This window comes from Hippopotamus amphibius, chromosome 14, assembly GCF_030028045.1.
Source record: "Hippopotamus amphibius kiboko isolate mHipAmp2 chromosome 14, mHipAmp2.hap2, whole genome shotgun sequence".
Taxonomy (NCBI): domain Eukaryota; kingdom Metazoa; phylum Chordata; class Mammalia; order Artiodactyla; family Hippopotamidae; genus Hippopotamus; species Hippopotamus amphibius.
In genome coordinates, this window is record NC_080199.1 from 47638075 (window position 1) to 47926432 (window position 288358).

The 288358-nt window shown below is 36.3% G+C and overlaps 2 protein-coding genes across 7 annotated transcripts; one reads left to right on the top strand and one right to left on the bottom strand.

Annotated features, from left to right (window-relative positions):
- Positions 1 to 40148: 40148 nt before the first annotated feature.
- On the top strand, positions 40149 to 40778 carry LOC130835744 (small ubiquitin-related modifier 1). Its single transcript, XM_057707562.1, has one exon. The coding sequence runs from the start codon at positions 40246 to 40248 to the stop codon at positions 40549 to 40551; it is 306 nt and encodes a 101-aa protein (XP_057563545.1). The 5' UTR covers positions 40149 to 40245; the 3' UTR covers positions 40552 to 40778.
- Positions 40779 to 56013: 15235 nt separating this feature from the next.
- TDRD3 (tudor domain containing 3) lies at positions 56014 to 229264 on the bottom strand. Of its 6 annotated transcripts, none has more exons than XM_057707175.1 (15): positions 228415 to 229262; positions 171006 to 171090; positions 166373 to 166438; positions 143512 to 143672; positions 141036 to 141177; positions 133571 to 133642; positions 130919 to 131068; positions 126623 to 126763; positions 121169 to 121325; positions 119887 to 120012; positions 105826 to 106673; positions 99130 to 99255; positions 88575 to 88660; positions 63101 to 63226; positions 56014 to 56269 (listed from the first exon to the last, which is right to left on the bottom strand). In XM_057707175.1, exons 1-15 carry the CDS (start codon positions 228453 to 228455, stop codon positions 56239 to 56241), a joined length of 2358 nt encoding a protein of 785 aa, XP_057563158.1. In that variant the 5' UTR covers positions 228456 to 229262; the 3' UTR covers positions 56014 to 56238. The 6 variants fall into 6 exon arrangements, 5 of the variants coding, with proteins under 5 accessions (XP_057563158.1, XP_057563161.1, XP_057563160.1 ...); XM_057707178.1 differs by having other exon boundaries at positions 166373 to 166434; positions 228415 to 228449; XM_057707177.1 differs by lacking the exon at positions 228415 to 229262 and adding an exon at positions 227926 to 228036 and having other exon boundaries at positions 166373 to 166434.
- Positions 229265 to 288358: the final 59094 nt, after the last annotated feature.

A 288358-nucleotide genomic window follows, 5' to 3' on the forward strand; every position in this document is an offset into this window, starting at 1 on the left:
TATGACTCTCAGGGTAGTAGTAATAACACTGGAATCTGAAAGGAGAGTCTGCAAACTGATTCCTAAAGGGTAAAATTAAATATTTTAGGCTTTGCAGGCTATGTGGTCCTTGTTGCAACTCTGTCTATTCAGCTCTGCTGTTCTGGCACCTTAACAGCCACAGGCAATGCTTAATCAAAGGGCATGTCTGTGTTCCAATAAAACTTTATTTACAAAAACAGGTGGTAGTTTGCCAACCCCTACTCTAGAACAATGCATCTCAAACTTTAATGGGCATAAGAATCACCTGGGGATTTAGCTGAACAGCAGATTCAATTCAGCAGGTCTATACTGGAGCCTGAGGGTCCGAATTTCTCACAAGCTCTCAGGAGATGCCATTGTTACTGGTCTGAGGACAACATTTTGAACAGCAAGGCAGCCACATAACCTATAGATTCCCTTGAGACAGACTCAGTAGGAGACAATAATACACTGTGATTACCCATAATACATTTGTATATAATAATAGTATCTTGCTTAATTTTTTTTACCTTATGCCCTGTTTTATTGGAACTAATTAAGGAAATTAAGTGGGAGATAGATGACTTTAAGTATATATATAGCCTCAGAGAGCAGGGATTACCCTTCATTGTGGTGCACAGGTTTCTCACTGTGGTGGCTTCTCTGTTGCAGAGCATGGGTTCTAGTGTGCACGGGCTTCAGTAGCTGTGGTGTGCAGGCTCAGTAGTTGTGCCACACAAGCTTAGTTGCTCCACGGCATATGGGATCTTCCCCAACCAGGGATCGAACCCATGTCCCCTGCTTTGGCAGACAGATTCTTAACCACTGCACCACCAAGGAAGTCCCAACTTTAAATATTTAAAAACAGTTTACTTAAGCAAAATGATTAGTTGACTTTCATGTAGACAAAAATTCATTTATTTATTCATTCAATAAGCATTTACTGGTTACTTCTAGACACTAGATTGCCAATTGCTTGGAATACAAGAAAAAATAAAACACAGTCCCTGCTTTCAAAGAGCTCATCATCAAAAGGGAGAGGCAAACACATAAAACAGTTTTTTCTTGGAAGCAGTCAGATCTTTTTACAAAGTTTTCAGATTGTAGAGAGAGATGTTGTTGCCTAATGCCAAAAATCCAGCCACTTATCAAACTTTGTCATGGAGGCATCCAAATTCTAACAAGTCACAACAGCCACCTCTGCAAATATTCCTTCAAACCTTGCTATTTTAAGGGCATGTTGTGAATGTAACCCGGATTCTCTCAGGATTCATCACTTGAGGTACTCATGAGTTCACACTAGCTGAAATAAATCTTCTTGACATTCCAAACTCAGTATGGGTAGGCCAAACTCCTGAAGCCCTCAAATTTGTACCACTCGCATCTTCTTAACTGATTTGATGGCAACTCCATCCTTCCTGTTGTTCAAGTCAGCCATCCTTCATGCCTCCCTCTCTCTAGCACAACAAATTTTCTTAGCTTTTCTTGCAAAATACATCCAGAATCTAACCACTTCTTAGGTTTCCACCACTTACCACTTCCTCTAGTCCAAGCTTCCATCTACATGACTGCAATATTATCTTAGCTGGCCTCCCAGATTGGACATGATTCTCAACACAGCAGCCCAAGAGATCCTTTTAAACTTATCAATAAAGGCAATCCTATCATTCTCTACTCAGAACTCCACAGTATCTCTCCACTGACTCAGAGCAAGACCCTACAAAGGACTACAAGGCTCTTGTGATCTGCACCCAGATCATTTTTCTGATCTTGTGTCCTTCTACTCTCCCCCTTGCTTATTCCCCTCCAGCCGCCCTGGTCTCCTTGGAGTTGCTAGAATATGCCAACCACATTCCCATTGTAGGGCCATTGTTCTAATGATACCAGGTTTCCCTCAGATACCTGCTTGACTAATTCCCTCCCTCCTTCAATTCTTTGTTTAGATATGCCCTTCTTAATGATTCCTAGTCTGACCACCTACTTTCCCTACAAATAGTCTCATAATCTCACTATTCTGCTCTTTAAAATATTCTATTGCACATATCACTGCCTAACTTACTAGATAATATTACATTTATTATTTATTGTATTAATCAGTTTGGGTGACCATAGCAAAATATGCTGTAGACTAGGTGACTTGAACAACAAACAGGAATTTATTTCTCACAGTTTTGGAGGCTGGAAATTCCAAGTGAGGGCCCTCTTCCTAGCTTGCAGACAGTTGCCTTCTCACTGTGTCCTCACTGGTGGAAAGAGAAGAAGCAAGCTCTCTGATGTCTCTACTTAAAGGGCACTAATACTTTCATGAGGGCCCCACTCTCATGACTTCATGAAATGTAATTACCTCCCCAAAGCCCCGCCGTCAGATACCGTCACACTGATGGTTAGGGCTTCAACATATAAAGTTTATGGAGACAGAATTCAGTTCATAGCATTTATCAGCTCCACCCCCCAAATGCTGTATAAATTCCACAAGAATAGAAATCTTTGTTTTGTTCACTGCAACATCTCCAACCCCAAGAAGAGTGCCCAGCACGGACTTGTCAATGATTGAATGAGTTCTATCCCACTGTACCAATATAGGACCTTTTGTACCCCATGAAAGTCTTTCCTAGTAATTTGGGGGAGTCTTCAGGAGTGTCTCCCATGAGTTAATGAATAGCCATTTCAGGTATTTGCCCTGCTAATGGTTGCTGTTCTTAATGATTCTTGAGGGCACCTCCTACCCACCCCTGTCACCAGCCCCACAACCACTATAACCACCCCCTGCCTATGCCAAGGATGGATGAAACACCTGAATCTTCAAAGCAGCAAAGTTGTGGCACATCCCCTGCAGCCTTTGCTGAAGTGGACATTGTGTTTTGGAAGCAGTGGAAAGGATGCTCACCTTTCTCATTTGTGGCCATGCACTGTCACTGGGACACCACAATAGGCCTGCACACAGAATCCTGTGGGCTACTGGCCTGACAGACACCTCCAAAAGTTCAGAAATGTCTGAATTCCACAAACAGACACAACTTCAAGTTCACCCATTCTTCACTTCCAAGATAGTGCTTCTAAATTGTGCTGATGGCTGGGTAGACAATATAAATTTGTTACTTCATCAAGATGTTATTGAGTACTACTCTTATAGGCTCAAACCATTACTATGGTATCCAAAATGTGCAGATTAAGTGAAAAAGCATGTACCCAACAAGCCACACCTAACCTAAAGTGCATAAGGCACTTGTCTTGTAGTTCCTTGAAAGAAAGGCACTAAAGGAATAAAGAAAACCTTTCTTGTTATACATTATTCAAAGGCAATTTGGATACACATCTTGTTATACATTATTCAAATGCGATTTTTCACAACAAATAAATACTCAAAAATGCCCCACTGCCAAAGGATATATCAATATTGGATGAAGTTCATTCACAATATTTTATTTAGAAACAATTTAAGCATCTGAGTCTTTCTATTACTTTTATAAATGTATATTGGGTGGCTTTTTTTCTTCATTGAATTACATTTAAATTCCCTTTTCCTTAAACCAATCTAAATGCAGTGTTTCTGTTTTCATCAGAGGCCAGATAAGTGCATCAGACAGAGAACCAAGAGTCCTGGCTGTGATAACAGTGGGCTATGTGAGGGTGGGCACTCTGTGTCTCAATTTCCTTGTTGATAAAATGAAATGTGTGGATCAGATCATCTCTAATACCTTTTCCAGCAATATATCTTCATGATTCCATGTTTTAAGAAGAACCAACCTAATTGTAAGGGCTGGAAATGATTACCAGTGTGCATTCACACATCATTAAGTAATAAATTGCAATTTCAATTCATCTTTCAGAGTTCAAAAATAATTACTTACATTGTAATTATATTGTTTAAAGTTTCTACATATATTATAGGAGAATCGCTTCCTGAAATATGCCATACTAACATAATTATTTCAATTTCACAGTTTCATTTATTTGGTCAACATTTTTTGAGTGCCTAGTATATGTCAGGTATTACGTTAAGTCCTGAGAACACATAGTCTCTGCTTTTAAAGATTAGATGAATAAGATAAAATAATGGCAATAAAAATGCTGCAAATCTAGGATGAATTCTATATAGGGTCCAGAGTGGACATAAGGGAAAGAAGTCACTTCTCTCTGGAGGGAGAGGCTGAGGAAGGTTCCCCAGAGGAAATGTGGCTTGAGCTGAGACTTGAAATCAGTGAGAAGGGGAGTGAGGGCTGTGAAGGTGTTCTGGGAAAGGAAAGTACACCTGCAGAGATAGCAAAGCTTAAGGTGGCACCTTTGGGAGGACAAGTCCTTCAGTAAGTCTGGGACTTCAGCAAAACAAAAGTCAGGCGAGAGAAGATAAAAGAGGACTTTTAATCTCATGCTAAGGAGTTGAGTTTTAACTAGCAGAGATAGGGAGTCATTTAAGGATTTTAAGCAGGGAAATAACTATTAGATGTGCATTATTGGAAGCTTCCTTTAACATTGTTTTGGAAGATGAATCAGAACATGGTCAAGGAAGGCAGGGAGATGATATATTAGTTTGCTATGGCTGCCATAACAAAGTACCACAGACTAGGTGGTTTAAATAGCAGAAATTTCTTTTCTCACAGTTCTGGAAGTTAGAAGTCTGAGAACAAGGTGTCAGCAGGGCTGTTTCTTTTGGGGCCCCTCTCCAAGGCTTGTAGATGGTGGTCTTCTCTTTGTCTTCACATGATCTTCCCCTTGTCTTTCTCTGTCCTAATCTCTTCTTCTTTTTTTTTTTTTTTTAAGCTCTTTATTGGAATATAATTGCTTTACACTGTTGTGCCAGTTTTTGCTGTACAACAAAGTGAATCAGCTGTATTTATACATATATCTTCCTATCCCCTCCCTCCCACAACTCCTTCCCACCTTCCCTATCCCAGCCCTCTAAGTCATCATCTTTCATTGAGTTGATCTCCCTGTGTTATGAAGCAGCTTCCCGCTAGCTATCCTGATCTCTTCTTTTAGGGACTCAGTGATTTGTGGGATTACAGCACACAAATATGATCTCATTTTACTTTAATTACCTCTTTAAAGGCTCAATCCCCAAATACAGTCACATTCTGAGGCACTGGGGGTTAGAACTGCAGCATAGGAATTTCAGGGGGATGTCACTCAGCCCATAACAGATGAGTTATGCAGAGTGTGCTGCAGTGGTCCAGCTAAGAGACAGTTAGGGGCATGAACAAGGCAAGGGCAGTGGGGCGCAGGGGTGCTGATGGGCACAGGACACACTAAGAAGGAACTGGTCACCACCTAGATCTGGGAGGGAAAAGCAAAAAAGAAAAGAAGGAAGACTCCTGGATTTCTGGAGGATGGCAATGCTCCCTGAGAGAAGGAGGGCCAGGCATGAGGAGGGGATTTTGAATTTTTATACGTTTTGATATGATATGTGTTCATCAATTTTTGTACTTACTAACACATTATATGTATATACCTTAAAGAGTCACCTATCACAGTCTTAAGTCGAGAAGAACTCCTTTTTGACTTAGGAGGTGCAGCCAACCCACCTCCTAAGCCTTCTCTCCTCCTCAGAAGCAATCACTTTCAACTCTTTAACCCTTTCTTCTGGTATTTACCACAATGTTTCTAAATAATGTTAACATTATGCTGATGAGGCTTGATACTATTCTTCCTCCTGAGTTAAGAACTGATTGGGAGGCAGGCACAGAAGTCAGATAGCTGAAGATCAAAGTATCAGCTTGATTACTGGCCAAAGCAGATGGGGTCTCTAAAAGTTCACCCTGGACTTAATTTCCCTGCCCAGGCATGGCAGAGGTGGACAAGCTGCAGGCAGTGCGTGCCCTGAGAGCCTTGCTTCTCACTAGGGCAGAGGTGCAGGACTCCTGCAAACTGGATGCTTTTGAAAAGAGCTCAGAAAAGCCTGACCAAGTCTAGCTCCAACTCTCCAATTCACCAGTAAGATAAGGTCCAGGTAAAAGAAACAGAAACAGAAAAATATTCCACCATCCAAAAAAACAATCAAAAGTGTTAAAAGTAAAATCAAAAAAGAATAAAGTTGATGATACTAAGCAATTGTTCATTTTTATGTATAATGATGATATTGCAGTTATGGTTTTTTAAAATATTTCTTTTCGCAATGCAAAGTGAAATATGCATGGGTAAAATGAAATGATGTCTAGAATTGCTTCAAATTAATATCAGAGAGAGTAAGTGAAGGTTTAGATGAAACAAGATTGACTGTGAGTTGATGATAGGTGATGGGTTCCTGGGCCTTCATTATTTTATTTTTCTTACATTTATATCCATTTATTAAAAATTTCCAAAACAAAAATTTAAAAGGAAAGAAAAGTAAGTTACAAAACCAAGAGACAGTGAGTTTCAAGATGGAAATAGTCCAAAATGACAAGGCTACTGAGAAGTTAAATGAGATAAGCAAGGCAGAGTTCTTTGATGATTAGAAAGAAATTTTTTCACTTCTTGAGCAGGTATTATGTACCTGGCACCACTCTGGGGACAGAACACACAGTGGTGAACAAAATAGAGAAGACCCCTGCCCTCTTAGAAATTGCCTTCTAATGACAGTGACCGTTCTTAGAACAGTTTCATGCAGTGGTGAAGTGTAGCTGCCTAACAGCAGTAAGGCACAGAGTCAGAGGGAAGTGAGGAGGTAAATAAAAGACAAAGCAAACTTTTCAAGGGAAAAAGGAAAACAATGCAGTAGTTGGAAGACGCTTTTTTTTTTTTTTTAATGTGAACGAGAATATGGGCAGGCTATGAGGATGGAGCTTGTAGAGGGAGAGATATTGTAAAAACAGAAAAAATAATTAATAATTTCTTGAAACAACTGGGAGAGAACTGCATCGACCGCAGTGGAGGGATCTTCCTTGAATAAAAAAAAAAGGCCATATTTTCCCTAAGTTTAGAGTAAAGGAGGAGAAGGCAGATGCTCTGGAATGAAACTGGGCTGAGAAAAGTTAGCCTAGTCCAGGCCATATGTATTATGTAGGAAGTGGGCACAGATGTTCTTACTCCTAGGCCACCAGGAATGCTCATCTTTTCCTTCCAATTCACACCTGCCACTTAGATAACACCTATTTATAGCCCATCCACTTCCTCAGAAATTCCATCCCAGACTCCATAGTTTAAATAAGGTTCTCTGTATATCAGGTAGAAATACATACAGATGCAAGTAGCAAAAAACAGTGAGTTACTAATAACAAGGAAGCCTCTCAATGATGCTATTAAGGCTCTAGGCTTTCTCATTCCTTCTCCTCCACTATTTTAATTAATGTTTGTTTCATCCCAATGGACGCAAAATGGCTGCTATAGCCCCAGACATCACATCTCAAGTAGGAAGAAAGAGGAAAGAACAGTGTCAGATGCATCTGTCCATCTTAACAGAGAAAGCAAAAGTTTTTTTTTCTGTTTGTTTTTTTCCAGAACCCTCTTTCAGATTTCTGCTCATACATACCAGCCAAAACTATGTCACTTGGCCATTCCTAGCTGAAAGGGATTTGGGAAAGTGTTTGGCAATCTGTAGACATGCACAAAAAAAAGACAGCAACAAACCTAGGCTGGGAATGGCTATAAGTAGTGAACTAACAGGGTCTGTTATACCCTATTATACATTCTTACTAGACTATATGCTCCCTGCAAACAGCGCTCATGACCATGCCTCTAATCAACATATGCTGCCACTAGAGCAATACCTAGGGGACAAGAACATCTGAAATTTTCGCTGGCCAGGCATTCATCCTTTGGTTACAGAACCTTGATTTTCCTTTGGGAAATGGCCCCTCCCCCAGTGTATGCAGTTGTGATAGGACTGTCAGTCAAGGGGTCCTATCCTTCCAGCCAAGGTGTGAGAAGTGACTCAAGTTAGTCACTTTCCCATCTTTCCTGGAAAGTTGAATCTTCACAGGGTGAAAAGGTTGGAAGCATGGTTGCCAGGAAAGCCTTTCTCTAGTTCCTGATGTTGACCCTTGGAGCTTCCCTGGGTCTTGTCTTGGAGGCCTGCTTGGTTCAGCTTCTATTCTGTGAGCCACCTTCTATCTTGACCATAAATTCTTTTTTCATTATTTTGTCCCTTTACTGAGTGCATCAAGGAGGCCTAGCTGATAAAATCAGGCACTTAATTATTTGTTGAATGACTATTGTTTTAACTAAAGTTAATCTATAAACCAGAGGATCCTGAAACCAAAATAAAATAAACTGAATAAGATTCCAACTTTCATTTGGGGCCAAACTTCTTGATTTGCAATGTTTTACTTTTGTGACTACAAGATGTTCCTCTTTGTCAATCTCTTCATTTTAAGTGTCAGTGACTATGCTTTTTAATATCTGATTTACTTTTCCATGGTGTTTCTATCCTAATTCCCACTGTCTGCCAGCCCATGCCCTCTTCGTCCTGTCTCCTCATTCCTCTTGAAAGGTGTCTCTTATCTCTAGACAAACAGCCATCAAAGGAATCTCTTCTTCACACACATCTGTGAGTTGTCAGAATGACAGTCTCAGAGGGATGTTACATCACCACCTCCAACTCTGAATGGTACCTTTTCTTTTCCTTCAGTTTTGCACCTGGATGTACAGTTTTGACGTCATCTTTGAAAACCTTTTGCTCACAGTCAATTTGTTTCTTCTAAGGAAGGAATGTTGGGCATATTCTGTCCCAACTCCTTCCCTTTGAAGAAGAGGAGGGATGCCCAGGGCGTGCTGTGACCATCCCAAGGTCACACACTCAGCTCTTAATAGAGCCGAGTGAACACTGAGTCTGGGGACATCCTGATGATTATTCTTTCCACCAGACTGCACTGTTTTCTTGGTCTTTATATTTGTTTATACTCTTCTAGAACTCCACACTATGTAAGATATTAAAATATTTCCCCCTAAAATCTCTACCTCCACTTCCTAAATATTTTGTACCCTCAGCTAAAAGTGATTGCAAGTAGAGTTCTCCAGGACACAGCCTCTTTCATTGGTGAGTGTCCTTGGGACAAACATCTGTGGAAGTGAGGGGAGAAAACAGAAGCGGACACAGAGAAAACTCAAGTGGTGATGCATGCCCCTGAGAGCTCAGCCAAGCCCATGAAGCTAGAGTGGTCCTTCAGAGTTCCCCAGGCGACCCAGGATAGTGGCCCCAGTCACTGGAGATGGCCACCCAGGAAGGATGTGACCTTGGTCTCAGATGGGCTGAGCACTTAAGCTATTGACTGACAGCACTGTGGCAGCCAGGATAGAAGTTCTCCTTTGAAGGGAGGTTGTATCCACCAACACTGTTACCCTCCCAACAACTAACCCTTTCTGTCCTAGAAACCTGTCATGATTCCTGCCCCTGAGGAGCTTGCAATCTGGTGGGAGAGACCTTAATAAATCATGATGATAACTGAAGCATAAAATTAAACACATCAAGGGAAACAGACTCACAAGGAGGTGGTGATTATGTACATGCAGAAGAGAGGTGACTGACTCAGATAGACAAGACCCAGGAGACACAAGGACAGAGGAAGAGCCAGCATCCTTTGCCTTTCTTGGCAAGAGGAATCTGCTCATGTTTGCATCAGAAAGTCTCTGTTTCCTTCCTTCCTTTTAGTGTCTCTCTCTCCCCAATATGTTTCCTTTGAGTATAATCTTCTTAATTTCATTTCTAACTCATTTCATGCATTTTCCTTATTTCTTCTAATGTCTAGGGAGTCATTTTTCTCTACCTAAAAAGCTAGTCCCTCAGCCTGTTTTAAGGTAAGCTTTAAAAACTAATTGTGTGACATTTTTGCACATTTACTGTGATTGCACACCTGGCAAACAGCATATTCAAGGAGTCTATATAGTTAGTGGGTTCAGGTTTCAAATATGTACATAATTAAATTTCTGATGTTAATAAAAGACATATTCTAGGTGTGAAATAGAAATAAAACCCTGAACAGGGAGGGAAATGGGGAATAGAGTCCATTAACAAGCATTTACTCATAAGGAGATTTTTAACAGGTGATGCTGCCAGATCTGAAAGGTTATGTCGCAAATTTGACAAAGGGAATATAATGAGGAAATGAAAAACTGGGTCTTACAATTCCCTGGGGGGGAAAAAAAAGAGAAGGAAGGAAGGACGGAAGGAAGGAAATGAATGAACAACAACTTGCCACATTCGGACTTGAGAATTGGAAGAAGGGAACACACACTGAAGTGCATTTGAAAATAATTGACAGGTTGTAAGCCTCCTCAGAGAGCCTGGCGGCTGTCCACATGCTGATGGAGCTGGCCTCAGACCCACAGCGGAAGATCGTTGAGAAGTCTGTCGTGCCAAGCGGCCGCCTCATTTCCCAGGGGAACTTCCCACACACGGTGAGAACGAGTGAGGGCAAACCTCAAACCCACAGCACACTGCACTGGAACGCTTTCAAACCAGACACTTGGACTGCACGCTGGCTGCAGCCTTTTGGCAAGTGACAAATGGAAAGCGCCCCGAAGCCTTTGCTGTTGGTGCCAAGAACAGCCTGTGCAGTCAGGGACCGACCTGAGTCCTGCGCCTAGAAGGTTGGCGGGGTGAGGGTGGGGGTGAGTAGGATGCAGTCATTGCAATGAGCCAAAGTCCTCCCTCACCTTTGACAGTGGAGTCAAGCCCAATCTACATTTGATGGCCTGTAAGAATGGGTAATACCATTCACAACAATTTGGGAAGGATAGGAGGGTATTTTGTGCAGGTTGCTCAGGCCCACCTGGACGGCTAATAGATGCCCTGGGCCACAGAATCATGTTGTTAGATGCCAAGGCAGCTTCCCAGTAGCTTGACCTTTACATTTAGAATCCTTTGGTCCTGAGATGAATTACAGCCTAAAACAGCGGAAAGGTGTGGCAGGCCTCTTCAAATCCATGAATTATGTGAGCTCCTGAGAGGAGGAAGCAGACGATTATGTGCAGGTTAAGGCTTTGGCATCTGTCCCTGCTTCCTCTGAGCTGGGAGTCCTCCTGCAGTCCCGGAGCCGACTTCATGATACTGAAAACCAAAGCCAAACCTCAACCACAAGCACCAGGTGCTGTTAAAACAACAAAGAACAAGTATGTGTGTGTCCGCGTCCATGTCCAGGTTACCGGGGCTGTGAAAACAAAGCTAAGGAAACCAAACACCCAGCTAGTACCAGAGAATGACATGTTTGCATTTAAATACTTCAACTTAAAAAGTGATTTAAAAAAAAATTTTTTTTAAATAAATTATTCCTGAACATGGCTTTGGTGCAGGTTGCATTTGGTATATATAAATTAACTTTTACATTTAACCATCATTTGGGGACATCTTTTATGTAACAGGCATCATGCCAGGTGGTAGGGAAGAATAAAAGGTAAATAAATTTAACCTCAAAAGAGCTTATATAGTAGAGACTTGCGGGAAATAGTGTTCAGAGTGGTCGTAACTAAACTTTGAATCAAAACACAATTATGTCCTTCAAAGAGGCAATTTCACAGAGGCTTCTGCTCCTGGGGTAACTGTTTCTGTGAATGAACTTATGAGGACAGGGTATAGCAGAGCCTTCCAGCTGGGTCCTCTTGCTGCTGCAACTAATACATTTTCCCAAAGCAGCAGTGCATCACACAGAGAGCAGGTAACCTGGAGAACTTGTGAGTAGCGGGGTCAAATGGGCCTTTTTATTTTGCCACTGTAAATGGAACCTGTTTTTTTAAAAAAGAAAACCATCTATTCTAATGTTTGCAAGAATTCTTAGACAACAGCTAATATTGACTACTTAACATGTGCCAAACACAGAGTTCAATGTTTCACATAATTTTTTTTTTCATTTAGCAGTCAATGAGATAGGTGCAATTATTATCCCCAGATGAAGAAACATGCTCAGAGAGGCTAAATCGCCTGCCTAAGGGCACACAGTCAGTAAAAGATGGAACATGGGTACGGACCCAGGCACTTGGACTTTTTGCAATTCTGCCTTCCCCTGTTGTTGGGACTACCTTACCACTTTTCATTGGTGTCTAATAAATGGGAGGATTCTTTAAAGAATTGCTAGGACTACTTGGTTGAAAAAAGTCTCCATTTGGACACATTTATGGCATAGCAATTGCCAAGGCAGCCACAAATCTGTAATATACACCTGCCCCCACCTTCCAGGAAGGGGCAATGTGTTCCCTTCTGGAGCCGTGCACTGTTCTATTCTTCTATTATCCTCTACTGTATTGATTTATTTTGTGGTCTTCTTTCTCCTCTAGTAAATGATTACACCCAGCAGGAAGGATTTTGAATTATTTATCTTTGGATTCCTAGCACCTATCACAGTGCCAGACATATTGTATATATTCAATGAATGTTTAAATCACTGAATAAATGAATTAACCCAGAGACTTAGATATTAAAAAAAATAGATCAGAACTAAAAGAAATCAGATGAGTGGGGTAGAAATGGAATTTATTGAGACTTACTATATGCAAAGTACTCTGATTTGCTTATTTTAATTCAATTAATGTTCAGAACAAACTTGTGAGGTAAAATTATAATATCTCCCATTTTATAAGCAAGGTAATTAAAGCTTGGAGAGTTTTAGCAGGTTGCTCTGGGTCACACAACTAGTAAAGAGTAGCAGTGGAATTTAGATGAGGTCTTCTGGTTTCAAAGCCCATGTTTTTTTTCTGTCCTTCATCCTTTAAAGATAATCTGTATCTTTCCAATTGCTACCACCAAGTTCAAAGAAATCTATTCTTCCTCAGTTTCACCATACCTTGTCTTCTTTCTTAAACTTGGTAAGATAGTCTCACAATGTTAATTCTTTTATAATCTAGCAGTGCTCAAAAGTTAGTTAAGTTTTAACTAGTGACTGAATGAATGAATAAAATAATGGATGGATGGAGGAATGGATAGATGGATGGATGGATAGATTCATTAATACCTCTCTTATTCTTACTAATACAACAATATTAGTGGAGAAAGTAGGGTTTAAACTTTCAGCTGTAGAGTAGGATTTGGGTCCCTATTTGCACAAGTGTAATATCTGCAAGTTTTCCTTTGGTATTTTTTAATTTCTTTAATTGATTTTACAGTAAGCATGGAAATTAAAATTTATTTTGCCTCTATATTCCTTAAAACATAGAGTTTATAAGAAATTTAATTGCATGTAGCCACTTTAAAACAGTACATTTAAAATGTCATAATTTTAAATGAAATTTCATCTAAGTCATAATAAAATCAAATTTTTCATATATTGTTACAAAGTGCTAGTTAAATGAATTCTCAAAAGACAATAAGTTGTTGTTTAGTACTTACAAAACCTGGCAACTTCTGCCTTGCTACTCATTAAAATGTACTTTAGAATATACAATATACTTTGAGAATTTTAATTTTGTCTCATAAAGCAGTATTAAGATTTTCTCCTGAAATTTGTTCCGTAAACTTTATTAGGTCTTCTTTTGACCCTCACTAGGGAGAAAGAAGATAAGGACCACTCAGTGGATGAAGACACAGAGCAGGGAATTGAAATTCACAATAAAAAACAAGTAGATCAATCAGACAGCAAAAGACTGGGAGTAAGTGGCAACATGTGCTTCCTTGGAGCATAAAGCATGACAGACAATGGCTTTGAGGGGGAACAGTGAACCCTGTGGTCCCTGAGTATGGGATAGTTGTCACATATGGGGCATCATTGATACTGGACACGTGAGAGGGCTCAGTTTACAGCCAACAATGCCAGGCACCGATTGTATGATCTCTCTTATATGTGGAATCTAAAAAAAAGGAAAACCAAGCTCATAGATAGAACAGATTTGTGGTTGCCAGAGGTGGGGAGTGAGTGGGGAGGGGTTAGATGGACAAAGTTGGTCAAAAGGTACAAACTTCTGGTTATAAAGTGAAAAAGTCATGGAGATGTAAGGTCCAGCATGGTGATTATAGTTAATAATACTGTATTGTATATTTGAAAGTGGTAAGAGAAATTTTTAAAGTTCTCATCACAAGAAAAAAAAGAAGGTAATGGATGTTAACTAGAATTATTGTTGTAATCATTTTGCAATATGTACAAATATCAAATCATTGTGTTCTACACTGGAAACTAACATAATGCTATGTCAGTTATAACTCAATTTAAAAAAATTCTGGGCACTGGATGATTAGACTGGGCTCTTGCAAGATATGTATCTATCTCTGCTAAGCCTCACAACCACCCTCTCATGTGGGTATGATTATTATGCCCTCCGAACTGAGACTCACCTGAGAAAAATGTCTCATCAGGGAGTGGTGGACATGAGATTCAAACTGCCATCTCCAAAGCTGTACTCTACAAATATTGTGTATTCTACGAAGTTCCTCTATAACCAGTTCTGCTGCACTATGGAGTGTCTTCTGCCAAGAGCCACTCTACTGCTGAGTTTTCTTCTAGGTTGTCCAGATAGTTCACTGGAATAAGAATGGAGGTAAAACAAAAGATCCTGGGACGAAGAGCTGTTCAAGTGCTCTTTCTTTAATACTTGAGTACAGTGATTATGTTATCAGAATTATGAATCTTGAAAAAAAGATATACTTGAATAATATGCATACCTCATATGACAACAGAGTGTGTGAAAAAAATACTCCTAATGTTTTGCAAAATTGTAGGAAAAATATTGACATTAATTTGAAAAAGGATATATCCTCCCCCCAAACACACACACACCAATGTTTTCTCACAAATTACACTAAAATTTTTCCACATTCAAGAATACCTGTGATGAAACTATGTCCACAATAGTTTACCTGAAACATTAAGGGCCAGATATGTTTTGAATTCAGAATTTTTTGGATGTTAGTAAAGTAATAGAGTGTTATATTACATTACACCATCAAATGGTATATGAAACTTTGACCTGAAACAATAGACTGCCAGATATTTCCCAAAAAATGATGGGTCTATTCAGGATCAACGGTGAATGGCAATTCAGGGTCTGTAATCATGGTGAGCCACCTACAAGTTCCAGCAAGGACAGAAGAATGCTTTCATAGAGAAAAAGAACCTGGGAGGGCTATATTAAACAAAAAGTCCACAGCTTTTCATTGGCTGAGTCCTTGCCAGGAAAGAAAAACTCTTCTTCCTGTTGGGCTCTGCTACTGTTGCAGTGTGAGAGCTCCCCCTTCTGGTTTCTCAAGTGTATTTAATTGAGGTTTCTGTTTATTAATTTTTTACAGAAGCAGCACCCATACCCCCTATCAAATATTAATATTTCTGCCATGAAATATGAATATTGACTAAGTGGGATAAATAAGTTCTATGTGAAACTTCATGTCATTTCTGGTGAGGTTTTGCTGCTAAAAATGCTTGTCACAAATTTATCAATAAACTTTTCAGAGATTTTTTAATTTCAAAATTAAACATAAGGGGTTTTAGACTGGTATTTTCTTGAAAAAAAACTATTGCATATACATCTTAAACACTAGATTTTGTCAAAAAATGTCCACATCTCAAACTGTATCTTAGAGCAAAGCAAACATTCATTCCATTATCCATTTTTTAAATTTTTAATTCAACACATGTGACAACCTACAGAAAATAAGCCAGTTAGATCTGATACAATACTTGTGCCTTAGGATTGGTAAAATTATGAAGCTGTAGAAGTGTTTCTTCCATAACTCTTTCTCTGTACTGTCAATGAAAATACAATGCAGGAGGCTGCAAATAAGAAAAGAATTTATTGAGGTCTTAAGATTTGCAATTCAGGAGAGACAGATTCAGGTAAAACCGAAAGAGAGTTCCAGGGAAGAGAAAGAGTCAGGAGCTTATAAAGACCACAAGGGGGCTTCCTAGGTGGCGCAGTGGTTAAGAATCCGCCTGACAATGCAGAGGTCACGGGTTCGATCCCAGCTCCAGGAAGATCCCACATGCCAGGGAGCAAGCAACTAAGCCCGTGTGCCATAAATAAATAAATAAAATAGGAAAATATGTCAAAAAAAAAAAAAAAAGACCACAAGGTTTGTCAACTGAAAAAATGCACAACCTAAAATTGGAAAATTACATTTTATTTGATGGGCTTAAGATTTAAGCCCAGGATACAGCCTCTCAGATACCGCTGAGGAACTGTCCCAAAGAGGTAAGGGAGGAGCCAGGATACACAGGAGTTTTTGCTGGATAAAAGAAAAATGTAGTCGAACATCAAAAGATTATTGCTAGTCACAAAAAAAACAGATATCTCAACTTAATGATTTCAGTGCCTTTCTATGTATGGGAAGATGCAAGAGTCCAGGCTTATTGAAATCATTCCTTTGAAGTGTATCTTAACTATCTAGGACCAGTATCCTATTTTTCTCCATCCTGAATTCCCCCTCTGTGTGCACTGTTGGGAGAAGCTGCAGTGGCTGCTGGCTTTATGGCCATATATCCTTTGTTTACTGAAATGGCAGGTACAATTCTTTGTCTACAGTGCCTCCTCTTGGTCAAAAATTCAACCAATGTTTGGGAGGCATTTCATGACCAATTTTGTCCCATGGTGCTAAGAAGGCTCATTCCTAGATCAGGCAAAGATTTTGTTGATAGGCCATTCAAGTACTAATTTTTGGATTAAGCCCTGTTGATAATCTAAAAGTCTCTAGATCAACTGTCTTGCTAGTCTACTATGATTCGGGAAATGTTTTCCCTTATTGCTTCTTCCCATATCCAGAGTTGCACTATTAAAATTATTCTATATAGAGTTATATATGTGATTGATTGCCTGAAGACATTTAGCCATCATTACTTTTGTTGGAGGCCTGGTTGCACATTGGGGAATGTAAGAGACAACAATCTTATAAAATAGACAGGGTATAAGTAATACAGCTGTAACATTAATAAAGTCATAGTACTGCAGAGACAGGCACAAGGAATAAATAATTTGACAACAAGAGAGAACAAATTAAAACAATGGTTAGTATAACTAGTTGTGATCTGGCTGCAATAAGCCATCAAGACCACAAGGGAGTCAGCTGGAGAAACAAAATGCTGGAGGGATCAGGCAGAGAGAAAAAGAAAAATGTTTCATCTCTGTTTACAAAGATATACTTAGCAACCTGTTGTAGGTCATAGTTAACATAAGAAAAACGTTTTCCTGGAAAACAAATATTAAATGCCAGTATTTTTCAGTAAAAAAGTCATCAAATTATAAATCAAATTGATCAGTTCATTCAGTCCCATGTAATTAATTCCCATTGAACTGGATAAAACCATCAGGTTTTCCATTAAACTTTTATATTTTTTTACCCAGTTCAGTGGTATGATCTAAGAACCATCAGAAACTCATATTTGTCAAAAAGTCCTTGTTACGAACTTTCTTGAAGATCTTCATTTTAGAAAAACATCACAGTAAAAAAATGATTGTCTATAAATGACAAGAGACTTAAAATGACATGACTACAATGCAATTTAATTGCTTTGGTTATTTCTGTGACATACAAGATTTTAAGATAATTATTAGAATTATGACTAATAATATTATACCAGGACATATCAGACTTCTAGGAATTCCACATAAATTTTGAAATACCTATATTAATGACATTTATCCAAACAATACAACCTAAGAAGATTTTATCACCACTTTGTTTTTTTTAATTTAATTTAATTTTATTTTATTTTTTAAGCTCTTTATTGGAATATAATCGCTTTACACACTTGTGCCAGTTTTTGAGGTACACCAAAGTGAATCAGCAGTATTTATACATATATACCCATATCCCCTCCCTCCCTTAACTCCCTCCCACCCTCCCTATCCTGGCCCTCTAAGTCATCACCTATCATCAAGTTGATCTCCCTTTGTTATACATCAACTTCCCACTAGCTATCTATTTTACATTTGGTAGTGTTTTTATGTCAATGCTACTCTCTCACTTTGTCCCAGCTTCCCCTTCGCACACCCCCACAACCCCATGTCCTCAAGTCCATTCTCTACATCAGCATCTTTATTCTTCCCCTGTCACTGGGTTGATCCATACAATTTTTTTTTAGATTCCATATATATGAGTTAGCATATGGTATTTGTATTTCTCTTTCTGACTTACTTCACTCTGTATGACAGACTCTAGGTCTATCCACCCCATTTCATATAGCTCCATTTCATTCCTTTTTATAGCTGAGTAATATTCCATTGTATGTATGTGCCCCATCTTCTTTATCCATTCATCTGTTAATGGGCATTTAGGTTGCTTCCATGTCCTGGCTATTGTAAATGGTGCTGCAGTGAATATTATGGTACAAGTTTCTTTTTGGATTATGGTTTTCTCTGGGTATGTGCCCAGTAGTGGGATTGCTGGGTCATATGGTAGTTCCATTTTTTGTTTTTTAAGGAAACTCCAAACTGTTTTCCATAGTGGCTGCATCAATTTACATTCCCACCAAAAGTGCAGAAGGGTTCCCCTTTCTCCACACCCTCTCCAACATTGATTGTTTCTAAATTTTTTGATGATGGCCATTCTGACTGGTGTGAGGTGATACCTCATTGTGGCTTTGACTTGCATTTCTCTAATGATTAGTGATGTTGAGCATCTTTTCATGTGTTTGTTAGACATCTGCATGTCTTCTTGGAGAAATGGCTATTTAGGTCTTCCACCCATTTGTGGATTGTGTTATTGGCTTTTTGGGTATTAAGCTGCATGAGCTGCATGTATATTTTGGAGATTAATCCTTTGTCAGTTGCTTCGTTGGCAAGCATTTTCTCCCATTCTGAGTGTTGTCTTCTTGTCTTGTTTATGATTTATTTCGCTGTGCAAAAACCTTTAAGTTTCATTAGGTCCCATTTGTTTATTTTTGATTTTATTTCCATTATTCTAGGAGGTGGGTCCAAAAGGATCTTGCTTTGATGTATGTCATAGAGTGTTCTGCCCATGCTTTTCTCTAAGAGTTTTATAGTATCTGGCCTTCCATTTAGGTCTTTAATCCATTCTGAGTTTATTTTTGTGTATGGAGTTAGGAAGTGTTCTAATTTCATTCTTTTACATGAAACTGTCCAATTTCTCTACCACCACTTATTGAAAAGGCTGTCTTTTTTTGCATTGTATATTCTTGCCTCCTTTGTCAAAGATAAGGTGCCCATATGTGTGTGGGTTTATCACTGGGCTCTCTATTCTCTTCCATTGATCTTCCTTTCTATTTTTATGCCAATACCACACTGTCTTGATCACTGTATCCTTGTAGTATAGTTTGAAGTCAGGAAGCCTAACTCCACCAACTCTGTCTTTCCTTCTCAAATTGCTTTGGCTATTTTGAGTCTTTTGAATTTCCATACAAATCATAAGATTTCTTGTTCTACTTCTATGAAAAATGCCAGTGGTAATTTGATAGGGATTGCATTGAATCTTTAAATTCCTTTGGGTAGATAGTCATTTTCACAATATTAATTTTTCTGATCCAAGAACATGATATTTCTCTCCATCTGTTTTTATCATCTTTGATTTCTTTCATCAGTGTCTTAAAGATTTCTGCACACATGTCTTTTGCCTCCTTAGGCAGGTTTATTCCTAGGTATTTTATTCTTTTTGTTGCAATGGTAAATGGGAGAGTTTCCTTAATTTCTCTTTCTGCTTTTTCATTGTTAGTGTATAAGAATGCAAGAGATTTCTGCTCATTGATTTTGTATCCTGCTACTTTACTAAATTCGTTGATTAGTGCTAGCACTTTTCTGGTAGAATCTTAGGGTTTTCTATATATAATATCATATCATCTGCAAAGAGTGACAATTTTACTTCTTTTCCAATTTGAATTCCTTTTATTTCATCTTCTTCTCTGATTGCTGTGGCTAAAACTTCCAAAATTATGTTGCATAATAGTGGTGAGAGTGGGCACCCTTGTCTTGTTCCTGTTCTTAGAGGGAATGCTTTCAGTTTTTCACCATTTAGAATGATGGTGGCTGTTGGATTGTCATATATGGCTTTTATTGTGTTCAGGTAATTTCCTCCTATGCCCATTTTCTGGAGAGCTTTTATCATAAATGGATGTTGAATTTTGTCAAAAGCTTTTTCTGCATCTCTTGAGGTGATCATATGGTTTTTATCCTTCAAGTTGTTGATATGATGTATCACGTTGATTGATTTGCATATGTTGAAGAATCTTTGCATCCCAGGGAGAAACCCCACTTGATCATGGTGTATGATTTTTTTTAACGTGCTGTTGGATTCTGTTAGCTAGTATTTTGTTGAGGATTTTTGCATCTATATTAATCAGTGATATTGGCCTGTAATTTTCTTTTTTTGTGACATCTTTGCCTGGTTTTGGTATCAGGGTGATGGTGGCCTTGTAGAATGAGTTTGGGAGTGTTCCTCCTTCTGCTATATTTTGGAAGAATTTGAGAAGGATAGGTATTAGCTCTTTAAATGTTTGATAGAATTCACCTGTGAATACATCTGGACCTGGGCTTTTGTTTGTTGGGAGATTTTTAATCACAGTCGCAATTTCCGTACTTGTGATTGGTCTGTTCATATTTTCTATTTCTTCCTGGTACAATCTTCTTGGAAGATTGTACTTTTCAAAGAATTTATCCATTTCTTCCAGATTATCTAATTTATTGGCATATAGTTGCTTGTAGTAGTCTCTCATAACCTTTTGTATTTCTACAGTGTTACTTCTTTTTCATTTCTAGTTCTGTTGATTTGCATCTTCTCCCGTTTTTTTTTCCTGATAAGTCTGGCTAATGGTTTATCAATTTTCTTTATCTTCTCAAAGAACCAGCTTTTAGTTTCACTGATCTTTGCTATTGTTTACTTCATTTCTTTTTCATTTATTTCTGCTCTGATCTTTAAGATTTCTTTCCTTCTGCTCACTTTGGGGTTTTTTTTGTTCTTTCTCTAATGTTTAAGTGTTATGTTAGATTGTTTATTTGATATTTTTCTTGTTTCTTGAGATAGGACTGTATTGCTATAAACTTCCCTCTTAGAACTGCTTTTGCTGTGTCCCATGTGTTTTGGGTCATCGTGTTTTCATTGTCACTTGTTTCTAGGTATTCTTTGATTTCATCAGTGATTTGTTGGTTGTTTAATAATGTACTATTTAGCCTTCATGTGTTTGTATTTTTTACAGTTTTTTTTTTTTCTTGTAATTGGTATCTAGTCTCATGGCATTGTGGTTGGAGAAGATGTTGGATGCAGTTTCAATTTTCTTGAATTTACTGAGGCTTGATTTGTAACCCAAGATGTGATCTATCCTGGAGAATGTTCCATGTGTGCTTGAGAAGAAAGTGTATTCTGTAGTTTTTGGATGGAATGTCCTATAAATATCAATTAAGTCAAGATGGTCTAATGTGTCATTTAAAGCTTGTGTGTCCTTATTTATTTTCTGTTTGGATGATCTGTCCATTGGTGCAAGTAGGGTGTTAAAGTCTCCTATTATTATTGTGTTACTGTCAATTTCCCCTTTTATGGCTGTTAGCATTTGCCTTATGTATTGAGGTGCTCCTATATTGGGTGCATAGATATTTACCATTGTTTTATGCTCTTCTTGGATGGATCCCTTGATCATTATGTAGTGTCTTTCCATCTCTCTTGTAATAGTCTTTACTAAGTCTAATTTGTCTGATATGAGTATTGCTACTCCAGCTTTCTTTTGACTTCCATTTGCATGGAATATCTTTTTCCATCCATTTACTTTCAGTCTGTATGTGTCCCTTGGTCTGAAGTGGGTTTCTTGTAGACAGCCTATATAAGGGTCTTGTTTTTGAATCCATTCAGCCAGTCTGTGTCTTTTGGTTGGATCATTTAATCCATTTATATTTAAGGTGATTATTGACACGTATATTCCTATTACCATTTTCTTAATTGTTTTGGGTTTGTTTTTGTAAGTTTTTCCTTCTCTTGTGTTTCCTACTTAGAAAAGTTCCTTTAGCAATTGTTGTAAGGCTGGTTTGGTGGTGCTGAATTCTCTTAACTTTTGCTTGTCTGTAAACCTTTAGATTTCTCCATCAAATCTGAATGAGATTCTTGCTGGGTAGAGTATTCTTGGCAGTAGGTTTTTCTCTTTCAGAACTTTCAGTATATCTTGCCACGCCCTTCTGGCCTGCAGAGTTTCTGTAGAAAGATCAGCTGTTATCCTTATGGGTTTTCCCTTATATGTTATTTGTTGCTTTTCTCTTGCTGCTTTTAATATTTTTTCTTTGTGTTTAATTGTTGTTAGTTTGATTAATATGTGCCTTGGTGTATTTCTCCTTGGGTTTATTCCATATGGGACTCTCTGTGCTTCTTGGACTTGATTAATTATTTCCTTTCCCATGTTGGGGAAGTTTTCCACTATAACCTCTTCAAGTATTTTCTCAGACCCCTTCTTTTTTCCTTCTTCTTCTGGGTTGCCTATGATTTGAATGTTGGTGTGCTTAATGTTGTCACCAAGGTCTCTGAGACTGTCTTCCATTCTTTTTATTCTTTTTTCTTTTCCTGCTCTGTGGCAGTTATTTCCCCCATTCTATCTTCCAACTCACTTATTTCTTTCTTCTGCCTCAGTTATTTTGCTGTTTATACCATCTAGAATAATTTTGTTTTCAGTTATTTTGTTGTTCATTACTGTTTGTTTGCTCTTTAGTTCTTGTAAGTCCTTATTAAATGTTTCTTGTATTTTCTCTATTTTGTTTTCAAGATTTTGTATCATCTTTACTATCATTACTCTGAATTCTTTTTCAGGCAATTTTCCTATTTCTTCTTCATTTATTTGGTCTTGTGGGGTTTAATCTTGCTCCTTTGCCTGAAAGGTGTTTCTTTGTTTTCTCATTTTGTCTAATTTATAGGATTTGCTGTCTCCTTTCCCTATGCTGCCTAGCAGTAATTCCTCTTGTTTCTGCTCTCTGCCACCTGTGGTGGGGTTTGTCCTGTGTCTGAAGTAGGCTTCCTGGTGGGAGGGCCTGGTGCCTGTTTTCTGGTGTTTGGCTCTGAGTCTTTTCTCTCTGTTGAGCCGGGCCATGTAAGGTCATGTGTTTTAGGGTATCTGTGAGCTTAATATGGCTTTAGGTAGTCTGTGTGCTGTTGGGTGGGTTTGTGTTCCTGTCTTGTTTGTAGTTTGGTGTGAGGTATCCAGCATTGGCATTTGCAGAGTGTCAGATGAAGCCAGGTCTTAGACTCTGATACAGGGTTCTGTGAGAATTATCTGCAGTTAATCTTCTCCATGGCTGAAGACTCTCTTGTGGTCTAGCATCCTGTATATGGTGCTCCCTCCCCAGGACCTCCTACTTGACTTCTGGTCGAGTAGTCCCGACTTCAGAGGTCACCTTTCCTGGCTATAAAGGGGATTAAAAAAGACTGTCCAAGCCCCAGACTAATGGCAAAGTGTTAAGTCAAAAAAGTACTAAATCAAGGAAACACATACATGCACAAGACACACAAATACCTGACCCAATAGAATGTAAAGCACTAGAAATACCTGATGGAAGAACCCCAGAATACAATGAGACAATCAAAGAGGAAACCAACAAAAATTCAAAACCAAAATTAAAAAAAAAACCAACAAAAACAAAACAAAACAAAACATACACACACACAAACACAAAACCAGGGGAATTTTGAAAATGAGGATCAAATATAATTAAGAGTAAGAGAACAACCAGACAGACTGAAGAACCCCAAAACAAAATCAAACAGTTATAATTAAAACTAAGATAAAGACAAAACCTAATAAGAAAAGCCAAAGCAGTGTGTCATCTGGAGAATAAAGCAAGGAAACAGAGCAGACCAGTAATATTGATTAAAAGTATATTAAGATAAAATAAACTAAAAAAGGATAGAAGGCAGAGCAACAGAAGAATGTAGTATGACTGGAAAAATGAAAAGAAAAAGGAAAGATAGAAACGTATAAAAGATAAAGAAGAAAAGAAGATAGGAGAGATAAATTCAACACTACAAAAGACTTAGCTAGAAATAGAAATATATTAAAAGGCTAAAAATAAAAAATAGAATAAAAACCATTGTAAAATGTGTAGATCCCCTAAGATTAAGATTGTAATTTAAAAAAAAAAAAAAAAATACTAGAACTGACCACTGAATGGACCAGATCAATAGAATTAATAATAATATTTCTGTTTCTCTGAGGTCTCAGCTGGAAGGGTCCTTCTACCTGCCTTGAGCTTTTTGTATTACTCTGCAGCCAGCAGAGCTTCCTTTATTGTTCATCTGTAAGCACCGGTGTGTGGGGAGAGAGAGGGTACAATAGTGGCTCCTTCCCCTGGGAGTGAGTGAGCAGAAGGGCCCTGCCTGAGTCGTGGAAGCCCAGGCAGTGGTGGTGGTGCCTATTGCAGAAGGAAGCCAGTGGGCTCAGGTGTAAACAGAATGTCTCCAGAGCTAGACCACTCTGTAGACTTCTGGCTCTTGGCTGAAGGCACACCAGGCCAGCCCCACCAGGGAGCTTTTTCTATCCCTTGTCAACTGCAAAAGCCAGGCCCAGTGGTGGTCTCCCTTTGTTCATTGCAGTCTCCTAGAGAGAGGCTATACCCATGGCTCCTCCCCTCTGCTTGTGAGTCAGTAGTAGAGAGCTGCCACCATGGCTGCCCAACTTTCTGCAGTAGGCATTCTCCACTGTGGATTTCTTTCCTCCTGTCCCCTCAGTCCGTCTTCCCACTGCCAACATTTCTCTCCCTGAACCAGTTCTCTGGTTGCCACGTTCCAGCTCCCAGGCCCCCTGTTCAGCTGTGAACCCACATCTCAGTCCAGACACGCAGAACCGTGGTGCAGACCTTCTGTGTATTTCTCATGCTTTCCCGTCTGCCACAGATCAGCCACTTCATCCTCTTTGTACAGTCCCAAATGCATCCCTTCTGATCCAATGAAATTCCCCATTGGAGAGAGGATTTCCCCGTTAGATAAGGGACGTTTCCCCAAATTTGGCAATCTCTCCTCTGTTTCAGCTTCCCCAACCCCAGGGTGTGGGACCTGTCCCTTTCCTCTCTTCTCCTTCTCTTTCTCCCTTTTTTTACCCCCTCTGTCCTACCCAGTTATGTCAAGATCTTTGCAGTCCTTTCTGGTGTCCAGCTGGTTTTCTGTGGGAATTATTACATCTTTTAATTTATTCCTGGTGCATCTGTGGAGAGGGAAGGATTCCACATCATTTTACTTTGCCACCATCTTTCTCCTTCATCACCACTTCTTTGACAATATTTCCCACGTAATTTAACATACCAAATAAACCTAAATTGTTCAATATCTCTCTTTGGGTTGTTTCTGGGAACCTTTGAAGCATCTCAAAGGTAGCTGGAGATCAAAAGGATCTTAATTAGAATTTGATATTTGGGAAGTTTGTGAAAAAATATATTAAAAGTTTTTATTTACTTATTTATTTGTTTGTTTATTTTGCTGTACCACACTGCTTTTGGGATCTTAGTTCCCTGACCAGGGATCAAACCCAGGCCCTTGGCAGTGAAAGCACAGAGTCCTAACCACTGGACTGCCAGGGAATTCCCCTCAAAGTTTTTTGAAAACACTTGGTCAAATAGGATCTTAGGTCACTGTGAAACAATACTAATTCACTCAACCAAAGTGACAATAAAAGTTTCTTTAAGGCAAATACAGATCATTTGGAAGGCAAAGAAACTCACAGTCTGTTGTCAAAAGTAGATCAACATTGCAAGGAGACTTTATTCTCTTAACAGAGGGAGAAAACTAAACTCCAGTGCTGCACCAGTCAACTCTCAATTACTAAATTCATTTACCTAATTAATTAAATTAAATTCTGGCCTAAACATGAACAAAAATCCTTTTTCTTGGCTCTCTTTCTATAAAAGTTCCACAACTTTCTGTATCCATATTAGTTTGGCCCTTATTTATCTATCCAGAAATAACCAGCTAGAGGATAAAATTACTCTTTCCCTTTAACAAAATGTATTTCCATTCCTCATACTTTGTTTTGCTGAAAACACACATCCTACTTTCCTTGCATACTAAAATATTTCCCTTATTATTTTTTGGTAGCTTTAATTACATTTTACAATTTTAACCCTTGAAAACTTTGATCTCCAGCAAAAACTGACAAGCAGCAAGCAATTGTGAACTGTTTGTCATACCAGTGTTTCCTGGTTGGAAAACTTAGGAACTCTAAAAACATACAGCTTTTCATAGCATAATTTCTTTTCTCAACGTGGTACAAAACATGCAACTAATAAACCTAAACATCTTCAATTTCCCTCTCATAAGGAGACAAAAGTAGGTAAATTTAGAACTGTTTAGAAATTAATGTTCCAGTATTTCATCTTATTTGAAACAACCTGGATACTCAATGAATTGCCATCATTTAACTTACCAAAACTCTAAAATTTCAAGTTACCAAAAATCTGGAGAAACTATTTTAGATGGACATACCCGAAACATAATTATTGCTAAAGAGTTCACCTGAAAACTCTTATCTCATTTACCATTATTTTATAAGTTATGAAAATATCATACCAAGTTAATTTCTTCTTTCTGAAAAAAACTCTGTAATGGAAATAATATGAATTTATTGACCTTGGTAAACCTAGGTACAATAAAAGTAAGATATGTCTGTATTGATTAACCCCATGAGTTTAAGCTAGCTTTAATACCAAACATTAATTTAATATTGAATATTTCCTAGGTAATCTGAAATTCATTCTGGCCAGTTTTCTTTATATTTAGAAATATTTAATTTGTAAACACTTACTTTTAAGTCAATTAAATAGAACTCTTTTATAAACTTAATTTTGATAATATTTTTCAGAGGTAGAGACATCTCATATGTATAATGTACACACAGACATGTAAACAGGTATATTATGAATCAGGTCTTACAATATAAACTTCTTAGTTTATAAATATTTATTGCTCAGATGACCAAGTTTTTACTATTTGTGAAAAAGACTTTTAACATATGTACTTTTTCTTGATAAATTCTTAAGGAAGCTGTGAATTAGATTTTGGGTTAGGGAGTCTTTCCAGTGGTTTGAGTTTTAAAAGCCCACTTTTTTCTTTTTTTAAAAAACTTTGATTTCAGGTTTTACATGATTGAGCTAATTAGGCTCAGTCTCAGGTTATTGCAGGCTGTATCTACATTTCTGATTTGCAAGACAAAATCAGTTGCTTTTAATTCCCCAAAGAACTGGTCTACCACATAACTGCTATTAAAAGATTGATTTGCCCAACTGCATTTTCATTAATTTGCATTTTTGTATCAGTGAGAAGATTTCCAAATAAACTGAAAATCAAGATTTCTATCTTCTAGAACTTTAAGGCTCAGTTTATCATGCATTCAGAATTTTGCACAAGGCATTCAACAAAGGACCTCTTTCTGAGGGTACATGTTAAACCCAGAGCAAAAAAATTTTCTATTATTGTTTTCATTAGCCCTTAATATTAGTTCTCAGTTTTTATTTCATATTGTGTGGGCTCAAGTAATCCTGTTGTTTTCTTTTAGTATGTCTGAGGGACAGATTTATATGCCCTGCCTTATAATACCAAGCAGGTGAAGCACGCCAGTGAGACATAATGTCTATCACACAATATAATTAAGCACATGTGATGTAACCATTTTATATAAAGCCTATTTAAATATACCAATCTTTATAAATTTTCTCAATCCTGTCAACTTTAATACTTTTAACTTTAGTTTCCATTAGGACCCCATCAACAAGCCTTGGTCTTACCATGAATCCTAGAAGCCTTCTTTTTAATTCTCTGGCCGTTTCATCTATTTTTGTATAAAGGTTTTGGGATCCCTAGTGAAAGGTTGAGCCAAGGGACTCAGGTGCTTTTGTCAATCTTTTAACTTGATTAATTGGCCTTTTGCCCCAAGCAATTGTTGATCAGATATCTCAGTGTAAATTTCTTCCAGCCTTTTAAATATATATTTTTAATGCAGGTAAATAGAGTGAACTTGTTTGGGGCCTTTTGATGTTGGGGACTAATAGGAAGTCCCTTTGGCCCATCCAACCTTAGGACATGTTGTATCAAAACCTTTTGTTTTAATCTCATTAATGTTCATTTTATTTATCCTATTTCTTAATAATCATCTAAAGGCTTTTATTCTTTTGAGACAAGTTCTTTTAAAATTTCCCTTATTGGGAAGAAATCTCTAGACTTTCTCTTCAGTTTTTTTCTTATTTCCCTGTTAATCACCCAATTAACATTAATTATCCTAATGTTTTATTAGCATCTGTAAGGCCCATTGAGGGGAAGTGGAGATGACAAACAAGTCTTCTCAAAATGGTTTTTTGTTTGTTTCTTTTAAATTAAGGGAGTTCTTAGGTTAAACAGTATATATACAAATTTTTTTTCATCAATTGGTACCAGCAAAGCAGCTATTTACAATAAGGGCTCTTTCAAAATTTACCAATTTAGAAGTTTTTTCAGTTTGAAGGATCTATCACCTGGTCATCGATGAGATATATCTAAATAGCAGCTCAAACCACAAGAGGCATCCCCACAAGAGAGTGCAAAGGATGTAGCCTTTACAGGATCTAGAAAGTTTACTCCCCAAAACCATTTAAGAAAGTAAAAGGTCTTTGTCGTAAAGGTGATGCAACAAAAATTAAGGTGACAAAGACCACTGTAAGTTGGCATAGCCAAATAAAACACTGCTTAGAATCCCAGTCTATTTAACTGGCTGCCAAATGTACACCGTTTGTGTACCTTCTTGATGGCAGAGATTGAGCTATCAAAACAGATAAAAAGAAAAAACAGCAACAAAAATCAATGCCTAAGATCAGGTAGAATATTTACATCTCAAAGACACAGGGAGAGAAATGTAAGGGGTTTTGTTTTCTTTAAGGTCAAAATTCTATAAAGATGTTTTATGAAGCCAGCTTTCTCTAACTTAACTGTGTTTGCAATAAAAGCCACATCTTGGCCACTTTCAGGGGAAGATATTCTTCTAAGTGTAGGCTTTGTACATAGAAAAGCCTTAGTTGGAGGCTGGCAATCTGTGATTCCTTTTCTTTTGTTCTGAAAACTTTGTTTCCCATTCCAAGGTCAGTGTGTCAAGATAAAATTGCTAGTGATCACATGTTGGACGATTGTGCTGTTTGTGAGCTTAATAACCCCTCTGGGAGTTTCAGCCCTCTTACATGTCTCAGTTTCTCCCTTGGGTAGAAGAAGACCACCATGGGTGTCAGATCACTGAGCGATCAGATCACACTCATGTGTGTCCCCAGCAGAGCAAGTTTTAATTAGAACAAGTGGGTTTTTCTATAGGGACAGCTGCACTTTAAAAAGTTGCTGCCACCACTTTCAAAAATTTCTCAGTTGCCTGAGAAAGCCTTCGTCAGCTGGAAAGAAGATGTTCCTTATTCAGAGCTGGAAGCTCTCATGAGATATCTTCACTTTTATTCCAACAAACTCTATTAAAGTAGCCAATTCAAGGAAAAATGCAAGGCCAGTCTCCCATCTAGCTACCCAACCCAACCCTACTCAGTGTCTAAATTAGGCAAAAATCTTCCCAGTGTCTTTCAGCTGAGGATAACCCAGGTATCTCTTCTCAAAACTAAGTTTCAAGGATAACCTCCTCCCCCAGAGAGGAATTTAATATGACTGAATAAAACCTAGGATCATCAGCCAATAATAGGACATCCAAGAACCAGAAGAGACTCACTCAAATTTGTCTGGACTCCCTCAGGAGGCAGACAGACCCAAGAGGCCTCTGCTTGTACCAGCTTCCGGATCTCCATAGAGTTCAGGCAAAGGAGAGAAATCTGCTTGGATCCCTCCTTTGGTTGTCAAAACTGTCATCTGAAAAAAAAACCCAACTTAAGAGTGGAGAATTATGTTTTATTCAGGGCATTAGTGAGGGCTATAGACTAGAAACAACCTCTCAGATAGCCCTGAGAAATTTTTCAAAAGAGGTAAGGGAGAGCCAGGATATACAGGGGTTTTTACTAAAAAACAAAAGAAAACAAACCAAAAAAAAACATGCAGTTGAACATCAAAAGATTATTGCTAATCACCAATAAATGGACATCTCTTAATGATTTTAGTGCCTTTCTATATAAGGAAAATGCAAGAGTTCAGGCTCACTGAAATCATTCCTTTGATATGATATGGACCTTATTGTTTAGGGCCAGTATCCTGTTTTCTCCACCCTGAATCCCCTCAGAGTACACTGTTGGGGGTGGCTGCAATTGCTGATGGCTTTATGGCTGCAATATGCTTTACTTACTGAAATGACAGGCGACATTCTTTGTCCATAGGTTGTTAAAAGTTGCCTGGTAAGAATTGTGACAGACTCTGATATGAATTAGGAAATATTTGTCTTTAAGGAATCACAAGTTATTTTAGGGTAAGGGTCCAATAACTAGATAGGCCATCACCAGTTGTTTTTGATAAGGTTCTAGTAAGTATCTTGAATTTCTGGCAGATGTTCTGGATGCCTTCATTAGGACAATAAGTGGTCAAAAGGTTAGAGTCCTTCCAGGCTGAGACGGGCATAAGTCACACTTCCTTAACGGCCTCCTAGATCATTTTAGAGAGCTCGCTTAGCAACAACAACTCTACTTTGATTTTCCTTCCACGATATTTCTTCCCCATCTGAGGCATGTTTTCCCTTCATGCTGACCAGGTATTCCCTCGGTGGTGACTAAGCTCTCCCCCAGCTCGCCAGCCTCGCCCCTCGTTCAGTTTCCCCAGAGGCCTGAGGAGGAGCCAATGCTTGTTGTCCGGTCTGAGCCTCTGCAACATCTTAGTTACTCTAAAAGCATGAATTTAGGGCTTATAAGAAGCAAGATGGATAATTTTCTCCATTTTAGAGATGAAAAAAATAAGGTTAGAAAAATAAAATAGCTTGTCCTAGTTAGCAAATAGCTAGCCTAGATCTGAACCCATGTTGCCCCCCCCCTTCTCATATAGCCTCTAAAGTGTGAATTCATCTGGAGATCCTCTTTGTACTGAAAGGCAAGCCATTGAAAGTGCTACTGTTCCAGAACACTGACTTTAGAGCTTTGGAGGTGGGCGGGCTCAGCACGCCTCAAATCTGTGTGGATGCCCCCCACCTGCCAGCATCCAGCTCCATCCTGCTTCCCAGGGAAGCACTGAGCCCAGATGCAAGCGGAGTCCTGGGGTGAGGACCAGTCAGGGGAGGGAGGTGCACAGGAGGAAAGGGGAGTTTAAAACACGGTGGGGCCTTTTCTAGCTTTTAATACCCACTGAGAGAAGACATTAAAACATGTCAGTGAAACAAGGCAAAGGCAAGTTCTGAAGGATGGGAGAATAGGTAGAAAAATCACAAAGAAAAGACTTGTCCTTCCCAAGAGATGGTTGCCCCAGCAGCATTCTTCAAGAAGCTTTTCCTTCATGGCCCAAATGCTGGAGTTGCCACAAAGCAGTTCCCGCAGTGATAAGGAAGCCGCCCACTGAGCCAGGGAAACTGGAGGCTGAGATATGCTGTCAGAGCTAACTCAGGGAGGCAGCTGTCAGGAAACATAGTGTGTGCCAGGCCACTGCTGGCCCTGCATTCACTAACTGTGTTCTGGTGCCTGGATTATCATAAGCAGCTCAGAGGACATGACTCTGTGGTTCAAGGGGAACCCTCACAGACTGACCCCATGGCCCTGAGGGCAGTGGAACTGATAGGGATAGAGTAGGATAATCAACTATTCAGCTTAGAAACCCCATTGGGGGGTTGTAGATAGAGAGGGAACTTTAGGGGGCTTTGGGAAACCACAGTAAGATTAATGATCACTTCAGAAAGTAATGGGAAAATCCTAAAACAATGCGGCCTTGCTTGACTCATAAAGCAGAACAAGTCATCAAAGGCTTGCTTAACAACAAAATCAAGTTAACTTGATTAGTAACAAAATCACACAACAGAAGCACAAGACATGCCTCCAAATAAGAAAACAATGGTGGTGTGAGATCTACATCCTGCCCAGTGAGCTCAGTAAGTTAATGACCCCCAAAACATGCTCTTTGACCCCTAGGACATGCTCTTTGCACAATGCCCTAAAAACAATAAAACAATAGTGTACAGTAAGGTCTACAACCTGCCCACTGGTGTTGTCAAGTTAATGACCCCCAGCATAGGGCTCTGTGCACACACAAAAAATGATCATTTATGGAAAAGTGACATTTCAAAGTGAAAGACCCTCACTGTGCTGAGACAGTGGAAAATAATTTTTCCAATGTGCCATGACAGTCCTGGCCTGACCACGTAGGGACAAAAAACCCAACCTGGAGGAGGAGCTGATGATGAAAGCATGATATCTACTCAAGAAAGACAAAGAAAGTCTCCTCCCCCTCCCCTCTCTTCCTTTGATTATAAAAATGTAACCAACTAAGTACTCAGGGCAGTGCAATGCTTGCCTGCTTGCTTGGAAGCCTCCCAAGTGTCCTATTCTAATAAATCACTTCTTATCTACAACTTTGACTCTAGCTAAATTCTTTCTGCACTGAGACATAAAGGACCAGCCTCCCCGGAGCCCCCCGAAATGACACCTATCAGTTTCAGTACAGCGCCTTTCTGGTGCTGTGGGTTTGAACTCAGGTCAGGCTCTGGGGAACCTGTGTAAAGAACTGTTTGCATCAGCTGGGGAAATAGCATTAAAAACAAAATCTTCTCTCAAACCAGAAAACCTCTCCACAAAGGTAGAGGAGACAGAAAACAGGTGTATTAGTGAGTAAAGATTAAATCAGAATGGGATACACACCACAGGCAGCTTGTTGAGAGATTACAGTGACAAAACAAAACAAAACAAAATTCTGACAAGCAGATAGAACCCGTTACATAGATGTTCTTAGACAAACAATAACTAGTCCTCAAGTAAGGGGACTTAACAGCACCATTTGTCACGCATAGTTCATCCTTGACTTATGTAGTAAATGGGGTGACTGTCTGTGTTAGCTTATCAGCTGGATCTGTAACCAGGAAGAGCTAAATCAGACTCCATGTTAGATCTGTTTCTTTGACTTTAACCTTTCTGCTGCTTTTGTTATTATAATCATACATGACGGCCTGCCTCAGGGAACACTGCCGCTCTACCTGAATGTTAAACTAAAGTGCCTCTGCTCAGCTCACAAGCAGACAATCTGCCCGTCCCACCTGTGTGAATGGCTGAACTTATATCCCCTCACTGAGGCTGGTCATTCCTGGAGATCTTTTCCAAGACTGATGGCCCTTTAACTTTATTTCCTCACAGCCTCTCCCTCTCTATTCTGCCCTTTTAACTTTACTTCCTCACAGCCTCTCCCTCTCTGATTCTATAAAACAAACTGCAACCAGACTCCAAGAAGATGGTTTTTGGGAGACATGTGTTTGCCATCTTCTCTATCTGCGGCTTTCCGAATAAAGTCATATTCCTGGCCTCAACACCTCACCTCTGATTCATTGGCTTGTCACGCAGCAAGTAGAGTGAGCTTGGACTCAGCAACAGATCTAGTAGAGAAACAAACTTCCTGTATTTTTATGACTGGAGGTAGTTTTGCAACTTGCAGCAAGGCTCCTTCCCTCCCACAGAAACTGGGAGATTGGGGTGCTATTTTTCTTGATGTTTACATTTCAAAGAGATGGCTCCCAGGTCTATGAGAAAAGCATTCATGGGTCTTCAAGCTGACAAAAGCCCATTTAGTTTTCAAACGGCTTTATATACATTTCAAAGAGAGAAGAAACCATTTCCTTACAAGTTGTCTAAAGTAAAATGTCTGAGAAAAAGGAAGAAGAGGAATCTCCTCTTGTTTTCAACAGGGAGAGGTAAGCCTCTTTTTTTTTTAAGCCTCTTATTTTTAATTTTTATTTGTCCTTAGATACCCTCCCCCAGTGTTTTCCAATTCTGCAGGTCTTCTGATTCTGATGCCTTGATATGCACTTTTAAAGCTCTGCAGGAGATTCTGCTAGTCGGTTTGGAACAGTGTTTCTGAGAGTGACAGCTGCCCGGAGTGTCACAATCCCCTGAGACTGATTAAAATCATATTCCCAGGACCTGTGCAGAGACTGACAGTGTCAGAATCCCGGGCGTGGAGCTGGCAATTCATTTAAACAAGCTCTCTGGAGGTTCTGATGCTTTCTGAAGGTAAAACATCACTGCCTTAGGCAACAGCATCGACTTCCACAGGCGGATCCCTGGACACCTGGGAGACATGACAATTTCCTGTAGGCCACACAGACTTGAGTAATTTGAAGGAATCATTTTCTAGATCTTCAAATTTTTATTTTTTACCTTCAAAGAACTGATCTGAGAGTATTGCCCAAGGCTATTGTCAAACCCAAGTTCACATGCCCGTCGCACAGTGAGGCCAAGCAAACCAAAACGTCAGAGTTTGGAGCAGAGTCTATTGCAAGTGTTGCAGGAGAAGGGGGCGTAAGTGAATGGTCACACCCCAGGTCTCAGAGAGTGACAGTCTTTGTCTTCAGGCAGGAAATAATTCAAAAGGGAGCTATAGTAAAGTGAAAGCAGAATACGGACTGTCCCAGAAGATGAGAGTGGCCCTGGGGGGCGGGGTGGTTAGTTTTTACGGGCTGGGTAATTGTATAGGCTAACAAGTGGGAGGATTATTCTGAAGGGGTGGGGATTGCCAAGAACTGAGCCGCCCACTTTTTTGGCCTTTTATAATTATTAGCCTCAGAACTGTCATGGTACTGGTGGGTGTGTCGCAGCACATGCTAATGTATTACAATGAGTGTATAATGAGGTTCAAGATCTACTGGGAGTCAGATCTTCTGCCGTCTTAGGCCTAGCTGGTTCTAACCAGTTTACGTTGTATCTTTAACGCCTGTGTCATTCTTTTAACGGTTGTGTCCTGCCCCCTCCCCTCCTGTCACACAAGGGCCAAGCAAGAAGAACAGGTGCCTCATGCTTAAAAGACCTGAACTCCCCAGTGGCTTTCAGGGAAGCCTTTTAAAGGTAAAATTAGGAATAAGGGCTGCAGGGCGTGTGACTTTCTTCTGATTGATTGGTGATGGGGTAACAGGGTGGTGCTCTGGGAATCTTGTGCGCAGCCTCAAGTTACCATCTTCCACCTGGGTGGGGGCCTTAGCTCCTGTAGAAGAACCCAAAGGTATCGTTACATATATTCCTTGAAGACGAACCAGGACTCTGCTTCATCACTGCACTGTTGTTTCCTGAGTGCTTTTCCTTTAATTCTGCATTCCCTCCCTTCCCTAAATGATAACTGTTTGAATCTCCCTTCAGAACTCAGGGAAGGTCCAGGAGGCTGAAGCCTTCTTCAAGAAAGGGGTACACAGAGGTGCTTTGGTACCTGCGAGGGCCCCACAGGGTCCTGCTCAGTTTGAATTCCCCCCTTTCTTTGATACACTTCAATCTTGAGGGGGCACGTGTGCGGGGACAAGAAAGGGAATAACATTTTGGTTAGAGAGGTTAATCATAAACTGGACAGAGGCACACGGTGTCAGGGGGTCTCAGGTTCATGCTCTTCTCTGCCACTTCTTCCTCTTCCTGCCAGGTGTTCACGGTCATCTTTCACCTCTTTAAACAAAGCAAAGGCATAAAAATGGGGGCTATGTGTTTATGGCTGTGCAACACGCCCCACCCTGCGGGTGAGGAAGACAATAGTTATCTGAATCTACCAGAACATGTCAATTATTCTGTGAGCAAGCTGGAGTGCTGGAAGCAAAAAGGAAGATCATGGCTATGGGTACTTAGCCTAGAGTCTAAGAAATCTTTTGTCCTTTTTGAATAAAGGCTTCAGGTCTTGGAGTCGCTCACTCATCCACCTGGAACTTTCAGGCTGTCCTGGGTCCTCCAGATCCTGTGGAGACTCAGAGGAAGGGGTGGATTCACAGGGATGGCTGGAATGTGGGTCTTCAGGTTCCTGTAACGTATCCATGGAGACAGGTTTAATCCTGGACAGGTGTACCTAACTGGTGACCCCCCGGCGGCCTTCTGGAGTTTAACTGCCGTAGGAGTGCTCAGCAGGACTTGGTAAGGATCCTTCCATTTCAGGAGTAGCTGGTCGCCAAGGGACTCATTTTTCCAGGTCTTTAAAAGTACCCAGTCTCCAGGGTTTACAACAGGGTGACTGGGACTGTCATCTGGAGAGAGCTGTACTCTGTTGCCATGCTCTTGCCATGCTCTTGTATAGCCCTCTGGACCTGGCCTAGGTTTATAATGTATGTAAGATGAGCCTGGGTTTCTGGGTCAGTTAGCATGTCCAGAGTAAGGAATGGTCTTCTGTAAGTCATTTCAAAAGGATTGCTTAGTGGTTGCTTTAGTGGCTGCTTTGACCCTTAAGAGGGCTATTGGCAACAGGTGATACCATGACCCTGACATTTCATGACAGAGTTTGCCCAGAGTTTTCTTTAGAGTGTGATTAGCCTGTTCTACTTTTCCTGAGGACTGAGGTCTCCAGGATGAATGGAGGTGGCATTTAATTCCTAAAGCCTGCGAGAGCTGTTGTATGGCATTTGTTACAAACCAAGGTCCACTCTGAAGGTGATGGGGCATCCCGAATCTAGGAATAATTTCCTTTAGGAGTGCCTTAGCCACTTCAGTCACCTTCTCTGTTCTAGTAGGGAGGGCCTCTATCCATCCAGTAAAAGTATCCATAAAGACTAGTAAGTATTTGAAGCCCTGGAAATAGGGCATCTGCGTGAAATCTATTTGCCAGTCCTCTCCTGGGTAAGTCCCACGTCGCTGGACTTGGCTAAAGATACGGGGAAGCTTGAGGTTGCCTCCTGGTTGATGAGTGGTGCAAAGAGCACAGGCTTAAGTAATTCTTTTGTCTCCAGGAGCCTTTTTCCCTGTAAAAAGTCAGAAAACAATTGTAGACATTGCATCTCTCTCCAGATGGAGAGAATCATGTAGTCCTTTAATAATTTTCCATTGATCAGCGAGCCATGTGAGCAATTTCTGATCTATGTGCCACCAGCCATCTGTTCCCTGGCCTGTCTTTTCTCACACTGGTTTCTCTCTTCCTCCTTAGCTTGATCTCAATTATTAAATACTCCAACATCTAGGAGTTGGGACATGGGGGTTTGTGGGCCAAATTGTAATTTTTGGAGTTTCCGCCTAATATCAGGGGTGGATGAAGTGCTGTCCCAGCGGGGACTGACCTTCAGAAGTGGAGGGATCTATGTTGATATATTTTCTAAAAGCCTCCACAAGCCACTTGTGAAAGAGGGCTGGGTTTTCTTTTTCTTCTTGGGTCACTCCTTTAACTTTTTCACAGTTAACAGACTTTTTGATACACTTTCTCATCCCTTCTAATACACATTGGATCATGTGCTTCCTGGCTTCTGTTCCTGCTTGGGAATTATAATTGCAGGGGGGTTCCTGATTTGGGACTGCGTCTCCACACATAGCATAACGTTCAGGTTGGTCTCTGGCAAGCTGGTCATTATGCACCTGGGCTAGTCTCTGCTTTCCCTTGGGACTGCAGCAGGTGGATAAAACTACTTGAACATCCTTCCAAGTTAAGTTACAGAACAGCATTAGGGCATGAAACCCTTCACCAAACTTGCTAGGGTCTTCAGAAAATCAGCTCAGTTTCTGTTTTTTATTGGGCTAAGTCAGTTAAAGAGAAGGGCACGTGTACTTCTTGTTCCTTCGTCTTTTGCCACTTACCTTAGAGGGCATAATTTCGTTGATCCTGGCTGATAGGAAGCTCCACGGCGAGTTACCCCAAAGGGACTAGCCTCTCTTTACTGGGGTAGTGGAGGGTATGGAGGGACATAGGGAGGTGGAGTTTGGGATCTATCAGAGGGACCAGAAGTGGGTGGCTCTGGGGAAGTAGGAACACTCTCAGGAGTAGGAGGAGTTAGGGTCCCCCCTGAGAGACAGGAGAGCTGAGACGGGGATCGTCTAAAATGTCAGGAGAGCCTTCTTGTTCCCCAACTTTTGAATTACAAGAGCCATAATGCAACTTTGGTAAAGGACCATGAAAGGCTGAATATAGAGAACCTCACTCAACTTTCCCATCCTACGGCAAAAAAGATCCAATTGCAGAATGGTATTGTAATTTAGAGACCCATCTTCACGCCATTTTTCTCCATTCCCCAACTTATACAAAGGTCAGGCACTGCTACAGTAGAATTTAAGTTTTTCCTTCCTTAGCCCTTCTATTTTAAAAACTTTCCAGTTCTTAAGGATACACTCCAGGTGTGCCTCTTCTGGCTTGGAGGGGGCTCCTCCATGTTGAGTAACCTGCAACCGAGAATAAGAGAGCACTCCTGGAATGGTACCTGGCATCCCAGAAACATTTACCAGGAGGCTTTAACCTGAAGGGGTTTAGGGTGTCCCCCAAATTCCCTATGACCCTGATGGGGTTTCAAGCATCCTCTACTTTCCCATCAATTTTTGACCGGATGTCTCTGGCCTTCCTTTGTACCTTGCACAAGGTCCTCCCCCAACATGGCCAGGGGAGGACATTTGAATCAGTGCAGGCTGGTTGTCAGGGCTTTCCTTAAGAGGGATCCTTTGTCTATAGGGCTCACATCCTATGATGTCTTCCTATTCTGGGGTATATTCCTTGCGACTTAGCATTTACAAAGTTGGTAATTCGGGCTTCTGGGTAGCGGCCAGCCTGATAGGCTGTCCTTAGCAGTGTGTAGGCTGCCAAGGCCTGGAGTGAAGGGGGTCTAATAGATGCAGAGAGAAATTGGAGTGGGCGCTATGGAAGATGGCATGGGGTTCAAGGCTCGAGGGCCTGCTGTTGGAGAAATTCTCATAGTAAATCTCTGGGCATTGAGTGAGGTGAGAGACTAGACAGCAGAAGAACCCAGAATCCTTTGTGCTATCTGTCTGGCAGCTAACATAGAATCATCTGACAATTTTGTCTGACACAGGCAGCACTGGGTTTGGCAGTGGTGGAGATGCAGTTTAGAAATGATATCCAGGAAATCCTTCTCTAAAAGGGTGTGGAGATATGAAGTGAGAAAGAGACCTTGTTGTGTGAGTAAGGTGGGAAAGAAAGGCGTTGTGGAGGGTTCCATATGGGACATTGAGAGAGGGAGAGTGAGAGAGAGAAAGAGACCCCTTGGACTCCTGCACAGTTGGAAATCATGTTTCCATCATGTACCAAATGACAGCATCAGCTGTCACCTAGGCGTTATTTAAATCTGCATGGCCTGAGGAATTCCCCTGCTACCCCCCATGTTGTTGATGTGAGTGGATACAGGTCACGCCTTGTGGGTCTTGAAAAGAAAACAAAGCAGAGAGTGAGAGAAAGAATGCAAGAGCAAAAATCAGGGGCCTCAAGCCTCAGCTGGGCTTGGTTTACCTTGACTTCCCAAATTTCTGGGTTTCCTCGCCAAATACGATTTTGGGTGGCCTCGGCCTGCAGTGACTTGAAGCAGGGTTTCAGTTCCCAGCCAGCGACTGAGCCTGGGTTGCAGCAGTGAGAGCACCAAACCCTAGCCACTAGACCAAGGGTCAGTGACAGGGCCCTATGTGACAAGGGCCACTACGGCTTTGCAGAAAAAGAATTCCCAGAAATACAGAAAGTAGTGAAACAAGTAAAGCATTTATTAGGAGAAAAAAAACAGTACAGTATGTGTGGATAGACACATGGATGGGTTCAGAAAGAGAGTCCCACCCTCCTGGCAGTTTGAATCAGTTTTATGGGGCATTTCTTCTGGGTTTCCATTTTGATATGCCTGGTTCAAAGTCCATACTTGGTGTATCTCAGGATCTTCCCATGTGTGCATGCATCTCTTAGCCAACATGGATTCTACTGAAGAGGCCTATGGGTAGACAACATCTCTTAGCATTACTCCCCTTTTGACCTCCTAGGAGACTTTTTGTGCAAGTATAGTCAGGGAGGAGAAGGTGGAGGAAAAAGGAGGAGAGAATGAGGAGAAGCAGGAGAATATTTCTTAACTACCACAAATCTTAAAATGATGCTTTCTTCCTGGTTGAGTGGGGAAGGGTGAGGTACAGTGGAGATAATTCCAGAAAAAATAACTCCTGAGGGAGAGTCCTAGAGCAGATGAGCAAAGAGAGCTTGCCCATGAAGTTCTGAAGCTATCTTCTTTCACCATGACAACAAACACACAGCCAGGCTCCATATATCTTAGAATTCAGGAGTGAGGTGAGTATCTAAAAGAGAGGTATTGCCATGTTTGTTTGAGTTGGGGAAGAAAATAAAGTTAAATGCTTTCTGATTCCCAAAACCCCATGCTTTTATTTGGCTGACTGCTCTGACCTGAGGACTTTGGCTAACCGATGGACAACATTGTCCAAAAACTGATTGAGTTAAATGTGTAGTTCAAAGGCTTTGGAGAAAATATTTAAAGATATTAAAAGTTCATATACAAGATAGTAGGAATTATATCCTTTGCAATTTCTGATAAAATTTTTATGTCAACTTAAAAATATTGTTAAAATCCAGCTGCGGTGTTGTGCTGTGGGGAAGGGAGAAGGATTTGTAAACCCCGGAGCGAGGTTCTGCCTACCGGAGGCCGCTGCTGTGCGGAGACCCCGGGGGAAGCCACCGTCACCATGTCTGACCAGGAGGCAAAACCTTCAACTGAGGACTTGGGGGATAAGAAGGAAGGAGAATATATTAAACTCAAAGTCATCGGACAGGATAGCAGTGAGATTCACTTCAAAGTGAAAATGACGACACATCTCAAGAAACTCAAAGAATCATACTGTCAAAGACAGGGAGTTCCCATGAATTCACTCAGATTTCTCTTCGAAGGTCAGAGAATTGCTGATAATCACACTCCAAAAGAACTGGGAATGGAGGAAGAAGATGTGATTGAAGTTTATCAGGAACAAACAGGGGGTCATTCAACGGTTTAGATATTCTTTTTATTTTTTTTTTCTTTTCCCTTAATCCTTTTTTATTTTTAAAAATAGTTCTTTTGTAATGTGGTGTTCAAACAATTGAAAACTGGCACCCCATCTCTTTAAAACATCTGGTAATTTGAATTCTAGTGCCCATTATTCATTATTGTTTGTTTTCATTGTGCTGATTTTTGGTGATCAAACCTCAGCCCCCTTCATATCGCCCTCTCCTTTTTAAAAATTACACGTGTGCACAGAGAGGCCGCCTTTTCCAGGACTGTGCATTTGCAGGCTTGTGATAAATAAGATTGACTGATGCGAGTGTTCATAATGACTTTCCAATTGGCCCTGCAGTTCTAGCATGTGATTGCTTCACTCCTGGACTGTGACTTTCAGTGGGAGATGGAAGTTTTTCAGAGAACTGAACTGTGGAAAAATGACCTTTGCTTAACTTGAAGCTACTTTTAAACTATGAGGGTCTGGACCAAAAGAAGAGGAATATCAGGCTGGAGTCAAAATGACAGAGGTGGTGAGAATAATGACTAACTCCAAAGATGGCTTCACTGAAGAGAAAGCATTTCAAGATGAAAGAAAAATCTTGTCAGAAGATCCCAGAAAAGTTCTAATTTTCATTAGCAGTTAAAGTTATTCATGCAGAAGTGTATACAACAGAACACTGCTCTTTTTGACTTTATTTGTACTTTTTGGCCTGGGATATGGGTTTTAAATGGACATTGTCTGTACCAGCTTCATTAAAATAAACAAAATATTTGTAAAAAAATAAAAATAAAAATATTGTTAAAAGACAAAATTCAACCAAGTAAATCTGAAGATATAATTGGCTTTATTAGGCAATTCATAAATCAGGCAGCATCCCTTGTAGCAAATGGAAGAGCCTTCTGAGGGATCGCATAAAATGGAAGGTTTTTATAGAAAGAAGGGTGGGACAAGGGAGTGATTAGCAAAAGAAAAGAAAGGATTATTTTTACTCCAGGACATCTTCTTTTGGGGGGTAAAGAATGGTAAGGGTTTTTCCATGGCAGGTTGCCTCTTCTTCCATTGGGGGATGAAGAGGGCCCACAAGACAGATTGCCTCAGCGATGCTAACCAGTAAATTTTAGACTGGTGATTAAGGTTGTACTTCTGGCGAAGGTTGACGCTGCAGTTAGGTTAGGTATTAAATCTAGGTTTGGTATCACAGGCTTTAGCACAAGTGACACCACTTGAGGCCTGTAGTTTTTCTCTTTAACAGTAAGTTAGAAGGTATATAGTTTTTCGGTTTTGTTCTATTTTCATGTTTAGGGAGTATGTGGATAAACATGTTATGAAGCATAGCCTGAAGGATTGGAATGCTTGAGACCTTAAACAAACTTGGTCCCATACAGCCCACAAATGAACAAAGACCAAAAGAAGGGAACATAATAACCATCTCCATAGCAACACCAGCAGCAGCATCTCTATATTTGTGGTAAATATAACAAGTTCTTGAAGGGTCTTAACACTTAGAAAATTAGCAATAATGTCAAACAAGCAGTATTCTTGGCAGCACCTGAGGTCGAGATAAGTCACTTAGGATCCCACTTCTGATGTCATGTAATGTCAAACAATAATCTGCGTCAAGGCTGCAAAGAACAAAGAGCTTTATTTGGGGTCTTAGGAATTACAATTCAGGAGACACTGATTTGGATAAAACTGAGAGTGTTCCAAGGAAGAGAAAGAGTCAGAGGCTTATAAAGGAAAATCCACAAGGATGTTAAAGTTGCCTTGTAAGAATTACGACTGGCAAAAAAGAAGTTTTGCCCTTAAAGCATAGGCTGTCACAAGTTATTTAGGGTAAGGATCCAATAAGTATCTTCAGTTTCTGGAAATTTGGGCAGATGTTCTGGATGCCTGTGTTAAGATGATAAGGGGTCAAAATTTCAAATTCTATCTGAGTTGAGATGTGCATAAGTCCCACTTCCTCAACAGTCTCCCAGCTCTATTTTAGAGAGCTCTCTTACCAATACCAACACCAATTTGATTTTCCTGTCACATTTCCCCCTTTTGATTGAGATCTTTCTTTGGAAAGCATTGATGATCAACCAAGGACAAGATAAAGACTGCCAGAAAGATACCTGTTGTTGAACAAACTTGGTTTATTAGGTCATTGCAATGAAAGAGACCACATGCTGTGGAGAATTCTGTGATGTCTTAGTAAGAAGATGCTAGAAAGGACTTATTATAGATATTCAAAAATGTACCTTGGATTTTGGTTTTACTCAAATTCGGTGTGGACAAGAGATTAGAAGACAAGTGTCATTGAAAAGATTGTCTATTATGCACAGTTCCTCAGAATAGGGGGACATGTCACAGGAGAGAACAACCAAGGTTGATGGCAGGGAGAGAGAGAGTGAGGGAAACCAGAAAGAGCCCTTCTGTATTATGTTTTCCCAGGAAGGAATGGGCTGACCAGGTTTACGATAGTTTAAATAATTTCAGTGGACTCCGGGATGTAGGGGATGCCCCTATTTGTCTGATGTCTGACCCTGGGAAGATTAGGGCAGGGAATTAGTGTCTCACAAGGGTAAGTAGACTTTGGATTGGTTCATTTTCATACAAAAGCTATGTCTCAGAGGTGAGAACATCAAATACAGAGACCAGAAAATGTGGTTAACACAGTAGGATTTGGCCTTGTACTAGGGGAATTTGGAATGATACAGGAAAACTGGGCTTTGCTCAGCGTCAGATATTGTCAAGAAGCAAGGCAATTCTCTGATTGGATACCTTCATACTTGTTATCTCTGTGGTGGAATGAAAGAAGTAGAGCTGAAACTCTACTTGTAAAGGAGCAGCAGTCTTTCGAATTAGCCAGAAAAGGGAGATGTTCAGTCACTTTCATGGTTTGGACAAATTCTTGTTTTGGTTTTGGCTTTCTAAATTGTTTCTGGCTTTTTGTTTTTTTGTTTTGTTTTCTTTTCTTTTGGGGGGTTTTGGGGGGTGAGTGTTTGGTTTTGGGGAGTTTTGGAGGGGTGTTTGTTTTGGGGAATTGGGGGGGGTGTTTGGTACTCATACATGACTATAGAGTGCTTTTGTTTTTTCCTGCTTCATTATGTTCACAGTGACTTTGTCAGCTGTTGATGTTCTGTGAAATTATTTATGGGCAGCAAGAGAGTTGAGTGGAGTTCCAGGCCAACATCTGGCTGTCAGCGGCTACTTCTCTCTGTCTCACAATAATCTCATAAGGTAAGTCCTATTATTTTCCAAAGGGGGAAACAAAGACTTAGGTTAAGCTACTTGATTAAGTTCACAAGGTCAAGAAGCAGTAGAGACTTTGATCCTAGCTACTTCATGATTCTGCTTCCTCCCTGCTGTAAATAATATGCACATATGTTATTTCTTTCTGAAAGTATGAGAGATAGGGGGAAAAGCAGTGCCAAGAGAAGGGACCTGGATAAACAATCCAAAAGATGTCCACTTTCCTAAAAATGTGAATTAGTAAGTAATTCCATTGGTGTACTGTTTTAGTTTTACTCTGATAATATAAGTAGCTTCCTTTTATTGGTGTCTAAAATCTAAGTAAAGAATCAGATTCAGGGGTCAAAGTAGAAACATTTGAACCCAGGAAATACTAACTGAGCAACTAGACATAACCATGACACTTAAGTAGGAACTATTCACCATGAGGAGTTCAAGAATTAAGTTCCAAGAAGTGGTATCAATGGCACTGGAAGGAACAATTCCTGTTGGAAAAAGCAGGTTTCATAAAAGCATTATTTACAGCATATGGTACAATTTTCTTGTATTAAGTTGATTGAATTAATTCATGGAGGAAATTATTTTAGCAGATGACTAAACTGTAATCTGGCCTGCCCAGAATCTGTTTCTACCCATGTTGTTCATGAACAAGAAATGGTAAGTGGCCTGAATTACCTGGGCCTTGTTATTTAGCAGGACAAAGAAATGACTTCCCAAAGCTTTTTTAAGGGATATGAAGAAGAATGTAGATGGAAGCAGTTGTATATAAAGGGTATCGTTTTGCAAATATCATGAAAACATGGAAAAATTACCGTGTTCCATCTCAAAATAAAGTGTTTCCTATAAAATGATTATAAAAATCTTCAACCTTGTGATTATCACATGTATCTGAGTTTATGAGTTTTGGCATGTTATGCATCGAAAGCAACAGGTTAAGATAAAATGTTCAAGTTATTTATTCAGTGCACATAAACCTGAGCACCAAGAACTGAAGAGTTACGCTACTGTGTAAATGCTACCATGTAAGGGTATATATTTTAGCATGCACATGTTATACAGATTCCATGTGCAATAGGTGGGGGGAAACATTTCATTTTGAAAAAATGCCATGTAAAGTTTAGAATTCAATGTGTTGTAAAAATGCCAGAGCTAATCAATTATGAGCTGTATTTTCCCTAAAGATCTAAAGGATTTATGAAATTAAGACAAGTACCTATTTTTTAATAAATTTATTTATGTATTTATTTTATTGGCTATGTTGGGTTTTCATTGCCACACAGGGGCTTTTTCTAGTTTCCGAGAGCAGAGGCTACTCTTCACTGCGGTGCATGGGTTTAGTTGCTCCACAGCATGTGGTATCTTCCTGGGGCAGGGATCAAACCCATGTCCCCTGCATTTGCAGGCAGATTCTTAACCACCATGCCACCTAGGAAGTCCCAAAACAAATGCCTGTTAAGTAGCAAATTAGGCCTCAGGTACTAGAGTTACTTCTGTCAGTACTTGAAAACTGTATAATAAATAAAAGGAAGCAGACAAAAGGGCTCAGATGAGCAAATGTTTCCTGTTAAAAACCCTAGTCCATTTAAAGAAATGCCTGAGGCTTCTGAAAGATAAAAGTTTGAACGTAGAAAATTTAGGCACACACACACATATATATATATAAAGGTCCCAAGAAGAGTTAGTTTAAAAGTCCAAGTAGTACTAACACAACAAAAATAACAATAATTATAATGACCTATCTGACCTCTGGGAATTAAGAGCTTTACAAATGACAGCAGCACGTTTAAAGATTCCATATCTCTACAATGACCATAAAGAAATGATATTTTTGAGATTAACTATATCTGTCAGAATATTGTCACCACAACCCAGTGAAGAGTAAAACTTTATACTGTGATTTTTGACTGTAGTAGTAGTGTCCAGCTTATTTCAATGAGTTAGGTGAAGAGCAAGAAAACGCCCACATTGAGCTTACAATTTTTTTTTCAAGCAGCTTTATTGAGGTATGATTGACGTATAGAAATTCTTCTTCCCCCTCTCTTCCCTTCCCCTTTCCCCTCCCGATCAGAGGGGCATCTAGCCTCTTCTGCTCAGCAAAATTATTTTGAGATTCATTGCTGTTGTTGCATGAACTATTGATCAGCCTATTCCTTTTTATTGCTGAGTGGTGTTTTATTTATGGATATACTACAACTTGTTTATGCATTCACATGTTAAAGGACATTTGGGTTGTTTTCACTTTGGGGCTATTGCAAGTAAGGATGCAATGAACATTTATGTACAAGTCTAAGTATGCTTTCATTTGTCTTGGGTAAATAACTAGGAGTGGAATGACTGGGTCATACGATGTATATATATATATATGTTTAACTTTTTAAGAATCTGCTAAACTGTTTTCCAGGCAGTTTGCATCATTTGCATCCTCACCAGCAGAGTATGGGTGTTCACATCTTTGCCAACCCTTGGTCTGGGGGGTCTTTTCGATTATGATCATCTTAATAGGTGTGTAGTGGTTACCTCATTATGGTTTTAATTTGCATTTCCTTAATGACTAATGATTTTGAGCTTCTTTTCATGTTTTATTTGTCATCGTATTTCAATCAGATTAATTTCTTATTGTGTTTTGAGAACTATGTATGTATTATGTATACAAGTCCTTTATCAGATATGTAATTTGCAAATATTATTTCCAAATCTGTGGCTTGTTTTTTCACTTTCTTAATAGTGTCTTTGAGAGGCAAGTTCCTAATTTGATTAAGTGCTATTTATCAATTTGTTCTTTTATGTATGAATCACATTTTTGATGTTACACATAAGAACTCTAAACTCAAGGTCATGAGCATTTCCTATTTTCTGCCAGACCTTTTATACTTTTAGGTATTAGATTTAGGTCAATCATCCATTTCTCTGGGTATTCTGCCCTGCAAAATCTGCCAACCCTGTCTTCCCTAAGCTCTGCCCTCCATCTCTCAACTCACAGAGACTGACAGGCACCGCCTGGGCTCCCCTCTCCCTTCACCATGGCCTCAAAACTTCCTCTAGGCAGTTAGCTGAAGCAATTGTAAGGCTCACCTAGTTGCTTCCCATCTCTCAAGAATCATTGTACCTTGTTGCCCGTATCCAGTGTCTTGAGTTCCAATGTCTCATGTGTTTAGCCCAGTTCTTTATGTGCTTCAGGCAGTAAGGTAAAACCATCCTCTGTTGCTCTATCATGACACAAGCAAAAATCCTGTGAACTCAAAATTTAACAAAATTGCCTTTCTTTAGTGACTAAAGGGCAAGAGTATGCCACCTGAATATGGAATATGTCACCACGTTCCTCTAACTTTGTTCTTTTCCTGTAAACCTCAAAGCATTTAACAGCCTGTGAAAAATGATATTTCTGTATCTCTCAAGCCAGACAACATAAAAATAGGCATCAAAAAAAAAGGTTCTGCTTGCCCTTTTATGATGCTATTTTTCCTTACTATTGCTATTCTAAATTTATTATTTTTTAAAAAACTATCTAGACCCTGCAAGATGGGCAGCAAGTCTCTCAAAGCATTTTATAAAAATTTTATTGAGATTGAGCCCACCGATCTCTGAATTGAGTCATTATATGACTTCAGTTAAGATCATCTCAATGTGAAACTAAATATGATGCCATCATAATTCTCTCGCTACAATATCTGTGACCCCGGATTATATAACGTAGACCTGATAATACCAGCAAGCAGTGTCTTGATATTTTTAACTTACATGGTCAGTCTAACCATGGTCATAAAATTGACTTTGTATATCTGGAAAGAAGGCAGATGGAAAAATTAGCAAGGGAAAAAGACCTCACCATGTGCCAGAAAGAATCCATGCTTCTGCCCAGAGACCACCCTCAGATCACTCAGAAAAAACTTTCATAACGTGAGAAGTTCTAATACCAGGATTTCTGTGTTGTGGGTAGGGGTGGGAATTCTCCTTTATGCAGATGATCTCCCCTCCTGGAGAATGGGGGCTGAAAGAGCCTCTCTTCATTTTCAAGTATTTCCTAAGAGCTCTTTCCTTTATTTGGTATCCTTATTTTTAACTTTCCATTTTCCTTTTGACTGCTGTTTCACCCTTGTGTGGGCAGAATTTCTAACATAAACAAACAAATAGCACCTGTTTAAGGCCCATATTCTCTAAGTAGAAACCCAGTTTTTCTTGGTATTTCTGTAGCCCGAAAGGATCCCAAATCTTTCAGAGCAGTCACTGTGCCTCTAGTATGTTTCATACCTGTGTTCTCAGAGGAGAGAAATTGAATGAGAGGAAAATAAATGTTCCCCAAATGTGTCTTTCTCATTCTTGTCATTTCTCAGATTAGGCAACACAAAACAAATTAGCTTTGCTTTGAGAATACAAGAGGCCCTTTCAGAGGTCTCTCTTAGTGAAGCAGTTGATTGTAAACCTGTTTTCTTTTTTCATTCCAGCTTTATTGAGATATAATTGACAAGCATTGTGTATATTCAGGAGTACAGCATAATGATTTGACTTATATGCATCATGAAATGATTACCACAGTAAGTTTAGTGAACATCAGTCATCTCATATAGATACAAAATTAAAGAAAGAGAAATATTTTTATTTTCTGACAAGAACTCTTAGGATTTACTCTTTTAACTGCTTTCATATATAACATACAGCAGTGTTAATTATATTTATCATATTGTACTTACATCCCTAGTACATATTTATCTTATAAGTGGGAGTTTGTACCTTTTGATCACCTTCATCCAATTCCCCCAATCTGCCCTCGCTCTGGTAACCACAAATCTGATCTCTTTTCTTATGAGTCTGTTTGTTTTCGAAGTATTGACCTACAACACCATATTAGTTCCCAGTAGATGACATAGTAATTTGATATTTCTGTACATTTCAAAATAATGACCATAAGTCTAGTTACCATCTGTCACCATACAAAGATATTACATAATTATTGACTATATTCCCAATCTGTACATTTCATACCTACGACATTTATTTTGTAAGTGAAAGTCTGTACCTCTTAATCGTCTTCACTTATTTCTTTCCTCCCCCCACTTCCATCCCCTCTGGCAGCAACCTGTTTGTTCTCTGTATCTATGAGTCTGTTTCTGTATTGCTATGTTTACCCATTTGTCATGTTTTTTAGAGTCCACATATAAATGATATCATATGGTATTTGTCTTTCTCTGTCTGACATTTCACTAAGCATAATACCCTCTAGGTCCATCCATGTTGTTGCAAATGGCAAGACTTCATTCTTTTTTATGGCTGAGTAATACTCCATTGTATCTATAGACCACAACTTTTTTTTATCCATTCATCTATTAATGGACATGAGCTGCTTCCATACCTTGGCTATTATAAATAATGCTGCAATGATCACAGGAGTACATATATCTTTTCAAATTAGTGTTTTTGTATTCTTTGGATAAATAGCCCTGAGAGTAGGATTGCTGGATCATATGGTAGTTCTATTTTTAACTTTTGGAGGAATCTCCATATTGTTTTCCATAGTAACTGCACCAACTTACATTCTCCCGAGGGTTCCCTTTCCTCCACCTCCTTGTCAATACTTGTTATTGGTCTTTTTGAAAACAGTCATGCTGACAAGTGTGAGGTGATTTTGACTTGCATTTCCCTGTTGCTTCATGATGTTGAGCATCTCTTCATGTGCCTGTTGGCCATTTGTATACCTTCTTTGGAAAAATGTCTAGTCAAGTCCTCTACATTTTTTAATTGGGTTGTTTGGTTTTTTGATGTTGAGTTATATGATTTTTTGTCTATTTTTGGATATTAACCCCTTATCTCTCTCTATATATATATATATCATTTGCAAATATCTTCTCCCATTCAGTAGGTGGCCTTTTCATTTTGTTGATAGCTTTCTTCACTGGGCAGAAGCTCTTAAGTTTGATGTAGTCTCATTTGTTTATTTTTGCTTTTTTTCCCCTTGTCTGAAGGAGACATATCCAAAAAAATATTGCTATATATATATGTCAAAGAACGTACTGCTTGGGGCTTCCTAGGTAGCACAGTGGTTAAGAATCTGCCTGCCAATGCAGGGGGACACGGGTTTGAGCCCTGCCCCAGGAAGATATCACATGCTGCAGAGCAACTAAGCCCATGTGCCACAGCTATTGAGCCTGCACTTTAGAGCCCGTGAGCCATAACTATTGAGCCCATGTGCTGCAACTACTGAAGCCCACGCACCTAGAGTCCATGCTCTGCAACAAGAGAGACCACAGCCATGAGAAGCCCGCACACCGCAACAAAGAGTAGCCCCCGCTCGCCACAGCTAGAGAAAGCCTGTGTGCAGCAACGAAGACCCAACATGGCCAATAAATAAATAAATAAATAAATAAATTTATTTATTTAAAAAAATCTTTAAAAAAAAGAATGTGCTGCTTGTTTTCTTATAGAAGTTTTATGGTTTTCAGTCTCACATTTAAGTCAATACATTTTGAGTTTATTTTTTTATATGGTGTGAGAAAGTAGTCCAGTTTGATTCTTCTGCAAATAGCTGTCTACTTGCACCATTTATTGAGGAGGCTGTCTTTTACCCAATGTATATTCTTGCCTCTTTTGTCATAGATAAATGTGGGTTAATTTCTGGGCTTTCTATTCTGTTCCATTGACGTGCCAGTATCATGCTGTTTTGGAGTAGTTTTGCAGTATAGTTTGAAATCAGGGAGTGTGATACCTCTAGCTTTGTTCTTGCTTTTTTTTTTTTTATAAATTTATTTTTTTTATTTTATTGGTTATGTTGGGTCTTTTTTTTTTGCTATGAGTGGGCTTTCTTTAGTTGTGGTGAGCAGGGGCTACTCTTCGTTGTGGTGCGCGGGCTCCTCATTGCTGTGGCTTCTCTTGTTGTGGAGCACGGGCTCTAGGTGCATGGGCTTCAGTAGTTGCAGCACATGGGCTCAGTAGTTGTGGCTCATGGGCTCTAAAGCGCAGGCTCAATAGTTGTGGCGCACAGGCTTAGTTGCTCCACAGCATGTGGGATCTTCCTGGAGCGGGGATCGAAACTGTGTCCCCTGCACTGGCAGGTGGATTCTTAACCACTGTGCCACCTAGGAAGCCCCTGTTCTTGTCTCTTAATATTGTTTTGACTGTCAGGGTCTTTTATGTGCTCATACAAATTTTAGAATTATTTTTTCTAGTTTTGTGAGAAATGTCATTGGTATTTTGATAGGGATTGCATTGAATATGTAAATTGCCTTGGATAGTATGGTCATTTTAATATTAATTCCTCCATTCCATGAGCAGGTTCTATCTTTCCATCACTTATAATGTGAATGTTAGTACACTTGTTGTCCTAGAAGTCTCTTAAACCTCCCTCATTTAAAACAATTATTTTTTCTATTCAGCTTGGCTGATCGCCACTACGCTGTCTTCCAGAACCATTTCCCTGTACCATCTAATCTACTGTTGATTTCTTGTAGTGAATTTTTTATTTCACTTATTGTATCTTCAGCTCTGTTTTGGTTCTTCTTTGTATTTTTCACTGTGTATATCCATTCTTATCCCTTGTTCTTTGAGATCATTACCTTGAACTCTTTATCAGTGACCCTATTTTCTTTTAAGTACACTAAATACCCTAGATACGAATGAGTTCCGTTCCAAGAGCATGTTCGTAAGTCCAATTTGTTCCTAAGTCCAACAAAGTTAGCCTAGGTACCCAACTAACACAATCGGCTATATACCACTGTTTTTACGCTTGCTTCTGATCATCCTGGGCTTGAAATAAGATACTGTACATAGTACTGTAAAGTACACAAAAGCACAACCACTTGTAGAGGATGCATGCATGTGACAATGTATGCCAGACACGTGAGCTGACTTACGTGATTAGACATGCAAATGCACATTCACATCTTTGAAAGTTCACAATTGAAGGTCTCACATAGGAGACTTACTGTAACGTGCCAGGCCCTCCCCCTGCACTGGTTGTCAAACCTGGCCAAAGGGGAACCTAGAGGACTGAGCTCTTTTGTGTGAGCCAGGCCTATATCCTGAGCCCTGCACTTCTCCCAGTGCTGGAGCCTGTGGGTGCTGTGTGACCTCCTGCCTGTTCATCCTCTCTCCTGGAGCTAGCCCTGTGCTGCCACCCACCTGTTGTCTGCCAGGCATTCACTGGCACTGCACAGCAGAGGGTGATGATATTTGAATCCCAGAGAGGAAGACCTGTCCCAGCTGTACATGGAATTTATTCCTCAGGCGTAAAAACAGTGGTATATAGCCGATTGTGTTAGTTGGGTACCTAGGCTAACTTTGTTGGACTTAGGAACAAATTGGACTTACGAACATGCTCTTGGAACGGAACTCATTCGTATCTAGGGTATTTAGTGTACTTACACCTACTCCTCTAGGTTGTACTGTCTCCTTCACATTGTATGTCAACTATCCACCAAATTCAAGATTTTCCTTCTGTAATTAAAATAATTTTAACCCTAGCCCTGTTCTCTTTCCTATTTCTATAAAAATCATTTCTGATGTCTGTGGCCTTGTCTTTTCCTTTATGCAAACATATTATGCTGTCTTACTGAATGTATTTTTCTACAGCATTTCACCTCAAGAATTTTTTTTTGATATTTTGAAAAAACATATAAATAAATGACTTCTACATATTAAACTTCCTGTTTCGTTATCTAGGCTATAAAGCTTGGATAATGGTAAGCTTCCTGCCCCCTAACGCAAAACTTGGTTTCTTGCAGTATTTCTCATCTTAGTAAATGCTAATACCATCCTTTCAGTTGCTTTGGAAGGATGGAATAGGAGATGCAGAAGAGTGATAAACATTCTCACATACTTTTTACTTTTGAAAAACAGTGTAAAATATCCACCTACCTGAAATGGGACCACACACAGGGCCTACTAAAGGTTCTCTAAGTCTTGCACTGACACCCTAGCTTGCTCACACATGGGGCCAAGATCTTGTTTTCCTGTGTGTTCCAGTCAAGGGCCAGTGCTGGCAAGTGTGACAGTCACTTTGGCCCAGTCAGTGGAAGCACCACTCTTAACCACCGTCAGTCATATTTTCCTTGTTTGTTCCTTCCATGTTTATTCTTTGAAGGTAGTGGGGTTAGCCATGATGCATTAGAGTTGCAAAGAAAGGCAAATCCCTCCCATGAGACTTAACTGTATAAAAATAGGAGAGAATCACATGAGGCTGGGGACTGGGTGGGGAGTGGGGGTGCTGCCATCATGGCCTAAGCCTGGAATGTCCAGTAGACTACAAACTATTTAATGTGACAGAGACAGTGTCTTCAGTGTTAGTCTTGTGAAGTTGGAAGTGGAAAGAAAGAAAAAGATAGAAAAAGAAAAAGAAAGAAAGAAAGAGAGAGAGAGAGAAAAAGAAAAAAAAGAAAGAAGAAAAAAAGAAAGAAAGAAAGAAAGAAAGAAAAAAAGAAAAAGAAAAAGAAAGGAAGGAAGGAAGGGAGAAAGAAAGAAAAGAAAAACGAAAGAGAGAGAAGGAAAGAAAGAGGGACGAAGGGAGGAAAAGTGGGGGGAGGGAATCCTTTGGCCAAAATAATTGACAAAATTTGGCACTTTGCTTTGAAGGAATGTGTCTTAGGAATTCTCTTGGACCCTGTTAACTTAGTTTTCTTCATTTATTAGGATATAGTTGTTTCTACAGTATCTTAGTAAGTGGAAGGGGTATAGGATGGGAAAAAATGATTACCAGTGCTAACCGTCCTTTAGGTTAGGTCTACTTTGGAGAAGTGGCAAAAGTTGGGAGACAATCTCAGGTGCTTCCCTGTATCTTAAGGACTTTCTTCAGAAAACAAATGTCTATGGCCAAGAGGTGAAAAATATTTTAAAATTGAAAACATTTTGAAAAGCAAAACAGAAGGTAAAATATTAAAACCAAAAATTGATAATTTTTAGTTGTTTAGCAAAAATAAAAGTCAAAATACGCTGAAGAAATGAAGTTTATAATAAAGAAATAAAAGGAATGTGAAAAGGATAACATGTAGATACTAAAACAAACTGATAAGAGGAGCTACATCTGGAGCTTGGTGCGACTTGAGATCATGCTGGTCTTGTTTACAGCACAGTGCCTAGAACACAGTTAGTACTCAGTATATATTTACTGAATACTTTTTGAGCTCTAATTAAAATGATTTTCTTTTTTTGAAAAGAGAAAAAAGTAAGAAGAACTTGAGCTAAGAATCTAAATTTGGAAAGTCACAGAAAAAGTAAGGTGTGAAACAAGAGGAAGTGAGGAAGGAGTGAAGGGGAGAGAAGAGGCCACAAGGGGGAAAGAAACATCTGCCACAGAACTAGGAGAAACAAAACAGATGTCATACTGCATGGCAATGACAAACTGTGACACAAACCTAAGTGGCTAATCACTGTGACAGAATAAACCATAACACAAACCAAACCAAAACAAAAGAATAAGTAGGGGAAAGAGGGAAGAAAGTCCTGGAGTTGTGAAGATCACAAAGATAATAAATTCTTACCACCACGCTGACACCCAGGAAAAACCTTGGCAAACGGCAACAATTACTTTATTATTAAACACTCCATTTGCGCACCCAGGCCTGCAGTTGCCCTTAGTAACAGAAAGTCACGGTGGAGCTCAGCTTTTGATATACTTAGCTAAGTACATCTTGCCATGTCAGAAATGGCACTCCTACCTTCAGTGCCCCAGCAGTCAGCAGGGCAGATAGGCTGGCCTCACTTCAGATCAATTCATGTATGTTACATATTACCGCACGGAACTATTCTCAGGGATTGTTATCATGGCAACCACTAGCCCACACCAGTGCCATCCTCTCAGAGTCTATTCTAGGCTTAACACTGTACTAGGTACTACTGTCCCCATCTATCAACAAGAAAGTGCAGAGAACCAGAACTTTAAGCTATTCTCAGACCTCAGTTTACATTCTTCTGCCTCTTCTCTTATTATCAGTTCTCAAAGTCATCAAAACTACCATGGGCCTTCCTCTGGTTTTCAACCCAGGATATGCATTAGAATTACTTGGAGAACTTTAAAAAAAAAAAGAAAAACACAAAAACCCAATGCCCAGGCCACCTCACTCCTTGCTGATTATGATGCACAACAATGGTAAAAAATAAGAAACAAAAGACGTTAGCCATGTTTTTCTCAACTGTATTTTTACTTATTAAGATACTGTAGAAACAATCGACTGTGGTCTAATAAATAAACAAGAGTTAATAAGCCCTGAGAAAATGCCTAAGGCCTTCTCCTTCAAAGCAAATATTAAATTTTGTCAATTATTTTGACCAGAGAAATCTATTTTCCCCTTCCTCCATCCCTCTTTCTTTCTCATTTCTTTTTAACTATTCACTTCTGACTTCATAGGACTGAGACTATGAGACTATTATTTTTGTCCAATTAAATTAAGAGTTTGCAGTTCACTGGTGTATTGGTTGTTTCTAATGGACACTCTGGTTGCTTCTCCAACACCTCTCTCTCTCCCCTTTTGGCAAGTATCCTGACTTTCAGATATATATCCTCTGCCTCAAATGGAGCATACTTCCAGGAACGCAGATGGCCCCCACTTGTAAGGGTGGGACACTTGGATCAGGCCTAAACTAACTCACAGACCCTTGCTGAAGTTTCTGTTTTTTAGGTTGAAAAGTCGCACAATACACGTAAACGCGGCCTGTGTGAAAGCTTCTTTTCTCTTCTGAGGGCACTTCTGGAAGGGACCCCCAACCCCATCCTTGGATTTAATAGTTCAGCAAGTTGTAGCCATCCTGGGATCACATGGGGCAGCCTGCTGTAGAATGAAGCTTATGCCAGAGAAAGCAGAAATGAGATGCAAAGAATCAAGATCTTTCATGTAAACCAACTGAAACCTACTGTGCTTCTGGTAGTGAAGTAAACCAGTACTTTAGTGTTTAAGCCAGTCTGAGCTGTTTTCTGTTATCTGCAACCAGATGCATCTTAAAATACCCATTGCACATTTTATCAAGGAAGGGAATGCCTGTTTTTCGATCAAATTACATTAATAGAGTGCTAAAACAACATATCCACGTTTTGAATATTTTTTGCAGTCATATTTAGCAGTGTTACCATACTAAGAACTGCTATTTGGCTTCAGGTTGTTTTGTAAGAAACGTGGCAAGCTGTGTAAGTCAGTTTATTCTGTAATTACAAGGAGGCTTCAGTATGCTTTCATTGCCATTCTAAAGAAGGAAATTAGTATGGGGTTAATACCAGATGAACAAGAAAAATAATTCAGCAAAGAAAACATACAGCAAAACAATGTATTTAATAGTGCACTGGTTTTATTGATGGCAGAAGAAAAAATTTTTTCACTTGTAAAAGGTATTTGCTTTATTTAACTTTGTATTTTTTTCCCATTCTTTATGTGGGTTGAATTTTTTCCCCCTAGAATCTGCCCTTTAGTTCTCCAAATAATACTATCCATCGTGGCTGCATCTTTCTCTCAAGGGAAAGCAGGAGGTCTATCAACAGGTTTTCACCAGGATGTTTCAGTCAACGGCTCCTTTCTTCATAAAGACTCTATTTAAGAAGAGAGGAAGAAAGTGAAATTGGACCCTCAGAGTGACTTTTCCATACTCAAGATACACTGCTGAAATGTACCTGTAAATGTGAAGTGTTTGTATAAATATCAATAAATCACAAGTAGAGCAAACTGGACACTGTTAATTTACAAACATAATTTCTATAAATCAGCACGTAAACATAAAGCAAAATCTTTTAAAATAATTTTTTCTTTTAGAAATTCTTAAAGTACATCCCTGTCACTGTTAGTCCCTCTGTTGCTAGCATGTTGACTTTAGGAATTCAGATTAACTGAGTAGACTTTAACAGAGGATGACCTAAAAAAGATGCAGTCTGCCAATGAACCACGTCTACCCCCATCCTACCCACCACCATTTTCCCTTTGAACACCTCTGAGTTGGTTTAGTCTCACAGGCAATTTACTAGACTCTGTCACCTCTGCCTGCCTGCTCTTCACCTTTATCAAATACCACTCTAGTAGAAATACTCTAGGTGACAACAGAAAAGGCTGAGAGAGGTGGTGAGAGAAGCCTTGTTTTCTCCAGTCTAGTTTCAGTTTCATGGATATAAGAATTGTTGGGCAGCGATGGATAACGTTCCCATGGCTGCATTCAAACAGTGCAGAAGTCTTCTGAAGTAAATAGTCTCCTGATTAGAAAATAAAGAGCTCTGGGTACTATTATCCTCACACAACGCCTATCCTGCTGGCATCATGGGGTCCCCTAACATTTATCTTTATAGTGATCACTTCCCTGACCTTGATTTGAAAAATTTTGCAAAAAGATACTGGTCCAGATTGTCCAACAATAACAAAAAAAGCCATTTAAAAATACATCTTTTACCAGCTCAAAATGGTGTTAAATAAACAAAGTCATGATATTTATATAGCGAACTATGCTTAGCTATTGGTTTCTGGTTAATACATAAAACTGTGAAGACTATTCTTTTGTCAAACAAGTGAGAAACTAGAAGTGAAATTAAAAGTTCATCATTTATTAAACCACTTTACATACTGAGCCTTAACCTCCATGGCACTAGGGAGCTTCCTGCTGATGTGTCTGACAAAGTCTCTCTACATAGGTCTGCCATTTCTCTCTTTTCACAGCAGGACATGAAGCTCTAACCACTCTTCGACTAGACCAGCACAATAGCTTCTTAGATTCGTTCCCTCCTGATGCTGTAATCCATCCTACACCCAACAGCAATATTTCTGCCTTCCTTTTTTTTTTTTTTTAAATTGGGGTATAGTTGTTTTACAATGTTGTATTAGTTTCAAGTGTACAGCAAAGTGAATCAGCCATATATGTACATATATCTCCTCTTTTTTGGATTTCCTTCCCATTTAGGTCACCACAGAGCACCAAGTAGAGTTCCTTGTGCTATACAGCAGGTTCTCATTAGTTATCTGTTTTATACATAGCAGAGTATATATGTCATAACAGCAATATTTCTTAAGCCTAATTTTGATCACATCTTTCTTATTCAGAAATTCATGACAGCACCAAACACATCAAATTCAAACTTTTTTTCTTTTTTTTAAGAATTTTTATTGAGATATAATTGACATATAATAAACTACATATATTTGAAGTGTACAATTTGATATTTTTTTCTTATTAGTTATGTATATATGGCAATCCCAATCTCCTAATTCATCCCAAAGTCAAACTTTTAACGTGTCTAAAGCCATACTCTTCTGCCACCACCAATAACAGGTATCTAATTCCTAGAATTCCAATCATGTCAGAAACCGCTCCAAATGCACACAGTTTTGGCCAGTTTCATTGATTAAAGAACTGTGCATACCTTCTCTATCCATATCTACTCTTATTTTTAAGTGGTCTGTAACAGTGAGTTCAGGAACTAGAGTTTTGGGCTCTCTCTCCCCTCAGGGCTTGAATCTGATCTAGGCCTATTTCCCACATTGCCCCCCGAAGACCTCCTCCTCTCACTGAGTCCTAACTCCCAAGTATCTCCTGCTTTTGCTGAACGCTGTCGTCCTTAGCTCCAGGCTCAAGCAGAATCCAATTCCCTTTCCACCTTTGGGGAAGTACATGAGGAGGTGGCGGTGGTGGTGGTGGTCCAGGAGGCTTGTAAAAAACCTTCTTGGGACAATCAAAGAATGTGTAAATTACACATCAACAACTTTATCAAAACAGATTGATTTAAAAAACACTTATTGAGCAGCTACTATGTGTCATTCATCACCTAGCAAGGTTTCCAAAATTAAAAAAAAAGATTATGACTGACTATGAAATTATGTTTTTTAAAAGTGAGAAAAGAAAGTGTCTTAAATGTTTCTCACTATCTTGAATAATTTTAAATAACAAAATCTTAGAAAAATTTTAGCATATATTAGGCTGGATACAATGTATATCTTCTTTTTAAATGTTTAAGTTAAATGGAAATCAAGAATGAGAAAATAAAAAGAAAATATTTCTCTCAAGAAGAAAATAATATATTCAGTTGTGTGACAAAAGCAAAAAGTATAATTCTTATTGCTGAACCTCCCATTCAAAGACAATATATTTAATTCTACTTCATAATCTTTCAAAACATATGTCTGAACTAAGTGCAAAAATGAATAAGTAATTTTTTTCAACCAAGATCACATATGTCTTGCTAATTTATTTTTAGGGTAAATTTTGCAGTCAGGTTTTTTAGTGATACCATCATGGGACTGTCCCCTGCCAAAATTAATTTTCTTACTGTGAGGACTTCCCGTGTCAACAGTACAATCCAAAGCAAACATCTGGGAAAGATGGAAGTTTTAACTCAGGGAACATAGAGAACCACTAAGATTGTAATGTTTTAGTGGATTAGGAACAGTTTGCGTTGTTCAGTTTGATATGAATAAGCTACAATTACCCCAGGGCTATGCTTTATAATTTATTTTTAAGCAGTGTATTCTTAATCAAAGGAAATTTTTGATGGAATCCTAATGTATAAAACATATGAAAGACACTAAAGAAAAGCCCAGAGGATTGAGAGTTCTACCCACTGGCTGCATCCTTACTCACTCTCCCCATCTTCTCTCTACTTCTAGCCCTGCCTTCAACACCCCCAAGGCACACCTGAAGAGCCCTAGAGTCCTGCGCCCAACCGTCCTAGAGCAACCAGGGGGTTGAGAAACTTTGGCCTCATTTTAAAACCTGTTTTAAACGATTTAGAAGACCCTGGAAAGCTAACAGGGAATTCTCAGTTTTCATTTACCTTAAACAAGATTTAATTATAAGCATACTGAGCTTATATTAAAAGTGGATGTTTGACCGTGCACAATGTAAAGTTGCCGAAGTCTTAACATATACTTTGATTCTGCTTTGGTCAGTTCTTGCATGCTATAGAAAAATGCCCAAAGTCGAGAAGTAGCTCTTCTGTGATACTGTGGACAATAGGTCACATCTGTTTATTTGACAGCCTTGTATCAAGTGCAAAGAAAAACCAACGATAAGAGGAAAAAGGTGCTATACTGGCTTACTCGGGTAAATCAGAAGTCAAATAGCACCAGGCTTCTGTTCCAGGCACACTATTACATAAGGAGCAGAGGCCTAGAAAATGTAAGAAAACACTTCTTCACTTAGGATGACAGAACTAATTTTTAACCAATGAAAGAGCTTTGCAGAAGCTGCAGGAGATATGAGACTCCGGAATAGTGCTGTCCAGAAATATAATGTGAGATATATGTAATTTTTAATTTTCTAGTAGCCACATTAAAATGTAAAAATAGGTGAAATTAATTTTAATAACTTAATTTAACCCAATCTATTAAAAATATTACCATTTTGATACATAATCAATAAAAACTGAGTTGTTTTCCAAACTAAGTCTTTGAATAACTGAAATAGAGAATTGGGAACAATTTCTTAAAAATTCTCAATAGTCTTGCTACTGAGAAGAAAAGACTAAGAAAAAAGATATAAAGTCTAAATTATTCTTTATGTGATATATAACAAAAGCTGTAATGGGAAAACTAATTATTAAAAGAAAAATATTCAAAAACCCTGGCTTAAGGCAAAAAGAGAAATGTTACCAAAGATGGCAAAAGTATTTCTTTCTAAAAACATATTAAGAAATAAGGTCTTACAAACAGATGGAGGGACATACCATGTTCTTGGATTGGAAGAATCAACATTGTGAAAATGACTATCCTACCCAAAGCAATTTATAGATTCAATGCAATCCCAATCAAATTACCAATGGCATTTTTCACAGAACTAGAACAAGAGATTTTATGATTTGTATGGAAACACAAAAGACCCCGAATGCGAAAGCAATCTTGAGAAGGAGACGGAGTTGGAATCAGGCTTCCTGACTTCAGGCTATACGACAAGGCTACAGTGATCAAGACAGTATGGTACTGGCACAAAAACAGAAAAATAGATCAATGGAACAGGATAGAAAGCCCAGAGATAAACTATGGTCAACTAATCTATGATAAAGGAGGCAAGGATACACAATGGAGAAAAGGCAGCCTCTTCAATAAGTGGTGCTGGGAAAACTGGACAGCTACACGTAAAAGAATGAAATTAGAACACTTCCTAACACCATACACAAAAATAAACTCAAAATGGATAAAAGACCTAAATGGAAGGCCAGAAACTATAAAACTCCTGGAGGAAAACATAGGAAGAACACTCTTCGACATAAATAACAGCAAGATCTTTTTTAATCCACCCTCTAGAATAATGGAAATAAAAACAAAAATAAATAAGCGGGACCTAATGAAACTTCAAAGCTTCTGCACAGCAAAGGAAACTATAAGCAAGACGAAAAGACAACCCTCAGAATGGGAAAAAATATTTGCAAATGAATCAACAGACAAAGGATTAATCTCCAAAATACATAAACAGTTCATGCAGCTCAATATCAAAAAAATAAACAACCAAATAAAAAAATGGGCAGAAGACCTAAATAGGCATTTCTCCAAAGAAGACATACGGATGGCCAAGAAGCACATGAAAAGCTGCTCAACATCACTAATTATTAGAGAAATGCAAATCAATGGTACAATGAGGTATCACCTCACACCGGTTAGAATGGGCATCATCAGAAAATCGACAAACAGTAAATGCTGGAGAGGGTGTGGAGGAAAAGGAATGCTCTTGCATTGCTGGTGGGAATGTAAATTGATACAGCCACTATGGAAAACAGTATGGAGGTTCCTTGCAAAACTAAAAATAGAGTTCCTATATGACCCAGCAATCCCACTACTGGGCATATACCCAGAGAACACCATAATTCAAAAAGACACATGCACTCCAATCTTCACTGCAGCACTATTTACAATAGCCAGGACATGGAAGCAACCTAAATGTCCATCAACAGATGAATGGATAAAGAAGATATGGTACATACATACGATGGAATATTACTCAGCTGTAAAAAGCAATGAAACTGGGACATTTTTAGAGACATGGATGGACCTAGAGACTGTCATACAGGGTGAAGTGAGTCAGAAAGAGAAGAACAAATATTGTATATTAACACATATATGTGGACTATAGAAAAATGGTACAAATCAACCAGATTGCAAGGCAGAAATAGAGACACAGATGTAGAGAACAAACATATGGATACCAAAGGGGAAAGCGGGGAGGGTTGGGGGAGGAATGAATTGGGAGATTGGGATACCAAATTGTACGCTCTAAATATATGCAATTGTAAAAAATAAACAAATAAAAAGTTAAAAAAATAAAAAAATAAAAAGTTAAAAAAAAAATGAAATAAGGTCTTTGTTCACCAAAATGAGATGCCTTAGATTGGTCCTAAATAATTTGCTGACTTCTTTCTTATATTTCTCTTCCTTCCTATTAAAGATGATTTTCAGAGAGCAACTCTCTTTCTGAAACTCTAATATGAAAGTTTCTGCATGGATACCATAAGGCCCACAAATTACATCTCACTAAGTAGTCATGTCGTCTTCATCCAGTTCCTGAAGATATGCAGGAAACATTTCCTCTTTCTTAAAAAGGATTGAAATTAAACGACAAAAAATAAACTCAGTTATCCAGGTTGATAATTATCTAGTCCTTTGTTTTCTTTCATCTTCTTCCTGTTTCAAACCTATGGTCATTTCACTGACTTTCATTATCTCCAACAGAAAAGAGTAGGCATGGAGGAAAAAAGGGGATTAGCGACAGCACTTGTGGGGAAAGGTTTGGAGAAAAAGTAGTTTGCAACTATGGTATTATATTAAATACCTTATAATTGAAAGTAGTTTTAAAACATCAGTTTTTTTCTCTTACAGGCAAACCTCCAAGATATGGAGGGTTCAGTTCCAGACTACCACAGTATAGCGAATATCACAATAAAGTCACACTAAGTTTTTGGTTTTCCAGTGCATATAAAAGTCATATTTACACTATACTGCTGTCTATTGAGTTTGCAATAGAGTTATGTCTGAAAAACAATGTACACGCCTTAATTTAAAATACTTTATTGCTAAAAAAATGCTAACCATCATCTGAGCCTTCAGTGAGTCATAATCATTTTGCAATAGTAACACCAAAGATCACTGACCATAGATCACCATAACAAATATAATAATAAAGAAGTCTGAAATATTGTGAGGATTACCAAAACGTGACACAGAGACAGAAAGTGAGCAAATGCTGTTAGAAAAATGGCACCGACAGAACTGCTTAACGCTGGGTTGCCAGAAACTTCCAATTTGTAAAAAATGCAGTATCTGTGAGGTGCAATAAAGTGAAGCACAATAAAATGAGGTGTGTCTGTATGTTATTATGAAATATTAATAATTGGACTTACATATTTAACATGAATAGCATCTTTCTTTACATGGAAAGCTCCTCACAATGTCAACTTTACCTTCTCATATTAGTTCCGAGCCCGGGGAGGCTGGTAGAACTGCTGGGTTGGCCGAGTGGACCGTCTTGGCTGGCCATCACCTCCTCTACGGAACTCAAGAGTTTGGTCGTAGGTGCCTTCTTCCTCCTATTTGCAAAAAGTAGTGATTTAACATGTTCAAAACAGTTCCAAGTTTCCTACATTAAATACATTTTATGGTCCCCATTTTGATACACCCTCTTAAGCTGTCTGGGATTCATATCTGTCAACTTTTATAACACAGCAGCAGGGGAAAGAAAAAAAAAGGCAAGGACATTGTTAAAACTCTTTTGGTGCTTGTTAATCAAAGAATGAAATTTATAGTGGTAACATTAGAATCAAATTTAATTCTAGAAAAGGAAACTATTTCCGCATAATAGTATGGTTATCTCCTCAAGAGTTGACACAATGTGGTGAAAACACAGGAAAGCAAGCATTATAATACAATTTTAATTGAATATGTGGGCTTCTAAATATTTCCAGGTGTTTATCATGGAGAGGGGTTTTGGTAAAATACGGAAAAGGGATTGAGGAGCCAGAGAATGTTCACCAGCTGTTTGTCCTGATCTGATGAAATCTCCAACATCGTTAAGAACCTTACAACTAGAGACAGGAAAAAATAATGGATTGGAATGAGGAGAGAAATAGAATTTACATATAAAGAAAGCTTCATGCAAGACATAGTAATCACCGCAGTAAGACACAAACCGTTTTCTTCTCATATTCTTTCTTACTAAGGGGGTAGAACTAGCAGCTCAAGGAATAGCATGGATAAATTAGGATAAGCAGAACAAATAGCAGAAATACTATAGTTAATTACAATATTTGGAAAGAACCTAGAAGCAATAGAAATGTAGCCAAAAGCCACACTGGTTTCTTACTGAGTGCTGCCACCCTGTTACTTTAGTGTTTTAAATTAATGCAACTATGAAGTATGTTTGTTCTCTTTAGAGAGAGAAAAAAATTGGCTCTCATTTTTGTTTATGAAAGAAACAGTATCTCTTTCAAAAGTAGAGTTTAAATTCCAGCTGAATTATCAGAGCACAATAATTTGCATGATTTAGGAAATTTATCCTATTTCTTCCTCCTCCTCATTTTATCACTGAATCTTCTACCCCAAAAGATTGTTTTCCTTTGACGCTAATAGCAAATGAAGTTATATGAAAGACTGAGTTCTATTCTTTAATTTTTACAGATCAAACTTGCAGTTTTACTTGATGCAAGCTGAAAGATGCTAAGATAATTTGATCAGATCCTATTATTCTGAAATGACATTTAATATCTGGCACAAACATATCACTTATTAATAGGCATTCTCCACAGTATTCTTAAGAACGATTATTTCCATTTTATATAAAGGACACTGAAGTCCAGGAAAGCCTTGTGACTCTGCCCTAATACTCCAAAGTAAATCTGAGTTTTGATTCAGATACTGCTACTTACATCTTTAAGTCACAGTCTGTATGTAAAAGGAATAAATCAATAGCCAAAAATTAATGATCACCCTTAAGGGGCCATCATCACCTAAACAAAGAGAATAGAGAAATCTGACAATATATCTAGCATAACTCAATAACAACATTTTAGAAACAAACTTCCAGATTAGTTCTCCTTTCTCTATGCCCCTTTCATTAATAATCAACCTCAAAATGGTCAGAAGCATCAGATATTATGTCTGTAATTTAGTAAAGCAATTAAAATGCAGGAAGAAAAATTAATGTGTTCAGGAAAGGAGAGAATTATTTTTTATTAATATGGTCACTGCTCTGAATGATTATTGTCAAACATTATAGCTAAATTTGAAAAAAAAACCTATTTTTATGACACATGACATTTGAAGCTCTGCATATTAACTGAGAAGGATGAAAATACATTTGCTGCTGTAGAAGGTGAAGTAATTATTCCAGGAATTAGAATGGAATATTATTATTCTTCATACCCAGCTGCAGAACTGGTTACAGGACACCTAAAAATCTGTATACTTTATCAATAAAATATTTGTTGGAAGCAACAAATGTTGGAGAGGGTGTGGAGAAAAGGGAACTCTCCTGCACTGTTGGTGGGATTGTAAGTTGGTACAGCCACTATGGAAAACAATTTGGAGGTTCCTTAAAAAACTACAAATAGAACTACCATATGATCCAGTAATCCCACTACTGGGCATATACCCAAAGAAAACCATAATCCCAAAAGAAACATGTACCATAATGTTTATTGCAGCACTATTTACAATAGCGAGGACATGGAAGCCACCTAAATGCCCATCAACAAATGAATGGATACAGAAGATGTGGCATACATACACAATGGAATATTACTCAGCTATAAAAAGGGATGAGATGGAGCTATATGTTATGAGGTGGATAGACCTAGAGTCTGTCATACAGAGTGAAGTAAGTCAGAAAGAGAAAGACAAATATTGTATGCTAACTCACATATACGGAATCTAAAAATGGTACTGATGAACTCAGTGACAAGAATAAGGACGCAGATGCAGAGAATGGACTGGAGAACTCGAGGTTTGGGAGGGGGCAGGGGGTGAAGGGGAAACTGAGACGAAGCGAGAGAGTAGCACAGACATATATATACTACCAACTGTAAAACAGATAGCCAGTGGGAAGCTGTTATATAACAAAGGGAGTTCAACTCGAGGATGGAAGATGCCTTAGAGGACTGGGAGGGGGAGGATGGGGGGGACTCGAGGGAGGGTGTTGGGGGAGTCGAGGGAGGGAGGGAATACGGGGATATGTGCATAAAAACAGATGATTGAACTTGGTGTACCCCCCAAAAATAATAATAAATAAATTTAAAAATAATAATAATAATAATTAAAAAAAGAAAATACATTTGCTGCTGTAGAAGGTGAAGTAATTATTCCAGGAATTAGAATGGAATATTATTATTCTCCATACCCAGCTGCAGAACTGGTTATAGGACACCTAAAAATCTATATACTTCATCAATAAAATACAGTGTTAAAGGTAGGATACTACATTTGCTGAGTGAGCTGGATTTATATAATAAATGACATTGCTATCTGAAAAAGTGTTTCTACTGTTTAAAAGAATCTCAGACTATACTAGCCAGAATCAATTAAATGGTTTTATGGAGATGACCAACCATGAGATTTCTTTCACATTATTTGATGTCTTCACAATCCTTTTATACAAAATGGAAGCAAAGAATAAAAATAATTCTGATAGCTTGGTTTTCAGTTGTCAAAGGCACAATCTTGCTTTTTTAACTTTTAAATATTCTTCTCACAGAGTAGTCAGGGGCAAACCTGGTTACCCACAAAAATCACTTCATATAGTCTGGAGCTAGTAATTTTTAGCACTGGGTGGGCACCTCTTTCCATATGACACACAGCTCAATTTAATAGATCAGTTTATTTGGAGCCATCTTTGAATGAAATTTACACCTTTATCTTCTTTCTTTAGTTTCACTGCTCTGTAACAGCTTTAAAACTAAAATTTTAATTTCACAGATCATGAACATTAAAAGAAAAAAAAATCTGACACTATCTTGAGCTGGCACAGTTCTGGAAGGCCATCTGGTCTGGCCCCCTAGATCTGACGGATGAGGAATCTCTAAACCCAGAGAGGGGATGTTTGCAAGTCACAAAGCTCACTAGAGGAAGAGTCCAGACTAGGGCCACTTTGTTTCTGACTCACACAAGGCTCTTTAAAAGACTGGTGATAACTTTCATAAAAATGGAACTGACCAATGCCATCTTCACCGAAGCTTTTGAGATTTAGAACCATTTTACTGGGACTCAGATTTTTTCTTACCTGAGCCATGCTATCAGATTTACCTGATTTTAAAATACTAAATAACTAATATCCAAAATGTGCCCTCTTTTTACGCCAATATTTAGTAGTTTATTACTCCTTTTAATGAAAAGATACATAATGCAATAATCACTGTGACACCAAGCCTGAATGAAATGATATTTTGAAAGGGAAAAAAGAGTCACAGCACCAATGCAAAAAGGCGATACACACCTTCACCTATAAAACACATTTGACGGGTCACACCTGCATCTTTCCTCCGTATCATTTTTAGTCTCTCATTAGCACAAACTACATCTTGACTGAGAATACAGACAAATACATCATTTCCTCATTTATAAATGAGCTGTTAGAAAATCTCACTGTAAATCAGTTACTTGGACTCTGGAACATACTTCAGTAGCAGGTGTGAGACACAGTTAAATACAGGTCAGTCAGTTTCTCTGTTCCACAAATAAAGGTGATGTGCGGCTAAGCATATAAACCAGTACTCTAAAGAAGGTGGTGGATCCTTAATTAACATTCTCAACTGGGAGTGATTTCCCTACCCCACCAAGGTGGTGGGGGGAGGTAGCCAATTTCTGGAGACATTTGTGGTTGCTATATCTGAGGGGTGTTAACTGGCAGCTGGTGGGTCTGGAGACATTTTTAGTTATTACAAGCTGAAGGAGTAGGTGGGGGGAGTTGTTGCTACATCCAATAGTTAGAGGCCAAGGATGCTCTAAATATCCTACAATGCACAGGACAGCCCATGCAACAAAGAATCAGCCAGTCCTAACCTTAACAGTTGAGAAACCCTGGGCTAGGTAAATGAAGGAGGAGGATACGTCTTACTCCTAAGTGCCAGGGCAGCCTGGAAAATAATTCTGAAATTCAGGAATTTTGGTTTGCCATCCTTTCCCTTTTTCTTTCTGGATATTTCTTCTGCCTCTGTCTCTAATGCCTGAACGCTGCCTTAATGGAACTTCTGTGGGGAAGGCTCTGTTCGCTGAAGATACTATGTTTTCCTCTGCTTCAGCAGCATGTTTGCATTTACTTAACTGCCTTATCTTAGATTACCATTTCCTCAGCATTTCTGCACAGCCATGACTTTGTAAGGAGAAAACAATTATTGATTACTGGTAGGAGTAGGGAACAGGGATGACAATTCTCTTCACAAAAAAAAAACTTGGAAAAACTTATTAATATTGTCACCTCCAATAGCTATTTTGTGTGTAATTTAATAAAAAATTTTCTAGTCAGTTCCTTTCAACAGTTTGCGTAGTAGTCACAAAAACGCAAGCCAGCATACGAAATGCATACCATGTACCGTCAACAATAATCCTTGAGCTTTGAATATTTTGAACACTGAAATATTAATGAGTACATATCTCCTTGAGTGATTCACATATGAACTACTTACTCTATGAATTTCCAGACCACCTTTGTCTGTCTGGTTAGCTTGTATAGATAGTCAGTTTATAGAAACAGAAAATAATTTTAATATAAAACCTAAGCAAACAATAATTTTAAAGACAAATCTGCTTTCCCAAACCATCATGTAATAAAGCCAAAATTAATAGAGAAAGTAAAAAGATCACTGGTTGCCAAGGGTTGGGGGGTGGGGAGGTGCGGGGGCAGGGACCGAGGGATGAATATGCAGAGCGCAGGAAGATTTTTAGGGCAGTGAAACTAATCCGTATGACACTATTATGGTAGGTGTAGTCACACTACATTTGTCCAAACCCATACAATGTACACCATGAGTGAACCCTAATGTAAACTATGGACTCTGGAAAATGATGATGAATTAATATAGGTCTATCAATTGCACCAAATGTACTACTCTAGTGGGGGATGTTGATCAATGGGAGAGACTATGCATGTGTGGGGGTGAAGAGTATATGGGAAATCCCATACCTCTCTCAGTTTGGCTGTGAATCTAAAACTCTTCTAAAAAATAAAGTCTAAAAAAAAAAATAGGCTGTAAAGTAGGCCACATCAGTGGCATACTTTGTGCCTCATATATTGCTGATGTGGTAGATCCTGATGAAATACTTGTCGACCTGCCTTATTAAAATGGCACGTCTTGATCCATTCAGATTCTTCCTGTGGTTATCCGTAACTAGAATATGAGAGTTAAATTTCTTTCATCCTTGTGATACCACAAGCATTAATTAATGTGTGAAAAACACTTTGAAGATTATTGAGCTTTCTGAATTGGCTCTAGGTTGTGTTTAATTTTGATTATACCTTGGATATTCATAATATTTCCTCTTTGTTTCCGCTGGAAAGCTTTGACATTTGATTTTACTTTTTAGTCCAAGTAATGAAATAAAGTACCCCATTCAAAAACAAAAACTAAAAATCATGTAATGGATTCCAAAAATAGAACTTAAAATATTTTAGTAATCTATTTTAGATCAATTATACTAATATTCTATTACATTAGAGTGAAAATTGAAGAGGAATAAAATAATTGAAGATTATGGATAACAGTTGTGCCTATAGAAGTCATGTATTATGATTAACACTGACCCTTAGCTTACCAATTATTCTTGTTTAAAAAATATATTCCAATTCAATATTTACAACTCCACCACAGACTACAAAACAGATAGCTTCTGTAAAGAACAGTTAGTCCAAATAACTAAGAAGCTATTATTTGCTCAAGTAATTAGTACCATAACCTGAGTTAGAATGTAGGTCTTCTGATTCCTAGTCCTGTCTGTCCTTCACACTACGCTTCCAAGAAATGAGGGCAAGAAACACAGATACAGTGAATGTCATAACTGGAAGAGGATTTGGGGATAATTTAATTGAGCAGATTTAAGTTTTAAAAATCATCATTATCATCATCATCATCTATTTTGGGGTAAATGTGGCACTCTTCTTTCAAACGAAATTTTATATAGAATTCCAATATACAATAGATGAGCTCAGGTTACAGTAGGTGTTTTTACACGTGTATATGAGCAGTATTCCTTTGGCTTTCTCTCCTTTAGTCCTTCCAAATTCTGTAACCCCTAAAGCACAAAAACTAAAACCCAACCTTGGTTCAACCTCTGCTGTACACTAGGAACCAGCTGGGTTGATGGCTTGATTAACACAAGAAAATGAGCCAGTGAAAGAATAGGAACAGGAACACAGGCTGCTGACTCAGTTCAGAACTTTTTGCCTCTGCATATTATCACAGAGAAAATCTAAACCCTGCTTTTGACTTGTATGAATTGAATTTCTCATTTGACAATACAAACATCCTATACCTAAATGAGGAAAAAAGTAAAATCTCAGGCTTCATTATATATAAGCAAAATAAGCAAATTTTACGATAATAAACTAATTATCTGTTTTTGAAACTGAGTGAAATGATACCATTTTAGTATAAAGTATAATGCAGAATTGTATCTCTCTTTCCCTCTAAGATCATCTCTTTAATATACCATGTCCACTAATAAGTTATTTTAGGTACTTCCCTGATGGCACAGTGGTTAAGAATCCACCTGCCAACACAGGGGACACGGGTTCGATTCCTGCTCTGGGAAGATCTCACACGCCGCAGAGCAACTACAACTACTGAGCCTGTGCTCTACAGCCCGTGAGCCACAACTACTGAGCCTGAGTGCCACAACTACTGAAGCCCATGCACCTAGAGCCCATGCTCCACAACAAGAGAAGCCACTGCAATGAGAAGCCCACGGACTGCAATGAAGAATAGCTCCCACTTGCCACAACTAGAGAAAGCCCATGCACTGCAACAAAATTGATTAACTTACTTTAATCAAATATTCTGTGGCAAAAAAAACAAAACAAAATAAAAAACACCGGTTCAAGACAAGAAACAAAATTGAATTCAAAATCTAATTACTAAGCAACTGGTCCAAAATGCATGGCTGACATAATGTTTTCATTCCTGTATCATGCAGAATTTCAGGAGAACTCTGAGACATTTCACAGTGTTCTGATATTCTCTTTTTAGAAAAGAGAATATTCTCTACAGTTACTTAAGAATTATGTAATAATTATTGGTGATTCTATTAGATATTAGGAAATTGTCTGAATACCTAGCTCAAGGGTTTAATTCTATACTTTGCCAACTAAAGCACTACCTAAATAAGACAACTAAACTTTAACATGGAAGAAAACTGGATGTTTAAATGATAAAGCAAATACAGTACTATTCACCATTGTCTTTCTTCTAACATCATTAAGATCTTCTACCCTTTAATACAAAGTAAACAAGCTATTTTTGGCAGCTTAGACACTCAAGAAAATGCAACTCAACATTAGAAGGCTGCATCCATATTCCAACTAGGAGAATATAGCACAGAAAAGAGACTAGGAAACATGTCACCCTTATCAAACTTCAAATAATAAAAGTTCTGATACTCTTCCATTCAAAAACACACCCAACTTTCTTTAAAATTTGGACTAGAAAAAAGGGGAATGATTATTCTACTATGTGCCTGACATTTTATCTCATTTAATCCTTGTAACAATGCTTTGAATTACTTAATCTCATCCTTCTACAGATGAACAAACTAAGGCTCAGAGTAACTTACCCAAAGTTATGTAAATGACCATGCTTTAATAAGACTCCTGGGTTCCTTTCATGGCATCACATAGTGTACATTTTACATTTCTTCCTTCAGATAGTTTTGCTTATTTTTTTCTAATAGCTAACTAAAAATTAATTTTAAATAAATAGATGGCTTCTGCCCTGAGGCTAGTATAAACATTATTTAATGGTCAGCATCTTTGTTGAAATGCCATAGTGAAGTCCAAAAAATGAATATATAATCTGTAAAAATGTGTACCTCTTGCCAACTCATTTATTCTTTTAAAGCTAAAGGTTAAATAGATTCCAAAAGCTTGTTCAGAAGTCAGGATAGGAAGCATATTTCTGCTCCAAAAGATGCCAAACTACTCAGATTTCCTTGAGAAATACTTTATTATAGCATTGGTATGTAAGACCTCAGTCTGTTAGGTCAGATCTGAGCCTGAGCTTAGACTCCACCACTTCTGCACGTGTTACTCAACTTCTCTACGTCTCAGTTTTCTCACGCAGACAACAGTAATCAATTCATAGGTTTACAAGGAGAATTACATGAAATAATCCCCTAAAGAGTTTAGCAAATAACCCATCTATATTTTCTATTATTCTGAATTAAGTAATTCTTTGACAATAACATATACATGCCCACTTCAATTAAATTATTAAGACTCAGTGATTTTGCTAAAAATCAGGAAGTTTGTTGTAAGAGTATTCCTGGAATTGCTTTGGTCAGATAAGGAAAGTGCAAAAGCCACTGAAGAAAATGAAAGAGCCAATGCAAGGAGAAAGACTCTTGTCATCTGCTTGCTCTTTATTTCTTCAGAAATTTTAAAAACATCTAAACATAAAAACTAATAATTTCGCATTATAAATTATTCCATTGTTACCACTGTTTTTGTTTCTTTTAGGAAGAGGTCTTCTTTTTTAATTATAGAGAAAAAGGGCAAATAGAACAAAGAGGAGGAAATTAGCAAAGACATGTTACTAAAAATGACCAGTTAAAAGTTAAAGACACTGTTTGCATAAAATATGAATATTTTAAGAAAAAGCTAAAAATAAACTAACATGATTAACCTCTTTGAACATCTTGCCTTAATACCAACACCATACATACCCTTAAAATTTCATCAAATGCCATAAAAAGAAACCAGTTAGAAACACTATTTAAAAAGTAGAGGTATAGCAAGGATGATTAATATTGGAAAATGCCTATCTATGCCTCTTCATATGTTTTCAGGTCAATGCCTATAAATTATCCTTGCAAAAGCAACTGCTTTCCCAAAATTGCTAATTGAGAAAATATGTTTTAGGATATTTTATGGTTAAAACTTATGAGTACTAATCACAAGTGGTTAATCATTTCACTCCCTCATAATTTATATCATTTTTACATCTTAAATTGGTAGCTAATACAACATACTTTATGAATAGATTAACCAATTCTTTCTCTGAAAGTAATAATTACTACACCATAATGTCAGACTGCTTTTTATTTTAAAATCGTCAGCCCAGTACATTTTATGTAACTGAACACTTGAGACAAATAGTTATGGTATGCTTCAGTGACCTGTAATACAGACTTAAGAAACAGAATTAGAAAAAAAATGTCCATGTCAAATTGATAAAATACAGGCCAGATCTTTGCCATTAAAAAGTACTGAGTGTTGGAGTAGGGAAAGGAGATGACTTCACACACTATATAAGAAAAAACTGCAATACCTAAGAGTACAGAACTAAAATCATTTGCTAATGTTTTCACCCCCTTAGTGAAAGTTAAGGATTATAAGATTGACAGGAAAGTAACTAAAATTTTTATCTTATAGAAGTTATCTATAAGATTATTTATAGTGATCTATACAACTACAATATAACAAACATCATTTTCACATTTAAATCCCATACATACCCAGCAGCCCATATTAACGATGTCTGCATAATGAACTAAAATTATTTCTCTTTAGTGAAACATAAAGATAACGTGTTTAAAAGTCCTTATCAATTATCAGGCTAGCTAATAAAAGCCATAGTTTTAGAAACGTGAGGTGCCCCAGGAGTCAATGATCTGATCTTCGAGGTAAAAAATTCACTCCCCCACATCACACAGAGATGGTGTGATGCTTCTGTCTCCTTCAAATAACTGGTGAAGGATGCTCAGGCGTCCAACCCCACTCCTTTGTATCCTTCTCTAGAAAGTGCAAACCACCTGGGCTTTCTAGTTAAGCCTATTTGCTTTGCCACACGAAAGATTTTAAATTATTTTAAAACAAGTACTATACCTTTCCTTAGTCTTCTATTTTCTAAAATCAAAAGACCCAGTTCCTGGAATCATTTGTCAAATACCATTATTTCCAGAATCTCTCATCATCTTGATCACCTTTTCCTTTATACATTTTAATATTTACTATTCTATGTAATCTAGTATTCAGAATAATATTGCAAGTATGGTCTGCTTGGAACATACTACTACTATTTCCCATGATGAGCAAACTCTTTATAATCATTAGTGCAATTTGACCTTGCTTTAATGTTTCTAGCAGCTACTCAATCACTGCGTGCTCATATTGTACTTATCAAGCAAAATGCCTACAACCTACTTCCAGGTCTATTTCATTGTATATTTGAAGAGAATTATTTTCCGAATCTAAATATGAAGTTTAAAATTTAACTGCAGTTGAAGTCCATGCACTATTGAAAGATACTACTTTGGCATAGTTTTATTATTGGTGTTCTGAATAACCATATAATATTAAGTCAGTTTTACCAATTATCTTGGTAATTCGTAGCTCTTTTTTCTTTTTTCTCTTTTTTTTTTTTTGCATAGTGGAAATTGGGGGACTACTACCTAAAACATACATGGGTGGCTAAAATGTAGTTTAATCCTGAAACTAGATTCCAGTGAAATTTAGAAGATAAAAAGGGATTCACAGTGTAAGATTAAGTTCTTAGGAATAGAACTATAGGTTAAAGGAATAGGTTGGCTCTTTTTCTACTCTTTGTAAGATATTTTCTAGTCCCTTGAGAAATACTAGCTGATACCTCTTGCATATACATCTTTGCTTCTCAATTTAAAATTCTCTAAATTTGTGAGAATTAAGACTGAATGAACTAAACAGTTGAAAGATACTTTACCAAAACTGTATGCCACATATTGAGTATAAACTGACTGCTATGATGAAACTTTTATATACATTATACAAAAACCCTCACGTAGGTTGGTATCATTTATCTCCATTTACAGGTAAAGTGTAAAAATCATGTGCTATTTTGTCAGCAAGTCTGAAAATTGAGCATTGGCTCTGCAACTTAATAGCTCAATGATTTTAGGCAAGTAGCTTAATGGCTCTGAACTTGGATTTGTAGTTTTTCATGCGTGTTAAATGGGAATACTAATCATTATTTCACAGGATTTCTGTTGTTTTTAAATCAGTTAACACAGGTCAAGACTTATACATGGTGCCTGGTGTATATGTTCCAATTATAAGCATGCTTTGTATAGAAGGAACTCTGATCTTCACATTCTTAATCATTTATTCTAATTTATTTCAAAATGTTGGTGAAGATACATCATGTTGCTGTTACCTAAATATAAATTCCTCTTAGTATGCTTGAATTTATGAGTTTTCCTTCTTCAAAATGTTCAGTATATGAGAAGTTAGTTGTTTTTTTTTTTTAAAGAAATCATTCTCTTTCCAAGCTTAGCTTCTCTTCTCAATCATTTTTGATGGTTAGATTGCTGAAGAAGGAAAAGGTATCACAAAGATTTTCTCCAAAAATAGTAAGGGAGACAAACTTACTTCCATCAACTGAGGTGAAGAAAAATTAGACAGTATATATCACCTGATTTAATTAAGGCTACTAAACATGTTATATTTTCCTGTAATAATACTATTTCTAAGTTTATTGAAATTCAGGAAACATGTTCTTAGTCACATGTAATTCCACACCTGAAATATCTGAGATGTTCAACAGAGGCTGGAGGAACTGATAATATACTCTGTGGAGAGTAATCTGCTCATCGTCATACCCAAAGGAAAAACATAATAAATGTTTGTTCCTACTGAATATGGAAATATTCTTGTAGTTCAAGAATGAAGCTATTTCTCCTTTTCCATGCAGCCATGGCTAGAACAATAATTGTAAGAACAAATCAGGAAGGTATAAAGTCTCTGCATTACAGAGTCGAAAGATTTTCTTGGGTGTTTCAAATAACCAAGAAATAATCGGTGCATGGGTGGTTCAGTGGTAGAATTCTCAAATACACAAGAAATAGATCAAAATCAAGTGCTTTCCATCTTATTTACATTTTAAATACATCATGAAGTTAATAAAACGAAATGGATGTGGTATCATTTAGTGCTACAGTTCTTACTGTAAAACACAAATTATTCACAATGCTTAATATGTACCTTCTGGAAAGTATTAAGGTAAAACAATCAACTTTTTAAAAATTCTAAATTCATCCATAAGATTACCTAAAGCGTACTCTTTTATGCAACTTGAAACTCCTTCCCCTTCCTCTCACCTTCTCTCCCACACACAATGTAAGCTGCTTATTACAATAAAAAATAAGGCAAATAGATCATCTGGATGAGAAGGAAGGGATAGTAGGCTATCAGTCATGATGTCTATATTGTATAAGAATTGGTAAAACTGAGGATTACTAATTAAGGCTTAATGAAAAATCAATAAGACTAGTAAAGTTTACGGTACTCCTTCAGAGTGTAAAATGTATGATACAATAGTCAAATTTCACTTTCATTATCTATGGATAAGAGCAGGACAATCTCTTAAAAGCGGCACTGAGGAGGAAAAGCCTGTCCAGGGTTAAACAGTAATTTATGCAAAACCCCAGTTTTGACGAGAATCCTGTCAATGTCAAGCAGCAGGTACACTGACAACAGGACAGGCTGAAAAGCGATGTGTCAGAACCGGGACGGAAGTCACCAATTTATGAAGGCTGTTATAAACCAGAGGATTTCAAAAATGTGAAAGGATGGAAATTTTTATAACTTTGCAGGCAATACTATTAGCGTAACAGACAGCAGTTCTTTTACTTTAAGAGAAAAACCAGTTTCCTTTAAAAGACCTGTGGATTTTTATATTAGGGCTACATTGTAAGACTCCTAATACAAAAGTTCATTACACTAATAACATTCAAACAGAAAAGAAAATTTTAACAGGAAACATAAAAGGAAAAAAAAATGAAAGAAAAAGATGGTACAAGGAAGCAGTCTGGGTTTCCTTCCAAGAGGGATAGTTTGGGATGGATACCCAACTCCTGATCTGGAAGTTCTGATTCGTAACTGCTGCTGCAGTCGAGGGTCAACAAACATCACTTTGAGGAAGTGAACAATAAGGGAGGATGCTATTTCTAAATTAGAACACTTCCTAACACCATACACAAAAATAAACTCCAAATGGATTAAAGATCTACATGTAAGGCCAGACACTATAAAACTCCTAGAGGAAAACATAGGCAGAATACTCTATGACATACATCAAAGCAAGATCCTTTTTGACCCACCTCTTAGAATAATGGAAATAAAATCAAGAATAAACAAATGGGACCTAATGAAACTTAAAAGCTTTTGCACAGCAAAAGAAACCATAAACAAGACAAGAAGGCAACCCTCAGAATGGGAGAAAATACTTGCCAATGAAGCAACAGACAAAGGATTAATCTCCAAAATATACAAGCAGCTCATGCAGCTTAATACCCAAAAAGCAAATAACCCAATCCACAAATGGGCAGAAGACCTAAATAGACATTTCTCCAAAGAAGACATACAGATGGCCAACAAACACATGAAAAGATGCTCAACATCACTCATCATCAGAGAAATGCAAGTCAAAGCCACAATGAGGTATCACCTCACACTAGTCAGAATGGCCATCATCACAAAATCTAGAAACCATAAATGTTGGAGAGGGTGTGGAGAAAAGGGAGCTCTCCTGCACTGCTGGTGGGAGTGTAAGCTGGTACAGCCACTATGGAAAACAGTTTGGAGGTTCCTTAAAAAAATGAAAAATAGAACTACCATATGATCCAGTAATCCCACTCCTGGGCATATACCCAGAGAAAACCATAATCCAAAAAGAAACATGTACCATAATGTTTATTGCAGCACTATTTACAATAGCCAGGACACGGAAGCAACCGAAATGCCCATCAACAAATGAATGGATAAAGAAGATGTGGCATATATATACAATGAAATATTACTCAGCTATAAAAAGGAATGAAATGGAGCTATATGTAATGAAGTGGATAGACCTAGAGTCTGTCACACAGAGGGAAGTAAGCCAGAAAGAGAAAAACAAATATTGTATGCTAACTCATTATATATGGAATCAAAAAAAAAAATGGTACTGATGAACCCAATGACAAGACAAGAAAAAAGATGCAGATGCAGAGAATGGACTGGAGGACACGGGGTTGGGGGACGGGGGGTGAAGGGGAAGCTGGGACGAAGTGAGAGAGTAGCACAGACATATATATACTACCAACTGTAAAACAGACAGCCAGTGGGAAGTTGCTGTATAACAAAGGGAGATCAACTCGATGATGGGTGACGCTTTAGAGGGCCGGGACAGGGAGGGTGGGGGGAAGTCACGGGACGGAGGCGATATGGGGATATATGTATAAATACAGCTGATTCACTTTGGTGTACCTCAAAAACTGGTTCAAGAGTGTAAAGCAAAGGAAGGGAGGGAATACGGGAATATGTGTATAAAAACAGATGATTGAACTTGGTGTACCCCCAAAAAATAAAAAAAAAATAAAAAAAAAGAGTGTAAAGCAATTATATTTCAATAAAGAGCTTAAATAAATAAATAAATAAATAAATAAATAAATAAATAAATAAATAAATCCTTAAAGGAAAACTAAGAAATGGAGCCAGAAGTAATTAAGAACGTATGTGCCAGGCATTTCGATCCTTCGATGACTGAACAAAATGTTTACTGAGCAGACACTATGTTCTTTACAACAACCAAGAGATTATGTATCTTGCCCAGGTTATGCTAGACTCTAAAATCTATGCTCTTTCCACACATCCCAGTGGATGCAGAGGCTGAAAGAGAGAATTACCTATCATGTTAAACTCTTAAAAGGTTTATATAAATAGATCAAAACCAAGTGCTTTCCATCTCATTTACATTTTAAATACATCATGAAATTAATAAAACAAAATGGATGTGATATCATTTAGGTGCTATAGTTCTTACTGTAAATTACAAATTATCCACAATGCTATCTACTTTGAGCACCGTCTACTATGAATGACTGAATGAGAGAATAAACTACCCTGAAATGGCTACACTATCAATAAGCAGCTACTATCCTTTAGATGAATTAGTGTTAAGTAAAGAGCTTAGAATAATGTTGGGTACACCCTTAAGTTTCAATAAAGTTAGCTATCATTATTCCACAAGTGTAAAGTTCTATTCTTTATAATGCCACTTTCAACAGTTTCTCTCTTATTGGTTTGAGTCAAGCAATTTGACTGCATTATCCTAGTGAGTTACAGAAGCTGAGAATACATAAAGCTAAACGAGCCTTTGTGTGGCACTTTACATTTACAAAGTGATTTTACAATTACTGGTGTTAATAACCAATGTAACACAAAAGTGAGGCTGAGAATCTGGTCAATTAGCAACATATTCATTTTTCTTCTATAGAAGAAAGGAACCCAGAGGCAATCTTCTTTACTGAGGCACATCCTACTGGGCTTACCAAACACAGTACATTTGTCCATCAATACCCACAAGTGATTGGTTCCAGGACTGCCCCTCTATATCAAAATCTGAGGGTACTCAAGTCCCTCATATAAAATGGTATAGTATTTGCATATAACTGACACAAACCCCCCTGTAGACCTTAAATCATCTCTAGATTACTTATAATATCTATTACAATGTAAATGTTATGTAAATAGCTGCCTGCATGCAGCAAAGTTAAGTTCTGCTTTTTTGTAACTTTCTGTAATTTTTTTTTCAAATATTTTTGATCCACGGTCAGTGGAACCTGCAGATACAGACGGCTCACTGTAATTGTCTTTACAAAATTCATCCAAGTTAATGTCCCCCCACCCTTGGTATCCACAGACATGGAGACTCCCCTGAATATATTACTAATGAGAAGGAAAGTATAATAAAGCAGTAAAATTCACCATTACAAATATTCTCATACCAGATTCTTCACATTAACTATTATACGTTCCTAGACATTTATCCTCAGAGGTTTAGATGAATACAAGCAATTCAGTTTTGTATATGTAATTGGCAAGTTCCTAAATTTACCTAAGAACTTATAATACATTTTAAATAAGGGATGTTCATCAATTTCAAAATTTGATAAACCTCACAGTATTAAAACAGAAACCTGAGCTGCCTGTATATTTTGGAGGTTAATCCTTTGTCCGTTGTTGCATAGGCAATTATTTTTTCCCATTCTGAGGGTTGCCTTTTAGTCTTGTTTATGGTTTCTTTGGCTGTGCAAAAGCTTTTAAGTTTCATGAGGTCCCATTTGCTTATTCTTGATTTTATTTCCATGATTCTAGGAGGTGGGTCCAAAAGGATCTTACTTTGATGGATGTCACAGAGTGTTCTGCCTATGTTTTCCTCTCAGAGTTTTAGAGTGTCTGGCCTTACATGTAGGTCTTTAATCCATTTGGAGTTTATTTTTGTGTATGGTGTTAGGAAGTGTTCTAATTTCATTCTTTTATATGTTGCTGTCCAATTTTCCCAGCACCACTTATTGAAGAAGCTGTCTTTTTTCCATTGTATACTCGTGCCTCCTTTGTCAAAGATAAGCTGCCCATATGTGTTTGGGCTTACTTCTGAGTTCTCTATTCTATTCCATTGATCTTCCTTTCTATTTTTGTGCCAGTACCATACTGTCTTGATCACTATGGCCTTGCAGTATAGTTTGAAGTCAGGAAGCCTGATTCCACCAACTCCATTTTTCCTTCTCAAGATTGCTTTGGCTATTCGGGGTCTTTTGCGTTTCCATACAAATCGTAAGATTTCTTGCTCTAGTTCTGTGAAAAATGCCATTGGGAATTTGATCGGGATTGCATTGAATCTGTAAATTGCTTTGGGTAGTACAGTCATTTTCACGATGTTGATTCTTCCAATCCAGGAACATGGTATGTCCCTCCATCTGTTTGTGTCGTCTTTGATTTCTTTCATCAATGTCTTAAAGTTTTCTGCAAACAGATCTTTTGCCTCCTTAGGCAGGTTTATTCCTAGGTATTTTATTCTTTTGGTTGCAATGGTGAATGGGAGAGTTTCCTTAATTTCCCTTTCTGCTCTTCCGTTGTTCGTGTATAGGAATGCAAGAGATTTCTGTGCATTCATTTTGTATCCTGCTACTTGACTAAACTCATCAATTAGTGCTAGCAGTGTTCTGGTAGAGTCTTTAGGGTTTTCTATATATAATAGCATGTCATCTGCAAAGAGTGACAATTTTACTTCTTCTTTTCCAATTTGGATTCCTTTGATTTCTTTTTCTTCTCTGATTGCTGTGGCTAAAACTTCCAAAACTATGTTGAATAATAGTGGTGAGAGTGGACACCCTTGTCTTGTTCCTGTTCTTAGAGGGAATTCTTCCAGGTTTTCCCCATTGAGAACAATGTTGGCTTGTGGTTTTTCATATATGGTTTTTATTATGTTGAGGTAATTTCCTTCTATGCCCATTTTCTGGAGAGCTTTTATCATAAATGGATGTTGAACTTTGTCAAAAGCTTTTTCTGCATCTATTGAAATGATCATATGGTTTTTATCCTTCAAGTTGTTGATATGATGCATCACGTTGATTGATTTGTGTATATTGAAGAATCCTTGCATCCCAGGGATAAACCCCACTTGATCATGGTGTATGATTTTTTTAATGTGCTGTTGGAGTCTGTTAGCTAGTATTTTGTTGAGGATTTTTGCATCTATATTCATCAGTGATATTGGTTTGTAGTTTTCTTTTTTTGTGACATCTTTGCCTGGTTTTGGTATCAGGGTGATGGTAGCCTCATAGAATGAGTTTGGGAGTGTTCCTCCTTCTGCAATATTTTGGAAGAGTTTGAGAAGGATAGGTGTTAGCTCTTCTCGAAATGTTTGCCACAAATGGGCGGAAGACCTAAATAGAGATTTCTCCAAAGAAGACATAAAGATGGCCAACAAACACATGAAAAGATGCTCAACATCACTCATCATCAGAGAAATGCAAATCAAAGCCACAATGAGGTATCACCTCACACCAATCAGAATGGCCATCATCACAAAATCTGGAAACAACAAATGTTGGAGAGGGTGTGGAGAAAAGGGAACTCTCCTGCACTGTTGGTGGGACTGTAAGTTGGTACAGCCACTATGGAAAACAGTTTGGAGGTTCCTTAAAAAACTACAAATAGAACTTCCATATGATCCAGTAATCCCACTCCTGGGCATATACCCAAAGAAAATCATAATCCCAAAAGAAACTTGTACCCTAATGTTTACTGCAGCACTATTTACAATAGCCAGGACATGGAAGCCACCTAAATGCCCATCAACAAATGAATGGATAAAGAAGATGTGGCATACATACACAATGGAATATTACTCTGCTATAAAAAGGGATGAGATGGAGCTATATGTAAGAGGTGGATAGAACTACAATCTGTCATACAGAGTGATGTAAGTCAGAAAGAGAAGGACAAATATTGTATGCTAACTCACATATACGGAATCTAAAAATGGTACTGATGAACTCAGTGACAAGAACAAGGACGCAGATACAGAGAATGGACTGGAGAACTCGAGGTATGGGAGGGGGTGGGGGGTGAAGGGGAAACTGAGATGAAGCGAGAGAGTAGCACAGACATATATATACTACCAACTGTAAAATCAATAGTCAGTGGGAAGTTGTTGTATAACAAAGGGAGTCCAACTCAAGGATGGAAAATGCCTTAGAGGACTGGGGCGGGGGGGGGGGGGAGACTCGAGGCGGGGGGGGAGTCAAGGAAGGGAGGGAATACGGGGATATGTGTATAAAAACAGATGATTGAACTGGGTGTACCCCCCCCCCAAAAAAATACGGAAGAAATCACAAAAAAAAAAAAAACAAAACCAGAAACCTGTTTAATGACTGCTACCACATTCTGTGGCATAAACTCTGAGCCAGACTACTTTCCTAAGCTCTCTCAGGAAAGTTGAAAGTAAGTTGTTGAGGCCCCTTTTTCAGAAACCTTTATCAATATTTTGGTATGGTAGCAATGAGAAAGGGCTCTCCACTTCAACAGCAGAACAGAAATATTCCATGGTCGCTTATAAATTAACTCTATGATTGTGAACAGCATATATTCTTAACTGATTTCATATTTGGATTTTGTTTTATAATTCCATAGCTAGACAGCTCTTTATAACTGTCATGCAAAATTATGATGAGCATTTAAAAATGTTTTTCCTTATTTAAAACTGTGTCCATGTTAGGAAAATCTCCCTCTGTAAATAGGTCAGTTAATAGATAGAAAAGTCGATAGGTTAAGTTTTAAGAGATTAAACAGCAGTTTTAAAATTTTCTACCTTTTTTTCTTCTCTCCTTACTGAGATAAGCCATTCTAAATGAATATTTCAGTAACTATCACGATTTTTTTTAATAATGATATCTCTCATATGCTTGCACACAGTGCACACCCAAACACACAGAGAGTCAATGTGTCTTTGAATGCTCAAATACCTAATTAACATTTTTATCTATTTAATGTATCCCTACCTGACATGAACATGGGCCCAAGAAGGCCTGAAACTTTGTTAACATTCTTAGGATTATACTAATATTACTAGCAAGAGGTTAAAACCATCTTCACAGGGCATTTTCCAATATTTCCAATACTGAAGCCCTGGGGCAATAATATAGTCATTATGGCTGTGCAGACTTTCAAATATCAGGTTCCTAATGAGAACCTCTACTGAAAATTGGCTGAGTGGTTAACTTGTTAGTTTCTGCTTAATAAACATGTAAAGTTCTTCTCATTTGTATATCCACTTAACAAACTTTTCTTGCAGCTACTAAAAGACTAGAAATTGAGAATGAACTGTCACAGAATGCTTTGCACTTAAGTTTTACTAAGGGTTGAAAACTGCTGCTATGAAAATAAATACATTCTTGGTCAGCTTCTTCTCCCATTTTCCTGGGTGGTTTCTAAATCTTTACCTCTCTCTTCAAAATTCCTCTCCTATTCTTGACCTCATTACTTTGAACAGATGATCTGCTTTTACCTGAGAGAAGAGTTCATTAGTGAAGAATCAGTCACCTTCCTTCCCAGAAACCCAGCTTACTTTCATCCACACCTATATTTACTTCTTTCCTCTCTTTAGTACTCCTCAACACACCCAGTCACCCAAAGTGATCGTACCCCACTTTCTCACCAAGGCCTGGATTTTTTTAAATCTTTACACCTATTTTTACAACCTCTCCTTTTCTCTTTTCTTCACTCTGCCTTTGATGTAAACATTCTTGGATTTTTACCCTCAGCTCCTTTACTCCTTATTCTCATCTTCTATCCTCTTTATCTTAACAACCAAGATCCTAAGTAGCTTATACCTCATTTTCTTATTTCCCACTTACTCTCAAGAAACCACAAATTGCCTTGCACATCCACTACTCCACTCAAAGTGCATTTCACAGTTATCAGTACCTGTTGATTCCCAAATCCAACAGCCACTTCTCAATTCTCATCTTCCTTGACCTTTCCAGCCTTTTACATTGTGGATTAAGCACCGCTCCCCACCTGCCCAACCCCTTGTCCTCCCAAGCTACAGCTACTTCTCAGTGTCCCTTCCCACCCTCAGCTGTGAAATTCCCCAGAAGTTGACCCTGTCTTTGTCTTTTATCTTTTTACACACTTTTTTCTTTTTACACACAATCTCACCCATAGTCTTTACTTTTGCCTAAATGCTGATGACTCCAAAGTGCCCATCTCTTACTTTAATTATTGCAATAACTGGTCTTCTTGCTCTCTGCTTTCACTGAAACCTATTTTCTATACCACAGGAAATAATCTCCTAAAGCAAAATCACATCATGACACTCCCCTACCTAAAATCCTTCATTGGTCCCTATTCTCAGATATAATATTCCAAATCCTTACTCTTAGCCCACCTGACTCTTCATCCTTCAACTTCATCTGTCTTTGCAGCCAGCCTCATCTACTAACACTTGCTACACCCAACCTATACTGCTGCCAAAATAACTCACCCTACCATGCCCTCCTACACTCTTCACTGTTCTCTCACACTTGCCTCCGTTTTTTCCCTAAGCTAAATCCTTCAAAACTTTCAAGACTCACATTAAACTTCATTCATTCAGATTTAACAAGTACTTACTGTAAGCCGTATGTTTCAGGAATTGTTCTGAATGCTGAAGTATTAACTGAGACAAAGTCTTGATCTCACATTGATTTCACTTAGGGGTTGGAGGGAGAGGCAGGATATGCAGAAAATAAAGCAGGGCAAAGGAGATTGAGAGTTTGTGTGATGGTGCATTGCTGTTTTATAACTGGATGGTCAGGGAAGGCTTTACCTCTTCTATGAGTCAGTTCCTGAGTTAAGTACTCCTCATCTCTGTTCTGTTCATGGTAAACAGATGGTGCTTTACTTGCTAGGCTCCTCTGCTACTCTGACTCTTTTAGTGCAGAGACTGCTCATCTATACATTGCCACTGTCCAGCACATAATCATTCTAAGAAAATGTGTTGTGCTGGGCACTGTTCTGGGTGGAGAAGTAGAGTCACGCAATAAGTGCTCAAGAAGTTTTTTGAAATACATTAATATATATTTGAAATTATGAGTTAATAAGAAAACCTCAAATATAAAAATTTCACTTTACAGTCAATATTTTAATAATGTATCAAAAACTAAAACGGCGACAAAGAATCAAAGTATCATAATTACATACTAACATATTCCCAAAATTACAAATGTTAAGTAAGTGCAGGCATAATTCTGAGATATTGCAGTGGTTCCAGACCACTGCAATGAAGTGAATATCACAATAAAGGGAGTCACACTAATTTTTGGTTCCCCAGTGCGTATCAAAATTTATATTTACACTATAGTCTTTAAATGTGCAATAGCATTATGTCTAAGAAAAAAAGTACATACCTTAATTAAAAATTACTTTATTGCTAAAAATGCTAACCATCATCTGAGCCTTCAGCAAGTTGAAATATTTTTGCAATAGTAACATCAAAGATAACTGATCATAGGAATTCCCCTGGTCCAGTGGTAACGAATCCACCTTCCAATGTAGGGAACTCAGGTTCGATACCTGGTCAGGGCATGCTGTAGGGCAACTAGGCCCATGTGCCACAACTACTGAGCTTGTGTGCCTCAACTAGAGAGCCTGAATTCTGCAAAACCACAGAGCCCATATACTCTGGAACCCAACACAGCCAGAAAAAAAAAAGAAAAAAAAATTACCAAAATGTGACATAGAGACACAAAGTGAGCAAATGCTGTTGGAAAAATGGTGCCAGCAGACTTGCTTGACAGTTATCACAAACCTTCGATCTGTAAAAAATGCAGTATCTGCAAAGTGTAATAAAGTGAAGTGCAATAAAACAAGGTATGCCTGTACAGATTAAATGAACATTTCATAGGAGAAATGCATTTTGCTGTGCATTTGAAAATACTTGGAAGAGACAATCCTGAAGGTGCGTAAGTGTTCTAGGGACAGTGTTATTAAGAGAGAATTTTGTGGGGGGTGGGGGAGTGGGTGGGATGAATTGGGAGATTGGGATTGACTTATATACAGTAACGTGTATAAAATAAATAGATAACTAAAAAGAACCTGCTGTATAGCACAGGGAACTCCACTTCGCTGTACAGTAGAAACTAACACAACACTGTAAAACAACTATACCTCAATAAAAAATAAATTAAAAAATAAAATACTTCCTATAGCGATTGGGATATACATTTACTTTTTTGTAATATGTAACATGCGATAAACATTCTCTTCAAAAAAAAAAAAAAGAGAATTTTGCAAGAATTGGGAAGTAGGTTGTATGAATAGACTGAATGAAGGTGGTAATTTGTATAGGTAAGTCTATTGGTTTAGTTGTAGAAGTATTTCATTTATTAATTATAGACAGGAACAAGTTCAAAGATCATGGAATTTTATCATGGAAAGCCATAATCATGTTGTTGTTAACCTCACTGAAGGCAAAGGGCAAAATTAGAAAGTAAGAAATTATGTTTTCATTTATCTTATTTTTTTTAAACTCCCACATTTTCAGATCCTTTCTGCAAAATTTTAGGGATTTTTTTAAGACTAAAATTCCCTAATCATGATCAACTTTCTTCTTGCTAATTTTATTTTGCTTGCTGTTACTTTTTCAAACAAAAAAACGTAATACAAAATTATGGAAAGTTTATAAAATTGAAAATTAAGACTCTCACATATAGAGAGTCTGTACATAGTTCCACGATATTAAAACAACCACTACTTTGAGTATATTCTCAAATCTATAAATTGCTTTCATTCACTCACCATAAATATTTCCCATGATAACACAGCCTTTGTAATGATCTTTTATCACAATTGTAAAATACTTCACGCAGCTGATGGATGATGATTTATTTTACCATTCATTCTTATTGTTAGGTGTTTAGGTAGTTTCTAGTTTTTCCTGTTATCATATTGCTGCAATGCTCACATCTTAGAAATTTACTTATTCCTTTGCTTCCCCTAGCAGAGATTAACAACTATGGGATTACTAGTTTATAGGGCGTGAACACTTTTAAGGCTTGGAAAAAATCAGAAAGATTACATGAATTTACACTGCAATCAGCAATGTATGAGTGCTCATGTCACTGCATCTTTGCCAGCATGAGCATTATCATTTAATTTTTTCTATTAATTTACACATTTAATACTGTACTTGTTTCAATTTGTGTTTGATTACTACCAGAGTTCAATATTTCTAATTTTTAGTTATGAAAGATGACACTGCTACTTCAGCAAGAAACCATACTGAGCATAAGTCAATGGTTCAAAGCTGTAAAAATAAAATAAAATAAATAAGAATTTTAAGAAAGTTAATCTAATCATGACATGAGTAACTGTTATTATGCTCCATGGTAATTAGGCATTAATGGCAAGCAGTTCACGTAAGGGGCTATTATTACTATTATTGACACATAGCCAAATCGCGCATTCTTAGATTACGGGGGCAGGCTGGATAAAGTAGAGCTATAAACTGTCCTTATGCCCTCTTAAAGATCCCTTGATCTGAAACCAGATATGATGCAGAAGGCAAATTCTCTTTCCTCCTTAGCTCCATGCAGCCTCTATCAACTGAGCAGTAAAGATAACAGATGTTATAAATTTAGCTTGGCTGAGGGTAGGCTAGAGTTTACTGAGAATCAAAGATGAGGCCAAGTTAGATATAACTCAAAGAACTGACCAAAGAAATGGCCACTAAATCCCTTGTCTCTTCTATGATTATTCTTCAAGTTAGGAGCTAGGTTTTCAGTGAAATTTATGAAGAACTTTTTAACTCTGAACTATTTCCGTCTCCTTTCCCGCAGAGAAAAAGAAAGGACGAGAGACACAATCATATTCCCATTTACGCAATCAACCTTCTCCATCAACCTAATGGAGAAATGATCTGGGTAACACGATTTAAGGGACTTCCTTCTGCCAACATTGTCCAAATTTCCATGCACTGGAGATTCTCTGACATTTCTAAGCACATAATTCTGAGAAGATTAAAGGAGAAAGGTGAGACTGGGAAGGGTAAAAAGGGGTAACATAATCCATACTCTTTAGTGAAGATTAATTTAACCAGTCTGGTTCAAAATTCGTAGATTGCTTAAGTCTGAAGCATGCAGAGGACAGGAATAAGAGTTCCAATATGGAGAGGACATAGGAAGAAGCAAAAGGAGTTGTCATTTTGGGCTGCTTTAAAAATGCATAGCCAAGGATACTAGACTACAGAAGAACTGGGAAGAAGGAAGCCAGGTTATGATAATAAAATTTTAAGTTTCTATAGACCTTGGGAGTTTACAAAGCACATTTCCATTGATTATACTATTTAATCCTCACAACAACCCTGTACTGAAACTGAGACCCAGAGACATTAAATAACTTACCCAAAGTCACATAGGTAGTAAGTGGCAGAGCCGGGACTCGACCCAGGTCTTCTGACTCCTCCTGTGCATTTCCAGCTCCCCTGGAGCTGAAGCAGGGGCAAAAAGGGAGGTGGAAGTAATTTGCCCAAGACTGGCCTTGCCCTCTTCCCTTCTTTTAAAGGCCAAGCAGAGCAGACATTAACTCTCTCAGTGACCGCTTTTCATCAAATTCTTTCAGGATAAAGCACACAGAACCTGAAAATGTTTCTCAGCCTTGGGCCCACAAATGGCGACTAGCAGTAGACAATGTCAGAAGACTTATTTTTGGCTATAGTTCGCCATTTATGTGAAATTTATTGAAACTTCAAAGCACAGCAATCCTCATTTCAGAAAGCAAAACTTGTTTTTGTAATTGAAATTATTTAAAGCAATTTGTTAAAAAAAATTTTGTTTAGCAGTTTCAGTCAAACCTTTTAAATTACACCATTATGAAAAATGCTTAAGAACCAAGATACCAAATGTACATTTAACCTACTCTGTGGTTACTTTTTTCCCTATCTTAAATATCTTCCCTCAGTCATTACTATAATTAAAGCAATTATAATCATTAGAATGAACAGAATATTCAGTCTTTTCATAGCCAATTTTAAGTATTTTCAACAAATCAATAGGAAAATATGCATATCATCTTCTTGAAATGTAAATCTTATATTCACTTCTAAATTATATCTAAAATGCTTCCATTGTAGCCTTTTATAAGTAATTTTCTAAAACAAAATTTAGAATCCTCAGTCTCAAGTTTCTTGTGTCGTTTCTTAATTTTTCTTAGGGAATTATACATTTTAATTTTTCATCTGGACATTTAAGTTTTAAATATATTCAATGAGAATTTTTTCTTTGCTTTGTTTATTTCCTAAGAATACAAAGATACAATTTAAAAGGGCTGGGCATGTGACCAACGTTTTACCATTTTTACATCATTTTGTAATCAGTTCCACTACATCAGTCTCTAACTGAGAACTACTATCAGTAAGGTCAAGTGCTTAGTATGCATTAACACTAATCAGGGCATATAAAAGATCATCCAGGGATATCTTTATTTGTGCCCAGTGCTTTTAGAGGCTTTCTGAACTAATACTCTCAAGTTCTTGATCTGTCTCCCTTTTCTCTTTGCTTTAAGACTTCAATTCCAATTTTTAAAAATCTAATTAAGTACAACTTTCGTTTGAGTACTGATGGTCAAATTCAGGAATTCTTAATAAGATTTATATTACCTGACCACTTTAGAAGGAAAAAAATACACTTTTCTCCACATTATTTTAAGTCATTTATTTACTTAAACCTTTTTAAGATAAACTGCTCATTATATTCTCCTTATTCATTAAATAGCATCAAAAATGGCTACTAACATTAAAAAAAATGAGTCCATAAATTTTAGAATTTGAACCATATAGAAACAGAATTAAACTGACTTCTAATATCTTACTTTGTATAATAAGCTCTTGGTTAAGCATGACCAGGAGGGATGACCCTGATTTCCCAATCACATGATCTGGGGAAGAAAATGAGCACACTTCAGGGAAAATAAAAATTCCAATAAAAAGGTGTCAAAGTTAATACTAGTTTTAAAAAGCCAACTATGGCCTTCCCCACTTACTTCCTTCACACCATCTCATTCATTTAACAGGCATAACAAAATTATACTCAAGAACCATGCCAATACTGATTCCCAGACTGGAACCATCCTAGTCAGATAGAGGCCTTATTAGTATCTATTAAGTGACTTCTGGAAGGAAGGAAATTTATCTTCTACTTGGTTTATATCCTTTTAATTCCTTGGGTATATAGGCCAATCTATTTTCTAAAGTAGCTTTGCTAGAAAAAGCACTCAGAATACTTGTGGGAAAACTATCATATTAAACTGGTATACTGAGGTTTCATGTCTGAAGAACTCATCAGTAATAAAGGTGACCACCAAGACTGCATTAATAATTCAACAAATAATTACTGACCTCTTTCCACTGTTTTAGCCACCAAGTCAGTTCATACGGTCACTTAAAATCAAATCCCCTCAAGCTCTAAAACAGATGGTACTTACAGTATATATCTACTACTTATTTATAGAATTCCTTTGCACTTTCACTAGCTATTATCCAACCATACATTACACCCTTGTTTATAATTGTAAGTGCCTGGAAAGGACGTGTTTCTTAAAATAAGAATTTTTTCCCCTCCAGATCTCTTAAGTGAGCTCTGGAGTTAGATCCAAGATTATCAATTCATCTTAATAAACGTAACCAGGAAAATGAGAGATCTTTCGATTTCTTGAACAGAAGATCAAGAGCAGTTACGTTTACTAGTTTGTTTCCTTTGAGGCTTTTAACAAGCTTTTAATTAACTGAAATAATACTATTCAAAGGCTTCAGAACACACTAGCCTATTAGTAAAGGAGCAACACAAATGTTGAAACAAAACAGAATTTTTGGTCTTTTCGGAGTCCTCTTCTTCATTTAGGAATGCCCACATACTCACTGGAATTAACTTGCTTTGATACCTTCTAATGATTCAGTAGCCAATGTCAGTTTAACAAAAAACGGGATTTCAGATTTTGCTTTAGACTAGATTATTGAAGAATAACAAATATAATACCCAAACAAATGATGAAAATGTCTTACTGCTGGAACATATAAATATCACATGGGTCATTAGGCAAGAATTACAGAAAAGAAACAGCAATACTATAAAAGCTACAATGGGAGTCTTTATAAATGACAGTTTCAAAAAGTTAATTTAATATATAAAAGTTTCTAGAATTAAAGTTAAAATTAAATTAAAAGACCAGTGAGTTGTGCATAATTATATGTAAAAGAAGGATCTCAATTTTATTTTTATGTAATAAAACACTACTACTAATGGCATAAGTACTTAGAAGAGACATAAAATTTCAGAAATATATATTGTCCTCTATTCATAGAAAGGTAAAAAATCTTGGAACATGTTTGAGGAGAAACTGCCTTTTATATATTTACTCTCTATTTGTAACATAAAAATACAATATTACATTATTAAGAAGATGTTTGGAACATCCAAAACAATGGATGTTTCTTAAAATAAATCTTCACCTTATTTTAAAAATGGGAAATTTGAGAACTAGAAAAGAGATGATAAAAGAGCTACGATGTTTTTCAAAGTACCTCCTGTAGACTTTCTATAACGGATTTTATACAGAAGAAAAAAAAAAAAGGTTCCATGAGAAAAGAAGTTTGTGAAGCAATAAACACTATATATGTCTCTCTCAGAGATTTAAAATACATATTAACCTCCTACTGGCTCAAAGAAGTCCTGTAATCAGAAAGTGTACTTAATTTTTTAACCCAGCATTTTCCAAATTTATTTAACCAGGAACCAGAACTAACCCTGAGCTAGATGGACTAGGCATGAAGACGTATGTACGAGAAAATAATTTTTTAATTCTTATGATAATCTGAGCTGCTTAACTAGAACATCATCATTATGTTTACTCTTAAACTATAAGGGATTCTTTTGTTTGTTTTTTGAGGCAAATAAAATGTACTCACTGTTGCAGTACTTCCTATCCCTTCTGAATGGAGCTCTCAGCCAATGACAGGCAACTACTAAAGGAGTTATTTCAAGCCAAGGTGTAAAACTCTTGCCATTAGTTCTCAAGTTTAATGGAACTGGAAGCTATAACACCAGAGTGTTTCTCACAAGGAGAGAGATCAACTCCACTCTTTTCCTAGAGGTGTGATAGTGAAGCCTACTGCACATGATTCTAGAATAAACAGCAAAGGTCCAGTAAAGTTCAGGAAATTAGGATCAGTAGGAAGAGTGACTAAACACATCAAAAGATACCACCCACTCAAGGTAAAACAAAATAAAGTTTAAAAAACAAAGTCAAAAGGATACAATGATGTTTAAGAAACAGAATGAAAACATACAGAGATGACTAATAAATAAGATATATGCAAGAGCACTGAAAAACACAAATGACCACATAAGGTTAAAAAAGAAAATGGACAACTGACGACTCATTATGGTATGCAATCAAATATGTATCATAAGTCCCCTTTCAGCCCGTCACCATCAAGGTTCACAACCACTGACTTCAGAATTGGAAAGATGCATTGTATTACCTCCATCTGAAAGGTAATAAACTCTGCGGTGCAGTGAGCAACATATTTTTCTGCCTTTTTAGGTACAGATGGAAGAGGCTCAGAAATTCACTACAAACTAAAACAGAACTACATGCGCTGGGTTTTTGTTTTTGTTTTTTAATTCAAGAAGGATGCCTCTTTAGATTTTTTAAAATATACTGACATGAGTGCCTAGTTAAGGCACATGCCCAGTACAAGATTTTAACATTTTGGGGAACAAGAAATGAAACAAAACAAAAATATTCCTCAGATTAATTTATTTTACTACTTTATTTCCTGTGCAATGAGTATATTAGCAAGTCTCCTGCATATATATGTGAAGGAATGGTAAAATTCAGTGCAGTTTGAAATTACAGTTTTAAAAGTCCCAATAAGTAAATGAAAAAATAAAATTTACACTTGAAATAAAACAAACTTTGGATCGATTGAATCAAAAATGTCAAAGGAAAAAATAAGTTCATCTGACAATCCTAGCCCCCTTCAGCTATAGATCACACCCATGATGCCTCCTTAAGACTACTTTGAAGAAAAAAATCAAAATTACACAATATTTAGCATAAATCTAAAGCATCTTGAATTTACTCCTCAATTGACCAGCACCATGATTCCGGAGTTCATACTTTAAACTGCTATTAATAAAGGGGAGACTTAGAAGATAAAAGATTAACATAATCGCTACTGGTATTATTCATTTATGCAAAAAAGAATGCTATAGATTTTTCAAACAGTTATGCTAAATTGATTCTTAATATTCAAAGAATATAAGGCTTAAATTGTTTTAAGAATTGTAGTTAAAGTTAGAAACAAATCAAAAAGACAGCACATCTTAGGTAATACCCTACCATGTTATTTCACTTTGGGAAATATTTTACCTTCAGTAAAAAGTAACATGAAATAATAACATGATGTAGTTTCATTGGTCAATAAAGGAAAACTCAGATTACCCAGAAACTTTTTAAAGATTTTTTATATACAGTTCCTTTGAATAGATTACAATATATTAAATTATCAGATAGCAAAATTCAAGCAGTACTTTTGTACAGGTTCTTAAAATAGCATACTATTTTCTTAGTATTAATTTAAATGGTGAAATAAAATGTCTCGAACAATGTAGCCTGTTCAAAATTGATCTCAAGATTTTCATAATAATCTCGTAGGTTTCATAACAATCTTAAATTCACAAACTGATTTTGGGATTCAGGGGGCGGAGGTCAATAGTTTTTAAGTTGATATATATCAATGCATATGGCATGCATTTATGAATGAATCATCTCTCCCTCTATGTCAGAAGCTTTCATATCTCTAGTAAAGTCCTTTTGTATAGTCCATAACCTCCTGTAGGAATTGTGAAAAGCTGGGTGATAGATTAAGAAATAAATAAAGCATATCAAATACAACCAAACTTTATTAAAACAGAGCTTAAAGATACTGCATGGAAGCCTCCAAATTCCATCACCTATAATCTGAAAATTATGTTCTTAAATGGCGCTAAACTAGCTGTACAATTTCCTTTTGATTTACTCTCTGTTTATACTGCAAAAGAAAATGAGCAATCTCTGAAAGGGAACTGTCCCAAAATATGTATAGCAGAAGAAAACGTATTTCAGCATTTCACTGACCTTACTCAAATTATGCTTTTAGTGCAGAAGTTTAAGTATGGCAAATTATACCCACTAATTTATTTAAGAATTTATTATCAGAAATGAAAAACCTTCTGGACTACAGTCAAATAGGTGCTTGCACTTTTTACTGGATACTAATTGGCAGAACCTCACTGTTTACAATAATTCTAATTTCCCTTTGAAGTTAATGGTTTCTATAACAATTGTTCTCTTTTTAATATCTATTATGATCTTTTGATATCTAATACAAACTAGATACAGCCTAACTTTATCACTATATCATTAAAATTACTAACATGACCTTGTTCTAATACATTTAGGATCCATTTTAACTCATTAGTTTACATATCACAACTCTCAATCTCCTTCCTCATTAAATAGGTTAGGGGTTTTGGGGTGTGTGTGATATGTTTCTCTTTAATATTTTTATTAGTGGCAGAATACTTTATGGCTTTTTAGGAACATTCTTTGAATTTGAAAAGGTAATTTTCAAATGTGTTTCCCAGCATGTCATTATAAAATAAATTTCGTACAAAGTTATTCAAAAGTAAAACTTGAGACTGATAGTTCTTTTTTTTTAAAGTATGCTAAAACTGTAAAAATATATATTATAATTATTTTAAAAAGAAACCCAAACCCACCTAAAAAGAAATTTACTTTTTAAATATATAAAATAGATAAAATTCATTAAATGACACTTTCTTCTTCTGTAATAATTTTAGATTCAAATAAGGTGAAATAAAATAAAGACCTAAACATTATTTAAATTAAAACATTAGTAAACAATTTTTTCCCACTTATATCTTGTTTTAAAGCTTCAAGAGGTAAGAATGAAGACTCCCGAGAGATATTTAAGTTTGTTTCACATAACTGGAAATATAACTTTCTTCTAACTTTGTGTAGTGGGCAGGACTTTAGTGTGTTGTGAGTACTAACACATACACCCAGAACAATGCCCAGCACCTAACAGAAATACAATGAATATCTGCTGAATAAATATGCTACAGAAAAACATTTAAGCTAGGTTAAAAGACAATAACAATCCATCTGTCACTTTCCAGAATTATTGCCAAGATGATGTGTACGCTAAGGTCTTAGAACTAACCATTATCTACACAATCATAATTTTTCTAATTGGAACGCTAGCTGAACAAAGATTGTTTCCTGATACCAAAATACTGTGGACCTTTAAAAAGAAAGTTTAGAAATCAGCATGTTCTAAAACATTTCTTTGGATATAAAAGTCTCAGAGGCATAAAAGTCATAAATATTCTGGGAAAATCAGGACTTGACACTGTCTTTCCAGGTTTAGAAAAGTAACTGAGAAGCAACAACACTCTAAAACACAAAAGAGTTGTCTGAGCAGCAGCGCCAGGTTATTTTACAGTAATTCCAAATTGCCTGTGGCATCTTTGTACTGATTTCCTGATACTAGTTTTAGAGTTAAAAGGAATAAATTTGGAAAGGGCCTGCAGGAAACACAAAGAGGTTTCCTTTGTGCCTAATGTTTTCGCATACAGTGGTCAGAAATATAAAATAATATTATGGTTTTCTCCCTATATAGTTTTACAAATAATAAGAGATTCCATAAGGCTTCATTTACTTCAGTAAAATAAGGAAAATCGTGCAATATACAAAGAACATTTAAAAAAAAAACTAGAGGATTTATCCAGTTAAGAATGAGCTGTGAGTCTCTGGTTATGTGTGATAATTAGAAGTTTACCATAATAAAGACACTAAAATTAAGACAGAATATTTTACCATAGTTAAAAGAACCAGGTTAAATCTAGCTAGGAGAAAAAAAATCACAGATGACATAAAAAGTTCAGTATATCATTTTGGAGGAAATAAAGTATTTAATCATAATCAGAACATATATTTTCATCATCTAAAATATCATCACTGAGTATGTTCTGGAAGTGAAAAGGTATATCCAGATAGAAGGGGAAAATAGAAATTTGTCTACAGACAGATTTAAGGCAAATAGTTCTTAAATTTCATGAGAAAAATATTAATACTTAGATTTAAACTAGTAACTTGATTTTTATTTTAATTTTCCATGTAAGAGACTATTAACTTAGTCATTGAGTCTCTTAATAGTTCATGCTTTTTATTTAATAATTTATCCTTACACCTTTAAGAGACAATATAGACAACTGATTTCTATAAAGGTTTTTGGTTTATATGCAGGCTTCTTGGTTATTTTTCCTGCAAACAAAAAAAATTTCAATGAATGATCATTTCACAATTAAAAATAGTAATGTACATATGTAGGGTAAGAGTTTAAAAAAAAATTAAAAATTACACAATCCACAGTGTGAGTGAATAATTGTGCTAAGGCTTCTAACAGCCTTGCTATACCTTTGCAGCCCTTTAATTTTTCTAGTACAATTTATCAGAGTTACCTTCTTATTGGTACAGTGAATGTTTTGCTTTGATTAACTTAAAACTTGTTACAATTTCCAAGTTACAAAAAGAAAAAGTGCTCAAAGACCCCAACATCAGTAATCTCAGAGGCTAAGAGAACTCTAAACTAACTGCATGTTAAATGTACTGACAGCCACCTAGATTGTTCTTCTTCACAGAGGCTTTTTATGAGCACGTATGCATTTTTTAAAAAATGGAGATGGGTGAAGATATGTTAAGCTGGTGGCTTCTATTTATCAAGAAAGAGATGCTTCTACAACTAAGTCACAGATAAGGAAGAAAGGATGATCTTATCCTCAATAACACTGTTCATGATCCAAAAAATCTGTTAATTTATGCAAAATCATAAAACATCAACAATCACTTGATTATTTGTAAACAGGAGAAAAGAAATACTGGAATCTCCAAAAGATTTAGTAATACTATCCTGCTTCTTCCTGCAAAATATTTCATGCATCTTATGAACGATTTTTAAGTTGACTGCAGAAAAAGTAAATAGGTAAAAAAAATAGCACAATAAAGCCTAGAAGAGTATTCACAACTAGGTAGGGAGAATACGAAAGTATTGCTGTGGTTTAGAATCACTATGCCGGCTGTCACATGTGATAAATTTATTGTCCAGCTACGTTTACAAAGACCTAAAATCAATAATAAAGCAATGAGGACTATTAAGGGGAAAAAAGGAAAAGTCACTGACTGTAGAAAGAAATGATCACTTCAGTACCAAACACCTCTGAATGGAAGAGCTACAGTGAGGAATGAGAAATGTGCTCATCAGTTATGTCCACTCTAGAACAAAAAGAGGAAGTAGAGAAGAAACAAAGTAAGGAAACTTAAATTTTTCTTTAGGGAGAAAAGAATAAAATTAATCTCATTAAATCTCCTAAAAAAACCCACTAAATGTAAAAATTTTATTTTGACTCTTAAGACTGTAATGGCTAAAAACACTGGGATCACATGATGAGTAGCAAACTAGGGCTCAACTTCTAGAAATACAGACTCAGTAAATACTTTTACCATCAAAACTACATTAAGATGTGAGTACAAATGAAAAAGAGAATAAATGAAAAGAGAATAAAAATAGCTATCACATGGGAATCAAAAGGGCAAAAGATATAGTTACACCAAGTTTCTCCAAGAAAAGACATAAATTAGACATTGATGGTATTTCAGTCTTTTAGGGAAAAAGCAGCTAAACTTTAGAGAATGAGAGTGAAAGAACAGATCTCTTAAACATATGAATATTATACTGAAAAATATGAAACAATAAGCTACCTAGAAAATGACCATTTTTCTAGAATAAAAAGATAAAGAATAAAGATCTATGGCCCCAAATATGATTGCTGCTACTAGATTTTTTGTTGTTTTATTTATCTTCTTCTTTTGGGGGGGTCGGGGTGGAGGGGCAGTGGCACTGAGGTCATGACAGAAAAATCTAGAAAGACCAAAGCTAAACCAGATTAAAAGCAGCTCATGAGAAAACAATGTATGCTTCAATGATGAAGGCTACTGAAGGCTACTGTCTAGATGATATAGTTTTCTAGTATATTTTTGTATTTTAGGTAAATAGCAACAAATTAGGCTTCTAGGGATAAGTTTACTAACAGCTACCCACAAAATACAGAAGGGAAAGAAATTTTAAAAAAACTTCATGAATCCAATTCTAATATGCCTTGTCCTCCTGTTTTTGCCTAAATGTAGTTGAGAATCTATCTAGGTAAAGTCACATAAGTCCTGTATAAAATGGACTCCATGAGGCCAGTACAGTCTAAATTACACCAACAAAATCATCAGAGCTTTGATATAACATTTGGCAAAATTAATCAAATAATTATTAAACAAAGATATTTAAATTTAATCTGCACATATACATATATAAGTATTTGTGCAGTAAATGCAGTATGAGTTCATGTCTAATGTAGTGTTTTTCTTAATTTTACATGTTACTAAAATAATAAAGAATATACATGTATCCAACAGAGATTTAAATCTGACAACTGCTGGACATAATTTAGTCAAATTTTAAGTAACAAACTGGAAAAAAACAAAATATGCATAAAAACTCAAGAAACACATACACATTTTTGGCAGATATATAAATTAGGGCACATATTTCCAAAGCATAATATAACAAAGCATTATACAAAAGAAGCAACTGCAATGCATTCATTTTTATTGTAGTTCAGTGTAATTATTAAATTAAAATCTTACTTTAGGCGTAGCCAGTTTTAAGCAAATTCAAAACATTTTTCCATTTTTCCACCAAATTTAGTATTACTATGACTAATCTTTTAGAGCTATGTATTTCCTTCAAAACAGCTTATGCCTCTGTACAGAATTTGGATCACGTACCCATGCCTCTGTCTGAATGGGCCTGATGTTGCTTAGTAGCACCTCTTCATAGTTTCCATAATCAATGAATTTAACAACTGCTGTCATACCTGAAGAATGAAGAGCTTCAACTTCTGCTCGATAAAACTGAGGAGACAAAAAGGAGTTTTAAATATGACAATCAACACTGTCTACAAAGGGTGATACATGATGGAAATGTAAATACTCAAAATGTTACAATAATAGTGGTTTTTGAAAGCTAATTTTTTAAGTCAATTTTTATTGAGATATAATTGATATATATCACTGTATTACTTTTAAGTAGACAACATAATTATCTGATATATGTATATACTGTGAAATGATTACCACAATAAGTCTAGTTAGCATCCATCACCACAGTTACATTTTTTTCTTATGATAGAACTTTGAAATATACAATATTTTAAAGAAAACAATTTTTAGGAGAATAACATTTTTAAGAAAGAAAACTTACCTTTCAATAATCATGAACTGGCTAAGAAAAAGAGAGAAATTCTCTCATCCATGTGAATTCTGACATACACTGAGCAGTAGTAAGATTTCAGAACTAAGACTCACATGCTAATGGGTGTAAAAAGATGTGGCATATATATACAATGGAATATTACTCAGCTATAAAAAGGGATGAGATGGAGCTATATGTAATGAGGTGGATAGAACTACACTCTGTCATACACAGTGAAGTAAGTCAGAAAGAGAAGGACAAATATTGTATGCTAACTCACATATACGGAATCTAAAAATGGTACTGATGAACTCAGTGACAAGAACAAGGAAGCAGATACAGAGAATGGACTGGAGAACTCGAGGTATGGGAGGGGGCGGGGGGTGAAGGGGAAACTGAGAAGAAGCGAGAGAGTAGCACAGACATATATATACTACCAACTGTAAAACAGTCAGTGGGAAGTTGTTGTATAACAAAGGGAGCCCAACTCGAGGATGGAAGATGCCTTAGAGGACTGGGGCAGGGAGGGTGGGGGGGACTCGAGGGGGGGGCGTCAAGGAAGGGAGGGAATACGGGGATATGTGTATAAAAACAGTTGATTGAACCTGGTGTACCCCCCCAAAAAAAAAAAAAAAAGAAAAAAAAAAAAGAAAATACACTTTTTTGGACTCGAGGGAGGGTGGGGGGGGAGTCAAGGGAGGGAGGGAATACGGGGATATGTGTATAAAAACAGATGATTGAACTTGGTGTACCCCCCAAAAAATAATAAATAAATAAATAAAATTAAAAAAAAAAAAAGAACTAGTGTTATGTTTTGTTGTTAGTCATTGAAGCCCTTTGACTAACATTAGTAAGACAATTCTTATGTACTAATCAGAATATATAAGTATGGAGCAATTTATTTTAAAAACAGAAATATATAACAACAACAAAAAAAAAACTCTCAAAGAAAAAGGCTCATTGTTGCAGTCATACAGGCTGTGGTGGTGAAGCAGGGTTCTCAGGTAAGAAGTAAGCATATTACTTATACCCAGGATTTATATGATTTGAGACACTGTAAGACCAGACACTTTCATTTCATCAGTTTACCCAGTATTATTTGGCTCTGGGAACTAATGTACATTAACAAACTCACCAGGAACTGAATTTACATAACAATTATAATTTAAAAATTTATCTGTTAAGATAACTGAGAGTGGGTCAATTGATTTGCTCAACCCATTCAGGACTCAAATTATAGGTCTGAATGTTACTTAGTGAATACGAAATAGAAACAAAAAACTCTTAAAACTCTTACTTACTCTTAAGGAATGTTTTCTTCAAACTAGGACAGTTGGATGCTCTACTATAACACTAACAGAAACTCTTAATATAACAGAACCCTATAGGACCTTCCCAGGACAAACACCCTTCCCCCCACCATGTCCTCCACCACCTGCCTCTTGTTTGTAGAAAAACTTTAGCCAAAGAATAAATTTAATTAGAGAAGAGAGAAAATGCAGAAACAAAGGAAAATAGTCAAGCAAGACAAAATAATAATACTGATAGTTCAGCAAAGTCAAGGACCTTTAGTTTCTCCTCAAAGGCTATAGATAAATATTCTGAGCCATATCCTTTGAGCTGTTTTGCAGATACTGAGACCCCCACCAGGTAGACGAAGTTAACCACATAATGATCAGACTGTAGCATAACATAAGCTGTTCCATCTTACACAATTCCAAGAACTGGTCTCAAGAAAATGGGAACACACTGACACTGGAGTTGAAGATTACTTATACTGATCGGACCACTGCATGATCAGTTTCAAGATGACTGTTGGAGCTGACTGTACCGTTCTGCATGTACCCCGTCCCCCACCAACCTCTCCCCCGACCTGTACATGCCTGAAAGTCCCCTTTAAAAGCTCTTGACCCCTGATTAGCAATGGGGAGTTAGTTTTTAGGGACATGAGTCCATCTTCTTCCCAGGACTGCTGGCTTCGACAATAAAGCCATCTTTCCTTTTATCTAACACCAGTCTCTTGAGAATTGGCTTTCAAGCCACAAAGAGCCATGCCTGAGTTCACTAACATTAATAGGCTCACCAGAATCAAAAAATGCTAAAGACAACAAAAATTCTTATTCTCTACAACCTTCTAAAATAGCAGTTACCCTGGGTGTACCAGGAAACAATCTACTTTTACTGTTTTTTGTTTTTAATAAGTGATGCTTTTTTTTTTTTTAAGTCTTTATTGAATTTGTTACAATATTGCTTCTGTTTTATGTTTTTTGGTTTTCTGGCCCCAAGGCATGTGAGATCTTAGCTCCCCGACCAGAGATCGAACCCACAACCCCTGCATTTGAAGGTGAAGTCTTAACCACTGGATCTCCAGGTAAGTCCCTGCTTTTACTGATTAACAAGTATATGTCATACTACAGAAGTTATTAACTTAATCCATGGTATTTCCTTTCCAGATCTGGATGCTAGCAAGTTTAGAGATATCATACTAGAATTTTCCTTATCTTAGAGTTTTTGTTTTACATTCACATCTCTCCCTTCCTCCTTTATTTCTTAGCCTTACATTTCTGTGTTCTATAAATTGCTGTACTTCTGGACCCATGCTTCAACTGTAAGCTTCTTAGATAATTACATCAGTTCAGGTAAGTTTATCAATGACAAACAGTCATAACACATCCTAGGTAAACAAAAAACCTGACATCCTTTTAGGAACTTACAGTTTAATAAAGATAACCTATGTAAAAAATGACTTCTATATAATGCTGCAGTAAGGGTGTAGTGATATGGAACTTAATAAGGCTGAGGAGTTCAGGAAAAGCTTTCTGGGGCAGATGACAATAGATACAGTCTTCAAGCATGAAGAGTATTTAGCCAAGTTAAGAAATGAGGAAAGTATTTCAGGGAAAGTTACAGAGACTTTATAAAACATGAAGAAGGGTACAGGAAATAAACAGTTTTAAATTAACTATGCCATGATATGAGAAGGGTCAACCAACAGGACAAAAAGGTAAGGACCAGCTGATAGAGGCTCTATATGCATGCTAGAGACTGCAAGTGAAAGATTTTAACTAAGAAGAATGACATGCTCTAAGACCAAGATCACAGTGTTGGTGGTTTCAGTGACAAATTTAAGAGGAATGAGATTTAAGGCAAGGAGACCAATTTGGAGGGTGTTACAACATCCTAGTTGAGAGGGCTGAAAGAGCTGAACTAGTTACGACAGATGTATAGGGAGAAGCAGCACTGTCCCAAACGCTCAAATCCTTCTACGGAAGTAAAGCTTGAGAGAAGGCAAGATGTCATGAGGAATGTTTTAAATGATACTAACTGATTATTTCCAAAACATCATTACAACGCAGCTAAGATTATGGTTTCTTAATGACAGTTATAGACAATGCTTTTCTTAAAAATTTACCCTAGTCTCTGGCTAGAAAATTGGAAAGTTGCCTATTCTTGATAAGACACTTAAAAGCTATCTCTTAAATTAGGTGGTTTCAGAAGATAACTAATGTCATCTCTTTCAGAGAGTGAATATTGTTTATTTTATTTGCTTAGTGGTGTAGCTATACAGAGCCTACAGTCCTTCACTCTAAACCGAAAGTATACATCCATGTAAAATCAAAGTAGTCACCTTAAGATCATCAAATTATTGTAAGAATACTCTAAAATTTCAAAACATTTTGGGAATTATTAGGCACTACCTTTCAGAAGCTATATGACATTATTTTGAATATATTCAGTAGATGCAATAGATGTATTATTGGTTTTCTGAGAAAATTATAATTGAAAGTAAAGCTTTAATAACAATCTCATCAGGTATTTGAAGGCATTTGGGTAATAGCACAGACAAAACTATCTGATATATCCCAAGCACCTAACACTTAACAGTCATGGTCTGTTGAATATTCAATATTTGTTGAAGAACTTGTCTAATATCTGAATATCTTAAGTCTGTTATTATTCTCTGTTGCTTTGTTTCTGGCCATTCATATTCTCTCTCTCTGTATTTTTAACCATGCCTCATAATGTTTTATAGAATGCCAGACATTGTAGATGCAATATTATGAAGAGGTTCTATACAGAAAATGTTACTTTTCTCCAAAAGAGGATTATATTTTGGGGGGCAAGCAGATAGAGCACAAGTAGATATCCTTGATCATGTAAAGGGTTGATTTTAGGCTTTGTACTGGTTTGTTTGTATTTTGCACTTACTACTAGGGCACAAACCTTATGGGATTTCAATGGAAAGCCTGAATCTTTTACCAAGCCTTTCAAACATTATTGGACTTGAACTCCAATCATTTATTTTCTCTGCTTGTCAAGGTCACTATCAACTCCACATTGTCTAATGCAAAAAAAAAAAAAAAATTTTCCATCCTCATTTTAACCCTTCTCAGAAGCATCTGGCAGAAGTGAACACTCCCTCTAAGGTAGACAATGTTAGTTCTATAAACTAACACTGATTTCCAACTACTTCTTGCCTCTATCATAATGGAGAAACAGCTAAGCATAAGTAATCCCCCACTAGCCAAATTAAATCTTGTAGTTTGGAAAGTGAGTGGTCTCAGCTGCAAGAGTAAAAGTCTAGATCGTGAAGAACACCTGTACTTGCTTTCCAAGTCTCCCTAACAGCCAGGGAGAAGCCATGTGAAACAGTTCCAAACAATGAAATTATCTGCTGGTGTTTCTGGGAAGGCCTTCGCTTTTCTTGGCAAAAAAGAAAAGACAGCTAATGCTGTCTCCTCCTCTGCTTTGAGCCTTTAATAAAAACTGGACAGTAGAGATGCTGCTTCTAGACAAATGTTATCCCACATTCACACCAAAACCTTAAAAGACTATGGCCACCTAGCTGTGCCTGGACCCCTCCTTGCTGCTATTACCTGATAACACCTAAAACCCTGTTTATTCCTCATCATTCACTGAACACAGTGGGGCCTGTTTCCTGATCCCAAGCCCTACTGATTTTTCAAAAGATCCAACCATACTTCCGAACCTGAATTTCAGTTCCTTGAAATCTTCAGTTAACTTTGCCTCCACCACTCCCTTTAGCCACTCACAGGCACACCCTTATCAACTGAAACTACTCTACATATGAAATATTTATTTCAAATATATTTTTGACTTGATCCTCACATCCACCTAGGTCCCTCACACTATAACTCACCTCTGCTATTACCTTGCTTTTTTCCTATGTAAGTGCCCCCTTGAGAATGAACTAGTTAACAAAGTCAACAAATAATAATGAAATCCCTATACTATGAGAGGAACAGGGCAATAGAAGAAAATTAGAGATACATGGTCCTGCCTTCAAGGAACTTAAAATTATGGTAGGTGAAAGAGCTACCAATGCAGGAACCAAAACCAGAAATAGTTACAAACTGTGCTAAGTTTTAGAAAGTGAACAAGGCACTGATTGAGAAAGATAAAAATGTAGAAGGGAGGAAGGGGCAGATAAAGAAGGCTTCTTCTAGGAAGTAACTGAGCCAAGTCCTCAAGGATCAGAACAGGAGTTAGTGGAAAAGCATGTTCGGCAGAAGGGGAAACACATAAAAAGGCCCTACTCTCTGAGGGTCCCTCTGTCCTCTTGCCCTTCCTGTTCTCACTGTGTTGGTCTTCTCCCTCTCAGCCAGGCTGTTTTATCTGATACACTGTATTGCTTCTCAACCTCATCTTCTGTCTTTCCCTTTCCTTTTTTTTTTTCCACGATTTCCCTCTTTCCCTTTTAGCCAACATATAATACAGAACTGAAGATTATATAAATGATTGGTTTAATAATTCTTAAACTATTTATTAGCTAAATAACCTTCCTACTCTTAATTTTTTTACAGTAGGCTGATTGTGTATATTATCTTTAAATTAAATTTGCAGAATTTAACTGTGTGCCATTCAACTGATTTTCTTCCTTGTGAATCAGTATAATTTTACTAGAGATAAAAGAAAATATTAATAGTTCAGTTGATAATAACTGAAGTAACTTATCAACTTCACTTAATCACTTTTACAATACTTTTCTGATATGCAAGTGAAAATCAAACCTACCATAACCAAATCTTATGGGACTCATAAGCATCCATAAAAAATACTAAATATTTTGTTTCTTCCTCTGTTCAAAGACTGTATAAACAAGTACAATCATAGAACACAACTCAGTCCCAAAGCAATGGCTTTCTATGGTCTCACTAGAGGGTTACATTCAGTATTATTAGTATTTAATAACTTTACAGCATGCATACCTTGTTGTCTTCCCAATAAAGTGCTAAACATTCATCTCCAGGTTTCCACAGTTTTGCATACTCCATAGGAATAGATGATTCTAGTACTTTTTCTGGTTTAATTGGCCCAGATCTTCTTTTGGGCCCACTACTGTAAAATATTTTATCTTCATAGGGTGTAGCTGTGATGGGTCCTGCTGGCTTAATAGGTCCTACGCGCCTTCCCTTCAGTGGCGTTTCTGTCTCTCCATTTGGAACACCAATGAAACTATTTGTTCGGACAGGATTCTGGTAATCAGTATTTACATTAAAATGTTTTTCAATTTTTATACCACTAAAAGCTTCATTATTTATTGTTCGTGGTCTCCTGTCATAAAAATGATCGGGATTTACTGTTTGGTTTTCTCTTTTCCCACGTTTTTGATTATTATAGTCTATGGATTCTTGAAGAAGTGGATTTTCTTTTGCCTCTGCATAGGACGGACCCTTTCCTGATCTGCTTTGCATAGAGTTATCCCTTTTTTTAAATGTAGCATCATTGTGTTGGGAACTTAAAGGGTATGAAGTATCTTTAGTTCTATCATATCTAGAATATGGTCTGTCACACTTGATTCTCTCTTCAGCCCATACTTCAGATCCTGAAGAAGTACTTGGTCTTTCAGAACCTCTGTTTCTAGGTAATCCACTGCCTTCTAAAATTGACCTTGAATTGTGGGTGTCTCTTTGAAAACGAGGAGGTTTTTCATTTCTTGGCTGTCGGGTATCATTTCGAGGAAGATATCTTGGCTGATTATCTTTTACTCCGTTTTGCTCAGTATTTGACAATCTATGTTGTCCTTGATGAAGCTGCTGTGGCTGTGATTTAGGTTCTGAAAGGTAAATTATATGCATATTAAAATGAAGACTGCATTAACACTTATTATCAAACTACTACTTTAATATCTTCCACTATCTTCCCACCTCATTATCTTAATCCCTCTGTTTTGTTAGACTTCTGTATTTCTAATGTACAGTTTGCCTGGTTGGTCACATTAGTGAAGTAAAGCAATGATATGAACCATGAAAAAATGGTGGATGATTCAAAAACAAGTTGTCTTTGTCACTGAATGTCTACATTGTTATAGTATACCCATCTATATATTCTATTCTAGTAATTCATTTCCCAAGACAGTAATGAAGTAGAACTGCAAACTGATAACACAGAAGCTGCTATGAAACTGTGCAAGTACAACCCTTTTTCAACTCCTTTCTGAATCCCAGTCCCATTCAAAATGTATAGCTATCATTGTTAGTCAAGTTCTAGACTTCGCAAAAAAAAAATATTTCTCAAATCTTTCTGAATCGGGAATTGCTAAGTTTTTGAATCACAATTAGGTATCTTCTATAGACCTATCAAAGTAATTAAGAACAGGTACTACTTGGAAAAACAGAAACAAGTGTCAAAAATATGATTAAGCAAAATAGTGCAGATACTGTCCAACTAGAAATCAAAATCAGTAAATGGCAAATAAATATTCATAGATAATTTGATGGTTGCATTTCACATAATGATTTTTATTCTACTTCAATTTGTACTGTATCACTTACTCTTTTTCCTCCATTGTTTCATATAGCACGTCTATAACACTATTACCAATCATATTGACTGGTCTTTCGTGTACACATCTTGTTTCTTTTGTCATACACTATAATCACTACGCAGATCAGGATTATTCTTATATTTTCCCAAGGTCACAATACTTCTTAACAGGGGCAGTAATGATATTCTGGGTGAGAATGTTTCCTGTATTTGCAAGAAAATTAATACTTTGACCTCCAGGTATTAATTGTCAAAGCATTCTCCCTCAGCATTCCTAGTCACTGTGACTATCCAAACTGTCTGCATATACTTCCAAACACCTACCGGAGGAAAAAAAGTCAGCAGATAAAATGTTTAGATCAACAGAAATAAAGAGAAGACCTTTAAAAGTTCCTGAGTGACAAAACAAGTCAAGACTCAAGACCAAGGCTCAAAATGAAAAGAAACTTCTCAGTAGAACCACTGGAAGCTAGAAGGCAATCTGATAGGCTTTAAAAGTCTTTGAAAATAAAGAAAAATTATTTTCTAAGTACAATTCTATATTCAGCCAAACTACCCATTAATTGTGACACAGAATAAAGATTTTTCAAATATGGAAGATCTCAAATACTAGCTAAGACCATCTACAGAGACGTTTTTACAAAATCGCTTTTTCCCAACATCGGCTTTACAAATATAACACAAATATCTTATTTTAAACCACTGTAGTCAATATTAATTTTTTCTTTAAAGAGAAGAAAAATGGACACAGAAGAGCATTTTCAGCAGAAAGCATGTGTTGGCATTTGTTCTGGTCATTATTAGAGAATAAAGGCAACAGCTGCCTCTTGCTGACTACCTGCTACGTATTAGGTACCCCACACTAGCACTTTATACACACTATCAATAGTCCCCACAGTAGTCTTAACATACAAGTGTTACAGGGTTTATTTAACAGAGAGAGGTAAAGTCCTTTATATAGTGAACTGAAGAAAATTTTCAGCTTCCAAAATAAGTCAAATATGAGGGTATTTTATTTGCTGACAAGATTTGAACAGATATTTGGGAAGTAAGCTTTTTAGATCCCCTCTGTTTAGGGATCAATTTTTCAAAATTATTCCAGTTAGGGATACCAAAATCTATGATGGTCAGGAAGTACAAATAACTTAGGTCACCAAGAGAGTAACTGAGTATCCTGGACTACAAATGGCGTCTGAATAACCATGTATACAGAATGAAGGCTTCAATTAGACTTGGTAGGTGTGGGAGAATTTGATTTCAATTTTTCTAAAAGAAGAAAAATGGTAAAGATTTCCTAATCTATTTAATTGGTGATGTACATTAGATTACAGAATAAAACAAGTAATTTTACTAGTAATGAATATACTTCATTTCCATTATTATGCTGAGACAACATAGTGAGAGAAGAATATATAAAGGAAACTGATTTTTAAATAAGAACTCCACTTAAAAAATACACTCAATGAGGCAGAAGATAAAATTGTGCTTTTAAAAGAACATAGTTTTCATATACATCCATTTCATTCCAAAATAAAATAACAGTAAGCCAAGGAAGGTCCTTAAAGGTTTTATCATTCTTGGATTTCCTTAAACCTAATACCTTTTATCTTAGGTAGTTAAGTAATGAAGTCAGATATAAAGTAAATAAATATTTTGAAACTGAACTAATTGATTAAATAAATAACAATATGCTCGAACACTAAATTGTGGAAAGGTGATTTTAAATAAATTAAGAAATAGCCAAAAAGTCAAATAGAAAGCTCTTCAATTCTGCAGTTGGAATCTAGTTGCTCTCTGCCACCCTTTCTGAGGAGGCATGATGATTCCAAACCATCAAAATATTAATTGACACTACAGGCCAGGTCTACAGTCACTCTAATAGGATTATACTAATGGGAATATACTGAGACACTCTTCTGCACAGGAAGGAGAATAAAATGTATCACTATTTTTTTTCCTTTTTTTAATGACCTAAAGGGGAAAGATGAAACAAAAGCATAAATGGAAATTGATAACATTTAGTAGTGAATAGGAAAAAAAAAGGAAAAATTAGCAAAAAATGACAGAAAAATTCATCATGAAATAGATAAAACTGTGAAAACATCTAAAAAATTAGTGATAAAAGTTCATATGATAAAATTAAACAATACTACATGAGTTTCATTTGACTTGTAATAAAATGTTCCTATTACACCAGATCATGAGTTTCAAAATGCAAGTTTACAAGATAATTGATTACAATGTTTTACAGCCACATGATCTGAAATGCAATGATCATTAAGAATGAATTTATTAACTGTCACAAATAATTTGGGTTTGTACATAAGAATGTGCTGAATTAATCAGGTACCTTAAAATCATAATACTTCTTAGCAAAGTACTCATTCTCCCGTTGCAGTTGTACCTGCTTTTTATAGTAGAAAAACAGGTACATTTTGCTTCCCAAGATGATTCGTCATTTTATTCTGAGACACCTACCTGAAGAAACGGCTTAAGATTTTACTATGCACCTGACTCTATTGTAAAGGTCTTTTGACTACATTACTTCATATAATTCTCCCAACCACCCTGAAGTGCAATATTATTATCCCCATTTTACAAGTGAATTAACAAAAAGCAAGGCTTAACAGCTAGAAAATGTTGAAGCCAGAGCTTAACTCAAATGTAGCTGAAGCAAAAGCCCCCAATTTTCTCACTATGCCAAGCTGCTTGCCCAGAGAAACAAAACAGAATGTAACCAACAACATGTTAGCTAAAATTTTATCACCTACATCTGTTCATTTCTGGTGGGATGCATAAATCACAAAAGCTCTTTCAAAATCTCAGATGAACTAAAAATAGAAATTTGGATACTAGAACTGCCAGAATCCTGACCTGAAACTAATAATCTCTTTCCACCAATGCAAAATCAAAATAATGGCCATTTACGGACTAGATACTGTTTTTCAAAAGTCATAGTACCACAGTACAAGTTACCTACTACGCATACATTAATTCAAGTAAAATAGTTAAAATTATTGCTGAATTATCCTTCAACAAATAAAGCAAAATAAAAAGAAATCATTAAAGGTATTTGTTACAAAAAGATAATATTAACTGATAGTACATGAATTCACATTAAAACAGAAACCTAACATTCTCTAATATTTCTATGTCTGTATATAAACCAGATTACTTTTTTTCACATCAAAATTTTCAATTAATTTTTCTCAATTATACAAATCAGGGCTTTTGTATAAAATATCTTTAGATATTGTGTATATTCTGTACTGATCACAAAACTCTTTGGCTATAAAAATTTGTCTATCAGCTCAAAATTTATACTTTGTAGAAAACTGCTTCCTCTATAAATTTATCCTGTATGAATTCTGACTTAGATTACAAAGGTTAAGACAAGGAATTCTGTCTCTTTCTTAGCAGGTACATATAAACACAAGTGGTTATTAAGTGATTATGTTCTCTATATAGTAAAAAATAAAATGTAGGAGGATAAATGGCTCATCACCCCAAGCCTAAAGTATAACTTTTTCATGCTATATTAAATATGTTCTTTCTTACTACTCTTCAAAATAATCATTTCAGTGTCCACAGAACATTTATCCTTCAGCTTACCTTCTAACCCCACTACTTCACTGACGCTATTTTTGTCATGGTCTCCAATAGTGGTATGTTGGAGGCAGTCTGAATATTGCACAAAAACTGATTATTAAATTTTCAGAAAATCTGCAATCTCAATGCAAATTGAAATTAGCTTGAAATTAGCTAATTGTTGATAGCTTGAAATTAGCCATAGTGGAATATCTACACCACAGAAATCAGGAAAAGCTAAAACTCAGAGCATCCCTCCCCAGCCTCCCACCTCTTCTCCCAGAGCCAGTGGTTAAACATTCACCAGCACACTTTTAATGCTATGTAAACCTAAAGGACACTTCCCATCCTTATCTCTGTTTCTACTCCTCCTACTTTTTGGCAGCTGTTTTCTCAGTTTCCTTTGCTGGTTCTTCTACCTCTATTTGATTTCTAAATCCAACTGCCTGCTTAGTATCTCTCCTTGATTTTTAAAAAACTTAACATATCTTTAAAAAGTGCATTTCAAATTTATGGTAAGCCAATTCTCACCAATTTTCTATACATTACCTTTAAAATTTTTCACTAAAGTTATCCCCAAATCCATATGTAAATTTCTATATACAATATACAACTTATTATTAAATTCAAATAACTACTAACTTTACATGAATAATCCTGACATTATCTACGCAGCACTGTGGCATATTTTCACTTCCCACCTATCTAACACCTTAAACTACCTGGTTCACTGCCTTGATAAAAGGATAATATCAGGTGGTCTGCTGTCAGAATGCCTGCAAATCTAGGGACCACAACAAAGACCAGAGCATTTCAAAGGAACTCTAGCTAAGGACCAGGAGTTTTGTTGTAGCTATTGGTTCCGGTTTTAATTTCCAATCTACTGTTGACTGTCACTTTTGTAAAATGCAGTAACGAATGCTGAGGCATTGACAGAATTGCTAAAAGAGTTTCTAAAAACTTACTCTCAATTTCAGTACTTATCTGTACATATTTGAGATCAGGCACTATACGAGTATAGACTACAGTATCACTAGTATAGACTGTTCACTGTTAAGGTAACAAGCCTACATGACAGAATTAGAAACAACTAATTCAAGTTAACCTTAAAGCACTATCTAGAAATGTGGGATAAATTTGCACTTAAAAAAATGAAATGGTAGAAAGGAATCAGTCCTATAAGAAATAGACAAGGACTGGGAATGTTAGGGATAGAGAGAAAGTTACAGGTAGTAGGTAGGTAACTACATATTTTCTCTCTTTTGCTAACAGCTTATGACTATTCACATAGCAACCATTCATCTCTGGCTTCCGAGTAAGCATTCTACCATCAATTTCAATAAATCAGGTGCACAGGGAAATGAGGAAGAATGTTGTTTGATGCAATTAGATGTAAACATACACAATAGCCAATACATGGGCTATCCTTTCTTGAGGGAATCCTTCACAAGAACATCTATCCTAACACATACACATTCTCTCTTGTTGGCCTACTTTTCTGGCTTTCCAATTAAACTATTAACATTCTGTCACATTTCTTTCCTGTAACCCTATTCTTCAGTCTTCAAAATTCAAGCTATAAATTTGTAAGCCCAACTATTTAAACTGATTTGAAACTTGATTAAATGAAAATAAACAAAACCAAAGACACCTACCAACTATCAAAAGCCTGAAACTTCATGTGCGCTACTCATCAACTATTAATATTATATCTGCTAACACCTAAATATATTATTTACATCTGAATATTATGTGGAATTTGAAATTATGCAGTACTGTTAACCAAGATAAATACTACTTCTCACAAAATCCACAGAAAATAAAGAAACAGAACTCCACGGAAACAGTGTATGTAATATAGTTTGAATTTTATTCTGCCAACAAGAAGAGTCAATGGAGCATTTTAAGTAAGGAGGTAATGGGATCAAATCTGTGTCTTGAAAGATCACTGTCTGCAATATGGAGGATGAGATGATAAAGTTCTGCAAAGAGTCAGTGGAGGGTTGATGAGGGCCTAAAGTAAGGTAGTAGGGGAGCAGATAAGGAGACCATGAGCGAAGGATGCTACTGCTACTACTGCTAATCACAATGATAATGATGATAGTGGTGGTGGTGGTGGTGGCACAACTACCATTGGCCTACATGCCAAACTGTGTGCTTAGCACTTTCATGCACAATCTAATTTGATCTCAATAACTCTAAACTTAGGTGGTGCTACTGCTTCCCCATTTCCCAATAAAGCAATTAAAGTTTGAGAGAGTATATAACTTGCCCAAAGACATACAAGAGGTGTGACTTAAGTTAGTGGTAGAATCAGTTGTATTCATCTGCCACAGGATCCATTCAGTTCTCCGCTTCTTTTGGTAACAGAACTCTGCTTTGAGTGATGGGAACTACTCTCTCCCCCTTAACATACAATCCAGAATCAATTAAGATGTCCTAGCTCTCCTGACTAAGAAGAAGGCAGATGCAGACATTAGAAGATGGAAGGTCTTTTTCTTTCTGATCTTCCAGGTATAAGGATCATTTAATTGTTTCTGAGAAGTAGTTTTTCCTACCTTTTCATATTATGAATGGAGATCTGACACCAACAACTATAATGCTCTTTTATCCAAGTCTCTTTGTACTCCTGTTCCAGCCGCTTCACACACACAAATGCCAACATCCCCAGTTGAGCTTGGGGAATCAATAAATATATGATGAAAGGTATTTATCTTCTCCCAGAAAAATGTGCTTGCAAAATTAAGATGAGTCTTTTTACCTGCATATGTCATTATGCCCTCTTATACATGTTGGCCTTATGCTATATTTGGTGCTACCTGGGCCAGTCTTTGCTACCATGTGAAGATAGCCTGTCCACACACAATTTAGAGACAGAGAAAAACTTCGCAGTTCTGTGAGCCAATAAATTACTTTTTTGCTTATTTGGATTTCTGTGGCTTACAGCTTAAAGCAAACTACTTTAGAAACTAGTGCCAGGAAAAAGAGTGATACAAGTGACAGAACCTAAAATCTAGAACTAGTTTAGTAAAGGAAGGGTACAGGGTAGTGAAAGCTGCTTCACCCCCTAACAGGAAGTTGGCACTCCTCATTGTATGGTTAAACTGTAGCCTATTGTTTTGGAACTGAGACCACCTAACTAATGAGGCCAATGCTTTAGAGAACTTGGTATGAAAATGTCAGGGTGATGAAAGGTGTTGGTTGCTTCTTACTGCCTTCAGTAAGTTCGACAAGAAAGCAACAAGCTGGAAAGCTTGAAAGTAGAAAGGACACAGATGCAACTAGCTATGAGGTGCTCTACTCAATTATATCAGCAAGCCAAAAGAACTGGGACTCAGATAATCGTGCTTCTTGAGAGATTACAGAATTCGATGAACCAAGAAATAGAAGAGGAAAAGTGGGAGATGAGATGGGTCCTGGAAAGCGGAAGCTTGATCACCATGAATTCTATTCATATTTTTCTGTTTACCCCTTTATGCAACTGCGTCATATTCTCTATTCTACTCTCTAAAATTTTGACACAAAATATGGAGAACATAAATAAACGTGTCACACATACTTAAGTTACAAAATAAGCTACAGAAACAAGGAAACAGAGGAGTAACAATGCCCCTTGTTCCTGATTCAGAAAAATTAAGGTTTTCCTCATCTTATTTAGATGTGGAAAGTTAAAACAGTAAAGTTACTGTCTTAAGGCAACCCTTCCCTCTATCTCTGGCCAACCCAGATATCTTTCATGATAATAGAAAGAATAAAACCTACTCTTTCTGTCCGAAGTTGAAACCTGATGTTTCTAGTGGGCATTGTTTTAAATAGTAGTTATGTATTACTGAAGTAATATATTGATAAAGTATGGAAAGCTGAAAGTTGGCCTGATAATCTGGCCACAAACTATAGTCTATAAAATCAAAAATTTTTTTAAAAGCCTATAAATAAGAGCCTTTTCGAACACAACCCTATCACAAACTGATCAATTGAATACTGACATGAACCAACTTGACATCAAATCATTACCTATCACATAGAACACATTAGTGATTACTCTCCTAAAACAATGTAATCCAATCTCATTTTTTTTCAGAATATTGATAATAATGTCAACTAGAATTATATTTGACTTGAATTAAAAGACACAACAAAAAAGTTAATGATACAAGAAAATCTCGAGGAAAAGTACATGTGATGATCAATTACAGGCACTACTTTTTTTTTATTGCATTTCACTTTATTGTACTTTGCCAATACTGCATTTCTTACAAATTGAAGATCTGTGGCAACTCTGAATTGTTAGATGATGGTTAGCATTTTTGAGCAATAAAGTAATTTTTAATTAAGGTATATACATTGTTTTTTTAGGTATACTGCAACTGCACACTTAATAGACTATTGTATAGCGTAAACATAACTTTTACACGTACTGGGAAATCCAAATAATTTGTGTGACTCACTTTATTGTAATGTTTGCTTTATTGTAGTGGTATGGAACCAAACTCTCATTATTTCTAAGGTACGCCTGTACCTCTGATGGAAATTTTTAAAAATCATAATATAGAAACAATAGTGCCCTTTGTTCTTTTAGAGAAAATTATATAATACAATGCAAAAGGAAATGTGTTACTTACCTGCATTAAATCTGTGAGAAACACATTCTTAGAGGATGTATTTTTTTTTCAACAAGCCTAACACATTACACAGAATTTGATATGATATAACAAATCCATCTAGGCCTAGGTTTATTCAGCCAAACATGACTTCTAGGAGTACCCTAATAAACAAAATTCTCAGACAGCTTAAATGATACAAAACACAGAAGCAAGAGAGGTTTGATAATTCAACTGAATTAGAAACAAACATTTAAAAAACCCCAAATATACACATCACTGAATCATGATTACTTCTTTATAATCAGTTTAGGTCTGTAACAGACCCAAATAATGACACTGATGACATGAACATGAATAAAATTAAAAGGCCATAATTATTTTCATTAGCTGTCCATAAGGCATTTAACCATTAAAATTTATAGACTCTATTCTGAAAAACTTTCCAGATTTTCTTTATAAAAATGGCCAATATTTTCTCCCATCAATGAAGAGTTAATTTTAGAACACAACATTTATGGAACAATGACCAGATTCTGAGGGAAAGTGTCGATTCAATTTTACAAAAGTAAGAGGTTATTCTGCACTTTATTTTCAATTAAAAAGAAACATGAAATCATAAAATAAGCAGAAAAACAATTCAGTAGCTTGCCTCAACTGTTTATTTTACTATGAACCTCAACTCACCTAGAAATATCCCAATATTATGAGGGTTAACAAGAGAAGGGGTAACAGAATGATCTCTACAAGATACCTGAGGATGACCACATACCAAGCATTTCTGTTAATCCTGTCACATTTATTGTAACAGACTGCATGAAGACAGAGTCAAGAAAATATAGGCACACCTCATTTTCTTGAGCTTTGCAGACGTTGCATTTTTTTTTTTTTTAACAAATTGAAGGCTTGTGGCAATACTGCATCAAGTGAGCTTACTGGCACCAGTTTTCTAACAGCATTTGCTCATTTCCATTCTGGGTTACATTTTGGTAATTCTCACAATATTCAAACTTTATTATTATTATTATATTTGTTATGGTGATCTGTGGTCAGTGATCTTTGATGTTACTACTATGACTTGCTGAAGGCTCAGATGATGGTTAGCACTTTTTTTTTAAATAAAGCATTTTTAATTAAGGTATGTACACTGTTTTTCCAGACATAATGCAATATAGGATAAACATAACTTTTATATGCACTGAGAAACCAAAAAATTCATGTGGGTTGCTTTACTGCGATATTCACTTTATTGCAGCAGTCTGGAACCAAACCTGCAGTATCTTCCAGGAACGCCTGCATAAGAAACACCTACAAGCATGATAATCTTCAGTCCATATATGAATCAATTTATTGTCTGTGCTCATGTGTGTTATCACCAATCTCCTCTGATGTGATGTCAACATCATCAAAGAAAGCATTTAGGGTGAGAAGAGCTACTACTGAAAGGATAAGTTTCTCTGGTCAAACATTTAAAACAATGAAAGATCAAACCAAACCGTATTTTCAAGTTTGCCTGTTTAAAGGATTTCTTAGCCATTCAAAACAACTAGTGAGTCTTATTTTGGCCATAAAACTTTGAAATAAAGAATGTAACAATATCATAGATTACAAAAATGCCAGATCATATTTGATAACTGTATTCAAAATAACTTTGCTAAGTCTTTATATTTTGTTCTTTATATATTTGTTGCTTACACTAAGTAAACGATAAAAAGTATATCATTTACACTAAATGATAAAAAAACTAAATGATAAAAAGATTTACACTAAGTAAATGATAATATTCTTTTCAATAAGTGTTCCTATGACCTTTTAAGTTTGTGGTTTCTTCTGTCTCACAAGCTAACAGTAACCTTCTTTGGGGTAAGGGCTACAAATTCCATCCATTTCCCTGAATTTTTTGAACGAGGTATTCTATTAAATTTTGTATCCCTCCCACTTATCATAGACCAGGTACAATTAAATACTACATAAAATAATGCATTTATAGAATAAATAAGTTCTTACAACACATACAGTTGTAGCCTCACTTCAGTCTCAATCCCATTTGCCACATTGCCAATGGACAAATTTTTTTCCTGAAAGCACCAAGTTGTTACTCTCATGCCAAAAACCCTTTCATGGCTTTGCACTGTCATTTGGATAAAATAAAAACTCCGCAGCACGAAATCCTCTTGATCTGGTTCCAGCCTACCACTTTTACATCTGACCTTCTATCTCCGCCTCTATTATAACCTCCCAGGCATAGGAACTGGTGTTCTGATGCCTCTAAGCCTGGACATGCAGTTTCCTACATTTGGACTGCCCTTCCCCCAACACTCCCCCCGCGACCTGTCTAAATGCCACCTGCTCTAAGAAGCCTCTGCCCATCTCCCATCTCGGTTAGCTGGCCTCCCCAACACAGTACTTCTAGGAAAGAATAAAAATGTGCTTCTCTGAGAACAGTGATTATCAAGCAAGACAGAAAACTCTAATGTAAGATGGAGGGGGTAATTTCTTGAGTTAGGATGATCAAAGGAACATGTGAATTTGGATAAAATTTAAGAGCCTGTACAAATATTAGAAATATCTAATTTCTTAATTTGGGATTTATGAAGGTCAGAGGTCATATTCCTTGTGAAAATCAGGGGTGTACTACTACCATAATGGAATACTACTATAATGTCTATATCTTTCTCACATTCTAGCTGACTCTGTACCACATTAATAACAATAATGTGAATACAAAACAGTCTACTAAAACAATAGCCAATATTAACATGTTCATAAATTTCTGTCCCCTCAGAAGTAAATCTCTGTAACAATAATGTTCGGTTTTGAGACATTACTCATGTCGTGTATCTTAATTAACTTACCTTTTTCCAAGTGGAATGCTAATATTACTAAATTTTGTTGGTGTAGGATGTGTTCTGTGAGAACTGAAGGATGATAGACTGAAGGATGATAGGTCACAGAATTACTATTCTTGGTCTCAACTTCATTATGACTTAGGAGAGACTCTCGGAGTCAAAAGCAAATGTAGGGAGACAGGAGGATAAAAGGAAATCAAAGGAGCTCTGACTGGGATAGTATAAAGGGAGGCTGGGACAAAAACATCTAGAAGTCAGAGCAATTTCAAGAAGCAGAGAGTCTCCTGCTAACCTTGGAGAAGCAAATATATGAACGGTCTAGAGAGGGGGTCATGTGGCAAGGATTGAGGGCCTCTAGGAGCTAAAAGCTCTACCCAGGAAGCATCAAACAAGAAAGCAAGAATGTCAGTCCTTGTATAGCCACAAGGAAGTGAATTTTGCTAACAATCAGTGAACTTGTAAGGTGACCTCAAGCCTCAGGCAAGATCACAGCCACAGCTGAAATCTTAATTTCAGTATGTGAGACCTTGATTGGAGATAACAAGTAAGCTGTTCTCGGACTCCTGAATCACAGAAACTATGAGATAATATGTTTGCATTGTTTTAAGCCACTGACATTTTAGTAATTTGTGAAATAGCAATAGAAAATAAGTGTATCATGCTTTGAAAGCAAGAAAATATTGCTCTTACGTGTCTACTTAATCTCATCTACATTTTATATCTAGCACTTGTTTTTCTAACAATGCATTATCTTTTCCTTGTAATCTAACAAAAGATTCCATTTTCATGAAATCTGTACACTTCAAATTTATTATAAAAGCATTTTTTCTCAGAGCTTAAATTTAATTCAAAACATATCTGAAAGAGAAAACTAAATCTAAAAGAATATTTCCCTAACTTTTTGGAATCATATGTTAAGATCTTACAATTCTAGAAAATATTTATAAATTCCACACTTAAATTAAAAAATAAACATTTAGCATGGTTATATCTCTTTCAGTTTCACATTAATCACTAAAATATTATCAAACTGAGAAATACATCACAATGTGGCAGCATACTCACTCATTGTGCTCATTTAACCCTAACCTCAACCACATATTTCATACAGTGTGTTAATATGTAGAGAAAAAAAGAGACCAATTTCACAATCATAAAAACTATATAAAATTACATAATAATAATTTCTCCAACACAAGAATCTATTTTCATAGCTAAATCTGTCATCTAGTAAACTGGGGGAAAGAGTTTGGTAATACTGCCCATCATACAGTTAGAGGGCAAAATAAGCTTTAATATTTTCAGGATGCAACAATTAAAATTTTCTTCTGTGCTTTGGTCAAACAGGAAATAATTTATAAACACCCAGAATAGACATTCATATTGTCAGTATATTAAACCTTTCTTGTACAATTCCAAATAAAATTTGGTCTTTTAAAAAGAAATCTACTTTAAGTTAGCCTACCTTCCACACTCAAAGTCCCCATTTTAGACTCCAAAAAGTCAAATAATGTGCTTGGTGCTGACGGCCTTGCATTTCCCAGTTCCTCTTCATCTTCAGATCTTATTCGCCCCCTGCCTTTTCCTTTACCTTAAGAAGTAAAAGCAAGACATATACATTATACATGCAAAAACAAAAGGAGAATATACACTAAAATATAATCAGCAGACATCTTAAATAGAACTTTATATATTTCTTTTCATATTTTTCTGTATATTCTACATCTTTTATAACAAAAATGTTTTTAAATAACTATATTACTAGCACCTTTAATCCTCTAAATAATCTATCTGGAAATCTGAATTTGTTCATTTAAGGAAAATAAATCATTTTTATAAGATTTTTCTTTAACCACTTTTTTTGTACTGAAGTATAGTTGATTTACTATGTTGTGCCAATCTCTGCTATATGGCAACCACTTACTTTTTAAAAAGAATATAGGGGCTTCCTGGGTGGCGCAGTGGTTAAGAATCTGCCTGCCAATGCAGGGGACATGGGTTCGATCTCTGCTCCAGGAAGATCCCACATGCCACGGAGCAACTAAGCCCATGTGCCACAACTAAGCCCGTGAGCCACAACTATTGAGCCCATGTGCTGCAACTACTGAAGCCCTAGAGCCCACGCTCCGCAACAAGAGAAGCCATGGCAATGAGGAGCCCATGCACCACAACAAACAACAGCCCCTGCTCGATGCAACCAGAGAAAGCCCGTGTGCAGCAACGAAGACCCAACACAGCCAATAAATAAATAAATGATAACTAAATAAATTAAAAAAAAAAGATATGGTTTATTCAACATTTCTAAAAAAAATAATAATAATAAAAAAATAAAAAGAATATAGGATTAGGATTTGAAAAATCACATAATACATTTGACCATATAATAATTTAAAAATAACACTAAATAAAAGTCATGTTCCTGTTAATTATAAGTTTGTAGGCTATTTAGTCATTTATACAAGGGGCCTGGTTCTAGAAATAGTTAATAGAGCTAGTTACTTTATATTTTCTGTATTACTCATGACCTTGTTGAATAAAGTATTAGACCTACTTTACGTAAAGATGAAGACAATGAGACTAAGAAGAACCTACGTAAGTCTCTGTGGTTCCAAAACTGGTACTTCTCCCGCTTACCAGAATGGTAAATGGAGTTATAGCCTTCACATCAACATAACCCATCTGTAGATAACATCTATTTCTCTGAAAAACAAATAATACTGTCTGGCACATTGCTTAATGAATGATACCTCTCAGAGGTGGACCCGTAACAGGTTTCTGTTTATTGCTGTTAAGAAGTACATTCAGTGCTGCTTCTAAGTTGTTGCCATTATCCATGAGAGCTTGCCTTGATGCTTCTTTACTAAAACCCATTTCTGTTATGTGCCTCAGAGCCTTCTCATCAACCTGTAAGGAACAAAGAGAAAAGTTATGCTGATGGTCAATAAACAAGCAAGGTGTATTTAACTATATACTGTTTTTTAACTAAAAACTACATCTGATGTTTATGGAAAAAATGTGATATTAATGCATTATTCACTTGCTATTTTTTCCTACCAACAGTCAAGGAAGGATCTGTGATATGCAGGGTTGTGCCTTGAGTGCTTTCTCTATCATTACAAATGCAAAATGAACAAACAAAAAAGAAATTTTATGATATGGCAGAATAAGGCTTCTTCTTTCATTAGGTAGTTTTCACTGCCTGTGAAAATTTTCATGCCTGATTCTCCTCTGTCCTAAGGAAATGCAACTTATATAGCACCTCTCCAAAAGTGCAAAGTATAAAAAGAAGCTAACAAAATGGTACCATCTCAGTACCTTGGTTTTTTTTTTTTTCCTACTCTCTATTGTTTCAGTATTCTGCTCTACATTTATTAGCAACACTAGATGAAGCTTTGACAGCCTGTATCCCAAGTAAAAAAATCTACTTTACAAATGTCAGAACCCCAAATCTTAAAAAATCTAGGCCTGAGTAGAATTAAAGGACTGATTAAGTAACATAAACATATTTCATGAAGAAATTTATTAAATCATAACCAGCTGAGGAATACATAACTAATTTTTATACATTTAAGAGTTAAGATGGATGGGCTTTAAGATTGCATTATACATGGTATGCACGTTGCAGACAGCTACTCTGATACCCATGTAGACACCGATAAAAGCAGAGCACTTTTTTAAAAACCGTTTTTATTTTTTCTTTTTTTTTTATTTTATTTTTTTTATTTTTTTTATTTTTTGGGGGGTACACCAAGTTCAATCATCTGTTTTTATACACATATTCCCCGTATTCCCTCCCTTCCTTGACTCCCCCTCCTCGAGTCCCCCCCACCCTCCCCACCCCAGTCCTCTAAGGCATTTTCCATCCTCGAGTTGGACTCCCTTTGTTATACAACAACTTCCCACTGACTATCTATTTTACAGTTGGTAGTATATATATGTCTGTGCTACTCTCTCGCTTTGTCTCACTTTCCCCTTCACCCCCCGCCCCCTCCCATACCTCGAGTTCTCCAGTCCATTCTCTGTATCTGCATCCTTGTTCTCGTCACTGAGTTCATCAGTACCATTTTTAGATTCCGTATATGTGAGTTAGCATACAATACAAAAACCCTGTTTTTAAAACCCTGACTTTTTTTCCAAACCCTGATTTTGTGACTTCCAAACACAAAGTCCTTTCTATAGTAACAACTATCAACAGAATAGAGCTGACACATACGATAAAATTTACATTCCTTCTACAGCTATGCTAAAGTAAATGTAAAAAGGACTGGACATTAAAACTATAATTCACCTTTCTTATTAAAAACTTATCTAAATGTAAAAAAAAAAAAAATCCTTCCAAAGCCTTTCCCTCTCCCAATTATCTCTCAAGTAAATATCTAATTAAGAATATTGTCTTATATATAGAATTTAACCAAAAACATTCTTAAGAATCAATTAATATCCAACCTTGGTATAACTTATTCTACCTTTTTTTTTTAATTAATTAATTTATTTATTGGTTGTCTTGGATCTTTATTGCTCCACACGGGCTTTCCCCAGTTGCAGCGAGCAGAGGCTACTCTTCATTATGGTACACGAGCTTCTCATTGGGGTGGCTTCTCTTGTTGCAGAGCACAGGCTCTAGGCGCACGGGTTTCAGTAGTTGTGGCACACAGGCTCAACAGCCGTGGCTCATGGGCTCTAGAGTGCAGGCTCAGTAGTTGTGGCGCACAGCCTTAGTTGGCATGTGGGATCTTCCTGGACCAGGGCTCGAACCCATATCCCCTGCATTGGCAGGCAGATTCTTAACCACTGTGCTACCAACGAAGTCCCTTATTCTACCTTTCTTGTTAACTGGACTTGGAGTTAACCAAACTCTCATTCAAGGTGCTGGCAGGGCCATGCTCTCTCTAACAGCTTTAGGAAAGAACCTTCCTTGCCTCTTCTAGTTTCTGTTATTTGCTGCATCCTTGGCATTCCTTAGCTTATAGATGCATCACTCCAGTCACACAGCCATCTTCTCACTGTGTGTCTTCAGGTTAACTTCCCTCTGGATGTGTCTGTCTCTGTGTCTAAATTTCCCCTCTTTATAAGGAGATTAAATTAGAGTCATACTGGATTAGGGCCCAGTCTAATGACCTTTCTTAAACTTGATTATCTCTGTAAAGATGCTATTTCCAAAAAGAGTCAGTCATACTTTAAGGTACTGGTAGTCAAGACTTCAACCTATCCTGTTGAGGGGGCTGGCGGTGGGGGGGGGGAACAGGGGTGATGGATGGGACACAGTTCAACTTATAATACCAACTATTATCAAAAATTATTTTAAGGACCTATCAAATGACATCCCAATTAAGTCTTCTTTTAATTGTTGAAAATAAAGAACTGAAAACCATGCAACATGCAAAAGAATTGGGTACCAGATCATTAGAATTTCAAATTGTCCTTTTGATAGTCTCTTTCATTCTTATTTTTTAATTAATTTATTTATGCATTTAATTTATTTACTTATTGGCTGTGTTGGGTTTTTGTTGCTGCATGCGGGCTTTCTCTAGTTGTGGAGAGTGGAAGCTACTCTTCATTGTGGTGCACGGGCTTCTTACTGCGGTAGCTTCTCTTATTGCGGAACACAGGCTCTAGACGCATGGGCTTCAGTAGTTGTGACACATGGACTCAACAGTTGTGGCTCACAGGCTCAGTAGTTGTGGTGCATGGGCTTAGTTGCTCCACAGCATGTGGGATCTTCCAGGACCATGGATCAAACCCGTGTCCCCTGCATTGGCAGGTGGATTCTTAACCACTGCGCCACTAGGGAAGTCCTCCTTCATTCTTAAATGACAGTTTTTCTGAATATAAAATTATAGGTGAACAGTTTTTTTTTCTTCCAGTACTTTCAATATATCACCCCACTGCTTCCTTGTCTCCATAGTTTCTCATGAAAAATTGGACATTTATTTATTGAAGATCCCTTGTATTTGATGAGTTGCTCCTCTCTCACTGCTTTCAAGATTTCCTCTCTCTGTTTCTAGCTTTCAACAACTTGATTTTGCGTCTTGGTGTATCTTGGAGTTTATCCTACTGGAAGTTCATTGAGCTTCTTAAGATTTGTAGATTTCAACAAATTTGGGAATTTGGGGGCATTAGTTCTTCAAATATTTTTCCGTCCCTTTTGCTCTTCTATTGGGACTCCCATAATGTGTATGTTGATACATTTGATGGTATCTGATAGGTCCTTTAGGCTGTTTTTCTTCATTGTTTTTCTTTCTGCATCTTAGACTGGCTAATTTCAATTGCCCTATATTAAAGTTCACTGATTCTTTCTTCTGCCTGCTCTAGTCTGATGTTGAACCTGACTCATGAAATTTTTTTCTTATTTCTGTTACTGTACTTCTCAGTTCCAGAAATTCTATTTTATTTTCATAATTTATTGATAAATTCCCTTCTTTTTCATACATTTTTGTCCTGATTTCTTTTATTTAGCTCTTTGTCAATGGTTCCTTTCAGACCTCTGAGCATTTCTAAGACAGTTAATTTAAAGTATTTGTTTAGTAAGTCATTGGACTTACTGGGCTTCTTCAGGGATAGTTTCTTTCAATTTCTTTTTTTCCTATGAATGGGTCATACTTTCCTGTTTCTTGGTATGCTTTGTAATTTTCCATTGAGAACTGAAAATTCTGAATACTGTATTGATGGTAATTTTGGAAATCAGATTCTCCCTCCTCTGCAGGGACTGCTATTGTTACTTGATGAAGACTGCAGTTACAGGTTTGTTTATTAACTTTTCCAAATTATTTTTGTAAGGATTACACTCCTTGTGATATATGATAACGGAAGTGTTTGTTCCATTATCTCCATGGTCAGCCAGTGACCAGCCTCTTTCTTCATCAATCACCACTCTGTATGCTACAAGAGTTTGACTTGACTCCAGAGTTGTAAAATAGTTGTTTCAGACAATGTTTCTCAGTTTAATAGTTGTTTTGGTGGAGAGGCCAATTCTTGGAGCTTTCCTTCTGCCATCTTTGTGATATCACTCCCTTCATATGTTTTTAATCCTCACAACAGTCCCAACATGCTGATCTTTGGTGTTCTACGGCAAGACAGCCCCAGACAAGGGTTCTCAATTCACTCAAGTTTAAGAGCTTCTTGAGCTACAGACTGTGTCTTTTTCAACTTGCTGTATCCACTCAAACCTGAAAACTGACTTTTTTTTTTTTTTTTAAAGGATGAGATGGTCACGTATTCAAGGAAAAGATAGTTTGGCTCTGTTATAAACCCATTCTCCTTGGCCAGTGATTGATTTAGAAGTGGCCATGTAACCTAGTTCTAGTCAATGAGCCACAGATGGAATTTACTGGAGATTTCCAAAATTACTTTCTTATCTGATAAAACAGACCCAAAGCCAGAGAAATGTCCCCTATCCTTCCTGACTTTGAACTTTTTGCATGAAGAGTTAACACAAAGAGAATCCTATAACCCAGAGAAGAAAGCCTAGAAATTAGAGAGATGCCTGCCAGAGTTCCAACACTGTTATACTGCTGAATTTACCAACCTTTGCAACCATCTATCTCCAAATTTCTTGTTATATGACATGATGAATCCCCATTATTTAAGCTAGTTTTAGCACTCTGCAGACAAAATCACCCAAAGTCATTCAACCTCTAAAGGCAGAGGAAAATGAATTCCTCAGTTCCCTTATAACTGAGGACACTGTGGCATACCAGAAATATCTCTGACTCATCCCATTTATCTCAGAAATCCAGGAATATTTCACAACTGAGTCTACAATATACATTTACTGTTTCAATATATTCTCCCCAAAGAACAAAACAAAGCAAAATCACTTCAGACAAAATTTGAGAAAAGATGTGGGGAAGAGTAGGGAAGGGCTGATGACTATGTATTTTTGTTGCATCATCTTTTAGAAAATAAACAGAAAACACTCAATGGAAATTAATTTGATGACTTTTTATCAATCCATTCTAAAAGACATCATTCAGACATTAGAAAGTTAAGTAAAATATAAATTTTACTTAAGTGAATTATTTTTCAAACAATCCAAATTTTCCATGAGTTAACTGGAATTCTTAATGAAAGCCTTCTTTGTGCTGTGACACCTACTTGTAATATACTCAAAAAGCCAATGGTGGTTCTGAGAAGGAATTTTAAAAAACCAAGGCTATTAAAGAAAACAGACATAAACTTTGTGGTTGATTCTTCAGCCTTACCAGTTCTCTATAGACACCTTCATGTTTTCCCTCTGATTTGTTTGACTTTTCTTTCTGTAAAATTTCCCTATTTCGGTTTCCAGCAGCACTCATGTTGAGATTACTTCTAGCACCACCACCACCTCCTCCAAATGTCCTGGTCTTCAGATAAGAGAAAGATAAAAGAAATGTAAATAAATAGTATTTTAAAAAGCTCTAAAGACTAAGCGATGACTAAAAACATTTAGCAAAACTCAAGTAGTTAAGTTTCTTAATTATGTTTTATAGGAAAAAAATAAAATGTTAACTAATTCTTTCTAAATATCTACTAGTCATAATCTCTTCTTTATACAAGTCCAGGTGAGGCAATTAAAAATACAACATGATTATAATCTTTAAATCTCCAAGGAAAATCATCACAATAAACTTAAGTAGACAACAATATAAAAGAAAATAACACAAGTATTATGGAGAATAGATGTCAAAAATTATTCAGAAATACTTGACTGATATCATGAGACCTGGGTTACAAATCCAGCTACATGGCAAGGCTTTCTTTAGCAAGGCACCAAATCTATCTAAGAATAAGTTACATTATGTCCATGATCTAGTAATAGGATTCTATAATCTAAGAGAGTAGACAAATAATACAAATTTTAACATCAGATTAAAACTCTCATTCCTAATTTATTATTTACATTAATTACATAATATGCTATACCTTACCAACTATGTATAAAAGCTCTTACTGGTCACACCTTAGCTAGTTCAACTTTTTTCATTCGACTAGTAAGGCTGAAATGCTACAGGGCTCATTTCTTATCCTTTTCTCTTCCCTTCAGCTCTCATGCCCTTGGTGACTGCATTTGACCTCATGATTTTAAATATCATCCATATGTCTACCACTCTCAAATGCATACATTCAGCTAAAGCTCACCCTTCACCTACACTCTTCTCTTTGTCACTGCCTATTAAACATTACCACGTGGATGCCTGAGAGGCACCTCAACATTAATATGTTCAAAACGGAACACACTGTTCTGCCCCAGTCTTCTCCAGTTCAACTCTAACCTGCCAATTTTTAGGGAAAAACCCTTGAAGTCATTCATGACGCCTCTTCTTCTCTCAAGCTCCATGTTTAGTCTCTCAGAAACTCTGATGGCTGTATTTTCAAAATACCAGAATCTGAATTCTTTGCATCATCTACACAGCTGCCATTGCTACCAAACTTTTTCTCCTCACAGATTACTTCAATAATTTCCTAACTTGTCTGATTCCCATCTTCTTTTTCTGAACACAACAACCAGAATTAGACTTTTCAAATGTAGGTCAGTTGATATACTGATGTGCTGACAACTCTTCAAAGGCTCCTCATTTCTTTCTGAATGTCTTTAAGATGGCTTACAGGGCCCTACATAAGCTGACCTCTATGATCACTCTTGACTCTATATTCTAGAACTTGTCCCTTTGCTTTCTCTGCTTCTACTGGCCACTGTGCTACTCCTTCAACGTACACCCCTGCTTTAGAGCCTTTGCAGAGGCTTTTCCTTCTCCCTGGAACACTATTCTCAGATAGCTACATCACTAATTCTCTTATGGTCTTAGAGTCTTGGCTCAAATTTCATCATTTTGAAGCCTAATCAAATTACTATATTTAAGATTGAAATCTGCAATTTACTTATTTGGTATATTTATATTATTTACGGTCCTTACTAGAATATAAACTATATAAGAATTTCAAAGAAATCTCAATTTCTGACCATCCTATTTTAAACTGCAACTCCCCCCCGCCCACTTCCCTTACCAACTGGCCCTCCCAACTGCCCATCCTACTCTACTTTTTCTTTTTTCCCATGGCACTTATCAACTTCTAACCCACCATATAATTTACATACTTATTATTATGTCACCCTTGCTAAAAGATAAGCTTGATAAGGGCAGAAAACTTTTGTGTATTTGTTCATTGTTTTAACCTAAGCATTTAAAATACTTCCTTGTATATAGCAGGTTCTCAAAAAATTATTTGTTGAATAAAGGACTAAGGGAAAAAAGGAATGAAAAACATTACTTGGTCATCTGCAGTAGATTCCACCAAATCCACATAAAGTGTTTAAATAGATGAACATAAAACATCTTTTCAGAACAACTACACTATTATGTGATTTTGCTGTTTAGACGCTCATTAAATATGTGTATGTGTATACTTATATACATAGACATAGATACGATTTTCTACTGTAATACACATAGGTTAGTCTAGAATTGTTACTGGGTAACCTTGGGCAAGTCTCTTTATAGTTTTGAGCCTCCATCAGCTCTCTTATATATAAACTGAGAAGTTTAAATTCTGCTTCAAAAACCTATGATTCTTTACAAATATTTATGGGAAAATACAATGTGATCAACTATGACTTTAAAATATGAAGCACAGCACCATATGTTAACTATATTCTAGTAAAGAGACAACAAACACAATTTTGGAAAGAAAGTTTATCTGAGAAAAATGTAAATCAAAAGAACAACTTTCCTACAATCATTAAGAAATTGATATACTCCCAATATCCTCTTCTGAAACTCCATCACAGATTTTTGGGAAAGAAGAAATATATTTTATGTAAACTATGTAAAATGAATTAATTTCAGAAATATTAAAATGATTTTTTAAATGTGCCTTAGAATAGAGAAAACACTGAGGAATAGCAATAGTCACATTTACTGAAGGCTTTTAGCAAAGGAATATTGAAACTGAGGCAGTGAGACTAAAATTAGGGACTCGCAGCCCCTCAGCATTATTCCAGCTCTGTTTCTTAGTTAGGATATGGCTGTGATCTTACACTTACTATGCCTGACTTATACCTTAGTTCACCATTAACTTAGCTTATCTTGTTGGCTGAAGAAAGCTGCTGATTTATAATCGATATTGAAGATTAGTTGCTCTATAAGGCCTCACCCTTGTTCCTTATTTTCCAGGAATAGCTAACCAAAGATTTATAACTTAGATAAATGTTCCAACCACAAATGAGACTTGATAGCTACTCAGAATCGTGTGATCAAGAAAATCAGCTCTGAAAATAGAAGACAGCCCCCTCCCCATGAGCACATAGCCAGTCCTCTTTCCCCTATATAATCTCCAAGCAAAAAATGGTGAGTTGGGAGTTGGTTTTTTGGAACATGCGTCCACCTTCTCCCCAGGATTGCCAGCTTCCTCAATAAAGCTATCTTTCCTTTTACCCAACGCTCTCAGTATTGGATTCTTGAGTGACAGGCAGCCAAACTGGAGTCCAGTAACAATATCATGATCTGTGCCATGCAGTATTCTAAACGTCTTGAAGATTAGCAATTTTAATTCTCACAGTAACCATATGAAGTAGATATCACTGCTATCCTCTCTTTATAGATGAAGAAAATACGGCACAAAACTTAAGTAACCTCTCCAAGGTTGTCTGCAGAATATGTTTCCTGGCTGCCTGATTCCAGAATTTGTGCTCTTGTCCCATACATAAACCGATGCTATAAAGACACTGCAGGAAGAACTACCAAAATTTAAGAAGTCTCCTACTTAAAATTTGAATTTAAATAGGAAAACAGTTGTTAGCTAAGATTTATTACTGGTTTTGAATAAAGAAACCTATTTCAATATCAATGGTTAAGAAAAGTCTGTGTAAGCAATCAACTAATTCATGAACTAACATTTCTTATTAAAATCTAAAAGTCAATAAATAAATAGAGAAAATACCTATTTCAAATAAGCAAAAAATTTAAAATAATGAAAAGAAAACCTTTTGGCTAGCAACAGTAAATGATAAACAGGAGTATGTATAAATGTACATATAATCCAAAGATAAAAATTATTTTTTACTATACATTAGATTTAAGAATGAAAACTGACAAAAATGTTAATCCTGAGCCACTGATTTACCCTCTAGTTTTTACCTGAACTCCCCAAAAGTTTCTATCATAGGTGAAAATTATCCTCAAAAAGGATCATCTATTCCAACTAATAACAGGAAACCCTATTTTTTAAAAAGTGTTGTGTTCAGGTATGCTTTTAAGAAAAAAAGAAAGAGGGAGAAAAAGAGGGTAATTTGCTGGCAAAAGTAACTTAATGGAATTGTTGAGGTGATTTGGAAAAGGAACATTTATGAGTAAAATGTGTAAGCTTAAGACTCCAAAATGCTGATGGAATATGGAAAAAGAAATGTCAAAAGTTTGTTCAATTAGTTGCTTTATGTGAAAAGACAATAATGATTGTGAGTAATCTAAATAAAACATAATGGCAAGAAATAAAGAGAAACTCATAATGATTTAGTTTCTTACTTCTTTGCTCTTTGCAACTTCTGCGATAGCAGCAGTCCTTTGCTTTTCAAATTCATCATTATCATTTGGAGGCTTGACAGGCATTGTAACCTGTAATGTCTTTCTTCGATCAAGTTCTCTGCTGTCCACTTGGACATGAGATACACACTTCTGGTGATAATAAATGAAAATAAATTGTTTCAGTAGTTCCAAAAGAGACCCAAGTTTTTCATAAGTAATATGTCTTCAAAAGAAATATTTGTATCACAACAGCTGAGAGCCCATAAAAATATGATTCTTTCCCATAGACTTAAAAATAAAGGTGGGATAATAAATAAATAAATAAATAAAATTTAAATAAATAAATAAATAAAGATGGAAAACTAATTGAAGTAATTTTTAAATTAACTGGTAAATAAAAGCTACATTAAACGTAGCCATCTAAAACAGAGCACATATTAAAAACATACATCAAGTGAAAAGATATAAGTTTCATTTTAGGATAATGATTTAAAATAATTTTAAATTTCAAACAGCCTGGACTATTATAGAAGAAATATATTCAGTTTTTATTTATTATAAAATATATTTTATATTGTATATTTATTGTATTTATATATTAATATAAATTATTTATATTATATTTACAAAATATAAAAGCTTAACATCTAGTTTTTTTTAAGCATGTGATTTCCACATTGTGCCACAATATCTATGAGGGTTAAGTGGTATAATTCTTTTAACACATAGAAAGATGTCTCTCAACTTATAAACCAAAAGCTAAAAACATACTTTCTCCCCCAATCAGGCTGCAAAGTTTTCGGGTTTTAGTATCTAAAGGCAAATTAAGAAAGCCATCACTGTCTAAAAATAAGCCCTGAATTCTCTTCTCCCTTCTAATCCTAGCAGCAAAAATCCTATAAAATGAACCTTTTTCAACTCAATAATTTTGAGAGGAATATGCTCTCTAATAAATGTGCTATGCAAACACCAATCTTCAGTAATATAAAAGCTGATTCTAACACACAGCCAGCATATTCTGTCTTTAACCACGCACAAGGCTAAGATGCTAAATAAGAGATTTTCACAATGGACTTCATAAACAAATATTATTGAAGCTATAACTTTTAATATAATTCCTAATACAAAAAAAAGATATAAACACAATTCAAATTCTTGAAAATAATTAAATCGTAAGTCTGTGAGCGTGGGATGAATTGGGAGATTGGGATTGCCATATACACATTACTAATAAGAAAAAAAATATCAAATTGTACACTTTAAATATATGCAGTTTATTGTATGTCAATTATATCTCAATAAAAGTTCCTAAAAAAAAAAGTCTGTGAGAAATTTATGAAAGAAATATTATCACCAAAATGTTTAAGGGGAAAGAAAATTCTTACAAACACAGTATTTACCATTTTCAAATATAAATTATTAGAATGTTTACACTCTGTTTTCATTTTTGGGGTTTTTCACTGATAAAAATGAGAATATCATCAGCATAAATCATGCCTCCTTTTATCTTGACTGTCCCATGTTCCAAAACACAATTAAAAATGACATCTTTTAAATACTTTCGAAATAGCCATGATGCAAGAATGACTTATTTAATTTTGAGTGGACCCTCCAAAAAGGGTTTTGAAGAGGATGCCAGTGATCCTGCCCATTTATTTTCTGATCAACTAGGTATCTGTTTTTCATACCAAAATTTTTTTAACTGTGATTGAGATGTAGGTCTCTGTTTCCTAGCTGTTGTGTCCCCAGCTCATCTTCACTTTGAGCCAGCACTCTTGAAGGAAAATAAAGCACAAGTGCAAGGCAGATTACCAAGAGCTAAATTTTAGTGGCATCATGTGGCAAAGAGCAAGCAGCCACAGGGATTATTCTCAGATTCTTCAGGTATAAAGCAGGGACAAGCTGGAAGAGACTGTTTTGAATGCAATTTGATGCTTAGCATAACCAGGAAGACACAAGATATTGGCCAGTTGAGGAGCTACCTCAAGGTAAAATTTTACAGCAAGAGGGTTGAAAATTAGGAAACAGACAGAAAACCTTTAGCTCATGTGAGAAAAGGATCGGGGTTGCTGTAGTTGAAAAGGAAAATATCAACTGGAAATAAAATTAGGTCCCTGTCTGAGATGGTTATTTGGATCAAGGCAGAAGAAGAGAATCTCAGAAAGGACAGCTGGGACAGCAGGCTCTCCTAAAATGCAATGATGTCCTTCCCTGCCTCATGTTCTCGCTTTTTTGTCTCCTGTCAATCTTTCTGTTGACACTTTTATTCTCTCTTTTGTTTCTAATGAACAAAGGGATAAATTATAGCATATTTTTGTTTTCTCACTTTTGCATTTCTCTTTCCAAAAAAAAAAAAAACCAAAAATGCCCCCACCACTATCTTACCTTAATTAGTTTTAAGTTGCATTCAGGTGTGTCTCTTGTTTCAATCTTTGGGTTAACAGTTTTTGAGAAAAGATTCTACACCAAAACTTTAATTATAATAAAGAAAAAAAAACCCCACAATTATCAATTTCCTGCAGTTAATATATTTCCATATAACTTTTATGACCTCTGAGTGAACAGCTCAGCACAAAACTAAACAAAGCTTGAATACAAATGAAAAACACTTTTTGCTGATTAAAATTCATCTGCCAAAATGAAAGTCATTACCTGTCCAAAAGGCACAAAAGGAGGTGGTCCACCTTCAGTTCCAATATTGCTTCTATTGTGTTTTGATAAGCTCTGTGAGAAAAGTGAATCATCAAACAGAAATTATACATTAAAAAATATATTTAACAATACTTATAATGCACCAGCAATCTACTGATTTTGGTAGATTCTTATAGGAATTTTATTAAAAAGCCTTCTATTATTAATTTCAAGCTATCTAAAATATCTTATTTCTAATTTCAACAATTATGCAAAGGCTCTCCTCTTATCTCCCCTTTCCAAAACCCACATTCACATATGATTTTCAGAAGTATTTGCCAAGCTGCTCCCATAAGAAGAAACACAGTAAAAAAAAAAAAAGAAAAAAGAGAGATAGTGGTATGTAATAAGAAATATATATTTGGTCTTTGTCCCACATTGCTGGAATAGAGACCCTGAAACACCCGAAATTTCCTGAATCACAGGGGTAAGGAGAACATTTTATTCTTCATAATAAGCTCCTTTGAGCATCCTGAGTTTATATTAATGAGGTGACTATTAATGGGCCCCTAGCAAGCTCCAGGATGGGGGCTGGTTGCCAGAAAAAATAACCATGCAATTAGAGGGTTAGATACTGAGTCAATCACCAACGGCCAATGATTTTTTCTTTTTTGGCTGCGTTGGGTCTTCATTGCTGCATGCGGGTTTTCTCTAGCTGTGGCTAGTGGGGCCCACTCTTCGTTGAAGTGCATGACCTTTCATTGCAGTGGCTTCTTTTGTTGCGGAACACAGGCTCTAGGCACGCAGCCTTCAGTAGTTGCAGCACATGGCTCAGCAGTTATGGCATGCAGGCTCTAGAGCACAGGCTCAGTAGTTGTGGCGCACAAGCTTAGCGGCTCCATGGCGTGTGGGATCTTCCTAGACCAAGGGTCGAACCCATGTCCCCTGCTTTAGCAGGCAGATTCTTAACCACTATGCCACCAGGGCAGTCCCATAGCCAGTAATTTAATCACCCATGCCTATGTAATGAACCTCCATAAAAACCCCAAAAACAATGGAGTTAAAAAAAAAAAGAGAGCAACAGTGGGGTTCAGCGAGTTTCCAGGCTGGTGAACACATCCGTGTGCCAGAAGGGTGGTACATACCAAACTCCACAGGGACAGAAGCGCCTGTGCTCAGGACCCTTTGCAATCTTGCCCTACTTACCTCGTCATCTGGCTATTCATTTTTATCTGTTATAACATTTTTTATAATAAACCAGTAATAGCAAGTAAAGTGTTTCCCTAAGTTCTGTGAGCCATTATAGCAAATTATTATCAAATCTGAGCAGGGGATCCTGAGAACTCCTAATTTGTAGCCAAGGTGGACAGAAGAGTGGGTAACATCGGGACCTTCTACTTGCAACTGGCAGCTGAAGTGAGGGGCAGTCTTCTGAGACTGAGTTCTTAACCCATGCAGTCTGTACTAACTCCAGGTATTTAGTGTCAGAACTGAATTAAATTTTAGGACAGCCACTTGGTATCCACAGAGAACCGGAGAACGGCTTGACGGGGTAAAAACCCCACACTTGGTGTCAGAAATGCTGTGACTAGTAGCAGTTCATAGGAATACTGATAAAAGTGATTTCTAACTACTTAAAGAGATCAGATTGTTATAGTTTATAATATGGAGGTTACTTTCAATTACCTTAATAAAATTTCCTTAATAAAAGTCTTGTTTTGCAAATCAATTTATACTTTGAAGAAGTATTCAACCAACTGATTGCTCTTTAATAATAATAATTTTAAAAAAGCTCCCAAATGCTGCTAATTTTAGTTTTCTTTTCTCCCTATCATATTTAGGATTAGACAGATAATATATTATGGAAATAAAAAAATAACTTCCTAGCCAAAGCAATTTCTCACATTATAAAGTCCTTCAAAGATGCCATAAGGAATCTTTTCATTCATCTCTTTCTCCCATTTGTCTTTGAGGTGTTAACATATATCTATTAAGCACTGGTTGTCACAATATATTTTCTCAACTCTCAAGTTTTTTGCGCATTTTTAATGATTATCATTACAGAAAATGTTATATTTAAAATGGTGAAAATAAGTTAAAAAAAATTACCACATGTACTTCAAGCATACTCTAGAGTCCCTGCATTATATAAAGAATAGTATGTATTTTATGTAAGTTATATAAAAAACACTAAGACTAAAGACAACAATAGTCAGTTTAATCAAAGAACAATTTAACTGTATATGGATAACACATTTCTTGATAAGCTGTATTTAAGATGTTAACCTATTTAAAAACAAAAGAAAATAGCAAATGCATAAACTTATCTAGAGGCCTGTTCCCCAGTTTTAATTTAGATATAAGAAAAAGACCATTCAAAGAGCAATAAATCATTTCAGTTTATGCTATGACTTTCTTAAAAGCTCACATAAGCTGCCACTAATGCCATTTCCCAATACACATTATATAATTAAAGGCATATTACAGGATTTCTACTTCCCATTCTGATTAATGTACAAGAGTCAAGACAATCGCCCTCTACTTCTAGGAATCTGGACAATATGTAAGAAACAACTGTTTTAAGACATACTGCAATCAAAAATTGGCACAACAGTGTAAAGCAACTATATTCCAATTATAATATATTCTTTTAAAAAAAAAAAGAAAAGAAAAAGACATGGTGCAAGAAGTAGTGCAGGACTATAATCCCAAAGAGGAGGAAAAAAAAAAAAAAACCACACAACAATAGTTGAGCTCTGCCTTTCTGCTTGGAGGCATGATGCAGAGAGCACAGAGAGCTGAGTTGAGAAAATCAGTCTCATAGCTCAAGGCAGACTGAAATAACTGGAAGCTCTGGGACAGAGTTTTGAAAAAGAAAGCCCTCTACAGAAAAGAAGGGCCAGAAACCTGCACAGGAATTCCCTTAAGTCACTGCTGAGAACTCGGCTAAACGAAAACAACTGCAAGTTATAAGCTTCCATTTATACTAAAATAAAAAAGAATGAAATACTTAGGGATAAACTTAAGCAAAGAAGCAGGAGATCTATACAATGCAAACTACAAACGATTGCTAAAAGAAATTAGAGAAGATACCAATAAATGAAAAGATATCACATGGTCATGAGTTAGAAGATTTAATATTGTTAAGATATCAATACTACTCAAACAGGTCTAAAGATTCAAAACAATTCCTATCAAAATCCTAAGAATGCTTCTTGCAGAAATGGAAAAATCCATCCTAAAATTCTTATGGGATCTCAAGGGATCCTGAATAGTCAAAATAATCCTGAAAAAAGCTCATACTTCTCGATTACAAAACTTACTACAAAGTTATGGTAAGCAAAACAGTGTGGTACTGGCATTAAGACAGAATAATAGAATAAAGAACCCAGAAATAAACCCTTGCATGTATGGTCAAATGATTTTTGACAAGGGTGATAAGGTCATTCATTAGGGGATGGAGAGTCTTTTCAACAAATGGTTCTGGGAAAACTGGATATCCACATGCAAAAAGAATGAAGTTTGACCCTTAACTTACACCATAAACAAAAATTAATTCAAAATGGATCAAAGATGTAAATTTAAGAGCCAAAGAGCTAAACCCATAAGACTTCCACAAGAAAACATAGAGGAAAAGCTTCATGACATTGGATTTGGCAATTTTTTGTATATGACACTAAAAGCATAGGCAACAAAAGAAAAAAACAGGTAAAACTGAACTTCAATAAAATTTAAAATGTTTTTGCATCAAAGGACTCTACCAACAGAATGAAAAGACAACCCATGGAATGTGAAAAATATCTGTAAACCATATATCAGATAAGGAATTGATATCCAGAATAAATCAAAAACTCACACAACAACAAAAAATTTAAAAAAAGACAAAGAACTTATATACACATTTCTCAAAAAAGATATACAAATGGCCAATAAACATATGAAAAGGCGTTAAACATCACTAAGCATTAGGGAAATGCAAATCAAAACCACAATGAGATTCCACTTCATACTTATTAGGATGGTTATTATCCAAAAAACATGAAATAACAAGCGTTGGCAGGGATGTGGAGAAACTGGATCATATAAGCGTTGCAGATGGGAACGTAAAATGGTGCAGCTGCTATGGAAAACAATATAGCGGTTACTCAAATATTAGAATCACTAGGCAATTCACCAATCCTACTTCTGAGTATAAACTCAAAAGAACTGAAAGCAAGAACTCGAGCAGATATTTGTACACCCATGTTCATAATAGCTTTATTCATAATAGCCAAAAGGTGGAAACAACCCTAATGTCCATTAGTGGATGAATGAACAAAATGTGGTATTTACATACAATGGAATATTTACATACAATGGAATATTATTCAATCTTAAAAAGTTAGGAAATTCTGATACTTGCTACAATATAGATGAACCTTGAAGACATGATGCTAAGTTAAATAAGCCAGATACAAAAGGACAAATATTGTATGATTATACTTTCATGAGGTCACTGGAGTACACGGTTGCCAGAGATTTGTGGGGGGAGGGGCAGTGGGAAGTTATTGTTTAATTAGTACAGTTTCAGTTTGAGAAGATAAAAAATTCTAGAGATAGCTGGTTGTGCAACAATAAGAATGTAGTTAATGTCACTGAATTTTACACTTAAAAATGATTAAAATATTAAACTTTATGTTATGTATACTTCACCAAAATTTTTAAAAAAAGAAAAAATTAAAAAAAAATGATCTGTCATAGGAGGTGAGGGGAAGCATGTTATAGAACTACATTACTTTACAAATTATATCTGGTACAGGACCCTCCAAAACCTGTCTTTACCATACTTTGAGGTTTGAGTTTTTCTTTTTTGTCAATCTGTCTATAACCAACTTGCTACAACTACAACACCTACACACGCTTTAAATACTATCCAGTATTCTCTTCCCCCACTATTTATTTTGCAAGAATGCTTAGGACCCCATTACTTCCAAAATTAACTCTATGGTTTATGATTTCTATGTGTACCATCTGCCAGATGCTCAAGTAATCTGAACTCTTCATGATTTCTATACCATTATGGTTACCAAAATCAAAAAACTATAAAACCAAAGGGAACTATTACCATATTAAGATGTTTTTAAACTCTTTTTCATGTAAATTTTTACTGCCCCCTAACAAGAAATACTAGCATGGCTTCCAGGAAACAAAGTGCAAAAATATAAAACAAAACGTTACAAGGATAACTGTCAAACCACTACTGACCCATACATGTGTTTGTGTGTGTGTGCATATGTGTGTGTGTGCGTGTGTGTGTGTGTTGGAGGTGAGGAAGTTCCTAAGAATGCTTGACTGATTTTACAATTAGTGAGGTAGTTCTGGCTGGGTTGGAAAAATTATATATAATATGTTGGTCAGACTTGAGAACACCTTAAACACACTTTAAAAAATCTATAATGATAATAAAAATATAATATATCAACTTGTGAAAGGAAAAGATCACATGAAATGGGTGGGATTTCTCCAGGAAATTCAAAGTTCATAAACTTGGCTATTTATATAAAATTATCAAATCACTTCTGATTTACTTGCTTGTGTAACATTTTCTTTTTTTTTTTTTTTTTTTTTTTTTTTGGGGGGTACACCAGGTTCAATCATCTGTTTTTATACACATATCCCCGTATTCCCTCCCTTCCTTGACTCCCCCCATCTCGAGTCCCCCCCACCCTCCCCGCCCCAGTCCTCTAAGGCATCTTCCATCCTCGAGTTGGGCTCCCTTTGTTATACGCTTGTGTAACATTTTCAATCAAACAATGTAGATATGGACTATTATCTTATATTGCACAGCATAGCAGCCCAAAATGTAGCACATTAGTATCATAAGGAATGAGTACTATGGAATAAAAAATGTGCCTAAATTTCCTTATCTATTTACATCCCAAACAGAGGCACTTTCGAACTTGGAAAATAAAAAGAGTAATTTATCTTAAAATATCAAAAGCTTGAAATATTGCTAGGCCCCTTGGTTCACTTTAGACAACAGACAAGATCTGAGAGTGCCACAAGAACATGAATTCTAACTCAAAGAGTAATCAGCTCTATGTGCTTGTAATTCATTTATTTCACAATTATCTGTTATGATGTTTCTTACGTGTAAGAGGGCCACCACTGTGGAGATACAGGAAGGCTCAGATCCATCACCTATTAGCTGTCTAATCAAAAAATAAGTTTAACAGTTCTTAAAGCCTATTTTCTGATCCATACAGACATAGCACAGCCTGCTAGGTGGATTACATGATATACAGATGCAAGAGCCCAGCACAAGATCTACACACTGTTCAACAAATATTTGTAAAATTAAAGATAATACAAACAAAAATTCTGATCTCAAAAAGCTTATAATCAAAGGAGATAAGAAATAAATATAATTTTACTGCTAGATAAAAAGTAACATACTTCTTAATATAATGAATAAACTATTCTATGAATTCAATAAAGAAGCAATTATTTCACTTTGTGAAAAAAACAAGCATTTGACTTGAGTCTAAAAGAATGGGGATGATATGGCCATGCAGGGATTAGAGGAGAGAACTAAGACAAACGTCTTAAAAGCAGGAAAATCTTTTTTCTTTTTCAAAAGTAAAACTGAGAAAAGCTTAGAAAATCAAAGAAAGAGTAAGTAGTTCCATTTTAGCTAAAGCAAAACCTATGTGAAAAAATTAAGAAAACTAGGGCTAGATTATAAATGACCTTGAATCCCAGATTAAGGTATGTGAAATAAAAGCAGGGTGTAGCATGGTCTGAATTATGCCGAAGATAATCTGGCAGAAGTACAATAAGTTAGAAGATGGAGCAAGGATATGTGGTGAAATCAGTTAAAAGCCTAATGCAAGTAGTCCAGGTCAGAGACTTAAACTACAGTGACAGCAATGGAAACTGAGAGCAAGGGGCTGATAAGAGATCTGATTGCAGTGGATCAACAGAACTAGTGGCTAGAAGCAAAGTAGGACAATTACTAGATAACCTAGATGACTAGGAGGATGAAGATATTGTTGATCAACTATTGTGACTAGGAAGACAAATGCAACTAGAACCCTTTCCTTATACTAAAATCCTAATTTACTTTCACTTGTATCTCTGTGTGTGTGTGTGTGTGTGTAGATAAGACAAATACATATACATTATTCATACATATGCACAAACACTTGTTTTCTGCAGAAAGAATTATATACAGACACATTACACATATAACTGGTATCTTGGCAGTTTTGAAAACTTGTCAGTAAAGAATGACTTTTAAAATATGTAATAAAACGTAACAAATACTGAAATACGACATCTGTTTTAGAAGAACAATATGCTTAAACAAAGGTAGATAGTTTCTGTAAAGATCACTGTGTTCCATTCAATTCAACTGTGGCATAAAGAACTAATTTTACTATCTATTATAAGAAGATCGCTTGAAAGAGAGAATAAAAAGTTCAAAGATTTCTTAGTTTACACTTACTCTCTGTAACTCCCATTTCTCAATAAGGTGTTCTACTTCACCGCCAAGAACTGTGGTGTTAGAGTCATTCAAGAGCAGGAATCCATTTTTTATGTCTACAATGCCTGAAAGCTTAACTTTAGTTCCAGGTGGTGTGTTTAGGCTAAAGCAAAGGGAAAAAAGAATTAAAACACATTTAAGCTCCTTCTCCAAACTGGAATTCAGTTTCATACTATGACCTAGTAAGATTCTTCAAAATGCAGTAATGTGAAAACTGTTTTTCAGGTGACTGGCTGTATAGTGTGAGTAGGTCATCAGGGAGGAAGTCAGAAGACCAGGTACAAGACTGTCATTTTCTACCTTAATTTTTTTCTACATGTAAAAAATACGGATAATAAAAATCACAGCTCACAAACTTATGGTAAAGATAAAAAGAATAAAAGATATAAAAGTACTTTCTCAACTATGCCATGTTGTACAAATGTAAGATTTGCCCTTTTTTTCCCTCTGAGCTTTGTGTAAAGATACACTGTGTTATAAAATTAAATTTCAGTACAGAAGAGATATCAAACCAGTAATAATCCTAGACATCTAACGTCTATATGAGCTACTGTAATCCACAGAAAACAATGCTCTTTTTTGTTAACCATCCAGTTAAAGATCAAATGAGAGTTATTTACTCTAAAGCATACTGACTTCAAAAAGATTTTTCCATAATAGGTTAACATTATCAGATTTGAGGCAAACATTATTACACCATGACCCCTTTTACAAAAACCAGAGAAAAGATATTTATGCTCCTACCAATCTTTTAATAAAGGAAACAATGGAAGAAATCCATTTCATCACTTAGATTTATTTTAAAGTAAAAGCACATATACCAAGCCCCACTGCATCTCTTCACACATTACAGCAAGGGGTAAAGAACTCCATATAGAAATAAAGACAGTCCTAAAACACTTAGGATAAATTAGAAAATCATGCTAAAAAGCTTCACATTGTCACATTTTTAAAAGCTCACAAAATTCACCATGTGCTGATAAGTGCAATAGCAAATCAATGAAAGCATTTGTATCTCTTGGTCTATTCTGAAGAAAAATGGTTGATAAAATAGTTATTAACAAGAAGAAATAGAATATGCCTATTTTTAGGGTTTCAAAGATTCCATATGGAGTAAGACATTATCTGGTAAAAGTTATCCTGAGGACCCCAAGCTTAATTATTCTTAATCATTCTATATAACTTACAAAACAAGTCGTCATAGACAGCCTTGCCTAACTTAACTCTTAAGCAGAGAGCTGTGTGGTGGTAAATGTCGGAAACTTAGCACAACTTCAAGATTAGCAACAAATGAATACAGCTGTTGAACAAGAAATCATTGAACATGGCATACAAGGCCTCAACCTACCACATTTCCTCCTACATAACACCATGCCAATCACCTAAGCTCCTCCAAGTGGAACTTTTCATTCATCCATTGTCAGGGTACCATGTCTTTGCATGTGCTATTCCCCCTCTCATTTCTCTCAAAATACCTATTCACATTTTAAGTCCCATTCCTGACTCCCCCAGGTAGAGGCAATTTTCTGAACTCCTATTCACTTCAGTTGATGTATTTATTATAATCTGTATGCTGTGTGCTTACCTCATTGCCATGTAACCTACCTGGGGACAAAATCCGAATTCTTTTTAAATACTTCTGTCCCTCCAGAACCAGATAAAAAGGCTAGAACAAATGCTTGGGCAGGAGAGAAATTTTTTATGTTAAATGAAAAAGCTCAAAGGACCTTGAGCAGCAAACATAAGCATATTGAGTAAGCAAAGAAAATGGGGGGGCAAGGGGGGGAGGGGGTGTTTGCAAATGTCTAATGAAAATTCCCATCTCAGAAAACAAAGCTTAAACAGATCTAAGGGGGACACTGAGAATAAAGGAGACACTTTCCCTTGCTTCTCACTGTTTTTCTCCATTCCAACAGGCATGACTCTAAAAGTCTCTTATAAAAATAGCCAAAAGAAGGATTTGGAAAATTTTTCCTTATGGAGCTCTTCCTCCTCTTAGAAAGTGCGGTAGCATACAAACCTCTATAGCTTCAATCACTTCCCTCAAGAAAACTCATCTGCCTATAACTTTTCTAGACCACTAAACTGTGTGATGGACACAACTGTTGAGGAAGAAGTTGTAACATATTTAAAGAAATTTTTGTTCTGAAAAATTTTTAATGACCTAAAATTTAGTGATAAAATTGAAAACCTTACTCTCCACGTAAGAACACCTTAAATTTCCATTTTTATTATTAACATTAAAAACAAGGAGCAACTCCATTTTGAACTATTTTTCTTTACAGATAAAGTACAAACACAAACTCTTTAATTTACTCTGAAAAACTGTAACATGCACTTACAAGTTCATTCCTTCTTTTCAAAGGTCTTAAAAACAAAATCCATTGTGAACAGTACCTTTAAACATAACAAATATACACAATAAAGCGTCAATTACCTTATTTTTGACATGTAACTAAATTCTACTGCTGTACAACTTATATGACCATCAGTCATCTGCAAACGCAGCATTCTTGGTGCAGCCTGAGATTCTTCATTATCCTTTGGTGCAGCAACGTTGCGAATTTTCTGAATTTGCAAAACACATGGACCTTCAAGCTGTCAAAAGACAAAGGAATAAATATCACTTTTACCCACAGCTTTGTTTTCACTTACAATGTTTCTCTTTTCCTTAATTGTTATATTTTATTACTTATAATGATAACTTCAATTAAATAAGCTCAAAATTTAAACTGTTACATACAACAGGGTGGGTTTTTTTTTTCTCTTGTATTTAAAGATAAAATTTCAAAAAGTTCTCCTGAAGGAGTTTTTTAATATAATTCTGAATTCATTTTCAGAAAATAACAGAAAAAAACTTAAGGAAAAAAATTACTTTCCTGAATTAAAGGTATATTAAAAGATGTATTTAGCCTTATGTGCTCTAAATTGTTCACATATATCCCCCATGTACATTAACAGACATCCTGGTATTAAAGAACTTGGTAATTTTTTAAGGGACATCAATCAACTTTACAGCTGCAGTTGAAAGGAATGTTTTCTATTCAAAAACATCAAGTTGAAAGTACACCCTCTTTCAGTATTAAAAAAAAAATACAATACTCCAAAATTTAAACTACATAAAAAACTATATAAAATCTAAGATGTGAACTATTTTCACATTTCCTTTTTAAATGAGTTTAAATCTAATGCTATATTATATGCATTGGCAGTAAGGAGAATAAATGTTCTCTTTAGCCATATTTTAATCAAAGACAAAAAGAAAACTAAATGGGCTAGCTAGATATTAAAAGTTTTTACACAATAAAACGCTTATGGCATAATTGAGGAATTAAAGCAAAATCTGTTTAACAGCTCTGAAAAATAAATTTAACATAAAGTGATGTGTTCTGCACTATAAAATATTATACCTTTAAGTAGTATCATACTTACAAAGAAAAAAAAGCTTTTTTGTTATAAATAGCCTTTTAAGTAAAATCTTTCTGTATACATTAATTTATATTTTCAGCAAAGAGAAATGTGAAATAACATTTACACTTAATTTCTTGAGTAAGCATGTTCCCAAATTGACAAATTTCTAGTTCATATTTACCAGCATTTTGCCTGCAAAGGAAAAACTGTTATAAATTTAGGCCTAGAGAATATAATTACAGAAAAGAGATAAAAAATTATATCTAATTTTCAGTCATGAAAAAAAATTCCAAGTTGAAGTAAGTCAAGAACCTTTAACAAGTGTAGATAAGCTACTAGTTCAGGATACACTTTTTCTTCTACTTTTGCTAATGCCATTAAAATAAAGACATTTAAATTAAACCAGAGGCATGTTATGCTTCTCACAATGTTCATCATTCTCTTTATTCTACTACGTCCAATATTTTTAGGCTAGACAATGGCAAATATGTAGCCTTTGTTTTACTAACCACATATAACTATTTAAATTTACATGTAAATTAATTAAAATTGAGTGAAATTAAAAATTCAACTCTTCAGTCACACTGGTCACATTTGAGTGTTCTATATCTGCACAACACAGATACAGACTGTCCTGCATCACTTCAAAAAGTTCTATTAGACAATAAGTGATGATCTAGACCTATGTGTTACAAAATGATACTAGGGAGTGCACATCCATTGAAGTGTGGGAGGAAAACAACTGTTTCTATTTAATTCTTAGTAAGAAGGAAATTAAATGTTTCTAATACTTCATAATCAGAGCAACAAGGGCACACTCACTCAGTCCATATGACATACAGGTCACAAGGCATCTTTATAGAATTTGGGCAAATCTACATCTTAAGGATGTTGACACAGCACCTTCACTGGTTTGTTTGCTCTTAATGTATTGTGACAAACTGACATTTATTTGTGTGCAGTTAAATGGATACACAGATTATATTACCTAGTTTTACCCTTAATGATCACAAAATAGGCGAGTGGCTTTAAAAGATTCTGCCAGAAAAAAACACAAATTGAAGATAATGCCAACAATGCAATCACAGAGGAGGAACAGGACCATTTTTCTTCCTATGGCCTTTATACCCAGTGTCTTTAGAAGAGAAGGGGGAAATAAACACAAAGACACTGGGTATAAAGGCCATAGGAAGAAAAAAATGGAGACAGAAATTGGAGTTACACATCTACAAGCTGAGGACCACCAAAGATTGCCCGCAGCTACTGGAAGCTATGAGAAGGGTATGAATCAGACCCTCCTTCAGAGCCTCCAAAAGAAACCAACCCTGCTGACACCTTGATTTTAGACTTCTGGCCCACAGAACTGTGAAAGAATAAATTTCTGTTGTTTTACGCACCAAGTCTGTGGGAATTTTGTTACAAAAGCCTCAGGAACTAACCCATTTGTGGAATGACTTATTGGACTGGGAAGAATATACTGAATGTTTTGGGCTCATCCTCACCCTTCTTTTCTTGGGACCCAGGTAGGGACACTAAGGAAGAGGTACCTACTCAGCCTCTTCACTGGACTGGCATTGCCATAATTGAGTGTACAAATCTGCCAGGTTTCTGGTTCAATTAATGCATCCATTTGACTCTCCCACCAAGCCACATCTTCCGAATTAATTTTTATCAATAGTAAAGTTGATATTTTGGCCCACATCTGCCACTTCTTTCCTTCTCAATCGATTCAAAACCAAAGTAAAAAAGGAGGTACTATTTATTAGACTCTCTTTAGAAACTCCTAAATTACACAATCTTTTTATAATCAATTCTCAATTTGAATCAACAGACCTTAAGACTAGTTCTACACTTCAGAAAGATTCTATAAGTAAAACAGCAGATATGATTTTTTTCATTATTATGTGTACAAATTTCAGTTTCTTATACTCTGTAGTCAAAAAATTGGGAAATACTGGATCTAAATTAAAACACAAATAGTAGAATAAAATGCTAAGATCCTAAATCCTAACTTTAACCCTAAATCTAAAATCATCTAAAAGCCTCCACAAAACTGAAAGGGAATTAACTTCAAAATCCTTGTCCAACTAGTGTCAAGAGCAACCTCAAAGTAAAAAAAATATCAAATTTAAATGAAAATAATAAAAAATAGGAATTTCTGCCCAAGATTTCTTTAATAACGTATGATTTTTGCCTTTACACAAGCAATAAGGCACAAGTAAAAGAAATTACTGTAAAAAATTTAAATAGGTAAGAAGAAAGACCTCTAATTCTAATAAACAATATCAAGTACATACTGGAAACATTCTCTGAGGCCAAAAAAAAAGTCTTCCAGGGGCTTCCTAAATGGCGCAGTGGTTAAGAATCTGCCTGCCAATGCAGGGGACACAGGTTTGATCCCGGCTCCAGGAAGATCCCACATGCCTCGGAGCAACTAAGCCCGTGTGCCACAACTATGGAACCCATGTGCTGCAACTACTGAAGCCCATGCGCCTAGAGCCCGTGCTCCGCAACAAGAGAAGCCACGGCAATGAGGAGTCCACGCACCACAACAAAGAGTAGCCCCCACTCACGGCAACTAAAGAAAGCCTGCGTACAGCAACAAAGACCCAACACTGCCAATAAAATTAATTAATTAATTAACTGATTTTATTTTTAATTAATTTTAATTAGTTTTTTAAAATTAATTAATTTTTAAAAAAAGTTTTCCAGGCTTCATTCCTTCCTTTCCTTAGGTAGATGGACATCTCTGTCATCTGAACTCCTAACTAGTCATATCAACTGACATAGAATATCAGATTTAAATGACTGTATTAGTTTAGTAATTTATTAATCATATTAAATAACATTCTTGTTTACAATCAGACTCTCCAAAGTTTGGATGACATGCAACCACTTATCTACAGTCTGATCACACCTAAAAAAATGGTTAAAATTGAGAATTTTTGAGGAATCAAGAAACTATCTAAATTTAGACATTCTATGATACTATAAAATATCTGCCAGCCATTTCTTTTTATAATCTTATCAATTTCCTTGAGAAATAAAATTTTGCACTCTATACCTAACAACATAAGCATCACATTTTCCAACAGCCCTAGAAACAGGGCCATATACTCAGAAGGAATCTATGAGTTTTATCATAAGTTCTGATAAAACTTCCATCATTATTGCAAAGTGGGTTAAAATTTAAAAAAAGTTTCATCCTCCACAGTACTTTTCAAGTACTTCAAATCACAATTTACTTCTTTCTTTACTGTCACTACTTCCAAAAGCATTTCCAGTGGCTTCAGTAGAGACTTTCTAGTGCTCATTTTTTTCATCCACACATATTTATATCAAGAGAGGTTTCTGCTGGACTATTCACATCTCTACCAAGTAACTGGGTAATGATTCAAGTAAGCTGCCTTGGAATATGAAATAATGGTTCTAACTAAGGCTGCGATAAAAGCCTGAAAGATAAATTTTTATGATGCCCTCTTTCTTACCTACTTCTTTGCTCTGTCAAAATAATTCAATATCACTTTAACAAAATTTCATGTTAATAAACATGGGGGGTGGGACAGGAAGAGATCAGAAAAAAAAGTATCATTTGTCACACCCTGTACCATCCTAAGGATGGTATCAGACTCAAGAAAACTGGAACAAAAGAGAACTGTTTATTATAACGTTAGAAATTTCAGAACTTTCCCCATGTCACCCATGCAGGCATCTATGGTAAGCCTCAATTTGGAGGACATTCTCCTCCAGAGATCTGTACAGTAACAACATTGCAACTGACAGCCTCAGCTTTGGGCTAGTGGAAAAGTAGCAAAGTTAACCTTAACCAGAATCTCAACCCACTGTAAGTTAGTAGCACTACACTAGCTCCATAATCCCTCCTATCAGCTTTCCTTATTCAGGTGCCCAGGATTTTCATGCAGAAAGGTAAAGAAACATAAAATTACAACAAAATATCATGATACAAGGAAATAAGCCATAAAATCTGAGAATCATAAAAATATTAATTAAAAAAAAATTAAGACTCTAAGGGGTTGAGAATTTGGAATTATCAAACACAGACTATAAAACATTAAGTCTAACCTAGAGAATTTATATAGAACTGTGAACCTAGCAACTAGGGAATAAATATTCTTCTTAAGCAAGCATGTGATGTTTATAAACACATATCAAGCCATAATGTAAGCCTCTATAAAATTTCAAATACAGCTATTTTTCAGTCCAAATTCTCTGATCACAATATAACTGAATTAGAAATCTGTAACAAAAAGAAAAAAAAAGATAATGTTCTATAATTAAAACAGATGAAGAAATCTTAATATAAACTGAAAAATATTCAGGACTGAATGATAATGAAAATACCATGTATAAAACCTTTGGGATATAGTTAAAGCAGTTCCAGAAGAAAAATTAATAGCCTTGAGATGCTTATATTAGAAAAGAAAGGAAAATAAACGAATTGAACTAACAAGTTGGGAAAAGAACAACAGAATGAGTTCAAATAAGGTATAAGAAATAAGAAAATAAAAGATAAATTAATGAGATAGCAAACTAAAAATGCAATAAAGAGGGTTAACAAAGTCTAGCATTAGTTCTTTGCAAAGACTAATGAAACTGATACTGAGCAAGACTGACCAGGAAGCAAAGAGTAAAGACACAAATAAAGAGTTTAAGGACTAATAATAATAAAAACACAAATATACTTTCAGTTACAATGAAAAAACTGTAAGAGACCTATGCATACCAATCTAAATGTCCATCAACTAGAGAATAGAAAGAAAAAAGTAGTAAGTCCATACAATGGAATACCACTCAGCAATAAACAGTTACAAACTACCGACACATACTACATCATGGATTCACCTCAAAAACATTACAATTAAGTGAAAGAAGCCAGATACAACAAAGTATATATTGTATGATACCATTCATGTGAGGTGTCAACAAAAGGCATATTTATAGAGAAAACAGAAAAGAATACACAGATATATTATTTAGAATAATAAGTACAAGGTAGCAAACTTAAGGGTAACATAAAATTATCAGTTACCTTTCTATGTACCTATAACAAACAGAGGGAAAAAAAACTAATTTTTTTTAAAAAACACCATTTACAACAAAAATAGGAAGTTCTGAGTATAAAGCTTACAAAAGGTACACAACCTACATACTTTCAATAATTTATAAGACTATAAACAAAACTAAACAAATGAAGCGGTATGCTGGAGCCAGCTCAGACCAGTTTACAAGTGCCTGTTATGAGCATTTCTTCCCAATTTCAGCTTTGGTGATTTCATAGTATAGCTTATAACCAGCCAATGCAGGAATTTTCTTACTACAAATAGTGGCACATACTACATATTAGGGCTTTATTTCTTCCTCTTCGGAGGGGCAGCTTACCAGCATTTCACTAGTAATTAGTTATCATAAAGATGTCAATTGACTTTAAGCTGATATGCAGATTCAATGTAATTTCAATCAAAACTCTGACCCATTTTAAGAAACTTGATCATTTGATTCTAAAATGTATATTGGGGAAGGGGGTCATCAGGGATAGAATAGCCTAAGGAAGAATAACATATTTTACAACCAAAAGATTAGAAAAATTTGATAATATCAAGTGCCTCAAAACACATGGATCAATGGGATCTCACATACACTACTGAAGGTATTACAAACTGGTACAACCGCTTTGAAAAATAATTTGCCATTATCTGGTAAAGTTGAACACTGGCTTACTCTAGCATACAATAATTCAATTCCTGGTTATACTCCCTAAAGAAACTCTTACACACATGCATTAAGAAAAATATACAAGTTTGTTCCTAGAAGTAGTATTAATAATACATCTAATATTCAAAGAAAAAAAAGAAAGAAAAGTAAAAGAAACACACCTAAATATCCACCAACAGCAGAATGAATAAGTAAGGTATGGTATATTTAGATAGCTTAATATTATATAAATGAGAAAATGAATATTAGGTATATACAACATGGACATATATTAGAGCTATCACATGGAATGATAAAAGCAAGTTACAGCAGACAATCTGTTATCATTCTGTAAAGCCTAAAAACAGAACAACATATTATACAGAAATAATTACATATGTAACTAAAATATTTCTTTTAAAAGTTAAGGAAAGCTAAACTCAAAATTCACAACAATCATTTATTGGTGTTGGCGAGAGGAAGTTCTAGGACAGGTAAGTAGGCAGAATGGTATCACAACTTTCTAGTTCTTACATCAGGCTGAGGCTTCACAGGTGCTCACCTCATTTATTAAGCTTCAAAAGATATGTTTGTACGCGGGTGAGCCAAAAACTATCCACACTCTGGCTGTAGAATTTATTTTAATTAACTTTTAGAAAAGACAAGCACATCATTTTTTGACATAATCTCCTTGCTTTTCAATACACTTTGTCCATCTGTCAACAAACTTTCATATTCCCTCATTAAAAAATGTTTTAGGCTGAGCTGCCAGCCACAAATGCACTGCTGTCTTCACTTCTTCATCAGAAGTGAATCTTCATCCTTGTAGGGCTGCTTTCAGGGAATCAAACAGGTGAAAGTCTGATGGAGCAAGATCAAGACTATAGGGAGTGGACTTCCTAGGTGGCGCAGTGGGTAAGAATCCACCTGCCAATGCAGGGGACACGGGTTCGATCCCTGCTCCGGGAGGATACCACATGCCGTGGAGCAACTAGGCCCGTGCGCCACAACTATTGAGCCTGTGCTCTAGAGCCCATGAGCCACAACTACTGAGCCCATGTGCTGCAGCTGCTGAGGCCCATGTGCCTATAGCCCGTGCTCTGCATTGAGAGGCCACCGCAGTGAGAAGCCCGTGCACCACAATGAAGAGTAGCCCCCGCTCGAGGCAACTAGGGAAAGCCCGTGTGCAGCAACGAAGACTGAACACAGTCAATAAAATAAATAAATAAATAAATTTATTAAAAAAAAAAAAAAAGACTATAGGGAGGATGCTTCAACATCTCAAAACAAAGTTTTTGCAGAGTGTCGACAATGTGGGCAGAAGTGTGTGGACGTGCATTGTCATGCAAGATTACAACACCCTTGGATAGCAGTCCTCTGCATTTAATCCAAAGTTTAGGCTTCAGCTCTTCAATAAGCATCTCACTGTAACAAGCACTGTTGATTGTTGAACCTTTTTCTTGATATGTTCCAATACTGACCCTCAAGAATCCCAGAAAACTGTAAGCATCAATTTTCCAGCTGATGGTTGACTTTTGAATTTTTTCTTGGTCGGTGATTGAGGATGTTTCCATCCCATACTCTGCTGTTTACTCTCAGGCTGCTAGTGATGAATCCAAGTCTCATCACCAGTAACGATTTTCTTTAAGAAACTTTGACCTTCCTCAGAGCATTGGTCCAAATTTTGTTCACAGATATCCAAACGCTTCTGTTCATGCTCTTCCGTGAGTTGTTTCAGTACCCAAGTCGCACAAACTTTTTGAAACCTAAGTCTGTCATGGATTGCTTCGTTTTGAGGTGTTAAAGCATCCTCCCTATAGTCCTCCCTAAAGTCCATCAGACTTTCACCTGTTTGGTTCCCTGAAAGCAGCCCTACAAGGATGAAGATTCACTTCTGATGAAGAAGTGAAGACAGCGGTACATTCGTGGCTCAAAGTTCAGCCTAAAACCTTTTTTAATGAGGGAATATGAAAGCTTCTTGACAGATGGACAAAGTGTATTGAAAAGCAAGGAGATTATGTCGAAAAAATGATGTACTTGTCTTTTCTAAAAGTTAATTAAAATAAATTCTACAGCCAGAGTGCGGATAATTTTTGACTCACCCTCGTATATATCAAACGTTACATTAAAACTGTTCAAATAATTTACATAATATTTTGAAATTAAGACATTGGGTAGTTCACATAAGTGTCCGGAGAATTAGAGAACTAGGTCTGTAGCCTTCACAGCAAGAAAAACAGTGAAAAGCAAACCATAGAACTGGTTTGATGGCAGTGGTGTGTTGAAGAAACAGACAGGAAGGGTAGAGAAGCAGCCCTAGTTTGTGGCAATTGCCAATTCCCATGTCTGATTTCAACTACTGGCCTCTAAACAGGGAAAAGATGCTAACAATCAGCATTCATGAGTTGGAGCAAGCTAGATCCAGCACACTCAGGCATCTAGCTCTACACCTTGTCCTATCGATCTCACTAGCCCTGGACACTGACCCCAGCACTGTTGCAGCTATTACACTAGAAAAACTCAATCTTGCTGTAACTTCTACTACCACCAGAGAGGATTCACCACAGTTCCTGCTTTTTTGTGTGACTAACCCATGTCCTGTGCAGCTATACCTGACTAGTAGAGCTGAGGTACATGTGCACAGCATAGGTGCACAGGAGGCTGGGGGAAAAGTATCTGGCATTTTCTTCTCCACCACCAAGACTGAAAATGGGAAATTCCCCAAACAAAGGAAGAGAATTCAGGTTCTAGGAATTACAAATGTTAACTATATTTATCTTCCATGTATTATTATCAGCCAAGAAGATTTTATCAAGTTCTGTTTTCTACAGTTTGTATTTTTTTGATAGTTTTATTTTCTAAATATAAATAATATATGCGTGTGTACACACATATATATGTGTTATGTATATAACCTTTATATACACACCAGATACATCCTCCCACCATTAGATGTTAAATGTGCCCCTAGATGGGCATCTGCCTATTATTCCCTTACTAAGAAATACAAGTCTAAAAACTTAAGTCTACAAAAAAAGCAACCTCTCCACCTCATCCCACTAAGCTCACCAAGCTGAGATGGCTGCCCCTTCCTTATATGTACTCTGACATAGCATTTGCTCCACCATACTGACATCGTTGGTATCCTGATCTCTTATTAGGCCATGTGCTTCAAGAAGGCAGGGGCTGTCTTGTTGATCCTTGCAGCGCCTGCACTTAGCACAAACATACATTCAAAAATCGCTTGATAAAGAAGTTTCCTTGTGTTTTTACTACAATTTATTTAGCACTTACTAGATACACCAGAAAATGTGGCAGGATATTTACATGTTATTTAATTTACCTCCAGAACTAAAAAGTATATTAGGATAATTTGTGTGTCTTAAATGAGAAAAATGAGAGCATAGGGTAAGGTATTTTCACATAGGTTACTAAGCCAGTAACAGGTAGAATTAGAGTTCAAACTCAGATATGCCTCATACCGAAGTCTGTCTTCTTTCTATTACACATTCTAAAACTATGATAAAATTCGTTACATACTAAAAACATGAGGGTATAAAGGGCAATGGGAATATTACTTCTTAAAAATTAATTCTGGGGACTTCCCTGGTGGCACAGTAATTAAGAATCCTCCTGCCAATGCAGGGGACATGGGTTTGATCCCTGGTCCGGGAAGATTCCACATGCCGTTGAGCAACTAAGCCTGTGCATCACAACTACTGAGCCCACGTGCCACAACGACTAAAGCCTGCACGTCTAGAGCCCCTGCTCCCAACAAGAGAAGCCACAGCAATGAGAAGCCCGTGCACCACAACAAAGAGTAGCCCCTGCTCACCACAACTAGAGAAAGCCTGCCGCAGCAACAAAGACCTAACACAGCCAAATATTTAGTTTAATTAAATAAAAAATTAGGAAAAAAATTTTTTAATTAATTCTGTTCCAAAGAGGTCAAGAAAATTAGAAGAGAAGTGGCATTGAGTTGGAATTTGAAGACTAAATAGCCGTTTGCCTGACAGCTGAGGGAAGAACATTCAATTCACATGGAAATTATTAAGGTCCTGTAGCAACAAAAGACTATGATTTTAGAGAAGCTGCAGTTCCCTCATCTCTAAAGTAAAATAGAGGTTGGTAATAATTTCCATTTTTCACTGCTGTTCTGAAGATTACACAGATTATTTAACGTGGGACCTGGCACAAAGTAGGTTCTCAATAAAGAGAAAGAGGAGAAGAAGTGTTTACTGAAAACCAGGGTTCTCCTAGGTAAGTCAGGGGCTTGTACCAATAAAGGTCAAAAAGAAAGCAGGTTAAAAGCAAAAGGAACACTGAAAGAAATAGCTTTGGGAAGGTAGTTCCTAATCCTGATCTCAGATTTTTCAAATGATATTCATATACATCAAGAGAGTTTAAATGGATAGATAAATAAATAAATAATAAATGAAAAACTTTCTGAAACATAAATATGGTGGTATACCTACTAGAAGACCCAAAAGTATCTACCCCTTAGAAAATCTAAAAACAGGGTATCATAAATGCCTAGTATTGACAAAAAGACAACATAATCTTGAATAGGTTTTCCCAAACTTAAGATCACCTGAAAAAGCATCAATTTATACATCAAAGTATTAGCACAACACATAATTTTCTCTTAATCAATCAGGGTAATTACAGCCAATCAATGACAAGAAAAACATTGTGGGACTCCAGTCAAAAGTAACACTTATTCCAATGTGTCATGTGCCTATTTCCATCCTTCACCTTTATATAGCTTTTTGTTCTCTGGGAGAATTTAAAAAAAAAAAAATGAACAGTTTGTTTTTCAATTATCAGAAGTATCTGTCTAATATATATTCTATACATTGTTGTGTGCAGTTGTTTTTAAACTCCACAGAAGTCCTACTAATAATTACCAATAAGCACTTGTAAATTAAGCACAGTAAAATCAGTTTCAGTAATCCATTTTTTCTAAAATTAAAAGTGCATGTTTAATTTTAATAACTCACTAAACACTGGTAAATCGTATTATTTAGCACAGAACAGATTAACATATATGAAACATGACATAATTTATTAAACTAAAACTTAAAACATGTTTCAATTATTCTTCTTTTTAAAAACATCCAAGTTCTATACTGTCTAAGGGTAAGAGGGCATTCAGTTTGAATTTTAAGGCAGTGAAGCCATCTTGTGGTTGATGTCGGTATTGCTGAGGCTTTGAGACAGTCACTTCTGTATGGAAAAATTAGGTCTTTAATCAGTTTCACATTTACAACCTGTCAGTCCTAGAACTTACATGAATAAAAATAAACACAGATCTGAAAAGTCTTTCCTGTTAGGGCTTCACAGTAATGCATAAAAGTCCTCACATAGCTGGACTGGTAATAAAGCATTTTTACATTAACCTATATTTTTTAATTAATATTTACACCTTGGTTCAGAGGCTGAAGCTATGAAAATTACAGCAAAATATTATGGAGAAGAATATGAAAAATATTAAACAGTTTTATAGAAAGTATAGTTTTACTTCCTTATTGTCGTGATTTTTTTCCATGATTTTTAGCATACAAGCTAAATATTCCAGGACCTCGTAATATCTAGAAATACAAAGCCAGCCCTGAAAAACTCAGAAGTTGCAGTATATGGCTTCCCTGGCACATAATGCTCCATGCTAAAAAGCTTTATGGCCTAAAAATCAAACATAAACTGCCAATGGGGAAATCTACCTTAAGCTTAGAAACCTGGAGAAAAGTATCATCTTTCCACTCTCACCACTTTTTAAATGCGTCTGAAGTCTCTGTATTAAGGTTAAAGTTGCAAGCAACTTTATGGAGAAAATATGGAAACTGCAAAATAATATTAAGAAGAGAATGGGAGGAAAGAGAAAAGAATGTGAACAAAACTATTACATTAATTAACAACCAAGTTACTTGCATTTTTTTTGCCATCCTACTTCTGCCCAAAATAATCGGTGATAACTAATGGAATTATTAAGACTTCAGTTTCAAACTCCAGATGACAATGCCCTTCTGAAGGTCCCAGTTTGTCTTAGAACAAAACACATGTAAATCCAATGTTCCAGGATTAACTGTCTTCTCCTAACTACAAACTTGAGGACAGCTCTCTCCACGCTTCCTTCCCAAATGCTGAAAATGCTGTTACCTAAGTCTTATTAATTATGATTAAAAAAATTATGATAATAACAACACACACCATATAAGCATTTACTTTTGGCCTCCTCAGGAGAGGAAGTCTGAAGACTCCTCTCTACATTCCTTTAATCTGTCTCTAAAGAGGATTACTGCTCTGGTCTTGGGGAATCTCTACTGCATAGTATGGAGCCTCCAGCCGAATGAATAAGCTTCCAAGGGGGCTGGAAGACACAGGACTATGGCCCTTTTAAAGGGCCCACACAAGGCTAATGCAAGTAGCTCCTAAAAGCCTCTTCTCTTCTCTCAAATGCTCTCCAATACTTTTTCCTTTGGCTTTCTCTCTCTTAGGAGTGATAATATCACAAGCAGGCATGCAACTTAGCGGAAACAGTCAGAGCTGGACTTTGGCCTACTTTGATTCTGTTATACTAAGAACAACCTAGCTCAAGTAATAAAGTTCTGCATTAGGATTTGGGGCCAAAACGCAGTCAATAATGAAGTATCCATTCGCTTCACTTCATTTATTGGATTACCCTAGAGATCTCTCAGTAACAAGATACCCAACTGAGGTAATAAATATTCATGCATTCTTAGATCTTCAGGACAAAAATACCACCCTAAATGTCTCATAATGCTCAATACCTGTCATACATATTGCATTCCATTTAGTATGTCACACAGATTATTTCATTTAATTCTTCAATGTCACAGGGAGACAATATTTGAATGATAAGAAAATTAAAATCTGGCAAGATTAAATAACTTGCCAGAAGTCATAAAAACATAATAAGCAGAAGAATCAGGATTTAAATCCAGCCCAATAATTCTAAAATCTGTATCTGTCCAATATGTTACCAGCTCCTATTGTTTTATTTTCCCCCTCCACATCATATCTCCACATCAAAACCATGCCTCTGCTTCCTGGGACAGCTAGTCTATCTCACATTTTAAAATTTCTATCTAAGTTAGTTTTTGCAAAATTAGTTTCTAGTATAATCTGCTTGGAAGATCACTAGGTAATTCAGTTCTTTCATTCATTACTTTTCACTATTTAAAGAAAATTAGAAAATAATATTATTTTATACCAAAATCTGACATGTTCACGGAACAGGCAGATTACTTCTTCAAATAACTCTGCTTATCTTATGCACAGATTAAAATAAAATCTATTTAAATTTTTTATTTAAAATTTATTTTAAACAAGAACTATAACATACATAATTTTAACATCTAGAGCCATGTCTTAATGAGTCCACCACCATTCACATGCTGAAGTGCTGGGTAATACAGCATTCTAGTAAAGGCGCAAATAAAGTAACTTTTACTGTATTAGTCTTATTTTACAGACAAAGAAGCACAAGTAATTCAATTCATGTCAAAAATATATTCCTTAAACATTTACTTTTGCCTAAAAGTTGTTATATTTTTATATAATGTATGAAGTTTTAACCAAAGGCAAATAAAATAAGTAATTCCTGGGGGTTGGCTTCTAAAGTTTCTATCAAAATTATTTTTCAAAACATCTTCACTAATACTGTGAAGAGAATTATATTTGGTGTCTGAAGCAGGTAATGAAAGAAAAAATATAATCAAAGGGGAAGACTGCAAAGAGGGTATCCCACTCAATTTGTTTCATGTGAAAAGAGCTTATTTTGTATCTTCTCATTTTCTGTATAAACTAAAGCCACATCAGCATTAAGAATATTTCAAAGGATAAAATTAGGCACAGAAAACTCTAAATTCAAATATTCTAAGTTATATTTTATTGTTGTTAGCTACATTCAAAGGAAATTCTAAAGAGACCACTTCTAAAACTTTTTGAAGCAAAAATGCTCTGCGAAGTTGGAGGAAGCAGAGAAAACTCTTATCAGTATCTTTCCTCTGAGCTTATAGCAGAGATAGGTTCTGAGAATCCCTAAAGACACATAAAGAAAAAATGGAAAATCAATAATTCAGAATGCTGGTTTTCTTAAATAAACTAGTATAAGGATGTGCAGGCACTGCTCTAATGTTAATGGCTTTTCCTGTAAAGAATTTTTGCATTCATCAAACCTGTCCAAGACTGTTGCCTAATTTGGAGGTCTATAAGTTTTCTAAGTATGCTTCCCAGACCAGCAGAATCAACATCCCACAGAAACTTGTTCACAGTACAAATTCTCAGGCTTTATCCCAGTTCAGTGGAAACAGAAGAGTGGGAGAGGAGGAGGTGACAAGCCAGCAATCTGTGTTCTAGCCAGGCCTCAGGATGATTCTGATGTACATTTAGGTCTGAAAACTACTACCACAACCAGAAAAAGGAATGTAAGGAAATAGAGAGGACATCAAGAAGAATAATAAAGATGAATGGAATGCCTGAGACAAAATAAACAGAGGAACCAAGATAGTTGGCTTTAGCGAAAAGAAACCTGTCGCAGTGACATTTACAAGGCTTCAAGTATATGAAGAATTATTCACCAGGGAAGGTAACCAGATGTTCTCCATTTCCCTTGAGGGAAGATAAAGAAGATATTATGGACTTCAAGTTACAGCACAAGAGATTTAGCATAAAATACAATTAAAGTTTGCTGACACAGAGTGTTGTTAAACATTAAAATGAATTGCTGAGGAGTTTGAAGAACTCTCTTCTCTGAGTACCTGCTTCAAAAACTAGAGTAGATTATAAAATAAACTCTTGTTTTCTTTCCAGCTAAATTATTCCATCTACTGCATAAGGGACCAATATTTAGAAAATGTGAAAAATATTTTGTTATATTACAAAACTTTTACAGTTTTCTAAAATTTAAAATATCTGAAGTTCAGCAACTATCTTAAATATCTGACTGTTAAAATGATAAGAATACTTATTCAAACACAAAACATACACATTCAAAGTATTTATTTAAATTACAGATAATGATGTTCCTTAATAGTTCAAAAAGTGAGCAACAGCACGTATGTCTTGGTGGACACAATTTAAATGTATTTTCAAATAAAAAGAAGAAAATGAATATAAATGAATAAGAAGTAAAAGATGGACTAGTTGGCATCTAAAAATTGTATCCTAAAGAAAACCATAATCCCAAAAGAAACTTGTACCATAATGTTTATTGCAGCACTATTTACAATAGCCAGGACATGGAAGCAACCTAAATGCCCACCAACAAATGAATGGATAAAGAAGATGTGGCATATATACACATTGGAATATTACTCAGCTATAAAAAGGGATGAGACGGAGCTATATGTAATGAGGTGGATAGAACTACAATCTGTCATACAGAGTGAAGTAAGTCAGAAAGAGGAGGACAAATATTGTATGCTAACTCACATATACGGAATCTAAAAATGGTACTGATGAACTCAGTGACAAGAACAAGGACGCAGATACAGAGAATGGACTGGAGAACTCGAGGTATGGGAGGGGGCAGGTGGTGAAGGGGAAGCTGAGATGAAGCGAGAGAGTAGCATAGACATATATATACTACCAACTGTAAAATAGATAGTCAGTGGGAAGTTGTTGTATAACAAAGGGAGTCCAACTCGAGGATGGAAGACGCCTTAGAGGACTGGGGCAGGGAGGGTGGGGGGGACTCAAGGGGGGGAAGTCAAGGAAGGGAGGGAATACGGGGATATGTGTATAAAAACAGAGGATTGAACTTGGTGTACCCCCCCCCAAAAAAAAAAAATTGTATCCTTAGGAAAGGAATCAAGATGGCAGAGTAGGAGGACATGTGTTCACTCCCTCTTGCAAGAGCACCGGAATTACAAGTAACCGCTGAACAATCATCGACAGAAAGACATTGGAACTCACCAAAAAAGACACTCCCACATCCAGAGACAAAGGAGAAGCTGCCATGAAATGGTAGGAGGGGCACAATCACGTTAAAATCAAATTCCATAAATGCTGGATGGGTGACTCACAAGTTGGAGAACAGTTATACCAAAGAAGTCCACCCACTAAAGTGAGGGTTCTGAGCTCCACGCCAGGCTTCCCAACCTGGGGGTCCAGCAACAGGAGGAGGAACCCCCAGAGAATCAGACATTGAAAGCCAGCAGGATTTGATTGCAGGACCTCCACAGGACTGAGGGAAACAGAGACTCTACTCTTGGAGGGCACACAAAAAAGTGTGCTCACCAGGACCCAGGGGGAAGGAGCAGTGAGACTGAACCAGACCTACCTGCTGGTGTTGGAGGGTTGCCTGCAGAGGTGGGAGGCAGCTATGGCTCACTGAGGAGACAGGGGCACTGGCAGCAGTGCTTCTGGGAAGTGCTCATTGGTGTGAGCCCTCCCAGAGTCTGCCATCAGCCCCATCAAAGAGCCTGTAAGCTCCAGTGCTGGGTATACTCAGGCCAAACAACCAACAAGGTGGGAACACAGCCCACCCATCGACAGACAAGCACATTAAAGTTTCACTGAGCTCCACCCACCAAATCAGATTAAAGTTTTACTGAGCTCTACCTACCCAGCCCAACCCACCATCAGCCCCTCCCATGAGGAAGCACTCAGAGCCTCCTAGATAGCTTCCTCCACAAGAGGGCAGACAGCAGTATCAAGCATTATCAGCAGTACTTTGTCTTGTGGAACTAAAAACCACAGGCAAAGAAAGATGGGAAAAATGAAAAGGCAAAAGACTTTGTACCAGATGAAGGGACAAGATAAAACACCAGAAAAACAACTAAATGAAGAGGACATAGGAACTTCCAGAAAAAGAATTCAGAATAACGATGATGAAGATGATCCAGGACTTTGAAAAAAGACTGGATGCAAAGATTGAAAGGTTGCAAGAAAAGTTTACCAAAGACCTAGAAGAATTAAAGAACAAACAAACACACATATGCAACACAATAACTGAAATGAAAAATACACTAGAAGGAACAAATAACAGATTAACTGATGCAGAAGGATGAATAAGTGACCTGGAAGACAGAATGGTGATAATCACTGATGCGGAAAAGAATTAGGAAAAAGAATGAAAAGAACTGAAGACAGCCTAAGAGACCTCTGGGACAACATTAAACGCACCAACATTCGCATCATAGGGGTCCCAGAAGGAGAAGAGAGAGAGAAAGGACCTGAGAAAATACTGGAAGAGATTCTAGTTGAAAACTTCCTTAACATGGGAAAGGAAATAGCTACCCAAGTCCAGGAAGTGCAGAGAGTCCCAGGCAGAATAAACACAAGGAGAAACACACCAAGACATATAGTAGTCAAATTGACAAAAATTAAAGACACAGAAAAGTTATTAAAAGCAGCAAGGGAAAATGACAAATAACATACAACGGAACTCCCATAAGGGTAACAGCTGATTTCTCAGCAGAAACTCTGCAAGCCAGAAGGGAATGCCACAATATATTTAAAGTGATGAAAGGGAAGAACCTACAACCAAGAATACTCTACCCAGCAAGGATCTCATTCAGATTCGATGGAGAAATCAAAAGCTTTACAGACAAGCAACAGCTAAGAGAATTCAGCACCACCAAACCAGCCCTACACCAAATGCTAAAGGAACTTCTCTATGTGGGAAACATAAGAGAAGAAAAGGACCTATAAAAACAACAACGAAAATGGTAATAGGAACATACATATCAATAATTACCTTGAATGTAAATGGACTAAATGCACCAACCAAAAGACACAGACTGGCTGAATGGATACATAAACAAGACCCATACATATGCTGTCTCCAAGAGACCCACTTCAGACCTAGGCACACATACAGACTGACAGTGAGGGGTAGAAAAAGATGTTCCATGCAAATGGAAATCAAAAGAAAGCTGGAGTAGTGATACTCATATCAGATAAAATAGACTTTAAAATAAAAAATGTTACAAGGGACAAGAAAGGATACTACATAAAGATCAAGGGATCAATCCAAGAAGAAGAGATAACAATTATAAATATATATGTATCCAATATAGGAACACCTCAATACATAAGGCAAATACTAACAACTATGAATGAGGAAATCAACAGTAACACAATCATAGTGGGGGACTTTAACACCCCACTTACACCAATGGACAGATCATCCACACAAAATTAATAAGGAAACACAAGCTTTAAATGACGCACAAAATCAGCTTGATTTAATAGATACATATAGGACATTAACACACAAAAACAGCAGATTACACATTCTTCTCAAGTGCACATGCAACATTTTCCAGGATAGATCACATTTTGGGTCATAAATCAAGCCTTGGTAAATTCAAGAAAACTGAAATTGTATCATGTGTCTTTTCTGACCACAATGCTATGAGATTAGAAATCAGTTACAGGAAAAAAACTGTAAAAAGCACAAACACATGGAGGCTAAACAATACGCTACAAGTAACCTTCAGATCACTGAAGAAATCAAAGAGGAAATCAAAAAAATACTAGAGAGAAATGACAATGGGATGCAGCAAAAGCAGTTCTAAGAGGGAAGTTTATAGCAATACAATCCTACCTCAAAACAAGAAAAGTCTCAAGTAAACATCCAACCTCACACCTAAAGAAACTAGAGAAAGAAGAGTAAACAAAACCCAAAGTTAGTAGATGGAGAGAAATCATAAAGATCAGAGCAGAAATAAATGAAATAGAAACAAAGGAAACAACAGCAAAAATCAATAAAACTAAAAGCTGGTTCTTTGAGAAGATAAATAAAACTGATAACCTCTAGCAAGACTCATCAAGAAAAAGAGGGAGAGGACTCAAATCAATAAAATTAGAAATGAAACAGGAGAAGTTACAACAGACACCACAGAAATAAAAAGCACCATAAGAGATTACTACAAGCAACTGTATGCCAATAAAAAGGACAACCTGGATGAAATGGACAGATTCTTAGAAAGGTATAACCTTCCAAGACTGAATCAGGAAGAAATAGAAAATATGAACAGACCAATCACAAGTAATGAAATTGAAACTGTGATTAAAAATCTCCCAACAAACAGAAGTCCAGGACCAGAAGGATTCAAGGTGAATTTTATCAAACATTTAGAGAAGAGCTAACACCCATCCTTCTCAAACTCTTCCAAAAAACTGCAGAGGAAGGAACATTTCCAAACTCATTCTATGAGGCCACCATCACCCTGATACCAAAACCAGACAAAGATACTAAAAAAAAAAAAGAAAATTACAGACCAATATCACTGACAAATTTAGATGCACAAATCCACAACAAAATACTAGCCAACAGAATCCAAGAACACATTAAAAGGATCATACACCATGATCAAGTGGGGTTTATCCCTGGAATGCAAAGATTTTTCAATATATGCAAATTAACCAATGTGATACATCATAACAACAAATTGAAGGATAAAAACCATATGATTGTCTCAATAGATGCAGAAAAAGCTTTTGACAAAATTCAACATCCATTTATGATAAAAACTCTCCAGTAGGTGGGCATAGAGGGAACCTACCTCAACATAATAAAGGCCATATACAACAAACCCATAGCAAACATCATTCTCAATGGTGAAAAACTGGAAGCATTCCCTCTAAGATCAGGAACAAGACAAGGATGTCCACTCTCGCCATGACTATTCAACATAGTTTTGGAAGTCCTTGCCACAGCAATCAGAGAAGAAAAAGAAATAAAAGGAATCCAAATTGGAAAAGAAGTAAAACTGTCATTGTTCACAGATGACATGATACTATACACAGAAAATCCTAAAGATGCCACCAGAAAACTACCTGAGCTAATTAATGAATTTGGTAAAGTTGCAGGATACAAAATTAATGTGCAGAAATCTCTTCCACTTCTATACACTAACAATGAAAGATCCGAAAGAGAAATTAAGGGAACAATCCCATACACCATTGCAACAAAAAGAATAAAATACCTAGGAATAAACCTAACTAAGGAGGTAAAAGACCTGTACTCAGAAAACTATAAGACACTGATGAAAGAAATCAAAGATGACACAAACAGATGGAGGGACATACCATGTTCTTGGATTGGAAGAATCAACATTGTGAAAATGACTATCCTACCCAAAGCAATTTACAGATTCAATGCAATCCCTATCAAATTACCAATAGCATTTTTTACAGAACTAGAACAAAAAATCCTAAAATTTGTATGGAGACACAAAAGACCCTGAATAGCCAAAGCAATCTTGAGGGAGAAAAATGGAGCTGGAGGAATCAAACTCCCTGACTTCAGACTATACTACAAAGATACAGTAATCAAGTATGGTACTGGCACAAAAACAGAAATATAGATCAATGGAACAGGCTAGAAGGCCCAGAGATAAACTATGGTCAGCTAATCTATGATAAAGGAGTCAAGGATATAAAATGGAGAAAAGGCAGCCTCTTCAATAAGTGGTGCTGGGAAAACTGGACAGCTACATGTAAAAGAATGAAATTAGAACACTCCCTAACACCTTACACAAAAATAAACTCAAAATGGATAAAAGACCTAAATGGAAGGCCAGAAACTATAAAACTCCTAGAGGAAAATATAGGAAGAACACTCTTCGACGTAAACAACAGCAAGATCTTTTTTGATCCACCCCCTAGAGTAATGGAAATAAAAACAAAAATAAATAAGTGGGACCTAATGAAACTTCAAAGCTTCTGCACAGCAAAGGAAACTATAAACAAGATGAAAAGACAGCCCTCAGAATGGGAGACAATATTTGCAAACGAATCAACAAAGGAATAATCTCCAAAATATATACAGTTCATGCAGCTCAATATCAAAAAAATAAACAACCCAATCAAAAAATGGGCAGAAGACCTACATAGGCATTTCTCCAAAGAAGACATATGGATGGCCAAGAGGCACATGAAAAGCTGCTCAACATCACTAATTATTAGAGAAATGCAAATCAAAACTACAATGAGGTATCTATCACCTCACACTGGTTAGAATGGGCATCAGCAGAAAATCGACAAACAGTAAATGCTGGAGAGGGTATGGAGGAAAGGGAACCCTCTTGTACTGTTGGTGGGAATGTAACTTAATACAGCCACTATGAAGAACTGTACGGAGGTTCCTTGCAAAACGAAAAATAGAGTTACCATGTGACCCAGCAATCCCACTGCTGGGCATATACCCAGAGAATACCATAATTCTAAAAGACACATGCAACTCCAATATTCACTGCAGCACTATTTACAATAGCCAGGACATGGAAGCAACCTAAATGTCCATCAACATATGAATGGATAAAAAAGATGTGGTACATATATACAATGGAATATTACTCAGCTGTAGAAAGCAATGAAACCAGGACATTCTTAGAGACATGGATGGACCTAGAGACTGTCATACAGAGTGAAGTGAGTCAGAAAGAGAAAAACAAATATTGTATATTAACACATATATGCGGAATATAGAAAAATGGTACAAGTCAACCAGTTTGCAAGGCAGAAATAGAGACACAGATGTAGAAAACAAACATATGGACACCAAGTGGGGAAAGCAGGGAGGATTGGGGGGGAATGAATTGGGAGATTGGGATACCAAACTGTATGCTCTAAATATATGCAGTTTATTGTATGTTTAAGAAAAATAAAAGAAAAAAAAAGAAACTTTACCAAGTTGAGATAAAAAAAAGTATCCTTGTATTTTAAAAAAATCACTGAAAAAATTCATATTATGAATACATATGTGTGTTATGCAAAATGATATAGTAGTAACTAAATGCATGGCTTTGCCAAATTGCTCCTAACATCCTCTCACAATCTTATACTTTTATATTAATAAGTTCATTAAATAAATATGGTAACAGGTAACTAAAATAAAAAGATTCAAAAATGTCCTTGTCCTGAGCTTCAATAATATCTAAGTCTCACACGTAAGTGTGTCATTGTTATAATTCCCAAAACAAAAGCTTTTTTCTAAATGTTGAAAAGTCACCAAAAGTTTAAAAGTTTTAATAATTTTCCATGTGTATAGGAAGTCACTATAATGATACCTCTGTGACTTGTTCACCTCCAAAATATTCTGAAGTTGCAGTCTTCACTGACAAAAAATAATTCCAGTGATTTAGCAGATGTTCATATTTATTGTACTTAGCATAATTTAGGAAGTTAACATTTTTCTTTACCTTTTCTACCTTTCCACCATTGATGTCACTGGGGAGGAATTTCTTGCCAATTGTTCTCAAATCTGTCTAAAATAAAAATATTGTTATTAAAATAAAATTATAGAGAAAAGTGAATCTAAATCTAATCTCACTCACAAACAGAAGATAAAATTACTTAAGGTTTGTGGAACAAAATTGAAATAAATGTCTTTCAACTGATTATGAGATCTATATATATATATAATCTTTTCAAATAACACAGTCCCAAATATAGATTGTCCATAGTATACCAGTAAATTGAACAGTAATATATAAGGCCTTATTCATATCTGGTCATATTTCTTTGGGTACACTTTTAACTTACTAAGTCTTCTTCATTAAAATCCAAAACTTGACTTTATGTAAACTACACAGTCTTACTAAAAAATTATTGCCACAATCCAAAACCAAATGAGTACTTTTAACATATAAACAGAGTATATTTTTGACAATTAAATTCTATATAACTTTGATTGCAGAGACATGAAAACACATTACTCTATAGGCTGTGATACTCATAACAAAGCTACGTATCATACAAATATTTCAGAGAACAATACCACTGCAACAGCAAGAAGTCACAGTAAGTCTGTACTACAGTAAAAACTTATTTCATTTGCTTTTTGAACAAATTACAGAAATAGATGTTGGTGAACAAATGACTAACTACATGAAAATTCACAAGTACACATTACTCAGCAAACCAAAGCAAAACATAAAAAGAAAAACATAAGGACTAAGATAAACAAAGTTGTAGCATTTCTGACATAAAAACAAAACTTCAACTACACAGTCTACCTTAAAAAAATGGAATTTTTAAGGATTCTGTCTTCTCTAAGAAGTTAAAACTAAAGGAATAGTAAGAAATTTGTTCAACAGAAAATTAATACTACTCATGAAAAATGCCTAATTATTTAAGCTAAGAAAATATCTTGATGCTTGAGATAGTGAGGTTAGATTAATAACTAAATTTGTACTGTTTTGATATTCCTTAAATATAGTAAACAGAAGCTCTTCATTGCCTCAAGAGCAAAATAAAACAGACTTAGAGTGCATTTAATCAAAAAGATAAGGGAGAAATTTATGTTAGATTTAAGGGGAAAATACTAGATGGTTAAAATTACTATATTATAAAAAGATTACATATAGAGAAGTAGGATAGTCTTCTTTGAGTACCTACAATAATAGAATATCCTCTTATTTGAAATATCCATATATGGTCAGCTTAAGAAATAAGCATACATGTTATACAACCCTCACAGATTCTCTCCAGTCTTTTACTACCATAATTCATAATTTATTTCCCAATGCAATGCAAGGATCATTCCTAAAGTAAAACCCACTGAATGGAACTGCCAGACAAACTAAGCCCCAAATCCAAATACTTGTGTAACAATGTTTCAGGTTTATCCTTTTTGTAGCCTTTATCCAATAATAAAGTGAAAGAATTATAAACCATACCTCAAGTTGCAAGCCTTTTCAATTTGAAAATACTAAGCAACATATGGGGGAAAAAATACTTTCTTATACTAGCATTTCCTATATTAGGATTGTTTTGAAGATTATATAATACATGTGAAGCACCCAGCACAATGAGTTGCAAACAATAAGCATTTAATGAATGTTAGCTATCATGTTTACTTTAGTAAATATAAAACATGCATATTGTTATCTTCTGAATGTATATAACAAGTCAGCAATACAACTAACAGTTCGTAAAAAAGATAGGCATTATTTTGAAGTCACTCAAAAGCTGAAATATTTGAATATGTATAAGAAACAATATATACAAATTTTATGATACATCATGGTCCTTCATTTCTGATTTTTAACACTAATTATAAAATTTAAAATAAAATGAGGCATTTACATAGAGTAGAAATGAGCACTAGACTAAAATCCTAAACTTTGATTTACTGCATACTGTAATTAACTAATATGACCTGGGACATGTCAGAAATTCTCTTAATCCAGTTAATTTATTCCTCTGTAAGATGGAAAATATATCACCAATTCTACCTTCCAAAGTTGTTGTCAGGCTAAAAAGAGACAATATATTCAAAGTTCACATAACTTTTAAAATGTCATACACACATATAAGAAATGTTATTTCATTGTTCTTAGCAAGATGAAAATGACCTACCAAGTCTTTAAACATCCTAAATTCAAAGTCAGTTTATGAGTTCTGCAAAGGCAATTCTATGATTCAGATGCCATTATATCAAGATCACTAGGATAACTGGGTCCAAAAATACATTTATAGTGAATAAGCAATTATGCAATAGAAATATTTAACCTATAACATGCACGTGTGCACACACACACAAGATTCCTGACTATATCTTCAAGTAAGTTCAGCAGAATATCTATTTGGCAAATCATTTTATATTATACAGAATCTTAAAAGAAAGTTTAAAATAATCTTTTAAAAATTTTACTATTATATATTATTTAGTAATTTAGGACTAGGGTATCATTTAATTTTTTTCTCAATAATTCAGGAATTTGAATCCAAAAGTATATGCTGAATTGCAAGGTTATTTCTTAATATCCTTACTCTTCATTCTACAGATTAAAAAATTAAGAACGCTCCCTCCTTTCAACATAAAAATTCATGCAGAAAAGAGTTACAGAGCAGCTGTCTTTACAGGAGCCTGCTTACAAAGCTGGCCCTCAGCTGGCATCTGGAAACTTGGCACTTGAACCATTCCCTAACTGAAAATGTGGTTCACTGTCTAAATTATTTGTATTAACAATGTGATTTATGGCAAACACCTGCTTTTTGGGGATGTCTAGAATTTTGTTTCATGCTAGATAGAGAGTACCTTCCTGAGCAGCCCAATAAAAGTCTAATGGACTTCCCTGAGCAGGAAAACTGTATACATACCATTGCTTTGCTCACTGCTTGATAAAGGAACAAATTCAGTGTGTTCCCCACAGGAGGAAAAGAAAATAAGAAAGCTTGTGCATGGATTATCCTCCCAATATGTAATAAGTTAAGTATAAGAATTAACAATGAATTAACAATGCAAGTCTTTCTCAATTAGTGATTAACATCCCACAATTACTCAAAAGTTAAAAAAATTCAGCAGAAATACTATATATGACTGATTTTATTTAGAGGTTATAAACTTGAAAATTATATTATTTGTCTGGTGTAGACTTCATCCTGATTAAAAGTATTTTTTCATCCTATTATATAGCATAATAGCTTTGGACTGGAGTATTTAACTACATATTTTAAAGAAAATTATAAAGACAAGTTAAGTCACTAAGATAACGATCATCATATACCTCATGTGCACAGGACAAATACTTCATGTTGATTTATTTTATTTAGTTTCATACCCAATTTATAGATAGTTCAATGCTATTCACCTATGTATACAAATAAGAAAAATAAAGAGCAACAGAAGATTGTCACAAAGCCTTTTTCCTCTCATCTTCAAGATTTTCTTTTTAATGAGCAAAGAAATAAACTAGGGTTCTTTACAACATTTTTTGAAAATAAAATTCACTAATTTGGGTGCAAGTCAAGGAAAGTTAAAGTGTCTAGCAAATATGCCCATTTGTAGTCACAGACAACACGCATAACTTCTAAAAAGTCTGTCTTGAATAAAATTTCAAAGCAGCTAAAAAAATTACAAATTTAAAAATATAAATTTTATGTTTAAACCCAAGTTTAATTACATAAATATAAAGTTAAGTAATTTGAAAAGAAAAAGTTATACATAGTTATATATTTACATTTATATTTCATATGTTCTTATCAGCTGCCACCCTTTCTGCTTTATGCTAAACCTACTTTGCAGTGACATAATGGATTTACCAGACAGTAATTCTCTCCTAAATATCACTGATTATGTGTCATAGTATATAAATTTGATTGTTAATAGACTGTGATTGTAAAGGCAATATAAAAAAAACACTCCCACTGGGGTAACTGCAAGATTGAAAAAAGCATATTCATTTACCTGCATCTGTACTTCAAATAATTTTTATAACTCTTCAAAAAACTCCAAAAGTCAATCCCAATTATAGAATAGATTCAGGTAAATAGATGGGTAGAGGGAAAGAGCTTGCAAAGAAATATACACCAAAACATAATAATTATTTCGTTTTCTTATTTTACTTTTCTGTATTTTCTGAAGTAGTCATTTTATACAACATACACTACTTTTATCAACAGGAAAAGTTGTTTTGAAATAAAAAATACAACTGTCAAGAAGCTATAACCTAGCTAGAGTTTCTATGTAAATTAACTGTCAATTTGTTTTCATGAATATGATCAGTTTTTACTGCTACTACATAGCTACTGTAAATGTAAAGAGATTCTGTAACTGATCATACGGTGAAAAAAAAAAGGAGTTTTAACTGCACGTTTTCCATTTCTCATTGGATTCTGTATGATAGTTGTTAAAGAAATATATATTTCTAATAATTGGCTTATATGAGATTACCAAACTCAACAAATATTACTGTAACTTAAAATGGACAATAAAAATGAAAAGTGTTCTCCACCTTACTCATCATAAAATCCAGTTTATTCTGAGATGTTTTTCCTAAATATAGTTTCCAGATTTAAAATGTTGATAAGTTAATAAATAAAACCTACATTGAGAGCAATCAGGATGATGTCATTTATATTGACTTTGTCAGGTGAACTTGTGCAAGCTTCAATGCCTTCATCTGAAAGATACCTGTTAAAATAAAATAAATGGCTTAATATTTTCTAAAATCAAAATTAACCAAAATTACTTTCTTAAGTCTACATGCAATTTTGTTCTCTATTATAAAATGCTTCTACTACAAATACTAGGGAAAGAGTCCTGGATACTCCGTTTATTTACTGTCTCTAATAGAATAGGATAGACAATGCATATTTTTCTTCTTTTATATCTTTAAAGGGATATTGTGTTAATAAAAGTATCCATATGTTTTCTGAGAAAAGCTATTTAAACATCAATATACTTCTTAAGGAATGAATGAGCTCCTCTTTACTATTATACAAATACAATATCAGACTTAAATATTTAGTAATACAGTACACTCTTAGAGAATGAGATGTGCTATAAAAATAGGCCTGAAAAAAATATAGTTTTAAATTTAGTCCAACAAGACTTTCCTCTGGGCTACTTTCTCACATTATCTTCTCAAGTCCCCTTTCTCTAACATAATGTTCCCAAGAATCTTTCAGTAAATACTATTGACTCCAAGTTGCACAAAGATAGGCAACTTTTACCTTACATCTTTTACTTTTCCTGTCTCTTTTCAGTTTTTTTTTTAACTCATTATCTTATTACCCTTTGCTTTCTTATTCAGTCCAAACCAACCATGTATCTGTAGCAGACAATAATTAATTCAAGGGTAGGACTTCCTAGATGGCGCAGTGGGACACGGGTTTGAGCCCTGCTCTGGGAAGATCCCACATGCCACAGAGCAATTAAGCCCATGACACATAACTATCGAGCCTGTGCTCTAAATCCCGTGAGTCACAACTACTGAGCCTGTGTCTCACAACAAATGAAGCCCACACACCTAGAGCCCGTGTTCCACAACAAGAGAAGCCACCACAATGAGGAGCCCACACACCACAATGAAGAGTAGCCCCCACTTTCCGCAACTAGAGAAAGCCTGTGTGCAGCAACGAATACCCAATGCAGCTAATAAATAAATAAAATAAATAAGCAAATTGTTTAAAAAAAAACAAAAAAATTAATTCAAGGGTAGAAAGATTACTAAATCCAAAGGAGGGAAAAATCATCTCCACCAATTTACCCACGCCCAACACAGTCATTTTGAAATTCTTTGATAAATTCTACAATTTGGGTATCATCCCCCCAAAAGTCCACCTGTAAATCTGCCCATTAACATTTGGCATCTTTTGTAATCAGTATCAGATACTCCTTTAACCAAAGCTCTGGTGCTAGCATTGCCACTGTAGACATTCTCCCACTGAAAAGATAAAGGAGTACTAGTCTGACAGAGCTAACTCAGGTTCTTCCTGATAGCCAGCAATTCCACCATCAACCCCCAACCTTAAGCTGATTCTAAGACACCTGTCAATGTAAACTTTACACCTAAAGACAGTAACCAAAGAGCATTTGCCTTTAAGAACACAGGGTGAATGAACACAGGGTGAATGATTTCTCAAAAGTAAAAGGGCAAGTGAAAAGAAATGTAAATAGGAGAGCAATAGAAACAAAAAGCAATAGAAAATTAAATGAATAAGCCTATGAATAAGATCAAGGAGGTAAAAAAAAGGAAAGTGCATTTATCAATGAAAGCAAGAATGTATTAAAAAAATTAGATACTATTAAAAGTTTATGACCATGACAGCGCTAAAACTACAATGATGAATGAAAGTAAGGAGTTAAGCGGGTTACAAAGAAAAAATAAGAAGTGTTAAGTATGTAGATGAGGCAGTAAGAATAAATGCATGGGAGGCAGCAATAAATAGTACACGAGTGACCATGGAATACAAGTGTTTGCAGATGGCTAAAATACTGCTTTTATTTAGAATGGCTAAGTTCATTTCCTTCTTACCCTGATAATTTTTCACCATTCACAGCAATTGACTGTATCTGGCACTAACCATCTTACAAATTCAGTTCTACAAATATTAATTAATTAATCCCCTATTTATGTGAAAATCACTATGTGAATCAGTAATAAGATCAGTAAAATGATGAAAAATAAACATCTTCAAGGAGATTACAGTCTCACATAAAGCATAAAACAACACATAAACAGCTATCATACAAGACCAAAATAACTGTAAACAAAATGTTATGGGGGCTTAAAATGGCTGTGGAATGAAAAAAGTGCACAGAAAGGGAATAGCAGGAACAAAAACAAGGAAGTAAAAAAGTATAAAGCATATTCTAGATGTAATAACCTGGAATATTCTGGCTGGAAAATGGGTAAAAGATGAGAGGTCAGTATAGGTTGAGACCAATTTTATTGCAGGAAGCAACAGTGCATAGAGGGATATGAGTGCTATATTAAACACTGACTGAGTAATTACAAAAACAGAACTTTCAAAATTCCTACAGTGGGGAAGTAATATGCAATGACTAATAAAATACTTTGTTTTCTAGAAAGGCAACTCTTTAGAAGTAAAAGATTGTAAGACGTCAGCTCAACTGGAAATGATCTTAAAAAATAAAGTTTAATTTTTGCAGATGAAAAAAAGAATGTCCAAAGATGTCAACCTAAACTTGCCCCAAAATACAAACTTAAGCTATGCAAAATTAAAACAAAAATGCCTTCTGATTCTCAGTTTAGCAGTCTCTTCACTACAACACACTATTTTTATTTACCAGCAACTAATGCTAATATTAGGAATATGATTTTCTTCTCATAAACAAAACCCAACATCTATACAAATCAACTAGACACTTCAACAACACTCACAAAAAAAGCATAATGAGGCAAATTCAATCAGTGTCTCCAAAGTATATTAAACAAGAATAAGTCATTTCATAGTAAAAGATGAGGGAACTAATATTAACTAATATGAAGAGATTCAAAAATTGTTACAACAATAAAAATACCTGTCCTGCAAAACATAAAAAGGGAACATCTATCTAACAAAAATTCTAAAGGCAGAAGATAAGGGGGTGTAAATTTGACTTTATTCATGTATAAATCAAATTTCATGTGATTTCTTCCAGACGATGCCTGCAGAAGGCTTCCTGAATATAAGGAATTATAAAATATGGCTCAGTCTCAATTTCCAAGTTTTACAAGTCTTCCTTCCTCACCCTTCATATTTTAAAAAAATCAGAGGACTTGAACCTCACAGCTTTACTCTGTAATTATCAAGAAACAGGAGACCCATTCACAGGTTTTCCCAGTACATCTTTGTGATCCTTCTGTCAATACTGGACCATTTTCACAGGACTGCATCTAAATTAACTGTAACTTGAGATTTACAAATTAATCTTTCTGTTTTTATAAACATTTAAGATTCCAATATCATCAATGAATAAAACAAGTAATAAAAGTAAGGTATAATGCCCAAATCAGCTTCAAGATGCACTACAGTCAACACAGTAACTGAATGAACAAAACAACACAAAATTCACCAGCCTTAATGTGGTCACTGGGAAAAAAGCATTGAAAATTGGAGCAGGTATGTCAGATCTGATCCCTGTGCACATCTGCATGATGGACCGCAAGGGGAGAGAATCATAATCAGTTCCCATGTGCCATCTTTGAGCATGTAAACTCAAGCGCATGGACCCTAAAGAAGAAACAAACCCCAGAGAGCTCTTGTTTATTAAAATAGCCCCCAAAGCACACATTTTTTTTCTCTTCTGGTGGAGATTTTAGAACAGTAATATTATAAAACCACCCATTACTATTCTGAAATACATTTTATTGACAAGCAAGGCACTAAAGGGCTAAATTTCTACATGATCCCTCCAGAATAGACTAACGTTTCTCCTTAAGTTTACCATCAAATAATTCCATTTTAAATCATAGTTTAACATACACTCAAAAAAAGATTCTGGGAAGTGCTTCTTGTTTACACAAATAGATGTTAAAATTGTCTTTCTCGGAGTCATTTAAAATTTGTAATCCTGAGCAATTCTTACTTCAGAAGTAAAAGCTTTAAAATTAATTATTATCCACCAATTTGGTGGAGATGTGGTTTCCTATTACAAATAATATATATATATATTTAATAAGAAGGGTCTAACTACTAAAACTGTCTTCACTTCATGTTCTAAAGTTACTTGGGCATATAAAACAGACATTCCCAAACTATAGTTCAAAAATCTCAACTGACAGAAAACTGTGATAAAAACAAATAGTACTGTTTCAATATCATTTATGAGACACAGATAGTAGATTACCATTACCAATAAGTGGATCCCTAACTGCAAGGGAAAAGAGCGCCAATTTTCCTTTGATCCATTCCTCTGAAAGCAGGTAAAATCCTTGAGTCTAACTTTACTGACTATGATGTACATGTAATAAGGAGGGCAGTGACAAACTAAAGAGTACATGCCCATCTAAAGTACATGCCCAGTAACTATATGTATGAGGACAGGTTCAGCAGCTATTGTCAGATCTTCTCATTTTTAGCTTTTAGTTTTTTGCAAAGCAATGTACAAACCAAACAAAACAGGCTTCAGTCTGCATGTGGCACACACACTTTGTACTTACTAATCATACATGTTTATTTCAGTTATCTGCTTATTTGTTCCTACACAAGTTCTCTTTGACATGCAGGGCTGTGCCATAAGTGTCTCTCAAAAGGTATAATATCCATGGCTGACATCCTTTTCAAGCAAAAGAGGTAAAGAACTATGTATTTTAGGTCACTCTGTGTGACTCTTGGACAGCAATAAACATATTTAGGTATGTAAATAATGTTCTTACCAGAGCTGTCATCATATCATTTACTTTGGCCCGAATATTTTACAAACTGTGCATATGAGAACTCATCCTTACCTCAGACTTCCAGACTACATATATTTTTAGGAGGAAAAATGTTCTAATTGGCCAGAAATACTAAAACACTTAAGGCTTCTCCCCCCCACCCTGGCACTTAACCTCTACCCATCCAAGCAATGAATGCCCATTCAAGTCTGAACTGAGACCTGAATTCCTAAGATAATCAAAACAGAATCTATTACCACACATACGAGTTATGTTGAAAATTCTTTAAAATGCCAATGAAAAAATCAAGAGTGAAAACATTCTTCCCAAATGGATAGGGACTCAATCAAAAAATAAAGGACATATCTGGACAATGACTGGTATAGGATGGTCTTAACTGTCTCTGAATAAAACCCAAATCACATGGCCTCATGTGGGTTTTAGGGTCTCTGATCTGTACATGATTGTTTGCTACTACATTGAGACTACTAGCCCATATATGTTATCCAAATACCAAAATGGGAATTTAATAAACGAATCCCTGCTTATTAGCTACGAAGAAAATAATGATAACTAACTCCCAATTACTCAAGCTAATACAGACAGGAGAGAATAAAACATAACAGGTAATTTTTAAAATCGCTTATATTAAAAGGTATCTTTCATCTTAACAAATATGGATGTTGCCAACCTATTGCAAATTCCCAAGACATTAAAAAAAAATTTTTTTAAACTACTCAAATAAAGATCTCTATCATATCCTGTTTCCAGCCCCACAATGTAAATGGACTACACCATGCCTGCTGAAAATTTTGGTTTTTGCTATTATTCTTATATACTTTTGCTGTACTCAGCCACAAACACTGAAATAATAACTTGCTAATTCCCTCCTCTGGGGCAAAGGAAAATGGCTCATGAGCTCCTATTTATGAACCACACTGAGTAATAAGATTAGTTAAGGTAACGACACTAATAAAAATTTAGTCACAAAATTTGCTTCAAATAACCTGGTACAGACTAAATCAATATATGCAATACAATTTATAAATACATTGTCAGGAGGAGGGGGAGGAGTCACCAACCAGAATATAACTTGGTACACCAGCATTAAGTTGAATGAATTTATGGTATTAAGCACAGCAAACAGGAGGATCAGAATTCTATTAAAAATAATTCAGAAGAAGGAGTCCTATGACACCAAATGGCATAAAATGAAAACAGGTCTTTCACTTCATTTTCCTAAAAAAAAAAGTACCACTTCTATCAGTACCATTTTCTTTCCTTCTTTAGGTAAACTGGCCAACTACTAAGCCAAAATGAGTATCACAATCTTTATTCCAACAATTACAATAAGGACCTGAGTTGACACTAGCTTAAAATTTAATTTTCTCTATGGTTTATACATGAATGGATCCGATGAGTAAAAATATGATTATACAAAGTACTTCTAAATAACAATTAGTGATCATCTTAATCAAAACAGTAAACTATTTTCAATACAAGATTTATTTTATTCAAATATAAACTATCTTTAAAAATGCATCTTTTTCAGTTTTTAGTTTTTATGATTTCTTCATATGCACAAATGTATATTACTTCCACTATTTAGCTAACATATGATACTAAATTTTTTATACACACAGGAAAATGTATTTTAATTTCTTCTATGCTAACTTTTCAAATTTTTATATTACAAAACTAAAAACACCAAGAGCAAAGAAACCATCATTAAAACCTTAACATTTTATGAGCAAATGTTTTATAAAATTAACATACACAAAAATTGAAAGGATAAATATGCAAAAAGTAAAAAAAAAAAATCTACTTAGTACTACATAAGGATCTTTCTTCCAAACAGGTAACTTCAACAGAGATGTGAAGCATTATGAAATGCCTTGATATATCATGATCAACATCCGTACTACTCAAACTTCAACATTTCAGTGGCCAGACAAAAATCTTTTGGCCCAATATTAAACATCAAGATATGGACATTAGAAGAGGTTGTAGGGATAATCCTTTGCAAAGTTATATATAATGTAAAATGTTTAAAAGTGTTTAAATTCTAAAAAATTGAAACCTAGATTTGTTTTTTGTTAAGCATTTCCTTTAAAATGCTGAAGATACATTAGAGAGCTAATTTTGAAGGATGTACTACTTGAAAACACCACTAGATGACAACCTTGCTTCACAAGTATAATATTATTAGCCTATTATTGGAAGCTATGACTCCAAAGATGTACTAAACTGGCTTTAAAATAAAGGTTTCCAACATTTATTGGGGTTTTTTTTTTTCGTGGAGAGTAGATATATCAAAAATAAAATAGACTATTATAATTTTAGAATTTGTGTTTGCTATAAAGATCACTCAGGATTTAAAAAAAAGACTCATTTAGCACTCAAGAGATATCTCACATGGAAAAAAAACTGAATACCAAAAGACAATTTCCTCTCTTATTCTCGCCTATGTTCACCCTTTGGAAATAGAGACTTATAAAAAGTACACATAAGTTACTAGAGACTAATGCTTTTTTGCTGTGGAATAGTTACAAAGAATGTTTTCAACATTATTTCAATAGTTCCTTTTCTCTGACATCAAAAACAAATAAGCATGACAATTTTAAGATAATAACTATACGAAGACAGGTGACAACAAATCACAAACTTCTATTTTTTATGATCCATTTTCAGATACTTAAAATATTTTCCCTATTCATAATCCAACCCATGAAGACATTAGCCCTGGAATGCTTACCTGGTATTAAGTAATTATTAAAACATCTGAGCAAGTAAAAATTTGTAAATATTCCTTTGGAATTCCACAATTGATATACTACAAGGAATAGTGGCAATGGGAACCTAACTGTTATTCATTTTTGCAAACCAAACCCTCACATATATTTTTTAAGCTCTTTATTGAAGTATAATTGCTTTACACCATTGTGCCAGTTTCTGCTGTACAACAAAGTGAATCAGCTGTATTTATACATATATCCCCATGTCCCCTCCCTCCCACGACTCCTTCCCACCCACCCTATCCCACCCCTCTAAGTCATCACCAATCATCGAGTTGATCTCCCTGTGTTATGCAGCAGCTTCCCACTAGCTATCTATTTTACTTTTGGTAGTGTATATATGTCAATACTACTCTCTCACTTTGTCACAGCTTCCCCTTTGTGCCCCACTCCCTGTGTCCTCAAGTCTGTTCTCTACATCTGCACCTTTATTTTTACCCTGTTACTGGGTTCATCAGTACCATTTTTTTAGATTCCATATGTACGTGTTAGCATACACTATTTGCTTTTCTCTTTCGGGCTTACTTCACTCTGTATGACAGATTCTAGGTCCATCCACCTCACCCTCACATATTTTTAAAGCATAAAATGAAGGCCTGGATATTTTTTACTTTCTTGGAGGTTATAATTTATGTCCTTCCTCTAATTCAACATTTTCATACTTAAATTCTGAAGCAGAGCTGTAGTTTTTAATAACTCATATTTTAAATATGAGATTATTTTATATTTCTGTCATCTCTACTTCAGCACAAAGGTGACAGCTATAAAACCATACATCAGGTAGAAAGACTCACTGTGCACTGACTACTGCGATACAGCATCAGTGCTTGCAGAGGCCATGCCAAAGGCCTCCCAGGATAAACCCCAGACCATGTACTTAGTTAGGTTTACATAAGTGTTACTTTAAAATGTAAGATATAACAAATATTAGAAGGCATTTTATGAACAGCTTGGAGAGACTGTCATCTGATCTGTACTTTTTTAGTGAGACAGAATTAGATGCAAATCTCAGTCTCACCATTTAATAAATGTGAGGTCCAAAGCATAGCAATTTATTCAATCTTTCTATGCCTCAGTTCCCTCCCCCACTTAAAAAAAAAAAAGTCTATAACGTTGTTCTAAAACAATGCTAATCTTTAAGAGTTGTTCTAAGAATAGATGAAATATCTGCCATATGCCTGGTATGAAGTTGGATGCTAAATAAGTACTAGAATTTCTTCCTTCTTAAACACTGTACCCTTTGTGTCTATTCTGGAAAATATTTCCAAAACATAATGATCCTTAAAAATGCCTTCTTCTGAAACTAATACAATAACTAAATCTACTATAGTTCAATTTAAAAAAAAAAAAAAAAGTCTTCTGGGTTATTAGAAGGAAGGAAAAGAATGAAATTTGCCAACCAATAAAGGGAATTTCCTCAAAGGCTACAGCTAATAGTCAAAAGTGTGTAAGCTTCCTTAACAGAAAGCCTAAATTACATATTTCCAACATGCTCTTCACATGGAGCTCACTGAGAAATGAAGGAAGGTATCAGCAAGATGATACGATGGAAATCTTCCAATTTTACTTATTGGATGAATATACAAAGTTTTTAACAATAAGAGAAAAACTTATTCCATGAGACTGCAGCTTTTTCTCCCTCAAAGAGTCAATGCAAAATACACTGCCATCATTTTTGCCCAATCTGCCATTTATGTCAAAATTTAAAATAGTGATGTCAAGAAACAGCTGGTAAGTAATAAGTTTAATATTCTATAGCAAAGAATTGTATTGTATTAAAATTACAATTTCAATATCTGTTTTAAAATTAGACTTTTTATAATTTACATTCATAATTTATTTAAACTAATACCATTTATTCAAAACTTTAAAAATGAAAACCTACTACTTCAATTATCATAGGCAATTGTGACAAATACCTATTTGTTTCTAGTACATGTAATCATATATCTTATTTAATAGCATAACAATTCTCCAAAAATTAAAATGAAATGAAAATAGAAGGCCTAAAATAAAAAAAAAAGGCAGTCACTTAAATACACTAAGTTAAATAAGTAAATACAAACGAATTTTTTGCAAGAGTGAAATAGTTCCTCGTACATATATCTTAGTCAATAAATATGAATTAATAATTCTAATTTTCATTTCTTTAAAATGCATCTTAAATATAAAATGCCTGGTGTTTAAATTTTTGAAATTGAAATGCTGCAAATAAATTAAAAGTTTTATTTTTCTAGCTTAGAAAACATAATTTAAATGTATACCCATCTCCTTGCAGTGGGCTGAATAGTGGTACCCCAAAAGATATGTTCATGTCCTAATCTCTGGGACCAGTGAATGTTACTTTATTTGGAAAAATGATCTTACATGTAATTAAGTTAAAGATCTTGAGATGATTATCCAGGTGAGCCTGAAATCCAATGACAAGTGTCCTTATAAGAAAAAGGCAGAGGGAGTTTTAAGACAAACACACAGAAGAGAGAGACACAGATGGATGCAGAAACTGGAGTGACGAGGTCTCAAGCCAAGGAATGCCAGCAACCACCAGAAAGGTGGAATAGGCAAGTAACTGATTTTCCACTAGACCCTCTGCACACACCTTGGTTTCAGACTTCTAGCCCCCAGAACTGTAAGAGGGTACATTTCAGTTGTTTTAACCACTCTGTTTGTGGTAACTTGGTACAGCATCCACAGGAAACTAATACACTTATTATGAATTTAAATAATTTGAAAGTACTGATTCAATTAAATAAAAACCTATTTTTTGAAAGGCCATCCTTTATATTAGAATCAATGAAGAACATCCTCCAATTTAAAATGCCCTGATTCATTAACTCTCCCTGATCACTGAACTTGATCCACTTAAGTCTGTAAATAATAAAATACAACTTTACAGAGGTATAATAAAAAGTGAAAGTGGTCCCTCCACAATTCTTCCAAAAAATAAACATTATTAACAATGTTAGGTATATCCTTGTAATACATATACACAGAAATTGGGGTGGATTTTAGAAAGAAATATTTGTTTATAAAAATAGACTCATATACATAAAAGTTTCTGCAATATATCTTTTCATTTAAGAATAGATTATGGCCAACTCCCATTTCAAACATAGACTTCTCAATCTCATTCTGTTCAATAGCTGCTTATCCCTCAGTTTCTGAGGGGGATTGGTTCCATGACCTCTGTGGAAACCAAAAGCAGCAGACGTTCAAGTCCCTTATATAAAATGGCGTTTAGAACTAGAACTTGCAGGATAAACTCATGATTTTATATTTATATATCAGTTTATTTATTCTCATGTGTGTGCACTGTCCATAAACAACACATGACTTATGAAATAGTTGTATCTTCATTAATCTAATCATAAAGAAGTTTTGGTATGACTTTCAATTTTAAAAGAGCAACAAAGCATTGTTTTATAATAACTGACATATATATGATAAATTAGAAACTGTTACAGATTAATAAAATCTCAACTTAAAAAACTGAGGTAATATTGATTTATAACATTATATGTTTCATGCATACATTATACTTCTATTTCTGCATACCCTACAGCGTGCTCACCATCAAAAATTTAGTTTCCTTCTTTCACCATAAAATTTCTGTTGTTGTTGCTGTTGTGTTGTTGTTTTGGATGCACTGTGTGGCATGAGTGAATCTTAGTTCCCCAACCAGGAATCGAATCCACATTTGCGTTTTTTGAAGCTTTTTTTTTCTTGTAATTTATAGTTACTTATCATTGGTTGGAAACAATGCTTGATATGATTCTTAAATTTTGAGACTTATTTTGTGCCCCAATGTGACATATCCTGGAAAATGTTCCATGTGCACTGAAAAGAATGTTAATTCTGCTGCTTTGGGATCGAATGTTTTATACATATATATTTATCCCATCTGGTCTAATGTGTTGTTTAGGGCAGTGTTTCTTTATTTTGTCCAGATGCTCTGTCCATTGCTGCAGTGTGGGTGTTAAAGTCCCTTACTGTTACATCCTTTGTGATACTGTCAATTTCTCCCTTTATTTTGTTAATATTTGCTTTACTCAGATGCTCCTATGTTGGCTACATACATATTTATTACTGTGATATGTTCTTGTTGGATTGATCCCTTTATCATTATGCAATGTCCTTTTTGTCTTTAGTCAGTCTTTGTTTTAAAGTCTATTTAATCTGAGATAAGTATTGCTACCCCAGCTTTCTTTTAATTTAAATCTGCATGAAATACCTTTGACCATTCCCTCACTTTCAGTATGTCTTTATATCTGAAGTATCTTATGGGTAGCACATATATGGGTCTTGTCTTTTGGTTTGTTTGTTTTTATCCATTCAGCACCTCTAAGTCTTTTGATTGGAGTATTCAGTCCATTCATATTTAAAGTAATTATCAATAGATGTATACTTTGTTAATTATTTGGCAGTTGTTCTTGTAGTTCCTTTTTGTTTTTTTCTCCTTCTTTTGCTCTCTTCTCTTGTGATTTGATGACTATTTTTGGTATTATGTTTGGATTCCTTCCTTTTTTATATGTATATTTATCATAGATTTTTGGTTTGTGGCAACTATGAGGGTTATATATTATGACCTATATGTATACATGATTACTTTAAGGTGATCTCTTAAGTTCAAGCTCATTCTAACAATCCTGCATTTTTATTCCTCTCACAATGTTCAATGTTATGCCATCACATTTTACATCTTTTAGTTGTGTGTACCCCTTACATACTTATCATGGATACAGATGGTTTTTACTACCTTTGTCTTTTAACCTTCCTACTAGTTGATAAACTACCTTTACTGCATATTTGCCTTTACCAATGAGACTTTCTTTCCTTTCAGAATTGTCATATTTCTACTGTGCTCTTTTCTTTTCACTAACAAAGTCCCTTAAAAATTTCTTGTAAAGCCAAGTTAGTGGTACTTAACTCTTTTAGCTTTTGCTTATCTATAAAACTCCTTATTGCTCTTCCAAATCTGAATGACAGCCCTGCCAGGTAGATTATTCTTGATTGCAGATTTTTTTCCTTTCATCCCTTTAAATGTATCATGCCACACCCTTCTGGTCTGCAAAGTTTCTGCTGAAAAGTCAGCTGATAGCCTATGGGAGTTCCCCTGTATGTAACTACTTGCTTTTCCCTTGCTGCTTTTAACATTCTCTCTTTATGTTTAACTTCTGCCATTTTAATTATAATACGTTTTGTTGTGGTCCTCTCTGGGTTGATACTGCTTCGGACTCTGTGCTTCCTGGACCTGTATGTCTGTTTCCTTTCCCAGGTTACAGAAGTTTTCAGCTATTATTTACTCAAATAACTTCTCTGCCCCTTTCTCTCACTCGTCTCCTTCTGGGGTCCCTACAATGTGAATGTTAATATGTCTGATGCTGTCCAAGAGGTCTCTTAAATTATTCTGTTTCTTTTTAATTCTTTTTACTTTTTTCTGTTCAGCTTGAGTGATTTCCACTACTCTATTTTCCATTTCACTGATCTGTTCCTCTGTATCATCTAATCTACTCTTGCTTCCTTCTAGTATATGTTTTACTTAAGTTATTGTATTCTTCAGCTCTGGTTTTTCTTTACATTTTCTAACTCTTTGTTAAACTTCTCACTGTGTTCATCCATTCTTCTCCTGAGTTTGTGGAGCATCTTTATAAGCATTACCTTGAACCTGATAAAGATATCAGGTAGATTTCTTAGCTCCACTTTGCAGAGTTCTTCTTCTGAGGTTTTATCTTGTTCCTTCATTGGAAACATTTTCGTCTGTCACCTCATTTTGCCTAATTCTCTGTTTTTATTTCTATGTATTAGGTAGGTCAGTTACATTTCCCAATCTTGCAGAAGTGGCCTTATGTAGGGGACATCCTATGGGACCCAGCCACACACTCCCTTCTGGCCACCAGAGCTAAATGTTCTAGGAGTTGCCCCCCATGTGGCCTGTGTGGGCCCTTCTGTAGTGGTGGGGCTGACTGCTGTGGATGCACTGGTAGGTGGGGCTGACCCCTAGCCTGGTTGACTGCCTGGTCTTGCCTCTTGCAGATGCTGCCCACCCACTGGTGGGCAGAGTGAGTCCTAACATAGCTGGCAGTAGGGCTAAGGAAGTCTTGTGGCTGGTGCCAGACTGCTAATTGGCCAAACCAGGGCTGGTATGGCTGGCTGTGGGGTTCAGGGGGCCTGGGGCTGGTGCTGGCCTGCTGTTGGGCAGCATCAGGGCTGGTGCTGGCCCACTAGTGGGTGGGGCTAGGTTCCAATACAGTTGGCTATTCTGCCTGGAGAAAGGGGGGAAGGGCCAGGACTAACTCTCAACATTTATAAGCATACAGTCATCACCATTTTCCAATGAAAACATTTTTCTCACTTTAAAGTTGTACACAAGAACAAAGATAATATTTAATCAAATAATACAAATAACAATATATGTATTTCTAGCAAACAATTATGGTAGTAACAATCCTAAAATGAATAAAGTCAGACTGGCAAGAGGTCAGCTTGTTTGGGGAAGTATTATTCTAAAAGCATGCCTATACAAAAGCCATATGCTGACAAATCTGTATTTTGTGAATCCAGTTTTTTAGCTTGTGTAATTTAGAAAAATATGAATCCCACATTTTTGCAGCACATTCATAGTGCAGGTCATTTTCAATAAAGACTAAAACCTTGTTATTTCATCTGTTAAAAATTCTGATGTTTCACTGACAATGGATAAAGATGCAAATATATTTCTAATGTGTGTAATGGTACACATATGTGAATTAGACCACAAGAATTTGGCCTTTCACATGGCCAAAAACTTTAACAAAGGATTTTTTTTTTCTGTCTCCTTTAATTCAGTCAGTCTCATGAATTCTTTTCTCCCTCCTTCAACAACATTTTTATTTAGGACTTACCTGGCACCACAAGCAATTCAATTTACAAGTTCAGACCCACCTCCAAGAAGTCTATGATCCAGTGAACTGGTAGACATCAAAATGAGACACTATATTAAAATGAAGCAAAATGTTCTAAGGTACCCTACGTGAATAAGATGAATTGGACAGCTAAGTCTTTGTGGAAAGATCAGGGTAGGCTCTAAGGAGAAAGTGGTATAACGGGCTAAGATCAGAAAGAACACAACCCTGCAACTATGACACCAAAACTGTAATTGTCAGTTTTCACTCTCATTAGCAACAGAACTATCAGTCATTTCTGAGAATGATAAACCTTACATGACTGAAAAAAGCTCAGGGCTGTGAGACAGGTACACAAATTGTAGTAGTCAAAAGTATATTCTGAGTCCAAACTGTAGCATCAGTAATATATTCTATACCTGCAATGTTAAACTGGATATAGCATCATAAATCTCCAATAAGTAAGAAAGGTATCTATCAGTTGTGAATTTTATGCCTTCCTCAATTGAACACCCTCTGCCCTAACAAAGGAAGATCTCACTTATATGTGAGGCATATTAATACAACTCTAAGGGAGTTGATTATTATTCTACAAACTCCAGTAGATCACCATTTGCTAAAATAACTAGTTTCAGGACCAAATAACTTTGCTGCAAATCTTATTGTCCTTTAAGAAAGTTACAAGATAGGCTAACATAACATATTAAATTCCTGAGGAGTCCGAAATAAACAACCTGTTTTCTTTCTATTTCTTTTTTTAATGCACAGTTAATTAGATAAGGGAACCTATTTTCCCATTTAACATCCTCAGAACATATTTTGTATTAGCATATTAGTATTTGAGAATTTAACTATTTGCTAGTAACCCAAGACTCAACATAGTAATGTGTAATTTTGCTACAACACAAATTTGAAGCACATCTGTTGAATGGCTGCTTTGTGGGAGTGAATCACAGAAGAGCTTAGCCAACTACCAGATACCCACATCTCAGTGCCGCTTTTCAGTATTCTACAGTGGTAGTCACAGAGGAATCAGGCCATATCCTTCACTAATATCAATATCTACCATAATTGCTATAAAACATAAAGACTGTATAAAAAGTACAATGGCTATTTCCCTATATTTCAAAATGAAACTATAAGTAACACAATGTATAAATTAGGTCATATATATAACTCAACTCAGGATGCCTTATAGTAATACCAACAAAAACAGCAGCTAACACTGTTTTCTAGACACAGGTCTAAGTGCTTTGTGTATATTAATTTAGTTAAGCCTCACAACTTTATGAGGTAGGTACTATTATTACTCACTTTACAGATGAGGAACCTCAGGTACAAAGACTTTAATTAAGTTTCCCAAAGACACAAAGCTTGCAAATGACAGAGCTGGCATGCTAACCCGAGGAGTCTGGCACCAATCTATATTCTTGGTAACCACACTTGAACCTAGAGTTTTAAAAAATGCTCGGTTTGAAACCTGGATTCTGTACTAACTCACGGTGTGACCCAAGATAAGAAATTCACACTGTTGTGCTTTAGGTTAGTCACATATAAAATAAGAAAGCTGGAACACAGGATCTTTAATGTCCCATCTGGTCTGATTAAAGATTTCTAAAGTCACAATATATCTCATGCAGCTTCCAACAACTATACCTTCACCTTCTAGGCTTGCTGATCCTTTTCCTTTGTTTCTTCAACCATTTCCTTGAAAGCACTTCATCATGCCACTATAAAACTTGAATTTTAAGATTCAGGATAATATTGAGAGAAATCTTTCTTTTGAAAAATAATCCTTACCTCACTCAGGCTTCTTTCTTTTTTTTAACTACCATGTGGATCAACTAGGAATGTTTTTGGCTGCATACAACAGAAAACCATCCTAGAGGGAAGCAATAAAGGAAACCAACACCAAATGTAAAGCTACTGCATCAATCCAAATCAAAGACAATGGTGGACTACATCAGGGCAGTGACAAGGGAGGTGTAGATTAACAGAGGCAAGAGGCATTTATAGACAAAAATTTATACTACTTGGTGACTCAGGAAAAATGAGGGAAAGTGAGAATGGATGGTGAAAATCATTGGTGAGGAGCAGTTTGGGGAGAAAGATGATGAGTTCAGTTTGGGGCAGGTTTGATTTCATGTATCTGCAAGTCAGTCAAGTGTCCTGCAGGTAGCTGAGAGTTGTTGCAGCTAGAGATAAACAATGCAGAATTGTTAGCATGAAAACAGCAACTAAGGCTTAATAAGATACTATGTGACCCAAGCAAGCATGTAAGTGAGAAGAGAGGAGCCTTTAGAACAGAAACTTTTGGCCTGTACATCCGCAATACATATTAATTGAGTGAGTAAAGGAGGACAAGCAAAAGAAGAACAGCCAGCAAAGACACCTACAAGGCATACAGGAAGATGCCTACATACAATTTGGCCCCCGTCATCCATTCCAGGCTCATTCCCAGACATGTCACCACGGGGCCCTGACAAACAAATTACCTTAGACTACACTAAATCACCAACTACTCCAAATCCATGCCATTCACCTTTACACTTTGTTTTACTTTCTCCCTTCCCTCACCACATCTCCAACAAATACTTAGTCGTTCCTCGAGATGCAGTTCACAAGTCTCCTCTGCTGCCTTCCTTCAATCAGGATTGGGCTTCAACTAAGCATTTTTCTCAATCACTTCTCTTTCACAATTTGTCACTATATTTTGTTACCTGTATAAAAGATCTCTCCACTTCAGAGTTCCTTAAGGTAAGGTATCCTTAATATCATGCTTGCCTCATAAGAAGTAGTTAATAAATACATGATAAACTGAAAACATTTTGTGAAAGGGCATATGTAAAGAAATAATTTTTTAAATGAACAAGTTAAGTTCGCTGAGCTTCCCTCTGTTTATTATCTGTAACATAAAGATAACTGCACTTTTCTCACCAAGTTAAGATTGAAGAATAAATGTCATAACAAGTGGAAAGTGCTTACTTGACTGTCTGGCTCACAGAAGAATTTAATAAATGAGTCTTGAAAAATAAATAAAATCAAGCCTGAGAAAGTTTGGCATCAAATTATAAAGGCCCTAAGTAGCTTTCATTCAGTTTACCTCTTTTCCCAGATGAATTTCAAAATATTAAGGACTACCCTGATACAGAACCCTGTAAAGTAACCCATTTTTAATTTCTTTATTCAGAGCAGAATCTAGACATCTTTGACATTTTGTTGTGTTTCACTCATTTGACAGTCTCAATACCTTATGACATTTCAGTTTGGGACTTAAGCCATCACTGGGGTGAAACTTTTTGAAATTTTTAAAATATCTATTATTTAGTGGAGTGAAGTATGGATTCAGGGTGGGATTATATGTAAAACAAAAGAGAAGTGGGGAGAGAAGAGGAATAAGAGGAAGGGAAAAAGGATAAAGGAGGAAAATGGTCAACATTCTCTCAAGGGCACACGAGCAAATTCTAGCAACCAAATGTTTGTCCACATTAAAAAAAAAAAAAGAGGAAAGGAATACACACACAATAATTTTCTTTTAAAGAAACTGAATAGTGTCTCTGGGAAGAACCAAGACAGCAAATATGAGTATCAGGTACCACAGAACAAATAAGCCCACCCCCAAGCTAGCTTTTACAAAACCTAAAGTGAGTTATTAAGTAATCCACTTGCTCACTCCAGAGCAAAGTCTTTCAGTCTAAAAGCCCCTCCAGGTACTAAAGTTTTTCTCCTCATTCATTCTAAAATGTGAACTAATAACCAAATACCATGGACAATTGAGGAAAGTCTATAACATGAAACAGAGACCAAGAATAACCAACAGAAAAGGGAAAAAATGGCACTAGAGAAAACAGAATTAATTCAGAAAGGGAGAGGATCTCTACTTACTTCTCTCAGAGAAAGTCATGAACAAGATCAAATAAAAACAAAGTATCAAGAAAATTATTAAGCATCTATAAAAGAAGCACACATAAAAGAATAGGATGTTATGAAAAATATTAAAGAAGAAAGATGATTCCTAGAAATTAAAAATATTTACCAATATCAAAAACCCAACAGTAGGTTTGGAAAAAGTCAAGGAAATCTCTCAGAAAATTAAAAAAAAAAAAAAAAAAAAAAAAGAAGCAGATGAAAGAAAATGTAAGAGAAACATTGAATTGTCCACTTTAAAAAAGTTAAAGTTATGTATATTTTACCTCAACAAGTTATTTTTCAAAGTGAGGAATAATTGGCAATATAACTTAAAAATCAAAGGTTAACTCTTTTAGGAATTTGAAATCAAAGGATCCTTAGGCCTCAGATAATCATTTTCACAAGCTGATAATCTGAAAAGCAAGATTAAAACTATTGCTCCAGGATGCAAAGCATTTAAAGGAAGAAAAGAAAATACACAAAGAACTTCTTATAAAGCCATGACTGTAAAACTGAGAAACTCTGAAGAGTAATTTGGTTCTATCTAGATAAAATATAAAGTTTATTTCCTACAACCCTGCAACTGAACCCTAGATAAGCACTCCTGATAAAATCACAAACACAAGCAAAAGGAGATGCATATAAGGAGGTTCTAAAACAGTGTTAGTAATAAGAAGCATGGAAATTAGAAACAACCTAAACTGCAGGAAAGTGAATGAATAAAATCTGATATGTGGTATATTCATGTAGTTGACTACTATTTAGCAGTTAAAAATAAACTATGTTAACTGAACTAAGAAATACATATATAAGATCAAAAAACACACACAAGCCTCCTAGAGAGCATCACCCACAAAAGGACAGACAGCAGTATCAAGCAGTATCAGCAGTATTTTGTTCTGCTGAACTGAAAATCACAGCCACAAAAAGAGAGAGAAAATGAAAAGGCAGAGGACTTTGTACCAGAAGAAGGGACAAGATAAAACCCCAGAAAAACAACTAAATGAAGTGGACATAGGGACCTTCCAGAAAAAGAATTCAGAATAATGAGAGTGAAGATGATCCAGGGCTGTGAAAAACGACTGGATGCAAAGATCGAAAAGATGCAAGAAAAGTTTAATAAAGACCTAGAAGAATTAAACAACAAAGAGATAAGCAATACAAAAACTGAAATGAAAAATACACGAGAAGGAACCAATAGCAGATTAACTGAGGCAGAAGAACGGATAAGTGACATGAAAGACAGAATGGTGAAAATCACTGATATGGAAAAAAAAAGAAAAAAGAATGAAAAGAAACGAAGACATCTAAGAGACCACTAAGAAACAATGTTAAACACACCAATATTCACAACATGAGGGTCCCAGAAGGAGAATAGAGAGAGAAAGGACCTGAGAAAATACTGGAAGAGCCTATAGTCAAAAACTTCCCTAACATGGGAAAGGAAATAGCCACCCAAGTCCAGGAAGCACAGAGAGTTCCAGGTAGGATAAACCCAAGGAGAAACATGCCAAGACATATAGTAGTCATTAACAAAAATTAAAGATAAAGAAAAAATATTTATAAGCAACAAGGGAAAAATGACAACACACAAGGGAAATCCCATAAGGTTAACCGTGGTTTCTCAGCAGAAACTCTGCAAGCCAGAAGGGAGTGGCACGATACATTTAAAGTGATGAAGGGGAAGAACCTACAACCAAGAATACTCTACCCAGCAAGGATCTCATTCAGATTTGAGGGAGAAATCAAAAGCTTTACAGACAAACAAAAGTAAGAGAATTCAGCACCACCAAACCAGCCTTACAACAAATGAGAAAGGAACTTCTCTAAGCGGGAAACATAAGAGAAGAAAAGGACCCACAAAAACAAAACAAAACTATTAAGAAAATGGTAATAGGAACATCCATATCGATAATTATCTTGAATGTAAATGGACTAAATGCACCAACCAAAAGACACAGACTGGCTGAATGGATACAAAAACAAGACCCACATATATGCTGTCTACAAGAGACCCACTTCACACCTAGGGACATATACAGACTGAAAGCAAGGGGATGGAAAAAGATATTCCATGTAAGTGGAAATCAAAAGAAAGCTGGAGTAGGAATACTCATATCAGATAAAATAGACTTTAAAAAAAAAATGTTACAAGAGACAAGAAAGGACACTGCATAATACTCAAGGGATCAATCCAAGAAGAAAAATAACAATTATAAATATATATGCATCCAGTATAGAAGCACCTCAATACATAAGGCAAATGCTAACAACTATAAAAGAGGAAACTGACAGTAACACAACAACAGTGGGGGACTTTAACACCCCACTTACATCAGATCATCCACACAGAAAATTAATAAGGAAACACAAGCTCTAAATGACACAATAAACCAGCTAGATTTTATAGATATCTATAGGACATTAAGTCCAAAAACAGCAGATTATACATTCTTCTCAAGTGCACACAAAACAGTCTCCAGGATACATCACATTTTGGATCAGATATCAAGCCTTGGTAAATTTGAGAAAATTGAGATTGTATCAAGCATCTTTACCAACCACAACACTATGAGATTAGAAATCAATAACAGGAAAAAAACTGTAAAAAAACACAAACACATGGAGGCTAAACAATACACTACTACAAAATAACCAACAGATCACTGAAGAAATCAAAGAGGAAATCAAAAAATACCTAGAGACAAATGATAGCAAAAACACAACAATGCAAAACCTATGGGATGCAGCAAAAGCAGTTCTAAGAGGGAAGTTTATAGCAATACAATCCTACCTCAAGAAACAAGAAAAATCCCAAATAAACAATCTAAACTTACACCTAAAGGAACCAGAGAAGGAACAGCAAACAAAACCCAAAGTTAGTAGATGGAGAGAAATCATAAACATCACAGCAGAAATAAATAAAATAGAAACAAAGAAAACAACAGCAAAAATCAATAAAACTAAAAGCTGGATCTTTCAGAAGGTAAACAAAGTTGATAAACCTTTATTAAAACTCAACAGGAGGAAGAGGGAGAGGACTCAAATCAATAAAATTAGAAATGGAACAGAAATGACAATGGACACTGCAGAAATAAAGCACCATAAGAGATGACTACAAGAAACTACATGTCAATAAAATGAAGAACTTGGAAGAAATGGACAGATTCTTAGAAAGGTATAACCTTCCAACACTGAATCAGGAAGAAAATATGAACAGAAAATCACAAGTAATGAAATTGAAAATATAATTAAAGTTGTCTTCCAGCAAACAAAAGTTCAGGACCAGATGGCTTCACAGGTGAATTCTATCAAACATTTAGAGAAGAGCTAACACCCATCCTTCTCAAACTCTTCCAAAAAAATTCAGAGGAAGGAACACTCCCAAACTCATTCTATGAGGCCACCATCACCCCAATATGAAAACCAGACAAAGATACTAAAAAAGAAGAAAATTACAGACCAATATCACTGATGAATTTAGATGCAAAAATTCTCAACAAAATACTACTAAACAGAACTCAGAAACACATGAAAAGGCTCATACACCCTGACCAAGTGGGGTTTATCCTTGGAATGCAAGGATTCTTCAATATATACAAATCAATCAATGTGATACACCATATTAACAAAATGAAGAATAAAAACCACATGATCATCTCAATAGATACAGGAAAAGCTTTTGACAAAATTCAACACCCATTTATGATAAAAAAAACTCTCCAGAAAGTGGGCATAGAGGGAACCTACCTCAACATAATAACGGTCATACACTAAAACCCATAGCTAATATTATTCCCAATGGTGAAAAACTGAAAGCACTCCCTCTAAGATCAGGAACAAGACAAGGATGTCCACTCTCGCCATGACTATTCAACATAGTTTTGGAAGTCCTTGCCACAGCAATCAGAGAAGAAAAAGAAATAAAGGGAATGCATACTGAAAAAGAAGTAAAACTGTCACTGTTTGCAGGTGACATGATACTATACACAGAAAATCCTAAAGATTCCACCAGAAAACTACCTGAGCTAATCGATGAATTTGGTAAAGTTGCAGGATACAAAATTAACACACAGAAATCTCTTGCATTCCTATACACTAACAATGAAAAAGTAGAAAGAGAAATGAAGGAAACAATCCCATTCACCACTGCAACAAAAAGAATAAAATACCTAGGAATAAACCTAACTAAGGAGGTAAAAGACCTGTACTCAGAAAACTATAAGACACTGATGAAAGAAATCAAAGATGACACAAACAGATGGAGGGACATACCATGTTCTTGGATTGGAAGAATCAACATTGTGAAAATGACTATCCTACCCAAAGCAATTTACAGATTCAATGCAATCCCTATCAAATTACCAATAGCATTTTTTACAGAACTAGAACAAAAAATCCTAAAATTTGTATGGAGACACAAAAGACCCTGAATAGCCAAAGCAATCTTGAGGGAGAAAAATGGAGCTGGAGGAATCAGACTCCCTGACTTCAGACTATACTACAAAGATACAGTAATCAAGTATAGTACTGGCACAAAAACAGAAATATAGATCAATGGAACAGGAGAGAAGGCCCAGAGATAAACTATGGTCAGCTAATCTATGACAAAGGAGCCAAGGATACACAATGGAGAAAAGGCAGCCTCTTCAATAAGTGGTGCTGGGAAAACTGGACAGCTACATGTAAAAGAATGAAATTAGAACACTCCCTAACACCTTACACAAAAATAAACTCAAAACGGATTAAAGACCTAAATGGAAGGCCAGAAACTATAAAACTCCTAGAGGAAAACATAGGAAGAACACTCTTCAAAATAAACCACAGCAAGATCTTTTTTGACCTACCTCCTAGAGTAATGGAAATAAAAACAAAAATAAAAAAATGGGACCTAATGAAACTTCAAAGCTTCTGCACAGCAAAGGAAAATATAGGCAGGATGAAAAGACAACCCTCAGAATGAGAGAAAATATTTGCAAACGAATCAACAGACAAAGGATTAATCTCCAAAATATATAAACAGTTCATGCAGCTCAATATCAAAAAAACAAACAACCCAATCAAAAAATGGGCAGAAGACCTAAACAGGCAGTTCTCCAATGAAGACATACGGATAGCTAAGAGGCACATGAAGACCTGCTCAACATCACTAATTATTAGAGAAATGCAAATCAAAACTACAATGAGGTATCTATCACCTCACACCAGTTAGAATGGGCATCAGCAGAAAATCGACAAACAGTAAATGCTGGAGAGGGTATGGAGAAAAGGGAACTCTCTTGCACTGTTGGTGGGAATGTAAATTAATACAGCCACTATGGAGAACAGTATGGAGGTTCCTTGCAAAACTAAAAATAGAGTTACCATATGACCCAGCAACCCCACTACTGGACATATACCCGGAGAACACCATAATTCAAAAAGACACATGCACTCCAATGTTCACTGCAGCACTATTTACAATAGCCAGGACATGGAAGCAACTTAAATGTCCATCAACAAATGAATGGATAAAGAAGATGTGGTACATATATACAATGGAATATTACTCAGCCGTAAAAGCGAATGCAATTGGGACATTGGAGAGATGTGGATGGACCTAGAGACTGTCATACTGAGTGGAGTCAGAAAAAGAAAAACAAATATCATATATTAACACATATATGCAGAATATAGAAAAATGGTACAAATCAACCGGTTTGCAAGGCAGAAATAGAGACACAGATAGAGAACAAACATATGTACCCCAAGTAGGGGAATGCTGGGGGTGGGGGGAGGTTGGGGTGGAATGAATTAGGAGATTGTGATTTCCATATATACACTACTAATAAGAAAAAAATATCAAATTGTACACTTTAAATATATGCAGTTTATTGTATGTCAATTGTATCTCAATAAAACTTCTTAAAAAATACATATATCATAGCTACTATATGCCAGATACTGTTCTATGTGCTGGAGAATCCACAATAAGCAAAACAAAGCCCCTGTCTATGGAGCTTATAAGTAGAGCTACGTACACCAGCATGGACAGAGGGCAGAAAACAAAGGCTGTAAAATAGTTAACTATATAAATTCTTAAATTTAAGCAATCCTACCTATTATTTATTTACACATATAGGTAAATATACTCTTTAATGACTTTAAAGAATACACACAAAAATCATAACAAGGTTGATTCTGGAAAGGTTAAGAAGAGGACTGGACTGAACATGTGGGTAAAGGGAACTTCTATCTGAAACTTCCCTTTTTTATTAAAAAGAAAAAAAAGAAGCCATTGTACCGGCTAATAATGGTCAATTCTGGGTATCTGAAACACTTCTTGGTATTATCATTTCTTTCAGTTCTTTTAAGATAGTGGTTCTCAATTAACAGCAATTTCCCCAACTATTTATTAATACAATAAAACACTGGTTTTATTATATTAATCTCTGTGCTTTATTTATTTTCAAAAAGAAGAGAACCTAAAGGACTAATCCAGGGGGAGTCTATATCCACCTAATAAAGGTTCTAAAAAACAAACAGTATTGAAAAAACTAGCAAAGAACAAAATAAGAGAATTTCCCAAAGCAAAAATAAGACATAAGTAACAACCTGAAAAAACTGGGAGCATGGGGAAGGGAGGGGAGGTGGAACCTAGACACGTAACTGAATTTTCAGAATGCAAGGGATATAGAGACGGAATACTAAGAAATTTACAGACAGAAATAAAACGGAAAAAGGAGGAAAAGAGCAAGAAGGAAGAAGAAGAATGGGACTCACACCAAACTTACTCTGATTAATGTCCTCAAAAAGATGAAAGAAAATGATTTCCACTTATAATCCCACAGCTATCCAAAATATCACTCAGGTGTGAGGGCAAAATCAATATAGCTTCAGACATGGACTACCTCAGGAAATTTATTTTTATCCATCCATTCATAGGAAATTACATGCCATTCATAGGAAATTAAATTACATAAGGATATAGTCTAACAGGGAAACGAAATAAACTAAGAAAAGAGAATAAAACCAGAAAAAGGACCCAACCCAACAAAGCTGCCCTGTGCAGAGTAGGATGTTTAGCAGCAATCCTGGGTTCTACACACTAGGTGCTAGTAGCACTCCTCAAGTTGGGACAAACAAAAATGTTTCCAGACATTACCAAGTGTCCTGAGGGAGGGGGGAGTTGGGGAAATCACTGTTAATTGAGAACCACTATCTTAAAAGAACTGAAGGAAATAATAATACCAAACATGCAGGTTTGTTTTGGTATTATCAAAGGAAAAAAATAATGGCAATTAGAAACTCCAGGAAATACAAAAAGCTGCTTAAGAACATAAAATTAGAGCTTATTTACATGATTTTTGTAAAAAGGAAATTAATAGTCACATTAATAAAAGCACTATAAACTTAATTGCGTCTACAGTGTTAACCAGTAGGAAAAATAAGAATTATATAATTATAGTTACATACAAAATGTACATATCATCTACCTTGATACTATACAAATACAGATAAGCAAGAAGTGAAGCAAGTAATGGGCCCTAAAAATAATAATTTATTACGGAGGACAGATAAATAATAGAACAAGGCTGAATATTCATCTATGACATTAATCGACATAGATAAAATTAAAACTTATACAGTCAAGGCAGCTAGATAAAAGCATATTTTATTAAAAGAAGACAACAACCCTCAGAAATATTTAAGACTTAAAGTAGGATGGGGGAGGGGGAGAGAGACAGGGCAGGAACTACTATTTTTCATTACAAGTCCTTCAGTATCCTTTGATTTTTTTAAACTATAAATGTACATTACTTTGATAGAAGCTCTAAATAATTGTTTAGAAAAACTGATTACCTTTTACAATAAGAAATTATTTACATAAATGAAAATAGAATACTATCATCAATCACAGATACACTGAAATTTGGCTGAAGCCTCGTTTTTAAGTGCTATAACAGAGCCATTGATTCAACTTATTCAACAAATATTTAATAAAAATCTAGTAAAAAATTTAAATAAGTAAAATGAGTTACTTAAACATCAAAGCAAGATTTAACTCTATGAGTTATGAAGAGAGATTCTTGAACTGGGCAGTGCCCTGATTAAAAGTTGTACTTTAGGTAGAGTTGTCTGAAATTGTAAATAAAGCACATGGATAGGACAGAAATTGGAGGCAAAAGTATCAGTTAGGAGGCTACTGCACAAGTTTAAATGCAAAGTGATAAGAAGCAGTGTGTGAAATATGACGGTGACTGTCAGAACAGAAAAATGGGAATGATGATGGGGTGGTGATGATGATGATGCTAATGATATTAACTGTGATGACAATAATACCAGCAAGTATTTACTGTGCTTTTAAATGTCAGTAGCACACTAATCATGTGCTATGTATTATGTCTTTTAATTGTCATAAAAGCCCTGTGAGAAAAGTACTGTTTTACTCCCATTTTATATATAAGAAAATTCAGATTAATTAACCTGCCCAAAGTTATACAGTTAGTAAACAGTGGAACAGTATCTGAGAGAAATGACAAACTCAGTAAAAGAATGGCTAAGGAAGCATTAAAAAAACTTTAAGATGCTGATGAAAGGAATCAAAGATAACACAAACAGACGGAAAGATATACCATATTCTTGGATTGGAAGAATCAATATTGTTAAAATGGCCATACCACCCAAGGCAATCTACAAATTCAATGTAATCCTTACCAAACTACCAATGGCATTTTTACAGAACTAGAAAAAATAATTTTAAAATCTGTATGTAAACACAAAAGACTCCAAACAGACAAAACAACCTTGAGAAAGATGAAGAGAGCTGCAGGAATCAGGCTCCCTGACTTCAGACTATACTACAAAGCTACAGTCATCAAAACAGTATGGTACTGGCCCAAAAACAGACACACAGATCAATGGAACAGGATAGAGAGCCCAGAAAAAAAACCCTTGTACTTGTGGTCAATTAATGTACAACAAAGGAGGTAAGAATATACAATAGAGAAAAGAGAGTCTCTTCATTACATGGGTGCTGGGAAAAGTGGACAGTCACATTTAAAAGAATGAAATTAGAATATTTCCTAATATCATAAACTCAAAATGCATTAAAGACCTAAATGTAAGACCAGATGCTATAAAACTCTTAGAGGAAAGCACATGCAGAACATTCTTCAGCATAAAGTGCAGCAATTTTTGTATCCACCTCCTAGAGTAAAGAAAATAAAAACAAAAATAAACAAATGGGACTTAAAAGCTTTTGTGCAGCAAAGGAAACCATAAACAAAATAAAAAGACAACCCACAGAATAGGAGAAATTATTTGCAAATGAAGTAATTGACAAGGGATTAATCTCCAGAATATGCAAATAGCTCATGCAGCTCAATATCAAAAAAACAAGCAACCCAATCAAAAAATGGGCAGAAGACCTAAATAGACCCTTCTCCAAAAAAGACATACAGATGGCCAAGAGGCACATGAAAAGATGCTCAACATCACTAATTATCAGAGAAATGCAAATCAAAACTACAATGAGGTATCGCCTCACACCAGTCAGAATGACCACCATCAAAAAGTCTACAAACAATAAATGCTGAAGAAGGCGTGGAGAAAAAAGAACCCTCCTACACTGCTGGTGGGAATGTAAATTGGTACAACCACTATGGAGAACAGTATGGAGGTTCCTTAAAAAGCTAAACATAGAGTTACCATATGATCCTGCAATCCCACTCCTGGGCATATATCCAGAGAATAAGAATCTAATTCTGAAAGATACATGGACTCTGACGTTCACAGCAGTGCTGTTTACAATAGCCAAGACATGGAAGCAATCTAAGTATCCATCGACAGATGAATGAATAAAAAAGATGTGGTGTATACACACACACACACACACACACACACACACACACACACAATGGAATACTACTCAGCCATAAAGAATGAAGTTTTGCCATTTGCAGCAACATGGGTGGACTTGGAGGGCACTGTGCTAAGTGAAGCAAGTCAGACAGCAAAGGACAAACACTGCATGACATCACTTATATGGGGAATCTAAAAAATAGAACAAACCAGTGAATATAGCAAAAAAAGAAGCAGACTTACAGATAACAGAGAACAAAGAACAAACTAGTGGTTACCCGTTGGGGGGGAGGGGTGCAATATAAGGATGGGGGAGTAGGAGGTACAAACTATTGGATGTAAGATAGGCTCAAGGATGTATTGTACAACACAGAGAAAATGGCCAATATTTTATAATAACTGTAAATGGAAAGTAAAAGGAAGGAAGGGAGCGAGGGAGGGGGGAAGAATGAACACTATTCTATTAGCCTGACTAAGGAACTATATCACTTGGTTACTGACCCTCACCTCATACCATAAAGGTTTTGAGGCAGAAGGAAATAAGCAAAGTTAACTGAAGGTAGAAAGGAAAATGGAAGGAAATTTTAAATTTCATAAACATATTTCTTGGCAGATACAAGAAAAAAAATGTTACAGTACTGCACAGTTCTTTGTAAAAGGTATAGGACACTCTATACCTAGAGTTATCAAAGGTAACTCTATATGTTAGAGTTATCTAAGTTAACTAGACTCTATACCTAATTATCTAAGGTCACTTATAACTGGGTCAACATTTCTTAGAAAAGTGTGAAGAAAAAAAGACGGGGACTGTATTTTGTTTAAATAATACATAAAATATATTTATATTTAATAAAATTTAGCCTTTAATTGCAAATATGTGCTCACTGAAATAGGCTCCTATACTTTACTCCCACGAATTTAGCATTTTACCAGTTAGAAAAGCTTGGTACCTTCCAGCAACCTAAAAATTTTTCTTCTCTCTTTCACTCTCCAATCATTTATAAAAATACCAAAAAACTTGTGCTGTCATCTATTCCTGAAAGACTGCACTTTATATTTTTACCTTTCTCTGACTAAACAAGTGTCCATTCATTCCTAACTACTTGTTACATACCTGAAATGAAGATTAACTTATTTTTATAAGTAAAAGAGATTAAAATTATTTACTTTGGAATCATATCTCAAAAATCAGTATTACTGAAAAAAATCTCAGTGGTAAAGGCAGATATACAGTAAAGATAGTAGATCAAGCACTTATAAAGCTAGTATGAAGGTAAAAGTCAAAACTAGCAAAATCAATTATAACTACAATATGTTAAGAGATACACAAAATAAAAAGATGTAATTAAATGTGATGCAAAAAACAAAACATGAAGGGAGAGTAAAGTAGTGCTGGAGGCAGGTGAAACAAGTGAAGGGGATTAAGAAGTACAAACTTCCAGTTATAAAGCAAGTAAGTCATGGGAATGTAATATGCAGCATAGGGAATAGTTAGTAATAATACAATAACTTTTTATGACTACAGATGGTAACTAGACTCAACAAGGTGACCACTTCAAAATGCATATAAATATCAAATTACTACAATGTATACCTGAAAGTAATATGGTATGTCAGTTATACTTCAATAAAATAATTAACATCAAAGTCCAATTTTTTGTGAAAAAGTATATTCTGCTGCATAAAACAATTCAAAGGAAAACATTATTCATGACTACTGATCTATACTTTAAATAACCTACTACATTCACAATAGTACACAGTTTTGTAAATATCTATGTAACCCATTAAATCCATTTATATGTATATCCCATTTATGTCACAGGAGAGACAAATACAAATAATTAATACTCCAGAGAAATAATCTGTCTTTTCTAAACATTTTAAAATTCAAATTAAAATCTGAATTTAAAAAAAAATTCACCACAGAAAAAAATTACAAAGTAGAAATCTAAAGCATAAAAACACTGTACTAAAAGACAAAAAAGCAATGGCTACAGATAACTAGATAACACACTCAAGCTCATTATGTCTAGCTAGAACATAAAGATATTTTCCCATGGGTAAAATAAAGGGATTGGACAACATGACCATGTAGTTTCCCACTCAGAACCTCCATGTCACAATTATCAAGAGATACATTCAAGATAACATTACTTTGCTCAGAGCAATGAGCAAGCTTTTGTTATTTCAAATTAAGAGTAAACCTAGTCAATATTCTGCTTCAAGTGTACAAAACTTGAAATATTTATGGAAACTGTAAGGAAATTTTAAAAATTAAGAGGATGATTCACTGGTTATTAATTCTGCATCTTTTCACCATTAAGAAAGTTCTAAAAATTTAGAAATATAAAGACAAACACTGTGTTCCACAAAGCAGCAAGAGACCATCACTCTCAACCAAAGAAACAGAACAAACTGGATAAACTACAAAATCACAGGTTTTTAAATCCATCAGAGCAATGAGGCCACAAAGAAATTTATATGAATTAAATTCTAGAAAGTGGCAAGTCCTTCATAAAGGAGAAGAGATCCAAAATTGTTCCATCTCTTCTGAAGAAAGAGGAATTTACCACACTTGAAGAAAGAGAAACTGGCCAGACTTTCAACAAACTTTTTATGCCACATACAGTCTGGCTTCACAGATTAGAATCCCAAGGATTTACAGCCACAAACAAGTCTGCAATTAATGGCCAATTCTCAGACAGATTTTTACCAAGTGCTCAAGTGTTGTATGCCAAAAGCTGGGGGTGGGTGCGCAGAGGGGGCAGGGGGGCTGCATCTGGAGAGAAAGTCCATCAGAGGCAATCTGGACTTTTAGGTACAGAAGGCTGGGTCCAGAGCAGGGTATCTTAGAGGTACCCTCTGAACACTTCAGGCTTTCAACTGCAAATGACTATGGGCAGCATAAGAGATAAGAAAGAACCTCCTCCCACCTTCACTCTTGCATCTCCAGGCACTCCAAGCTTTAAACTACAGGAAGTGAGGTAGGAGAGCTGAAAGAAACTATTTCAAGGCCCTCCAGGGTTTAACAGAGGAAACAGGCAACAGGGCTTACAGAGGCATAGAAAGTAGAACAGGAATCATGAATCTGAGAGTTGGGCAGCAAAACAGAGAGAAATAGATCTCCCAAAGTTTCATAGCTGGCTGCTTAGCTGTGAAGCAAGAGCAGAACTCTGGAAGTTAAAACTGCTCAGATCCCAGGTCCTACTGAAGAGAAAATTGTTATCCCATCCTCTAAGCACCTGAAATCAGTGGTGACCTGACTCAAACTAACACTGAAAAAAAGCCATAGTAACCTCAAACCTCATTACCTCAGGCTTCCCCATCCCACCCCGCCCCCCCCAAACTAGAAGAAGGGCAGAGAAATGAACATTAATTTCATTTTCTACAGTTCTTTTTATCCAAAAAAGTCTAGTCTGCAATCAAAAATTATATGGCATACCATAAAGCACATATATATAACGATCAAGAGATGAAATAGGCAGTAGAAATAGACCATAGATAAATCAAATGTCAAAACTGGCATGCACTTGAAACTAGTTATGATAAAAATAAACAGATCTCAAGGAAAAAACTGAACAGTAAGCAGCAAGAGTTGAAGAATTCAAAGGATATGTAAACTAAAAAAAAAAAAGAAATGCTTAAAATAAAAAATACAAGATTAGAAATAAAGAATTCATAGATAGGCTTTACAGTAAACATGACACAAAAGAGGAAAGAATTAGTTAAACTTGAACATAGGTTAAAAAGGAAGTAGATAACTAAAAAAAGAAAAAAGGTAGAAATTTAACATATTGGAAAATCCAAGAAAACAGAGTCTAACATGAAGTGTCAGTAGAGTCCTAAAAAAGAAATAGGAGTGGAAATGAGGTAGAAGACACATATGAAAAGATAACACCTGCATAATTTCCAAAACTGAGATAACAAACCAAAGATGCAAAAGCTCTACAAACCCCACAGTGATTAAACACAAAGAAAACCACAGCAAGGCACATTTCAGTTAAAGTGCTGGGGGAAAAAAAATAATAAAGAACAAATCTTAAAAGTGAGAGAATTAAGACACATTACATACTGAGAAAAAATATAAGAATTTCTATCAGAGAAATGCAAATCAAAACTACAATGAGGTATCTATCACACTGGTTAGAATGGGCATCAGCAGAAAATCGACAAACAGTAAATGCTGGAGAGGGTATGGAGAAAAGGGAACGCTCTTGCACTGCTGGTGGGAATGTAAACTGATACAGCCACTATGGAGAACAGTATGGAGGTTCCTTGCAAAACTAAAAATAGAATTACCATATGACCCAGCAATCCCACTGCTGGGCACATACCCAGAGAACACCATAATTCAAAAAGACACATGCACTCCAACGTTCATTGCAGCAGTATTTACAATAGCCAGGACGTGGAAGCAACCCAAATGTCCACCAACAGATGAATGGATAAAAAAGGTGGTACATATATACAATGGAATATTACTCAGCTGTAAAAAGCAATGAAACTGGGACATTTGTAGAGACATGGATAGACCTAGAGACTGTCATACAGAGTGAAGTGAGCCAGAAAGAGAAAAACAAATATTGTATATTAACACATATATGTGGACTATAGAAAAACGGTACAAATCAACTGGTTTGCAAGGCAGAAATAGAGACACAGATGTAAAGAACAAACACGTGGACACCAAGTGGGGAAAGTGGGGAGGGTTGGGGGGGAATGAATTGGGAGACTGGGATACCAAATTGTACACTCTAAATATATGCAGTTTATTGTAAAAAATAAAATAAAATAAAACAAAATAAAATAAAATAAAATTTAAAAACTTGTATTACATAAAAAAAATAAATAATTAAGAATTTCCACTAACCATTCTGGAGAAAATAAAACCATATCTTTAAAGCACTGAAAGAGGAAACAGTGAATCTATAAATCTATATCCAGAGAAAGCATCCTTCAAAAAGGAAAATGAAATAAGAAATTTCTAGATAAAAGCTGAGAGAAGTTACCACTAGCAGACACACAATACAAGAAATGCTAAAAGAAGTTATTACTCTTAAGCAAAATGATACAAGATGAAACCACAGGAAAAAATTAAAAGTATCTGAAATGGTAAATACAAAAGATCTTTTTAAACTACCTTTACATATGTAAGCCAAGTTAATTCTATAGATTCTTTAAAGTCAAAAAACAATAATATTGTGAAAGATATACACAAAGACACACACCAACACACAGGCAGGCAGAGCTAATTAAAATTACACTGTTATAAAATTCTTACATTGTTCATGAGGTATTATTTGAAGGTAGATTGTGATAACTAAAAGAATCATGTTGTAATCTCTAGAGGGGCAGCCATTTAAAAAAATGACACCAGTAGGTACAAATGAAAGTCATTACAGAGGAGAAAACAGCACACTAAAAAATACATGCTATACCAAAAAGAAGGTAGTAAAGGAGACACAAAGAATAACTGGGTTAAGACAAACAGAAAAAATGAAACGAGAGATTAAAATTAGCCATAGCAATAATTAAAGGAAAGACAAAAATCAGCCATATCATTACTTATATTAAATAATGATTTAAAACACTCCAGGCTTTCAACTACTAAAAATAAGGAGTGAGGCAAAAGAATTGAGAGAAAACCCCTAAAATGCTTAAGCCATTCAGCCACCAAAGGCTTAAGGCTCTTAGAGAACTAGAACTCTCTCAGAGAACGCACTCCAAGGAATTCCAGGTCATCAACGCAGAATGCGGAGAGGTAGCAAGGCCAGAAGAGCAATTTGCATTCACACTTATGAGAGTGTCTGTTTCAGTACAACCTTGCCAACAGAAAGGGTTGTCATATACTTTTTAATTTTTTGCCACCATTACAGCTGAGATTTTAATTAGCATTTCTCTAATTGTGGGTGTGAACAATTTTTCAGGTTTTTAACAGCCATTTTTATATATTTTTTGCATCTTTTCCCCCATTTTTCTATCAGACTATTGGTCTTTTGCCACTTAATTTTGAAGAGCTCTTTATGTATTAAAAATTACATATTGTCTCCCAATTTATCAGTTGTTTTTTGGTTTTGTTTATGGTATTTTTCATTATGCAAACTATATTCTATTTTTATGCAGGTAAATTTATCAGTCTTTCATTGCCTCTGGATTTGAGTAAGAGTTAGAAAGCCTTTCCCTACTCTAAGGTTGAAGAGGAAGTCACCCATGTTTTCTTCTACTACATGTATGGTTTCAATTAAATAGTAATACATTTGGAGTTTATGCTATGGATGCTTTAAGCCATGGATGTAATTTTACCTTTCTCCAAATGGCTACCATATTGTCCCAGTAGCATTGCTTTTAAAAGTACGTCTTCTTTGTAGCGCTTTGAGATGTTGCCTGTGCCAGTTATCAGTTTACGTCTTTCAGCTCCACTTCACCTTTTGATGCCTGAACCGTGAAAATGAATCTGAGCTCTTTAAATATTTTTTCTTTGTCAACTGGTACCCTGTTAAACTTTGCAGGTAGAGAGTATCAGGGACTATTGGATGAAAGAGTTCTGCTTCCAGGTATCCAGTGCACTTGCTGAACAGGATCCAGCAGGGCACAGTGGCCAGCAGCATCACCCTGCACCATCCCTCAGGTGGTTGCATAGTGAAGTGACTCCAGTAAGAGTCACAGTGACTTTTCCTTGTAACCAGCTTTCTCTGACACCTTAGAAGGTAGATTTAGAAGTTCCACCTATAAGTTCCAAAGGAGTGATTTCCAGCACGTTCTGCCAGTGCAGGAGCACAGCGACTTCTCTCCAATTCAGTACCTCTTCTATGAGGAATGACCCCAGGACAAGGGAAGTTCTTCTTTCTTAGGCATAGTAGCTGCTCCTTATATCCTCTATTCCTATATTTCTTTTTAAATTCTCTGTGCTTCTTACAAGTCCTCGTTGCTCCAATCTCCTGTTACAGTTCATAATTTTTGTACTAAATTTTCTCTGTTCAAGTTACTTTGTTGGTTTCTCTCTCCTTACTGGAACCAAACTAATACATTCCCTCTGCCATATACTAAGTTTTCATTGTTTGGGGGTCTAATTCTGGACTTTCTGTTCTATTTCCCCTTTTACCAAGAAGTTGTTCAGTCAATTTTTAAGTTTCCAGGTGGAAGAGGCTGTTTTTACTTTTGGTAGTAAAACCTAGTTTTATTGCGTTGTAATCAGTGTTGTTTGTAATACTTCTACTTTTTGGAAATTGTTTTCTTTGAGACCTGATATATAACCAATTTTGTCAATGTGTCACAGGCACGCAATAGAAAGATGTATTTTCCATTTTCAAGGTGTAGCACTCTGTATGCACCAAATATCAATCTTTTGATTCTTGTTATTTAGATCTCTTTTTTTTTTTTTTTTTTTTTTTGGCACACTTCATCTATCTAGTAATGAAAGTGGTATATTAAAGGCTCCTATTATTGGTATGCTTCTGTCCATGTGCCCCCACATCTCCTGTGGGTTTTATTTCTGAAAGGTAGTTGATCAACATAAATATTCATAAACGTAACATCTTAATTGTGGAGTGTGGGTTTTAGCATTAACCTTCTCTGCCACATTTAATGCTCTTGGATTTGAATTCTACCATATTTGATATAAAAATCACTATCCCTGCTCTCATATTGTTTCCATTTGTCTGGTATACTTTTAACCATCCTTTTATTTTCAGCTATTCTGAATCACATTAAGTATATCTCTTATAAACAGCATATTGGGTTCTGTTACATGAAGCAAAATTTTTTTTAATTTTTGAGTAAAGCCCATTCACGTGGATCATTTTGATTGATATGTTTGGTCTCAATTTCATCATCACATTCTATAAATTGTGTATCTTGTTATTTTTAGCATGTTTATCCACAGGATGTGTATTCTTTGCTATTTTGTTAAAATGTTTCTTTGGTTTTTACAAAGGTCTGTATTTTTGTTTTTGTGGTGCTTTCGTACTTATATCTTTTTTTAATTCCCTTGAGCCTCATTTTCTCATTTAACTTTTTAATGTATGATTTATCATGTACTGTTGATATTCTTAAATACCTACTGCCCTATTTTCCCCTTTCCCTCTCTGTTTCCCTCCCGTTTTCCAGTTACATTATTTCTAATGCTGTCACATTACATAATACTTTTATATTAGTATTCCATTCTCACACCCATCTTTGTTTTAGTGTTTATATGTATATTTATACATTTTTAAAACACTCATCATCAGTCCTTTTGCTGAAGTTTTCCCAATTATCATTTGGTTGGATGAAGCTCATCATCCAGACATTTCAAGAAGGACTCAGGGGTAGAGATTTCCCTAAGGTCTGGTATGCGGAAAACTATGTTTATATAACATTAATATTTAAAGACCAGGTTCACTGTATATAAAATGCAGAATCACTTTTTTCACTGACTATTTAAAAAATGCTGTTCCACTTTGCCTTGCTTTGTACGCTGGTTCTGAAAAGTTTGATGCTAGTACAGTTGACCCTTGAATAATATGGTTTGTTGTTTACTTATACACGGGTCCACTAATACACAGATTTTTTTTTTCAATAAATACTTCAGTAATACTACACTATCCGTGGTTAGCTGAATCTGCAGATGCAAAACTGTGTATATAGAAGGCTGACTATGAGTTACACATGAACCTTCAACTTCATGGAGGGTCGGTACCCCTAAATCCACATTGTTCAAAGGTTAACTGTATAATTCATTTGCCTTTCTAAGTTATTTGGGATTTATGCATGGAGTCTTAAAAAATTTATCTTTGAAATACTAATATAATAATTTTACTAAGATATATATTAGAGTTAATTGCTGTGGATTAATTTTTCCAGGTTCTTGGTATATTTTCAATGTGTGGATTCAGGTCTTCTCTACCTGAAAAGTTTTCTTGAATTATAGTTTCAGATATCAGCTCTTTTTAATTGTCTTGGTTTTCTTCTTCAGAGATTCCAAGAAAACAAGACTTCCTTGACTAAGCCTTCCACTACTTTTTCTCTGACATTTTTTACTTCTTTATGTCATTTTAATTCTCATAGTTATTTTCCTGCTTTTTCTTCTGAGGCTCTTATTAAATTTTCATATTAGTCTATTATCCCTTTGGCACCTTGAAATATAGTCTTCATTTCTGTGATAATTTTGACAATTCTTTTCCAGACTCCATCAATTCTTTCTTTTAATTTCTCCCTGTTTATTGTCCATTTTCTGTTTTCAGTTTCTGAATTTCTGATTAAAGTGATTTTTCATATTCTCAAATGCTAGTTAGAGTAAATTTAATTCTGTTTGGAGTATCAATTTACAGTGTTTTTAATACTCCATGGTGTATTTGAGGCGAATTTTCCTCAGTTAATTTGTGTACAAATTTATTTCCTGATTTAGAAACTTGTTTTTTTGTTGTTTGTTTTTTCCATTTTTGTGCTGTTGACCTGTTTTACAGTATTTCTAGTCCAATGTCACCCTTTCCTATCAATACCAGGTACTTTAAAGGGATGGTTGGTTGCTCTTTTTCCTTCAGTTTGGTTGGGGAGGAGGCAGAGAAGTAGTTTTTGTGAATTCTCCAATTTGTGATTCAGCTGTCTTGAAAGATTCTAACTTTTCCCTTATTTTTAACTCTTTACTATCCAAATGCTGATGGAAACTACTTCCTACCCTTTTTTTGCCTTTTTTGTCTCCCAGAAGCTAGGTATTTGGAAGATTATGCCTTTAAATAATGCCTACTTTTTGAAATCAGTATTAATCTTCTAAATAGAGTCTATGCCTTTAAATCACATACCTGTTCTTTTATATAACCATCTATCTCTTAAAGTTGCATGCCTGGCCCATTGTACAACAACTATCTCTTTAAATCTCCCACCTACCTGGACCTTTATCTGGAACTTGTCCCTTTAAGATATGCATAATTTGAAATACCTTCCTGACATGTCAAGTTACTTTAGTATTTTCAGTTTTAGGATAGATTTCATCTTTCTGGTTTCACCCTCAAACCAACTGCATCTCTCCTTTGCTTTTCCCATAGCCCTGAATCCGTCAAGCTCCACAGTGGGACAAGTTTGAGGTGGGAGTGTGTGGAACCATTGTACTGGTGTTTGTTAACATATATAAAAAAAAAAAAAAAAAAAACCCTCAGCTCTTTGATAGTTTCAGTATTCTCTGCCTTCAACATAATGTTGAGAGTATGCTTTTACGTAGAATTTTCAAAAGTATAGTTTGAGAGGCCATTTTGGAGGTTGTTTACTACACTACCATCATTTTCTAACTATCATATGTTCCAGCAAGCTTTCTTCAGTAAATAGGTAAGCTGATTCTAAAATTCATATGGAAATACAAAGGATCAAGAATAGGCAAATTATACTTAAAGAAGAGATGAGAAGTTATACTAATCGTTATCAGTACTATTATAAAACTTCATTAATCAAGACTGTGATATTGGCATGAGGACAGTCAGACAGAACAATGACACAGAACAGAATCTAAACATAGATGCACACAATATGGTCAACAGATCTTCAATCAAAATGCCAAGTCAATCCAATAGAGAAAGAAAATCTTTTTAACAAATGTTACTGAAAAAACTGAATACCTGTATAAAAAAAATAAATAAAGTTCAACCTCTTTCCCATTCCACATACCAAAATTAATTTGGTCATATACCTAAAGATAACCCTAAAGCTTCTGGAAGCAAACATTAGAGCATTTTCACAAACTTGAGGCAGGCAGCAATTCTTGGATAGGACATTAAATGCAATAATCATAAAAGAAAAAAAAAACCATGAAATTGTTCTTCACCAAAACTAAACATTTCTAATATCAAAAAATAACATTAGTAAAATAAATCGAAAGCCCATAGATGGAAAAAGTACTCATAGCATGTGTATCTGTCAAAAGATTTGTATCTAGAACATATAAACAACTTCTACAAATCAATATTAAAAGTCCAACAATCCAATTTTTTAAAAAAAATAGGCAAAAGACTCAAATAGATACTTCAAAAAAGAACATATACACATATCTATGAAACAGACTCACAGACATAGAGTCTTGTGGTTGTTGGTGGGGGGATGGGAGAGGGAAACATTGGGAGTTTGGCATTAGTAGATGCAAAGTACTATATACAGGATAGATAAACAATAAGGTCCTATTGCATAACACAAGGAACTATATTCAATATACTGTGATAAACCACAATGGAAAAGAATATGAAAAAAGAATATATATATGTATAACTGAATCACTTTGCTGTATAGCAGAGATTAACACAATATTATAAATCAACTATACTTCAATAAAATTTTTTGAAAAGAATACAAATGGCCAATAAGCACACGAAAGGGTACTCAACATCTTTAGTCATCAAGAAATGTACATTAAAACCACAATGTGATACCATTTCACACAGGCATGAATGGCTAAAATTAAAAGGACGGAAAACACTGGTGAGGAAATAAAGAAACCAGATCTCTCATACATTGTTGGTATGAGAGAATGTCACAGATGTCACAGCCACTTTGGAAATAAAGGTAAATATAAATCTACCCTATGGCCAACTAATTCCACTCCTTGATATTTTATCCAAGAGAAATGAAAACACATGCCCACAAAAAACACTGATCCAAGAATGGTCACAGTCTTATTCCTAATAACCAGAAACTAGAAACAACCCAAAATGTCTATTAACAGGAAAATGACTTAAAAATTATGCTATACTCAAACATGGAATATTACTCAACAATAAAAAATAATAAACTACTGCTACAGGCAAGAACATGAATGAATCTCAAAAACATTATGTGAAGCTTATTATAAAAATTATTCCATTTTTATGATGTCCAATTACAGTAAAAATTAATTCAGAATGATAGATGTCACAGAAAGATGACCTGGGGGCAACAGGCCAGTGGAAGAGACAAAGCATGAGAAAGTTTTCTTGGGTGATGGAAATGTTTTGTCTCTTGTCTGGGATGATGGTTGCATAAGTGTATATAACTATAAAAACCTATTACAATAACATAGGGAGATCAACTCAATGATGCGTGATGACTTAGAGGGCTGGGATAGGGAGAGAAGGTAGGAGGGAGTCACGGGATGGAGGGGATATGGGGATATATGTATAAACACAGCTGATTCACTTTGGTGTACCTCAAAAACTGGCACAGCAGTGTAAAGCAATTATATTCAATAAAGAGCTTAAAAAAAAAAAACAAACCTATTGCACTAAACACTTAAAAGCTGCACATTGTAAATTATGTTAATCATGCTGAAATTTAAAAAGAAAAGTCCAATCACCTTATTTTTTTATTTTTATTGGAGTATAGTTGATTTACAATGTTGTATTAGTTTCTGCTGTACAGCACAGGGAATCAGTTATACATATACATATATCCACTCTTTTTTAGATTCTTTTCCCATATAGGTCATTACAGAATATTGAGTAGAGTTCCCTGTGCTATATAGTAGGTCCTTATTAGTTATCTATTTTATATATAGTAGTGTGAATATGTCACTCCCACTCTCCCAACTTATCCCTCCCTCTCTTTTCGCCCTTGGTAACCATTAAGTTGTTTTCTACACTTGTGACTCTATTCCTGTTTTGCAAATAAGTTCATTTGTAGCATTCTTTTAGATTCCACATATAAGGGATATCACAGGATATAATCTAATCACTTTATTTATTCAATAAACATTTGTTGACTCCCTACTCTGTGACAGATATTGTGCTAATCCTGGGAATTCAAAGATGAAAGGAACATGGTCATTGACCTCAAATAACTTCCGTTCCAGTGATGTTTAGTTGACTTGAAGAGACAGACATATAAATAATTATAACCCAATGAACTAGAGCTAGAATGTTACAAGAGCTCAGAGGAAGGACCTCCCATCAGAAAAGAAGTCCGGTAACAGGTGACAGCTTAAAATGATAGGCAAGAATGAACTCAAATAGAGAAAAGCATTATTAGAAATGGTACAATGGCAGGACACAATATACCAGGTACACAAAAGATTCACAAGCAGGTTGATATTTTTAGAGCACATACTATAAGAAGAGAGGCACCAGAAAGGAGGCCAGAGAAAGAGCAACAAGAGGCCATACAAACCTATGTAAGGAAGACAGTTTTCATCCTATAGGTAACAAGAGATCTAAAGGTTAGACAACCATTTCAGATAACTCATTTTAACAGCCACAGAAAAGATGGATTTAAAAGAGGAAACAAGAAAACCAGTAAGGAGGCTATTAACATGTTCCCAAGAATGAAGGCATTAAGTGAAAAATATTTAGAAGGTAAAATGGCGGGACCAATACCTAATTTAAATATAAGAGAATGGTATGAGTCAAAAATGACTCTCATGTGACTGGTAACATGAGTGTGCTACCAACTAAGACAAAGTATAAAGAGAAGTGAGAAAGAGAAGCACAGCTAGAGGCATGGGGAGTTTGAGGTGCCTCTGTGATACCTAGTTCAAATTACGTAGCAAGTGTTTTGTATACAAAGATGTATTTTCAAATACAGGCCTAGGCAGATTTAGGAATCACTGGCATATAAAAACCAGTTTCAATATGAAATCAAATGAGACAAAGTAAAAAGAATGAGAAAGAGGAACAAAGACATAATTTTGGTAGTACCAACAGGAAAGGTAAGAAAAGGCAGAGAAGGGTGGGACAAGAATACCAAAAAAGACAGCAAATGAATAATCAGAAAGGGATGAAGAGGACAAGAATTCTGCAGTGTTAGGGGATACAAGGAATAGTGAATTTCAAGAAATAAGTTGACCACCATCCCACGTCTCAGAAGTCAGTAAGGAAAGGTCTGAAATGTACTTCACTGGGAGGTCATTAGTAACCTCAGCAAGAGCATTTCAGTAGCATGGAAGAAGCACAAGCAGGCTGCAGCAGACAACAAATGGAACAGCAGGTAAAGGTAAAAAGGTAGAAAGTAACATGAAGACTGCTTCAGAGAATTCTACATATGAACACAATTATATATGCGCTCAACATTAAAACAGCAACTTTCAAACCAAAGAAAAATACCAGAAAAGGCATTCACAAAATAATTTCTTAAAAAGGAAATTCAGATATTGAAAAAAAAAAAAACTTGGTTAATAAATATCTACTTATTAAACAAATGCTTTAAATATAACCTCATTCACATATTGGCCTGGAAATAGCACTAAAATAAGAATTGAATTAGTGGTTGATTAGTTAAGAAATATAATGTCCCTACTACTTTTCAGAAATCTAGATCTAAAAACCATATTATGGCCTTCCTCATCTTCTTTTACACTTAGAGAGATACTTACTATTGAAGGGATCAGTTGAAATAAAGTAGGTCATTTCTGCTGTAATCTGACATCACACCATGTTAAATCTTACATCACAACTTATCAATTTACAACGCACAATTTTTTAGGCATCCAGCAAATGTATAAACTCTCATGAAAGGACACCAAGAAACAACCAGCACTAACACTAACAGAGTAAACAGTATTAACTGATTTTATCTTTTAAAAAATAAATATTGGGGCAGAGTAGGGTAGGGAGACAAGTCAAGGACACTGACAGCCAACCAGAGTCTTCCATTTCTTCAATTCTTAAGGGAATTAAGAAAAAATTCATTGATGACATCTACCTTTAAAGACTGTTTTTCTTTAAATTGTCCCTGCCCAGAAATTAACCCATGCTTGAAATAAAAGCCAGAGTGATTTTTTTAAACCCAGCAAATCTGATCTTTTCATTGCCCTGATTTAAAACTTTCAATGGGTCTCTGGACCAAGGTGGTTCGCAGGAGATCCAGCAAGTAATCCACACACAGTCTGGCCATTTGAGAAAAGGAAGCAGTTTTGCTTGTTTACATCTCACAATTTGATATGTAAAATTAATCATGATTTGTACAGAAAACCTCATGTACTCTTCAAAATTATTATATCATTTAAGAGTGTGGAAGAGCTATAAAGATTGCTTTGGTGTGTTTAACAGCTAAAATTCAAGGCCTGGTTTCTCAGTAATGGTATTTGCCTATTATTGGTTGCATTTGTTAAATGGCATGTTTGCTTATAATCACTATATTAGTTATAGCCCCAGTACACCAAAGCAGTTAGATGAAATGTAAAAGTTCTGATGAAACAGTAATTTCCAAACCAGAGTAATGTCAAAAATGGATACTGTGCACTGGATCCCAGCGAATATGAATCTCTACATGGTGGGACTGGTAATTCTACAAGTGTGAGGACACAGCTCCAAAAAGGAAAAATATCAATGATGGCAACAGATATTGAAAAACTGAATTTTATTAGACACTTCGTGCCTAGTCCCTGGACTATTGTTAGAAAACTTCACCAACTCTGTCAAATCAAGTCATGTAGTTATTTTTTCCAAAAGTTCAATTCCTAATCTAAAATAATCAGCTTGAAAAAAAAAATCAACTTGTTACAGATAAATTGGGCTAATTTAAATGACTGGTTACCATATATATTTTGTTATTTAAAGACAAACTTTTATATTGTACTCAGGATTAATACGTTTTAAGAGGTTTTTCAACCTCACATTCACTGTTTCCTTCCCTTAAGCAGTACTGATTTGATTAAAAACTATCTGAGCTCTAGGTTTTCTATAAAGTCCAAAAGTTGTCCAGATTGTGATAGAAATTCTCAATTGAAACCAATAAAGGATTTCTATCTGCCCAAGGACATAAGGGAAAAGTTCTATTAAAATCATTAGACCATTTCAAAAACACCTGACAATTTTGTATTTGATAGAAAGCCCCACTGCAAGTACTGGCACATTATCAAATAGTGAGGACTGACTAATCTGTGAGCCAGCACCATTCATACTAATTCTTAGGAGTGAGGGCAAGGACAAGAAGAAGAATTGTCATTGTTTTGGAAAGTTACTTTGACAAATACTGGACAAGTAACATACTACTTGTTCAAACTTCAGTGTTCTCTAACTAATAACGGACTAATCTATTTTACTAACTACTTAGGGCAAAGATCAACAAACTTTTTCTATGAAGGGTCATGTAGTAAAAATTGTAGGTTTTTCAGGCCATATGATATCTGCCACAACTACTCAAATCTGCCCTATGATACAAAAAGCATGGTCTGGTTGTGTTCCAATAAAACTTTACAAAAACAAGCAGCAGGCCAAATTTGGCCCATGGGCCCTAGTTTGCCAACCCCCTACTTAGTGTAAAACTGTATAATCTTTCTTTCTTCAAAAACTAAACTCAGAAGATCCCTCTCTCAAAATGTATTTAATTTTAAAAAAATTATATTGTCCCATAAATTTACATATTACATATATCTGGTTCCAAACATTTAATTTTGGGGGAGGACATCCCATTACTCCTTAAGTGAAATCCTTGTTTACAAAAATAAAAAGCAAATACTTACTAAACTGATATCCATAGTAAGACAGTACATATTGATAGTTTCCTCTCTCAAATGCCTTTCTATTCTTCCTTTACAAGTAAAATAATTAATATTATATGAAATAAATATTCTATCTATCTGTACCATTTTATCTTTAACTTGAAACACTAACATTTATAAGATTACCAAATGATAAGAATATACTTTATTATGAGATTCAAAATCCTTAAGACATAAAGATTTTTGTCTTTATCAAGGAACCCTTTTAGAGACTATACGAGGTATTCTAAAACAAAGTAAAGGACAACTTTTCTCAAAAGTGAAGCAACGTCAGAAATCCATATATGTGCAAATCACATGAATTTTCACTGACAACAATAAGTTACAAAGAGTCCAGGCTTAACAATATAACAGGAAGAACTGCAAGTATTTACTGAGCATTCAGCATAAGACAAGCAGTGTCCTAAACCCTTGTATGTACCAACTCACTAATCCTCATAACTATACTATGAGACAGCGCTACAATTGGCATCCCTTAACAGATGAGGACACTGAGGCAGCAAGCAGTGAATTAATGTGATCAAGGTTACAGCTACTCAGTGGCAGCAGCACAACTGACTCTGGCTCAAGAGACTTGGACTTCGGAGCCCTTGTCTTAACCACCAACCATAGTGCTTCTCAAGAAATAGGTATAAATTTGGAAATTCCCTGGTAATCCAGTGCTTAGGACTCCACTCTCTCACTAACAAGGGCCTGGGTTCGATCTCTGGTTGGGGAACTAAGATCCCACAAGCCGTGCAGCACGGCCAAAAAAAAAAAAAAAGAGGTATAAATCTAACTGAAGATCAAGGGTACATAGCAGTGTTTTTGTAACTTTTTTTCCTCAGTAATCCCTACAGAAACAGTTGGTTGTCCCAAGCAAAGAAATTTTATCAACATATTTCAAAATTTACATCTAAACTTGTAAGTATATGTTTTTATATTCATTTACAAATAAGAATCAATAGAGATATTTGTGTAACATTATTTCCTGTATTTCTGTGGAGATTGTGTTCTTTACAAAACTGCTGGGGTTTTTTTTTTTTTCATTTCACAACATTCATTTCAGAAATAACAATTTTCTACTCTGCAAAAAGCTTGAAGAAATTTCGTGGTCCTGGAAAACACAAAAACAATATGATGAAAAATACCAAGACTAACTAAGATGACATTAACATTCATTCCACAAGCATTTAAGTGTCTACTGTATACCTCACACCCTGCTAGATGCTAGGAACACTACAGAAATATGAAAAGACTTGATCCTTGCCTTACAGGAGCTTACAAAATAACAAGGCATCAATCAAACTATTTTAACTAACTGGAAAAGCCAAATATTCATTTAGCTTGAATCCAAAATCAAAATATATTTAGAGAAATGGGTAAAATTATGTCATTAACTTTATCATGATTACCTACCAACTTTTTGTACACTTAAACTTACATACATAAACTATTTCTCTCTCAGGAATTCCCTGTCAGTCCAGTGGTTGGGAGTCTGCGCTTCCATTATAGGGGGCATGGGTTCAATCCCTGGTCAGGAAACTAAGATCTCACATGTCGCTGAGCACAGCCAAAAAGAAAAAAACAAAACAATATCTCTCTCAAACCAACACTTGAACAAAATCAATCCCAATACCCATTATAAAATGTTGGCTTAATTTATTTAGCAACTTTTTCCATCAATACTTATGTTTACTTTTTCATATTTGGTATTTTTCAAACTTCTCAAGGTGCTGCTTAAAAATTTAGCAAACTAAAAACGTTTTCTCTTAACATCTTCACTTAATATTCATGACAGAAAATTATCTTCTGAAAAGCTGCAACTAAGTTTTATTTGCATTTTATATTTAGAGGAGTTTTGGGGGGGATTTTGGGAGAACTTTTTTTTTCTTTAATTTTTATTTTATTTTTTTTGAGGGGGGTACACCAGGTTCAATCATCTGTTTTTATACACATATCCCCGTATTCACTCCCTTCCTTGACTCCCCCCGCCTCGAGTCCCCCCCACCCTCCCCGCCCCAGTCCTCTAAGGCATCTTCCATCCTCGAGTTGGGCTCCCTTTGTTATACAACAACTTCCCACTGACTGTTTTACAGTTGGTAGTATATATATGTCTGTGCTACTCTCTTGCTTAGTCTCACTTTCCCCTTCACCCCCCACCCCCTCCCATACCTCGAGTTCTCCAGTCCATTCTCTGTATCTGCATCCTTGTTCTCGTCACCGAGTTCATCAGTACCATTTTTAGATTCTGTATATGTGAGTTAGCATACAATATTTGTCCTTCTCCTTCTGACTTACTTCACTCTGTATGACAGATTGTAGTTCTATCCACCTCATGACATATAGCTCCATCTCATCCCTTTTTATAGCTGAGTAATATTCCATTGTGTATGTATGCCACATCTTCTGTATCCATTCATTTGTTGATGGGCATTTAGGTGGCTTCCATGTCCTGGCTATTGTAAATAGTGCTGCAATAAACATTATGGTACACGTTTCTTTTGGGATTATGGTTTTCTTTGGATATATGCCCAGGAGTGGGATTACTGGATCATATGGAAGTTCTATTTGTAGTTTTTTAAGGAACCTCCAAATTGTTTTCCATAGTGGCTGTACCAACTTACAGTCCCACCAACAGTGCAGGAGAGTTCCCTTTTCTCCACACCCTCTCCAACATTTGTGGTTTCCAGACTTTGTGATGATGGCCATTCTGACTGGTGTGAGATGATACCTCATTGTGGTTTTGACTTGCATTTCTCTGATGATTAGTGATGTTGAGCATCTTTTCATGTGTGTGTTGGCCATCTGTATGTCTTCTTTGGAGAAATGTCTATTTAGGTCTTCTGCCCATTTGTGGATTGGGTTATCTGCTTTTTTGGTATTAAGCTTCATGAGCTGCTTGTATATTTTGGAGGTTAATCCTTTGTCCGTTGTTGCATAGGCAATTATTTTTTCCCATTCTGAGGGTTGCCTTTTAGTCTTGTTTATGGTTTCTTTCGCTGTGCAAAAGCTTTTAAGTTTCATGAGGTCCCATTTCTTTATTCTTGATTTTATTTCCATAATTCTAGGAGGTGGGTCAAAAAGGATGTTGCTTTGATGAATGTCATAGAGTGTTCTGCCTATGTTTTCCTCTAGGAGTTTTAGAGTGTCTGGCCTTACATGTAGGTCTTTAATCCATTTGGAGTTTATTTTTGTGTATGGTGTTAGGAAGTGTTCTAATTTCATTCTTTTACATGTTGCTGTCCAGTTTTCCCAGCACCACTTATTGAAGAGGCTGTCTTTTTTCCATTGTATACTCGTGCCTCCTTTGTCAAAGATAAGCTGCCCATATGTGTTTGGGCTTACTTCTGAGTTCTCTATTCTATTCCATTGATCGTCCTTTCTGTTTTTGTGCCAGTACCATACTGTCTTGATCACTATGGCCTTGTAGTATAGTTTGAAGTCAGGAAGCCTGATTCCACCAACTCCATTTTTCCTTCTCAAGATTGCTTTGGCTATTCGGGGTCTTTTGCGTTTCCGTACAAATCGTAAGATTTCTTGCTCTAGTTCTGTGAAAAATGCCATTGGGAATTTGATCAGGATTGCACTGAATCTGTAAATTGCTTTGGGTAGTACAGTCATTTTCACGATGTTGATTCTTCCAATCCAGGAACATGATATGTCTCTCCATCTGTTTGTGTCGTCTTTGATTTCTTTCATCAATGTCTTAAAGTTTTCTGCATACAGATCTTTTGCCTCCTTAGGCAGGTTTATTCCTAGGTATTTTATTCTTTTGGTTGCAATGGTGAATGGGAGAGTTTCCTTAATTTCTCTTTCTGCTCTTCTGTTGTTCGTGTATAGGAATGCAAGAGATTTCTGTGCATTAATTTTGTATCCTGCTACTTGACTAAACTCATCAATTAGTGCTAGCAGTTTTCTGGTAGAGTCTTTAGGGTTTTCTATATATAATAGCATGTCATCTGCAAAGAGTGACAATTTTACTTCTTCTTTTCCAATTTGGATTCCTTTAATTTCTTTTTCTTCTCTGATTGCTGTGGCTAACACTTCCAAAACTATGTTGAATAATAGTGGTGAGAGTGGACACCCTTGTCTTGTTCCTGTTCTTAGAGGGAATTCTTCCAGGTTTTCCCCATTGAGAACAATGTTGGCTTGTGGTTTTTCATATATGGCTTTTATTATGTTGAGGTAATTTCCTTCCATGCCCATTTTCTGGAGAGCTTTTATCATAAATGGATGTTGAACTTTGTCAAAAGCTTTTTCTGCATCTATTGAGATGATCATATGGTTTTTACCCTTCAGTTTGTTGATATGATGTATCACGTTGATTGATTTGCATATATTGAAGAATCCTTGCATCCCAGGGATAAACCCCACTTGATCATGGTGTATGATTTTTTTAATGTGCTGTTGGAGTCTGTTAGCTAGTATTTTGTTGAGGATTTTTGCATCTATATTCATCAGTGATATTGGTCTGTAGTTTTCTTTTTTTGTGACATCTTTGCCTGGTTTTGGTATCAGGGTGATGGTAGCCTTGTAGAATGAGTTTGGGAGTGCTCCGCCTTCTGCAATATTTTGGAAGAGTTTGAGAAGGATAGGTGTTAACTCTTCTCGAAATGTTTGATAGAATTCGCCCGTGAACCCATCTGGTCCTGGGCTTTTGTGTGTTGGGAGATTTTTAATCACTGCCTCAATTTCCGTAGTTGTGATTGGTCTGTTCATGGTTTCTATTTCTTCCTGGTTCAGTCTTGGAAGATTGTATTTTTCTAAGAATGTATCCATTTCTTCCAGGTTATCCAATTGATTGGCATATAGTTGCTTGTAGTAGTCTCTCATGATGTTTTGTATTTCTGAGGTGGCTGTTGTTACTTCTCCTTTTTCATTTCTAATTCTGTTGATTTGCATGTTCTCCCTTTTTTTCTTGATGAGTCTGGCTAATGGTTTATCAATTTTGTTAATCTTTGGGAGAACTCTTTTTAAATGACCTTCAGACACCTTAAATTTATAAAGACTGTCTTAAAAACTGCTCTGAATCTATAATACTAGCAAGTCAATAAACTAATGCTGACCTAATCAAATAATCTTGTCAAAGAACTCTTAGAGATTATATTCATTTTCTCTTCTTAGAAAAGTTAATGACTTCATATGCTTTTTCCCCCTCTGATAGCTCCTCAAAGGCTAATTCTCTAAAAATGCTGAAATTCCTCATTGCTTGAACCTAGCCTCTGCCTACTCAAAGTCTGGCCTTTACATCATAGACCACTGCTGTCTAAAAGAAATATCACACAAGTCACATATGTAATTTTAAATTTTCTAGTAACCACATTTTAAAAGGCAAAGAGAAACCGGTGAAATTAATTTCATAATATATTTTAACACAATATATTGAAAATATTATTTCAATATGTAAACAATATAAAAATTAATGAGAGATATTTATATTCCTTTTTTGTACTAAGTCTTCCAAACTCAGTGTGTATTTTACATTTACATCACATCTGAATCTGGACTAGACCCATTTCAAGTGTTCAGTAGCCACATATGGCTAATGACTACTATACTGGACAGTGCAAGCCTTAGATGATCTCATTCATGCACTGCTTCACCAACAACTATACTCAAATGACCACAAATTTATATCTCTAACCCAGTCTCCTCTTCTGAGTGCAAGATGAGTATTCAATATTTCCTAATGTCCAATTTTAGATGATTCAAAGGCACCTCACACTCAGTAATGTCCAATTTTAATTCATGATCCGCCCCTCAAGAATGTGGTCCTCTTCTAATAGTCCCTATCTAACTGTGCTGTATTCAATTCAGGTACATAAGCTAGAAACGAAGAAATCAAACCCTTGACACTTCCTTCTCTCTCACTCCCATATCTAATCCATAAAAAAGTTCTGTCCATTTTGCCTCATAAATATTCTCTCAAATCAATGTACTGCTTTCCATCTCAATCATCACCACCATTCCACCCATCTATTCCTGCCTAGCTCCAATCCATTTTCTTCAATGCAAGGATACCTCAAAACGTAACTAACATGTCATCACTACTTCAAGCCTCCAATCCCCTAATAAAACTTTTCGACTGATTTCTGTCACCTAAAAATAAAAATGAAACTTAACACCACTTACAAGGCCCAAGCTACATGATCTAGTCCCTGGGTATCTTCCAGCCCCATCTCACTACACTGCCTGTCTGTCTTGCGCTCCACTAATACCGTACTTCAGTCCTTTGTACTCATCACGCTTCCTACTGCCATGTGATCTTTGCATATGCTGCTTTCCCCCTATTTGGTCTAATTCCCACTTATCCTGCAGGTCTCAGGGAAGCATTCTCTGACCACCATGAAGACACCAAATTTCCCTTCTATAAGCTCTTATGGAGCCATGTCCTTCTCCTCTCTAGTATATTTTACAGATGCAATATGTTTGAATATGTAATTAATGGCTTTCTCCCCATAAGACTACATATGATCATACTGAAAGAAAGTGCCTGCCATAACAAGATGTTCAATAATTATTTGCTGAATGAGTACAATAAATGAATCTGCCTTGTTTTTGTTCCTAGACAAAGACTAGACACTATATTGGGCTGGCATATATAACATACCCTGCCTCTAGGTCTGCAAAGCCTGCCAGACTTCTCAAGTGGGGGTTAACTGCTCCCAACACCACCCTGGAAGCAAAATACCAGTGTATAACATGTTTAAATTCTGCCTGTCTTGTACAACATCCTAACAACAAATACACTGCCTTGTGTATAAGAGGCATAAATATTTACTACTTGTATTTCAGTATACACGCTACTAAAGGGTTACGTATTTCCTTGCATTACTACGAAGACTTGTTGTAAAGATATCATAACTTCAGTAGCACTATACTGAGATGAAAGTAGCTATTTGTCTCCACGCTAAACGCTGTAAAACTGTAAAATGAGTGAGAAGCACTCATGTGCACAAAGACTCACATATATCAAGCAGGGGTGTGAAACATGCCGGGGTTACAGTATTAAGGTACATGTAAGGCTCTTGTCCAGCTCCAGAACACAATATGGTTCTTTCCTCTTTCTCTACATCACCAATGTGCTTCTTTTCTGCTATAAGTATCTTTGATTTACTTTATTACTTTATCGCCACACATTTCCTATCTTCTCTGCTTTTGTCATTCTATGACTTCACAAATGTTTCTCAACTTTTATACGAAAAATTTTTCATTGCTGAAACTGTGCTCTGCTTCTTCTAAAAGTTATAAGGAGGTAAAATGTTCTTCAGCTAGTTTCAGATCCTATACCTTTCAAAAAGTCAGAATTTCTAGATAGATGGGACTTAAGTCAAAACGCCAATATTCTTTTATCAAAAGAAGAAAGCATAAGCCATATATATATGTATAGTTATATATATAGTTTTATATATATAGTTATATTTTTATGATTTCTTGAAATGTTATCATGCAATTTTTACTTGATCTAGCAAATGCTGCTGTATGAGGAGGAAATTATTTTCAACTTGCTGAAATAGCAGGTATCTTTTTAATACCCCCTTTATGCTTGAAGCAGTCAAGTCTACAGGCAGTTGAAACTAGATTTAAAGGTTGTTCACCAAAAAACTACTGCAAATGGCACCTTCAAACCTGAAAACTTACACAGTTTAACAAGGATATGCAGGCATTTGGCATTTTTGGCAGTTTACAATATCAACAGAAGCAACCAGGTAATATATAATATGCTTTGAGACAGAAGGTCAACAACACATTTGAACAGTATAATTTCACAAACAACATAAAGCAAAGATACAGTAACAAATGCTCATTAAAGAAACAAGAAATATTTCAAAATGTAAGATGTCTCCAGTAAGCTCTCCTGAAAACCAAATATAAAGCAATTGGTTTCTTCTAAGTGTTCTTCACCATGGTCTATTATTCTGTTTCACCTAAAAAGTATCTTAATGGTTCTGATCCTTTCCAAAAGAGAGTACCAAGAATACATGTATATCAAATTGGTAATGATGAAGTATTTTATAATTCTAGAAAATAAACAAATCCTGTACTTAGCACGTGACCTTATAAAGAACTACCAAAATTTCTTTACAAATACACTTATGCCTAAGAGTTATGCTGGAATAACATGAGGGAGCAAACCTCATGACACCCTTTGCATAAACTCTTATGCATGACTATTACCAACAGTATATTATATGCAGGTACAGTTATATTTATGATGCTACAAAGATCGTTCCTCACTTGAAGAATGAGTTCATTCACCAGCAATCTCCTGGGAAACTAGCGTCTCACAAAAAAAAAGAAAACAAACAAACACGAAAACTACAGGGGTGGCTACCAAACAGGAATCTTTCCTGGTCATGATGTGCTTTGGAAGAAGTTTCTAGGTGATGGGGTGTAGAAAGAAGCTCTCCACCTATGGACAGGTTGAAAGCTAGGAACTAGGAATTTCAGCAAAAAGTCCTGAATCTGTTCCACCTCTTTGGAGCAGCTATCTCAAGGCAACATGTGGAATAATGGGGCATGCTCCTCAAGACAAGAGAGCCATCACTTTATAATCTATATTGCCATTGTACATCTTTTTTTCTCTATCCCATAAATAAATATTCTCCTCTAGCAGTGTTTTGATAAAGACAAAGACTTGTAACCTTTTTTAGTTGTTTAAAGGTGAAACCAAGGGAATGAAGTTTGGTATATATCTGGGCCAGAGGATATCAGTATGATGGTAGTACCAGTAATCAAGGAGAGAGAACTCCAAAAGGGAAGGTGAAATTCAAGGGGGATAAGACAAGAAGAAGATCTTTGTGTTCTCTTTCCCCTCCAACTCTGCCCTACCCACAAAAAACAAACACCTCAAAGCACAACCAAGTTAAACTTTGGATGTTAGAAACCTGGGGTTTCTAAGAAAATATGTTCCTTCAGAATAAAATGGAAACACTATTTCTAATGCTTCTTTATGGTGTCTTCAACTCAAAACTGCTGGATAAGGCAAACATATGTAATATAGTGCCTTACTTTTTCAGATATTCTTAGACTTCAAAAAATACAGAATTAACCAGATTTTAGATAAGCTTAATCAGCAATTAGGTGAACCACCAAAAGGTAAAGGTTTCTTTGATTTCAATAGCATCACTCCTCAGAATAAGCACCCACCTTTCCCAAAGAAGAAAGGAAATTCACATATCATAAAAATGCTTTAATCTAATTTTTAATTTCAAAATGTGTTATATCCGATCAACAATTTAAATTAAATGTGGTCACCAGGAGTTGGTGGAAATCAGTACTGAGTCTTTATTCCAGACATCTGGGCTCTATTCATGCTTCTGCCACTTATATCTCTGAGCAAATTGTTGATATCAATGTTTCAGCTTCCTTATCTGCACACTGAGGGAGTTAAGCTATATAATCACTAATTCTATTTTTAAAAATAGCTTTTTCAAAAACAAACACAACTGATTATGTTCCCTTAACATGTTTCTATTAAATAAAAAGTTTCAAAAGGCTGATATTTCTTAAAAAAAAAAAAAAACCCAAAAGATGAGCTGGAGTACACAATTCCCCCTTAAAGAAATCTCAAGAGAAAAAACAAAAGACAAAGAGTGAAGTAAATCTGTTATCCAGACAAATCTGGAGTCAAATATTTTCTCTCAATAGTTATTTTATACATATAAGCAAGGATTACCAAGGACCAATGTACAATTTCATGCAATATTTAAACACAGTCACCATACTGGAGAAGTTCCTGGAACTTTTAAGTTCAAAGCAACAAAGTATAACACTTTCCATGCTACTGGCCACTAAGGAAAAAAATTATTGTAAAGTCTGCCAGGGTGGCTACTATTGGGAGTTCTATTTTAAAATATCAATTTTTGTGGGGGTTATAATGAACATTAAAGACTTAAAAGAAAAAACTGTGCTCAAAAAAATAACATAAACTGGAATAACAGACCAGTCTATACAGATCATCTGCACCCCCTGAAGATCACATTTTCAGAAACATAAGCTTTTCAGCACTAAATATTTCCCTAACTTACTATTTTAGGTGAAGCCGACTGAACAGATAATAGTAGTTTAGGTGTTTTAGCATCTATTTCTTCTGAGGTCCTACAATTAACTAAGTGAATAGACTAAGAAAACTGGCTTTGTCAGTGACAATATCAGACAATTCCAAGAGTCAGAGGAAACACAGGATGTCAGACTGGAATGAGTTGGTCAAAGCTGCTCTATGGTCAGAAATTCTCCTTCCAGTACTGTTCTCTGCATACACCACTGAGATTCTGTATGTTAACAAAATAAATCTCTACTTAAATATAATATCTAGAGACTTTCCTGGTGGTGCAATGGTTAAGAATCAGCCTGCCAATGCAGGGGACAAGGGTTCCAGCCCTGGTCCAGGAAGATCCCACATCCTGTGGAACAACTAAGCCCATGCGCCACAACTACTGAGCCCACGTGCTGCAACTATTAAAGCCCATGCGCGCCCAGAGCCTGTGCTCCTTAACAAGAGAAGCTATGGCACTGAGAAGCCGGCGCACCACAACAAAGAATAGGGCCCACTCACCTCAACTAGACAAAGCTGGCACGCATCAACGAAGACCCAATGCAACTAAAAATAAATAAATAATAAATAAATAATTTTTTAAAAAATCTAATATAAATCACCTGTAAGACTAGGACATCCTCTTTTCTTCACAAGTCTAGTGGGTTCAAGACCCATCAGGAATTACTCCCAAACTTGTAGAAAGATAGTCTTATTAGCCCCACAGATTATTTCTGCCTTTATGAGTCCCTGCCATACAAAAGCAGCAGTTTGGTGTAAGAAACATGTAAACAGATAATTTGCAACACAAAGTGGCAAATGTCACAATATAACACTGCTGAGGATTTATAACAAAATAACAAAGATAGGAAGAACGGAAGCTTGGGTAGAGAGCCTGGTTAGAGAATTCTGATTGGTAAGGGCATTGGCATCCAAGGTTAATCTGTACCAGACTTTACTTAGAACCTACAATGTGTTGAGCTCCCTGGCATTACAGATATACAGAAACATAAGATGCAGTTTAACCACCCTTAACGATCTTAGAGTCCAAAGAAGAACAATTTAGAATGTGTTTGGAATCAAAATAATGGCATTAGCCTTTCTAACACAGGTGGGATCATGCTGGAAAGCAGTAAAAGACTGTAAGTGAATTCATACAAATAGTCTGAAGAACTAAGGCTCAATCAAACGAAGAATGGGGAAAAACGCAAATATAAGAGTGATCCAAGATTATTCAAGACAACATTGTGAAGAAACCTAATATAGAAATTCCAGTAAAAAGGACAAAAATAAAACTGAAAATGGTGAGTTTTTAACACTACAGTTTGTTATGCCAATGGTGTTCTATGCAAAAACTGTAAGAACAATAACAGTTAAAAGTACCAGGGTTGGAACTAGCCCTTCTGTGCTCACCACTCAACTCCACCACTTTCCAGTTATGTCATTTTTTTTTTTTGAAAGTTACTTAACAATTCTGTGTCTCAATCTCTTCACCTGTAAAATGAAGTGCCTGTAGAGTCAGGAGCAGCCATCTTTAAAACACAGGTGTTAGAGCACTCTAACCAAAAACTTCATTCACAAAATCAAATCCATCCTTTAGGCACTTGTAGGCGCCACAGACTGGCCACAAACTTTTAAGGTCTTAATCTTCACTGGACACCCTTTTAGTTCCAGGAACCACAGGGATCTAATCTCAGTTCTGCAAACCAATAAGCACTTTCCTACCTCTGTGCCTTATCTCCAGCGACTCTGTAACTGTAACAGAAAGCATTTTCCTCACCATCTTTCAAAGCCCACTTCTCTAAGAAATTAACTCTCCCTCCTCTCCAATGCCATGCCTCATTTGCCTGCACCCCTGTGAAGTTTACCACAATTTCCCCTGTTTTTGTGTTTGTTGTTTTAATGCCTCCTTCTCCTTTTTTCGCTAAGATAGTGAACTTCCAGAGAGCGGGGGCAAATTTTTTTCAACCTCCTTCCCACCCTTCATCCTAGACTGTGCCTATGCAGGCTTGGAAAAGCGTTAGTAAATTAAACTGTATGTTTATAACCCTAATGGCCTAAGTTCCAGAAACTGCTTAATTTATTTTTTATTGTCTTCGGTTCCTAAAATTTTGACATGAAACGTCTTTAAAAATCAGAACACCGTCATTCTTTCAAGAAAAGTTCTACGGAGCATCCACACGAACTGACAATGCTGTCATTCACAGCTTCAGAAGTTGTGTGCGTGTGCCGCGGAGGACGGCTTCCCCGGCTCCGTCCTGTACCTGGGAATGAGGAGGACGGAGAGGCGGCCCGCCGGCAGCTCGGGCTGTGCTCTGCCCTCAACTTCCCGCGGGCCCCCGCGCCCCGGCCACGCTCGTCCCTCTCCGCCGCCCTCCGTTCTCCGGCCCTCGCCTCCCCTCGTCTTGCCGCAGCAACACCCCCCGGTGCGGCGCGACGGCGCTGAGGGTCCCCCGGGGCGGCTCGGCTCGGGCCTGCGCCGCCGCCCGCCCCGCCGTCCTGCCCGCGGCCCCCGGCCTCTCCCCGGCCCGCCGCCCGCCTTCCGGGGCCCAGGCCGCGCCGCCACTCCGAGGGGAGCTGGGGGACTCGCTCGGCTCCGCGTGGCGCCGGGGGCGGAGCCGGCCCGGAGGGCCCCGGGAGAGGCCGGGGGCGGGCGGCGGCCTCCGCCTACCCCGACACGCACCCCACCGCCCCCAACCCCAACCCTCCTCGGGCCCGGCCCGCGCCCACGGCCGACGAGACTCTCCACTTACCAACCCGCCTGGGACAACACCGCGCCGGGGACCTCAGCCATGGTAGCTGCTTAGGCGGGGGGGGGGGGGGGGGGGGGGGGCGTGGGGCTTGGGGGGGGGGGAGGTCTGCTACTTGAGATTAAAAAAAAGAAAAAAGAAAGAAAAGAAAAGAAAAAAACTCCTCTGGTCGGCTCTGCAACTGGGCATGCTCAGTGCGCCCGGCGCTTCCGCGTGCGGGTTCCGCTCGCCGCGTTTTCCGAGCGGCCGCGGGGGCCGGCCTGGCTGGCGTGGGGCTGGGAGGCTGCGGCGCTCCGAGGGCGGCTGGCCGCCGAGGACGAGCCGGGGCCTGTAGGTCGGGGCCAGTTTTTCGGCGAGGACCACGACACGGCGTCTCCGCCGAAGGCCGGTTGCTTTTCGTTCGGGGTCAGTTTTCTGAGTTGCACACCGTGGTAGCTAGTGGGGCGGTTCTTGGTACAGGAGAAAGTAAGTCCCCTTTCCCAGCGCCCACAGGCGGCCACCTCCGAGAGGGCGGGACAGCGCCAGAGCTGGGACGCCGGGGAGGCGGCGGGAAGGCGCTTCCAGTTAAGCGCTAATAAGGCCACATTTCGTACAGTGAAACTCAAAGGCCGTTCCCAGCCCACTCCTCACAGGAGAAAAGTTTACTTTCTTATAAGATTCGCTCCATTCACTCCCCTATTCGGTCTGCCCGGAGGCAAAGAAAAGAAATATAATAGGATTTTTTCGACTCCCCACAGCCAAATCGGACTGCCCAGGTGCCACACTACAATGAAAGTGAATGGGTCAACCCAGGAAAACCTGCACTTAAGGGATATGGGAAAATCGGGCGGTTGTGTCGGTGCTTGTTTTCCCTGTCGCTCTCCCACTGGGCCTGTCCAGGTCCCGGCGCGGCCCTGTGACGTTGGCACGGGCACTGCCAGGCCTAGTTCCCGCCCGCCCCTTGCCGGTGCCCTTCTCTGGCTCTCCAGGGGACCGGGGCCCGAGTGGGTGCGTCCCTAGTGGGCATGCGCGGCGGCGTCGCCGAGCGGCGCGGGAGACGCTCCAACGCGATTGGGCGGCCAAGATTCACGGCAGCCAATCGGAGGAGCAGGCGGAAGGGGCGGTGGGCCCCAGAGACGCTCCCTGAGAGTTTGCTCCGCCCTTCACGGGCTTCCACTCTTGTGACTGCAGCGGAGAAAGATTCTTCCTAGTGGCTCTCGTCCCACCTGACGAGTCCAGTGGGAAGACTGTTAAAACCATCAGCTCCAAAGCGGGGCCTGCCTCATCTGTTTCATCATCACCAACACGGACTTAGAACAGAGACTGCGGAACTGGGCAGGGCCGCTTCTTGAACTGGGGAGGAAACTGACAGTTGCAGAAGGAAGGGGATCATTACAGTGGGTGGAGTTAAATTCCTTAACACAGATTGTTTTTATTTTAACTGATGTATTCTGTTCGGGCTTCCCAAAAGTCATAATTTTAAAATCACGATACTTTGGTTAGCTGTAATACTATTGAAATGTGTCCAAGCACGTTGCTTACTGATTTTTATGAAACATGTATCCAAGCACTTTTAGAATCAGAAATAACTATATCCTTGTCCCTACACTTTACAGTAGTATACAGTCTTTAGGCCATACGTATGCTACATATTTCAATTTATAGGCACCATTCAGAATATCCAGGAGTCAGGAAAAGGTTTACCATTCTGAAGGTAAATAGATGACTCAAAATTAAATTGCTAATAGTTTTTATTGGTTGTTAAATAGAATTTTCTCTTACCAATTGCATTTTTCAATTAGTGTAACTTCTTAAATTCTTAACTATGAAAGTAATATGTTGCCCCAATCGTCAGAATTCTTCACTGGTTAAATGTGAAGCCCTTCTTTACATATTTGGTCTCATATGCAGGATATGCAATAAGAATTTCCATTGTCTGGTACTTAAAATAACTTTAATAAAATGCTCCACAAAACACTAAATTCCCTTACTTTAAGAAATGCTTTAAAGAATGGGTTGAAGATTCCCACTGGAGGAATTTGGGATAATATGACATCAAAAAGAATAATTACAATAATTGAATTTTAAAAATGGATAAAGAAAATGTGTGAATTCAGAGTGCCAGTAAAAATAAATAAAGAGGGAGGATGAAACTCTTCTTTCAAAGAAATACCAGAGAATAAATGTAGAACAAGTAATAGAATTAGAAAATCACCATTTTCCAAATCAATCGCAGTTGATTCAGACAAAGTCCATCAGAGGATGCTAAAAGCCACTGGGTGAAAGATTGTAGGAGTCCAGGATTTCCACATGGTCTCAAAGTATCAAGCCACAACTTAATTATTACAAAAGGGAAAAACATACCTTTACCTTAAAAAAGAAAAATCACTGCCTTAAATAACTGATCAAGGCTAGAATCACTAATGGGACAATCTTATATTATGTGCTTAGTGATATAATGCAATTAGAAATACACATCATCTGAGAAATATTATTTCCAAAATTGTTTAACCTTATTTTAAGCAAGCTTCTAGACAGTAGTTCACAACCAGGAGGTGGCTGCCTACCCCATTCTCCACCCTCCAACCCCTGGGTACATTGGCATATGTGGAGACATTTTGGTTGTCACACCCTGGTGGGAGGGGGTTGCTATTAAACATCCTACAAGGAACAAGATAACCACCTGATCCAAGATGTCAGTAGTGCCAAGGCTGAGATGTGTAGGGGATATTGGAACAAATAAAACATAAGGAAACAGGCAGATGAATCTAGAATGTGGCATCTTCTGCAAGAAACCTGGCCTGGACTTTTCAAATGAGCCAATGTAATTTCAAAAAAATTCTTCCAAATTAAAGAGAGTAAAGAGACATGACAACAACATGCAACCCTGGATTTAAAAAGAATAAGGGGAAGGAAAAGGAGGAGAGATTTTGTGGCCAAATGCACAAATTTGGACTAGATATTGGATAGTATAATGGAATTATAATTTCCTTAGATGTGATAATATTGTCCTTAATATTACCAATTTTATGTCAGACATTTATGGCTGAAGAGTAGTGTCCACAGCCTATTATCTATATGTATATATATACACATATATATGAAAGAGAGGAGAAGGTAAATGTGGCAAAATGTTTAAAAGGGGTGAATCTAATTGGAAGGTTAGGTGCTCGTTGTATATTTTTTAAAATTTTTATCTAAGTTTGAAACTTTTCAAAATAAAAATTTAAGGAAAAAAAAGCAAGGATTATACTAATTTCTTTCACATCAAAAATTTTAAATTGGAATTATGTTCTGTATAGATAAGTTAGTGCCATGGGATATGGTAGGAGCTGACTGGACAAAAAAATAATTTCTATTTTTAGTAAGATGAATGATTGATTTACAGAAAATATAAAGTATACAATGAGCTGAAAGCTGGGGGAGGGTCTAAGGATGACAAAAGATATTTGTTAGGTACAAGAGGACAAAAAGAAGGAGTTAAATGCATTTGGAGTCAATGGTATAAATTAACAAACAGAAGAGAGACTGAAAATCCATTCAACTGTTTTGCCCCTATCATTTCAGTGAAGGAAAAGTTTCTCAGATTGAAAATGATAGAAGACTATGAATAAGGAGATAAAAACCACAGTTAAAAAAGTGATATTATAAGACTACCTAGACCCTCTGAGGCACATTAAATCTTTTGATGTTAAATCATTTACATCCCAGGGAATACTAAAATAACCTGTAAATAACTTAGATGAGCCAATGCCAGGGAGCTTTGAAGAACTGCTGAGCTTATCAGGAAATGTGCAAGAAGCCTATAAAAAGGAAAAAAATATTTTCAGTTTTAAGAAAGGGAAAAGAATCTTTTTAACAAATGGTGCTGGGACAGCTGGGTACTTACATGTAAAAGAATTGTCGGACCCCTTTTAACATCATATATAAAAATTAACTCAAAACTGATTATAAATTTCAATGCAGGGCTAAAAATATAATACTCCTAAAAGAAAATGCAAAAGCAAATCTTCATGACCATGGGTTAAGCAATAGATACGGCATCCAAAACACAATTGAAAAAAGATAAATTAGATAAGTTAAATTTCATCAAAATTTAAAAGTTTTATGCTTCAAAGAAGATCATCAAGACAGTGAAAAGACAATTTACAGAATGGGAAAAAGTAGGGGTTTGTATCAAGAATATATAAAGACTCATAATTCAATAATAAAAAGACAACTCAGTTGAAAATAGGCAACACATTTTAACAGATATTTCTCCAAAGGAGATACATAAATGGCCAATAAGTCAATGAAAAGGTGCTCAACATCATTAGTCATTAGGGAAATACAAATCAAAAGCATGTGAGATACTTCACACGCACTAGAATGGCTATGGTTAAAAAGATGAACAAAGACAAGTGTTGGTGAGGACATGGAGAAATTGGAACATTCATACATTGCCAGTAGGAATGTAAAATCATGCAACCACTTTCGAAAGTAGTTTGGCAGGCCCTCAAGTTAAATAGTAAAAGTTTTCATATGACTCAGCATCTCATATATACTTCTAGGTATATATACCCAAGAGAAATGGAAACATATGTCCACACAAAAACTTGTACATGGATGTTCATAGCATTATTCATACTATCCAATAAGTGGGAAAAATCCAAATGTCCATCAGCTGATGAAAAGATAAATATAAGGAGTGGGGTTCCAGAAACTAAAGATTAAGGTATTTGCTGTTAAGCCATTTGTCATGGTTCTAGAACTCATGATTTAAGAGATGATTCAGTAGGAAGAGGATTGAAATAGCTGACCTCTAAAGACTGTCTGACTCCTAGAATTCTATGAAAAATGAACCTCGTTTCCTTTAAAAAAAAAAGTTTCTTTGACTTGCATTTCTCTGATGATTAGTGATGTTGAGCATCTTTTCATGTGTGTGTTGGCCATCTGTATGTCTTCTTTGGAGAAATGTCTATTTAGGTCTTCTGCCCATTTGTGGATTGGGTTATCTGCTTTTTTGGTATTAAGCTTCATGAGCTGCTTGTATATTTTGGAGGTTAATCCTTTGTCCGTTGTTGCATAGGCAATTATTTTTTCCCATTCTGAGGGTTGCCTTTTAGTCTTGTTTATGGTTTCTTTCACTGTGCAAAAGCTTTTAAGTTTCATGAGGTCCCATTTCTTTATTCTTGATTTTATTTCCATGATTCTAGGAGGTGGGTCAAAAAGGATGTTGCTTTGATGAATGTCATAGAGTGTTCTGCCTATGTTTTCCTCTAGGAGTTTTAGAGTGTCTGGCCTTACATGTAGGTCTTTAATCCATTTGGAGTTTATTTTTGTGTATGGTATTAGGAAGTGTTCTAATTTCATTCTTTTACACGTTGCTGTCCAATTTTCCCAGCACCACTTATTGAAGAGGCTGTCTTTTTTCCATTGTATACTCGTGCCTCCTTTGTCAAAGATAAGCTGCCCATATGTGTTTGGGCTTACTTCTGAGTTCTCTATTCTATTCCATTGATCTTCCTTTCTATTTTTGTGCCAGTACTATACTGTCTTGATCACTATGGCCTTGTAGTATAGTTTGAAGTCAGGAAGCCTGATTCCACCAACTCCATTTTTCCTTCTCAAGATTGCTTTGGCTATTCGGGGTCTTTTGCATTTCCGTACAAATCGTAAGATTTCTTGCTCTAGTTCTGTGAAAAATGCCATTGGGAATTTGATCGGGATTGCACTGAATCTGTAAATTGCTTTGGGTAGTACAGTCATTTTCACGATGTTGATTCTTCCAATCCAGGAACATGATATGTCCCTCCATCTGTTTGTGTCGTCTTTGATTTCTTTCATCAATGTCTTAAAGTTTTCTGCATACAGATCTTTTGCCTCCTTAGGCAGGTTTATTCCTAGGTATTTTATTCTTTTGGTTGCAATGGTGAATGGGAGAGTTTCCTTAATTTCTCTTTCTGCTCTTCCGTTGTTCGTGTATAGGAATGCAAGAGATTTCTGTGCATTAATTTTGTATCCTGCTACTTGACTAAACTCATCAATTAGTGCTAGCAGTTTTCTGGTAGAGTCTTTAGGGTTTTCTATATATAATAGCATGTCATCTGCAAAGAGTGACAATTTTACTTCTTCTTTTCCAATTTGGATTCCTTTGATTTCTTTTTCTTCTCTGATTGCTGTGGCTAACACTTCCAAAACTATGTTGAATAATAGTGGTGAGAGTGGACACCCTTATCTTGTTCCTGTTCTTAGAGGGAATTCTTCCAGGTTTTCCCCATTGAGAACCATGTTGGCTTTTGGTTTTTCATATATGGTTTTTATTATGTTGAGGTAATTTCCTTCTATGCCCATTTTCTGGAGAGCTTTTATCATAAATGGATGTTGAACTTTGTCAAAAGCTTTTTCTGCATCTATTGAAATGATCATATGGTTTTTATCCTTCAAGTTGTTGATATGATGCATCACGTTGATTGATTTGTGTATATTGAAGAATCCTTGCATCCCAGGGATAAACCCCACTTGATCATGGTGTATGATTTTTTTAATGTGCTGTTGGAGTCTGTTAGCTAGTATTTTGTTGAGGATTTTTGCATCTATATTCATCAGTGATATTGGTCTGTAGTTTTCTTTTTTTGTGACATCTTTGCCTGGTTTTGGTATCAGGGTGATGGTAGCCTCATAGAATGAGTTTGGGAGTGTTCCTCCTTCTGCAATATTTTGGAAGAGTTTGAGAAGGATAGGTGTTAGCTCTTCTCGAAATGTTTGCCACAAATGGGCGGAAGACCTAAATAGAGATTTCTCCAAAGAAGACATAAAGATGGCCAACAAACACACGAAAAGATGCTCAACATCACTAATCATCAGAGAAATGCAAGTCAAAGCCACAATGAGGTGTCACCTCACACCGGTCAGAATGGCCATCATCACAAAATCTGGAAACAACAAATGTTGGAGAGGGTGTGGAGAAAAGGGAACTCTCCTGCACTGTTGGTGGGACTGTAAGTTGGTACAGCCACTATGGAAAACAATTTGGAGGTTCCTTAAAAAACTACAAATAGAACTTCCATATGATCCAGTAATCCCACTCCTGGGCATATACCCAAAGAAAACCATAATCCCAAAAGAAACTTGTACCATAATGTTTATTGCAGCACTATTTACAATAGCCAGGACATGGAAGCCACCTAAATGCCCATCAACAAATGAATGGATACAGAAGATGTGGCATACATACACAATGGAATATTACTCAGCTATAAAAAGGGATGAGATGGAGCTATATGTCATGAGGTGGATAGAACTACAATCTGTCATACAGAGTGAAGTAAGTCAGAAAGAGAAGGACAAATATTGTATGCTAACTCACATATACGGAATCTAAAAATGGTACTGATGAACTCGGTGACGAGAACAAGGATGCAGATACAGAGAATGGACTGGAGAACTCAAGGTATGGGAGGGGGTGGAGGGTGAAGGGGAAAGTGAGACGAAGCAAGAGAGTAGCACAGACATATATATACTACCAACTGTAAAATAGTCAGTGGGAAGTTGTTGTATAACAAAAGGAGTCCAACTCGAGGATGGAAGATGCCTTAGAGGGCTGGGGCGGGGAGGGTGGGGGGGACTCGAGGCGGGGGGAGTCAAGGAAGTGAGTGAATACAGGGATATGTGTATAAAAACAGATGATTGAACCTGGTGTACCGCCCCCCAAAAAAAAATAAATTAAAAAAAAAAAAAAAAGTTTCATAACTCCCGAATACAAGAAATAGGTGACCATCAGGAGAGTCTGGGTTATGCCATGACAATAAACAACCACAAAATATTAGTGATTTGTGGTCAAAACATGTTTATTTTTCTTTCATGTTATGTGTCCAATGTGGATGTCTAGAGAGCGGGGAGAAAGGCCTTGATCGTATAGGTCATTCTCACTCCAGAACCCTAACAAAGCAGTAACCATCTGGAACATTGCTGACTGAAGCAGTGGAAGGAAAGAAGACTCTGGAGGATCTCAGTCTGGAAATTAAATACTCTGCCAGGACTGGACATATGACAACACAGGAAGTCGGATACCAGGAGCCAGTAGGTGGAGAGCCAGAAATTTTCAGTGAGCAAGGTTAATGGCTGTGGTAGTCAATGTGGTGCAGTAACATCGCAAAAAACCAAAAACAAAATCCTGAAGATAAACAAAAAAATCTATCAATAGAGGAATATTTAAATAAGTTGTAATGGGTACCATTGTAGACATTACCAGAAAAAAGTAACAGATCATTATGTACTAAGATTTATTAGTCAGATACATATGCAGAGTAAAAGAATAAAAGCACATTTCAATGTGATGAGTTATTACAAATCATTAAGAAAAAGGCAAAATTTCAGTAGGGAAATGGGCAAAATATATGAATAGGCAATATACAAAAATAAAATCTAAGTATTCGGTAAATCTGTGAATATGTTCAACCACATCAATAAACATAAAATGACAATTAAAACAATGGGATATCAATAAAATTCCATTTTCACCTACCCAATGGTAAAAACCAGTAGACGATAATCAAATGTTGGTAAGGATATTGGGAAATTTTTAGTGCACTACTCTCCCAAATCACTTGGGATAGTATTTTGGCAATATCCAGCAAAACCAAAAAGGTGCATACCTAATGATTGAACACTTTCATTTTCAGATTACATATTCCAGAGAAGAATGTTCATTGACACATTGTTTAAAATAGAAGAATGAAAACAACTCCAATGTCCAATTGGGGAGAAATGGGTTTTTAAAAGTGGTATATATATTTTTTTTCCTACCAAAAATTGGAATGATCTATACCAGTTTAAAGGAATACACTAGAGCTCACTACATGTCAGCTTGGGTGGATCTTAACAACATAATGCCAAGTTTAAAAAAAAAGAAAGCAGCTTGATAAACACATTCAGGGTACTACATCATGTGAAATTTTACAGCACATACTAAAATATACATATTACAACAGAGCTCTATGCAGTGATGGCCATGTTTTATATCTGCACTGTCTAATATACTAGCTGCTAGTCACGCGTGGTTACTGAGCCCTTGGAATATGGTTAGTACAATAGAAAAACTGATTTCTAAACATTTTTTAAATTAATTTAAATTTAAATAACCACTGACTAGTGGCTACTTACTAGACAGCATAGATATATTTATGTCTGGATGTACAGATGCACACATATGAATTGTAGAAGGATGAAAATAGATTTGAAGGGCACACAGAAAACTCAGAATACTGGTTGAAGTGGGGAAGAAGGAAATACACCTGAGGGAAATTGCCAGAAAGGAATTTTGCTTTGTTCGTAAAGTTTATTTCTTTAAAGGAATAGAAGCAATTACCACAATATATTAGTTCCTTGAGTAGTAAGAATATGGATATTTTTATATTGTTAGTTATATGTTTGGTTACATTTTAAATATCTCAAAAAAGCAAGTTGTAACACTGTTGTATTACACGACACTTTATAGTAATATATATAATATACTTTTATTTTCCACAGTATATTGTTTTATGTTGTTAATATAATGAACATATAATCAGTATAAAAATAACAAAGAAGAAAAAAATAAAGATGAAACGAGGGCAAATAAAAAGACTATAATAGTGACCTTAGAAATTTGAATTGTGGAAGAAAATTTAGACTTGTCGTTGTCAATCCCAGATGATAGGGCTAAGGACTAAAGAAAAGATTTCAGCTTAATTTAATAAAGAATCTTAATATAGAGGCAGTCCAACAAGGAAACAGGCAGTCTCAGAACAGAGTGAGCTACCTAGCATTAGATGATTCAAGTCTCCGTTAGATGATTAACTGGCATGAATATTACAGAAAGGAGTCCAAGCAATTAGACTGGTTCAGTGGTTCACAAAGGATTTTCTAAGGAGCCCTAGTGGCTCCACTTGGTGCCTGAAGAACCACAGTACGTGGCAAGGAGAAGGGGCAGCAAGGTGGAGTCTAAGCCCCTAAGCCCCCTCAAAGCAGAACAGCACTTCTTTTAACTGCTTTAATTTGAATAAAAGATTCAACAAATAAAAAGAAGGTTTAGGAACTATGAGACTAGATGAATAAGCCAGTCATTCATTCAACAGGGATTTTTTGAGCCCACACTATGAGCCAACCGTTGTGCCAGGCACTGCAGGTAAGATTAGCAATCATGAGCCCTGCCCTTGAGGTTTATAGTCTATCTGAGGATAAAAACATTAAATTACTTATATGCAGTTAATTAGTTACAACTGTAGTAAGTGCTGTGAAGCTATCAAACCAAACCTGTGATCTTATGTGTAATATTATGAATCCATATTTTCATTATTAAAATGACTAAATTTTAAGTAATTTGACTTTGTGCTATGTATTTGTGTCCTTGAATGTAACTGTTGATTGTCTATTTATGCAAATATCCTTTAACAAAAATTTACTTACTTAGGGGCTAAGCATGTGGAGATACAGTGATTAAGAAAATGAAATCTCTGCTCTCACAGAGTTTTCTTTCTAATTGTTTAGGGGAGAAACAATTTGTTTTACTTAGTAAATTGAATATTTTAGGTGATCACTATGGTTTTTGTGAGTTATTACAAAATAATACAATTATATGAGCATTTTTGGACATAAATACAGCAACGTGAGTTATCTGTGAAGAAAAAGATTGAAAGGACATATGCGTAAATGTTACTAGTATAGCTCTCTAGGTGGTTATAGGAGGATGATTTTATGTCCTTCTTTAAATATATGTGTATTTTCCAATACAGTGTTACTCTTATAAGAACCAGTGAGTATATGGCAGAGTGAATTTATATGGCATCTTTTATTCTATGAAATCTTAGAGTTTTATATATACATGCAATATGGTTGGTAGCTGTATCAACTTGAAGATTCTTCTGTCTACCCTTGTTAAGGATTTATCTAATACATTGCAACATTTCTTATGACATATGTTTTATATTTCTGATTATGTTATTTCTCTTTGTTATTTGTTATGGGTATCATGAATTATATCTGCATATTTGAAATACTATTTTTCTAGTTTAATACTTTACTTGACCTAGGTATTCTACATATCCTCTTAATCATTTCCTATAAATCCTGAGTACTTCAAATATCTTATATTTCACTAAACACTTCCATAGCTGTATTAATGTAGTTTTGATATACCACTGAAAGAGCAGAACATGCAGTAGAAGTTGTCTTAGGACTCTTTGGTATCAGTAACACCTAAGGGAAAGTAGAATGTATGTATAAAGATACAGGGAATTCTATAGAACCCACAATCAGAGAAGTAGTGGACCCTAAGAAGGACTGAAAGCAATAGCCAAAAGCCACTGGATTCCCAGGCAAAATTTTGTCTCTAGGTCTCTGTTGTTCCCTGCATAACTTCTTTCTTTCTTTTTCCTTACTTCCTAATTAGCATGACAGCATATGTCCTTAACTCCTGAGTTTACATATTACAGTTCCAGGTCCCAGAGAGACTAACTCTCACTCTTGATCCCAAAGGAAAATTTCAGGGAAAGCAATCAGGCATGGCATGGCGTGGCATGGCATGGCATGGGTAAGAAGCCCACCACAAGTTCAACCAACATGGTCAGAGGGTGGGGTCACATTTCAAACAGAACTGCTAGAGGACTACCACATGCGAGAAGCAGGCAACCAAGGGGATATTTACCCAAGCAGACACTCCAAAAGATAACTACCACAGCTGTATTCCTTCTAACCAAATATAAATCAGTGTTTTGTCATGTATTATATTTTAAATTACCCAAAGAACCTTCCATTTAAAAGAATGCTAGTTGCACCCATTTATAAAATAAATCATCACAATTTTAATGTATCTTCTGAATAACTTTCAATTTTCCAATAATCACTCTTATTTAAATAAAAATCATTGGCAGTCTCTTTCCGACAACTTTACAGCATGAACAAGTTTCATAAGTATGTTCAAGAGGAATTAGCCTGTTTTGCTTTCACACCACAAAATTAGACTGCACACATTTTAGTTATTTCCTTTACTGCACTTCAAGTACTAAACGTTCCCATATTCATTAGAGCCATTGAACTTACCTTTTAAACTATTTAGGAAAGACACTATATGTATTTTATGTTCACATTGTGATCTGATACAGTGCACAGATTAATATGTTTTTAAAGAGAAGTGAAAATGGTCCCAAAAAAGTCTTGGTAGTCTTTCAGTGTCTGATGATAACTCCTCCCTTTAGAATGGTTGGTTAAGTAATGAAATTCAATGTAAAATGTATTTTATCTACATTTCTTTGTAGACTGTTTCTTCCAGCATTCACTTTTCTTGAAGTATTGGAAAGTTTTGACCAAATATATATACAGATATTATTGATAAGTAATTTTCAGTTAAATTAGTAAATGGTGGAGCCAAGATTCCAGGGTATTCTGACTCCAAAGCACATGCAGTTAGCCCTCACACTCATAAGAAACTAGAAAATGGTGGGATCCTTGGCAAGGAGAAGAGGATGAAATGAATGTGCTGACTTTAGTCATATCAAATCTAAAGTGACAAGATGTGCCAAATATCAAGTAGTAATTGGGCTACAAACAGGTGAAGGGCAGTTGTGAATATAACTGATTTTGGAATCATCTTCTTAAAACAGGTTGCTAAAGCCTTATAAATAACTAGGCTTCTGATGAATAATGTAAAAACTTAGAAGAGGCTCAAAGATTGAGCCTAAGGAAAGATCACAGTAAAAAGTAGGAGAAATAGGAAGCAGCAGAGAAATAGAGAAGCTATAGTCAGATTGCTAGAAGGACTATGATGCTAGGAGGACAAATAATATGGATGAATTGTTAAAACAAATGAACTGAATTGTCAGAATGGATTTGCTTGACAACCAACCTGTAGACAATGCCTTAATAAAACAATAGAAATATATTTAGAGTCCCTTCCTTAGCACAGCCTATAAATCTTTACATTATGAGCAGCTTCATTATCATTACAACAGAACTTATTGACGATGCTATTTTCCTAAATGCAAATGAGGAAACAGGATTATAGTAGTAAAACTACCTTTCCATGAAAGCTGTGCCATTAAATGGCAAAGCTGGGATTTAAATCCATGTCTATCCAGTGCTCAGAGCATTCTCTTAACCAATACACCATTCCTGAGATGGGACAAGTGGAGGTGGAGAACATTTCTAGATTTCTATCATGAAATTTCCATTTCTATCATAAACATCTCTATCATGTTTGTGAACATGATATTAAATAACATTGTTAGTAAATATTTAGTATCAATCACAGAGGAAAGTTATACCCCTAGTAAATATTTATTAAATCAATCACATAGAGGAAAGTTAAACCCCTTTCCAAATCTCTTTCACTTTGTCTCATGGCCTCAAAGCGGAGGTATCAGTTTGGATCAAGCGTTTCTAACATCTCTCTAACACTTGCGTACCTCCATTTTTAACAAAAGAGACAGCAGACCTTAAGGTCAAAATCTTCTGTAGACAACAACTGCTAACTATAATTTAATAACATTGCTTTGTTTACTTTGTATTTATTTTTTATAGTTTCTATTTATGTCAAATTATTTTGGTTTTCCATTTACAGTAGTGGGGAAAGTTTCCCGTCTAAATACACATAAGGTTTTTAACCATGGCTCTGTTCAAAAGCAAACAATAGTACTGGAAGCACATGGATATGGCAGAATTTTAAGTGTGGCTTGAAAATGACTAAAATTAGGAAAAACTGCATTGTGTTAAACATCTTCCCCCACCCTGTGAAATCCTTAATCATAACCTTAGTGCCAGGGATCAGTTACTTATTTTCCTCCCTCCATTCCTGTCACTCTTTCTGTAGCACTGATCCAACAAACGCCTTCCATGTGATTATCCTGTTCATATGGTAGATTTTTTTTCTTTTTTTTCTTTTACTTCCTTTTTTAACCCTTGCAAAGAATAAAACAAGAAACAGGACAACCAGATTGAAGAGGTTTTAGATCTCTAAATTTCAGCAACAAAAAAGCATGTAATTATACTTTCAAATAGATGCTTCAGTAAATGTTTTTGAAAAGGGTAGTAAATGGAGTAATTTTATAAAGCTTCTGCTTGACTCCGAATGAATAGAAGAGAAGGTAACCATTCAGTATTTTTAGACATAAGTTATCCAAATCATTCCTCCAAATATCCTTCGAAATCCTAAGTCAAATAAAATCATTGCCAATTAAATGTTAATTACAGATAGTTTATTAGTGTGATCCAAATTTTCAAGGACCTTATCTGCCAGCGGGTTCAAATGAGTTTACATTAGCATTTCTACACCAATTTTACTGTCACTCTTCACAACATAACTATAGAACTTAAGCATTACTTATTGCCACCATGGCAATAATGAATTCTAGTTTTGCAAAGAATCCTCAGGAGCTGTGTAACACTTAGGCAGCAGCAGTCCTCCACTGTCTTCTGTTCTGGCTTCTTGTTTTGTCCACTGGCTAGCAGCCAACTAGAGGAAAGTATTTGGATATTATAATCATCCCATGACCTCTCTTTTTCTCTATTTCTCTGCCTAGGAGATTATTTCTTACTGACCCCAAACCTGCAAAACCTCAACATGTCAAACAGCAATGTGTTCCCTCCACCACGTCCTCTGTATAAAGTGGGGGCTGCCCCTCTTCAAATCCTGGTTGCACTTGGGGCACCTGGGACCCAGAGAAGCTCTGCTCACTCAGTGGGTCTCACACCTTCCTTTTGAAACAGCATTCGGTTCAGCCCTCAGATTCCCTAAAGCTCAAACAAGAAATTGCACAGAACAGGGTTGAGGAACAGACTCTGCACTGTTCCCTCCACTCTTCTGTCTTGCTGAAATCCACTCCCCATACCTCTCACTCATGCAAGTAGATGTCAGGGAGGTCATCAGTCAGCCTGTTTATCAGACACATCTACACTTTTTTAAACCCCAGCTGGAAAACATCCTCCTCCAATATTAGTTTCAATAATCCAGTTTTCTTATATATAAGAATTGTATTTTTTTACACAGATAGTTTTAAATACATTAAGCCCATTTTCTAATCAGTGGACAAACTCAGACATTTTATGTGTTGTTTATATAAATTACTATAGAAATGAGATTCAACAATCCTGGGTTAAACTTCTAACACTAGAATAAGCAGTTGAATGGCACCACTCAGATAATTTACTTCTCTGGGACTCTCTTTTTTCTTCAGAGGGTCTCATTTCCCAATAATTGAATTATAAAGTCCTCCACACCCTCCTAATTCCTATGATTTCAAATGTAATTTTATTATTTCAAATTATTGATAGGTTCGCAAATTGTTTTTTCAAAGATGGCTGCACCAATATGTACCTATGCCATGTGTTCTTCTTACAGTGTGACACATGCCTCCACTGACAGCTGGAATTGATACTTCCTCCTTTTGAGTCTCTGTAACTACCTTGGCCATTCAAATGTAGCAGAAGTAAGGCTGCTTGATTTCTTTTTTTTTTTTAAGCTCTTTATTAAAATATAATTGCTTTACACTCTTGTGCCAGTTTTTGAGGTACAGGCTGCTTGATTTCTGAGGCTAGATCATAAAAGGTAAAAGAAGTTCAGTAGAGTCTCTCTCCCTCTCTGAATCTCTCCCTATCTTATGTGCCCTTACACCCAGCCACCATATTGTGAAGAAGCTCAGGCCACACAGAGAAGCCACATGTAGGTGCTCTAGCCAGTAGCCCTAGTTAGACCTCCCATTGATAATTCGCAGCAACTGCCAGACATGTGAGTGAATAAGCCTTCACGTGATTCAGCCTTCAGCCTTTGGCTCTTCCAGCTGAAGCTTCAGACATCATGGAGCAGAGAACAGTTGAGCCTGTGGTTTCATGCCTGATTTCTGCTTCCTGAGCCACAGGAACTGAAATAGGAGGGCAGGGGGCAGGGCACAGCCTTTAAAAGAATGACATAGCTGTTAAGGATATGACATAAACTGGTTAGAACCAACTAGGCCCAAGATGGTGGAAGATTTGACTTCCAGTAGACCGTGAGCCTCATAATATGCTCATTGTAATGCACTACCACCCTAAGTGACACACCCACAGGCACCATGACTGTACCAAGGCTAATCATAAAAGGCCTAAAAGTGGGCAGTGGCCCAATTCCTGGAAATCTCTGCCCCTTCTCCAAAATAGTTAGAATAATCCTCCCATTCATTAGCCTATGAAATTACCCAGCCCATAAAAACTAACCACCCAGTATTTCAGGGCCTCTCATCTTCTGAGATGTCTCACACTCTGTCTGTGGAGTGTGTTTCTCCCATGGCCGCTTTCACTTTCCAAGTGGACTCCATGCCTTTTGGGACTGTCCACATTTTGTCTATGGAATGTGTATCTCTAAATAAATCCACTTCCTACCTATCACTTTGTCTATCACTGAATTCTTTCTGCAATGAGACCTAAAGAACTGGGCTTCAGTGAGTCCTGACACCAGGTGAGTGATTTTAACTAAAGGACAGTAAGTTCAAGTCCCAGCCCATGGGTTCAAGTTCCACCTGAGTTTTGACTGGGTTAGAATCCCATCAGAGCTGTGCAGTTTCAGAACCATAAGAGAGAATAAGTGATTTTTTTTAATGATTTGGGTACACTATTTTTTAATTAATTAATTTATTTATTTATTTGTTTTATTTTTCATTTATTGGTTTCATCAGGTCTCCGTTGCTTGCACACAGGCTTTCTGTAGCTGAGGAGAGCAGGGGCTACTCTTCGTTTCGGAGAGGGGGCTACTCTTTATTGCAGTGCGCAGGCTTCTTATTGCAGTGACCTCTCTTGCCACAGAGCATGGGCTCTAGGCACTCAGGCTTCAGTAGTTGTGGCGCACAGGCCCAGTTGCTCCACGGCATGTGGGATCTTCCTAGACCAGGGCTCAAACCCGTGTCCCCTGCATTGGCAGGTGGACTCCCAACCACTGCCCCACCAGGGAAGCTCAGCATAGGTGATTATTATTATTTTAAGCCATTAAGTTTTGGGGTAGTCTGTGAGGCAGCCAGAGTAACCAGAATCTGGGACATGAGACGCTAACATGTATGGGTTGCCTACTGTGTGCCAGGAACCTATTTGCATCATTTCCTCTAGTCTGCACTATGACTCAGTGTTTGATTTTATGCTGCATTATTGGACATATCTGTGATTTATTTTATGCTATGTTTTTGTCAGTAAAGCAACTCCCAGATATAACATTGTCCCTTGGGAAAAATAAGACTTTAAGATGTTCCATTTCCTAGTGCTGTTCCCAGAAATGCCCTGTGCTGCCTGATTCGTTCAAAGGAAAAACATTACTGTGAGGTAATGAAAACACACTTCAGGGTTGATGCTCAAAGAGAAATGTTTTGAAAACAATATTTTTAAATGATTAAAATTACACTCTAAGCTGCCTTCTCTCTCTAAGGTTTAATTCTGTAAAATTATCAATATATTTACTTTTGGGATGCCATTTAAAAAAGAGGAATTTTATTTACTTTTATAAAATATTTCTTCTTTTACCTCTTCTTTCACAATAACTAATATCTATTTTTCTTAAGCTTTGCTGAGGCTAAGAGGTATAAGGGAAAAAGTGGTCAAATGAGATAGAAATATTCCTCATTTATAAATTTTAAGAAATATGTTTTATGCCAAATCCTGATTTTTTACAAAATGCAGCTGGACTTATAGCTAGTGTTTGAAGAAGATAACTGTTTCCCCCAGTCAATCTCTATTATGCAAAAATAAAAATAGTAAGTATAGTAATACAGTAGGATTATATATACATACACATTGTATGCATATACACATACACATACACATTGATATACATGTTTAATTTTATGCATTCATTATGATTGGTGCTAATAGTATCAGACAATATTATTATTTTTAATAAATATTTTAAATATTTATTAGAAATATTATTGACATTATTGAAATATTGGGGCAGAAATTCAACCCATATGGAGTTCAAAACAGCAATTCTAACTGCTTTGTTTTATCAGTCATCAACAAATGGAACTGATGCAGTGTTTTGTTGACAGATAATAGTCAGTGGTATATTGGATATTGTGCTAGAAACACTGGTGAATATTAAAGTCATAAATAATTCAATCCTTTGTAGCGTCAGTGTATGACCTCAAAATAACCCTGTTCAATCTGAAGCTACTGGTAATGGCCCAAAGTTCAGCAAGGCCAAATCATAGCCTGCCATATATAGTAACACACTGTAATATAGAGTTTCAACAAAGAAAATACAGTTAGCATAATAATGAGGCATTAGCTGAAATGCACATGAAGCTGTTGACCTGAAACAAAAAATCTACAGAAAGGATGTGTTCTGAAGGATGCTGACAAAGTAATTAAAACAACTATAGGAACAGACCTAGCTTAAAACTTAGCAAGTCATAAGTCCTGTCTTAGTCACTTAACCTTTAACTTGTACTCCCTGATCCTTACAGACTATTTTAATATTCAGTTATTCAATAGAGTAAATTCAGAGCATTTCCGTATTTAATTTCAATGCTCCTGCCACGAGCACCTCTACCCTAATGCCAAACTTTGCATGATTTCCACAATGTGCTAATGTCTTTTCCTCTTTAGTGGCTCATTACTCACTGTGCTCTTAGCCTCAAATACCCTTCTTTTCTTTTGTGCCTCAGATTTCTCGTCTGTGAACCCTCACCTGATTTACCCGGACACAGCTGCTGCCTCCCGCCCCTAGGCCGTTTTGTATATCCATTTTCTCCAGTTCTCACTGTACCACAATGATATCATTTGTGTATATAGCCACCCATTTCTCCCTTCACATTGTGAGGTGCTTATTTCATCTTTTTCCTCCACAGCTGGTCACAGAGATGGGTGGTCAACAGTATGGACTCGGAAGTTAGATATCCAGGTTTGAATTCTGGCTCCACCTTTCATTAGTGGTGTGTTCCTGGGAGAGCTACTTAGCTACTGGCCCTCCTTATCCTAGTGGACCACACTAACAGGAATCCTTGGAAGATTAAATGAGACAAAACACATATACACAGAGTACTCAGTAAACATTGGTTACTGAATGTAATAAATGTTTGCGGTCATCTGATTAACTTTAAATGTTTTCCCTAGGCCAGATCAGACTAGTGGACTGAAATTAGAGTACAGATACCATTTGTTCTCTCTGGATTAAAAGAACTCTATGCACTTATAAATGTTACCCAACAAATTTCCACTGCATCATGGGCAATAATAAAAAGAATCCATGGAGATATTATTTGACTCAACACCTTCACCTCTTCCAGAACACCCTTGAAACCACAAAACCATCATCATCATCATAGTTCTTAACTTAAACCAAATTCACTCCCACAATCTTTCTCTATTAATAAAGGTGTGCATTTAAATTGACTTGATAAAATTTAAATATGAAAATGAATATGCTTTTCTATTATAGAAATTATTTTATTTTATGTGAAATATTCAACATATATCGACTATTTAATATCTTTAGAAATAGTGACTAGTAAAAAAGTAGAAACCGTGAAGGAATAGTTTTTTTGTGTTTTCTTATATAATAGCACTGGCATCATGCTTAGCCCTATACTAAAAAATGTGAAAGTCATTGTTCCAAAATATGCATCTGTAGGCTCACATGAAACATGATCACACAGCAAAGGCCACAATCAAGTTTGTGACCTGTTTGGTGCAGGAGAGCAAGTGAATTCCACCTGGAATCTGATCTTGCTCCCTCTACAGGGCCAGGAGTTTGAAACATTTTGCATTTTTCAATATCAAATTCACCTTAGGATGTACTTAATCTGGATAATTTATTGGATCTAAATTAATCTTATTCATGGCCCTGGACAGTAATAATAGTGGGCTGCCAACTGCTCAAGCTATATTCCTGAACAGGAGAGTGGCTGAATGAGGTGGAAATGTCTATGTAGGGCACCAAAGTCAGAAGTCCTTCTCAGGGGAACTGGAAAGTGTAAGGAAATAAAGCAAAAATGAACGCTGTCTCTCCCATCCATGCCAACCTTTTCTTGCATAGGGACTGAAGACACTGTTATCCCCTCCACATGAAAATGCGAAGTAACACCAAGGACAGATCCTACTACTTAAAAACATGGTGGAGGAGGTAGGGGGTAAGAACTGAGCTGAACAATAATATCGTTCATTTCCCTCCATTATCACTGCTCTTCATTTCTTCTTGTGCTTAAGCTCTTTTCAGAAATGTCAAGCAAATAGCCAGTATGGTATTACTTCGAAATGCACACTCTATCTACAAATAGTGGGGGGGGGGGGGGTTGATCCTTATTATATATAAACTGGAAGGCTTTTAAAATTCAAGGCTCTTAGAAAAGCTTAAGTAAATTAATTCATTCTCAAATTTAGACCTCCCAGCAGATGATAGCTTAAAAATTGATTATTCTGACTTTAACAAAGTAAAATGAGATTTCCCAGTATTAATAAGCAGAATTAAATGTAATGAATAAAAATGTAAATAGATTAGTAATGCTTTGAATTTATATCATTTTTGTCAATTACACCTCAAACTAAGTATATTTTTTGTTCTTGTTACAGCATTGTATAGGTAATCTTTTTTTTTTTTTAATTTTTATTTATTTATTTTATTGACTGTGTTGGGTCTTTTTCTTTTTTTTTTTGCTGTGCGCGGGCTTTCTTTTTAGTTGTGGTGAGTGGGGGCTACTCTTCATTGTGGTGCATGGGCTCCTCATTGCCGTGGCTTCTTGTTGCGGAGCACAGGCTCTAGACGCGTGGGCCCCAGCAGTTGCAGCACATGGGCTCAATAATTGTGGCTCACGGGCTCTAGAGTGCAGGCTTAGTAGTTGTGGCGCCCGGGCTTAGCTGCTCCGCAGCATGCGGGATCCTCCTGGAGCAGGGCTCAAACCCGTGTCCCCTGCATTGGCAGGCGGATTCTCAACCACTGTGCCACCCAGGAAACCCTATAGGTAATCTTTTAATCTTCATTTTAGTAATGAGAAAATTTTATACATATGTATGCGTGTGTGTGTGTATATATATATATATATATGAAGTTCAGTAGCTGTCTTTTGGTAATTTTGATGAGTGAATTAAATGGAGAACTCAGGGATCGTAAGCAATTCAAGTCAATAAATATATTAACTGTCACAAATTCTTAACCCTAACCCTAGCTAAAAGCCTTGTTATACTATTGACTGAGAAAAGCAGGTTTGTTTTTCTTTTTAATTCATCTTTGTAGCATCTATAGGTGTCATCAGGTGGTAATAAGTTAGGACTCACTAGAGTTGTTATAGGAATGTAGAAACTACATATATAGAAGAAAATATATTCAGGCACATACAGTCAAAACTTCACAGGGGTGTAAACAATCTTTAAACCTCTTCTTTCCCAGCAACACCCTGACAAAGACTTACTTTCTCCAATTCCTCTCATCCCATTCTCGCTTAAATCCACTCCATTTTCCCCCATCATTCCATTAAAATTGCTCTTGTCAAGGTTATCACAGACCTCCATATTGCAAAATCCAGCACTCAATCTTTCTTTTTCACCCTTTTTGACCTATCAGCATTGACATTTAGCACATGATTTATCAGCCTTGACACTGAACACAGTTGAGCACCTCTTCTTCCCTGATATACATTCTTCACTCAGCTTGCAGGATACTATACTCTTGATTTTTCTGCTACAAGAAAGACAAAAAACTTCATAGCAATTGAACCATTTGAAAGATAAAAATTGTATCTATGCTCCATGAGGCAGACTTTGCCAATGTCCTATAATCTAAAATGCTTGAGGGTCTAATGATCTGAAGATTTGCAATATCATAAAAACAAAATTATCTGCACCAAACTAGAGAAATGCAAACAAAGCAGGAGATGGGAAACCTAGCATGAGATGAAACTGGCATTTAAAAAAGGACTGATGCTCAGTTTCTTCCCTAGCATCTCTTGTTATGAATCCTCTTCATGCAAAAGGGAATAATCATTCTAATTGCAAATATTCAGTGGGCTAGCAGCTTGGGGGCTAAAAGCTGCTTAGTTATTGCCTATTCACTTGCAGACCATATGTTCACTGTTCTGTGAGACAAAGGACGAGATAAAGGTCTTGACACTGAAATCTGGGCAAATAAAGAAGAAACTGAAGGTGGTAGCTAAGAAGTACAAATCCCTGCTCAGATTCTAAGTTGAAAGACTAATTTAACAAGATTAAACAGATTTGGTGATTAACCCATGGAATTGCAGACTCAGAGTCAACTAAATTTTTAGATTGCTTTGCTAAAGAAATCTCAGATTTAGTAAACAAAAGTTGGTGATTTCTTAATTCCCAAGTTCTAAGTAATCCTTAGACCTGCTCTCAATGATGACCTGATAAGTGGTAAAACTGGCTGCAGGGAGGGGGACATTGATTCATAGCATTTGCTGATTTGTGTAGTATAAATACTCCCACCATGGCCATTTCAAGCTGCCAATATATGTCACTGGATTTAGAGTTGGCAAGAGATATACACAATTGGTTCTCATACCCCTGCCTTCTTTGCACCAAGAGGAAGTAGGCTGCTATAGACACAACTTCACCAGAAGGGGACCTGTCCTTAATGCTCATTATCTATGGAGGATACTAGACTACGGAGATCCTTCCAGAAAGAGGACTAGAGGCAGCCAGATTGTATTTTCTTTTACCCCCCAAGCAAAAGTCCATATTGTTTTTTACCTGCAGGATGTGATATATACTATCGAATCACTGACCAATATTGGTTGTTTCCTATGCTATCTTCTTCTCTATATGAATTCTAAATTAAAATTAGGCTATTTTAATCTACAATTGCATTTTGAGTTAATTGGAAGTGCTTGGGTTTTGCATTTATCCTCTGGTCTCAGATCATGAGAATTATATCCAGATCTATTTGAAAACATACATTATCCAGATATCCTAAATTTAGAATTAGATGCAGTAACTGGACCAAATTCTCAGTTGTCTCCCTTTGGGAAGGTCAGGAGTGCACAAGGAACTGTGTGTCATTATGTGCCAACCTAAGGTATGTTTGGAAATTTATATATTTGGAGAAAGATGAGTATTGGAGCTGAGTTATCAAAGGGTAGACTCAACTTGATTTTCTCCATCTAACAGTCATTCTCCCTCTTTTGCTAACAGCGGTATATTTGGATTTCTTCTGAGTACCCATTTCTCTTCCATTCTCATCCATGCAGTGACATATTTTTATCTTTTGTTCCAGGGAAAAGTATGTGACTCAGGCACTTCCAGATAGACCTCTGCTTTCCTCTAGAGAATAATTTGATCTAGAATGAGAATGTGACCCCAGTTGGATCAGTAAGAATGAAATCTATGTTTTTTGTTGAGTTACTAGCAGGAGGTATTTTCTCTTTTCTTCTTGACTTCAATCTTGAAAGATATAAGTCTGGTGATCCAGAAGCCACTATTCGGCACCTTAAAATGATACCCCACAATGAATGGCATGATTGAAAGAAGTAAATTGATTTATTTTAGCCCCTAGATAAAGCCAAACCTGAAGAAATTGTTACATAGGCCAATAAGTTATTTAACCAGTTCGAATAGGATCTTTTACCTCTTAAAACCATTTCAAGTACATTTCTCTTAGTTTATTTCAAATTAAAAAGAAAAATTTTGCATTAAATTATAGTTTTATCTTTTAATACTTAAACTTTCTCAGATTCCCCTAGACAGTATCTACTTCTTTAATTAAATAGAATACTAACATTTCAAAAAGAAATCAAATCACATTTAAGAAAGAGAGAATACTGATTACTTGATAAAAACGCCAAAAAATTAATGCATAAAACAAAAATATGCATATTTATGTTTACTGACTCAAATTGAAGAATTGAGATTTCCACAGTAGTCAGTTTCTGTGATATCACCCCAGCCCTGTTATCTATGGCCAAAAACTCTGTTGCCATTAAGGTCTTATCTCTGCCATGTTCCACTTCAATTTCATTGACCCTCAGACCTGTCAGATTTTGTATTGCTACAAAAGTCAAGATGATAAATTGCTAATATAAATAAATAATTTATATTATTATAATAGGAGAAGAACGTGCTCTAGTAAAAAATCCTTCTTTGCTATGGCATATAGAAATATTTTGGAACAAATTGAACTTTGCCGTCCTTCAAATCAAATCTGTAGTGAAACTCCCACTTTGCCAAATTGTTGCAACAATTGTAGTGACTTCTTTTAAAGGCAGAAGTTAAACAAAGTGTACCTTGAAAGAGCATGAGTATTTTTTGCTCCTCATAAATTAATATTTATAACAATACTCTGCATATTCATAGTTCAGCAACTTTTTTTGTTTGTTTTAGAGAAAAATAATTTTATAAGTTTACAGTATGGCTGAGACAGAATTTCATTTTTAGACATTTCTTATTCCCAAGACTCTTTTCATCACATTATGCTATATTTAGTGTCCCAAATTCAAATGTTACAGAAATATAAAGTATATCTCTGAAACTGTGACCCTCCAATTCCACTCACAGAGGTAACTACTATTGATTGTTTTTTGTGTAATTTTCCAATTTTTCTGTTTTTTTCTTCAGATTTTTATTGGAGTATAGTTGCTTTACAATGTTGTACCAGTTTTCGCTGTACAAAGAAGTGAATCAGCTACATTTATACATATATCCTCATATCCCCTTTCTCTTGAGCCTCCCTTCCACCCTCCTGATCCCACCCCTCTAGGTTGAGTTGATCTCCCAGTGCTATGCAGCAGCTTCCCACTAGCCATCCATTTTACACTTGGTAGTGTATATATATGTCAAATGCTACTCTCTCACTTTGTCCCAGCTTTCCCTTCCCCACTGCATCCCCAAGTGCATCTCTATGTCTGCATCTTTATTCTTGCCCTGCCACTAGGTTCATTAGAACCATTTTTTTAGATTTCATATATATACATTAGCATACACTATTTGTTTTACTCTTTCTGACTTACTTCACTCCATATAACAGACTGTGCCCATCCACCTCACTATAAATAACTCAATTTCATTCCTTTTTATGGCTGAGTAATATTCTATTGTACATATGTGCCCATCTTTTTTATCCATTCATCCATCAATAGACATTTAGGTTGATTCCATGTCCAAGCTATCGTAAATAGTGCTGCAATGAACATTAGGGTACATGTGTCTTTTTGAATTATAGTTTTCTCTGGGTATATGCCCAGCAGTGGGATTGCTGGGTCATGTGGTAGTTCTATTTTTAGTTTTTTAAGGAAACTCCATACTGTTCTCCATAGCGACTGTATAAATTTACAATCTCCCCAGCAGTGCAGGAGGGCTCCTTTTTCTCCGCACCCTCTCCAGCATTTATTGTTTCTACATTTTTTTGATGATGGCCATTCTGAGCAGTGTGAGGCGATACCTCATTGTGGTTTTGATTTGCATTTCTCTAATGATTAGTGATGTTATGCATCTTTTCACATGTTTGTTGGCCATCTGTATGTCTTCTTTGGAGAAATGTCTATTTAGGTCTTCCACCCATTTTTGGAGTGGGTTGTCTGTTTTTTTGATATTGCGCTGCATGAGCTCCTTGTATATTTTGGAGATTAATCCTTTGTCAGTTGCTTCATTGGAAAATATTTTCTTCCATTCTGGGGGTTGTCTTTTTGTTTTGTTTATGGTTTCTTTTGCTATGCAAAAGCTTTTAAGTTTTATTTGGTCCCATTTGTTTATTTTTGTTTTTATTTCCATTACTCTAGGAGGTGGGTCAAAAAGGATCTCACTTTGATTTATGTCATAGAATATTCTGCCTATATTTTCCTCTAAGAGTTTTATAGTGTCTGGCCTTACATTTAGGTCTTTAATCCATTTTGAGATTATTTTTGTATATGGTGTTAGGGAGTGTTCTAATTTCATTCTTTTACATGTAGCTATCCAGTTTTCCCTCTTATTGAAGAGGCTGTCTTTTCTCCATTGTATGTTCTTGCCTCCTTTGTCAGAGGTAAGGTGCCCATATGGGTTTATCTCTGGGCTCTCTATCCTGTTCCATTGATCTATATTTATGTTTTTATGCCAGTACCATACTGTCTTGATTACTGTAGCTTTGTAGTATGGTCTGAAGTCAGGGAGCCTGATTCCTCCAGCTCCATTTTTCTTTCTCAAGATTGCTTTGGTTATTTGGGGTCTCTTGTGTTTCCATGCAAATTGTAAAATTTCTTGTTCTAGTTCTGTAAAAAAATGCCACTGGTAACTTGATAGGGGCTGCATTGCATCTGTAAATTGCTTTGGGTAGTATAGTCATTTTCACAATGTTGATTCTTCCAATCCAAGAACATGGTATATCTCTCCATCTGTTTGTATCATCTTTGATTTTTTTCATCAGTGTCTTGTAGTTTTCTGCATACAGGTCTTTTGCCTCCTTAGGTAGGTTTATTCCTAGGTATTTTATTCTTTTTGTTGCAATGGTAAATGAAAGTGTTTCCTTAATTTCTCTTTCTGATTTTTCATTATTAGTGTATAGGAATGCAAGAGATTTCTGTATCAATGAATGCATTGATTTTGTATCCTGCTACTTTATTAATTCTTCAATTAGCTCTAGTAGTTTTCTGGTGGCATCTGTAGGATTTTTGAGTATGAAATTTTGACTGTGACAAAGCTTTACAGAAGATAATTAAGTTTTACATCTGATACAGGTAAGTTGTAATCCATACATAAATTAATATATGTTTCTTATATTTAATGATCTATAACATAAAATAATGTATTTGATCTTGCAATGAGCAAAGATGTTATATTTTTCTCTTTTTCTTAAACAATGTGTTTCTTTAGTATTTCATCTTCCCATTCTCATATTCATAAGGAGTTTTTATTTCCTGTACTACATGAGGGTCAGATTAATTCTCAGGTTGTTTCTTGAACTATCAGAATGCATTTGGTGGTCTCAGAGAGACCTCTGTTTGAACAGAAGAAATTCGGCAACAAACTTGTATATTAAGGAAAACATGTAGGCACTGAATGGGATACAGAAACCAGGGGCATTTGTTCTCAGTCTGCTGTGCTAGGCCAAGACCAATACTCACTCAGAGCTTGGAGGGCACTTCTCAGAGAACAGATAAAATTAAGTAAAATGCTACATCTAATCCTCTGGCTTCAAGTTCCTTCCCCTTGAGATAAAAGTCGATTTACTGTGTCCATTTTATAAAATTTGCTAAAGAAGGATATTTTAATCACAATCAGTTAAAACCACTGTCTCTTTCTATTCTGTGTTGGAATTCTGCATGTTGGGGATTTGCCTAAGAGGAATTGAGGGTACCTTTAGTTTGGGTTTGGAGACATATATTGTGTAGTTTGTAGGCACTTCCCTGGATAGCTGTTATTGCTGGCTGTCCCAGTGTGGAAATGGCTTCCAGAAATCTTCCTTCATCCCACTGTGCGGACCCACCCAGCATTGTGATACAAGATCATCAATTACAAATTGGTTAATGAATGCTATCAGATCAGTCACGATCTAAGAGATCTTGAAATGCCTTGAAATCCAATAGCTCATGTATAAAAGAAACTTGATAGAGGATTTTCCAAATATATCAACAATATTAAAATTGTATATGGACTTGATCAACAGGAGTTGTGAAGCTGAAACTTTTCTAAACTTTTAATAAGAATAGACAAGTTTAAGTTAACTATGTTAGAGGAAAGTCTGAATTAACTTTCTATTCTCTAGATAAAAAACTACATACTGAAACTATTGTCATATGAAGAGACAATTAATGAGTATGCAGCTAAAAAGTGTAGGGAAAAAAGTATTACAGGGATATATCAGGAAGTCCATCAATCAAAAGAATTTTGTTATATTTCTGGATTTTGTGATTTTTATGGTATTTCAGGCTTTTGAAATTTGTAATTTACTGCAATTTCTATTATCTTACTGAATAATAATCACTTTATTACCAAATTTTTAAATTTTTATTTATTTATTTTTAAATTTTTTTGGCTGCATCAGGTCTTAGTTGCGTTGTGGCTCGAGGGATCTTTGTTGTGGCATGCAACATCTTTCCTTGTGGTGTGCAGGCAGGCTCTTTTTTGTGGTGCATGGGCTTTTCTCTAGTTGTGGCATGTGGGTTTTCTCTCCAGTTGTGGCGCGCTGGTTCCAGAGCATGTGGGCTCTGCAGTTGTGGCATGTGGGTTCCAGAGTGTGTGGGCTCTATACTTCACAGCACGTGGGCTCTCTAGTTGAAACACGTGCTCAGTAGTTATGGCTTGTAGGCTTAGTTTCCCCACGGCATGTGGGATCTTAGTTCCCCAACCAGGGATCGAACCTGCTTCCCCTGCATTGTAAGGTGGATTCTTTACCACTGGACCACCAGGGAAGTCCCATTACTGAATTTTATATTTACAACTTTGCATTATTTTTCTTAAAGAAATCCCCCTGTAAAATTGTATACACTTCAGGACACACAAAACCTGGATCCACACATACCTTCAAAATAAATATCAAGGGGCTTCCTAGGTGGCGCAGTGGTTAAGAATCTGCCTGCCAATGCAGGGGACACAGGTTTGATCCCTGCTCCAGGAAGATCCCACATGCCACGGAGCAGCTAAGCCCGTGTGCCAAAAAAACAAAAAACAAAAAACAAAAAAATAAGTAAATAAATATCAATATAATTCTATGTATTTGAATGCAAAGTAAAAAATTCTATCATCCAGGAGTTTTCAATATCTGGATGATTTGCTGAATTTTTAAAAATTTCTCATCAGAATGACTATCTCCTAGGTTAGTCATAATCAATGAATGACATTGCAGAATTAGAATCTGATTTACAGCCTCTGCCAATACTCCAGACAATGAAATCTCATTTATTTGAGGGTTCAATCCCACTCAAAATTAAAGAAAGTTTTAAAAAACTCTGATTATCATGGAAAATAATGTTCTGGCTCTTTGCCTCCTTATCATATAGTTCTTCTCATCTAAACACAACAAGTTCTTCCTTTACATTTTTATTCAATATCTTTTGGCTAAGAATAAAACAGTCACTATCAATTTTCTCACCAGTTCCTGAACATTCCTAAGCTGAAATTATTTTAGAGTAGTTATTCAAGTTGCAAGTTGAAATGAAAAAGCACTGAAAATCAATTTCATTATAAGCTCTGAAGTAAAGGGATGTTACATCAAAAAACTTGACTGGTTGGTAGGTGGTATTTACTCATTTTATTCTGGAATGCTATAGCACAGCAGCTTTTAAACCCCTGAAAAACCCAGCTGGTGATTTTCTGAAATACATTCCCTGTACATAATCAGGGAAGTCTCAGCTTGACTGGGTGTTTGCACAAAATTCACTGAAAGGATACATCTGTATTATTTCATGGCAGTGACTTCATTTACAACATTATGCTCTTTCCTTCTCGTATGGATGCTTCAGTTAACGATCCTGTTCCATAGCAGGTTGGATATTTTCCCTGGTGAGTATCAAAATTGTGAGACTAACAAATGGTTCTCAAAACCCTGAGGACAGTTCAAAAATCAAAGTTTGCCATATTTAATGGGCCAGAAGCCTAAGGTTTAAAGTCATGCATACACAAGCAACGTGAAGTAGAGAACAGCAATTGACACTCAGAAATTTTAATAGGCCCAAGTGTTACTAACTTCTATGGGAAACCAGAGCTCTTCCCAAACCTCATTCACACCGATCAGTGAAAAGAGGCAAGGGCAAAATGGAGTCCCAAGTACGTACAAATTAGGTCTTGATATCAGGAGAGGACAATTTAGCGGAAATGCAAAGATATAGTCAATAGAATTCAAATGAGACCATCATCCTCCCTTCCTATGCCACTGAGCTGGCTTTCTTCATTCTCTTCCCCTCACTGTGACTAATACATCAAGGTAGAGACTGAGGATAGTTCCTGGACGGGGATCCCACCCCACCCCAATTTAAACAGTGTAGTCCTTTGTGGATGCTGGAATAGCCAAGAGTGAAGAGGGCTGTTTGCCAGCAGAATCCTTATTGAGGATGCCCTAACTTTGGAAGGTCTAGTGGACAACAGTGTGGGGCCAAGAAGAGGACACAGGCAAGCTCCTCTCCAGTCTTTAAAGACAGGGCTCTTGTTTTCTCCGCCAAGCTTCACAGGGAAAATTTCAGGTGGCTAGGGTCAGCTGTTTAAGTCAATCAAAGAAGATCTAGGAGCAAGCCCCCAATCTACCTCTGGTGTAATCTGAAGGAATTCTCATGGATCTCATGTCCAACTACCGCACCAAGTAGGTGGTCAGGTAGGGGTTTTGACCAAAACCCAGGCATCAGACTTGCATATTACAGTAACTATGAGCATCTGGCAGGTAACATAACTGACCCAGGCAGGCTCACGCCTAAGGAAAGTGAGGCATGAGTGCCCTGACACATCATCAACCCTGCTCATCTTCAAGGTCAGGGGAATAGGACAAAGTGATGGAGTTGTGTAAGCTACAGAGCCTGTCCCATTGGAAGTCAGAAGCTGCCCCCCTACTCCAGGGAATTGCTGCCAGCCATCCTGATTTTTCAAGGGAAATTGAAAATCTGGATTTTCATGTGAAACCTCCTGATTTTTTAACTTTTGTCAATTAATTGAGACTTTAAAAAAAAACATGCTGGCTAATACCATGCAAGTCAAGCAAAAAATAGCTGCAAACTAAATGTGGTTTATGGGCCACAAATTTGTAGTCTCTGCCAGGTGTTTACCGTATGTTATGGGATCTTTATGTCCCCATGACTCTGTGCAGCAGTAAGTTGTTGCTTGAGGAATCAGAAGATCTAGGGTTCCTATCTCTTTATATGAGATGGTGGGACAAATACTACCTACTTAATAACAATTGATTCTAAAAACAAAATGGAGAGATTCGAATTCCAAGTGATATAATTATTATATTGCATTGAATCGGGATTGGAATTGGAATTGAAGGTAATAATTTTGCATTTGTTTTCATCTCAAAAGCTGAGTAGAAAGAGAAGAACCAATAGAGAACTATAAAATACTTAGATTGTAATGCCTAATGTGGATGAGATTTTGAGGATAAGTTTTTATGTAGGAGAAATTACTCAATACTCTGATTTTTAGAATAGGTAATGTTAATACCCAGAACAAAAAATTACGTTAGATTTGGAAGTAAGAATATGAAGCTGTATCTATAGAAAATTTGAAAGTGTACCACTATTATATGAGTTATCATAACACAATTCAACTCAGGGGAAAACCCCAAAAATACTATAGTACCTTTACTTCATTTTACAAATATAAGTGCATTTATTAGGGAAAAAACATGGATTAATTTAAAGGAAATAAGCCACAGGCTCTCTGCAGATAGTTTAAAAATAACTCACTGAAAGCTCAAGAAAATCTGTGACATGAATAAAAAAGACCAGATTTCTGGAAGAAAATAATTCTTCATGGGTGATTGCAATGTCTAAAATAATGCAATGTCAAAGACATTATCACAGAAAGGGACAGAGCATTTCTTTAAAATATATAAAGATTTCTCAAGGGGAAGATCAGGTGAAAATAAAATTATGTGAGGAAAAAAATATCCAAGGCTAACCTTGAATTAATATTTCAACAATGTATAGAAACACACACAGACACACCACAAGAGTACCAGTAAAAATGGTGAATCTGAATAAAAATTAATGGATTGCTTCATGTTAACATGAAGAACCTGAGTGATTAGAAGACAGATAGGGTCAGAGACGTACTCTTCATTATATACCCTTTAGACTTTTCTAAAATTGTTTTTACCATGTATATATTTACAAAAATACATTTCTAAAAAAGAAATAAAATGACCAGGTCTTCAAGAGTATGCTGGGGAATCCAGTTTGATACTATAAAATGCCAAAGTCTCAAAAAATTATCCCTGTGTAGTTATTGGATTAGATAAACCTTGGCTTCAAATCAATATGGAATTTATGGTTTTTAAGCTTGAATTTTATTGATTATTAAATTATATTAACTTCAGACTTCACATAATCTCATTACTAAATATCTTAATTTTTATTTCTATAGAATGTCAGTCTTCTATTATTAAAGTCTAATTAACCTTTTAGAATCTGGTACCAATTTTATATATTTCTTTGCTTGTTTGGCATAACAATAATGAATTTTGTGGTAGGCTGAATAAAGGCATCCCAAAGATACCCATGTCCTAATCCTCAGAAAGTTTTAACTTGTTTACCAAGAATTTTTGTGTTACCTTGGTTGGCAATAGGGACTTTGCAGATGTAATTAAGTTAAAGATATTAAGATGGAAGATTGTCCTGGATTATCTAGAAGGACCCAGTATAATCGCAAAGGTCCTTATATAAGAAAGACAGAATAGTCAGGGAAGGAGATGTGGGGACAAAAGCATAGGTAAGAGTGAGGCAGCCATAAGCCAAGGAATATAGGCCATCTCCAGAAGGTGGAAAAGGCAAGGAACAGATTTCCCCCTAGAGCCTCCAGAAGGAATGCAACCTTGATTTTAGCCCTGTGAGACATTTCATACTCTGACTAACAGAACTGTAGGATAATAAATCTGTGTCATTTTAAGTCCCTAAGTTTGTGGTGACTTGTCACAGTAGCAATAGGAAACTAGTACAAATGCTTTGTTTCCAGTTCTTTTAAAATTGTAAATCGGTGAACAGATATATGGATAATCATAAAATCTGAGGATAGTACAACACAATAAATAAAGAGTTTGCTATAAGCAAGAGCTTTATCCACAAAATTCAAGGCTATTATTACAGGAAAAAACAGTCAACAAAATTAATTATATAAACAACAAAATTGTAAGCACTAAATATTTATCTTAGTAGTGAAAACTTTTTACAATTAAATTTGATTAAACAGATATTTACTGACATAAGCTAGGTGCCAACCAAGGTCTGATGCCCAGTGAGTTGATCCAGGTCTACAGGGCCGAGCAGAGAGCAAGAGCAGAATGTGTATTAATGGGTCAGCCATGAGGCCATGAAGGATAAGGGAGTGTCTCTGGAGGCAGAGCATGGAGGGTGGCCAGGATGCAATAGAGTGTGCAGTGGAGCAAACCTGTGCATAAGGAGACAGCCTGCACCCACACCTCCGGGTAAGGATGGAGTCATTAGGATTTTTCCAAACACCTAGAATGGCCATGGTGATTTACCCCATTCAATTCATGGTTTTATCCTTTAGCTGTCACTCAGTAATCTACAGAAAGCAAGTAAACTTTTCCCATTCAGACTTACAGTATAAGAATAATTGGACTTCCTAGGTGGCGCAGTGGTTAAGAATCTGTCTGCCAATGCAGGGGACACGGTTTCGAGCCCTGCTCCAGGAAGATTCCACATGCTGCAGAGCAACTAAGTCCGTGCACCACAACTATTGAGCCTGCGCTCTAGAGCCTATGAGCCACAACTATTGAGCCCATGTGCCGCAACGACTGAAGCCCATGTGTCTGGAGCCAGTGCTCTGCAGCAAGAGAAGCCACGGAAATAGGGAGCCCACGCACCACAATGAAGAGTGGCCCCCGCTCATTGCAACTAGAGAAAGCCCATGTGCAGCAGCAGAGACCCAACACAGCCAATAAATAAATAAATGTTAAAAAAAAAAAAAGAATAATTGATCTCCACAATGGCCATAATGTCAGTACAAAAATAAGTACATGGAGAATCAGAACATGGTTTTATATAAAAGAATACAATAATCCTGACAGTTTCTTTTTTTAAATGCATCTTTATTGGAGTATAATTGCTTTACAATGTTGTGTTAGTTTCTGCTGTACAGCAAAGTAAATTAGCTGTATTTATACATATATCCCCATATCCCCTCCCTCTTGAGCCTCCCTTCCACCCTCCCCATCCCACCCCTCTAGCTGACAGTTTCTTTAACGTTTTATGTCACTTATTCTCTCCTCCCCCGACTGTCATTTGTTCTTAAGCCCAATAACCAGACTCTGAAACATTTATATGAACCTATTTGACACATCTTAGTTTTAACTTTCTTTACCAGGAGTTTTTGTAAATATTACAAATGTTCCAAATATTGTATTCAATTTAGAGCAATTTACTAGTAATTACTCAGACATATCTTCTCTTGGAAATTAAAAATGGAAAGAAGGGAGTGTTGCTAGGTAGAGTTACAATTCATTAGTAAAACAGTTAACATTTCTAAGGTGCAACCATGAAGAGTTAAATTTTATATAAACTAATATAATCAATTCTATTTCACTGTTTTGATTCCTCAAACAAATTTAACTAACTTTTAAAACAAAATTGAAAAAGTTAGTGGCCTTAACTCATTTCAAGCTGGTTAAATGTGCTATAATTAAATGGGCTAAGTCTTTAAGATATAATTCAGAGAAATACTTATATACAACATAGGGCTGTTAAAACTTAACTTGTACTTATTGTGCTCAAACTAATCACCCTATTATCTTCATTTTACAATCCTCTACACTTGGTTAATCACATGGCTCACAATATATTAAAGAATGATGCCCGAAAGTAAGAATTAGATAAGTTTATGATATGATCAGTAAATCAAATTATGTTGACTCTAGATTAAAGATAAAAAGGAGAAAAAGCTATTCTTACAAAGAGATAATGAATTAAGAATGTTAAGTATTTAATACTTGCTGTGTTGTCATTTATGGAGTATTTGTACCCTACAAGTAAGGCTGAGATTGCACCTTGACCTTGGCTGTAGTTATAAATTACTCAAATTACTCAAAACTTTGCTCCTCCTGAAGAGGTTTGTGTGGGGGGCTGCCGGGAGGTATCTTGCTAGGGCCTCTTTCTGCCCTATGAATTGACTTCCTTGGCACAGTGGTGGATCCAGGCATGAGGGCACAGCGTGAGCCTTGCTATTTTTGCCACCTTATTCCAGGAGATAGACAAGTGACTCAAGCTGAACCCCTTGAAACTTCCCCACGATCTGAGATTTCCTTCCATAAAGATGATGAAACTGAGAGGAAGTGATGCTGCCTCCACTGCCTTGAAACTGTCCTGGCCATGAGCACCAATAACTTCAAGTTGCCAGACATAAGTGTCACTTTCCTCTTCTTCTCTTCCTTGACCTCCCAGAAACATTCAAAGCTTTTGAACATCTTGTCTACCAAATGACAATTTTATCCTCTTGCCTACTAGGACATCACTCTACATTTTCCCCTACTACACTGGCCATTTATGGACTTCTTGGCTGCTCTCAATTTGAATACTGGCACCTTTCTTTCTTTCTTTTTTTTTTCCTATCTGCACTCTCACCCTAGAGGCTCTTATCTAGACCTTATGGATAAATACCACCTACATGATAATGGAACCCAAATCTGTCTCCAAGTCTATCCTCTCACTTTTACCTATTTGACATCCCTCTCAGATGTCTTTGGCATCCAAGACCTACCATCATGGAGCATAATTTTTGATTCTTACATTGTATCCATCCCCCAACCTAAACTATCTACTTCCCTCTCAGTTTTCTCCAACTGAGGAAATACTACCATCAACCCAGACCTAGTTAGTAGCATGAAAAATATAGGCACTATCCCTGATGTTTCTTATTCCCTTGGCTTCCAAATCAATAAGACTTGTCAGTCTACCTCCAAAACATACCCCAAGTCCACTCCCTTCTCTCTGTCTCCATTATTACTGCCCTAACCTGAGATGCCATCATCTCTTACCCAGGCCACTATAGTACCTTCTCAACTGGCCACTCCACTTCTCCTGTATGTTCAGTCATTTTTTGCCTCATAACCTGCCTTCTTGTTATTCAGATTCAGTTTAAATTTTACCTCCTCAGAGGTATTTTCCATGACCAGTCACCCCATCCAGTTTTAATTTTTGGCACAGCTTTTCTCTCTCCCTCTCTCTCTCCTTAATTTGGTGACCCATAATAGGAACCTGTGCACCATGTCTTGCTCACCACTATGCCTGTAGCACCTAGTACAGAATATAGACTTAATAAATCATTGAAGGAGTAACTATGCTCCCTGGAGCTTCTCTAATCCCTTTATATCCTTGCCAATCCATAAACCTCTATGTATTTCACAACAGCTCTCTGTATTTCCACACAAAGTCATTAAATTTGCCCCGATCATAATTTTATTGTGCTGCTTTTAAGCAGCACCCAAGTTTACAAAACTGATGTCTTTATCTTTTACTTATTGATTTGAAAGGTTCTTTACACATCAGGATATTATCTTTTGTCAATCAAATTTTTTCCCAATATTGTTGTTACTTTAAATTTGTCAATGGGTTTCAATGTTTTTTATTTATTACTGTATAGATGTTTAAAGTTTCATGTTACTGCTTTAGGGGTGTGCTTAGAAATATTTTTCCTTCCCAATAATTATATGAATATTGATTTATTGTTCTCTGGTATTTTTTTGCAAATTATTGCATTTAATTCCTATGGAACTTGTTTCAATTTTTACATTTAATTCTCTCATCCTACTGGAGTGTAGAATTTTAGGTGTGTATTTGTTATCTCTTTCTGTGTAAAAAACTACCACAACTCAGTGGTTTGATACAACATTTATCTATCTATCTATCTATCTATCTACCTATTTATTTATTTATTTATTCATTTATTTTATTTATTTTTGGCTATGCCATGAAGTTTGCGGGATCTTAGTTCCCTGACCAGGGATCAAACCTTGGCCTCTGCAGTGAAAGCACCTAGTCCTAACCACTGGGCCATCAGGGAATCCCCACAACATACATTTATTATCTCACAGTTTCCATAGATCAGGAGGCCAAGCATGGCTTAGTTGGCCCTCTACTCATGGTCTTACAAGGCTGAAATTAGTTGTCAGCCAAGCTGTGATTTCTTCTAGAGTGTGGGATTCTCTTCCAAGCTTAAATGGCTGTTGGTAAAATTCACTTCCTTGTAGCTGTAGGACTGAAGACCCTTTTTCTTCCTGGCTGTCAGCCAAGAGTCATTCTCAACTCTGAGATGCCCCTGCAGTTCCCTGCTATATTGCCCCTTTAGAGGACCACTAACAACTGAGGGTTTTACATCTTTAAGGACAGCAGAAGACTCTCTGACATCTAAACCCTTTATTAAAGGTCTTGACTGACTAGGTCAGACCCATTCAGGACAATATCCCTCTCAATTAATTTAATGTCAACTGATTAGAGACTTTAATCACTTCTACAAAATCTATTCACTTTTCCCATGTAGTCTAATCTAATCAAGCTGTGACACCCATTATAGTCATAGGTCCTGTCCATAATCAAGTGTAGGGGGTTATACAGGGAGTATACACTGAAGGGCAGGAATCTTGGGGGTCATCTTTGAATTCTGCCCAATTCCATTTGAAGTTAAGCAAAGTATCTCATTTAATTTTTATCCAGAAAGCACCCATAACACCACTTGAATAATTCTTTTTTTAACAGGTTTCAGATGCCACATTTATCATATGCTAATTTATAATATGCATCTCAGTGTCTATCTGTCTCTATTTCTAGAATTTTTATTCTGATTTATTGGTTTGTGTGAAGGCTTTTTTTTTAAATTAATTAATTTATTTTATTGGCTGTGTTGGGTCTTTTTTTTTTGCTGTGCGCGGGCTTTCTTTAGTTGCAGTGAGTGGGGGCTACTCTTCATTGTGGTGCGTGGGCTCCTCATTGCCGTGGCTTCTCTTGTTGCACGGAGCACGGGCTCTAGGCGTGTGGGCTTCAGTAGTTGCAGCACATTGGCTCAGTAGTTGTGGCTCACAGGCTCTAAAGCGCAGGCTCAATAGTTGTGGCACACAGGCTTCATTGCTCCACAGCATGTGGAATCTTCCTGGAGCAGGGATAGAACCCGTGTCCCCTGCATTGGCAGGCGGATTCTTAACCACTGCGCCACCTAGGAAGCCCCTGTGTGAAGGCTTTGTAATATTTTAATATCTGGTAGGGCTAGTAATATTTTGTAATATTTTAATGCTGATAGGGCCAGTAATATTTTATAGTATTTTAATATCTGGTAGGACTAGTTCTACCTCACTATTCTTTTTTAAAAAGAATTTTAATGTTTTATTCTTGCTTTTTAATTTTCTATGTAAAATTTAGAAACAACTTGTTTAGAAAACAATAAATTTGTTGTATTTTTATTAGAACCATATTAAATTAGCAAATTAACTTAGAGGAAACTGATTTGAATGCTAATCAAGTGTATGATATGTCTTTCCATTAATTCAAGTGCTCTATTTATGTCTTTCCTTTGTATTTAAGTGTTTTATTCACAGAGGCCTTGCAAACTTATGAAAAACATAGGTTTGGGATTTTAATTTTTTCTACTCTTGGAGTAGTTCCAATACCTTTGGAGTTATCTTTTTCTTTTCTTTCTTTTTTTCTTTCTTCCTTTTTTTTTTTTTATAGGTTTTATGAAATCCCTATAAAGTTGTCTGGGCCTGATAATGTTTTTAGAAGACCACACTTTGACAACTGATATTTCTTTTTGAAAATTGGCCTGTTTATATATTCATTCTTTTTTATGGTAATTTACTCATTTCATCTAGGTTTTTCAGTTTGTTTGCAGAGAGTTGAGCAAAGTAATCTCAGAATTCTTGAATGTCCTCCTTTCTGTTGTTACTTTCCTACTGTCATTCATCAATCTGTGTAGTTACACTTTCCTTATATTTTTCCTTAAGTTAACTCACTTATGTACTCTGTAATTTTCCACAAAGACTGAGGTTTTTGGATTTATTTATCACTTCGATTTTCTATTTTTTAATTCATTGATTCTGCTTTTATCTTTACTAATACATCCTTCTGTTTTCCTTAAGTTTATTTTGTTTTCCCTTTTCAAACCTTTTTAAGTTAATAGCTTAATTTATTTACTTTTATTCCTTCTTTATTAAGTAATGCAAGTATTGAGGGCTATGACTTTTTTTGAGCACTGATATTTAGTTTTCATTACCATTATCATTGAATTTTAGAAATTCTGCAACTTCAGTTTATAGCTCTTCTTTGACCCATAACTCAGGTTGTTTAAAATTGTTTATATTATCACCTTTTTGCTTGTTTGTTTCTAGTTTTATTTTATGGTGATCAAATATATTGATTGATGAATACTCTATAGTCTAATTGTAAACAATACTTAGGACTGCTCCATAAGCATTTGAAAACAAGATGTAGTTTAAGTTTTCATGGACAGAGTTCAAAATGCATAAACTGGATTTTTTTAATAATATTGTTTAGGTCTTTTACAATCTTAGATTCCTATATTAGTGTATTTTTGTTCATTTCTTTTTGTAATTTCTATCATTTGTGCCTTATGAATGTTACTGCTATTTTGATTGGTGCATAGATTTTCATAACTTTTATATTTTCATTGTCAATTGTCCTCTTTAGCATTAAAAAGGATACATTATATAATGCCTTTTATCTTGAATTTTATTCTATTTGATATTGACATTTAAAGACTTACTTTAATTTCAACTCCTGTAAATTTTATGTGTGTCTTTTGCATATAGTAGAAAGTTAAATTTGCTATGGTCTCATATGAAAATATTTTTTGTTTTAATAGTTGAGTTAAACTTATTTATATATATTCATACAATAGATATGCTTGGCCTTAGTTCTGTCATGTTTTTCTATGCTACATTATCTGATGACAGTTATTTTTAAAAGTGTTTCCTATGTAATTTGTTTTTCTGTAGGGTTTTTTTTTTTATGTTTAAGAAGACCTATTTTTTATTTCTCTATTTACCTTTTTTTAAAGACAGTGTACAATAAAGATCTGGAAAAAAAAAGAAAAGAAAAAATAAACTGTTAGTTTCCTGTGAGGATAAATGACAAAATTAGAATATTTTCTAATCTTCTTGTTTCCTTTTGTCCCTTTGTTCCCCACTATGTCAATAAAATTATACTTCTTAGTGTTTGTTAAATTTTCTTTTACTTCCAGTACTTGACTGTCAACTTGAAATAATATCCTTTGGCTTAAAGATATTATAGATGGAAATACTTCCCTCTTTCTCACCCTGACTCTCCCAATTTGGTTAGCTACTTAATTTCTAAATTGTGAGGACATACGAGATCTATTTTCTGTCTTCCTAGCTTCTATTTATTTTAATCTCCTCATTTGTTCTGTAGTTAAAGATATTTAATTCTCATTGCAAGTTCTTATGCTAGTGTTTACCTAGTCATTCTAAATTGGTGAAGTTTACCCTCCAATAATTTCCTCAATAAGGGCTCATGGGCATTCTTTTTCCTTAAGTTCTATATTTTTTAAATTTATTTATTTATTGGCTGTGTTGGGTCTTCGTTGCTGTGTGCAGCCTTTCTCTTGTTGTGGCAAGTGGGGGCTACTCTTTGTTGTGGAGCATGGGCTCTAGGCACGAGGGCTTCAGTAGTTGTAGCACACTGGCTCAGTAGTTGTAGCTCATGGGCTCTAGAGTGCAGGTTCAGTAGTGTGGCACACGGACTTAGTTGCTCCGTGGCATGTGGGATCTTCCTGGACCAGAGATTGAACCCGTGTCCCCTGCATTAGCAGGTGGATTCTTGACCACTGCACCAGGGAAATCCCCTTATTCCTTAAGTTCTTATGTGCTCAAAATATCTTCCAAGGCCTTGAAGGACAATTTGGATGAATATAAAATTGTTAGCTTAGTAACTTTACTAGAATATGTCTTGGTATTTACCATTTTATGTCACTTTTCCATGAACCAGTACATACCCTTTCAAAAAACTGATTCAAAAATTTTTTTACCTTGGGAATTTTCTTGTATTATTTTCCACTGATCTGGTCTTCTCATTTAGGATTCTAATTATGCATATATTGGATCTTCTTTGCCTGATTTCTATATTATTTTCTCTCTAATTCTTTTTACCTCTTTAAAAATTTAAAATTTTCCAATTTCTTTTCCTTCTGTTCCTTATATCCCTATGAATTTCACACAGTGGTCATTATCCTTTGTTCTCCTAGAGTTCATCTTTATTTCTATAATAGTAATACTTTTTCCTTTTCTTTTAATAGTGTATAGTGAATTTACAATGTTGTGCTAGTTTCAGGTATATAGCAAATATATATACAGATATATATATTAGGATTATATATCCATTCTTTTTCAGATTCTTTTCCCATATAGGTTTTTTACAGAGTATTGAGTAGAGTTCCCTGTGCTATACAGTAGGTTCCTGTTAGTGATCTATTTTATATTATACTAGTGTGTACATGTTAATCCCAGCCTCTTAAATTATCACTTGCCCCCACGTTTCCCCTTTGGTAATCATAAATTTAATTTTGTGATTGGTAAGTTTCTTTCTGCTTTGTAAAAAAGTTCATTTGTATCATTTTTATTAAATTCCACATATATAATTGATGTCATATTATATTTGTCTTTCTCTGTCTAACTTACTTCATTTAGTATGATAATCTCTAGGTCCATCCATGTGGCTGCAAATGGTATTATTTTGTTCTTTTTTGACTGAGTAATACTACATTGTATATATGTACCACATCTTTATCCATTCCTCTGTCGATGGACGTTTAGATCGCTTCGATGTCCTGGCTACTGTAAATAGTTCTGCAATGTACATTGGGATGCATTATCTTTTCGAATTATGGTTTTCTCCAGATATATGCCCAGGAGTGGGATTGCTGGATCATATAGTAGTTCTATTTTTAGTTTATTAAAGAAGCTTCATACTGTTCTCCACAATGGTTGTACCAATTGACATTCCCACCCCTCAACAGTGTAGGACTGTTTCCTTTTCTCCACACCTTTTCTGGCATTTATTGTTTATACATTTTTTGATGATGGCCATTCTGAGTGGTGTGAGGTGATACCTCATTTTAGATTTGATTTGCATTTCTCTAATAATTAGTGATGTTGAGCATCTTTTCATGTGTTTGTTGGCCATCTGTATGTCTCCTTTGGAGAAATGTTTATTTGGATCTTCTGCCCATTTTTTGATTGGGTTATTTGTTTTAGTTTTTGTTTTTTGATATTAAGCTGCATGAGCTATTTGTATGTTTTGGAGATTAATCCCTTGTCAGTCACTTCATTTGCAAATATTTTCTCCCATTCTGAGAGTTCTCTTTTCCTTTTGTTTGGTTTCCTTTGCAGTGCAAAAGCTTTCAGGTTTAATTAAGTCCCATTTGTTTATTTTTGTTTTTATTTTCATTAATCTAGCAGGTGGATCCAAAAAGATATTGCTGTGATTTATGTCAGAGAGTGTTCTACCTATGCTTTTCTCTAGGAGTTTTATAGTATCCAGCCTTACATTTAGGCCTTTAATACATTTTGAGTTTATTTTTGTGTACAGTGTTAGGGAATGTTCTAATTCCATTCTTTTTCATGTGGCTGTCCATTTTGCCAGCATCAATTATTGAAGAAACTGTCTTTTCTCCATTGTATATTCTTGCCTCCTTTGTCATAGACTAGTTAACTATGGGATACAAAGGTTTATTTCTGGACTTTCTATCCTGTTCCATTGATCTCTATTTCTGTTTTTGTGCTAGTACAATACTGTTTTGATTACTGTAACTTTGTAGTATTTCATGAAGTCAGGTAATCTGATTCCTCCAGCTCTGTTTTTCTTCTTCAAGATTGCTTTGGCTTTTGTGTCTCCATACAAATTTTATAATTTTTTGTTCTAGTTCTGTGAAAAATACTATTGGTAATTTGATAGAGATTGCATTGAATCTGTAGATTGCCTTGGGTAGTAGGGTCATTTTGACAGAATTAATTCTTCAGTCCAAGAACGTGGTATATCTCTCCATCTATTTGTGTTATCTTTCATTTCTTTCATCAGCATCAGTTTTCTGAGTACAAGTCTTTTGCCTCCTTAGGTAGGTTTATTCCTAGGTACTTTATTCTTTTTGTTGTGATTGTAAATGGGAATTTTTCCTTAATTTTCTTTTTCTGATTTTCATTGTTAGTGTATATGAATGAAAGTGATTTCTGTGTATTAACTTTGTATCCTGCAACTTTACCAGATTCATTGATGAGCTCTAGTAGTTTTCTGGTAGCATCTTTAGGATTTTCTATGTAGAGTATCATGTCATGTGCAAACAGTGACAGTTTTATTTCTTCTTTTCTAATTTGGATTCCTTTTATTTATTTTACTTCTCTGATTGCCATGGATGGAACTTCCAAAACTATGTTGAATAAAAATGATGAGTAGACATCCTTGTTTTGTTCCTGATCTTAGAGGAAATGCTTTCAATTTTTCACCATTGAGAATGATGTTAGCTGTGGGTTTGTCATATATGGCCTTTATTATGTTGAGGTAGGTTCCCTCTATGCCCACTTTCTGGAGAGTTTTTATCGTAAATGGGTATGATATTTTGTCAAATGCTTTTCCTGCATCTATTGAGATGATCACATGCTTTTTAGTCTTCAATTTATTAATGCAGTGTATCACACTGATTGATTTTCATAGATTGAAGAATCCTTGTATCCCTGGGATAAATCCCACTTGATCATGGTGTAGGATCCTTTTAATCTATTGTTGGATTTGGTTTGCTAGTACTTTGTTGAGGATTTTTGTGTCTATGTTCATCAGTGATATTGGCCTGTAATTTTCTTCTCTTGTGGCATCTTTGTCTGGTTTGGGGTGATGGTGGCCTCATAAAATGAGCTTGGCAGTGTTCCTTTCTCTGCAGTTTTTGGGAAGAGTTTGAAAAGAATAGGTGTTAGAGGATCTTCTCTAAATGTTTGACAGAATTCACCTGAGAAGTCGTCTGCTCCTGGACTTTTGTGTGTTGGGAGTTTTTAAATCACAGTTTCAATATCAGTACTTGTGATTGGTCTGTTCATTTTTTCTGTTTCTTCCTGGTTCAGTCTTGCAAGCTTGTACATTTCTAAGAATTTGTCTATTTCTTCCTGGTTGTTCATTTTATTGGCATAGAGTTGCTTATAGTACTCTCTTATGATCCTTTATATCTCTCTGTGTCCACTGTAACTTCCTTTTTCATTTCTAATTTTATTGATTTGAGCCCTCTCCCTTTTTTGCTTGATGAGTCTGGCTAAAAGTTTATCAATTTTGTTTATCTTCTCAAAGAACCAGCTGTTAGTTTCATTGATCTTTGTTATTGTTTTCTTCATCTCTATTTCATTTATTTCTGCTCTGATCTTTACAATTTCTTTCCTTCTACTAACTTTGGGTTTTGTTTATTCTTCTTTCTCGTTGCTTTAGGTGTAAGGTTAGGTTGTTTACTTAAGGTTTTTCTTGTTTCCTGAGGTAAGATTGTATTGCTATAAACTCTCCTCTCAGAACTCCTTTTGCTGTGTCCCATAGATTTTGGATTGTCATGTTTTTATTATCATTTGTCTCTAGGTATTTTTTAATATATTCTTTGATTTCTTCAGTGATCCATTGGTTGTTTACTACCTTTTTTCTTTTGTTTTCTTTCTTTTTTTTTTTTTTTTTTTTTGGAGTTCTGCCACTTTGTCTTGCATTTCTTTCTGTTGCTTCACATTATTCATATACAGTGCTTCTTTGTGGTTTCTTTTTTTAAATTAACATATGTGTATAACAGTAATTCAAAATTTTTATAGATTATATTCCATTTAAAGTTATTATAAAATATTGCCTGTATTCCTGCTGCTGTACAATATATCACTATGGCTTTTTTATTTTACACACAATAGTTTATACCACTTAATCCCCTTCTCCTGTTTTGCTCTTCCCCATTCCCTCTCCCCAATGGTAACCACTACTTTGTTGCTTATATCTGTGAGTCTGTTTCTTTTTTGTGATATTAATCCCTTTATTTTATTTTTTAAATTCCACACATAAGTTATAACATAGAGTGTCTTCTCTGTATGAATTATCTCACTAAGCATAATATCTTCCAGATTCATCCATGTTGTTACATATGGAGTCGGGTCCTGGGCCCTCTGGTGGACAAAGTCATGTCCTGGGGTGGCTGTGGGCTTAGAGGGTCTTAAGGCAGCCTGCCTACTGGTAGGTGGCACCGTGTCTTCACCTAGCTAATTGCTTAGTCTGAAGCATTCCAGTACTTGTACCAACAAGCTGGTGGGAGGGTCCCAGTGCTAATAAGCTAGAGGGAGGACTCCAAAATGGCACTTGGCAGCACCAGTGTCCTTGCGGTAGAACAAGCTCCCAAAATGGCTGCCTCCAGCATCTATGTTCCCTAGGTTAGCTCCAGCTGCCTCCTGCCTCTATGGGAGACTCACCAAGATCAGCAGGTGGGTCTGACCCTTTCAAATTATTGCTTCTGCTCAGGCTCCCAGAACATTTGAGAATTTGTCTGTGCCCATTAAGAGTGGAGTCTCTATTTCCAACAACCCTGTGGCTCTCCTGAAAGTAAGGCCTCCTGGCCATCAAAGCCAAACATTTTAGGGGTTCATCTTCCCTGGTTCAGGATCCCCAGGCTGGGGAATCTCATGTTGGTCTTGGACCCATTGCTCCTTTGGGAGAACCTGTGCAATTGTAATTATCCTCTTGTTGTAGGTTGCCCACTCAGGAGTATAGGTATTGACTATACTCTGCCTCCACACTTCCCACCCATCTCATTGTGGTTCCTTCTTTATATCTTTAGTTGTAGAAGATCTTTTCCTGCTATATTTCGGTCTTTCTCCTCAAGAGTTGCTCTATAAATAGTTGTAATGTTGGTGTGCCCTTGAGAGGAGGTGAGCTCAGGGTCTTCATATTCACCAACTCAGCTAAGTTCACTTCTTTGAGGTTTGTTTCACAGAAATAATTTTCTTTTACCATTTAAAAAATATTCATTATGAAGTGCTTAGTACCAAATATCAACTATTCCATGGCATTATTTTTGGAGAGCATTCTGTTCGTGATATTGCTAATCGCTATTATCTTTTTTTCTATAGTATCTTTTTATCAATTCTGTGTCAGTTTCTTTTTCTGATCAATGGCTTTAATGAGTGAGATTTCCCTGTACTGGTTATTTGCAGTTGTTTCCTATGGAAGGGTTCAGAGTGTTGCTGTTAAAACCACTGCAGCTACACTGCCAAGGATACCTTACTTTAACACCACGCAATTAATAAAGCACTTTGACACATGTTCTTATTTTTGTTTTCATCCAATCAGAACCCTGTGAACCAGATAGGATAATTATTATACTGATTATTTATTCATTTATTTATTTAGGCTGCCTTGGGTTTGTTTGTTTGTTTGTTTATTATCTTTGGCTGCTTTGGGTCTTTGTTGCTGCCCGTGGGCTTCCTCTAGTAGCCACTAGCTGGGGCTACTCTTCATTGCAGTGCTTAGGCTTCTCATTGCAGTGGCTTCTCTTATTGTGGAGCACAGGCTCTAGGCATGCAGGCTTCAGTAGTTGCAGCACATGGGCTCTGTAGTTGTGGCTCACAGGCTCTAGAGCACAGGCTCAGTAGTTGTGTCACACAGGCTTAGTTATGGGATCATCCCATACCAGGGATCAAACCAGTGTCCCCTGCATTGGCAGGGCGATTCTTAACCACTCTGCTACCAGGGAAATCACTGCCTTGTGTCTTTGTTGCTGCATGTGGGTTCTCTCTAGTTGTGGTGAGCAGGGGCTATTTTTCATTGCAGTGTACAGGCTTCTCAGTGCAGTGGCTTCTCTTGTTGCAGGGCATGGGCTCTGGGTGTGCGGGCTTAGTAGCTGCAGCACATGAGCTCAATAGGTGCAGCACATGGGGCCTAGAGCATGCGAGCTTCAGTAGTTGTGGCCCATGGGCCCAGTAGTTGTGGTGTGCAGGCTCTAGGGTGCACGGGCTTTAGTAATTGTGGCACATGGTTCAGTAGTTGTGGCTCATGGGCTCTAGAGCACAGGCTCAGTAGTTGTGGTGCACAGGCTTAGTTGCTCCACAGCATGTAGGATCTTCCTGGACCAGTGATTCTTAACCACTGTGCCACCAGGGAAGTCCTATACTGATTTTTCAGAGGAGGATGTTTGAGATCAAACAGATTGTAAAATGTTTCCAAGTAGTAAGTGATTAGAACTTAGTCTCCAAGTCTAGACTTTACTACCAAGTGTATACCTCTTGGCAATGAGACGTAACTTTTTTTATAGTTATGAAATGACTCAGTAAAAGCATAAATTTATTAATTGTTAATTTCCTTCTTATTTGAACTTTAAATTATATAGAATTTGGGATTATCTAAAGGAAATAATTCCTTAGTTTACATTAATAGGATTTATTTCCTGTTCAATGGATAATTAGCTGGTTATTCAACTTCATGGGTCTCAGTTTCTTTACTTTTACAGTGCCTAGGCTTAAACCCAAATATCTAAAACTAATAACCAGAGGCTAATTCTCAATACGTACTGAACTGAGACAAAACCATGACATCTTGAATCAAACACAAGACTGAATTACAAGATGAGACTCTCATAACTCTACCTTTCTGCACGTATAACAGGACATTCTATGGACCCCACATACACACAATGTGTCATTTTCAGCCTTTTTGTGCTCCTCCCTGCACAACAGGGAGCATCTCAATGTCATGGGACAGAGAATGGGAGATCCTCTTCTTCCTTTCTTTTTCCTCCATTTTGTTCTCATGTCTACGTCTCTCCCTTCATTGCCTTTCTTTGATGTAATGTTGACTACGATTGCACTACTTTGACTCAACAAACAGGTAGTTTGTGCCTACCACATGCCAACTCGAAGTTAAGTACTGGAGTTTGTGATTGAGAAATAACTCTTATTGAAAGTTATAAAACTTTGATCTATTCTGAGGAAAAAAACTGTGGAAAATTAATCAATAAAGTAGAGAGGCTGTTGTACTATAGCTTATTGTTATCTCCAATCTAGAAATGTAACAACAAACATACTTTGTGGTATGCACAGTTTTTATTTATTACATATCATTTTCTCCTTCAGCCAGATTTGTGGCTTATAAAAATAACCAAATATTTGCTTACAAATTGTTATAATGAAAATCTGTAGCCTGCTGCAATAAGATTCATGGTCACAATAACTTTGAAAGCATTTGTTTGCATTTGAAGTGTGGGGGAATAATTTAAATTTTAAATTTTTGCATAAATTATTTATATGTTGAGTCCAAGATGCAATGCAATTACGACAACATTTTTTAGAAGTGAGGCAGAAGTTTAAAATTTATAAATACCTCTTTACATTTTGGCGGCACTAGATATAGTTTTCTAGAAAGCTGTATTTTTTGTTGTTTGAATAGCAGTTAGCTGTTTTCACTCTCTCTAACAGATGGAACCAAAGCATTGTGAACATTTTTATTAAAACAGCAAATGAAGCTATGAAAGAAGTGTCACACTGCCAAGTATTCATCTTGCAAATTAAATTCTACAACTTAGCAGGTGGTTTAAGTTCCCTTCAGAAATTTAAAATCAGCTTATTTCATTTATCTGTGGTTTAACAGAGACACAGGTTCACTGCTTTATTCACTTAGAATCTGTTTGCATGTTTCTTAGAATTGACAGTTGGGAAAATATTTGCCAACTTTCACTCAAAATGGCTCACAAATGCCACATTCAGACGGTTGAGTCTTTGATTTCTTTCACTGTTAAGGTCTACTATTTGTCTCTGGAATCAGTTGCAAAGCTCTGATGGATCCAAAAATTTAAAGCCCATACACAGTATGTTTTCTTGTTGTTGTTTTTTTGTTTTGTTTTCTTTAACATTTTGATATACACTATTATTCAGGCACTGGCACTATATTATCCAATACAGAAAATTTCAATATTAGATAGTAATTGCTATAGACAGAAAGTTTGTGTCTCCCCAAAATTCATATTTGAATCAGAATTCCCAATGTGATGGTATTTGAAGTCAGAGCTTTTGGGAAGTAATTAGGTCATGAGGAGGGAGCCTTCATGAATGGGATTAGTGACCTTATAAAAGAGGCTCCAGAGAGCCTCCTCTCTCCTTTTGCCACCTAAGGACAGTGAGAAGGCATCATCTATTAACCAGGATCTGAGCTCTCATCAGACACTGAATCTTCTGGTACCTTGATCTTGAATTTCCCAGCCTCTGTAACTGTGAAAAATAAATTTCTGTTGTTTATTAGCTACCCAGTCTATGGTATTCTGTTAGAGTAGCCTGAACTGCTTCTAGCTTAGAGAACGGCAGTAAGCAGTTGACACTTCCAAGTCTCTGCAGGACTGTACTGATGAACTATAGTAAATTAGATACATTAAAAAGCTACTTTCTGCAGTCATTTCAGAAGTAATGAAGTATACCTACCTTTTCTGCTTCTAATTCCACAGAAACATCATTTCTCCTCCAAAAAAGTTTTTAATGTTTTCCAACTACCTACAGAATAAAACCTAGATTCATCATTCACAGACTTATTCAATTTTGCCTCCAAACTCTTTTTACAACTGCTTGTCAAAAGATCTTCTCTTTTTAGATTAAGAATAAAAAGAAAAAAGAAAAAAGAAAAAAAAAAGATCTTCTTTTTCCAGGTAAACTGGTTTATTTATTAATTGTCTCCCAAGCAAGTCGGTACTACTTCGTGTGCCCCTCTGTTCACTTTTTATATACCTTGCTTCTCCTCCTTGATTGTTTAAATCCTTCTTTTCTTTGTAGGCACAACTTAAATCTCAACACAATGAAACCTTCCTCAACCACCCTCCGATTATCTTTATTTCTTCTTTAAACTGCTGTAGCATCACTTATTACATGGTAGCTTGTACGGTTCTTTATATTCCATGTACACATTCTACCTCCCCAATTAGAACATAAGATCCTGAGGGTAGAGATGCTATTTACACACTGAATTCCTGTTACCTCAGTACCCAGCACATAGTAATCAGTAACATGTGTTGATGTGGTAAGGTAACTAAGATTTCCCTAGGCTACATCAAAAAATATAAAACACACTTATTGTAAGCTCATAGCCCTTGGCATTTAAAATTATAGCTGAAGTTTTGCTTGCCCAACATGCTTTCTCATTTCCACTCTTTGGGCTTTTGGGGGGACTCCACTCTCACCTTGTGAGGAGTTGTCAATTTTAGTGTTGAATTTTTCAGAACAGGCTAGTACATGACCTTGGATATTAGTAAATTCAAGCAAAAGTTGAATTCTTACTAACGCTGTGTCCAGAGTGCTTTGGGTCCAAGCTGTTCTCCACATTATCCTTACTCTGGAACCCAGGCTAAGATTTCAGCCTCTATCTGGAACAATGAAGAAGCAGTGAAATAAAGTGTGGCAAATTGTGCACTGACTTAAAACTTGCTAAGGAAGGGACACACAGTCACTGGCAGAAGGTTAAACATCAATGAAATAGAATTGAGAACCCAGAATTAAATCTTTACATTTATCATCAATTGATTGTTGAGAAGGATGCAGAGAAAATTCAATGGAGGAAAAATAGTCCTTCTTACAGATGGTGTTGGGACAATTAGCTATCTGCATAAAAAAGAATAAAGTTGAACCACTACCTCACACCATATAGAAAAATTAATTCAAAATGGATTGTAGACCTAAATTTAAAAGCTAAATGTAGAATATGAAATAAAATATAAAAGCAAAATGTAAAGTTAAATGTAAACACTAAAATTATAAAACAGGACTAAATCTTCATGACCTCAGGTTTCCTGTATATGACACAGACAAAAATGCTGCATTATATATGACACAAACAAAAGAAAAAAATAAGTAAATTAGACTTCATTAAAATGAAAAACTTTGAGGACTTCCTAGGTGGCGCAGTGGTAAAGAATCCACCTGCCAATGCAGGGGACACAGGTTCAAGCCCTGCCTTGGGAAGATTCCACATAGCCACGAAGCAACTAAGCCTGTGTGCCACAACTATTGAGCCTGTGCTCTAGAGCCCGTGAGCCAGAACTATTGAGCCCATGTGCCGCAACTATTGAAGCCCACGTGCCTAGGGCCTGTGCTCCACAACAAGAGAAGCCACTACAATGAGGAGCCTGCACACCACAATGAAGAGTAGCCCCCGCTCGCAGCAACTAGAGAAAGCCCGTGTGCAGAAACAAAGACCCAATGCAGCCAATAAATAAATTAAATAAATTTATAAAAAAAAAAAGAAAAACTTTGAGTTTCAAAAGACTCTATCAAGAAAGTGAAAAGACAACCAAAGGAATGGGAGAACATATTTGCAAACCATATATCTGACTAGGAACCTGTAATCCAGAATATATAAAGAACTCTTACAAGTCATAGTAAAAGACAATCCAGTTAAAAACAGGCCAAAGATTTAAATAGACATTTCTCCAAAGAAGATGTACACATGACCAATAAGCACATGAAAAGATATTCAATGCCATTTGTCATTAAAGAAATGCAAACCAAAATCACAACAATGTACCCACAAAGATAGGTAAATTTAAAAGACAGAAAATAAGAAATGTTGGTGGAGAAATTGAAACACTTATACATTGCTGGTGGAAGTGTAAATAGTTCAGCTGCTTTAGAAAACAGTTTAGCAGTTCCTCAAAAAGATAAACATACAGTTACCATATGACCCGGCAATCTCACACCTAAGTAAAAGAAATGAAAAGAAACAAAAACCTTTAGATGAAAGTTGATAACAGCATTATTCATAACAGCCAAAAGGTGGAGACAACCAAAATGTCTATCAGTGGATGAATGGATAAAGAAAATGTAGTAAATCTATACATTGAAATATTATCTAAGCATAAAAAGGAATGAAATACTGATTCTGCTACAAATTAGATGAACCTTGAAAACATTATGTTAAGTGAGAGAAGCCAGTCATGAGAGACCACACATTGTATGAAACATCTGAAGCAGGCATATCTGTAGAGAGAGAAATAGATTAGCAATGGGCAGAGGTTGGTAGGAGAGGAAAATGGGAATTGACTGCTAATGAATATGGGGTTTCATTTTGGAGTAATGAAAATTTTCTGAAATTAGAGGTGATAAGTGCACAACTCTGTGAATATACTGATAACCTCTGAATTGTACAATTGAAGAGGGTAGATTTTATGGTTTGTGAATTATATCTCAATAAGGCTGTTATTTTTTAAAGTGACATCCATCACTTCTCCCTTTCATTGGTCATAGTCACATAGCCAGAAGTTACCCCCAATGAAACAGGGAAGTGCATTCCTACAGTGTACTTGGAAGGAAAGTGAAAATATCTGGTGAACCGTATTACGGACTACAAATGGTGCCCTCAGCCTTTAGTTATACAGGTAAGCATGAGTCTCAGGGTAGGCCAATCATGACACTACAACCTCTTGGACACAATGATTGGTCCTGTAGTGGGCATGTAATATAAGCAAGGACAACCAGTCCTTTTATGGCATGGATGTATGTTATAGACAGAAAACCTGGGGGATTACCAAGCAGGAGGATGGAAGTCGGGGACCATCAGTAGGCGTATATAAGATATCAGCCTTGTGGAGAGAACCTGCATCCAGCTGACTTTTCGCCACCTAGATTTTCAAGATGCAGAAGAATTCTAACTAATGAGTCAGTAACAGCAAAATGGGATTCTAATCTTATACTTCTTTGCCCAGCAGATGTCTCACATATTTCCCGAGAAATCCTGACAGTGTTTCTTCTTTGCCACCTTCTGGGATATGCTCTCTTCCCCTCACTGTTTCCAGTGCCTAAAGGGAAGGATTCTTCTTCTACCCAAGCAGATTCACCCTGCTTCTCTTCCTTTGAGTGAACCAATTCCTCACCCAAGTATGCTGCCTGCAGAGGTTAAAACTGGCCTCATGCCTCCTTCCTTGCTTGGTGGTCTTACCCCAGAGCTTCAGCCCAATGTGTTTCTTTTCCCAAAGGCCACAAGGCTGCTTTCATACTACTAGAGTCTCATTGCTCCTGGACACTTTCCAAAATGCTCCAATTTGCAGTGAGCATGTAGCTAATCACCCATTATAGGAATCTCATAATAATAAGTTCTAGGACTGGATAGAATTGTGATAGTAGTTAAGTACAGAATAGGCTTAATTAGGCTTCTTATGTGAGCAAATGTTGGTTCTACAATAAGCATGTGATGTCATGGCTGCTTTCAGACCTCGGGTGGCCCATGCATCTCTGTAGAGCGATACCCCAGCTACTCAGCATTCTCCCTCTCATGCTACCCCCACCATCCTTCCTCACATCCCAGAGCCAACCATGCTGCATTCCTTGGCAACCCCTAGACTTGCTAGGATCTCTCATGTCTGGTGTCTTTGACATATGGTTCCCTCTGTCAAGAATACTCATTTCTAGATTACCTCATGCTTCAAAACTTAGCTCACATAGCAGTCTCACACTCTCCAGGGAGGTCAGGTCTCCTTTCTACCCTGTCCTTCCTCCACAAACTCTCTCCCAGTGTAGAGCAATATTGTTAAGAGTGTTCATTTAAAGGCATTTTACTGATCACTGTGAAAGGAAAGGAGGTTTTCCTTGGGCTGAGCAATGGGGTCAAAAAGTGAGTCCTCATGAGGCAGTGCTGTGGTTTCCTGATGTGCTGTGAAGAGGTGCAGAGAGCTCAAAGCCTACTCCTGGAGGTTTAGCCTGTGATGGGCTGAGCTAGGTGGGAGCCAGGGTGAAGGACAGAAGGAGACAAAGAAGAACTTTGAGGCCACTTTCATTCTAAGCAACTTGGCTTGCGTAACTCTTATCGTCTGTCCTAACTCACTATTTCAACTGATTTAGGGCCAAGTCTGATCATTAGTTTCTGTGCATTCATTTCTCTGTGGAACATTGAAAGGAGGGACTACTGATTAAAAAAGGATTGGGTAATCCAGTTCCCAGCTATCTGTATCTGTCTATATAAATGTATATGACATCCCATTTGATGGGACTTTTTTCCTCTGGCAGGCTGTCTGTTGTTCCCAGGCTGAGTTAGGTTTGTCTGCTGACTCCTGTAAGACTGTATGCTTACATCTGATATATACATTAGACTTTGATTATTCTTTAACTCATGTATTTCTCCACCAGATGGGGAGTTCTTGAGAGAAGTGATCATGTCATTCAACTTTGCATCCTCACTACCTTTTATGGTTCTTGTCCCATGATATTTTCTCAACATTTAAAATATTTAATATATAAATTATACATATATGAATATATATGTGAATATGTTTAATACATGAATCAATGCTATATGATGCCTTAGCTCTTATCCCATCTTTATCACACGATAGCAATTGATCATTACAGTATCTTGACTTGTTCTGTAATCAGTTAACATTTACAAGTCTCATCCCTCCATTCAGAACTCACACTCTGTCCATTTCCATATTGATGTCAATTCCTGTTCCTTTCTAGAAGGTCTCAATGGCTCCTCACATCTACAGTCTACTCTGTGACACTTCAAAATTAAATGAGACAATATTGAATCTGCATATACATTCTTTCATCCAAGGAATCAATACAGTGTGAAATATTCAAGCCTGAGACGGAGTTGGTGACTGAACCCATGAATCCATCTAGGAGAACCCTGTAAATGATTGGGAATAAGGCTGCCTAACTGGCTTCTGCTGCTTGGGTTTCTATGACTTTTGTCCTGACCAACCCCTCACACACACAGATATCCACTCACACACTCAGCTTGAACCACACTAGTCAGAGCCCTGGCTCCCAGAGAAGCTCAGCCAGTGTGTCCTGCCAGCAGCTGAGACCTGCTCATTATCTTGCTCCTGCCAGCCCTACTCCAAGGGGACTGGGCCCAACCTGCCCTCTCTTGATTTGGTGATACTAGTAACATAAAAGACTTAGCCACTGTCTAAAACATAGTAGACAGTTACCCTGCCACTTCTCATGTAACGAAGTGGTCACCTGGGGCTCCCTTCCCCTCAAACAGTGGAAATTCCTGTGCACAAGCCAGTGCCCATTTGGACCCTCCCTGTGGTTCCCCACAGCCTCCTTCCCTCAACTCCTTTCGCAATGCTGAACCTCCTGCTCTACCTTTACATCAGTTTCTATAAGAAATCCAACCAAATGAAATAGGTTATGAACGTTGGTGGATTTTTATTCAAGCTGGGAGACTCTGGGAGCACAAGAGACTGCAATGTAGCCTTTACTATCTGAATCCATCTGCCTTTTTCACCCCCTGGTGTTCTCCCAGGTGACCTAATGTGCTGGGCACAGCCCCAGGGACTTGTGTCTGGCTCTCGCACTCGCAACAGTGCCTCTGCCAGGAGTTTTGGTTAAAGAGTTTCCTCCTTCTCATTATACTTGTTTTGGAAGTAGTTTCGAGTATGATTTGGCACTGTGTCTGATAACAGTTCCTTTTCTCACCTGTTTCAACCACCTCCCCGCAATAGCAAAGCACCTCCCTTTTTTATGATGCTGGTTCTAGAACTAGGCTGTATTTGCCATGCCTTGGGGGTGCTGGCCTGTTCCCTGGGATTTGGTCTCTCCTCCCCCAGCTGATCCTGCATTGTTTACCGCTAAACCCATGCTTTGGGAAAACCCTAACAATTGACTGAGACAGAAAAGCTTTTTATGTTTCATAGATGTGTGTGCTGAGCCCGAGGTGATGTTTTCTCCTGGATCTGCACACAGGGAGGCAGATTAATCAAAAAGATCTTAAGCAGGCAATGTTTGTTTTGCACAAACAAAGAGCAATTGTCCTTTGTTTAAATTTAATAATTAAAAATGAACAGTGCTTGTTGGTGGGAATGTAAGTTGGTACAGCCACTATGGAAAACAATTTGGAGGTTCCTTAAAAAACTACAAATAGAACTACCATACGATCCAGTAATCCCACTCCTGGGCATATACCCAAAGAAAACCATAATCCCAAAAGAAACTTGTACCATAATGTTTATTGCAGCACTCTTTACAATAGCCAGGACATGGAAGCAACCTAAATGCCCATCAACAAATGAATGGATACAGAAGATGTGGCATATATATACAGTGGAATATTACTCAGCTATAAAAAGGGATGAGATGGAGCTATATGTCATGAGGTGGATAGAACTACAATCTGTCATACAGAGTGAAGTAAGTCAGAAAGAGAAAGACAAATATTGTATGCTAACTCACACATATGGAATCTAAAAATGGTACTGATGAACTCAGTGACAAGAACAAGGACGCAGGTGCAGAGAATGGACTGGAGAACTCAAGGTTTGGGAGGGGGCGGGGGGTGAAGGGGAAGCTGAGACAAAGGGAGAGAGTAGCACAGACATATATATACTACCAACTGTAAAATAGATAGTGGGAAGTTGTTGTATAACAAAGGGAGTCCAACTCGAGGAGGGAAGATGCCTTAGAGGACTGGGGCGGGGAGGGTAGGGGGGGGACTCGAGGGGGGGGAGTCAAGGAAGGGAGGGAATACGGGGATATGTGTAAAAAAACAGATGATTGAACTTGGTGTACCCCCAAAAAAATAAATAAATAAATAAATTTTAAAAAAATGAACAGTGCTGGTGATAATTATCACATATTTATGTTGGTATTTTACTTTTTAAGTTCTAGAAGAACAGCAGTTTAACTTGATTGAATCATATTTATCAAGCCAAAGATTAAGTACTACTACTGCCTTTTAACATTAGGGAAGATAGAGAATTTAGTAAGGAAATGCCCCTAATTAATAGACATGTGCGATATACATGTCTTTTGTCAGGGAGGGGGTGAAGAGAGAGCTAAGAAGAACTAACAGTAGATCAAAGGAAATAAGTATAACATTTGTCAATTAATATCGGGGAACATACATCGAAAATCATCTTTGTTGCCCACCTTGCATCTGGCTGACTTCGGTCATTGGATGAATGAAGCATGTTTGTCATAAAAGACCCTGCATTACAAACAAACGCTAAGCACTTCATACCACAAAACTAATCCTGCTGATGCAGCCCTTATCACATTATAAGTGAGAATGTCAGCAGTGGCATTTTTAATAGGCATATTTAATGATCATCTCATGATTTATGAAATACATTGCTGTTTTAGAATCATGCTTAATTTCAATCCTGTTTCTAACCACCAGAAAGAGGAAATTTTCTTTTTTCATTGTGACAGTCTATTTGCACCTCTCTTTAAAATATGTCTTTCCAGTGCATGGCACACAGGTATTTTAATTAAAACTCATCCATATGGAAGCTTTCTACCTGTTCCTAGCAAATAATTAGAAATAGAAATGTTTGAAAGAGACCAAGTTACGAACTGAAAACAATTACCAATTTTGAATTAGAGTAGATTACATAGAACGTGTATATAAAAATGTGCCTTTACTTATTTTCACTTTAGAGATTTAAGATTGCTGAGACCAGCTCAGCGACTCGAGGTGAGTGACGGGTGCCGCAAGCTTGAAGAAGACACAGACACAGACTGAAGAGAAAAGTGGGACCAGGGGGCTCAAGACCTCTCGGATCAAGAGACCTGCTGACTCATCCCAGGTTGCTTTTATTGAGTTCGTGGGCTAACATTCTCAGGTTACACCCATAAACAATCAAAGGCCTCACATGACTGAGGCAATTATCTTTGTTTGCTTCCTGGGTCCGAGTTGAGCAGGTGTGGATTTGAGCTGCGCGTGGAGAGCAAAACAGCCCTGGGGGCAGGAGACCTCTCTCAGATATTGGGGGTCTGTGCCCCACCCCTGTTGACCCCTCTGCGACTGTGCCTGTCTTAGGTTGTTCCTCCCTTGAGGAATCTTACCTGTCTCTGGCTAACCAGTCATCCTCCAGGGCCAAACAGGGTGATATAAGGAAGGCTCTATGCACCACCCCTGTTGGCCCCTCTGTGGCTGTGCCTGTCGTAGGTTGTTCCTCCTCTGAGGAATCTTACCCGTCTTTGGCTAACCAGCCATCCTTCAGGGCCAAACAGGGTGATATTAATCTCCACGCCCCGCACCCTCAGCTCCTCCACTGCTCAAGCAGGACATTCTGAATCCCATCGCTCAGCCCACATACTTTAACATTTTCAAGGTTTCAGAAAGGCTCCTGAATGTCTTCCCACATAAGATAATTTAAATTATAGAATTACAGAACTGGAAGAACTTTACAGGTTACCAATATCAACCTCTCGTCACTCTCTTTTCTTAGATAAGGTAATGCAAGATTAATTATGTATCCGAGATGGCATACCTGATGGAACGGGTGGAATTAATACAAAAAGCTCCTGATTTCTAGATTAACATTTTTTCTACAACCTCCACTAGTGTTCCAGTAGTAATAAAATTAATTTGAAGTATTAAGTTTCATTGTATTTTAATAAATCAATTTTCTCAATGAAATTAAAATATCAATATTTCAACCAGTCAAACCATTGACTTTGTGCACATATATTTCACGTTTATAGTATTGTGCATATTTAAAATTCAAGATGTTCTTTTTCTAGACATAATTTTCAATCCCTACAATTACTCAAGGTTGAGGGAAGGATAAGATATAGACTTTCAAAATTTGTATCTTTTCTGCCAAAGGAGCGTTCAAAAAATTAGTTCCACTGAGGTTTTAATATTAAAATATGACTTGAATTGCAGAAGAATACATTAATAGGAAACATATATCCATTCTAAGGTAAGTAAAATGCTTAATACATTATTCCTAAGCTGATTTTTTTGCTGCTGTCTTATAAGATTAGGTTGCAGATTTCCTTTTATTAGAAAAGTGCTTTACAACACTGAACAATACTTCATACAAATAATCTTTCTTGAGAATTTGTAATAAATCGGTGACTTTCTGACAATTAAAAATAGAAATAGTCTTTGTATATCACTGTATCAGATAAGCTGCTTCCAGCTACAAGTAACAGAAATCTCAAATTAAACTGACGAAACAAGGAAATATATTAGCTCACAGACAGAAAGTTTGCTCTGTTTGATTTTTCTTCCTGTCGTGTCATCAAGGGCTTTAGTTCCTTTAGTCTCTTTGCATCAGTGTCCCAAGTGCCAGTTTCATCCTCTGTGAGGTGGGTGCTTGCATTATCCCCATTTTACAAATAATAAAATTTATGGCCTTAAAATTATGCTATCATGGTCCTTTGTGGTCATGATATGACCTCCAGTAACAACTGGGGATATATATATTTTTTTATTTTTTTTAAAGAACTTTTATTGAGATATAATTGACATACAATAAACTGCATATATTTAAAGTGTACAATTTGTTTTTTTTCTTATTAGTAATGTATGTATGGCAATCTCAATCTTCCAATTCATTCCACCACCGCCCCAATCCCCACCCCCACTTTCCTCTCTTGGTGTCTACATGTTTGCTCTCTACATCTGTGTCTCTATTTCTGCCTTGCAAACTGACAACCGGGGCTATATTATTTACATCCAGTGGAAGAGACAGACACTAGCTTCCTATTGTTCTCTATCAAAGGAATGGAAGGATTTTCACAGATGTCACTTCTTCTAGGATTTTATTGGCCAGAATTAGGCCTCATACTCATTTTGTAGTAAATGTTGGCGGCAGGGCGTGGGGAATGGGGGGGTTACTTTAACTCAGTCAGACCCACCCTTGAGTGAGGGTCAGTTGTGCAACAAAGCATCGCTGCTACTCAATGAAGAGGGGAGATGTTCTGCATTGAGCAGAAGGGGCCCCAACTTCCCTTCTGAAACACTCTACCCTCTTAACTTCCATGACCTCACTCTTCGCTTGCCTTCTGCCTCTCTCGTCCCCACTTCTCAGACTCCTTTTCAGGCTCCTCTTCCCCTTCCCTTTCTCTAAATGTTGGAGTTCCCCATGCCCCAGTCCACAGTCTTCTTCTCCTTCTTTCCCTGACTCTGTCCCTAGGTTATCTCACCTGTTTCTGTGGCTTTGAACAGCACCCTAAATTGATAATCTCCCATCCACAACTTTCTCCTGAGCTTCAGATTCACATGTCCAGCAATATTCCACATGGACATTCAGGTACTTGAGTTTCTTCCTTTTATGTCTTGTCTTTCTCCTAAAACAGTGGTTCTCAAACTTGAGCATGCATCAGAATCACTTGGAGGCCTGACTAAAGCACAAATCGCTTGCCCCTATCCTCAGAATTTCTGACTCAGTAGGTCTGTGTCAGGGCTAGAGAGTATGTATCTCTAACAAGTTTCTAAGGGATGCTGATGCTGCCCATCTGGGACAACACTTTGAGAACAAGTGTCCTAGAGTGTTGTCCTCACGCAAATATCCAAAGCTGAGTCATTGCCACAAAGAGGGTGCAAACAGTGGAAAGGGGTGAAAAGAGAGGATAAAGGAAGCACATCTGTTGTCTCAGGCATTGGCTCTCAAAGATTATCCATCATGCCTACTGACATTC

Bases quoted from the DNA above. Each gene is read 5' to 3' on its own strand.
- LOC130835744 (XM_057707562.1), top strand. From the start codon at position 40,246: ATGTCTGACCAGGAGGCAAAACCTTCAACTGAGGACTTGGGGGATAAG.
- TDRD3 (XM_057707175.1), bottom strand. From the start codon at position 228,455: ATGGCTGAGGTCCCCGGCGCGGTGTTGTCCCAGGCGGGTTG. The intron at 106,674-119,886 runs GTAGGCTAACTT...TTTACCTTTCAG, and splicing joins GGGGACTTTGAGTGTGGAAG to AACCTAAATCACAGCCACAG. The intron at 88,661-99,129 runs GTACGTGATCCA...CCCCTGCTTCAG, and splicing joins CCATTCAGACAGAGGCATGG to CTCCAGGGGAGCTGGAAATG.